Source organism: Leuciscus leuciscus (assembly GCF_965113295.1).
Source record: "Leuciscus leuciscus genome assembly, chromosome: 1".
Taxonomy (NCBI): Eukaryota; Metazoa; Chordata; class Actinopteri; order Cypriniformes; family Leuciscidae; genus Leuciscus; species Leuciscus leuciscus.
The window spans coordinates 19,812,217-20,067,688 of NC_138725.1; the positions used below are offsets into that span (position 1 = coordinate 19,812,217).

General features: G+C 38.1%; 4 protein-coding genes and 4 long non-coding RNA genes across 19 annotated transcripts; all 8 read left to right on the forward strand.

The window, feature by feature from the left end:
* Window positions 1-74,177: 74,177 nt before the first annotated feature.
* Window positions 74,178-85,064, forward strand: LOC309498601 (uncharacterized protein; the record flags this gene model as incomplete). 3 transcript variants are annotated; one of them, XM_082169409.1, is made up of 4 exons in its annotated part: window positions 74,178-74,295; window positions 80,767-81,037; window positions 81,204-83,223; window positions 84,945-85,047. In XM_082169409.1, the coding sequence occupies exons 2-4, from the start codon at window positions 80,980-80,982 to the stop codon at window positions 85,045-85,047; spliced, it is 2,181 nt and encodes a 726-aa protein (XP_082025535.1). In that variant the 5' UTR covers window positions 74,178-74,295; window positions 80,767-80,979. The 3 variants fall into 3 exon arrangements, with proteins under 3 accessions (XP_082025535.1, XP_082025536.1, XP_082025537.1); XM_082169410.1 differs by lacking the exon at window positions 74,178-74,295 and having other exon boundaries at window positions 78,471-81,037; window positions 84,968-85,064; XM_082169411.1 differs by lacking the exon at window positions 74,178-74,295 and having other exon boundaries at window positions 78,472-81,037; window positions 84,971-85,037.
* Window positions 84,968-172,922, forward strand: LOC309499596 (uncharacterized protein). Of its 7 annotated transcripts, none has more exons than XM_082170894.1 (5): window positions 84,968-85,064; window positions 89,153-89,503; window positions 91,213-92,419; window positions 144,932-145,028; window positions 145,316-145,992. In XM_082170894.1, exons 1-4 carry the CDS (start codon window positions 85,034-85,036, stop codon window positions 144,999-145,001), a joined length of 1,659 nt encoding a protein of 552 aa, XP_082027020.1. In that variant the 5' UTR covers window positions 84,968-85,033; the 3' UTR covers window positions 145,002-145,028; window positions 145,316-145,992. The 7 variants fall into 7 exon arrangements, with proteins under 7 accessions (XP_082027020.1, XP_082027019.1, XP_082027021.1 ...); XM_082170893.1 differs by lacking the exons at window positions 144,932-145,028; window positions 145,316-145,992 and adding exons at window positions 103,630-103,726; window positions 104,790-105,632; XM_082170895.1 differs by lacking the exons at window positions 144,932-145,028; window positions 145,316-145,992 and adding exons at window positions 103,633-103,726; window positions 104,790-105,632.
* On the forward strand, window positions 122,372-124,058 carry LOC309503851. Its single transcript, XR_014207892.1, has 3 exons — window positions 122,372-123,272; window positions 123,441-123,528; window positions 123,620-124,058. It is a non-coding gene; the product is annotated as an uncharacterized lncRNA (long non-coding RNA).
* On the forward strand, window positions 129,804-131,613 carry LOC309503420. Its single transcript, XR_014207639.1, has 3 exons — window positions 129,804-130,065; window positions 130,256-130,666; window positions 130,850-131,613. It is a non-coding gene; the product is annotated as an uncharacterized lncRNA (long non-coding RNA).
* Window positions 172,923-229,613: 56,691 nt separating the features above from the next.
* Window positions 229,614-240,828, forward strand: LOC309509095 (uncharacterized protein; the record flags this gene model as incomplete). Its single annotated transcript, XM_082183636.1, has 3 exons — window positions 229,614-229,861; window positions 238,808-239,155; window positions 240,749-240,828. The coding sequence occupies exons 1-3, from the start codon at window positions 229,804-229,806 to the stop codon at window positions 240,826-240,828; spliced, it is 486 nt and encodes a 161-aa protein (XP_082039762.1). The 5' UTR covers window positions 229,614-229,803.
* A 5,289-nt stretch (window positions 240,829-246,117) lies between these two features.
* On the forward strand, window positions 246,118-248,651 carry LOC309509243. Its single transcript, XR_014209833.1, has 5 exons — window positions 246,118-246,861; window positions 247,599-247,797; window positions 247,935-247,984; window positions 248,426-248,474; window positions 248,579-248,651. It is a non-coding gene; the product is annotated as an uncharacterized lncRNA (long non-coding RNA).
* An 82-nt stretch (window positions 248,652-248,733) lies between these two features.
* LOC309509089 (uncharacterized protein) lies at window positions 248,734-250,670 on the forward strand. 4 transcript variants are annotated; one of them, XR_014209796.1, is made up of 6 exons: window positions 248,734-248,836; window positions 248,926-248,959; window positions 249,043-249,129; window positions 249,272-249,436; window positions 249,597-249,855; window positions 249,948-250,670. XR_014209796.1 is itself a non-coding variant. In XM_082183627.1 (5 exons), the coding sequence occupies exons 1-4, from the start codon at window positions 248,735-248,737 to the stop codon at window positions 249,394-249,396; spliced, it is 312 nt and encodes a 103-aa protein (XP_082039753.1). In that variant the 5' UTR covers window position 248,734; the 3' UTR covers window positions 249,397-249,436; window positions 249,948-250,670. The 4 variants fall into 4 exon arrangements, 1 of the variants encoding a protein (XP_082039753.1); XR_014209798.1 differs by having other exon boundaries at window positions 249,308-249,436; XR_014209797.1 differs by lacking the exon at window positions 249,597-249,855.
* A 3,136-nt stretch (window positions 250,671-253,806) lies between these two features.
* LOC309474007 lies at window positions 253,807-254,770 on the forward strand. The gene is made up of 3 exons (XR_014197172.1): window positions 253,807-254,033; window positions 254,132-254,194; window positions 254,287-254,770. It is a non-coding gene; the product is annotated as an uncharacterized lncRNA (long non-coding RNA).
* Window positions 254,771-255,472: the final 702 nt, after the last annotated feature.

Here is a 255,472-nt window from a genome sequence, read left to right on the forward strand (position 1 = left end):
GTGCACACATCCACACAATATGCGTATCATTTGAGAGATCTCCTCACCCTGAACAACTTTGCCTCAAGAACCATTGCTGTCAATTAAACCATTCATTAATTATTCGCAAATATGTTAAAAACCTACTTTTGCAAACTAGTCCTAGGGTTTTTGCCCGATCGGAACAAGACCAGTCTAGGACAATTCTCTAGACTCTCACGATCAATAATTATCAAAAAAAGTTTTTTTCGTATAGCTATGATTGGGTCATAAAGAAAATGGGCATGGCAAAATACACTCAAAAGCCTATAAATCCTCAGAACTTCATGAAAATTGGTGAGCATATGTACCATAACATTCTAAACAAGCATGCAAAATGTCATGGAGATCAGACCATAGGTGGCGCTATAACTGCCAAAAAGCTTTGAAAACCATATATGTGAAATGGCCTGTATTGGCTGTAAGTGGTCTTTTCCATCATATATGTCAGTGGTTACATGCTGGCTAAATAAAACTTAACAACTTTTGATGCTTTTGTGCTTAAAGGCCTTAACCCTTTCACACGTAAGTTTAAAATATTCTGACTGACCCCCCAGCGTGAGTTTTTCAAGGCGACCGTTATTTAGAATGTGTCACTTTATGGTTTCCGTGGTGACGCGTCATTGATTGTCACGTGACACACCGCAGCAACAACAGAGCTGAATGAATGATGATCCACTTTTATGTCATTTTTCCTTTTTTATTCAAAATATTCACAAATTTGTTGGATATGGCATGAAATATCTGATATTCCGGTTGTCAAATATATGCAAGTGGAAGTGTTTTGTTGTTTAAACACATTTATAACGATCGCGTTAGTTCAGCTGTATTCGCGATGGGCGCCGCCATCTTAGTTTGTGCCGCAGACGCGCAGTTCAGAGAATCGGATCTGTTGGATTTACAACACGTTAATTCATCCACTTCTCCCGAAATACATACAAGTAAGTGGCAGATCAACTGGGAGAAGAAAAGAGTAAACTTTAAAGTTACTTACACAATGTGTATCTGATATGAATAAAACGAATTATAATGGAAAGGATTATTATTGCCTCTTCCTTTGACATCAGTGTGTATTTTACGAACTGTAATGTATTGTTTTTTTAGTACTTATATGTCTGGAACCTAAAATAAACATTATGTGGTTGAAAACACTGAAAAGTTGTGATATATGACAGCTCTGAGCGCGCCTGTCTCTGGCTCAGCGCCAGCCAACGCGCGAAAGCACATTTGAATTTAGCAGTTGATCACGTCATGCACTGACCGTTCTAATCACACCGGTGTGATCGTACGCTCCAGGGACCAGCTTAGACTGATCACACCGGTGTGATCGTACGTGCGAAAGGGTTAACTGCTTGAATCCCTATAAATGCTGCTTGCAGCTTTAATTGATAATGTTTTAGAACTCATCTCTGTTTATATGACACATTAGTTACAGTTTCTGTTTTCATTGACGTTAAATGTAGGTTTTAAATCCTTCATGTTAATCTTCTATGAACAATGTAGATTAATGTAGAATAAACAAATGTATATTTTAGTCAGAATTATTGCTCTTCATCAACTTGAGGTCCTGAAGCTCGTTCTGTAAAGTTGAACAGAGACTCACTCGCTCTCGGGACAAGCATTTAAGGAAAATGGAAATACACACATGACTTTCTAACATTTACTGATAAAGATATAACCATTAAATATAAGAATGCGCTACAAAAGTAATTGAAATTACAATAATTTATTTCAATCTCTGCCTTTAATAAAACTACTAGTGAGTGTTTTTATCACAGCTTGTAAATGTTTTAAATGAATGTATGTGTATTGTAATGTATGTTTGAATGTCTTTCAGGAGATTTTAACTCTCCTGTCAAGCTGTTGGTGAAAATAAGAGCTTGATTGGATATATGGAGACATCTTAACCCAACTCTAATTTCTTATTCCTGTTATTCTGCAACACACCAAACTTATTCCCGAATAGATTATTTTTTTGTTTCAGCTCAAATGCTTTCTAGGATCATAGATTGTCAATATCACAGTATTGTAATTTCTGACCATGCTGCAGTGTCATTGATATACAGGGATACAAAATTGACTAGGGACCCTCCTAAATGGCGATTTCAAACCGGATGGCTGGGGGATCCGTCGTTTGTTGACTTTTTAGGCGAACAAATTGATATTTATTTTGAAACAAATTTATCTGAAACCTCTGCTGGGGTTCGTTGGGAGGCATTTAAAGCTTTTTTACGAGGACAAATCATTAGTTTTTGTAGTTCCAAAAATAAAAAATCTCAACAAGAATTGAAAACATTAGAGATGAAGATTAAAAAGCTGGAGAATGAGATTTATCAGAATGAATCTGTATGTACAGATTCACATAAGCAACTTTTGCTGCTTCGATCCAAGTACAACACATTGTCTGCAAATAAAATGGCTACGAAATTATTGAAATTAAAACAAACCTTTTATGACCAAGGAGAGAAGACAGGAAAGCTGATTGCATGGCAAATAAAAACTAGACAAGCTGAGAGAGCTATTGCTTATATTGAAAACACTGATGGTAGTTTTATAGTCGACCCAAAGCAAATTAATGAATCGTTTAGATCTTACTATGTAAATTTATACTGTTCAGAATGTTTACAAGGTTCTGAAGTACAAAAAAAAACTTCTTAGATGATTTGGATTTACCATGCACATCGGAGGAACAAAAGAAAGATCTAAATAAAAATATAAGTTTGCAAGAAGTAGTAGATGCCATCGAACTGATGAAAGCAGGGAAGGCGGCGGGACCAGAAGGCATCCCCATAGACATATATAAAAAATTTAAAGAAAAATTAATAAGACCCATCTTAGATATGTTATTGGAAGCCTTTGAAAAAAATATGCTACCTGTCTCTATGAGCGGGGCTTTAATTACTTTGTTGCCCAAACCAGGAAAGCCTAATAATAAATGTGAAAATATGCACCCTATAAGTCTACTAAATTCAGATACGAAAATCCTGTGTAAAATTTTGGCAAGAAGATTAGAAAATGTATTACCATACTTAGTAGGGAAGGATCAAAATGGGTTCATGTTACATAGACAAGGATGCCATAACGTTAGAAGGGTACTGAATATTTTGCACAATCAGAGGGGAAGAAAAGACACTGCTTTGCTGTCATTAGACGCAGAGAAAGCTTTCGACAGGGTCGAATGGGATTTTCTGTTCGACGTGTTGAAACGTTATGGACTCGGGGAGAATTATTGTAAATGGGTCGGATTGTTATATAAGAATCCTATAGCTGAGGTCCTGACGAATAGTATGGTATCAAAGCCATTTAATATTTCTAGAGGACGTAGACAGGGCTCTCCTCTTTCCCCGCTGCTTTTTCTTCTAGCCATTGAACCATTTGCAATTGCAATTAGAAAAAATAGAGATATTGAAGGTATAACAATTTACGGTTCTGAACATAAAATAGCTCTTTTTGCTGACGATGTTATATTGTTTTTAAAGAAGCTGGATACATCTATTCCAGACCTGCCAACATGTACGCATTTTTCGTACTCCCCACGCATTTTGACCCTTAAGTACGCGTGTACGATTCGCTGCTCTCTAGGTACGCATTTTGTTGCATTTCTGTCGGTTAGTTTCTATGCAATCTATGACGTTGATTCTGCCGCTGAGCCACAGCGTGTAAGTGGAGTGAAAAGCTTTCGGCCAATCAGAGCGCTGTATTTTAACCCTCCGCCTACCTGCCCCTCCTAACCAAATGCTTCGCGCCGAATCGCGCATTTCGCGCGTTCAATTCAATTTAGTGCCCTCAAGCAAGCCAGGCTGTCCGCTGTTGGCATGCATGCCATGGCTGAACCGCCTAAAAAAAAAGTTCGGAAACCACAACGATTTTTAGACAGCTATCGGGAGAGATGGCCTTCCCTCCAGATGTCCAGGCTACCTCATCATGCGTTCTGCACCGTGTGCAAGACAGACATCGACATCAGTCACCAAGGGGCAACAGGTAACGTATACAGTCCCACACACAAATACTCCCCACCCCCAGAAACATAATGATAATAAAAATAAAAGGATGATAAGAAGATAAACGCTCATAGTGTCAATAGGCTTAGCCAATCATACCCGCCATCCTTCCCATTAAGTGGGGGCAGTTAGACAAACGCGGTGGAATGGCTAGAAATCTAGAAGGTTTTAGACAGGTGATTTAGTGCTGATTAACGTAAGATAAAGGTAACAGTTAGGCTATTTTTTTAGCCTAATTGAATTTATGTACTTTAAAAATGACCTTGACATCATAACAGGCAGTCCAGCTGTGACGAGCTCAGTTAATGATGCATAGCAGGGTGTCTGCGGATCCTTAAAAAGTCTTCAATTTCATAATGTAAAAATAAATGTATTTAATCCGAGTTTAAAGGTATTAAAAATGCAATCGAACCGAGGAAGATTTTATTTTCTGTCGTGGAGAGCGCGGTGCATGGTTGCATAGCAACGTCAGACGCGCATCTGGAAAAATCTGACCGAATACTATTAATAATAAAGGATAAGCTAATTATTAATCAAATAGTCTTTTTTGACTTATACAAATAATTTAAAGGCTGAAATATGTTAGTTTTATCTTTTTATAAAACCTTTTTTGTCAAAACTATTTGAACTTGTGCATAGTATAACATGTTGCAAGACTCCTTTAAAATCTGACCATCATTTTTAATGTTATTATTTTAATGTTAATGTAAACAAAGTGCATATTGATGCTAATTTTATTTGTTATTTGTTGGTTTTCTACATACAACTTGGTGAATTGATTTAATTGTGTAGTATTAGGACTTTTTGAACAGGATTCTGTGATAACCGTGATAATTTTGGTCACTATAATCATGAAATGAAATTTTCATGCCGTTTAATCTGTAGTTATGATCAACTATGATAAACTAAAATCAACTATAATTGTGTTTTTACAGTATAATATGCAAAGTCGAATTTTCTATTAGAAAAAAAAAATCTCTGATTCTGTTCTTTTCTCTGACATTAAGGGTAACATATATCGGCCTACAAATACTCTTTTAGGTCTAAAACAGTTTGGATAGTTGTTAATATGAGAGTTATGAGACATTATTTAAGATATTTAATTATTGTATTACACGAGTAGCTTGCGGCCACTTTCATTTTTAAAAAGTAGCTCTCAAATGAAAAAAAGGTTGGAGACCCCTCTAGCGCATCTTCTTTCCCTTCACAGTGTGTGCTGTTATTTCTCCCTAAACCCAAACTTAACGTCAGAATCAGCACGATCTGTGATTTTTGTAAAATGTAGTTTCTGCTGTTGCTAAATTGCGGGACGTGTTTGATAGTAAAAATATTGGACATGATATAAGACAACATTTGTGTAGTTTCACTACACGTACAGCCATTCATCCACTCCATTTCTCTACACAGTAATAATAATTTATTGTAATCTAGGAGGTAGTGATGACCCAAACAATTAATTTGAATGTAAATTACATGTATCTAGTTTTCATTTGAATGAATTGTGTGTGTGTGTGTGTGTGTGTGTGTGTGTGTAACGTAATTCATAATATTTCATAACACCATGCAGGAATATGACCTACTCATAGTAGCCTATCGTAAACTCCCCCCTCTCCACCTACATTTTCAGATTGCAGACGCCATGTGGAAGGAACAAAGCACAAGAAACTGGAAAATGCCATGGCCTCAGTCCCTAAGATCACCACAAAGTTTTTTTGGAGATCAAGATCTATGGACCATCAGGGCAGAAACACTTTTCTCAAACTTTATAGCTGAGCACAATGTGCCAGTGTCTATAGCTGACCATGCTGGACCATTATTTAAGAAGATGTTTCCAGATAGTCAAATTGCCCAGCAGTACGGCTGTGCCCGAACCAAGACAGCAGTTATATTGAACACACTTTCCCTGAATGATGAACAGGTCATCAGTGACCTTATGTGCCGTTCCCCATTCAGCATTGCAACCGATGGTAGCACAGACATGGATGACGTCAAGCTCTCTCCTTTGGTTGTCCGTGTCTATGATCCCAGAGTTGGAAAAATAGTTGTAGTACTGCTGAAAATTGTTGAGTGTAGAGAGTCTACTGGTGAAGGGATATACAATCTCATTGACCAGGAACTAAATAAAAGGAAAATACCATGGGGCAATTGTGTAAGCTTTTCTGCTGACAACGCCTCTGTCATGCAGGGGTTAAGAAAAGGTGTCGCAGCATTCATTAAGTCACAGAATCCCCAGATTTACATGGTCGGTTGTGCATGCCACCTAATGCATATAGCTGCGGAAAAGGCTGCAAGAAGTCTATGTATTGACATTGAAGACATGCTCATCGTGATCTACTACTACCTTGACAAGAGTAGCAAGAGGAAAGCTTTGCTGCGTGACGTCCAAATGCTGTGCGACACTGATGTGAGGAAGATTTTGAAATTATCCTCCACCAGATGGCTGGCTCTTGGCAAATGTGTCAATCGGCTCCTCCAGCAGTGGGAACCTCTGACTCTGTTTTTTGCTGAAGAGGCAACAGGGAAGAAGGCAGCTAAACCTCTCACATCCTCAGCCCATCCCTCTCTGAAGAGCCCAGCTGCCCCTAAACCCTCAACTCTAACACCTACCTCGGGTAAGCTTGCTGTCTCAAAGATTTTGTCCTCCAGCTTGTTGAAGACCAAAGTCCACCAGAGAAAGTCAAAGACCGAACCAAGCTCCACACAGCTGCTGGTGTGGCCCACACTCAAACAGCAGCAGACAGGACCCACACTCAAACAGCAGCAGACAACTCAATCACCCAAAGAGTTTGACCTAAACCAATTTGTTTTTCAACAAAAAGAAATGGGCAAAAAACAGAGGGATCTGTCCAAAAAGAAAACCGAAAAGGAAAAGAAGATAGAAAAAACAGAGGTCACAAAACCACAGAGGGTATATGCTTTCTTGACTGACCCACAGTCCAAGCTGTATGCTCTTTTTTTAAAGAGAGCTATACCTTTATTTGAAACTGCAAATCAGAACCTCCAGAAAGAAGAGCCATGTGTGCCCATATTGCTGCAGATATTGGAGCTACAGTTGCAAAAATTGCTTTTGGCCTTCTGCAAACCTGAGTGTGTTGTGGAAATGATGGAATAAGTAAAGAGAGGATGCCAACCCACTCTGTACAAATCCAGTGAACACCAGCTGCCTGATGATGAGCTGTCGATTGGACAAGACACACAGACATTTATCAAAAGTCAAGCTAACTTACCTCTTGGAGCTTTCTTCAGGGATGTAAGGAAATATTTCACAGCAGCTGTTGAGTACATGCTCTCGAAATTCCCCTATGGGGATGAATTGCTGCGTCATGCTGCCGTAGCTGATATAAGCAGACGGCAAACAGCCAAATTCTCCTCACTGACATACTTCATAGACAGGTTCCCCTGCTTGTTGGGAAATGGTGTTACAGTGGATGAAGTGGAGGAGGAGTTTCGGCTCTTTCAGTCCACCACCTTGAATGATGGTATTCTTACCAAACGGGCTGATGAAGCTTGGAGAGCATTAGGTGTGATGGAATCAGGAGGGAAAAAACTTTTTGCAAACCTTTCTACAGTTATGCTTGGGGTGTGTGTGATTTTTCACAGCAATGCAGACTGTGAAAGAATTTTCAGCTTGGTCACTAAAAACAAAACACAATGACGTGCTAGCCTGAGCACAAAGATGCTTAGTTCTCTGGTGACAAGAAAAGTCATGATTGCCTCCAAAGGCAGCACTTGTTACAAAGAGACTTTCACTGACGCACTACTCAAAAAAGCCAAATCTGCAACCTTTAACAAGTTAAACAATGCAAATGTTTAAACACTATCTTTTTTTTTTTGTTGTTGTTTGTTTTTAGCAAACTGATTTTGATATTGATAACTAACTTGGTTTTGCACATTTATGTAATATTTTGATTTTATATTTACAAAGAATGTCCTAATTTTACTTTTATTTCTGACAAGATTTTCAGGTGAAAGAACTTGGACTATGCCTCCTGTACAACAGTTTGTTTTCAATTCAATGTTGGGAGTGATTGTAGTAACTATAACATTTATGGTCTACTTGTACTGTATATGGTTATGGAGTAACTAATAAATCTTTATTGGTTAAAGTATATTATGTAATATGGTGTTAGGTATCTCATAGGTTTCGCACTTGTGGGTGGGCAAGGGGGAGCGTACATTGGTGGTGGGCTATCAGGTCCGCGGGGGGGGGGGGGGGGGGGGTTGTACTCATAAAAATTCTTCAAGGTTGGCAGGTCTGCTATTCCTGCTTTACTGCATCTTATTGAGGTATTTGGGAAAATATCAGTGTAATGTTGGGAAGTCATATATAAATGAGGCAATAGAGAAGCGTTGCTCCGTTTCGGTTCTTTATTCACAACTGCCCCACATCTAGCGGGGTGAACGAACACTGTGTTGACTCAATGCCGTATATCTCTCATTAGCTACGCATGACACAAACAGGTATACGTTGCTCTATATATTACCGTATATAGCCTAACAGATTCTCAAGCTATCATTACAATCAGGGTATCGGATTAATAATTCAAAGTCTTCTATTATGATGTTAAATGAGGAAGAAGGGGAAAATCCTAGCAGTAATGTTAATATGTTTAAAACGTCCAGAGTTTTCACATATTTGGGTATTAAAACAACCCCAAAGGTGGAAGATGTTGTTGTAATAAATTATGATTATGTTTTTGATAATGCGGCAAAGTCAATTGAACGATGGACCTCATTACCCATCTCTGTAATAGGCAGGGCCGGCGCTCCGCACACGCACATCACGCACTGCGCGTAGGGCACCAAGTGCTTGGGGGGGCACCAAAAAATCTGGGTCGTGAAAAATCATCACAATAGGGTACTAGTATAAATAACAAATAAAATATGTCTAAAGCATGTTAATATTGGGTTTAAGTGGTCGTTCAATGAGGCCTATTATATGTTGATCCGACGAAAATTATGTGTGTATTTAAGTGGTCCAGTGGTAGAATTTTTGCCAAGCGTGTCAGAGGTTCTGAGTTCTAATCCGCACTCATATCGTTTTTTTTTTTTTTTTTTCTCATCAAAACCGATTATGTTTTTTAGTGGTTGTATATCAGGCAGGGACACTTTTTGTGCTTTTTGTTTTCTAATTGTACCGGAGCGAATAGAGAGTCTCTCCACAACGGATTGAAACGCGCGTCTGAGTGAAGGCTGTGCGCGAGCCAGAAACAAACATAGTATCCGCGCCACTGATCGCTCGGCAACGAGCACTTTGATCAGTTGATTTAAAAAAACATTTGTGCTTAGGGCACCCAAATGGCTAGCGCCGGCCCTGGTAATAGGGAGGATAAATATATAAAAAATGAATATATTGGCTACATTTTTATATCTTTTTCAGAATATCCCTTTAACACCCCCAAGCACCTTATTTTCCAGACTGAAGAGAATTGTTACTAAATTCATTTGGAATAATAGACGGCCCAGACTTAGACTATCTCTCTTATATCTGCCTTATGATAGAGGTGGGCTGCAGTGCCCTAATTTCCAGTGGTATTATTTGGCAGTTCAATTAAGATTTATTATGTTTTTTTTCTCCTCTTCTCATGACCCACCTACATGGCTAGAATTGGAAAAAAAATCTATTAAATCAAATTTATCTCTGGAAACGTATCTTTTTGACTCAGACTGTAAAGTATTAAAGAAAATGAAGGAAAATGTTACAAATCCAATAGTTTTAAACATGGTAAGGGTGTGGCATGAAACGCAGAGATATTTGGGTATCTCATATACAAATTCACTATCTCGTTACTGCCCTATATGGGGAAATGCTCAATTTATTCCGGGTAGAATAGATGTAGGCTTTAAATTATGGGCAGAGAAAGGTATTAAACATATAGGGGATTTGTATATAGAAGACAAACTAATGTCCTTTCAAGAAATGATTACAAAATCGAAATATCTAGAAATAATTTTTTTAGGTATTTGCAAATAAGGAGTTTTATTTTGTCTTTTCAGAAATGTTTTATAAATATACCACCTTTATCTATCTTGGAAAAATAAGTCACCAAAAATTGTTGTAGTAAAGGTCTGATTTCACTTTTATATAACATGTTTGTAGAAGGATCTCAGGAGTCTGCAAACTCTCGATTAGAGGCATGGAGGAAGGACCTTAATGAGGAAATATCAATCCTCATTAAGGTCAAATGGAGTGATACAAGATTGAAATTGTTACAGTATAATTGGCTAATGCGAGTTTATGTGACCCCAGTATTACTAAACAAATTCAACAAGAATATTACAGACATCTGTCCTAAATGCAATTTATGTAAAGGTACTTTCTTTCATTGTATATGGGAGTGTGAAGAGATTTTGAAATTCTGGAAGGGAGTGCAGACTATGATAGAGAAAATAATCAATGTTACAATTTCTCTTGAACCAAAATGTTTTATATTAAACTTATATCCTAGTAATCTTAAATTGAGAAGAGGAGAACATATTTTTGTCTATATGTGTATTCTACAAGCTAAGCGTCTTATAGCACTTCATTGGAAAAAGTTGGAGGCACCAAGTATAGGGAGATGGCTCAAGGAGATGGCAATCAATATGTCGTTGGAAAAAATAACATATATTATCAAAGGCGGATATAGGGCTTTTGAAGATGCTTGGAAACCCTGTATGTGTTTCCTGGAAAAAGAAAACAATGGGGATATATCTGATGGTATATTAGAAGATATGTAAAGGGAAAGTATTGTTGGATGCGTCTTGTACTAGGAGGCCTTAATGTGTGTTTTTTTTTTTTTTGCGGGAGGGGGGGGGGGGGGGGGTCTGTATGTATTTGTTGGTGTATATATTGATTTGTTTCCCTTTCTTTTCATTTGATTATTTGTATGTGAATAAGTGAATGTTTATGTCAAAGTTTGTGTTGTCATGTTATGTCATCTTTGTTATGTTATCTAAAAAGCAAAAAACAAAAAAACAAATAAGAGCTTGTTCTTCAGTGATTTTCCTGGTTAAATAAAGGTTAATAAGTTACACAAAGGGAATAAATACCACATCAGAGTAAACAACACATGCATCTGTACGACGTGTTAAACTGTATGCTTAAGAGTTTATTTGAAGCACTTTCATGTTTAGGAAAACTTGTGTTGTTTCAGCACTAGGCACTTTATGTTAGTTTTATTTGTTGTGTTGTTGTGGCTTTGACAAAACCTGATAATCTTAAATTACATGATCAAGGTCACTAGATTTTTCAACATGTGATTAGCCTTAGTCCTTAGTTCAGAGTCTGAAATATTGATTATTCCTCTCTCATCATGATTGTAAGAAATGAAACTTGTTTGTTTTTAGCAGAACTGCCAGAAAGAATCTGGAAGGAGAGGACAGAGAGAACGCCAGTGATCCAGAACCTGCAGAATGAAACATCAAGATACTGAGGAACAAAGAGGTTGGTGTTTATTCTTGATTCCTGTAAGGATGGACTTTTACTAAGACTGAATTCAATAATTCTAACCTGCAATAAAACAATAAAACTCACTATCTGAAGAAGAGATCTATGGGACAGAGAGCACAACACAACTTCTCCAATCTCGTCTCTTCCCCCCATGCTGGGGTCCTGACTCCTCACACTATCTTCTCCCCTCCAGGTCTCATTCAGTCATGCAAAACACACACACCTACTGTCTCCAGTTGTTTTATGAGAGGTCAAAGTAAATACCTTTGGTGCGAATGGTAAAGAAGTTTCATTCCCGCAGCAGCAGAACAGTCAGAAAAAGAAAACAATGCCTGTTCTTCTGTTGTGGGAGATGGGAGATGTGGGAGATGAAGACCCAATAAAGATCGTTGATAACATTTGTCTTTATCCCCCAAATTCAGGCGTGACCACTTTGGGCACGAGAAAGGGTCCAGCAAAAGCTGAATAAATATTTGGGTGCTAGATGTTTATTGTTCTTTTGTTCCACTTGGGCATTTAAAGGGAATTGGCAAACCACTCAAGGAAGCATCTGTAAACAGAACTTCCCACACTGTTGCTGTGTGTCTCTATTGCCAGGTATGCTGACTCTTTGAAACTATTTTTGATATTGCTTTTTGAATGATGTCTCTTTTATATGCTGATCAGTTGTGTACAGTGTATTCTTTTTAATGCTTTTTATTGGATGTTTAAAAATAAATGTTAACCTTGATTTATTCTGCATTCTTCTGAAATCATTATTTCTAGTAGATTAAAAGTGTAGTCTGGTGTTTCCGCAAATCTTTGTCCAGGATAGATCAAACTGAAGGCACTTTGAATGGAGCATGGGGCACATCTTAGGAAGACCAATATATATAATATATAATATATAAAAAAACAAATATAAAAAACAATATATAAAAAACAAATATATCGGCGCAATGTATGATTTCAATCCGTTTATTTTTCTATAGTGGAACAAATTTTTCAGATACCTCACAATCGCGTATAAACTTCCGCTCTTCCGTAACTTCAGTTGCTCTGCTCACGCTAGCCTTCTGAGAGACAGAGAACCGAGCGAAAAGACCTAAAAGACTACAACCAAATGTAAACAGCCCCCTTTCTGTTTCCGGTAGCGCAGTAATATCAACGAGCAATGAGTCCTCCAACGGAAATCAATGGGATTTTACAAAATTCCAAATAAAACACGACAGAAACTGTATTTCGCTACGCTACTTGTTTTGGAACATCAACGAACACCACTAACCACTCGGTCAGTTGCACAGTTTTGAAAACGAACGTTAAGGGTTGTTTTAAGGACATGTTTGTGCATGGCCATAGACTCCCATTCTAAAGCGGTCATGGGCAATTCTAAAATAGTCAAAAAGTCGAGACAGGAACCATTGTCAAAATGTCTTTGTCCACCACTCTAGTTCATCCAAAACAAACTACAAAATAGACTCAAAGTGTTAAATACCGGAATTGTCCTGTAAGATAGAAAATTTGAAAAAACAAAGAGTCACTTAAATTTGGAGTCAGATTAAATTATTCATGGAGTCAGAATTAAAATTGGAAATCAACTGTTTAATAAATTAAAGTGATTTTTCCAGAAGCTCCCCGAAAAGACATAAATGGATTAAAATGACTGTTGAACTCATCAGTGATCTTGACTTTGAGCTTCACTTTTCATTTCACATTTGTCTTTCATTTGAAATCTCACATGATTTAATGTTTCTTTTAGACCTGATGGACGCGAACGAGAAAGGAAAAACAGGCCTAAAAAACTCTTCACATGTAAATCAAGTCTGAAGATTCTCATGAGGATCCACAGCGGAGAGAAACTTTACACATGTGATCAATGCGGGAAGAGTTTCACTCGGGCCTTCGTTCTGAAATCACTTCTGCCTTCTCATTCAGAAGAAGAGCACCAGAAAAATTACACTGGAAAAAAGCTTTCATGTTCAGGAGCTGAAGAAGAGGCCGTAACACTTTCAACAGAGACATGAATCTGAAACAAATTTTAACTCGTTCATTGTTTTTCAGAGATCTGAGTCAAACCGTGCAAATTATTATTGTTATACTTTGTTCTCAAATTGTTAATCTTATCAACACTACGTGACTATATGTATTTAAGGCTATAAATGATCGGCCACCTGCAGCATCCTCACACGCAGAATAGCCTACTAGCCGGGACTCCTTCTTTATGTATACAGACGTGACGTAATGACGCAGAGACGAACCGCGGCAAGCTCGTAATTCCCGTGGAAACTTACCAGTACCACTCAAATTAGAACCCATTAAAAGCTCACCGCTGTGAATCAGGCAACAGTAAGGAGATGAAAATGTTGTAGAGGTGGGTCTAAAAGACAATTTTCACCTGAGATTCAGACCCAGACAGCAACCTAGTGCGACCAGATGTGGGCCGGATCTGAGCCGACACTATGTTGCTGTCTGGCGAACCAAATTACAAGGGGGACAAAATGAGTTTAGAAAGATGGCAGCATCATTATTTTTTTGCTAGGTCTGTTAGTTATATCTGTTGACTTTAGCAATCTTTGTAGCATAATACACAAATGGAGACAGTTGTCTCCAAAAAATGGGGAGAAGCACTTTTCATGTTTTTTTTATTTTTTATTTTATGTTAGACCAAAACGACAAATAAAAATACATTTATAATGCTTTTTCCTCAGCGTCCATCTGTCTGGTGGCAGACGCCAGTATTTCACAATATGAAATTAGAAAAAGAAATCAAATGAAAACTTCCTTGCAAATGGCCCGTAACTAGACAGAGGCCAGAAAAACCCGGTGCATGAGCACTACCTATAAAAACAAAAGGCAGATTAGTTAAACTAGATCAAACTTAATTACATTCATGAATCAGGTATGATTGAGATGAGTTCAACAATAGCCTACATCTCAATGCGGTGCAGGCACGTGCAGAGGGGGGGGCGTTGGGTGCTCGAGCACCTGCCCTTTTGCCCCTTGGTGCCCAAAGTGCCCTTTTGTCAAGGCAAAATTTCCTCTCCTTTTTTTTTAATTAAAGGCCCTTTTGTGGATGCCTGCCCAATCTAACTATTAGTAAAATTAATGAATAATAATTTAGCCGTAAATAAAATGACCCACATGATGACCTTTCACCTTACGAACTCATCCGGGACGATTCCTCACGCTGCACGCGCATTTTTTAATTTCGCGCGGCTACGCGCACTACCAGAGGATATCTTCAACTCTGCGGCTGCTGGTAAGTGGTGTTTCATTCTCAGCGAAGTGCTTTTGATGTTTGTTTACTTATTATTATTATTATTTTGCAAGAACGACGTGAAGAGAGCATGCAGACAGAGATGTTGTTTATATTGCTGCGTGTAGGCTGTAGAAGTAACGTTAGCTTGCTGTTTGAGAGAGACAAGTTTCAGAGGGTCTGGTCTTTTTATGTTATTTGACTAAAAACTATTATTTATACTTTAAACTATTGTTATTATTTCTACAGTATTAATAAAAAAAAAAACGTAGAGTGCCTTAAAAATGATCACAACACTGGTAAGGCTTACCAGTATCTTATGTTGTGTGTGCAGCAGCCTCTGTGAACATCTCCTCTAGCAGCCTGGACAGAGTCTGCAGCTTTACAGCAGGTCCGTGAGCTTGTGAGCCAGTTCCAAACACTGTCAGCAATCTTTACATCTTGTCATGGTCACATAAAAATGGTTTAATCAGCTAATATATCTCCTATATGTTTGTTTTAATGTCTACAGTCTCAGATCAACTCCAGCAGTATCATCATCAGCAGCATCATCATCATCATCATCATCATCATCATCAGCAGCAGCAGTAACAACAACAGCAAAGGCAGCAAACTCACTTAAGGACTTTAGTAAGAATTTACCAGAACAGGTATCACATTAATGTTAAAAATCTTGTAAAGTATTAATTGCTGTATTTTTTCTGTTTGCTTTGTTTTTATTTTCATTGTATAAATGTAACTCTTGTATTTTTGTAAATCAGTTTATGCCATGAAAGTAGCCACAGATGCTGACACGGCATTAAATAAAACTGTACTGTACTGTACGAAACGTGGGCCACGTTGATTTTGTCCTACACAGTTTACTATTACAGCTGTTCTTTATTATTCTGTTTAACAGAGAAGAAAAAATCCATCAGGTTGGGACAACTTAAGATACTTCAGTTTCTAATCCCAGAGTTATTAATAGGTGCACATAATTTTTTTTTTTTTTCTCTTAAACTTAAAATTAGTCTTTTCTGTTCTGTTTCTTTTTCAAAACTGCATCAATGCATTTGCTGCCGTATCGATACAGAATCATCCATATTGATATATTGCTGTATTGATATTTTGAGCACAGCCCTATTTAAAGCCTTGTTCCATGTGCCCCCTTTTATACTTTGAGCACCTGCCCCTCCAGAGGTCTCTGCACGGCCCTGATGCGGTGGTAAACAGACATCATGGCTTTTCAGATAGTAGGAAAATCTTGCATAGTACACAAAATCCCATGGTTTAAAATTAGGTTATTGACCGGCAAGTTATTGAGCTTATTGAATGGCTGGTTGAATTCCGGGAAAGATACACATGTAGGATACACCACATATGGTGATGATTCATTTAATACATTGCAATTGCAGGGGCTCGGCAGTGTTCAGCATGGTTCAACCGGTCATTTGCCCACTTTAGTGAGTAATCAGACAAATAGTGGGTTCGTGGGATGGGGGCGTGGCTTGGGAGTGGTCTGCGGGGGTCAACCGTACATTTGGCCACTTTAGTAGGTAATCGGACAAGTAGCGGGTTAGTCGGATGGGGGCATGGCTTGGGAGCGGTCTGCGGGGGTCATTTGCACACTATAGTGGGTAATCGGACAAATAGTGGGTTCATGGGACGTGGACGTGGCTTGGGAGCGGTCTGCGGGGGTCATTTGCCCACTATAGTGGGTAATCAGACAAATAGCGGGTTCATAGGACGGGGGCGTGGCTTGGGAGCGGTCTGCGGGGGTCATTTGCCCACTATAGTGGGTAATCGGACAAAAAACGGGTTCATGGGACGTGGACGTGGCTTGGGAGCGGTCTGCGGGGGTCGGGGGTCATTTGCCCTCAATAGTGGGTAATCAGACAAATAGTGGGTTCATGGGACCTAATATATATATATATTGTTTTATGGTGCGTAATTTTAAACACCTTTAACCTTATTTTAATTATTCTCTTATTGTCCTAAATAATAAGCATTTTGAATTTCCATACTTACAATATTTAGATCACAGAAGACTTCTCCATGGTCAGTTCAGCTCAATCTTTTGTAAACAGAGACATATGGCAGGCAAGTTTCTTAATTTAAATTATATATATATTTTATTAAATACAGGTAAACTAGTTTACATAAAAGGTACTAATATATAAAATTAAAATAAAAGTTAATCAAAACCAAATAATTTACAAGCTTTCATCTTCATGAGGCACAATGGCAAGGCATCTAACACCGGAGAGGCTGTCCTTGGTGAATCAGCGTCTGACTGGACATGTCATTCCAGCTCTTTTTAAAGTCCATCAACTTTTTGACATCTTCAGAAAACCCTCCTGGAAACTCCCTAAAACTTGTTCATTGGTAATCCCATCCTGGAAAGGACTTGGTCATTAAAGCCTTTGCCTCTTCGTCCTCCTTCTTCTGGACCTTTTCTTCATCGCTGTATCTTCTGTATCTCGTCTGCAACACACAGACGGTAATGACTGCATTTTTCTTCTTTATTTGGCAAAGCTCTTTCTAATACATTTTCAATTTCTCTCTACTCTGCCGTATGCTTAATAAATGCTTACAACATTCAGTGTGGTTTTTCTTTATAAACCATTTTCTCAATAAATGATTTTACAACAACATTTGCAGTGTTTTTCTTTATAAAACATGGTTACAATAATTAATACAAGTGTCTTTCATTATATAACACTTTCTTTTAACAACTCCTTGTAACTTTTTTTATAAAACCTCTTTTCAATAAGGTTACAACTGTGGTTCACTGCCAACACATCAGCACTTCATATACCAAAAGACATAATCATAATAGAATAATTGCATATTACATAACAGCCCCTTCATGGAAAAACAAATTTTCTATTCCACAATTATTATTTTATTCTCAAACTCAGGTACTGCCTGTAACATTGTCTGTCTTATCATACTTTCTTAGTTTAGTATATATTTGTCCTGACTCTGTTAGGACATTCATCTGAAAAACATTCATGTAACGTTCCACCCAGGGTCGTTCATTTTTCGGCTTCATTACTTTACTTTCAATTATGTTTCCCTGTTCTAAATCTCCAGAAGGCCAGGTGTTTGTAAAACTTTGTTTTATTATGGTCAAATAACATCCAAATTTACTTTGCATCAGTCTACCATTTGTAATCTCATGATAACATGCTCCAATCAATTGTCCCTTAGAGTCTTCACACAGAAAGGTACGGCCTTTTCCTTTAATCAGACAAATCTTGCAAAAACTGATAATTGGAATTAAGGATTGGGGTATTACTACCTTCCCTTGGGCCGCTTGTTTCTTCTCAATGCTCAGATGAGACAATTGTGTCTGGCGTGTTTGATCTTGTCTCTTGCGGGACTCCATCAATGTTTTTGTCTATAAGATAAAATACTTCATCAAATTTTATCACTCTTATTACATCCATGGTATATTTACCATGAAACTCATGTATAAACAGCTGGTCATCTTTAATCCTGTCTAAATGTGCACATAAATCGTTGTAAACTTCTTTGACCGCTGGGTGGAGCATTTTCAACGTTTCTATATCTCAAACACATCTGTGCAAAAATACATTATCAACTCGAATGCTTTCACACAATATTCCATCAATCCATCCACATATATTCTTCACTTTATCAAAACCATTCTTTACATAGATCTGCCATCTCAAAATCAGCTTTCTGTACAAATAACATTTTAAAGACAACTCATGCATTCATCATCTCTACTTGCAATCCAGCACATCTGATGTCCTAACCACAGTCGTCTTCTTGCAGTTTTTCTAAAGTCCTATAAATACATTATAGTCCAAAGTGTATTGTCCCATTTCATAACTTCATATACTTCTACTTATTATCATTTATTACAATGTTCAATTGTTATTAATGAATAAAGTTATATTTTTCTAGATATAATAACTGTATATCTTCCGGGCCTCTGAAAGGTCGTGTAAGGGTCAGTCTGCTGTATATCATGTTGAGATGATCTCTGAGTCTATGTTATTAGACACATGTTGCTTTGTACAGTCTCACAACATCTACTCTCTTAGATGAAGGTCTTACTGAACGTAAGTCAATGTCATAGGCTTTATTCACGCCCCTTTTATATTTCTTTAATAATTTACATATTCCAGAAAAAAATATATATTCTGAAAATCTTTCCTAAACCAGACAACTCAAGAATAATCAAAACACTATTGTGAGTATATTTAATTTCATTTGAATATTATTTACCACTCAGTGGTAACGTGTTTTTTTTTTATTTATTTTTTTATTAGCTTTTTCTTGCAGTTCACCCTGAAGAAGGCTGTTTGTGCCGCTACGCGTGGGTTGTTTTTCCCCCTATGTCTTTTAAATTTTCTATTATGAAATAGCCATTTAAATAAAGGCTTTTTATAAATTTCTAAAGAAGAGTGCCTTGGATTTCCTTCAACTACATTTCACTGAATTCCCGACCCCAAAGAGCACCTTCAAAAACGTTTTTTTCCTTGAGCACCCTGGACATTTTTCTCTTTCTTGTTTTCTGTGTTAGAAGATTTTTCTCTTTAAATTGGGCTTTATTCCCCTTCTAAAACTCCACTAACACATATTCCCCTTCCATTAAGGGTTTTCTTCATTCGTATACTTACAGTGTTAGATATCCAAGCCATTGCCAACAAATTTACATTATTTGTTTACAGCCTCGTTTACTTGCTCTGCCATGTCCAGTCTCGTTTCATATTTATCTTTGTATCATATATGACACGTTATTAAACACTTTTACTCACGTTCAACTTTGCTTACTTTATTCTCTTTAACCTCGCTCCATCCAGAGACACGCTATCAGTAGTTTTATTACCCCATAAATCTGCATTCTTGCTCTCTCTCTCTCTCTCTCTCTCTCTCTCTCTCTCTCTCTCTCTCTCTCTCTCTCTCTCACACACACACACACACACACACACACACACAAGCACGCTAGAATGAGTTTGTTCTGCTCCGTTCTAGGATCTTTAACGCAGTTATCACAAATATAGGTAAGAAACCCATTTCTTTATATCGTTTCACTCTTTTTAAATAAAAGAGAATGTTAGAAATAATTTATACTCTTTCTTTCTTTTTTTCTTGGTCTTTAATTAGTTATTTTACATTGTTGGTAAGATGCAATGTCTTTTTCTTTAAGGTAATTCTACCTTCCTTCCTTTCTTATTCCACTAATATCAAATTCTTCTTACTCCAAAGCTCATTTTCTCAAACCACACTGTATGTTTATCAAAAAAAAAAAAAAAAAAAAACTTTATCTTTCTTAGTAATTAAATCCTTAAAAGGATAATAAAGCTTAAAATTGCTTTTTTCACTCTTGAAGTGTTTTTTTCTGCCTATTCACTACAACACAATTTATTGCCTTTTATTGTAGCATGCATTAGTCTATCTTTCTGACTAAATTCAGGAATTATATCTCTCATATCATTCATAAGCCCCTTTACTTTTTGTATCTTTCTATCTCTGGAGTTTTAGATCTGCTATCGCTCTTTCATGGATTGCTTTATTCTTTTGTTTTCCTACAGATACCTAAGATCCTAAATTTAAATACTTCACTTTTATATATTGTATATTCACTCACATATATTAATTTTTAATCCAGCCTCGGCAAGCCAATTAACTTAAAATCTTAGTGACCTTACTCTAACTGTTATAGGTATTTCATCCTCTATTAATAAACATACACTTAATAGTGGAATTTGGTCTTTATATGCATTAACTAACATCTCCTTTCATTGTGAATATTTCTCCTTTGTCCCTGTTAAACTTCTCACATTGTCAATACCTTTCAGCTTTTGTTATAGCTATACCAACTTAATCAATGTTATAACTTCTCAACTTAAATTCACATTTTCAGATGTTTTAATTATACAATCTGTATAAGCGTTGTGGTCTTCTCTTAACCATTTTGATCCTATCTGTTCTTCTGGCCGCTTCTGTTAACTACGGCTTCAATCATTTTTCTTTGGGTTTCTGATCTCCGGCTTCAATAATTTTTCTTTGGGTTTCTGAACTCCGGCTGTCTGACTGGATTCCTCTCCTAACAGAAGTCAAAGGTCTCCTTCTATCATCCTTTCTCTGCTTTGCTTCTACACTCTCCTAGTTCTCAGATATCTCTGAGTTTAAGAGCTTTATTGCTCGCTGACTTTTTTATTGTTTCCAACATTCTCTTTAGTCTCTTTATTTCTGATGTTTAATAGTTTTATTATTTATTTCTCTCTCTGTTCTTCTCGTAAATTCACAACCTACCTAAAATACCATTGTTTCATATTATTTTGTTTTCCTGACTTTAACCGTCCCTCTTTTCTTGAGCTATTATTTTGAAGCAGGAGTGATCGGCTGTTTTCACTTGCCCATAAGTCTAGTCTCTGTCAGGAACTTTCTCCTTTTCCCAGTTTCTTATCAGTGCTCTTTTCACTGCTAGGATTCCTGTGTAGTTCCTTTAACTTCTGCTTTTGAATTTTTTAGTTATTCTTTTCAACTGCAATTTATCTCCTTTTTTATTTTGTAGTCTTTTTCATATCCCTAACTTTGTTTCACTATTTTTGTTTTCACTATATTTAGACCTGAGTGATTTTGTGTTCGTTTGTGTGATTGTTTCGTCAAGTCAGAAGTCAAAGTCAGTTTGAGATCAGTGAGGGGAATTGATATGGGAATCAATCTCAAATAAATCAGGTGAAAATCAAATAATTCAAAAATCAAGTGTCATACTGGAACAGAGACTGCTAAATGCTTTACATTGAGCCTATAATGAGCCATGTGAGACATTAAATTAATACTAATAAATATGAATAGCGTTTTACCCTAGGAACAATAGTGCAACTCTTTGGATAACTATTCCCTTAGTTCCCATAACTATTTGGAAAGTTTTATGATCATTTTCAATTTCTGTGTATAAATTCTGTGCGTTATTATTTTAATGATCTAACTATAGTGATTAATGTAGTTATCATAAGATCTAACTAGCTATATTTGGATTAATTTGGACATTATGCTGCTGCAATTATTTATCTGTAGTGGTTGAGGAAGATCATGTGAATGTTTTGTGTTATTGATGTTTTATCCATGTGTGAGAAATTACAGTATTGTCTTTCAATAGAGCAGTTTTACAGGCTTTTATCATGTATCCTGACTCAAATAATGTGTTTCTAACAGCAAACACTCAGAATAAAGTGAGATGATCTGCTGATGATCCTGAATGGCTTGTTGAATGAGTGTTGATAGTCTGAGGCTCATCAATATTAACAGATCTGCTGAAAACACTCTTTATTTCATGACAATAGTTCCTGTTTTCACCTCATTTATTATGCTGATGTCTTCAGATCTCCTGTACTGACACTTAAAGCTCATTTCATTGGTGTCAGCAGACTGAGGGGATTTGTTGGTTACTATGTGTTTATGATTTAACTGTTTTTCTTATCATTATTCATATTTGGAAGAATTTAAATTAGTTATATTCTTTTCTTTATTTCTAGATACCTGTATTTTAATGAAGAATCAGAATAATGTTAGGATTAGCAATACAAATAATGAATGGTTTGTTATTTCTCACAGGGTAATTCACTTGAGCTTGTGTTTCTGGTGTCCCACTTTCACATGCGTATGAATGGAAGTCAGTGCAAGGAAAAGTCTAGTGTGAACGGCCATTAAAGGGATAGTTCACTTTGAAATTAAATTTTGGTATGTTTTAGCTTACCTCAAGGGCATCCAAGATGTAGGCTAGGTGTCTTTGTTTCCGCAGTAGTTTCAATTTTGATATTTTTAGGTCAAACCGTTCTTGTCTGTCAGTCATATAATGCAGGGCTATGGTCACTATCTCAAAGAGCATGCACAGCTAGAAGTCCAAATTAAACAGTTCCCCAACGTAAGTACACATTGATGGCCTAAGACACGAAACGAGCGGTTTGTGTGAGAAAATGAACAGTATTTATATCGTTTTTACCTCTTGTACACAACCACGTCCAAGTGATCTGAGGGTGCGCGCGCAGCCCTCTGGTAGTTACCAAGGCGACAGACGTGGACAACTGTGTAGTTCGCAATGTCTATTTGCACGCTGTTGTTGTTTCGTTCAAACATTATGGACCATGGCAAGCAGACTTTGGATAAAAAAGGAGAACTAAAACGAGAAAGAATCAATATCAGCGCGGTGTTTTCGAGATGCCGAGAGCTCCCATAGACAGTATATAAACGAGAGCTCCACGTCCGAGACTTCGACCGCTCCTACATGTACTTTATTAAACAGGTGAGCACATTTACATAAAACTAATCAATGTTATATAGTTCAACAATGATACAATGTTAGAATATGATCTGTATGTTATTCTAATGTTTATCTAGCTTACTGCTAGTCTCATACAGACGAACTAACACAGAATAACATTTTCAAAATAACAATTTCAACACATTCAAATGCAGTTTAGTGCGCTAGTGTAATGTTAGACCAAGTGAAACAGCGCTGCGTTACCTCACAAGTTTAATTTGTCTAATAAACTGACCTGTGAGTAGTAGTTCTGCTCTTGTGTGTAGTTCAGTTGAATGAAATGTCCATATTCCTTTTATATCTGCGGGACTCGCGTCGCGTGTGGATAACGATATAAATACTGTTCGTTTTCTCACACAAACCGCTCGCTTCGTGTCTTAGGCCATCAATGTGTACTTACGTTGGGGAATTGTTTAATTTGGACTTCTCTGTGCATGCTCTTTGAGATAGTGACCATAGACCTGCATTATCTGACTGACAGACAAGAACGGTTTGACCTAAAAATATCAAAATTGAAACTACTGCGGAAACAAAGACACCTACATCTTGGATGCCCTTGAGGTAAGCTAAAACATATCAAAAATGAATTTCAAAGTGAACTATCCCTTTAATAATTCAAAACGTTTTAGTAAAATAAATATCAATCTCAAAGTTTCAAGGACATATAATCAATTTATAAAAAGGCATTCTGCAAATGATAATGTTTTAGAAGTGCCATTTAAGCCTATATGTTGCATAGAAGTGTCATTTACTATAAAACAAACTCAGTAACTGATATATTTTAGATTTTGGGCAGATCAGTGAAGCTCCTCCCACACCAATTACATCATCAGTGAAGCTCCTCCCACATCAGTCACATCATCAGTGAAGCTCCTCCCACTGCAATCCTCCAATAAATGCTGGAATATTCCCATCAGCTACAAGTGAAGACGAGCATCAGAGCATCAGGAAGAGCTAAAATCTGCAGTTTATTAAAGAGGACAGTGAGAACATGAGTGATCCAGAACCCTGCAGAATGAAACACACTGAAGATCCTGAAGAACAAAGAGGTTGGTGTTTATTCTTCATTCATTCATGATGCTGAAGAACATTCATGTTAGAAACATTCAAGCACTTCATCACTTTTAGATAAACAGTTCAACTATGAAACGGTACAAAAGTTTCATTTTTGGTTTTCAGTAAAGGGAGGTTTGAGACATTTTTATATTGATTGTCAACATCAGATCAAGCTAAATACTATTTTAACGGTTTTATTTTACATTTATATCTGGTTACCAATTTGCAATTTTGCAACAACATTACCAGAATTTTAGTCATTTTCAACATAGTTTACAAAATATTTTTTTTGTAGGAATAATCAGTAAATACCATGTTACTGATAAAGTTGTATTTGTCAAATATCATATAAGTTATTCATAGTTATAAAGATTCTTCTTACAGTAACATTGAGAACAGGGTTGATGAATCAGCACCGTACAGTTTGTGTAGAAAATTTAAGAAATGCTCTGTTTTTGAGTGAAACATGTAGGACACAGATAATACTAATAAAAAATGGTTAATTTAAAACTAGGTAAAGCTGCGGCCACTCTTTCATCATAAGTTTCTACACACACTGCAACGGTCGTGAAATGATGTCAAACTCTGCGGCAGGTTTTTTACAAACATATATTTAACATATAATATTTCTCACAGGGTTATTCACTTGAGCTTGTGTTTCTGGTGTCCCACTTTCACATGCGTATGAATGGAAGTCAGTGCAAGGAAAAGTCTAGTGTGAACGGCCATTAATAATTCAAAACGTTTTAGTAAAATAAATATCAATCTCAAAGTTGGTGTCGAAATATGGCAGTATTGTATATTTTTATAAAATTTTATATAAATATATTTTTGTTAGATAATTGAGTCATTTATCAAAGGTATTTAATAGTTCTTGCTAAAGAAACATGGGATCCGGGATGTTTTAAAAATAATAACTGGAAGATAAATTTACCTCATTCATGGAAAGTTTCAAGGACATATAATCAATTTATAAAAAAACATCAAATTATCATAATATTTTATAACAGTTTTCTACTTTCTACTATTATATCAGGGCTCACTTTCATTAGTGATGGGAAGTTTGGATCATTTTACCGACTCTCTTGTTCGATCTCGTTCATCAAAATGAACTAATCTTTTTTTGAGTCATTTCTTTCATTTAAAGGACAAGTTCGGTATTTTACACTTAAAGCCCTGTTTACAGATAGTTTCTGATGAAATAGAACGGTTAAGATTAAAATTTTGACACATGCTGTCCCGAGAATTTTAGGTTTATTTCGCTCCCCCCCCCCTGCAAAATATGCTTTCCAACAGGTTTTATCGTAGTTTTTGTCCAACTCCATTGACTTATATTGAAAGAGCTGTGTGAGGTACGGTATTACTCCGCCGCTTCTTCTTCTGCTTCTTCTGTGTATTCAATGAAATGCCAGTGGTTTGCTTGCAATTGGCAAAGGTGCATTATCGCCACCAACTGGGCTGGAGTGTCTATTATTCAAGCTGTCAATGGAAGAATCTACGGGTGTGAGACGTTTGGAAAAATAGATCCACAGTTTTACAATGAATGGTAAAAGACCTGTTGGAAAGCATATTTTGCAGCGATTTTTGTATGAGCATATCAGTGAACACTCCTGACCACTCGGTGAGTTTCATCTCTTTGTAAACGAAAGCTTAATGCGTTTTAGGAAGGATATGTTCGAGTGCACCTATGCAGCCATTCTGTAGGTGGGGGGGGGGAAAGCGAAATAAACCTAAAATTCTCGGGACAGCAGCATGTGTCAAAATGTTAATCTTAACCGTTCTATTTCATCAGATACGATCTGTAAACAGGGCTTTAAGTGTAAAATACCGAACTTATCCTTTAAGGGGCTTTAAATGTTATACTTTTAAGAGACAAATTCCCCGAACACATCCACCTACGCAATGGATGTATGATCAATCTTGATCGTATTTTGAATTTTGAATAACAAATCATTATAATGCAGTCAAAAATAATTTAAAGGGAACATAAATAATTACTTTAACTTCCTAGTATTTCGTTCATTTGTCACGTGACAGACGCAATGAACGACTAACTTTCATGTCCTTTCACTTTATATTTCTCTCTTTGAATTATTTTAATGAACAGGAAATTTAATTTAATAATTCTTTCTTTCATGTCAGACCTGATGGAAGAGAGCGAGGAGAGTGAAGAACTGAGTGAAGTGGAGGAGGAACATCATGTCAAACCTGGAGGAAACCCTTTGAGTCGCTCAGAGACTAAAAAGACATTTTTAAAGAAAAGAAGAGCCAAGAAATCTACAACCTGCACTCAGTGTGGAAAGAGTTTTACACGCAAAAAACATCTTGAGCGACACATGAGAGTTCACACTGGAGAGAAGCCGTTCACATGTGAACAGTGTGGGAAGAGATTCTCAAGCAAACAAAATCGTAATGATCACATGAGGATTCACACCGGAGAGAAGCCGTTCACATGTGATCAATGCGGCAAAACATTTATTAGGGCATCACACCTGAAGACACACCTGACAGTTCATATGAAGGAGAAGCCGCATTCATGTTCTGTGTGTGGAAAGAGGTTTTCACTGCGGCGAAATTTACATGCACATCAGAAAATACATACTGGTGTGAGAGAGTACATGTGCTTTGAGTGTGAGAAGACTTTTACTACAGCGAGCAGTTTAAAACTGCACCAGAGAATTCACACTGGAGAAAAACCTTACAAGTGTTCACACTGTGACAAGAGATTCAGTCACTCAACACCTCTGAAAAAACATGAGATGATCCACACTGGAGAGAAGCCGCATGTATGCAGTCAATGTGGAAACAATTTCACAAACAAATATTCTCTTGAAATTCACATGAGAGTTCACACCGGAGAGAAGCCGTTTAAATGTGATCAATGTGGGAAAAGTTTCAGTCGATCTTCAAACCTTAAAGAACACATGAGAGTTCACACCGGAGTGAAACAGTTTAAGTGTGATCAGTGCGGCAAAACATTTATTTTGGCATCAAACTTGAAGAAACACCTGACAGTTCATACAAAGGAGAAGCCATATTCATGTTCTGTGTGTGGAAAGAGTTTTTCACAGCTGAGTAATTTACATACACATGAGAAAATTCACACTGGTGTGAGAGAGTACATGTGCTTTGAATGTGAGAAGACTTTTACTACAGCGGACAGTTTAAAACTGCACCAGACAATTCACACTGGAGAAAAACCTTACAAGTGTTCACACTGTGACAAGAGATTCAGTAATTCATCATTTCTGAAAAGACATGAGAGGATCCACAGTGGAGAAAAACCTTACAAGTGTTCACACTGTGACAAGAGATTCATTGATTCATCATCTCTGAAAAGACATGAGAGGATCCACACTGGAGAAAAACCTTACAAGTGTTCACACTGTGAAAAAATATTTAGTCAATCAACATATCTGAAATCACATGAGATGATCCACACTGGAGAGAAACCATACAAGTGTACAAACTGTGACAAGAGATTCAGTCGGTTATCATCTTTGAAAATACATGAGAGTATCCACATCAGAGAGAAGCCGCACACGTGTGATCAGTGTGGAAAGAGTTTCTCTTTTAAAACTCCACTGAAGCGACACATGAAGATCCATGCATTGGAGAAACCACATCAACACAGTCTGAGATCACAGTAAGTAGTTTATGTTCATGTGCTGAGTAACAAAGTCTCTTCTGTGTAAGTTAGACACACATCACTCTATAGCCAAATCTCTCCTCTCCACCTATAGCCGGTGTGTGGTGAGCACAGGACATTTTGTTGATTTATTGATATCTATTAACTCGAGTTCAACCAACGGGAATATGTAATTTGTCAGTTCAGATCGATGCTCTCTCTGACAGTAGGGGGCCGAATAAATAATGGATTGCGATTAAGTTTTAGGTCATTTTATGGGTACAACCCGCCACAAAAGAAGAAGTTTTAGTTAATTTCCGCCCAGTTTGCACCCATTATATACTGTCTGGTTTGCACACATGGCCGGTGTCAACAAAGTGGACAAACGAGGAGACGAGATACTTAATTTAACAGAAAAATAAAACGGCTATTATAGCAAAAATCTAAGAAATGCCATAATAGTCAAATAATATCGCTATCAGCTGTCACATAAGCACCTAGAGTCCTGCAATGGGTTGGGTACCCGCATAAAAGTGGCTAAAACGGGTGGATTGTGACATTCCTAAAATTCACAGGCGGGGATGCGGGCGGATAATGAACTCCTTGCGGGCGGGTAGCGGATGAAAAATATGTGCAATATTTGTATGTCTAAATTGCCATTACACACTCGCAAATATGTGTTTTGGGCATCCTTAAAAATATTCTTGTTTGCCGTTACCCGACTGATCCTGTCAATTTAGGACTGACCCGATACATTTTTTCCCCCTTTTAGTCCGACCGACTGGCCGGTTGTAAACTTGCGTTAAAGGAACACTCCACCTTTTTTTGAAATAGGGCTTATTCACATTCTTTCATACATTTAGATAGGAGGGCAAATGCGTTTTTGTCTCAGTGCATGCATTGTTTTAGTTTGACAGGGTCGGCGCTAGCTTAGCTTAGCACAATGAATGGAATCCTTTGTTGCCAGCTAGCATGTCCTGAGTAAAAGTGATAAAAAAAATTAAAAAAAACGACGTAATTACTTCTTGTGGCCTGCGTATTCACAACGAGTACAAATAGCAATGCAGATTAACACTAGGTGATTTCCTAGGCAGATATTGACTTGGGACTATATTATGGGGAAGCACAGGCGAAGCACAGCTACTTAGGCGAAGCACTGCTACTTGGGCGCAGAGATATCACGCAACACATGAAATCCCACGACTAAATCATGTAAATCATGTGCTAATTTAAATTTTTGGGTGAAATATCCCTTTTTATCAGTATTAATAACATTACAGTGAGATCTAGTGGAAAGCATTTGAATTCAGCGCAGTATTAACAACACAACACAGAATTCTCTGTTATTAACCATAGCAGAGGTACATCAGAATACATCAGATCAAACAGCACTGACTTGGAAGCCAGGAGAAACACTGCCATGAACGAACAAGTTCATGAAGTTTTAAGTTATAAGGCTTTTAAGTCCACAGATCACCAATATTCCCTATGGATTTAATGTAGTAATTCTAACTGTAACCATGGTATTGTGGCAGAAATAGACAAATGTTTTTACATTATTCATTTCAGGGTTTGTACATCCTTGAATGTAAAATGCAAGCACTAATCGAGGACTTTCAAGTCCTCCAGACTTTTTCCAGCTCTTCAATTTTTTAAATATTATCCAGTTTTAATGTTATTTTTAATGTGATGACCAAAACCATGATTTGTTCATCCTTCAAAGATTGTCCACATTTTAAAAACTAAACGTTTAAAAATGTAGGAAAACTTATACTTTAAATGTACATACTAAAAATGTACTATGAACAGTAGATGGCGGCAGAGGACCGCTTATTGACTTATAATCCATTTCCACTCCATGATAGTTTTTCTAGGGCTGCCACTAACGACTATTTTTGTATTGATTAATCTATTGACTAATTTAGTAAAAAAATTGTATACAAAGATAACAGAAAAATAACAGTAAATTTTAATAATAATAATAACCGCAATAATGAGTCTGAGAAAGTCAGCATGTTCTGAATGTTAATATATCCACATGTTCTGGGCTTCTGTTCAGCACAGCTAGATGAAAAAAATAAACAGAGGACTTCAGTAGTGAAACGCCAAATGAAATCCAAATTTCGATGAAATCCTTTTTTTAAAGCAAAAGTAAAGTAGGGCTGCAGCTATTGATTATTTTAGTAATGAAGTATTTTACCAATTATTCCACCGATAAATCGAGTAATCGAACAAAAATGTGGTAATAAAGACAGATCCAAATAAAACAACAGCCTTTAAAATACAAATATATAAAAACAAGCAATAATTGGTTCAAATAAAGTATCAAAGTAATCATTTGGGTTTTATTGAACAACACTGTTAAGTTACATGATCAAGGTCAATATTTTTTTAAACATGTGATTAGCCTAAGTACTTGAAATATTGATTATTGATTGATGATGTCTGTTAGAAATGAAACTTGTTTGTTTTTAGCAGAACTGCCAGAAAGCATCTGGAAGGAGAGGATGGAGAGAACGCCAGTGATCCAGAACCTGCAGAATGAAACATCATGATACTGAAGAACAAAGAGGTTGGTGTTTATTCTTGATTCCTCATTCATTCTTCATGATGAAGAACATGCTGATGCTCACCAGATTTACATTGTTTCATGACCAAACTAGTGATTTATAACACAAATCATCTTCATGGCATTAAAATAGATCATAATCGTGCACAGCCGTTGTTCACCAGATTTGATGGGATTAAAATGACTGTTGAACTCATCAGTGATCTTGACTTTGAGCTTCAATTTTCACTTCACGTTTGTCTCTCATTTGAAATCTCACATTATTTAATGTTTCTTTTAGACCTGATGGACGTGAACGAGGAAGGAAAAACAGGCCTAAAAAACTCTTCACATGTAAATCAAGTCTGAAGATTCTCATGAGGATCCACAGCAGAGAGAAACTTTATACATGTGATCAATGCGGGAAGAGTTTCACTCGGGCCTTCGTTCTGAAATCACTTCTGGCTTCTCATTCAGAAGAAGAGCACCAGAAAAATTACACCGGAAAAAACACTTTCATGTTCAGGAGCTGAAGAAGAGGCCGTAACACTTTTAACAGAGACATGAATCTGATATTAATTTTAACTCATTCATTGTTTTTCAGAGATCAGTCTTGTTAGTTTTAATTTTTATACATTTTTTTGTACTTCAAGTTATGACTGATTATGATTATGATTGATTAAACTCATTATAATTTTATCAATAGCTTGTTGTTTTTGTCCAATTTTATTTTCTGCTGATTCTTCTTGCTTCAAGAATAATTCCATAATTTTCAGTTCTGAAAGTATTACGTTTGCTTCAGAAACTTCCCAGTAAACACAGAACGTTCCCCTATAACATTAGTTTTTGGTTCCTGTCTTTTTATTGTTTTGGGAACTAAATAATAATGTTCTAGGAATGCTCTTTTTATTTTTTTGCAACAATAAAATAATGTTCCCAGAAGGTTGCAGGATAGTTATTTTTAACAACATAGACATTTTTAATATTAACAAAGATACAGAACGTTTCCCAATGGTTATTGTTTATATAAATATGTAAACTAACTTTCCAATTAAAATGCTGCAGATGTTTTTGTATAATGATCTGTACAGAGCTCTGAAACTAGTTTATGCAGCATTTAATAAAATGTAGCAATTAGATTGAATGTGAAAAGCACAGAAATCATAAATTATTGGGTTTGTTTATATCTTCATTTACTGCTCCTCTGCTCTGCACACGCTTCTCTAACATGTGTTGTTGTACACAGTGCAGTGTTTCCGGGATCTACGTGAGAACTCTGCCTTGTTATTGGCCAGTTCTGCGTCAGGATCACACGCATTGGCCAACGCTGGTCATGTGATCAGCACAACGAATGCTGAGTCTGCGTTCTGACGTAGAACAACTTAAACAGCGTTGGAGAATGACAGGGAAGAGAAGAAATTGATGAATAAAGTTGTTTATTTTGTTTTGTTTTTGCGCACAAAATGTATTCTAGTCGCTTCATTAACCACAGTCTGTACGTTTTGCCTCTTTGTCTTCGTCTCTGTTTGAAATCTGCAATTGTAGTTATTTGCGTAATCATCTTTACGAGTGTTGTGCATCAGCACGGCTCCTCAGCACGGATGAATAATGTCTGTGGATTGATGTGGACAGAGTGATGGTCATCCAGGAAAAGAACCCATTGAGAATGGCATGTCAACTCTGTAGGAATAGTAATAATGGCAGTACAAAATGCCTCTCATTCTCGTCATGATCCCACTCCGGATGTTTCCGCTTGATGTCCGATGTTGGCACTCTGCCACTCACTTTATGCCAGTCGCTCGCTCCCAGACTCACAGATAACAGTGGCCTGAGCTCCTGTATGGTGGGACTAAATTCTTTAAGTAGTTAGCGCCTCAGTAAATTTCTCACCTGAGTCACTTGGTTTTTGGGCCATGGCTCGGTTTATTTCTTTTTCAGTCCACAGTCTGTAGACCAGCATCGAACCTTCCAGTCCAGCCACTTCAATCATTGGGAGCTGAAACTCCTTTTCTTCCTCTTCTTCTCTCATTTGGGACCTCACTCCAGGTTTCAGTCGAGTTGACTTACCTGAGCGTTCAGTTGCAGCTGGCCTTGTGGGAGTTCTCTCAGTCCCCAATGCTGCTCCCTCGTCTTTCGGTTCCGGTGATGAGGCTCTTATCTCATTGCTAAAAGAAATTATCATCAGGCCCTACTGCCCTATACGCTAGTTCCCTTTGCATTCCTTTCTCTCTCCCCGCTCTGCCTCCCCCCAACCAGCAATCTTTTTTTTCTTACAATCCACACACACGTCTCACACGACACCCCTTTTGTTCACTCCCCTCTTCCACCGACTCTTGCACCACTGTCAGCCTAGTGACACTTAAGGTTCCCTCCTCAGGGAAATCATGATATTTTATTCGTTTCTTTAATACCCTTCAAAACATTTTCCCATGTGCTTTTTTATCAGACCAAACACCGGTTTCGATCCTCTGTGCCCGTTTTACTCTAAGATTTCCCCATGATGGTGTAAGGGATGTACAGTTGTAAGGCCCAGGACCAGATATGATGAAAGAAGACCAGGAGTTGTGAAGTTCAATCAAATAAGTAAAAGTTTACTGAAGAATAGTTTGCAGTTAAATTGGTAGAGCCAGCGTCAAACTCTCACGAGGAGGTCGCAAGCCAACTCTACCTTACACAAAATCTCACACCAATTATACCTTTTCCAAGGACATGCATTACACAATCGTTTCCTTCTGATTGGCTAAGAGAACATAAAGTCTAAACAATAATTCATTTTTGATAGATAAGTGGGTATATCGTCAATAATCAGAATAGTTGTTGCCCAATTACAAGATTTAAGTCTGTGGTGACCATCCAGGGTACGAGAAAGACGTCTTTGAGTCTAAATGTTGTATATCACGAGTTCAAAACTTGCAAAGAATATCAAACGCACACACTCAACACTGACGAACAACAGTTCTCTTCAAGGCTGAAGAAGGCCTGAGCTCATTATCAGAAGAGCAGTCCACCATAACAGACTGATAAAACATTTCACTCCTCAGAAAGCAGGAATGATAATATTGTTGTAACCTGGCCCTTTAAGTCCCTTAACTGCCTACTGTGTTCTTGTAGCTCATTGGATGTTCAGATACGCACTCCTAAGTATAGAGCATGAAGTTACGTTGGTAACGTTAGTTGTTGTTCTCGCTCGCATGCTCATCGCACGTCGGAAAAACTGCCGTCCAGTGCCGGAGCAAGAGCGCTTATCAGCTGCAGCAACCTGATTATAAGTCTGTGTTCATGAACGTAACACTGTTGGTGAGTGTGCTGTGAACTGTAACTTGCATCTGTGTCCGAAGAACTTCAGTAAAACTTGTGAAAAGACTCTCCTTGTCGTGGCTCATTCCACCCGCGTTTCCATGTGCATTAATACATATCAACGGCACGACAACTGGTGTCAGAAGTGTGTTGAAACTCCGTGAATTAACCCAGAAGAATATCGGATATTGATTAAAAGAAAAAGAAAAAAAGTGGATGCTGCAGTGGCATGCTAATTTGTTAGCGCTTCACTTGAGGCCGGAGTCGCGCTGGTTGACGTCATCGCGCCCGATGAGAACCGTGTTGACTCAACTACACTGAATTGCCAGAGACATTAAGAAAATCAAATGCTACTGGAGGACGTCTGTAAGGATAATTGACTGAAAAAAAAAACTAAGACAAAACTATAAATAAAAAGCCCTTCACCATTCTTCAAGACCAGACAGTTTACTTGAGGCCGGAAGCGCGAGTTTGCTGACGTCCTCGCACCCGATGAGAACTGTGTTGACTCAACTACACTGAACTGTCAGAGACATCAGGAAAATCAAACGCTCCTGGAAGATTTCTGTGAGAATAATTGACTGTAGTAAAAAAAAAAAAAAAAAAAAAAGAAAAGAAAAAAAAGATTAAAAAAAGAAAAAGAAAAGAAAAAAAAGATATAAAAAAAAGAAAGATAAAAAAAAAAGATATAAAAAAAAGAAAGAAAAAAAAGATATAAAAAAAAGAAAGTTAAAGAAAAAAGAAAAAAAAGAGAAAAAAGATATATAAAAAAAAAAAAGCTAAAAAAAAAAAAAAAAAAAAAACAGAGACACGAGACAATGAAACACGAGACATAGTAAACACAGAAATATTAAAACATGTCCCAGGAAGATTTATATCAAGGAGCAATGGCAGCAGCAGCCCCTGATCCCGACCAGCCTCCAGATTGGTTGAAGGCATTGCTCGAAAATCAGAGCAAGAATAATGAGCAACTGCGAACGATGATGACTCCAATATTGCACCATATTGCAAGTAGTACCCAAGCCCCGCAAACATCCATGTCCACTGCGCCTAGGTGGGATACCCGTGAGAGTTTGCAGCCCACTGTCAGAGATAGACGGACGCCTTACTGTGATTCACAGTTTCCCTTAGAGAATCCAGAGAGGTCACGCAACATTACAAGTGGACCGTTTGCTGCTGAGCTGGAAGTCATACAACAGAGAGCACGTACTTCAGGCCCCACCAGAGCTACCCCCTCCATAGAGACAGGTGTTAGGCAGCGAAATAGTGAGCGTGGCTCTCAGCTACTGCCACCTACCTACGCTGCTGAACAAAGACACAGCATTCCTCTTCTTCAAGGCCAACCCGTTTCTCAAGAGGGTCCCAGAGCAAAGCTCGCTATTTTTGATGGTAGTGGGGACTGGGAATCATTTCTAGTACCATTTGAACGGCAGGCCAGGAAGTATGGATGGAGTGGAGCCCACAGGGTGGATTATTTACATGAATGCCTGAGGGGGGCAGCAATTAAGTATGTCTGTTCACTTCCTGAGCATATTCGAGAGGACTACACTCTTCTGAAAGAGCAGCTAACTCAACGTTTTGGTCAACGAGACCCCCCAACCACAATTAGAAGGAAGCTTGGAGAACTCCGCCAGTTCAAAGAGTCGGCAGCAGAGTTCGCAGAAGAGGTACAACGCTTAGTCACCTTAGCCTACCCTGGTGTGGACCTCGATCTGCAAGACCAACTTGCCACAGATTTCTTCCTCAAGGGGCTTCGTAACCAAAAGGTGGCTTATGAAGTAATGAACAGAGATCCGCATTCATTAGTGGAGGCTCAAAGACTTGTAGAGGCCCACGAACACAATTATCGAGCCACTGTGGGGCGTGATGTTGATGCAAAAAGCAGAGCCAGGCGTATTTCATGGGCAGATGATGATGATGATGTGTCCATTGAACCTCCAGCAGCCTCACGCAGAGTGCATAGTCCAAGCTACGTCACTACAGACCAGCTAGCCCTTCTCTCGCAGAAAACTGCATCCCTAACAGAGACAGTGGAGAGAATTAGTAAGAACTATGTGACTGCTGACCAGTTTCACCTCCTGATGAAAAAGATGGAGCAGCTGCAATCGAAACTAGACAACCCTGTGGCTAAGGAGTCAAGAAAGCTGGAGGAAGCAAATCAGGAAAGTAGGCGAGGGCGGTCTCCAACACAAAGAGGTGCAGCACAAACCAGATCCTACTCCCCAAGTCCCAGCCGTGTTGGAACAGGTTTGTGTTATCACTGTGGTGAAGAAGGACATTTTCGCAGAGAGTGCGTGAGGCTGGCAACCCCGCCACCCAACTCTGGTCAGAGTAGTAAGGATCACAACCGCAGTACTGCTTCAAGAGACTCTGTAAGCTGGAGAAGTCAGTCCCCCACACCCCAGGTGGGACGCGCTACAAGTAGAGGCCCAAGCTTGCTCATTGATGCAACTGTGAACAGCATTCCAGTGAAAGCCGTTGTAGACACAGGAGCTGAAGCGACAGTCATCTCAGAAACCTTGTATCAGCAGTTTCCCTCAAATAAGCAGACGGCTTTAACACAGACATGCCTCCATAATGTGGAATCAGGGAAAGACATGAGCGCCAAAGGTGGACTAAAAGTTAAATTCCAAATTGGTACCTGGAGTGCAGAATGGGACGTTTTTGTGGCTCCGATACGTGACTCTGTTCTTCTGGGCCTCGATCTTCTGCAAGCTGCTAATGTAACAATCCACACTAGTGGCAGAGTATTAATTGAGGAGGAGCTGGTTCCTGCTAGGATCGTTGGCGGTGATGGAACAGACTATCACGTTGCACGAGTGGTCCTGGAGACAGACACAATGTTACCTCCAGAAAGTGAATGTCTTGTCTGGGGAGAAGTTGACAATCCAAAACCTGGTGTCTGTGCTGTTTTGGAACCCTACCTGATCACGGAAACTGTGGCTTCTGGAAGTGTTGTCACAACCATGGAGCAACGGGTGATTGTCAGGCTCTGCAATCTTTCCAGCCACAAAACTACCTTACTGAAAGGAGCCTGCCTTGGTCTCTTAGTTGAAACTTATTCAGATGAGAGCTTATCATATTACAGGCAGCAAGAAGAGGATTGTAGTCTTCAAGAGCAGAGTGATGACACAGTTTATTCAGAACTGAGAAGACTGACAACTGCCACTGACTTACCCGAGCACCTCCAAGCCCTTTATGCTGCTTCAAGCGGGGCATTAAGTGAGGAACAGCAACAACGACTTGTTAAGCTCCTGCATTCATACAGGTTTCTCTTTGCCATGTCGGATGATGACCTTGGATTCTTAACAGCTGTCACTCACAAGATAAACACTGGAGCAGCTAGGCCAGTACGCCAGCCTGTAAGACGGACTCCCCTTGGGTTTCAAGGGGAAGAGGAAAGGCATCTCAAAGCTATGCTGGAAGCAGGAGTCGTTACACCTTCCTCCTCGGAGTGGGCATCACCTGTGGTGCTAGTCCGTAAAAAGGATGGTGGTGTCCGCTGGTGTGTCGACTATCGGCGCCTAAACAGCCTGACAATTAAGGATGCTTATCCTCTCCCCAAGATTGAGGAATGTCTTGATGTTCTTGGTGGTGCTTGTGTTTTCTCTACCCTAGACCTCCAGTCTGGGTACTGGCAAATTGTAGTAGATGAAATGGACAGAGCAAAGACGGCCTTCATCACTCGCTATGGCCTCTATGAATATAATCGTATGCCCTTCGGATTGTGCAATGCTCCAAGCACTTTCCAAAGGGCAATGGAGCTTGTTCTTCGAGGACTTCAGTGGGAAACCCTTCTAATCTACTTGGATGACATCATAATCCTGGGTAAAGGGGTAGACGAGAGCCTTGATCATCTCGAAGTCGTATTCCAACGCCTCGACAGTTACGGGTTGAAGCTGAAGCCATCAAAGTGTCATCTACTCAAAGATGAAGTCCTTTTTCTGGGCCATGTGGTCAGTGGTGAGGGTATACGCCCCAATCCAGCTTTAATTAAGGATGTGGAAGCTTGGAAAACCCCCACAAGTGTGCATGAGCTAAAGGCCTTCCTTGGACTGTGTAACTACTACAGGAAGTTTGTCCCGGCATTCTCTGAGTTGGCCAGCCCTCTGAATGAACTCCTTCGAAAAGAAGTAACATTCCTGTGGACTGAGGAGCACCAAAATGCCTTCACACAGCTCAAGGAAAAGTTAACTTCTGTACCGATACTTGGGTATCCTTCTGCGGAAGGGAAATATATCCTGGACACAGATGCATCAAATCACAGCATCGGAGCAGTGTTATCACAACTCCAGTGGGGAGAGGAGAGAGTTATCACCTACGCCAGTAACCACCTTACCCCAGCTCAGAGGAGATACTGTGTAACAAGACGAGAGTTGCTAGCTATTGTTTGCTACACCCGCCAATTTCGACACTACCTGCTTGGCAAGAAGTTCCTTTTGCGCACCGATCACAACAGTCTGACCTGGTTGTTCCGTTTCAAACACCCTGAAGGACAGCTTGCACGATGGCTGGAAGAGCTGAGCCAGTATGATTTTGACATTGAGCATAGGGCTGGAAAACACCATTCAAATGCTGATGCGATGTCAAGACGTGAGGGCGAGGTCCACAATATGTGTAACTGTTATCAGGCGGGGGAGGATGTTTCAGATTTGCCATGTGGAGGTTGCCAACACTGCCAAAGACTTCATGATCGTTGGGAGAGGTTTGAAGAAGATGTTGATGACGTTGTGCCACTAGCAGTAAGGCGCATTGAGTGTGAAACAGAGGAACACAATGACATTTGCACAGGTGAAGAGAACAGGCCAGCTTCAGAGTTGCTTGGAGCCCCACGTGTTAACTGGTTAGAAACCATTACCAAACAACAGCTGGCTCAAGAACAAAAAGCTGATCCTGATCTTTCAATCTTGCATGAGTGGAAAGAGAGTGAAACCCTTCCCACAAAAGAGCAGGTAGCATTGAAAAGTCCAGCAGTAAGGAAATACTGGCTGTGTTGGCCGCAAGTCCAATCACATCAAGGGGTTCTCTTCTATCGTTGGGAAAGGCCTGGAGGACTTAGCCCTTCCTTGCTGCTACTAGTACCAGCTTCAATGAAAACAGAAGTGTTGCAAGCCTGCCACAACCCGCCCCAGTCTGGCCATTTGGGGGAAGGCAAGACGTTAGAGCGACTCCGTCAGAGTTTTCACTGGTATGGCATGGGTGGAGATGTACATTTGTACATACAACGGTGCCAACACTGCAATGCTTGCAAAGTTACAGGACCTACTAAGAGAGCCAAGCTTCAAAATTACCAAGCAGGGGCCCCAATGGATCGGATCCATCTCGATATACTGGGTCCATTTCCTGTGTCCAGTTCTGGTAACAAGTATGTTCTCATCATCATTGATCAATTCACTCGATGGGTGGAAGCATTTCCGGTTCCAGACCAAGGGGCAGAAACTACATCTAGGACACTAGTTTACGAGTTCATTTCCAGGTTCGGTGCACCACTTGAACTGCACACAGACCAGGGTCGCAACTTTGAAAGTTCACTATTCAAGAATGTTTGTAGTCTCTTGCAGATCACAAAAACAAGGACGACCCCTTACCATCCTGCCTCAAATGGGCAAGTTGAGCGGTTCAACCGTACACTCTTGCAGATGATCCGCTGCTATGTGAACCAGAATCAGAAAAACTGGGATGTGCATCTTCCTCTCCTTACATCAGCGTATCGTAGCTCCCAGCATGCAGTTACCGGATTCACACCAAATAGGCTCATGCTCGGAAGGGAAGTCTACCAACCTCAAGATCTGTGGTCTGGCATAGCAGAGCAGAGGTCAGATAGTTTGGGAGTTCCAGATTTCCTGTACAACTTGGAAAAAGGCTTAAAAGAAGCACACGACACTGCCAGAGAGCACCTTCGAACAGCTCAACAACGCCAAAAGAAGACTTATGATCTCAGGGCTCAAGAGAGGATGTATAGTGTGGGAGATCTTGTGTATATTAGGGACAGCACCAAAAAGAAGGGACAAAGTCCAAAACTCCAAGCACCTTGGAAAGGGCCCGTGGTGATATCTGCCTGTCGTGGCCCTGTACTTTATGAGGTTCAGGGGTTACGACACAAGAGAATCATGCATCATGATCGTCTCAAACCTTATGACTGTGAGGTGATTCCAGCATGGGTTAAGCGCCAAAGGAGTCAGATTCTGCAAAAGAGCACCCCGGATAATCCTATCATTCAAGAACCTCAGCTTGAACCTGAACAGCTCGCAACCCAGGACAGTAGTGAAACAGATTCAGTATCTTCTGACCTGGAGCCCAAGGAAAACCTGGACAAAGGAGGAAAACGTCAGCCAGCAGCTCGCCGACGAAGAAGAAAAGAAAGAGAACTTGGGTTTATGTTAGACCTAGGACAAGAAGAAACAATCAAGAGGACAAACAAAGGAAGAGAAATTCGTAAGCCTGCAAGATACAATGATTAAGAGAAAAGAGAATGACTGTTCCAGACTTTAGTTAAGTGCAAGCACTTATGGACTGTTATTTCAGAGTTAACGCCTTTGAGGACTTTTCCAGGCTAAAGGTACTTACTGTTCATTATTACATGTAAAATTTTTTAGTTACTGTTTTGGTTACTGTTTTTGGGTTATTTATACTGAAGGGACTCAGTATTGCTAAAAGAGGGGGGATAGTGTTGTAACCTGGCCCTTTAAGTCCCTTAACTGCCTACTGTGTTCTTGTAGCTCATTGGATGTTCAGATACGCACTCCTAAGTATAGAGCATGAAGTTACGTTGGTAACGTTAGTTGTTGTTCTCGCTCGCATGCTCATCGCACGTCGGAAAAACTGCCGTCCAGTGCCGGAGCAAGAGCGCTTATCAGCTGCAGCAACCTGATTATAAGTCTGTGTTCATGAACGTAACACTGTTGGTGAGTGTGCTGTGAACTGTAACTTGCATCTGTGTCCGAAGAACTTCAGTAAAACTTGTGAAAAGACTCTCCTTGTCGTGGCTCATTCCACCCGCGTTTCCATGTGCATTAATACATATCAACGGCACGACAATATCCCCCTTTACTCCCTAGAGAAATACACATGAGGATGTTCACTTAATGAAAAGCAGATGAAATGGTGTAGAAATTGAGCCTTGAACTTATACAAGTCAACTAAGATAGATATATAGAGCAACACATGGGTGCAGAGTCTCTCTCGCCGCTCTCTGAATCCCAAGAGAATCATCATCAAAAGGCCCCTTGCATGTGAACACGACCCAAGGGCACACATTGTAAAATGGTTAAACACAGAAACCATATGGGTACATGGATATATATACAATAATAATAATAATAATAATACATTTTATTTAAAAGGTCACCGTACAGGCATACATAAAAGTGAATACAATAAACAAATAATAAAGTTATACAAAAAGTAGATTAAAATCAATTTAAAATCAAGTAGAATTACAAATGTATGGATGCTACAATGAATAGGCTTGTTTAAACAGAAAGGTTTTGAGTCCAGTTTTGAAATGAGGGAAAGAATCCATATTTTTGAGATGAAGTGGAAGGGAATTCCAAAGGCGGGGAGCAGAGCGGCTGAATGCTCTGCTCCCCATTGTGGCGAGACGGGCACATGTTCTGTACAGTATATTTGATCCACTCAATGAATACAGAAATGATTATGATAGCATGCATAGTCTTGGTTATTGTTTTTTTAATAAGAATAAAGTAATCATTCAAAAAGGATATATATATATATATATATATATATATATATATAGATAGATAGATATATATAGATAGATATTTGAAGAGACAAGGTATTCTGACCCCAACCCTTCAATTGACACTCACTCTTCAATGGGCCTATATAACTCTACACATCTCTAGAGAGATCAGTTTTCACCTCCATTTCACCAACTGAAAAAGGTGAGCACTCACAACTTGCTCACAAATTTGATCAAACAGACCCTCTGGGTTTCCCCCACTACACTACTAACTGAACCCACCTGGGCTGCGTTTCCCAAAAGCATCGTAAGCCTAAGTTGATCGTAAAAACGATCGTACGACTGATCTTAATATTATGGTCTGTTTCCCAAAAGCATCGTAGCTTAAGTAGCACTTGAAAATCTTCGTAGAACTACGAGTGCTCTGGAGTAATCGTACATCACCAAGTGCATCGTAAGAAGACAGATTTACGAGGACACCTGCAGGACAACCGGCAGATTACACCTTTAACTTTATTCAAATGCAATGTGATTATAATTTAAGGTTTTGATTGTACTTTATTGTACACTTTATTACTCTTTTTTTGTTGTTGGTTAAATTAATGTATAAATTAAATAATTAAAAAGGTCAGAAAACAAAACAAAAAAAATAGAAATAATTTAATCTAATAATTTTAATCAAAATGAAATGAATGAACAAAAAATAAATAAAAGAAATCCTTTAAATCTGTTAAAAATGACATCTTTGTTCTATCTCCTCTAAAAGGACATTCATTTCATCTTTTTGAAAGGTATCTTATTTTTATTTATTTTTTTTAGCCATTTTGTCAGTGCCTCTGCCTATAAGTGCCTATATAGACTTGTCTTGATTGCTAATCCACAACAGATGACAATTATTAGGTTAAACGTTCAGAATACGATTCCATATATGGTTATATTTCAGCACTTCGCGAATGGACAGCGACTCTTAAGTAGCACGTAGAGCGCGTTCTCGCGCGTTCATGTTAAGTGCATTTTTGGGAAACGCTCGTGGAATTGCTGCGAGCGTTCGTAACCTTGCACGTAGAGAGCGCTCTTAAGAGCTAAGATACATCGTTATCGGGAAACCCGGCCCAGACTAGTATCCCAGTACTACTCTGGACTAGTAATCTGGACTAGTCACCACAGTGTTCCTTTAACATCCCCCTCTTTTACCTTTTAACAATTTAGACTTTGTCTCTTACCAGTCTCAGTTTATGCCACTTCAGTTCTTTTGATGATTCCAGTGGTGTCCCTCCTGGGCACTTTTCCAGTGGAGACAACGCCAAATTGCTAAATTGATTTAATCATTAATTTAGTCACACATTACTTTTTGTCAAGTCACATATACAAGGTCATACTGTCACCCCCCTTTTTTTGAGTAGACATGAAAATGTTTCGAACTTAAATGGTTGTAGTTAAAGAATGCTTTGGAGTATAGACATACAATTGGTCTTGTTTTAAAGAAGACATTTGGCAGATTTTTGTAGAAGTGAAATAAATTAAGAAAGTGAAACAGAAAAAAAAGTTATAGAAGTTTGAGTTTATGGAAATGTAAAATGTAAAAAAAAATATTATTCATATTTTATATAAAATATATATATTTAAAACCTGGGTGACTCTAAAACTGCAAAAAAAATCAAGGTCAAAAATCTGAACAAGTTGTGTTTCAAAATTTAGGTTGATATCTCAAAAAATGAGCTTTCAGTAAGATTTTGTTTGGACGCAGTACCAAACATTTTTCACTAGGTGACAATCAGACTCCATTACTGCCCATATAAGGGCGCCTCCATTTCCATATGTGGTTTGAGTGATCATCTGAACCATTATTTCCACAATTTTCATACAATTTATGAAGTAGACATTCTATTCAGAAGTAATATGGGAAGTTTGGCAGATTTTGATATGAATTCAACCTCTAAGAATCACATAAAAATGGTCATTGCTATTTCAAAATAAAGGTCTGAACACGCCTTAGGAATATGAAAATAGTCTTGTTGCAAATTGATAAATTACGGCTCCTCTGTATTTTTTTTTGAAAATCAGTCACCAAATATGAAAGCTAGAGATTGTAAGCTTTCAAATGATATATAGTTTAGGTTTAGTATAGGATATTACTGTTTTAAATATGTAATGACTTTGGGCCCACCGGTGGGCCCGTGGCAGTTAACAGGTTTAGGTTAAGGGTTAGTAACAGTTATTTGTTCTATCAATGTGTTAGAGAATGATGGGATATCATGGGACTCCACATTCTCATGTGTTTTATTACCTTAATCTAATTACCATCATGTTTCTACAATTCTATGTTTCTACGACAGATCATAGCAGCTCTACAGCATCATAGGCCTTAACGTTAGCGTTACAAGAAGTTTTTTTAGAAGAACATTTTTAGATTACAGCAGAAAACTGCTCTCTTCCTGAAATATTCATTTGATCTTATAACCATCATTCTCACAACAATTATGACAATATGGAAGCTTGTTTCCGCCACATTTTTATCTCACAATTGTGAGTTTACATCTCGCAATTCTGACTTTATTTCTCAGAATTGCGAGATATAAAGTCAGAATTGTGTGAAATAAAGTCACAATTGCATGAAATAAAGTCAGAATTGAGTGAAATAGTCGCAATTGCGTCTTATAAAGTCAGAATTCTGACATCTTTTCTCAGAATTGTGAGATATAAACTCACAACTATAGATATAAAGTCCAATTCTAAGGAATTTAAAATTTTCTACTTTTTTTTTTTTTACCTCAGAATAGTTTTTATCTCACAATTCTGACTTTATACGCAATTGCGACTTTATATCATGCAATTCTGACTTTATATCTCCCAATTGCATATTATAAGTCAGCATTGCGAGATATAAACATGCAATTCTGAGAAAAAAAAGTCAGAATTCTGACTTTATAAGACGCAATTCTGACTTTATATCTCACAATTCTGACTTTATAACACGCAATTGCGACTTTATTTCACGCAATTCTGACATTATATCTCGCAATTCTGAGAAATAAAGTCAGAATTGCGAGATGTAAACTCACAATTGTAAGATAAAAAGTAGCAATTGTCTTTTGAAAAATGTTTTATTTTGTGGGGGAAACAAGCTTCCATATGACAACATTAAAACATGGATGTAAATTATTTAGTGCAAATTCTATAGCATTCTGACCATTGTAATATTACTTCAGAAAACTGTTCATTAACAATAACGGAAAACATACCCGTGATGTCCGTTAGCAAATAATGCAGTTATAATCCAAGTGTTAATATCCTGCATTTTACAGTAATATTGCCTGAAAACATCAATCCCAGAGTGTAAGTCGTTTTCGACTTTTCGTTTCCGGCGTGCTCCTGAAGACCGCTGGGTTCCAAAATGCACATCAGGATTGGTTAGAAAAGAAAAGGCGGTGCTTAGCTTTAGACAATTTAGATATCTTTAAAGTAATTTTTACTAGTCAGAATGTTAATTCTTCCTAGTCACAAAGCTAAATGCAGATATCTCCAAAGAAAGGACTTCCTAGTCAAAAATCAGTTCCATAACAGAATTGCAGATATCTTTAAATGAGATTTGACTAGGAATAATTCCAATTCAAGATATCTCTTATTAAGTTTTGCCTAGTCAAAAATCCAATTCAAGGTATCTACAATTGTAATTTGACTAGTAAACAATTGCTTTCAGATATCTACACATGTATTTTGGATATATTTAAAAATTATGAATTATAGATATCTTCAATTTGATTATGACTAGCCAAAAACCAGTTAGAGATATCTTGATATCTTGATCATTTTAATAATTCAGTTAGAGATATCTCTAATTGAATTATCACTATTGTAATTTGAGATATCTCTAGTTAGGATTATGCCTAGTACAAAATCAATTTTAGATATCTTTAAAAACTCAAAACTCATTTGAAGATATCCGGAAATATTTTCCAGTGGAAGTCAATGGAAGAATATGACTAGTCAAAATAGTATTGTAGATATCTCGAATGTATATTATGACGAGTCGAAATTGGAATTAAGATATAATTTGAATTTTGACTAGTTAAACCTAAACTACGACCAGTAGAGCCAGGGGTATTTAATGCTAAACGGCTTGCCATAGTAGCGAGGACAGTCTCGAAGAAATAAGAATGGAGCCGCCGCATGTCCTTGTTTTATGCCCTGGGTATTTGGCACGTTTTTTTATTTACTTTATTTTATTATGCTTGCAAACAGTACAGAGATGACAATCATGGTATACAATTTTGTAACAGATTTATAAAAAAAAAAATTACAAAATGTAACAACATGTTCAATGTCATCTGAACATACAGAATAAAGGAAGAAGTTAGCAATGCGTAACTAACTAAAACAAAGATAAAAATAAAATAAAGGAGAAATAGTTGATAGAAAAAACATTAAAAAACATCTCACGAGGGTAAGATTTAATTTTATACATCATTTAGTGTAAACCAATTAAAGTCATTACAATTTGAAATTGTTTTAATTGCTTACTTATTTACTGAGGATGAAATATTTGGCGCGTCTTTGATCATCCACTGTTGGCGGCCGATGACGTCACCGCGCGCGCCGTCTCATTGAGTTTCAGCATCGAGTCTTCTGAGGTGAGGAGAGCAGTTCAAGGTATTTCTCATATTTACACTCCATCACACACACTTTACTGTTTGATTAAACGACAGGCTCATTTAATTGTTTTCATCGATCACAGCGATACTTGTGCGTCTTTTCTGGCGTCTTCCTACTGAAATAAACATATTTAGTGCAGCAGCAGCGAGCATGAGGAGAATATGTTGAGTTCATTCATACCTGAGCGATTTTGTGTTCGTTTGTGTGATTGTTTCGTCAAGTCAGAAGTCAAAGTCAGTTTGAGATCAGTGAGGGGAATTGAAATGGGAATCAATCTCAAATAAATCAAGTGAAAATCAAATAATTCAAAAATCAAGTGTCATACTGGAACAGAGACTGCTAAATGCTTTACATTGAGCCTATAATGAGCCACGTGAGACAGTAAATCAATACTAATAAATATGAATAGCGTTTTACCCTAGGAACAATAGTGCAACTCTTTGGAACATAATTCCCTTAGTTCCCATAACTATTTGGAAAGTTGTATGATCAATTTCAATTTCTGTGCATATAAATGTATATCAATTCTGTGCGTTACTATTTTAAAGGGATACTCCACTTTAAAATGAAAATTCTGTCATCATATACTCACCCTCATGTTGTTTCAAACCTGTATGAATTTCTTTCTTCCGCTGAACAGAAAGGAAGATATTTAGAAGAATGTCAGTAACCAGACAGTTTCTGGTCCCATTGACTTCCATAGTATATTTTTTTTCCTGTCTGGTTACTGACATTCTTCTAAATATCTTCCTTTCTGTTCAGCAGAAGAAAGAAATTCATACAGGTTTGAGTATCCCTTTAATGATCTAACTACTTTATAGTGATTAATGTAGTTATCATAAGATCAAAGTAGCTATATTTAGATTAATTTGGACGTTATGCTGCTGTTATTGATCTGTAGTGGTTGAGGAAGATGAGTGTGATTAGTGAATGTTTTGTGTTATTGATGTTTTATGCATGTCATAGTGTGAGAAATTACAATATTGTCTTTCAATAGAGCAGTTTTACAGGCTTTTATCATGTATCCTGACTCAAATAATGTGTTTTTAACAGTTAAACACTCAGAATAAAGTGAGATGATCTGCTGATGATCCTGAATGGCTTGTTGAATGAGTGTTGATAGTCTGAGGCTCATCAATATTAACAGATCTGCTGAAAACACTCTTTATTTCATGACAATAGTTCCTGTTTTCACCTCATTTATTATGCTGATGTCTTCAGATCTCCTGTAAATTGTCACTTAAAGCTCATTTCTTTGGTGTCTGCAGACTGAGGGGATTTGATGGTTACTATATTTACATTTATTTCTGTCTTTCTTACCTTAATAATATTTTGAATAATTGTATTACATTGTTTTAAATCCGTATATCAGTAAGTATAAAAGCATTAACGTTAACTCAGTAACTGATATTTTTTTATTATTTTGGGCAGATCAGCTCCTCCCACTAAAATTGACCATAATTGAAGCCCCTCCCACAGCAGTCACATCATCAGTGAAGCTCCTCCCACAGCAATTCTCCAAAAAATGCTGTAAATTCCCATCAGCTGCAAGTGAAGACGAGCATCAGAGCATCAGGAAGAGCTGAAATCTGCAAAGACTGAGTTTATTAAAGAGGACAGTGAGAACATGAGTGATCCAGAACCCTGCAGAATGAAACACACTGAAGATCCTGAAGAACAAAGAGGTTGGTGTTTATTCTTCATTCATTCATGATGTTGAAGAACATTCATGTTAGAAACATTCAAGCACTTCATCACTTTTAGATAAACAGTTAAACTGTGAAATGGGTATAAAAGTTTCATTTTTGGTTTTCAAAGAATGGTCAGTAAAGTGAGGTTTGAGAAATGTTCATATTTATTGTCAACATCAGGTCAAACCAGATATAATTTTAGCTCTTTTATATTAAATTTATATCTGGTTCACATTTTTTGATTTTCATAGTTTACAACAGTTGTTTCTTTTTTTCTTTTTCTTTGTTTTTTTGCAATAAACATACTGTATCAAGTAAATTAATGGCAGACAGAATTGTAAGCGTAATGTAATGTCATTCACCGTTGTTTTGTGGCTCTTTTTTAAGTATCGGTTCAGGCACTGGTACCGTTTTAAAAAAGTATCGATTTGGCACCGGGATCGTAAAAAAGCCAAACAATACCCAACCCTAATTATTCATAGATATAGAGATTAGTCTTCTTATAATATCTTTGGTAACAGGGTAGATGAATGTGGTCAACACTGTGGCATTTGTGTAAAAAAGGAGACAATGGATTGAGATTATTTTCTTGTCCTCCAATCATGCTGTAAAAAGAGCCCAGATATTAAGTGATCGACAATACTGTTGTTTATAACCAATACCAAGGGATGCACCGATATAAAAATTTTGTTCAATAACTGATCATTCTTCATATGTGAAAGCCGATAACGATATATTTGCCGATAAATCTAAATCCAAATGTGTTTATAATTTTTGAGAGCCTGATTACAAAAGTCTCACCGTTAAAAGCCATGACCCAAACACACAATTATAATGTTCTATCATAATTTTATGTAGCCTATATGATAGACTTGCACTGCAGATGTTGCACTGAACTGTATTTTCCTTTTGGAAGTGATTCCAATCATATTTTAAGCAATTTAAAACTCTCATCACTCATCTGAAGGAAATAATCCATTATTTATTGGCTTTAATATATTGGCCAAATTTTCTTATTGGGCCGATAACGATAACATTAAAGGGCACCTATTATGCAAAATTCACTTTTACATGGTGTTTGAACATAAATGTGTGTTGGCAGTGTGTGCACAAAACCACCCTAGAATAATAAAAAATCCACCCAGTGTTTTTTTTTTTTACAATCTCAATAAATCATAAGCATTGTCTCAGAACGAGCTGTTCTCAGATTCGGTGCAATGTGACGTAGAATTGCACAGGCCCCTCCCATGACTGTTGATTGACACTTCAGTTTGAGCATAGCCCCGCCCTGAGTGAGCTGGACACAGAGTCCGCCATTGTTTGACGCTTGAGCCGCTGTAGACAAGAATGTCTCCTAAGCGATTGAGGTGTGTTGTTGTTGGATGTAAGAATGAACATAGCAGTCTTCATTTACTCCCGTTGTTACTCAAGGATGGATCTGTACTGTTTGTGATCCAGCTTACGGTCTTCAGAGCGACAGGACTAACGTTACTGACCACGGCAGAAATGAAAGTGAGAGCGCGCTCTTTATGACAGCTCATTGAGTCATTTTACGGATATAAGGTTTACCAGTTTATTTAGCACCCACTGAAAAGGTGTGTATATATTTGTTTACTGTTAGTTGTAACGAGTGTTTTGTGTACTTCGCTGTGTATGTTGATGATAATGAAAGGGAGAGAGAGAGAGTTTATGAATAAGACTTTAATGCTCACTTCTTGTACTGTTTATTCAGCTCTTACTGTGATTCTCTGGAGTAAAACTAACGCTCATCTTTTGTATGATGTACAATAAACTTCACTGAACTCGTCAGTATATTTTGGTCATCATTCGGACGGGGTTTGCTACAGCAGGCTTGTATTAAAGGAGAACTCCGGTCGATTGTCGAGTTCACGCGCATAGGTTTAGTTACCTATGATCACGCGCGTGAACTCGACAATCGATTACTATGGACTTCGACCGAAAACAGGATGTAAATACAGGTATGTGCGCTGGCTGAAATAACATCATTTTTATTCATATCTTTCACATTTACTGCAGTCAGATTCACTCGTGTTCACTCTGAAGGAATCACTCACATTGGCTGGTGCACTTGTAATGACACATCAAGGATGTTAAGAGGCTAAACGCAGGATTAAAACTTGCCCCATTGAAGTCAACAGGGTGCAAATTTTAAAAAGAGGATAACACGGTGTAGGCAACACCGATTTTTGTCGTTGTTCTCTGTATTGACAGCACTCCAAATTTACAAAAAAAATTTGATCAATGTTAAAATTGACCGGAGTTCTCCTTTAATAGTGGATAAAAGCAGATGACAAATAAATTATAACCATAATTAAACTAAACCATACCTGTTCTATCTCTATACAGCATATATACTCTGGCTCTGTGGGCATTATTGTCTGAGTCGAAATGAACACCGTAACTGAGAGTTTCTGCTGAGATTGTCCTTCTGGTTCTTCTGAGTGCGAGCTCGTGAGGCTCCGCCCCCTGTGCCGTGCAGCAGCAGTTAATTTGCATTTAAAGAGATACACACTAAAACAGCGGGTTTTTCTGAGCCCCAAAAAATGACAATTTAAACATAACATAAAACTTCACATACACACTCTGGGGACATCAGAGACTTATTTTACATCTTGTGAAAAGAGTCATAATAGGTGCCCTTTAAAAATGAACATATATCAGTCGATACGATATGGTGGACGATATATCTTGCATCCCTACCAATGCCGATTATTTGCCTATTTATGTCCCTGATAACTGATATTCAGAACAAATACTTCTTTTTTGTTTTATTTCTGTTTTTGACAATTACAGCAATAGCATTGAACTATAAACTGAAAAACTAAAAAATAAACGATGGGGAAGTCTATCAACTTTGCATAAATATAAGCATTCGTTTTCAACAACAGTTTTAAAAGGTTTATGTGTTTAATAGGCTAGTTTGGGAAGTTTGGGAAGACAATGGAATATGCTGGAATATGAACTGCAATATGGCATACATTGTCAGAAAATTAAACAGAACAATGTTCTGTATCACATTATCACAATTACCAAGTCCATCTCATCTGCCGTGTTATCAGAATTATTGTTTTTGTCTGTCTAGATTGTAGACAGACAATCTACAATCTAGACCCCCCCCCCCCCCCCCCTCCCCCTCCCCCTCCCGGAATGGTGTAGGCGTAGCCTAACGTTGATAAAAAAATAAAATAAAATAAAACTCTCGTTAAGACACACGCAGCAATCGCATATCTCAACATAGCCTACAATCTGCACGTGTTGAAATGAAGCGGACAATTGACTCCCTTTTTTAAGAAGGGAAGTTCAAGTGTAACAGAACCATCACTTGATGTCGATTCGACATGTCAAACGGAGTCTGTGAGTGAGAATGATGAGGCTGAGAAGGATTCGTCAGGAAAAGCACACGCGGGAAAAACGATACGGACATATGAATTTCGACACCAGTGGCTTGAAGAATACCAGTGGTTAAGGTACCAAGACGGAGAAATGCACTGTGTACTGTAAATTCTGTGGGCCTTCAATTGCAGGACTGTCCAAATTTGTAACTGCGTCAAAACAATTCAAACACGAATCATTGAAGCTTCACAATGACAGTATGAAGCACGCAAAGTGTAGAGACAGGTACATATCCCGTGACACAGCAGCACTCCCCACTGCATTTCAGCGTCAAGATTTAGCAAACCGAGCAAGTCAAGAATCTGAATTGATAATTAAGTTAAATGTAGCTTCTAATATAGCCAAAGAGGAAATGTCCGAAAAGTCAATAGCTGCTGAATATCTATTACATTATTTTATGGATTATATTTATTTTCAGGAGTCTGCCCATCTGTGCCAACCATAGCCAATTGAAATCCAAAAGAAATTCATTTTGCACTTTATTGTGTACTGTAATTCTATTGCAGTAAATCTATCCCAACCAATGTTAAAGAAAACAAGAAGGCATGTGGTTTAAAAGATGGCAAGTAAAATAAAAAGCACATCTGTATGCAATACAGTTTCATTATTGTTCATTATTATCCAGAGCGGCTTACTATAAATAATTTGTGCGACCAAATCATGTTTTGCGCCAGTAACTGAAAAAGTTAGTAGCGCAAGTGCCACCAGTGGAAAAGGTTAGTGTAGTTCCCTGAATAATTTAGATGTTTAATAGCGAAATAAAGGTTATATGTTAATATAATATGGGGAGTTTTAAACGAGAGGATCATTCTAGACTTTCAGCATGTAAAATTTCTACAGACACTGTTGTCATATGTCACACTCTGTGGTGTGTTTTTTTGTTAAGATAAATTCAATGTATAACAAATAATAATAAATCCAAAATATAATAATATACAATCTGCTCCACTGGACTGCAAAAAGCTTGTGTTATTGTAATTGAACTAAGAGGCCACAGTGTGACGTTTCTGTGGCAAGCAGAGCGAGAATTGAGTTCACCAAACTCAAACTGGAACACAGGGAAACTCGCTTTATTTAACTTTATTTAATTAATAATTTTTTTTAAAAAACAGCACAATGGTAATATTTTTATAGCAGTTGTCTACTTTAATGTCCTTTCACTTCATTTTTTTTCTCTTTGTATTATTTTGATGATTTTTTTTCTTTCACTTCAGATCTGATGGAAGAGAACGAGGAGAGTGAAGAATACTTGAAGAGTTTCACACAAAAAAATCATCTTAAGCTTCACATGAGAGTTCACACTGGAGAGAAGCTGTTCTCATGTGATCAATGTGGAAAGAGATTCTCAAACAAACAACGTATTGAGATTCACATGAGGATCCACACTGGAGAGAAGCCGTTCTCATGTGATCAGTGCGGGAAGAGCTTCACACAAAAACATCATCTTAATGTTCACATGAGAGTTCACACCGGAGAGAAGCCGTTCACATGTGATCAATGTGGGAAAGATTTCAGTCATTCTTCACACTTTAAAGAACACATGAGGATCCACACCGGAGAGAAGCCGTTCACATGTGATCAGTGTGGGAAAACATTTCTTAGGGCATCAGAGCTGAAGTCACACCTGAGAGTTCATACGAAGGAGAAGCCGCATTCATGTTCTGTGTGTGGAAAGAGTTTTTCACAGCGGCAACATTTACATACACATGAGAAATTTCACACTGGTGTGAGAGAGTACGTGTGCTTTGAGTGTGAGAAGACTTTTACTAGAGCGAGTGATTTAAAAGTGCATCAGATAATTCACACTGGAGCAAAACCTTACAAGTGTTCACACTGTGACAAGAGATTCGGTCGATCATCAAATCTGAAATCACATGAGAGGATCCACAGCAGAGAGAAGCCGCACACGTGTGATCAATGTGGAACAAGTTTCTCTTTTAAAACTCACCTGAAGCGACACATGAATATCCATACAGTGGAGAAACCGGATCACCATGATCCATCTTCTTTACTCACTCAAATGGAAAACAATCACAGTCTGAGATCACAGTAAGTAGTTCATCTTTATGTGCTGATCATTTAAGTCTCTCCTGTGTAAGTTAGTTTCCTAACAGCCATGATGAGCAACAGGACATCTTGGTGGTTGCTTGCATTCTGCTTCACATTTTTTTTCACATTATTATGAGATATTGTTTTATAATTATGAGAAAGCATCTCGTTATCATGCAATGTTAAGTTATTAAGATAAAGTTTCTAATTATTATAAGATACTAAGTCTTAAGTATGACACCATTTCTCATTATTGTGACTTCCATATTTACATTATTTGCGCAACTGTGATGGAAACAGGCTTTCATACTTTGTCCCCCGGACATCATGTGACTAAACAGATGAATGTAAATCAGCTTTCTGTTTCTAACATCTGCTTGTTATTAATAATTTCATGAATTATTTGCAGCCCTAGTTCATTTAAGTTGGTTTTGATCATTAAAAACAATTGAATAAAATAGTTTGTTGCTGTGGCTTCGACAAAACCTGATTATCCATGTTATACTGCGCGATCTGAAGATCTTGAGTTACAGATGTCACAGTTCTGTTCAGTTAGTTGCATTTTCATGGACTTTTAGTTAGTTTTCTCAGTCATGTGTTCACCTTTGTCTTAGTTTTCCCGCCACTCACCTGTCGTCATGATCATTAATTTGTTCTGCACAGGTGTTTGTCATTTTTTTTTGTTTTTTGTCATCTTGTTTGTATTACCTTCTGAGTGGATTATTAAAGATGTTATACCTGATCTTCATCTTCATCGTCTGTTCCTTGCAATTGTTGGTGCTTAATGTAACAATATAGTGTAAAAAATCACATTTGAGATTTGTGCTGCTACTGTATACAGGGCACCATACAGACTTTATCAAAGAATCTGCTGACTTTCCATCAGAGATAAAGTGCAGATAAAGTCATAATTGTTAGTGATTTTAATATTAATGTAGATAATATGTTAAGATGCATTGTATGTATGGGTGGATTCTTAAAGACCGTTACACCTGATCTTCATCTTCATCGTGTGTTCCTTGCAACCGTTGGTGACACAGGATCAATGTCACTATTATTTTTTGTTATTTATTAGTACTTTTTGTAGAATCAGACATATTTATTGATCATCTCTCATCATGTATATTATAATTTTTAGCAGAACTGCCAGAAAGCATCTGGAAGGAGAGGACGGAGAGAACGCCAGTGATCCAGAACCTGCAGAATGAAACATCATGATACTGAAGAACAAAGAGGTTGGTGTTTATTCTTGATTCCTCATTCATTCTTCATGATGAAGAACATGCTGATGCTCACCAGATTTACATTGTTTCATGACCAAACTAGTGATTTATAACACAAATCATCTTCATGACATTAAAATAGATCATAATCGTGCACAGCAGTTGTTGACCAGATTTGATGAGATTAAGGCCACATCCACACGAAGCCAGAGCTTTCCCTATCCGATATTTTTTTTCCCCGTTCAAAAAAAAAATTCCGTAAACACGGCGTCGTCTCAAGAAATATCTGCGTACACACGAAACCACTGAAACCGACTCAAAACGATGTAGTATACATGCCAGACCAGTATGTGGCGCTATAATTCTGCCACAGACATACACTAAAAACGGAGAAGAAGACTTAAAGCATGCGCATAAACCTTGCGCGCTGTATACAACAATAATAATATTAGGCACAGTAGCTTCTTTTTTCTTTTTTCTTTTCTTTTTTCTTTTTTAATCAAGAACTTTGTTGAACAATATGAAAAACCATAAATGCAGTTGCTGTGACTTAACGGTGTCTGACTAGCTGACACTTGGTGTGATGACATCATCGTTTCACAAAATATACGGATTGGCCGTACACACGAAAACGCAAGGGCGGCGTTTTCAGATTTATCCACCTTGGGACCCGGTTTCAAAAAAGAGCGGTTTCAGTCTCCGAAAACGCCGGATTTGTGTGGACGAAACGCCAATACGATAAAAAATATATACGTATACAGCGAAACGCGTCTCCGTGTGGACAGGGCCTAAAATGACTGTTGAACTCATCAGTGATCTTGACTTTGAGCTTCACTTTTCATTTCACATTTGTCTCTCATTTGAAATCTCACATGATTTAATGTTTCTTTTAGACCTGATGGACGTGAACGAGAAAGGAGAAACAGAAGCCTAAACTCTTCACTTGTAAATCAAGTCTGAAGATTCACATGAGAGTCCACAGCAGAGAGAAACTTTACACACGTGATCAATGCGGGAAGAGTTTCACTCGGGCCTTCGTTCTGAAATCACTTCTGCCTTCTCATTCAGAAGAAGAGCACCAGAAAAATTACACTGGAAAAAGCCTTTCATGTTCAGGAGCTGAAGAAGAGGCCGTAACACTTTTAACAGAGACATGAATCTGATATTAATTTTAACTCATTCATTGTTTTTCAGAGATCTTTCTCTACTCTTCAAGTTATGATGGATTAAACTCACTATAATTTTATCAACAGCTTGTTGTTATTGTCCAATTTTATTGTCTGCTGATTCTTCTTGCTTCAGGAATAATTCCATAATTTTCAGTTCTGAAAGCCAAGTGTTACATTTGCTTCAGGGGCTTCCCAGCAAACACAGAACGTTCCCCTAACGTTAGTTTTTGCCTGTTTTGTTATTGTTTTGGGAACTAAATAATAATGTTCTAGGAATGCTCTTTATATATATTTTTTGCAACATTAAAATAATGCTCCCACAACGTTGCAGGATAGTTATTTTTAACAACATAGTAATGTTTTATATTAACAGAAATAGTTATAGAACGTTCCCCAGTGGTTATTTTGAGGTTGTTTATATAAATATGTAAACTAACTTTCCAATTAAAACACGCAGATGTTTTTGTATAATGACCTGTACAGAGCTCTGAAACTAGTTTATGCAGCATTTAATAAAATGTAGCTATTAGACCAATCAAAACGCATTACATAGTGAATGTGAAAAGCACAGAAATCATAAATTCTTGGGTTTGTTTATATCTTCATTTACTGCTCCTCTGCTCTGCACACGCTTCTCCAACACACTGTGTTGTTGTACACAGTGCAGTGTTTCCGGGATCTACTTCAGAACGCTGCCTCGTTATTGGCCAGTTCCTGTGTCTACTAACGTAACCTCGGTTCCCTGAGATGAGAGAACGAGTATTGCATAACCCGCCGTGTTTCTCTTATATTGCTTGTGGTGCTCTTTATTTTTAAAAGTTTTATGATCGTGTGACCTTATGAAACTTTGACCAGATCTAGGCTTAAAGGTTCTTGACTATTTATTTTTATTTTTAAAAGTTTTATGATCGTTTTCAGTTTCTGCACATTTTAATGATCTAATTACTTTGTTGTAATGAATGTAGTTATCATGAAATCAAACTTTATCAAGTTTTTCAATAGAGCAGTTTTACGGGCTTATCATATATCCTGACTCAAATAATGTGTTTCTAACAGCAAACACTCAGAATAAAGTGAGATGATCTGCTGATGATCCTGAATGGCTTGTTGAATGAGTGTTGATAGTCTGAGGCTCATCAATATTAACAGATCTGCTGAAAACACTCTTTATTTCATGACAATAGTTCTGGTTTCACCTCATTTATTATGCTGATGTCTTCAGATCTCCTGTAAATTGACACTTAAAGCTCATTTCTTTGGTGTCAGCAGACTGAGGGGATTTGATGATTACTATATGTACGTTAATTTCTGAGTTTAACTGTTTTTCTTATCATTGTTTTTTATTTGGAAGAATTTACATTAAGATATGAATGTTTTTCTTTATTTCTGCATATTGTAGAATATTTGTATTGATTATTAACTGGAATAAGGGAAATCTATGAGAATATTATCAAAGACATTATACTATTATATCTGGCTCAGGGCAGAAGCATAAGAAAAACAAATGTATTGATTACCTTTGTTTGATACTGGACTCAGGAGTTGCTTTTGCAAAATCACTCGACTTAGATAAAATAATTTCTTGGATAGTAAAGTTTATTTTCTGGCATGAAGACTTCAAGATTGATTTTTAATGAAGTGACAGACTCCACAACAACATGCAAATATTTGAATGAAGATGGAGAATCATTTTAGGGTTATGAATTGAATGAGCATCAGTTACTTTATGATGGACAGAAAGACATGATGTACAGATTTTTTACAGATTTATTCATTTAGTTTAAAAACACTCACTAACTGATATATTTTTTATTTTGGCAGATAAGCTCCTCCCACAGCAATCACATCATCAGTGAAGCTCCTCCCACAACAATTACATCATCAGTGAAGCTCCTCCCACAGTAATTCTCCAATAAATGCTGTAAATTCCCATCAGCTACAAGTGAAGACGAGCATCAGAGCATCAGGAAGAGCTGAAATCTGCAAAGACTGAGTTTATTAAAGAGGACAGTGAGAACATGAGTGATCCAGAACCCTGCAGAATGAAACACACTGAAGATCCTGAAGAACAAAGAGGTTGGTGTTTATTCTTCCAGGGTTTCCGCGGAGTCATAAAAAGTCATAAAACGTCTTAAATTTAATAATCAGAATTTTAGGCCATAAAAAGTCATAAAAACGTCCGGATTTTCCATACAAGGTCATAAATTTCATTTAGCCACGTCTTAAATTGATATGCTCGTTCATTCGTTGGTTCTACCATTGCTTTTTACCCCTGAAAATGCGCTGGCGGCATAATGTTAAATGCACAGGTTAAATGCGGCAAAAGCGGAACGCTCATTTGAAACGCGCGCCACACGAACCATTTACCCGCTCGGCTCCAAGTCCAAACGGCAGCTCAGCGCGAGCTCAATAGAACTGATGCGTTTACTCTGATCGGTCTCGGTCACAAGATCCAGTGAGAAGTGCTTGAATTCAGCGAAGAACACACTGTCTCAGTGATTTAAACCAGTTTAAAGGCAGATTAAACAGCGCTGACCAACAGGAGAAACTCTGCACAACGATACAGTCTGAAGGCTTTTCCGTCTACAATCTCCCATCATTTATCATGGATTTACTGTAACGTTAGCCTAGTAATATTAACTGCACCATGTGGGATATACATATTGAATTTTATTATATTATTAGTGCTGATAATGTATTAAAGGACTAATGGAATATTTACAGTATTTAATAATGTATTTAGGCTACTGTTTTTCATACATTTCCTGAAGATATGTGCCATCAAAGTTAGGCAACACAAACCTGTTTCAAGACTTGGCCCCTATTAGCACATGCAGAAACTAAGTAATTATTTTCCCAATAAAGATATTTATTTTGTTAAGGACAAATGACAAATGTTTGAATGTCCTACCTCAGATTTGTGAAATGTTCACCTGTTTTAGCAAGTGTTTGTCATTATATTTTCTGTCAATAAAGAGTAAAGTTAGTTTAAAACCACAATTAAAGCTCTGGTTTCTACAACTTTCACTTAGAAGTAACAGTCTGCCTTTAAACTTGAAAGAAATAAAGATTTGACATTTATCGTGATAATTATCGATATTGACTAATATAAAACAATTATCGTGATAATTGTTTTTGGCCATATTGCCCAGCCCTAACTGAAATCTCCCGGTCTATCACAATGGGAAAGTGTACATTTAACGAGCCATGGCTCAAAGATGGTGTGTTTAGTAGTTGGCTCAAGCCTGTTGCAAATAATCAGTATCAAGCATATTGCACACTGGGTAAGAAGGCGTTGGAGCTGTCTTTAGGCATTTAAATAATACATCTTGTTACTTTCAATGAAAGTCAATTTAAAAAAAAAACTTTTGAAAGGAATTTTAATGATTTTTCGTAATTCGTGTAGGTCATAAATTTCTATCATAATGGTCATAAAAAGGTCTTAAAAAGTCTTAAATTTGACTGACCAAACCCTGCAGAAACCCTGTTCTTCATTCATTCATGATGCTGAAGAACATTCATGTTAGAAACATTCAAGCACTTCATCACTTTTAGATAAACAGTTCAACTATGAAATGGTACAGATTTTCAACAAATGGTCAGTAGAGAGAGGTTGGAGAAACTTTTATATAGATTGTCAACATCAGGTCAAATTATCTCCCTTATTTACACTTATTTTATATCTGGTTCGCTTTATTTTGCTACTATTTTAGCGAAATGTCAGACATCTTCTAATATAGTTTACAGCATTGTGTTTAAATTCAGTGTATATTTTTTAGATTATTATTTTTTAAGCAGCAAACTATCAAGTAAATGAACTTTCCAGAATGGCTGACAGAATTGGAAATAAATTACTTTGTGCGCCGATAAGACAGAGCATGCAGAAAACCTTCTACCACACCATTGGATTCAGATGTTAGGACAAGTCATTAATCAAATATATTTAATATTTCTCCCTTTAGAAATGTGATTTGTGCCTATTTTTCTATTATTTCTTGAAAAATAATAATTGAAATATTAATGTACCTCATTCATGCAATTAATTAATGAAACCAACACCAGATTTATCATAATATTTTATAGCAATTGTCTACTAGTACTTTGTGCCATTACATCAGGGCTCACTTTCATATTTCTCTCTTTGAATTATTGATGTGCTGAAAATTAAATGAAACCTTTTTCTTTTATGTCAGACCCGATGGAAGTGAAGGAGGAGAGAGAAGAACTGAGTGAAGTGGAGGAGGAGAGAGAAGAACTGAGTGAAGTGAAGGAGGAGAGAGAAGAACTGAGTGAAGTGAAGGAGGAACATCATGTCAAACCTGGAGAAAAACCTTTGAGTCGCTCAAAGACTATAAAGGCCCTTTTAAACAAAAGAGGAGTCAAGAAATCTTACACCTGCACTCAGTGTGGAAAGAGTTACAAAGCCAAACAAAGTCTTGAGCATCACATGAGAATCCACACTGGAGAGCTGTTCAAATGTGATCAGTGTGGAAAGAGTTTCACAACCAAACAGCGTCTTGATGTTCACATGAGAGTTCACACTGGAGAGAAACCGTTCACATGTGATCAATGTGGGACGAGTTTCGCACGAAAACAACATCTGACCAAACACGAGAGGATCCACACTGGAGAAAAGTCACATATGTGCGTTCAGTGTGGAAACAGTTTCAGAACCAAACAACATCTTGAGAGTCACATGGTGATCCACACTGGAGAGAAGCCGTTCTCATGTGATCAATGCGGAAAAACTTTTTTTATGGCATCAAACCTGAAGGCACACCTAAGAGTTCATACGAAGGAGAAGCCGCATTCATGTTCTGTGTGTGGAAAGAGTTTTTCACTGCTGTCATATTTACATGCACATGAGAAAATACACACTGGTGTGAGAGAGTACATGTGCTTTGAGTGTGAGAAGACTTTTACTACAGCGGACAAGTTAAAACTGCACCAGAGAATTCACACTGGAGAAAAACCTTACAAGTGTTCACACTGTGAAAAGAGATTCAGTCAGTCACCACATCTGAAAACACATGAGAGGATCCACACTGGAGAAAAACCTTACAAGTGTTCACACTGTGACAAGAGATTCAGTGACTCATCATATGTGAAAACACATGAGAGGATCCACACTGGAGAAAAGCCACACATGTGTGTTCACTGCAGAACTAGTTTCAGACACAAATCATCTCTTAAGCTTCACATGAGAGTTCACACTGGGAGAAAGACCATTTAACTGTGATCAGTTTCATTGGGCATCAGTCCTGAAGAAACACTTGAATATTCACTCAAAGGAAAAGATTAATTAGTAATATTACAGCAGAAAAGACACGGCGGTGTGTGTTTCAGTGCTGAAGTCCTTTACTACAGAAGATGAACTGAAAGAGTGCCAGAAAATTCACACTGGAAAAGAGGCCATAACACTTTTTAAGGGCTCAGATCGGATAGCTATTTGATCGTGAAAAGACCAGGTGTAAATGCCCTCCGAAACGCATTCGAGACGGATTTGAATCCGATTGCACTCAAACGACTTCAGGAGGAGATCTGCGCCGCATTCCAGATGAAACTGGACAAGTGTAAATGCATCTGGTTGTTGAAACCACATATGTGAATTTTACTCCTCCCAAAAATGCTATAAAAATAATGGCCAGATATGATGATGCTACTGGAACACGCATCACTGCAGATGAGAAGCTGAGCATCTCTTCATCAAGCCAACGTGCAAACTATCGCAAATCAAAGGGAAAGTCGCAGAGGCTTAACACACAATCATCATCATTAAAAGTAAAGAAACGAAATGATCTTCCAGGGCTGTTGCCGGTCTCTCTTATTGCGGTCTTATCTCTTATAGCTGATGATCAATAAAATGCAGCTCATATCTGTTGCTTTCGGTGACGAGCCTTCCATTAAATATGCATACAGGGAATTGAAGATGGGATTTAAATCCGTTTCGCAAAAACAAATTTATGTGACCAGGTGTAGATGGAATCGTTTTGATAAATCAGATCAGTTATCCGATCTGAGAAAATGCATGAAGTGGCCAGGTGTAAATAGCCTCTAAGAGAGACATGAATCTGATATTAATTTTTAACTCGTTCTTCATTGTTTTTCATCAGAACATCTGGTTACTCTTCCACTTCTACTTTTCAATGCAAACACAAGATATACTCTCATGTATCTTTGAAACTGGACTCTTCTCTACTTCTCTTGAGATGCTTTAGCTCTTGTAAGTCAGTAAAGAGAGAGATCTGTCTCATTCTCCTTCACTTTTACTTAATGATTGTATTTGCTTAAAGTAATGATTGATTAAACTCTTTACTCATTTTATCAAAATTGTATTGTCCATTATTCTGCTGATTCTGTTTGAATCAAGAATCATTTTATTTCTGAAAGCCATGAAGCATTTTTTGCTTCACACCATGAGGATTCATGAAGTCCGAACAATTACTATGAACTTTAAACACAGTTTTTACAAAATAAACTGAAATGATTACTGTCTCCATCTCACCACAGCTTTACACAACCGCAGAAAGAGAGCAGCTCGAATAAAGATAAGTTATTTTTTATTTTTGTGTGATTATGTTGATGTTTATAGATGTTTTATCGTTATGAACAGTATTTGGCGCCTCTTCGTTTTTTACAATTATTATTTTAATTCTTGCCATGAACTAGAAAAATACAATGAGACATAATCATTCAAAGTCAAAAAATACAATATGATTTAGTGCCAGAGGACAATATTTTTTCTATAACAAACAAGAGAAAAGGGGTGCTACATTATACACCATCATCACACCTACTTACAATGCCATAAGCTCTAATGGCCTTTTTACTATTCGGCGCGTCTTTGACCATCTACCGCTGGTGGTCGATAGTCATTGAGTTTCAGCGTCGAGTCTTCTGAGGAGAGGAGAGCAGTTCACGGTATTTCTCATATTTACACAACCATCACACACACTTTATACAGTTTGATGAAGCGACAGACTCATTTCTGTATTGTTTTCATCGATCACAGCGATACTTGTGCATCTTTTCTGGCGTCTTCCTACTAAAATAAACATTCAGCGAGCATGAGGAGAATATGTAAGGAATAATTAACGACAGGCTTTTGAATTATTAGATAAATAATGCACCTGCGGTCGTGAAGCGGAGTGGCCGTTACACCTCGTGTGTGCATTATTTTTCTAATAATTCAACGGCCTGGAGTCCATTATTCTGCTTTTACTACAGTTACCACACCTCGAAACAATGTTCAGATTATGTATTTCAAGACGTTTGTCAAGTTTTTGTCATTAAAACGCTCTTGTATGTAGGACTAGTTTCTTACGCATCAATTCCAATGCCTTCGTTGCTAATTTCAAAACGTCATTTAAGAGTTAGTAACGGAGGTTTGAGCCACTGATAGCAGACTAATGCAGTTATTTTTCCATTCGCCTCTAGCCGTGTGCGACAGACACTAGCCAGGATGTCCTATACTATGCCACACTACTGTAGCCTATCAGACAAGGTATTCACAGCAAGTAACATCTCAAAACCAATGATGATAATTGGGGTTGTGTTTATTAATGAAGCCTCAGCCTTCAAATAAAAACAAAAAATGTACAATGCCATAAAATACAAATAATTAAATGTCACTGGCTACAGTGACCCCAAATTACACAAACTTGTAATTATAAAACATATAGTTATATACCAGGGGTCTCCAACCTTTTTGTGTGCGAGGGCTACCTCAAGGGATAAAATAATCTAGAAGGATTTTTTTATGTGTTATACTCCAATATTTATTATACATAACATGGTGAAGCTTTTTTTACTTTTCACCATCATATGGGAAATAATAAAATATCTTGATATTCTGGTTCAGACTTTTGTCTCTTCATGTTTTCGTCGCTCTTCGTTTTGCTTCTTCAAGCTTTTGTTTTCGTCAAGTTGGTTTCGTTTATCTACAGTTTGTTCTCTCTCCGTTTTGTTTTACGTCTTGCCTCGTTTAGTCTCGTGCTCATTCATTTCTACCTACGAGTGAAACGGACTTTAAACTAAGTTTCTGGCAACTCTTACAAGTAAACCGTTTCAACTTCCCGCGAACTACACGAGCTCCGGAAGAACTTAAAGAAAATTTCCAACTTAACGGACACACCGAGAACGGACAAGCACACGCGCGCATTCCTGTTCAGCAACAAAAGACCAATGCAAGTATGGCGGACAAACGAATTATTCGATGTTGACATTAATTTTGTAGGCATTCACAAATTCGATCTATATGTCACGAGGTGACGAAACTCCAAGGGTGCTTCTCAATATCCCTCCTCGTCTCCTCTCTCCTCCGTCCTCCATCCTATGACCCGGAAACCGATCGAGCTCAGCCATCTTGAAGGACATCTCAATTCTCTAATTGCACCATGAGGAGTCGAGGATCGAGGAGTTAGGAGGCTTCCTGAGGAGTCATGAGCGAGGATACACAGGTGTATCCTATGCGGAAGAGTTTTATCGACTTAAACGTGACGCACGTCTAAATTCTCCTCCCCCTTCACATCGGTCACAATCATTTTAATTTATACTTTACCTTTGCAGTTTAAATAAACCACACATCTCACATATTTCAACAGGGTATCTTGCTTTATTATTATTTATTATGAATTTCTTAAATAAACAAACTTGAACAACATAAGGATAGATCCTTTGAGCGCTGCTGATGACGCTGTGAAGTGACGCTTGAGTGATCAAGTATTCCAATGTATAAAAAAAAGTTACATTCGATTCCTCCGTCCTCGCATCTTTTCCTTGCAGCCTTCCCTCGCATCCTACAGGGGGCGGAGCTGAGACGCGAGGAAAGGAAGCGAGGAAAGGAAACGAGGATGCACAAATAAGAAATGAGAAGCACCCCAACTTTTTCCCTTGCAAGGCGGAACTAATGTTCGCCGAGATTGCCTCCCGCCGGACCCATAACAACGGAACACCGGGCTAGTTCCGGGTTAGCGCAAAATCCCCGCGAATGGGGTGATTAGCCAAAATCACCGACAGCTGTGCACGAGGGGATTGAAACCCCGCGATTGGGACACGTTGCCATTAGGGGAGGATTAAAGGAGAGAGTACAGACCAAAGAGGGTCAGTTTTTGGGGACGGTGTATCTCGGAGGAAGCGTGAGCGGTGGAAAAGAGGAAGTGAGGCTGGCAAACGGGCGCGGCGTTGTGAGTTTGGGAGAAAGAGCACGCCGACTCAACCGGAAGGAGGAAATCGCTAGTGGTGGGCAGATCGAGGCTTCGTGAAGCAATGAAACAGTTGAACCAAATGTGCCATATTGTTTCGAGGCTTCGAATCAATCCGACACCCGTCTCAACGGTGACACCTAGTGGTCACTTGCAGGTGTTGATCTGAAACAACCTTGACGAGCCATTAAAAAAAAAAGTGTTTTTTTATTATTGTATTTTTCTAATATGTGAAGCTTGTAACCTATAGGCTCCTCACTGTGCATAATGTTATTTTGGTCCTGGAAAATGAATATTAATTAAAGAAATCAAGCCACAATGTCTCACTTTTTTAGAGATTTTTATAAAAAAAAATTAATTTCTCTGCTGTGGAAGGACTTAGCCTACTTCTTTTTTTACAGATCATTTCTCCAGCCTTTGAAAAAATCCTCTCACAAGGGACACTTGTTGCTGGCATGCAAAGATATTTTTTAGCTAGGACATACAAATGAGGAAAGATTACTGCTCTCTCTTTCCAGTAAGTTAGTGGATCTGGGCAAATACGCAAATTTCAAATTCTCCTCAAATGGCACATCATGGATGATGTATTGTTGCAGTAGGCTAGCTGCCGATCACAATACACACATCTCACTTTATTTGGGGTTTCTAAACGGAAATGCTCCCACACCACAGATGTAGCCTACGACATCTCTTCTGGGGAGCCTCGATCCATTTTATCTATCTATCCAAATCTATCTATCTATCTATATATATGAATCTATCTATGTGTCTAGATATGTACCTAGATATGTATCTAGATATAATCTATGTATATATATATGTATCTATCTATAATCTATCTATGTATTTATAATATATGTATCTATAATCTATCTATATATGTATATATCTATTAATCTAGCTGTCTATATATATTTATATCTATCTATCTATTAATGTGTCACTATATGTATACTCTGTCTGCTCTAGCCTATCAGTCAATGTGTTGTGTAAATTTGAATGTAAGCCTAAATAGCCTATAACTAATCAAATCGCACTATGTCACTATATCACCAAAAATCTCAAAATCAAACTCCTCTCACAAAAACCCACGAGGTCAATATGCGTTGATTTCACTTTTATACAGATGCGCGATTGTGTGGTCTGTTCCCGACCGTGTCAATCAAACGCTGATTCGGCGGACCACATCTGATGAAACACTTAGTGAAACACTTCGAGGCTTCGTTTGGCCATAGTCACGTGACATGGGTGTTTTGAATCACGCTTCGGATCAGTGTTTCGAAACATCTGCGCTTCGGGATCTCGCAAAGCTTCGGAACGACTGTTTCACGTCAGCCATCCCTAGAAATTGCTGGACAGTAAGATCGTTTGTGAGAGACTGTGAGTAGTCCAATCGATCGCCATCCTCTCTCTCTTGTCTATGGGACTCCCTGATGTGAATACCAGGTCAGAAAATGGGCGACGGCCATCTATATATGTATTTCCCACTGAGTGCTGAATTGCAGTGATGAAGTGATGTGATGCACTGTTTTGATGTGTGAAGTGTGAACTTAAACCCGCTGGATGTCCATTACTTACCTGAGTTTTCTGTCACGTTCTAAGACGTAAGAAGAGGCTAACACTGTTGTACTCCACAGATATTTGAGTGTACTATCTGATAGCCCCTTGTGAAGAGGGGCACGTAGGTGAATGCTTAACCGACTGCTCTACAGTGAAGCCCTCCAGCCGTAAGTTCTCTGTCTGTCATCTGTAGGAGAAGAGGATTACGTGCCTGTATACTCACCTGACTGCTTTGCAGTGAAGCTCCCCAGCCGTAAGTTCTCTGTCTGTCATCTGTAGAAGAAGAGGATTACGTGCCTGTATACTCACCTGACTGCTTTGCAGTGAAGCCCTCCAGCCGTAAGTTCTCTGTCTGTCATCTGTAGGAGAAGAGGATTACGTGCCTGTATACTCACCTGACTGCTTTGCAGTGAAGCTCCCCAGCCGTAAGTTCTCTGTCTGTCACTGGTAGAAGAAGAGGATTACGTGCCTGAACACTCACCTGACTGCTCTGCAGTGAAGCCCTCCAGCCGCAAGTTCTCTGTCTGTCATCTGTAGAAGAAGAGGATTACGTGCCTGTATACTCACCTGACTGCTTTGCAGTGAAGCCCTCCAGCCACAAGTTCTCTGTCTGTCACCTGTAGAAGAAGAGGATTACGTGCCTGTACACTCACCTGACTGCTCTGCAGTGAAGCTCTCCAGCCCCAAGTTCTCTGTTTGTCGCCGGACGAAGGGGATTGCATACCCGACTTTCCACCTGACTGCTTGCAGGAATTCCTCTCGTCGTACCCCTCTGTCTGCTTCTCGCTGCGAAGAAGAGGAGTACGTACCCGAAGCACGCACCTCAACTGTTCCACCACAGTTCCTCCGGTCGTAAGTCCCGACCCGTCCTCCCCCTGGGAAGAAGGGAGTACGTCACCCGAAATGCGCACCTGAACTGTCCTGCAGCAGCCTCCTCCCAGTCGTGAGCCCTGACTCGTCCCTTCCATTGGAAGACAGCGAAGCCACTCACCCGAGCACCCCCTATACTGCACCCTGTGGGCCTTCGGCGGGTCCGCAGGACGGAACGACCCTGCCCTGAAGACTCGCCATTTTAAATCTTCTTATCCATTTTTATACTCAATAAAATACTGTTTACTTGAAGTCTTGTTGTCTGTCATCCTGGTCTGGCCTCTGTCCGACTCCCCAAGGGTGGTACGGGTCTCAGGGGTGGGTGCAGCCTGATTGGCCTGTGACATATAGCCCTTATGTATATTCATAATTGATTGTAATTTGTTGTGGTTAATTATTTATATACAGAGATATGAACACACAGGCTATGTATTCCCTTTTTGGGCTATTTAAAGTGTGTAAGTGATAACCAGTATGATTAGTTATTGATTATTATACCATGGTCTGGGTGAATACTCGATTCTGATTGGCTGCAGGGTGTCCATTAAAAAGTGATAGAGGACACCTAAATAAACTGTCCGGGCACAGGCATAACCAGGGAAACCAAGTTATTGTTTGTAACTTGTAACTTTAGATTTCGATTGTAAATCTAATTAAAATATAAACTATTGTTTTAAAAATGTGTTATTTGGCAAGTGATTAAGGTATAAGCGGGTTAATGCCCTTCGCGGTTTCCATTGTCAGGTATAATGGACTTCGGCGCAGCGTTGGACGGTTCACGCCTCACCGTCGTCCATTAATACCTGACAATGGACACCTCGTCAGGCATTAAAGGAGAAGTTCACTTTTAAAAAAACTTTTGCTGATAATTTACTCACCCGCATGTCATCCAAGATGTCCATGTCTTTCTTTCTTCAGTCGAAAAGAAATTAAGGTTTTTGATGAAAACATTCCAGGATTTCCCCCCATATTATGGAGTCCAATGAGACCCAAACGGTTCAAGGTCCAAATGACAGTTTCAGTGCAGCTGCAAAGGGCTTTAAACGATACCAGACGATGAATAAGGGTCTTATCTAGCGAAACGATCGGTCATTTAAAAAAAAAATAAAAAAAATAAAGTTTTATAAGCACAAATGCTCGCCTTGCTCTGTTCTGTGATGCACGTTCGTGACGTCATGTAATACGCAATTACGTTGAAAAGGTCACGCTTGAAAAATTTCGGTCCTGAAGAAAATGTTCTTTTTGGCTTTTTAATATTAACCCTTTCGCACGTACGATCACACCGGTGTGATCAGTCTAAGCTGGTCCCTGGAGCGTACGATCACACCGGTGTGATTAGAACGGTCAGTGAATGACGTGATCAACTGCTAAATTCAAATGGGCTTTCGCGCGTTGGCTGGCGCTGAGCTAGAGACAGGCGCGCTCAGAGCTGTCATATATCACAACTTTTCAGTGTTTTCAACCACATAAAGTTTATTTTAGGTTTCAGACATATAAGTACTAAAAAAACAATACATTTAGAGTTTATAAAATACACACTGATGTCAAAGGAAGAGGCAATAATAATCCTTTCCATTATAATTAGTTTTATTCATCAGATACACATTGTGTAAGTAACTTTAAAGTTTACACTATTCTTCTCCCAGTTCACCTGCCACTTACTTGTTTTGTGTATTTCGGGAGAAGTGGATGAATTCACGTGTTGTAAATCCAACAGATCCGATTCTCTGAACTGCGTCTGCGGCACAAACTAACATGGCGGCGGCCCATCGCGAATACAGCTGAACTAACGCGATCGTTATAAAGGTGTTTAAACAACAAAATACTTCCACTTGCATATATTTGACAATCGGAATATCAGATATTTCATGTCATATCTAACAAATTTGTGAATATTTTTAATAAAAATGTAAAAATGCACAAAAAAACATTTTTTGAATAAAAAAAAACAAAAAACAACTCTGTTGTTGCTGCGGTGTGTCACGTGACAAGCAATGACGCGTCACCATGGAAACCATAAAGTGACACATTCTAAATAACGGTCGCCTTGAAAAACTCACGCTGGGGGTTCAGCTAGAATATTTTAAACTTACGTGTGAAAGGGTTAAAACACCCAGGATATGCACACGAAATGGGCATTTTAAACGATAAACTGACACAAATACATTTGAAAATGTGTATATGGTCCTCCTTCCGCACATTTGTAAACACGTCAAGCATGACCTTTTCAACGTAATTGCGTATTACGTGACGTCACGAACACGCATCACAGAACAGAGCAAGGCGAACATTTGTGCTTATAAAACTTAAACTTTTTTATTTATTTTTGAAATGACCAATCGTTTCGCTAGATAAGACCCTTATTCATCGTCTGGTATCGTTTAACACTAGAAGTACCATGGCGGTCATTTTGACCGTTTTGAATTTTATATCTGCAATAACTTTGTTGAAAAAATAAATAAAATCCTGCCGGTACCTGACTTTTCCTAAAAGTGTCTGTATTTTCATTTAAAATGTTTTTCATATAAATTGCACATAAGGCAAAAAAACAAATGAACATATTTACCTATTTCGGCCATAGACGGTCATATTGACCGCACTGAATTTCGCGGTATTATTATAGGCTATACCAATATAAACAACAATAAAATGTGGTAAAAATACACAAAACATATTCAACAACAAATAATTTAAATGTAATGATATTCAGAACAGAACAAGAATGAAAAAATAACTATAAACAAGCCAAAATGAAATACTTTATAAGCGAAAGTGAAAGTAAGCGGCGTTAGGCTCACGTAATTCTCTAATTAGAATCAAAATGTTTCAACATTTGCGATGTATTTGGATGGTAAACTATTTTAAACTAAACTACTTTATTATAGGCTTTGTACTTCACTCACGTTCCAATATCGACGGAAAAAATCATCCTCTTCACACGTGCAAAATGGTACGAATTGTACGAGGCTATACTGACTATATAAACAGAGCAGTGGAATTTTTATATGTTAGGTTGACTATTTTATTATGGCTATAATGAACAGGCTGCAATGTCAAGACTGCAATGCTGTAATATGGTGTGTGTGTGTGTGTGTGTGTGTGTCGGCGGGCGCGATCGAACAGTGGAAACATGAAAACATAGGCTACTCCGTTATTTTGTTCAGGACATCTACAGATATTATTTATAAATGTATAATTAAACTTGTTTAAATGTAAAGTTTGGTGTTGTTTTGTTTTTAAAATATATCCTAATACAATAAATGCATTAATCTCTCAATTGGGTATGTATCATTAAAGATATAGAGTTTGGAATCTAACGGTCAAAATGACCGCTCGCGGCAGTTCTAGTAGTTATGGAATTCTGGCACTTCTAGTGTTAAAGCCCTTTGCAGCTGCACTGAAACTGTCATTTGGACCTTGAACCGTTTGGGTCCCATTGGACTCCATAATATGGGGGGAAATCCTGGAATGTTTTCATCAAAAACCTTAATTTCTTTTCGACTGAAGAAAGAAAGACATGGACATCTTGGATGACATGGGGGTGAGTAAATTATCAGCAAAAGTTTTTTTTAAAGTGAACTTCTCCTTTAACTCTTACTTAATAATTGATGATTAATAATCAATAGTTGTACATTCCCCTCATTTGAGCTGGTGTCGCTACACCAATTTTATTTTCTGCTGATTCTTCTTGCTTCAGGAATAATGACATAATTTCAGCCAAGTATTACGTTTGCTTCAGAGGCTCCCAGCAAACACAGAACGTTCCCCTAATGTTAGTTTTTGGTCCCTGTTTTGTTATTGTTTTGGGAACTAAATAATAATATTCTAGGAATGCTCTTTTAATTTTTTTGCAACAATAAAATAATGTTCCCAGAAGGTTACAGGATAGTTATTTTTTTAACAACATAGACAATTTTTTATATTAACATAGTAATAGTTACCAAATATAGAACGTTCCCCAATTATTGTTTATATAATAATAATTTATTTATTGTTTATATAAATATGTAAACTAACTTTCAAATTAAAACGATGCAGATGTTTTTGTATAATGACCTGTACAGAGCTCTGAAACTAGTTTATGCAGCATTTAATACAATTTAGCAATTAGTTAAATCCAAGCGCATTACATAGTGAATGTGAAAAGCACAGAAATCATACATTTTTGGGTTTGTTTATATCTTCATTTACTGCTCCTCTGCTCTGATCACGCTTCTCCAACATGTGTTGTTGTACACAGTGCAGTGTTTCCGGGATCTACATGAGAACTCTGCCTCGTTATTGGCCAGTTCTGCGTCAGGATCACATGCATTGGCCGACGCTGGTCATGTGATCAGCACAACACATGCGGAGTCTGCGTTCTTAAACAGCGTAGGAGAATGACAGGGAAGAGAAAAAATTGATGAATAAAGTTGTTATTTTTTGTTGTTGTTGTTTTTGCGCACAAAAAAATTCTAGTCGCTTTATAAACCGCAGTCTGTGAGTTTTGCGTCTCGACCATGTAACCGTGTAAATTATTATTGTTATATTTTGTTCTCAGATTGTTAATGTTATCAACACTACGTGATTATGGGCCCTATTTTAACGATCTGAAACGCAAGTATCAAGCATGAAACGCAAGTAACTTTGTGGGCGGGTCTTGAGCGCTGTTGCTATTATACTGGTGGGATAAATGACTCTTGCGCCCGACGCAACACTTTTGGCTACAGCCAGTAGGAGAAGCTGTTCCGCATGTTCTCAACCCGCCCATAGAGGGTGGGATCTCACTCACAGAATGTACACACAGTGTCAGCCATCTTTTTTGGAAGCTAAGCTATCGGGTTCTTATTCTGTGGAGAAAGCTGAGTAGTAGGGGTTACCATCCTCTTTTTCCCGGACATGTCCGGCCGTCGAGATCGTCCAAAATGTCCGGGATTCGGCTTTGCTTTCTGCGGTCGCCATTCATTGTTTACTTGCACACCTTTTGTTTCAATCTAACTGAATTCATTCCGATTGGTGAATCTGAATGTAGTGTTTACATGAACGCTTAACAAGTGATCAGTTGATGTGCGTTTTACTATTGCTAAAAAAATACCCGCTCCTCCATGAGAGATGCGAGACCGGCGCGTCTCACAGGTGTCGCTCATCAGTAATCATGCCACCGGCCTCGTGTCGTTCTCCCATGGCCCTAGTCTCGTCCTGCTCGCCACCATAAACATGATGAATGGCGACTGTAGAACGCAAAAGCCGAATCCCGGACATTTTGTGCGATCTCAAAAACCCGGGCAGACTCACAGAGACTTAGCTTTGTTGTTTTCAACTGCTCTCTAACCGGTAGGCGTGGCTTGGGAGTGGCCTCCTAGGGCAGCGGAGCAAGTGCATTCTGGGAGTTGTTGTCTTTCATCCACATGAGCCAAAAATACATTTTCTGGCTTTTCTCAGTCTAGAAAGCTCCAAATTCAAAAATAATTTCACATTTCTACTACATAAATGACCCAATTTAAATACACATTCATCTTTCCAGAGGTGAAGTATCCCTTTAAAGGGGTGGTTCGGGATTTTTGACATCGGACCTCATTTTTAAGTCAGCCTGGTTGTTATTCATCAGTGGAGACATTTTTTTTTTCAAAATTATCCAGTCCTTATATTTGGATAGTTAGCCGATGCTAGGCTAGCGCGAGTCAATGGTATATGTTAGCCAGCCATTAAAAACCGTTTTACCCACTCCACAGTGCACCAAACGCAAATCAATTATAACACTAGACTATCGATGTATATGTCCGTTGAGAGAATAATGTTAGAAATCAAACTTACCTTTCATCACATTGCATTAGTTATAATTTGTTCCCTGTAATCATAAGCCTTGTCTACAGCAGCAGCGGAGTGATATTGATTACCTAGGCAACCGAGTGAGCCGGTACACACATGACGCAAGTGTATTTACCTGCCGCTGGTACACTGATTACAGTGCGCTTCTGTTCTGTGTTTACTTTTTGCCGCATTACTAACCGGAGCAAAGTAAAATTCCGCAGCTGCTGAGAAACTAGTTCCTTTGGGATCATTGAGATGAAAGGTAAGTTTGATTTCTAACATTATTCTCTCAACGGACATTTGCATCGATAGTCTAGTGTTATAATTGATTTGCGTTTGGTGCACTGTGGAGTGGGTAAAACGTTTTTTAATGGCTGGCTAACACATATACCATTGACTCGCGCTAGCCTAGCATCGGCTAACTATCCAAATATAAGGACTGGATAATTTTGAAAAAAAAAATGTCTCCACTGATGAATAACAACCAGGCTGACTTAAAAATGAGGTCCGATGTCAAAAATCCCGAACCACCCCTTTAAGTTCAGATACCCAGCAAATCCAGCTTAGGTTTTAGGGTGAATAAAAGGGATTGGAACTGAATATCATATTTAGTATGTAAATAATTCAAATTCTGTACAACCATTTGTAAGTGATGGCGATTCATGTCCAGAGGAGATGGGGGACAAATACTAGAAATACCGTGTTCAGCAAAGTGTCAGTTCTTCCAGAGGCCAGTTACTTTAGTTCAGTTCAGTTTGCTCTCCTTTGTCTATGAGCTTGTTTTTGCATTACAAAGTCGAGTTGAGAGTGAGAAACAGGTTGCGGGTTGTTTAAATTATATTTTTTAATGCAGTTTTTCTCTAAATGTTCTTTTATCAGAGTAAATACTTCTTGTAATCCTACTTGTAAAATCATTATTTTGCTCAGTAAACTTTTAATTGTGAAACCTTTTATGCAATATGATCTGTAGTGTTATATTACGTCTGTGGTGTTACTTCAAAACATATCTGAAATGTCTTTGCTTCAGAGCCATTTAAATTTTATAATTGAATGTCTTTAGACTGTAAAGTGGTTTAATTGTTGTATGTTGAGCAATTAAACATTTCTTAAAAAAAAAAAATTTAAATGATCAATGAAACTGAGTCCTTAAAGTTATTTATTTATTTATTTATTTATTTATTTATTTATTACCTAAAGTTGCATATCCCTGCTCATTTTAGAACGAACCAAAATTTGACTTCAAATATTGTTAACACCAAGGACTTGCTATTTAGCCTATCTTCGGGGTAACGGGGATCAGCCAATCAGCGCTTTCGTTTTGGGGTCACCGAGAGGACATCTGTTTGCTCTGTCTGATATGTTTCGTTTTGAGTTAGTAGTGAGAGTGACCACGGGCAGCACATCGTAGATATTTCTGAAGTGCATAGTTGTCGTCTGTGTCGTTATCTGTGCATGTGTGCGTTCAGAAACATGTGAGTACCCTGGTGTAAATGTTATGTGTATTTTGGTGTTGTCTATTCTGGGATACTCAGTTGCAATGCAGTATGTTAGCATAAAGTTCGCTAGCATTATGCTAATGCATAGTATTACTAGTGTTACACTACTAGTGTGTTTATGTGTGTATTCACCTGACATTGTATAGTTATTATCGTAGTGTTTACAATGGTTGTGTAATAGAGAACTATGTTTTTTTCGGGTTGCTGTTACTGAGACCCAGCAGTAAAAGGCTTTTCTTTAATTTACATGCAATTTACAAACAATGTTTAAAAAACTGGTATGACATATTGACGGTCACTTTTTAGCACATTTACAACTTAAATGACTTAGAGATTGTCAACTTAGAGATATTTTAAATAGTTAAATCTAAATATTAAATGTTACACCTAAATGTTAAATCTAAATTCTAAATCTAAATGTTAAATCTAAATGTTAAATGTTAAATCTAAATGTTAAATCTAAATGTTAAATCTAAATATTAAATCTAAATCTAAATGTTAAATCTGAATGTTAAATCTATTTGATAAAAGCAGCTAAAGTTACTTGAAGGGAAAGTTGTTCTAATTACCATTTATTAGCTTTACTTATTGCATCATGTCAGCACTGTCGTTTATGCTGATATTTTTCTTTGTATTGTTTATTGTAGAACCACACATACTGTACACTCAGGAAGACAGCTATAATCATCTGCTGGCTGTCAATAAATCCATTGAAGAGCATTAGAGCATTGGATTGCCTTCTTACCGATGCACCACAGCGGTCACCTATTCTCAACTAGCTACAGTTACAGTCCTAGCTATCAAGTCACCATTACAGACATAAGTGGTTGTTTCACCAGTGTTTGATTAAAATGATTTAAAAATCTAAATGTTATTAAGCTGCAATTTAATATAGAATATTAAACTAATTTTAAATGCATATGGGCAGATGACGTGACGCATGTTTTTTCTGTAATCAAGTGTAAATGTTTATTGAACTGCATTTCTCAATTAAAACAACACATGCCAGTGGGGCATAGAACATCATTTTATTTAAATATTATGATTTTGGGACGTAAAATTTATTTGGTGTTGTTCATATTTCAAGGTGAATAGCAAAATGTCCTGCGGTGTGACTGTAACATTGATGACTCATCAAATGTAAATATTAGTAAAATAAAGCAGGTATGCTTGGAGCAGCTAATAAATGCCTTGGCATTTTTTTGTATGCATTTACTTACTTAACTTAAGTTTTCAAAATGCTAAAAAGTACTAAAATAATATTTACAGTACATTTAGTTTTGAAACACAAATGCTGTCCTGCAGTGTGACATAGGATATTAGATTTTTGTACTGGCAGTTACATGGACAGCCATAGGGGTCCTTTAGTCAAGCCCCCTACCAGGAAGTCCCCCAGATGTTTGGATGTGCTAAGGAGGTTAAAATGTGAGTGTTAATCTCTTATTAATTTGATATATTTTATCATTTCTGTCAGACCATGAACGTGTCCATTTTTGATAGTCCTGTGGTGTGACTGATCTAGTTCGAGAAAAAATAAAAATATTTTTTAAAAAGAATCATATTCAGGTTTAAAACAATGAACTTATTCAGTTACTGTAATGCCCAAGGTCAGTCTTGTATAGCAATTACTCAAAATGGCTGCAAAGGTGAAAAAGTCCTGTGGTGTGACAGCCCGTCCTGTAGTGTGACATAATTAAATCAGATGTCTAGCTAGATTCTCGTCTGTTATGTTTGCAATATTAAACATAAATATAAATATATCTCTGTCTCTCTATATATATTAAACAAATATTGTAAATATTATATATAATATACCTATATTATACATATATTAAACATAAATATATATCTGTCTTCATTATGCATAATATACCTATATTATACATATATTAAGCATAAATATATATATCTGTCTTCATTTGTTTGTTGTATGTGTATGTTAACAGTCACTGATCATTGTTTTTAAAGTGATTTGTCAGTTTTTAGGCATGAGTAAAGAAAGGACAAGGAGGTACAGGGAAATGATGAAGTCAGATTTCTCTTGTTCACTGGAATCTTTGTTCAAAGAGCTGAATTGATGATTTTAACATGCTTTTAATTATTTTAGCATGATTTTAATGACTTTCCCCTGAGAAACAAGATATTTGTTTAGTCTTTTAAGTTAAAAATAGAAATGAATGGTCTTTATGACTGGGTCTGATCTGACACCTCCAAAATGTTAATTATTCAGTATGTCTTGTTCACTATGTTTTTAGTTCAAATTCATTCATTAAGTAATAAGATTGTACTGATATGGTGGATTTTCATTAATGTTCAAATAGAGATGCAAATGAATTTGTTTGTTACAAAAGTATTCAATATATTTCACCATAAATGTTCATGCAGTGTCTCATTTTGTCCTGTGGTGTGACGGGATGTCCTGTGGTGTGACATCACTTCAAACACAATTAAACGACTTTTACTATGTTAACTAGCTTAAATAATGATATGCATTTGAAAACATTGCATAATATAACTATATAAAAAAATTATAAACATTTTCAAATATTTTTTCTCATTTTAAACAATATTTCCACTGGAGTGAGTGGTAAAAGATGGCACAAGCAAAGAATATAATCGAAAAACAGCTGTGAAAAAATTTTAATGATCATTCTTTAAGAATACTTGTTAAACATAAAACATACCTGATTTGTATTTGAAATTAATAATATTTCAATATTTGAATTTTATAGTAATGTCATGTCACACCGCAGGACATATTTTGCCTGGAGCTGTGAGAAAAGCTTAATAAATTACATAATGAGAAAAAAAATCTGCTAACCTCTAACAGTTTCAAAAACAACAGTATTTGTACTTTACAAATTCATACAATTCTTAAGCAATTTAGAACTTTGTTTTAAAAAATGCTGTTTCACCCTTATTTGTCATCTACCCATATATGTTTTTAAAGGAAAATATACTGCTAAATGTTTTACATTGAGCCTATAATGAGCCACGTGAGACATTAAATCAATACTAATAAATATGAATAGTGTTTTACTCTGGGAACAATAGTGCTTTGTGGTGATCTTTATCTGATCATTTTCAGTTTCTGCACATATAAAATGTAGGGGTGTAACGGTTCACAAAATTCACGGTTCGGTTCGATACATACACTTGTGTCACGGTTCGGTACGGTTTGGTCCGGTACGTTTTCCATACAGCAAAAATAAATAAATGCCAGAGAAATTTCCTTGAATTAAATTTATTTTTTTTATTTAATGAAATAATCATAAATAATCATAAAGTATGATTTTTTTTATTATTTTTTTGATTTGCTTTTTTGTTGTTGATTTTTTTACTGAGCAATAATGGAGCTATACTTGACTCTTCTTATGAGCATATAAAACAAAACAAAACAGCTCCTTGGACAAAATGAAATGTAATATTGTAGTAGCAGGCTAGTTATAAACAAAGGTTTATTTTAGTTCAGATTAACATTTGAGGGCAGCAATTGTATTCATAATGTCAAAATAAAACCGACGTAATGTTACTTGAAAGCATTATAGCCCACTATTCCTGACAAACTTTCATACCTTGCAGTTAGTGTTACTACAGCAAATCCATTCCACGGTGAATGTTGCTGATCTGTGGACACTGGCCAGTTCACGATGTTTCTTCCTGGTTTCCACGTCAGTGCTGTTTGATCCGTTAATAACAGAGAAATGTGCATGTTTCTCACTAGATCTTGCAGCGATGTTATTACTTCAGTGGCGAATTCAAAAAGCATTTGAAATTCAAATGCTTTCTTTACTGGTCTGGATCTCTTAGCGCTGTGTGGTGTTGCTTGATCAGGCTCGCGCATAGGGCTCGCGAGTCCCGCTTCACAGGTCAAAACTGATAAACGGTCCACACAAACACAATAAGAGTAGCTCAGTTTCGTTCCTTACATTGCATTTGCCAGTTGATGTTGTGGTCGCGCCAGCCTCTATGAGCGCGCTTGCCACCCGCGACGCGCCTTCATTTGAAATAACGAAATTTTGGTCGGCAGAAAAAATGGTCCAACGAACTGTTCGGTACGTAATGCGTACCGAAAACCGAACCGAAAGCCTCGTACCGAACGGTTCGATACGAATACGCGTATCGTTACACCCCTAATAAAATGTTATTATTTTAATGACTAATTTGATAAAACCACTTTTATGATCCCAGACTAAGGTTACAATTTCAATTTCTGGATTGTTTTGAAATAAAGTTTTGAAAGAGTAATATAAAGTGAAGTGTTTATTTCAAAGTGAATTTTTTTTTTCAGATTACATGATTTGTCAGTGTATTTTACAGTTCTTTAGGAAGTTAAGTAGGAAATAGTGTTGTCACGATACCAAAATTGTTGTTTCGATACCGATACCAAGTCAAGAATTGCGATTTCGATACTTTTCCGATACTTTTCCTGAAAAGGGAGAAACACCCTCAAATATCATTGCTGTGCTTTATTTTAAAACCGGGACAACATTCTAATCAAATAACACGCTAATAAATGAACATGAACAGCAGATATATTAAACATTTGAATAAAATTTGAAATATCAAAATATCAAAAATGAATTGGAGCAATTTGAGGTAAAAAAAAAAAGTATAAATTTAAGAGCATTATCTCAGTTATCATAAGAAACATAAGAGTTACCGGTAATAACTTTATCTTGATTCTGAACTTTGAATAAAAATATGAACAGCGATTATACGATATGGAAAGTACTTCCATATTTCACTCCTCGCGTCATCTTTTTCTACCAGTCGTGGACCGGCGGCCACAGTATCAGAGCACTGATCCACTTGTCCGTCGCGATGCCTCCCCACATTGGTACGTTGATGGGCGTTTACCGCTATGGGCGTGGTTTTGACCGAGCGGAAAATGTAGCGTATTAGAACAGAGGACTTGCAAGAGACTTCCCTCCGTCTCCATATGCTCTACTTCTATTGGCTAGCCGCGTTGCGTTCAACGGAATTCATTTGCATAAAGATGGGCAACGGCCAGCTTTTTGACGCGCAGCATTTTTTCAAATGAAGCGCCGCCTTCCCGGAATGCTTTGCGGGCGCGACAAAGTCGCTTGACTTCACCCATAGGAATATAGTGGAGAGCGGCACGACAGAAGTGTCGCACGGACAAGTGGATCAGCGCCATCACTTGTGCTCGCACATGCAGCCATCTCGCTGTAGTGTCTGTCAAATGACAGCTGCAGCTTCTTTGCTGCGTGCGTGAGGAGAAAAAACACAGACGTCCATAGTAGAGGATGGATACTCGCGTCTCGCGAGTACCCGACGGGTAGGGCTGGGTTCGGACAGATATTTCGAAATTATGTTCGGGTTCGGTCACATCAGCGCGATAAGGCATTGAACATTTTAAATTTAAGACAGCTTATTATGTAGGTAGCCAATGTGCCTGATAATTTCACTTGTTGCAAACGTTCGTTTTTGTGATTAAAATACATGTAAAATATTACCATAACATCTGTCTTCCTATGTGTGGAAATGTTTATGTAGCCATGACAACAAAACACGTGCATGTGCGCCTGTGTTAAGTGTGCTTGTTGCTCCGTGCGCGCTGATGCACTCATCCTGTTGACATTTCCGAAATGCCTTACCAGTGATGCGCGGGTTGATCCGAAATGAGCGGGTGCCTGCGGTCACCCGCGGTTACGAGTCAGCCAAAAATATTTTTAATGATATTCGGGTCGCGGTCGGTCGGGTCGTTTGAAATAAAGATGCCAATTAAACCTTTGTAATTTATATAACAGATCTGCTGAAAACACTCTTTATTTCATGACAATAGTTCCTGTTTTCACCTCATTTATTATGCTGATGTCCTCAGATCTCCTGTAAAATTACACTTAAAGCTCATTTCATTGGTGTCAGCAGACTGAGGGGATTTGTTGGTTACTATATGTACATTTATTTCTGTGTTGATGATTTTAACTGTTTTTCTTACCATTATTAATATTTGGAAGAATTTAAATTAGTTATATTCTTTTACTTATTTCTAGATACCTGTATTTTAATGAAGAAACAGAAAAATGTTAGGATTAGCAATACAAATAATGAATGAATTGTTATTTCTCACAGGGTTATTCACTTGAGCTTGTGTTTCTGGTGTCCCACTTTCACACGCGTATGAATGGAGGTCAGTGCAAGGAAAAGTCTAGTGCGTTTTTAGTAAAATAAATAACAATCTCAAAGTTGGTGTCAAAATATGGCAACAATGGGATTTGTCCCTGGATTCAGATTCGATAATGTTTTAAAAATAATAATTGGAAGATAAATTTACCTCATTCAAGGAAAGTTTCAAGGACATATAATCAATTTATAAAAATGCATTCGGCAAATTATCATAATATTTTCGAAGTGCCATTTATTTGTTGCATAGAAGTGTCATTTAGTATAAAAACAAACTCAGTAACTGATATATTTTAGATTTTGGGCAGATCAGTGAAGCTCCTCCCACACCAAATGCATCATCAACGAAGCTCCTCCCACATCAGTCACATGGTCAGCGAAGCTCCTCCCACATCAATTATCCAATAAATGCTGTAAATTCCCATCAGTTACAAGTGAAGACGAGCAACAGAGCATCAGGAAGAGCTGAAATCTGCAAAGACTGAGTTTATTAAAGAGGACAGTGAGAACATGAGTGATCCAGAACCCTGCAGAATGAAACACACTGAAGATCCTGAAGAACAAAGAGGTTGGTGTTTATTCTTCATTCATTCATGATGCTGAAGAACATTCATGTTAGAAACATTCAAGCACTTCTTCACTTTTAGATTTTAGACATCACAATTTATATTTCTTTCAATTAATTATTTTGATGTACTGACAATTTTATTTAATACATTTTTCTTTCATTTCAGTCCTGATGGAAGTGAAGGAGAAGAGTGAAGAACTGAGTGAAGTGAAGGAGGAGAGTGAAGAACTGAGTGAAGTGAAGGAGGAGAGTGAAGAACTGAGTGAAGTGAAGGAGGAGAGTGAAGAAGTGAAGGAGGAGAGTGAAGAACTGAGTGAAGTGAAGGAGGAAAGTGAAGAACTGAGTGAAGTGAAGGAGGAGAGAGAAGAACTGAGTGAAGTGAAGGAGGAGAGTGAAGAAATGAGTGAAGTGAAGGAGGAGAGTGAAGAACTGAGTGAAGTGGAGGAGGAGAGTGAAGAACTGAGTGAAGTGAAGAAGGAGAGTGAAGAACTGAGTGAAGTGAAGGAGGAGAGAGAAGAACTGAGTGAAGTGGAGGAGGAGAGAGAAGAACTGAGTGAAGTGGAGGAGGAGAGTGAAGAACTGAGTGAAGTGAAGGAGGAGAGAGAAGAACTGAGTGAAGTGAAGGAGGAGAGTGAAGAAATTAGTGAAGTGAAGGAGGAGAGAGAAGAACTGAGTGAAGTGAAGGAGGAGAGAGAAGACCTGAGTGAAGTGAAGGAGGAGAGTGAAGAACTGAGTGAAGTGAAGGAAGAGAGTGAAGAACTGAGTGAAGTGGAGGAGGAGGAGAGAGAAGAACTGAGTGAAGTGAAGGAGGAGAGAGAAGAACTGAGTGAAGTGAAGGAGGAGAGTGAAGAACTGAGTGAAGTGAAGGAGGAGAAAGAAGAACTGAGTGAAGTGGAGGAGGAACATCATGTCAAACCTGGAGAAAAACCTTCGAGTCGCTCAAAGACTAAAAAGACATTTTTAAAGAAAAGAAGAGCCAAGAAATCTTTCACCTGCACTCAGTGTGGAAAGAGTTTCACAAGCAAAGATGGTCTTGAGCGCCACATGAGGATCCACACCGGAGAGAAGCTGTTCACATGTGATCAATGCGGCAAAACATTTATCTGTGCATCAAACCTGAAGACACACTTGACAGTTCATACGAAGGAGAAGCCGCATTCATGTTCTGTGTGTGGAAAGAGTTTTTCACGTCATCAAACTTTACATGCACATGAGAAAATTCACACTGGTGTGAGAGAGTACATGTGCTTTGAGAGTGAGAAGACTTTTACTACAGCGGACAAGTTAAAACGGCACGAGAGAATTCACACTGGAGAAAAACCTTACAAGTGTTCACACTGTGACAAGAGATTCAGTCGATCATCACATCTGAAAGCACATGAGATGATCCACACTGGAGAGAAGCCGCACACATGTGATCAGTGTGGAAAGAGTTTTGCTTTTAAAAGTGACCTGAAGCGACACATGAGGATCCACACTGGAGAGAAACCGTTTAAGTGTGATAAATGTGGGAAAGATTTCAGTCGATCTTCACACCTTAAAGGACACATGAGGATCCACACTGGAGAGAAGCCATTCTCATATGATCAATGCGGCAAAACATTTATCTGTGCATCACACCTGAAGACACACCTGACACTTCATACGAAGGAGAAGCCGCATTCATGCTCTGTGTGTGGAAAGAGTTTTTCACAGCTGCCATATTTACATGCACATGAGAAAATTCATACTGGTGTGAGAGAGTACATGTGCTTTGAGTGTGAGAAGACTTTTACTACAGCAAACAGTTTAAAACAGCACCAGAGAATTCACACTGGAGAAAAACCTTACAAGTGTTCACACTGTGACAAGAGATTCAGTCAGTTAACAAGTCTGAAAACACATGAGAGGATCCACACTGGAGAAAAACCTTACAAGTGTTCACACTGTGACAAGAGATTCAGTCAGTCAGCAAGTCTGAAAACACATGAGAGGATCCACACTGGAGAAAAACCTTACAAGTGTTCACACTGTGACAAGAGATTCAGTCACTCATCACATCTGAAAACACACGAGAGGATCCACAGCAGAGAGAAGCCGCCCACGTGTGATCAGTGTGGGAAGAGTTTCTCTTTTAAAACTCACCTGAAGCGACACATGAAGATCCATACAGTGGAGAAACCACATCAACACAGTCTGAGATCACAGTAAGTAGTTTATTTTCATGTGCTGAGCAACAAAGTCTCTTCTGTGTAAGTTAGACACACATCACTCTATAGCCAAATCTCTCCTCTCCACCTATAGCCGGTGTGTGGTGAGCACAGGACATTTTGTTGATTGATTGATATCTATTAACTCGTGTTCAACCAACAGGAATCTGTAATTTGTCAAAAAAAAAAAAAAAACTCTCTGACAGTAGGTGGCGCTCATGTAAAAGCAGAAATAAAGCACTATACAGGGCTCTAGACTGCAAGTAAATGGAAATTCATTGTAATCCATTATAAAGCTTGGAAGAGCCTGGACATTTTTTTTTTTTTATATAACTCCAATAGTATTTGTCTAAAAGAAGAATGTCATACACACCTAGGATGACTTGAGAGTGAGTAAATCATGGGCACTGACTTGGAAACCAGGAGAAACTTTGTGCCTTGAACGAACAAGTTTGTGAAGTTTTACGTTTCTAAGGCTTTTAAGTCCACAAATCACCAATATTCACTGTGGATTTAATGTAGTAATGCTCAGTGTAACCATGGTATTGTGGCAGAAATAGACAAATGTTTTTACATTATTGATTTCAGGGTTCGTACATCCTTTTGAGAGTAAAATTCAAGCACTAATCAAGGACTTTCAAGTCCTCCACACTTTTTCCAGCTCTTCAATTTTTTTTAAATATATCCAGTTTTAATGTTATTTTTAATGTGATGACCAAAACCATGATTTGTTCATGCTTCAAAGATTGTCCCCATTTGTAAAACTAAACGTTTCAAAGTGTAGGAAAACTTATACTTGGCAAACCAACGTTTTTATATGTATGTATTTTCAGAAAAGTAAACAAAACAATGAATACATCATCGCAATTACCAAGTCCATCTCATCTGGCATGTTATTAGAATTATTGATAATGTTTTAGAACTCATCTCTGTTTATATGACACATTAGTTATAGTTTCTGTTTTCATAGACATTAAATGTAGGTTTTAAATCCTTCATGTTAATCTTCTATGAACAATGTAGATTAATGTAGAATAAACAAATGTATATTTTAGTCAGAATTATTGCTCTTCATCAACTTGAGGTCCTGGAGCTCGCCTTGTAAAGTTGAACAGAGACTCACTCGCTCTCGGGACAAGCATTTAAGGAAAATGGAAATACACACATGACTTTCTAACATTTACTGATAAGGATATAACCATTAAATATAAGAATGTGCTACAAAAGTCATTGAAATTACAATCATTTATTTCAATCTCTGCATTTAATAAACTACTAGTGAGTGTTTTTATCACAGCTTGTAAATGTTTTAAATGAATGTGTATGTGTGTTTTGTAATGTATGTTTGAATGTCTTTCAGTAGATTTTAACTCTCCTGTCAAGCTGTTGGTGAAAATAAGAGCTTGTTCTTCAGTGATTTGCTTGGTTAAATAAAGGTTAATAAGTTACACAAAGGGAATACCACATCAGAGTAAACAGCACATGCATCTGTACGACGTGTTCTGAATATGAAGCATTTTCATGTTCAGGAAACCTTGGCTTGTTTCAGCACTAGGCACTTTATGTTAGGTTTGTTTGTTGTGTTGTTGTGGCTTCGACAAAACCTGATAATCTTAAGTTACATGATCAAGGTCAATAGATTTTCAACATGTGATTAGTCTTAGTACTTAGTTCAGTGTCTGAAATATTGATTATTCCTCTCGTATCATGTCTGTAAGAAATGAAACTTGTTTGTTTTTAGCAGAACTGCCAGAAAGCATCTGGAAGGAGAGGACAGAGAGAACGCCACTGATCCAGAACCTGCAGAATGAAACATCATGATACTGAGGAACAAAGAGGTTGGTGTTTATTCTTGATTCATCATTCATTCTTCATGATGAAGAACATGCTGATGCTCTCCAGATTTACATTGTTTCATGACAAAACTAATATTTTATAACACAAATCATCTTCATGACATCTTCAGGGTGCTGGAGGGTTCATGGGAGTTTGCCCAACCCAATCCACATGTTCTTTGTGGATTTGGAGAAGGCATTCGACTGTGTCCCTCGCGGCATCTTGTGGAGGGTGCTCCGGGAGTATGGGGTCAGGGGTCCTTTGCTAAGGGCTATCCAGTCCCTGTATGACCGGAGCAGGAGTTTGGTTCACATTGCCGGCAGTAAGTCAGACTGTTTTCCGGTGCATGTTGGACTCCGGCAGGGCTGCCCTTTGTCGCCGGTTCTGTTCATAATTTTTATGGACAGAATTTCTAGGCGCAGCCAGGGGCCGGAGGGTGTCAGGTTTGGGGACCACGCGATTTCATCTCTGCTCTTTGTGGATGATGTTGTCGTGTTGGCCCCATCAGACCAGGACCTTCAGCATGCACTGGGACGGTTTGCAGCCAAGTGTGAAGCGGCTGGGATGAGAATCAGCACCTCCAAATCCGAGGCCATGGTTCTCAGTCGGAAAAGGGTGGCTTGCCCACTTCAGGTTGGTGGAGAATTCCTGCCTCAAGTTGAGGAGTTCAAGTATCTTGGGGTCTTGTTCACGAGTGAGGGAAGGATGGAACGAAAAGAGTGAAGAAATTGACCAGTCAAACTACGTTCCTACTATCACCTATGGTCATGAATAATGTCTGTGGATTGATGTGGACAGAGTGATGGTCATCCAGAAAAAGTACCCATTGAGAATGGCATGTCAACTCTGTAGGAATTGTAATAATGGCAGTACAAAATGCCTCTCATTCTCAGTTGTAAGGCCCAAGACCAGATAAGATGAAAGAAGACCAGGATTTTGTGAAGTTCAATCAAATAAGTAAAAATTTACTGAAGAATAGTTTGCAGTTAAATTGGTAGAGCCAGTGTCAAACTCTCATGAGGAGGTCGTAAGCCAACTCTACCTTACACAAAATCTCACACCAATTATACCTTTTTCAAGGACATAGATTACACAATTGTTTACTTCTGATTGGCTAAGAGAACATAAAGTCTAAACAATAATTCATTTTTGATAGATAAGTGGGTATATCGTCAATAATCAGAATAGTTGTTGCCCAATTACAATATTTAAGTCTGTGGTGACCTTCCAGGGTACGAGAAAGACGTCTTTGAGTCTAAATGTTGTATATCACGAGTTCAAAACCTGCAACGAATATCAAACGCACACACAGAACACTGACGAACAACAGTTCTCTTCAAGGCTGAAGAAGGCCTGAGCTCATTATCAGAAGAGCAGTCCACCATAACAAGCTGATAAAACATTTCACTCCTCAGAAAGCAGGAACGATAATATCCCCCTTTACTCCCTAGAGAAATACACATGAGGATGTTCACTTAATGAAAATCAGATGAAATGGTGTAGAAATTGACCCTCAAACTTATACAAGTCAACTCAGACAGATATATAGAGCAACACATGGGTGCAGAGTCTCTCTCGCCGCTCTCTGAATCCCAAGAGAATCATCATCAAAAGGACCCTTGCATGTGAACACGACCCAAGGGCACACATTGGAATACACCTAAAAGAAAATGGTTAAACACAGAAACCATATGGGTACATGGATATATATATATATATATATATATATATATATATATATATATATATATATATATATATATATATATATTTGATCCACTCAATGAATACAGAAATGATTATGATAGCATGCATACACTTGGTTATTGTATTTTTAATAAGAATAAAGTAATCATTAAAAAAGGATATATATATATATATATATATATCACTGATTCTTGAGAGTCAGGACAAAACGCGTTTAAAAAAACTTTTTTTAAAAATACACACTATATCAATTAGAGTTATATGTTTCTGCAGAGAGAGGTCTTAGCTATTTAACCATGTAAAGGAACAGGTTCTAAATAAAAACACATTTTTAACAAATAAACATGTTTCCCTTCAGAACTGGATTTGTGTCAACTCCGTCAGACACACTAAAAAGTATACAATTTTAATTCTTCCAGGTAGTTACCAGGTAAGTATATGGTAAATTATTTGATAAACCCTCTATAAATGGGTGTAGCAATGAACAACAACTATGTAAGACAAGTACACTCACCTAAAGGATTATTAGGAACACCATACTAATACTGTGTTTGACCCCCTTTCGCCTTCAGAACTGCCTTAATTCTACGTGGCATTGATTCAACAAGGTGTTGAAAGCATTCTTTAGAAATGTTGGCCCATATTGATAGGATAGCATCTTGCAGTTGATGGAGATTTGTGGGATGCACATCCAGGGCACGAAGCTCCCGTTCCACTACATCCCAAAGATGCTCTATTGGGTTGAGATCTGGTGACTGTGGGGGCCATTTTAGTACAGTGAACTCATTGTTATGTTCAAGAAACCAATTTGAAATGATTCAAGCTTTGTGACATGGTGCATTATCCTGCTGGAAGTAGCCATCAGAGGATGGGTACATGGTGGTCATAAAGGGATGGACATGGTCAGAAACAATGCTCAGGTAGGCTGTGGCATTTAAACGATGCCCAATTGGCACTAAGGGGCCTAAAGTGTGCCAAGAAAACATCCCCCACACCATTACACCACCACCACCAGCCTGCACAGTGGTAACAAGGCATGATGGATCCATGTTCTCATTCTGTTTACGCCAAATTCTGACTCTACCATCTGAATGTCTCAACAGAAATCGAGACTCATCAGACCAGGCAACATTTTTCCAGTCTTCAACTGTCCAATTTTGGTGAGCTCGTGCAAATTGTAGCCTCTTTTTCCTATTTGTAGTGGAGATGAGTGGTACCCGGTGGGGTCTTCTGCTGTTGTAGCCCATCCGCCTCAAGGTTGTGGCTTCACAAATGCTTTGCTGCATACCTCGGTTGTAACGAGTGGTTATTTCAGTTAAAGTTGCTCTTCTATCAGCTTGAATCAGTCGGCCCATTCTCCTCTGACCTCTAGCATCAACAAGGCATTTTCGCCCACAGGACTGCCGCATACTGGATGTTTTTCCCTTTTCACACCATTCTTTGTAAACCCTAGAAATGGTTGTGCGTGAAAATCCCAGTAACTGAGCAGATTGTGAAATACTCAGACTGGCCCGTCTGGCACCAACAACCATGCCACGCTCAAAATTGCTTAAATCACCTTTCTTTCCCATTCTGACATTCAGTTTGGAGTTCAGGAGATTGTCTTGACCAGGACCACACCCCTAAATGCATTGAAGCAACTGCCATGTGATTGGTTGATTAGATAATTGCATTAATGAGAAATTGAACAGGTGTTCCTAATAATCCTTTAGGTGAGTGTATAATTTATTGGAAACTACCGTCTTAATTTCAAGATAGTAATAAATAAACATGGACTGTTACCAACATAACCCTAGGATATCTACAAACCTAACTTGAATTTATGGGTAATACTGGAGGTGTTCCTAAAAATTGGCTGCCTACATTCTGAGGAAGTACACAATTAAATCTGAGTTATTACCAACCTGAACAGGAAACAAGTACACAGTACTTTGTTGAGTTGATATTTAACAGTGGTGTTTTTTTCCCTGGTAGTTTCTCTGTAATTGCATACTGTACTAATCACCTTAAGTAATTACACACTAAAATACTATAATTTACCATATGCTTACCAGGTAAATGCTTAGTAATTAGTTTGTAGTTTCTCTGCATTTACATACTTGTTACCTGTGGTAATTACCAATAACCAACTATAACTTACCATATATTTACCCGGTAAATACCTAGTAATTAGGGGACTGTAAAAAGAAGGGTTACCGAAAGGTAAAAGAGCAAATAATCAATTCATAAAAAGGCATCAAATTATCATAATATTTTATAACTGTTGTCTACTTTCTACTATTACTTTAGGTCTCACTTTCATGTCCTTTGACTTTATATTTCTCTCATTGAATTATTTTGATGTACTGAAAATTTAATTTAATACATTTTTCTTTCATGTCAGACCTGATGAAAGAGAGCAAGGAGAGTGAAGAACTGAGTGAAGTGAAGGAGGAACATCATGTCAAACCTGGAGAAAAACATTTGAGTCGCTCAAGGACTAAAAATACATTTTTAAAGAAAAGAGCAGCTAAGAAATCTTTCACCTTCACTCATTGTGGAAAGAGTTTCACACAATCAACAAACCTTGAAAGTCACATGAGGATCCACACTGGAGATAAGCCGCACACGTGTGATCAGTGTGGAAAGAGTTTTGCTTTTAAAAGTGCCCTGAAGCGACACATGAGGATCCACACTGGAGAGAAGCCGTTTAAGTGTGATAAATGTGGGAAAGATTTCAGTCGATCTTCATACCTTAACCCTCTGGGGACCAAAAACGCGCCCGCGCGTTTTGCTCGTTTTTTTTTTTTAGCAATGAAAAATAAACACAAAATGCTCTGTTAATTTTGATCTTTCATTTTCGTGTAATACATCAATCGATCCTGTTCAGTTTCTATTTTTTTTCTGTATACTCACAATACAAATAAAGTGTTTTGCTTTTTGACAAATAAAGAAAAACTAACATGATGCTATTTCTGCCTTCTCTCTGTCAGTAAACTCCCATTTGAAACGCGTTCGAAAATTATCTATAACTCCGCGAAAATTCAGTCAAACAGGCAAACAGACCCACGGGCATAAAGCTTGAGATCGCAGCTTTTAAATGAAGTAATTTATATAAAAAACAAATATTATCAGCTTCTGTAATCTGTATAAAAAGAGAGCGACTCCAGTCGAGCTCATTACGAGCCATTCAAAAGTAATGTGACCACTCCCCGGAGAGCGCGTGCTATTCAAACGCAAATTCTGAGAACCATTTCAGTCTGTGAAACGCCCCCACATCAGCTGTAAACAAAGAGGCATAATATAGCCTACCTTATGGAGAAAATTTTCCGTGCTGATATGAGGAACAGATCCCGCTGAGGAGTGAGGTAGGCTAAGTTATCCTTTCTCAAGTGTTAATGTGGAATAACGTTATGGAATAACGTTGTAGGCTTATGTAAACAAAAAGATGAATCGCGTTTCTATAATATGAATCGCGCGTCTATTTGTAAAGAGTGTTTAGCCTAAATATGAATCGCGCGTCTGTGTGTGAAAGAATAAACTGCTTTTACAGTTACAGTTACTGCGTTACAGTCAGGCGAAGTATGAAAGACAACATTTTGTTGACTAGATTTGGGTACAGTTTTTACTGTAGAATATACTGTCACATCAAATAAGCTTTTCTGAATATATATAAAATACTATTTTGTCAAAAATAAAGTCATAGACTAAGATGTTCCAATGTTGGCTATATTCAAACTAATGAATACATATGATAAAATGTAGGCCTATAATCTTTTTTTTTTTTTTTTTACAAAGAAAGAGTACTTTTTTGCAGAAATATTGCTGAAATTGTAATTATTGTTGTAATTGTAACCTTTTTAATAAAATAGCAAAACATATTTACAAGATAGATGTAAGCAAAATCTTAAATGGTCAATATAAGTCTTCTTCAAAATATATATTTTGTCTTTGCATTGTGGCTCAGTCAGTGTCACACCTGAATGAATGGCTAATTATGCAGAGTCATTATGCAGAGTGGGTGGGACTAAGGTGTAAACTACTCCTCCCCCTCGCATATTGGCTTTCCAAGCAAAACCTGTTTTACACCATTTAAATCAATGTATTTTTTTTTTGTGAACGATAAAGCAAGACTATTTTCACATAATTTTGAAGCTAGAACTGAAAGGGACAACATCCATTAGTCAAAAGTCTTGTGGGCACATATTTTGTATGAGTTTTGTGGTCTTATTTCAGCAACTTTCATTTTTATTTTTTTAAATAACCACGCATAAACATTATTCTCTTAAAAATACAAACATCTACATACATGTTGCTCGCATATTATGGTAGGCCTGTTTGTGCTATATAGAGTGAATTTACACCTTTGCCATTAACATGTTTATAAATAACTGAAAAAAGCACAAATGTCAGAGCATGTCAGAACATCTCAAGGGCCCCAAAAACAGCTTGGTCCCCAGAGGGTTAAAGAACACATGAGGACCCACACTGGAGAGAAGCCATACACATGTGATCAATGCGGCAAAACATTTATCTGGGCATCGAACCTGAAGACACACCTGGCAGTTCATACGAAGGAGAAGCCGCATTCATGTTCTGTGTGTGGAAAGAGTTTTTCACGGCTGGACTCTTTACATGCACATGAGAAAATTCACACTGGTGTAAAAGAGTACATGTGCTTTGAGTGTGAGAAGACTTTTATTACAGCGCAATCTTTAAAACAGCACCAGAGAATTCACACTGGAGAAAAACCTTACAAGTGTGCACACTGTGACAAGAGATTCAGTCATTTAATAAGTCTGAAAAACCATGAGAGGATCCACACTGGAGAAAAACCTTACAAGTGTTCACACTGTGACAAAAGATTTAGTCAGTCAGCAAGTCTGAAAACACATGAGAGGATCCACACTGGAGAAAAACCTTACAAGTGTTCACACTGTGACAAGAGATTCAGTCACTCATCACATCTGAAAACACATGAGAGGATCCACACTGGAGATAAGCCGCACACGTGTGATCAGTGTGGAGGAAGTTTTGCTTTTGAAAGTAACCTGAAGCTACACATGAGGATCCACACTGGAGAGAAGCCGTTTACGTGTGATAAATGTGGGAAAGATTTCAGTCGATCTTCAAACCTTAAAGAACACATGAGGATTCACACCGGAGAGAAGCCGTTCACATGTGATCAATGTGGCAAAACATTTATCTGTGCATCACACCTGAAGACACACCTGAGAGTTCATACGAAGGAGAAGCCGCATTCATGTTCTGTGTGTGGAAAGAGTTTTTCACAGCTGCAATATTTACATAGACATGAGAAAATCCATACTGGTGTGAGAGAGTACATGTGCTTTGAGTGTGAGAAGACTTTTACTACGGCGAACTGTTTAAAACTGCACCAGATAATTCACACTGGAGAAAAACCTTACAAGTGTTCACACTGTGACAAGAGATTCAGTCGATCATCACATCTGAAAACACATGAGATTATCCACACTGGAGAGAAACCTTACAAGTGTTCACACTGTGACAAGAGATTCAGTCGATCAGCAAATCTGAAAACACATGAGAGGATCCACAGCAGAGAGAAGCCGCACACATCTGATCAGTGTGGAAAGAATTTCTCTTTTAAAAGTGTCCTGAAGCTACACATGAGGATCAAGAAATCGCAGTAAGTAGTTTATTTTCATGTGCTGAGCAACAAAGTCTCATCTGCCAAATCTCTCCTCTCCACCTATAGCCGGTGTGTGGTGAGCACAGGACAATTTATCAGTTCAGATCAATGCAAAAAACAAGTTACTCACCAAATTTGACTTTTAAGAGTAAAATTTAAGCACTAATCAAGGCCTTTAAAGTCCTTCACACTTTTTTCCACTCTTCAATTTTTTAAATATTATCCAGTTTGTGTGTACAGGGAGTACAGGAGTGCGTTCTCAGCCCACTCCTGTACACACACGATTGTGCTGCTACACACAGCTCCAACGTCATCGTCAAATTCGCTGATGACACCACAGTGGTAGGCCTGATCACTGACAATGATGAGACGGCCTACAGAGCGGAGGTGCACACACTGATAAAATGGTGTCAGGAGAACCACCTCTCTCTTAAAGGAGACATATCATGCTTTTAAATCGTTAATTTTTACATATAAATCATACATTTGTAGTCTATATAAAGCGGAACTGCAATGCTTGGGTCTGAATTCCTCATTATTATAGCTCCACAGGCCCCTTTTCTGATGTGCGTCTGAGAGCAACTCGTTTTGGTGCGGTCTCTTTAAATACAATTGAGACACTTCATACCCCGCCCCCTCTCCAGGTTGCATAGGTGACACTCGGTTCAACTCCACCCCGTTCGGCCATTTTTGTAGTTTGATAGCAGATATACGATTATCTAGCGGCACAGAAACTTTTTATTCACACGTTATTAACAAAATGTCAACAACGGAAGACTTGTCCAGCCAGCCTTACATGTTCGAGCCAGAGTCGGAGCCGGAGCGAGATGAAAATGAAGACGACGAACCTGAACAACGTCTTCATATGGATGTATCGCAATGGTGTGGTACTGCATTTACACATTACATTTACATTTTACATTTATTCATTTAGCTGACGCTTTTTATCCAAAGCGACTTACAATTGCTATATATATGTCAGAGGTCGCACGCCTCTGGAGCAACTAGGGGTTAAGTGTCTTGCTCAGGGACACATTGGTGTCTCACAGTGGATTCGAACCCGGGTCTCTCACACCAAAGGCATGTGTCTTATCCATTGCGCCACTACCACCCCGACACATGAAACTTTGGTCTTCCAACCTTTTACCACCGTGTCGATTTATTTTGATTAATATGTGCGAGGGAGAGAGAGCAAGACAGCGTCTAGTTTGGAGACGGTGAAGTCTTGTTTACACTTTCGCCTGGCTCCGAAGAGAGAGAGAGTGCGCGCGCGACCGGGTCTCTCTCTCTGCTCATTCTTTCAGTTAAACATGCGCTCTGTCAAAAGCACGGCAGTTCATCTAACAGTTACATTAGAAGGTGTAATGAAGCGTGTGGGTTACTACATCCAACAACCGAACATTTTAACCCTCTCGTAACTTCTGCATCCTTTAGCTTGGACTACAAAATTGCAGCGAGAAATAAAAATGGCGGATTGCTCGAAGTGTTGGGCCGGAAGTCAATGTCCTTATTTGGCAGTTCCGCTGCAAATACTGTGACGAATTGGTTAAAAAAACGTCATAGAAAACAGAAAAATCGGAACAGGTTGAAAAATATGACCAAAACAGAATATAAAGATATCAACGAAGCACCTGAAGAGAATAATTTCAAATTTTCTGTACTTCTAAACTCTCCAAATATACAACAAAATGCATTTAAGGGCTAAAAAAGTGGATTTAGCATGATATGTCCCCTTTAACATCGACAAGACCAAGGAGCTGCTGGTGGATTTCAGGAGACAGAGCAGAGAACACACCCCCATTACCATCGAGGGGACACCTGTGGAGCGGGTCAACAGCTTTAAGTTCCTCGGCGTCCACATCACTGAGGATCTTACATGGTCTGCTCACACAGAGGTAGTGCTTAAGAAGGCAATCAACGCCTTTTCTTTCTCAGGCGCCTAAGGAAGTTTGGAATGACCTCCAACATCCTCAAATCATTCTACACCTGTACCGTGGAGAACATTCTGACTGGCGGCATCACTGCCTGGTTTGGAAACAGCACTGCCAGCAACCGCAAAGCTCTGCAGAGGGTCGTGCGAACTGCCAGCCACATTGTAGAAGGTGAGCTTCCCTCATTCCAGGACATCTACACCAGGCGGTGTATGAGGAAAGCCCGGAAGATTATCAGTGACTTTAGCCACCCGTCCCACAGACTGCTCTCTTTGTTACCATATGGCAGACGTTTCCGCAGCATTCGATCCCGCACCAGCCGACTGAGAGACAGCTTCTTTCCTCAGGCTATCAGGTTAATGAACAGCCAGAACTGATACATCTTACACATGCCAATATATCCCCTGCCATACATTGCACTTCATTCAACACCTCATTTCAACACTGGACTCCACAGCAGCACACACTGCACTTATTGCAGCAGCACTACACAGCACACAGTGCACTGCATTGATTAATACAATCCATATCACCGAAATACCAACAATGCGCATCATACTGCACTGTGTATATCTGTATATTTGTAATTCTAACTTATATATTATGTATATTGTACATAATGTGTATAATACTGCACTGTTAAAACTGTAAAGTACGTTAGCTGCTACTATGTATATTAAGCTATACTGCATATTGTACATTGTCATCTGTATATTGCTCATATATGTTAACTGTAATTGTATATTGTCTTCTATGTTAATTGTATTCTGCGCTGTCTGGAGCACGCTCTTAAGAATTTCACTCACTACGGCACATGTGTTGTTAGTGGTGTGACAATAAAGGATTCTGATTCTGAGTTTAATGTTATTTTTAATGTGATGACCAAAACCATGGTTTGTTCATCTTTCAAAGATTAACCCGATTTTTCAAAGTGTAGGAAAACATATAATTGGCAAACCAATGTTTTTATTTAACATTTTTAAATTAGCACTATAACCAGTAGCCCGAAGATTTAAAACTACAGTTTTAAAAGATTTATGTGTTATACTTAAAGGGGTCATATAATGGTTCGTATGCACTTTTACAAGTTAATTGTACTGAAATGTGTGTTGGCAGTGCCTGTACACAACCATCATAAAATGATAAAAATCCATCCAGTGTTTTTTTTTTTATCTTCTTTTATGTTTCCCCCCCAACTCAAATCAAACTGTTCGATTTTGTGACATATGAGACATGTCGCCGTTTTACAGGCTGGTTGGTCCAGTCTGAGATACTGCCAAACAGCGGACACTGCTAGCTCGCGTTTTCATTTCTTCTTCGCTGCTCTAAACAGTGGTTGCTTGTGGCAACAGCACAACTTCCTGTGTTGCCACAAGCAACCACTGTTTAGAGCGGCGAAGAAGAATCGATCTCCGATTTGCCGCGTTAAGCAAAGCTAGCGTGCATAACTAGGTATTGTTTAAGAAAATGGTATCAGATCGGTACATGGGTACAAGTACTTGCCGATACCGATGCCAGCATTTTGATTGGTATCGGCGGCATTTCCGATACTGGTATCGGAATCGGAACAACCCTAACAATATCGGTATCCATCCATCATTGGCAATGGCCGATATGAATATTTCTGCCGATGAGCCTTGCCGATAGGGTGGCATGTTTCCTATGTGCGTGACGACCGTGAACGTAGCATGAGCACCAGCAACTTAAACTTCCAACATGTGGAGGCATTTCCAGCATGAGCATCAGTTTGGTTTGAAATGTGCTGGGGACAGAGACGCATTCGCAAGTGCATTTTCAGAAGTGCTGGGTACAATGACGCAGTCATTTTTTTTTTTTTCGTGCAGGTCATGTTTTGAAAGACGATGTCCTGTAGCTTACTAATGTAAACTTCAAGCTACTATGCTCTCCACAGAGCATAATTTTTTTTATTTTTTTTATTTTTCGTGTTCGCATTTATGAGGAAAAACAGTGAAAGTTCTCGATTACGGACATGAGCGCTCTGAAAGCGGCACTAAAAGAGAATGCTTTAAAACTTCCCCAGAGACCTCAAACAGAAAGCACAAAGCCTTTCTAAGTGAATTTCGTTTTGTATTAATTGTATCTTAATTTTAATCAATGTTTTATCAACCAATTGCCTGGATTTAATTAAATAATAAGTAAAGCAGATAATAAATAATAGATATCACGACACGGAGGCGCCTGCGATTGATAAATGAAACGAAACTCAGCATAGCCTACTTGCCTTACAGACCTGAGAAATATATCTATTATTAACAGAACGCTTGAAATCATATTTTTAAACAGAACAATTCAAAACGAAAGAAAACTATGTAGCCTAATCCGAAATGTGCATTTCTCTCTGGCGCGTTCACTACTGCGAAGATCGTGAGTCAGTCAACTTCATCTTTGCAGCTGACACAGAAAACACTTGTTTATTAATAAACAATTAAAATGTCTCCTTGCTATATTTTACATATTCATAATCATTACTTTTGCGGTTCTTTGTGACAGCTTTTAGTTGCTTTATTGGCAGTGCCACCCTTACATGTTACATGAACGCGTCACCAATGCATCAGCACCGAAAACAGGGAAGCATTTGGTAGACCTGTTCAAGTAGAAGATGTAGCCTATATTTTTTATTTGAACATTTATTTTTATTTATTTTACTCCTAAGGACTGAAGTTTGAAGTCTGAACTTAAAAATAAAATGTGGCACTGGCATATCATTTATTCTCCAAGTGAAATAATTTACTTATTTTTCAGGGGTGAATGTCTGTCTACATTTGTAAAATTATACATTTATGGTATAATTTTTTTACATTACATTGTTTTGTTTGTCTTGTGTATTGCCTTATCTACAACACATGAGTGTAATATGGTAAAGGTAGTAGGCTACAGGAGAGAGATTTGGATTTCTCTTCAGTAAAATTAAAGTGTAAATATATCAGGGCGAAAATGTATATATATCGGTATCGGTATCGGACAAAATAAGTTTGAAAATATCGGCATATCGAATATCGGCCAAAATGCAATATCGTGCATCCCTAAAAAATATTTCAATGCTTTTGCGTTCTCTCAGAAAAGTTTTGTATAGCGTTCACCAAAACAACTTTGTGTTAGCTTGCAAAGATCTTTTGACTGGTTCATCTCTTATGATTGTGCCAATGTAGTTTAGAAACAGTGATAAAACACTTTGAATTAAATATAATATTTTTGTTTGATTTTTACAGCTGTTTGGGTATTATTTAATGGTGCCAAAATCTCTTTTTTACTTTACAGTAGGCTACCTAAAGGCTTAATATGTAGCCCGATGTCTACTTCTAATGTATTACTTTAACAGTTAAGCTAATCAAAAGCAAAATAAAAATATGAGTGTGTATATTACATGATACAAATGTTGTATTTTTGACCAATTTTTAGGTTTTACTACATTTTCTTCCTGGAATCCACCTTGAAATCCTACCCCCTGTTGGGATCAGGATAATCCTGTTTTTTTGGATCAAAGTTATCCAAATCCTACTGACAAGTTTTGAACAACACAAACTGAAGGTTTGATCCAGATTAAAACTAGGATTGGATTCCGTGATCTAATCTGATTTCAGATTCCTTCTTTCCCTTTTGAACAACCCATTTTCAAGATTTGATCCAATCCGATAACCAAAATCCGATCAGTTTACCTTTGAACAACTGGCCCATGGTGCTTTAGTTTTCTCTCTAACCTTTTTTAATCTAATTGGTGCAACGATGTCTAATGTACTAGAGAAAATGGTGCTCATAGTGCTAATAATTTCCTCTAGTTCATCTGTTTGTTTGGGTTCACTGAGCAGCTGAGATAGATCAGGTAAGCTATTTGAGAATCTATCTATAGTTGTTGGAAGGATTGTTCTGCCTGGTCGATAACGTGGCGCAACATGACAAATTTCAGCAGTACGTAGTATGCAAGTGACCATGTAATGGTCAGTGACTTCATCACTTTGCGGTATTCATAGATGCCACCGACGTCACAACAAATAGAACGCCGCCATATTTGCGACCGACTCGCCCGGTATGGCCGCCCAAACTGCCCATTTGAATGAGAGAGAGAGACAGAGATACCTGGAGAAAAATTATATTTTAGGCTCCGATCCTTATTTGTTACCCCCAGTTTTCTTTAGTCCATTATTATCTGCCCCAGACTTGCCCCAATTGGCCTTTCATGATATAGAAATACTTAAGTCATAGAGCTTCATGGCGCGCGTTCATGAGAGTCGAGGCGATGTCATGAATGAATCTATGAATCTGCAGCTGTTCAGCATGAATGAATATATCTAATCCGTCCATCAGCACAGCCAGAGACATCAGCCGAATATGATCAAATACTGCCATATCTGTCCGAAAGAACAGATGTTCAATTACAGAGAGAAGGTTTAATACACACAAATATCGAAATGAAAGAATCTTTCGAGTCGAATCTTTTTGAATGATTCACTCACGATTCGGCTGCGATTAAAAGCTATCAAGAGGTAAGGTCATCAGTGATTATAATATAACGACTTAAATTGCAGTTTGTTCGTCACATAAAGCTATCATATGAATAAATAACTATATTAATATAACGGACGAGTCGTATTAGATCACTTTTATGATACTTTTGTGATGTTTTTTTGTCTTTTATTATTATTATTTTTTTGCGTGACAGCCCCCAGTAGGCTAACGTTACTCATTCACTTTCATTACATCGACAAGAAGAGTCTCCATTAGGCTACATATTCAAAAATGTCCCTTTGTCTTCCACGGAAAGTAAACTTAAGGGTTTGCACATGAAGGTGAGTAAATGACGGCAGAATTATCATTTTTGGAAGAACTAGTCCTTTAATATGCATTTCAAGGATGATATTATGCATCGTCTGCAGAGCTAACGTTACTTACACAAAATAACATCTAAAGCGCATGTGACGAAGACAATATCTTTATGAACTTCAGAAAAATATTTCTTAGATTTAGGTAGGTATTAACTAACAGACAGACAAACAGTTATATTCAAAACAACCCCAAATCTTACTAACTTACCATGATAAAGTGCATTTAAACAGATCCAACAATAAAATGAAGACAAAACATTATCTGTCGATATCTGTCTGTATAATGTTGGCCACTGAGAGTATAATGGAAATATAATTAACCACAAACCAACATGAGACTTCAAGTCTTTTAAATAAATGATTCTCTCTTCTTTTGGTATAGAATAAAATACCAGTTCAGGGTTCCTCTTTAGGCTGTTGTTGCAGCCAACTGCACAACATATTGCAGGCATTACTGAGACCGGCGGTCGCAAAGATGGCGGCGCAAAGCTACAGTGACGTCATGTGAATCGAATGAATAATATCAATATCGGTTGGATTGGTTCCATGTGATATAATTAAATCTAGCGTATGATTAAGACGATGAGTTACGTTTTACTTGACCCCAAAGGAGTTTAATAAATCTGTAAACGCAGCCCCTAACGCATCATTTGTGTTATCTACGTGTGTGTTAAAATCTCCAACAATTAATGCTTTATCGACATTGACCAATAGATCTGAGAGAAAGTCTGCAAACTCTTTTAGGAAATCAGCGTAAGGCCCTGGCGGTCTATATACAGTAGCCAAGGCTAGAGATAATAGGGATTTCTTTCTTACATCTGAGAGCGTAACATTTAGCACAAGTACTTCAAACGAATTAAACCTGTGACCTGTTTTCTGAGTAACATTAAGAATATCTGTGTAGATTGTTGCAACACCGCCGCCACGACCAATCAGATGGGGCTCATGCTTATAACAGTATCCAGGAGGAGTAGACTCATTAAGACCGAAATAATCATTTGGTTTAAGCCAGGTTTCAGTAAGGCAAAGTACATCGAAACTATTATCTGTGACCATTTCATTCACAATAACCGCCTTAGGTGTGAGTGATCTAATGTTTACAAGACCTAGCTTTATAAATTGTTTTTGTTCACTAATATTGAGATTTTCTGGTTTAATCACAATTAGATTTTTCCTAGATCCTGCAGTAGATTTAATGTTTGATCTCACTAAACGAGGAATAGACACAGTTTCAATATAATGTTCTACATTGGTACTTATATCAATTAAGTTTTATATCAAAGAGTGTGATTTGGACTTTGACTTACTAGTCATATGGTGTGTAGCGTCTTGGAGATATTGTCCGACAGAAGAGCCGCTCCGACTCTGCTGAGGTGAAGGCCATCAGCACGGAAGAGCCTAGGTCGCTCCCAGAAAAGATTCCAATTATTTACAAAGAGCAGTCTCTGTTCATTACACCATGACATTAACAATTCATTTAGAGCAAATCATCTACTGAACCTTTCATGTCCTAGTCGGTACGTGGGAAGCGGTCCAGACACGATGATCAATGACTACGTTTACATGCAGCCAGTAACCCGTTCAAAACCGGGATATTAGCAATAACCCGGTCGCGCACGGCCATGTAAACACCGGCAAAAACCCGGATATGCTCATATCCCGGTTTTTAAAAACCCGGATATTATCCCTGGGGTACCCCTTTTCTAACCCGAATATTTGGTCATGTAAACGTGTATCGGCATATCCCCATCAAAAGGAACATTGATTTGTGTTCTGCGCATGTTCTATTCGCAAGGAATCTTGGTCTTTTGAGTAGAGACGGCGCATACAGAAACCCGCGTGCAGTATACCGGAAGTAAACAAGAAGTAGAGGTAAACATGGCGAGACGCAGCACAGCACCAGACTTTTGGAGCGAGGAGGAAATCGCAAACAAAGGCGATCGCTATCTGCCCCGAACTATTCATTATCCGCGTGCTGCTGCTGTTGTTGCTGCCTTTGGATACAGGAAGAAGAATCGGAAATGACGCACATTGCGTCTTAACATTGTCCTTACGTCCAGACGCTAACCGTGCGTCGCCGTTTACATCGGGATATTGCCAATTGATTACAAATTCCATGTATACAGGAGTAACTCTCTCTGCTCACGCATGTAAACGGGTTATTCTGAATGTTTCAGAAACCCAAATAGTGATCTTAACCCGACCATAACCCGAATTTTAACAGCTTGTAAACGTAGTCATTGTTTCAGGAGATGTGCTGCGTACCGTCTCGATCAGGCTCCTGTAGTCCTTCTTCAGAACCTCCGACTGCCGCAGCCTGATGTCGTTCGTTCCCGTGTGCAGCACGACAGCACCTTACCTTTACCTATGGTAGCGTGGACATGCCGGACGATGGAACTGCCGATGATCACAGCGTCGCGTTCCGTCTGGCGTAGAGGGGAGAAGCGGTTCCGGGTGGAGATCTCGAAGGCCGGGAGGGGCGGAGAGGTCCTTGCTCTGGTCCTGGCCCGCGTCTTCCACTGTGGAATCACCCAGGGTCCATGGTGTTGTGTCGGTGCCGGAGTGAATGAAACCAGGGATGATCGTGTCCTGGGCAGAGAAACATATGGAGTAGACGAGGTCGGAGTCAAAAGGTTACTAACCACTGACTTGTGAGCATCGGCGCGTGATGTTTCAAGCGCGGATTGCCGATCTCGCAGTTCGGCCTGTCTCTCTAGTAGGTCGCGGATCTGCTTCTCCACGGATTCCAGCTCTAACTGCACAGAATACAGCTCGAAGGTGTCCTCACCTGCACTCAAAGGTAACGTTAGACACACATCCGTTATATTCGCCATTATAGCAGATGTGCTATAATGGCGAATTATAGCTTTCAGTGATATGGGTGTAAATAAGACGATCGATAGGCGCGACCACGCATGCAATGCTAGCGGGCTAAGGCTAGTAGCGGAAGTTCGAAAGGTTGGATATAAGTAGCGATATCAAAGCAATCCGATAGTTTTTTTAAAGAGAATAGTATTCCAGATATGTTCACACGCTATAAAAGAGTTTGTAAAAGAGTGTAAAGAAGAAAATCAAGGTTTCTGAATTAATTCGACGGAGCTCCAAACACAACAACGCACTCAGTCACGACGCATGCGCAGTCACCAAGCGCAGCACATATGAGAGGCAGACTAAGAATCATATTAGCTTGTACAAAAATGGCATTATATGACCCCTTTAAGAGTAAAGAGAATGGAATATGCTGGGATATTCACTGGAAAAAATAAATATATATACATTGTCAGAAAAGTAAACAAAACAACGAATACATCATCGCAATTACCAAGTCCATCTCATCTGGCATGTTATTAGAATTATTGATAATGTTTTAGAACTCCTCTCTGTTTATATGACACATTAGTTACAGTTTCTGTTTTCATAGACGTTTAATGTAGGTTTTAAATCCTTCATGTTAATCTTCTATGAACAATGTAGATTAATGTAGAATAAACAAATGTATATTTTAGTCAGAATTATTGCTCTTCATCAACTTGAGGTCCTGGAGCTCGCTCTGTAAAGTTGAACAGAGACTCACTCGCTCTTGGGACAAGAATTTAAGGAAAATGGAAATACACACATGACTTTCTAACATTTACTGATAAGGATATAACCATTAAATATAAGAATGTGCTACAAAAGTCATTGAAATTTCAATCATTTATTTCAATCTCTGCATTTAATAAAACTACTAGTGAGTGTTTTTATCACAGCTTGTAAATGTTTTAAATGAATGTGTATGTGTGTGTTTTGTAATGTATGTTTGAATGTCTTTCAGGAGATTTTAACTCTCCTGTCAAGCTGTTGGTGAAAATAAGAGCTTGTTCTTCAGTGATTTTCCTGGTTAAATAAAGGTTAATAAGTACACAAAGGGAATACCACATCAGAGTAAACAACACATGCATCTGTACGACATGTTAAACTGTATGCTTAAAGGATTAGTTCACTTTTAAAGAAACTTTTGCTGATAATTTACTCACCCCCATGTCATCCAAGATGTCCATGTCTTTCTTTCATCAGTCGAAAAGAAATTAAGGTTTTTGATGAAAACATTCCAGGATTTTTCCCCATATTATGGACTTCAATGGGCCCCAAACGGTTCAAGGTCCAAATGACAGTTTCAGTGCAGCTTCAAATGACTTTAAATGATACCAGACGATGAATAAGGGTCTTATCTAGCGAAACGATCAGTCATTTAAAAAATAAAATAAAAAAGTTTAAGTTTTATAAGCACAAATGCTCGCCTTGCTCTGTTCTGTGATGCACGTTCGTGACGTCACGTAATACGCAATTATGTTGAAAAGGTCACGCTTAGTACTTAGTACTTAGTTCAGAGTCTGAAATATTGATTATTCCTCTCTCATCATGTTTGTAAGAAATTAAACTTGTTTGTTTTTAGCAGAACTGCCAGAAAGCATCTGGAAGGAGAGGATGGAGAGAACGCCAGTGATCTAGAACCTGCAGAATGAAACATCATGATACTGAAGAACAAAGAGGTTGGTGTTTATTCTTGATTCCTCATTCATTCTTCATGATGAAGAACATGCTGATGCTCACCAGATTTACATTGTTTTATGACCAAACTAGTGTTTTATAACACAAATAATTTTCATGACATTAAAATAGATCATAATCGTGCACAGCCGTTGTTCACCAGATTTGATGAGATTAAAATGACTGTTGAACTCATCAGTGATCTTGACTTCAGGGACGGACTGACAATCTGTGCGTTCTGGAAAAGTCCAGAACGGCCGTCCAACCGAGGGCCGTCGGCACAAAAAAAAAAAAAAAGTCTAATAAAGCAATTTGAACAGCCAACAGCAGGGGCACTAATACGATCTCTTATATGCTACGTGTAAAACCTACTAGCCACTGACAGAAAGTTAGTTTTATTTGCGTTGCGTATGAGAAACATTAATGGCAAACGCTCAAAAAGCGGAACAAAACTTGTTTGATCTGAGCAGCGCAGAGCATTATCAGCTCGGCCCAAAAAACAGCGATCGCGGCCAAAGCAGATCTCGATCACGCAAACATTATTACACAGAGCTGCCCGATCCACTGAGAAGCATTTCAATTCTGTGCAGAATTCTCTATCTCTATTATAAACCCACAGATTGACTATGTGATTTAAGCTTGCTAAAAGCAGGATGAAACAGCGCTGATACTCTCAACATATTGACCCAAAAAACAGGCGAAACATTGTTCCAAGAACAAACCAGTTGGAAGAAATTTCACTCCACAACTTATGATTTTTTTTTTTTTTTTTTTACGCTTGTAAGTCTGAACCAGAATATCAAGATATTTTATTATTTTGCATATGATGGTGAAAAGTAAAAAAAGCACCACCATGTTATATGTATAATAAATATTGGAGTATAACCCTTCTAGATTATTTTATCCCTTGAGGTAGCCCTCGCACACAAAAAGGTTGGAGACCCCTGGTATATAGTAACTGTATGTTTTATAATTACAATTTTGTGTAATTTGGGGTTTCTGTAGCCAGTGACATTTCATTATTTGTATTTTATGGCATTGTACATTTTCTGTTTTTATTTGAAGGCTGACGCCGGTTTCACACTGCATGCATTAGCAGAGCGTAAGCAGCGCAGGAGCAGTGCGTATGGTGAGCAGGAGCAGGACACGCGCGTGTTGCTTTCACACTGGCAGCGTTTGTCACGCGCGTGTACTCTATAATGGATAAGTTGGCATTGCTTTATTTCGTTTTCAAATACATTTAAGAGAAAAGACTTGTCAAGAAGCTTATTTTATTAAAAATGTCATTTATATATCTTTTGGTTCATCTTTGTTTTTATTGTTCTGGCAACAAGTTTGTTTTTGGACATTTGTTTTCTTTTTAAATTGCTGTTGGTCATTTGATTGACTGTTTAAAACACAATAGATATCATCAATGCACTTTTTGGATAAAACCGGTGTATTTTGGCCATGATCAATGCATTGTCCCTTTAATTCAGCGTAAGCGGCGCAGCAAAAAATAGACTGGGTGCCGAAACCCCCGCTGCACTGCTGTTCACGCGACGCTCCTGCTTGACGCTCACGCGCTGCTCCTGCTCCCGGTGTGAATGCACTCATTGATTAACATGGACGCCGAAAAAAATACGCGCTGTTCCCGCGCCACTGACACTTGCGGTGTGAAACCGGCGTGAAGCTTCATTAATAAACTCAACCCCAATTATCATCAGTTTTGAGATGTTACTTGCTGTGAATACCTTGTCTGATAGGCTAGAGTATTGTGGCATAGTATCAGGACATCCTGGCTAGTGTCTGTCGCACACGGCTAGAGGCGAATGGCCGGATGATGGGCCTATTTGGGAGAAAGTCCAGGGCTGTTTTTTAGCCCCAGTCCGTCCCTGCTTGACTTTGAGCTTCACTTTTCATTTCACGTTTGTCTCTCATTTGAAATCTCACTTGATTTAATGTTTCTTTTAGACCTGATGGACGTGAACGAGAAAGGAAAAACAGAAGCCTAAAAAACTCTTCACATGTAAATCAAGTCTGAAGATTCTCATGAGGATCCACAGCGGAGAGAAACTTTACACATGTGATCAATGCGGGAAGAGTTTCACTCGGGCCTTCGTTCTGAAATCACTTCTGCCTTCTCATTCAGAAGAAGAGCACCAGAAAATTACACCGGAAAAAACACTTTCATGTTCAGGAGCTGAAGAAGAGGCTGTAACACTTTTAACAGAGACATTAATCTGATATTAATTTTAACTCATTCATTGTTTTTCAGAGATCTGTCTCATTATTTTTAATTTTCATAATTTTTTTTGTACTTCAAGTAATGATTGATTAAACTCATTATAATTTTATCAACAGCTTGTTGTTATTGTCCAATTTTATTGTCTGCTGATTCTTCTTGCTTCAGGAATAATTCCATAATTTTCAGATCTGAAAGCCAAGTATTACGTTTGCTTCAGAGGCTTCCCAGCAAACACAGAACGTTCCCCTAACGTTAGTTTTTGGTTCCTGTCTTTTTATTGTTTTGGGAACTAAATAAAATTGTTCTAGGAATGCTCTTTTTATTTTTTGCAACAATAAAATAATGTTCCCAGAAGGTTGCAGGATAGTTATTTTTAACAACATAGACATTTTTAATATTAACATAGAAATAGTTATCAAATACAGAACGTTTCCCAATGGTTATTGTTTAAATATGTAAACTAACTTTCCAATTAAAACGCTGCAGATGTTTTTGTTTAATGACCTGTACAGAGCTCTGAAACTAGTTTATGCAGCATTTAATAAAATGTAGCAATTAGATTGAATGTGAAAAGCACAGACTTCTTGGGTTTGTTTATATCTTCATTTACTGCACCTCTGATCTGCACACGCTTCTCCAACATGTGTCGTTGTACACAGTGCAGTGTTTCCGGGATCTACGTGAGAACTCTGCCTTGTTATTGGCCAGTTCTGCGTCAGGATCACACACATTGGCCAACGGCTGGTCATGTGAGCAGCACAACCAATGCTTAGTCTGCGTTCTGACGTTGAACAACTTAAACAGTTTAGGAGAATGACAGGGAAGAGAAGAAATTGATGAATAAAGTTGTTTATTTTGCGCACAAAATGTATTCTAGTCGCTTCATTAACCGTAGTCTGTACGCTTTGCCTCTTTGTCTCCGTCTCTGTTTGAAATCTGCAATTGCAGTCCGGTGTTGGCCCTCTGCTACTCACTTTATGCCAGTCGCTCGCTCCCAGACTCACAGATAACAGTGGCCTTCAATCATTGGGAGCTGAAACTCCTTTTCTTCCTCTTCTTCTCTCTGTTCTCACCGTCACTCCAGGTTTCAGTCGAGTTGACTTACCTGAGCGTTCAGTTGCAGCTGACCTTGTGGGAGTTCTCTCAGTCCCCAATGCTGCTCCCTCGTCTTTCGGTTCCGGTGATGAGGCTCTTATCTCATTGCTAAAAAAAAAAATAGCATCAGGCCCTACTGCCCTATACGCTTGTTCCTTTTGCATTCCTTTTCTCTCTCTCCGCTCTGCCTCCCCCCAACCAGCAATCCTTTTTTTTTTTTCAATCCACACACACGTCTCACACAACACCACTTTTGTTCACTCCCCTCTTCCACCGACTCTTGCACTGCTGTCAGCCTAGTGACACTTAAGGTTCCCTCCTCAGGGAAATCATGGTATTTTTTTTTGTTTCTTTCATACCCTTCAAATATTTTTTCCCATGTGTTTTTTTTAGCAGACCAAACTCTTTGCCCGTTTTACTCTGAGATTTCCCCATGATGGTGTAAGGGGGGTACAGTTGTAAGGCCCAGGACCAGATATGATGAAAGAAGACCAGGAGTTGTGAAGTTCAATCAAATAATTAAAAATGTACTGAAGAATAGTTTGCAGTTAAATTGGTAGAGCCAGCGTCAAACTCTCATGAGGAGGTCGTAAGCCAACTCTACCTTACACAAAATCTCACACCAATTATACCTTTTCCAAGGAAATGCATTACACAATTGTTTCCTTCTGATTGGCTAAGAGCACATAAAGTCTAAACAATAATACATTTTTGATAGATAAGTGGGTATATCGTCGTTAATCAGAACAGTTGTCACCCAATTCAGAGATTTAAGTCCGTGGTGACCATCCAGGGTCCGAGAAAGACGTCTTCGAGTCTATATGTTGTATATCACAGAGTTCAAAACCTGCAAAGAATATCAAACGCAAACACTCAACACTGACGAACAACAGTTCTCTTCAAGGCTGAAGAAGGCCTGAGCTTATTATCAGAAGAGCAGTCCACCATAACAGATTGATAAAACATTTCACTCCTCAGAAAGCAGGAACGATAATATCCCACCTTTACTCCCTAGAGAAATACACATGAGGATGTTCACTTAATGGAAAGCAGATGAAATGGTGTAGAAATTGACCCTCGAACTTATACAAGTCAACTAAGATAGATATATAGAGCAACACATGGGTACAGAGTCTCTCTCGCCGCTCTCTGAATCCCAAGAGAATCATCATCAAAAGGCCTCTTGCATGTGAACACGACCCAAAAGCACACATTGGAATGCACCTAAAAGAAAATGGTTAAACACAGAAACCATATGGGTACATGGATATATACAGTATATTTGATCCACTCAATGAATACAGAAATGATTATGATAGCATGCATAGACTTGGTTATTGTATTTTTAATAAGAATAAAGTAATCATTCAAAAAGGATATATATATCTATATATATTTGAAGAGACAAGGTATTCTGACCCCAACCCTTCAATTGACACTCTTCTCAGTGGTTTTTCCCTTGGCGCGCCTATATAACTCTACACGTCTCTAGAGAGATACATTTTCACCTCCATTTCACCAACTGAAAAAGATGAGCACTCACAACTTGCTCACAAATTTGATCAAACAGACCCTCTGGGTTTCCCCCACTACACTACTAACTGAACCCACCAGACTAGTATCCCAGTACTAATCTGGACTAGTAATCTGTACTAGTCACCACAGTGTTCCTTAAACATTCCCCTCTTTTACCTTTTAACAATTTAGACTTTGTCTCTTACCAGTCTCAGTTTATGCCACTTCAGTTCTTTTGATGATTCCAGTGGTGTCCCTCCTGGGCCCTTTTCCAGTGGAGACAACGGCAAATTGCTAAATTGATTTAATCATTAATTTAGTCACACATTACTTTTTGTCAAGTCACATATACAAGGTCACACATTCATAAGGGTATGTATTAACACAGTGGTTCCCAAAGTGGGGGTCGCGACGGCGCAGGGGTCACGAGATGATTTCTATAAAAAAAAAGTGGAAAAAAGATATAGGCCCTATATATTTTTGTTGCAATTAATTTAACCCTTTCGCACGTATCACACCGGGGAGATTTTCTGTTTGGCGAGTAAATCTCTAAAGGCTATCCGCTAGCCTGGGAAAACCCAGACAACTTCCGGCAAATTTAGATTTGCTCTGCAAGTAGTCTGGCAAAGAGCCCATTCAAGTCCATTTCCATGCCTTCGAAATCGCGGCACCAATCAGAAACGTTGAAGCAGGCTTTACACAATGACGATCGCTCCTGTCTGCCTCGCTGCCTGCTGTGAGTGTGTTTGCTTCGGTGCTGTAAGCTCCGTCTTAGCCTCGTATTTCCTTGTTTTGAACCATCATTTACTACAATTTCTAGTTGTTTATACTAAAACTAAATACAGCTTACCCAACATCTCAGATTAACCTGACATAGCTTCCGTTACTACTAGCACAACACGCTAGTAATTCGCTAGCCTGTTAACGCACCACCCGTGCGCTCAGCTATTTTTATTTATTTATTTTCTCTCGCACCTTTGAGTTTATAAAAGCTCAGGTGAGTAAGAATCACTCAACAAACACGGTGAGTAATGTCTTGTCCTGTTATTATCATTCGTCGCGTCTGAATGCGTTGTTGTTTTTGGAGCTCTATCGATTTGATTTATAATTCTTGATTTTTCTCTTTAAACTCACTTACAACGAACATTTTCTACTTTTCCTCACTGAGAAGCACTACTGCTCAAACCTCATAGTTACAACGCGGACTGTTGAGCGGACGCGTCTCAAGCCTATTAGTGATCCAACGCTGGATACTCTTAAAGGTACGTCCGTGGATCACGGCTGAACGCGTCTTCTCCACACTCACAAACAAACATTTTATTTATTTTTTGTTCGCCTATCGTGCGTCTACTCTACACCTCTACCACTAAAAAACCTAAAAAACCTCATAGTTACAACGCGGACTGTTGAGCAGACGCGTCTCAAGCCTATTAGTGATCCAACGCTGGATACTCTTAAAGGTACGTCCGTGGATCACGGCTGAACGCGTCTTCTCCACACTCACTTACAAACAAACATTTTTTTTTCGCCTATCGTGCGTCTACTCTACACCCCTACCACTAAAAAAATAAAATAAAATAAAATAAAATAAAATAAAATAAACGGATTATATCCAAGACTTCAGTCATAAATTGATAGCATCACTGGTTGCTTCGTTGCTAACTCACTGTCCATCTGTTAAAATGGCGAATATATCAGATGTAAGTAGTCTACCTTTTGGTGCAGGTGAGGACACATTTGAGCTTCACGCACTGCAGTCTGAGCTGGAAGCTGTTGAGAAACAGATCCACAACCTTTTATTGAGACAGGCCGAGCTGAGAGACCGGTGTTTGGCTCTTGAAACATCACGCGCCGACGCACACAAATCAGTGTTTAACGTTACTAACCCGCTGACTCCGACCGCGTCTACTCCGTGCGTTCCTCAGCATCGGTCGCAATCAGCCATGGTCTCGTTCACTCCGGCTCCAACACGCCACCACGAAGCCTGGGTGGTTCCTCAGCGGAAGACGCGAGTCAGGTTTAGACCAAGACTTTCTCCGACCCTCCCGGTTTTCGAGTTATCCACACAAAACCGCTTCTCCCCTCTACGCGAAACAGAACGCGATGCTGTGATCATCGGCGATTCCATCGTTCGGCACGTACACGCTACGTTAGGTAAAAGTAAGGTGCACAGTCACTGCTTTCCTGGTGCTCGTGTTTCTGAAATCGCTGATCGCGTTCCCGAGATCCTGAACGGTGACGAGCGCGTCGGAACTGTGGTCCTGCACGCGGGAGTGAACGACATCAGGCTGCGCCAGACGGAGATTCTGAAGAAAGACTTCAGGAATCTAATCGATACGGTACGCAGCACATCGCCTGAAACAACGATCATTGTGTCAGGACCGCTTCCCACGTACCGATTAGGGCATGAAAAGTTCAGCAGATTATTTGCGCTAAATGAATGGTTAATGTCATGGTGCAATGAGCAGAAACTGCTCTTTGTAAATAATTGGAATCTGTTTTGGGAGCGTCCTAGGCTTTTCCGTGCTGATGGCTTACACCCAAGCAGATTCGGAGCGGATCTTCTGTCAGATAACATCTCCAAAATGTTAAATACCCTTTGACTAGTAACCAAAAGTCCAAATCAAAGTCTCTGCTGCACCAATTTAACTGATATAAATACTAGTGTAGAACATTGCATAGAAACCGTGTCTATTCCTCGTTTAGTGAGATCAAATAATAAATCTACTGCAGGATCTAGGAAAAATCTAATTGTTATTAAAACAGAAAATGTTGCTATTGGTAAACAAAAACTATTTCTAAAGCTAGGTCTTCTAAACATTAGATCACTCACACCTAAGGCAGTTATTGTAAATGAAATAGTCACAGATAATAGCTTCGATGTACTTTGCCTTACTGAAACCTGGCTTAAACCAAATGATTATTTCGGTATTAATGAGTCTACTCCTCCTGGATACTGTTATAAGCATGAGCCCCGTCTGATTGGTCGTGGCGGAGGTGTTGCAACCATTTATAGAGATATTCTAAATGTTACTCAGAAAACGGGTTATAAGTTTATTTCATTTGAAGTACTTGTACTAAATGTTACGCTCTTAGATGTTAGAAAAACATCCCTATTATCTCTAGCCTTGGCTACCGTATATAGACCGCCAGGGCCTTACGCTGATTTCCTAAAAGAGTTTGCAGATTTTCTCTCAGACCTATTAGTCAATGTCGATAAAGCATTAATTGTTGGAGATTTTAACATACACGTAGATAATCCAAATGATGCGTTAGGAGCTGCGTTTACAGATTTATTAAATTCATTTGGGGTCAAGCAAAACGTCACCGGACCAACACATCGTCTTAATCATACACTCGATTTAATTATATCACATGGAACCGATCCAACCGATATAGATATCATTACACAAAGTGATGAAGTCACTGATCACTACATGGTAACTTGCATATTACGTACTGCTGTAATATGTCATGCGGCGCCGCGTTTACAATTGTGGTTCTGATGCTTTCTATTTTCTCAGTGAAGAAATTCATGAAATCATTACTACTGAACTGTAACGGGATATTTTGTTCGGGTGATGTCTGTTTATTTGTTAGTCTAGCCACGGTGTTAAATAAAAACCTTGGATTGTTTTGGTTGTTTTCTATTAGTTTGCGGAGGTGCTCAGCCCTGGCCGCTTTTAGGGCCTTTTTATAACGTGACATACTGTCTTTCCACGCGATTCTAAAGACCTCTAAATTAGTTTGTTTCCATTTACGCTCTAAAATACGGGTTTCTCTCTTTAAAACATGCGTAGTATTGTTATACCATGGTGCTTTATTTTTCTCTCTGACCTTTTTTAATTTAATAGGTGCAACCACATCCAATGTTCAAGAGAGAATGGTGCTCATAGTGCTAGTTAGTTCTTCTAGTTCATCTGTTTGTTTGGGTTCAGGCAGCAGCTGAGACAGATTAGATAAGCAATTTGAGAAATTATTCTATCTAATTGTTCAATCTTCAATCGCGCCTTATAATTCAGCTTCAATTATCACCCCGCAAGAACAATTACAGTGCTTTACAACTATAGAACAAAAAGAGTTAAATAAACTTATCACTTCATCTAAAACAACAACATGTTTATTAGATCCTATACCAACTAAACTACTGAAAGAAGTGTTACCTAGTGGAAGAGCCTCTCCTCAATATTATTAACTCGTCTTTATCTTTAGGTCATGTTCCAAGAACATTTAAACTGGCGGTTATAAAACCTCTCATTAAGAAACCACAATTAGATCATAATAATCTAGCAAATTATAGACCCATTTCAAATCTTCCATTTATGTCTAAAATATTAGAAAAAGTGGTGTCCGCTCAACTGGGCTCTTTCTTGCAACAAAATTATATCTATGAAAAGTTTCAGTCTGGATTCAGACCGCATCATAGCACTGAAACTGCGCTCGTTAAAATCACAAATGATTTACTTTTAGCTTCTGACCAAGGCTGTATTTCAATACTAGTTTTACTTGATCTTAGTGCTGCGTTCGATACTATAGATCATACATTACTCTTAGATCGACTACAAAATTATACTGGTGTTCAAGGACAAGGACAAGCACTAAGCTGGTTCAAATCATACCTATCTGACCGCTACCATTTTGTCTATTTAAATGGAGAAAAATCGATCATAACTCCAGTAAACTATGGAGTGCCGCAGGGATCTGTATTAGGCCCTCTGTTATTTTCTATATATATGATGCCACTTGGAAATATTATAAGGAAACATGGAATTAGTTTCCATTGTTATGCTGATGACACTCAAATATATATTTCATCACGGCCGGATGAAAACGCTAAAGTGTGTTAAAGATATAAAAGATTGGATGACGCGTAATTTTCTTTTATTAAATCCAGACAAGACAGAGGTAATACTTATCGGTTCAAAAAACCGCCCACAAAACCTCGCACAATACAACTTTAACATCATAGGATGTCCTGTTACTTTATCCTCTACAGTAAAAGACCTGGGTGTTATACTCGATTGCAACCTGTCTTTTGAAAATCATATTTCATATGTTACAAAAACAGCCTTTTTCCACCTTAGAAACATTGCTAAGCTACGTAATATGCTATCAGTTTCTGATGCAGAAAAGTTAGTTCATGCATTCATGACCTCGAGACTGGATTACTGTAATGCTTTATTAGCTGGTTGTCCTGCATCCTCAATAAACAAGCTACAGTTAGTCCAAAATGCCGCCGCTAGAGTTCTTACGAGATCAAGAAAATATGATCATATAACACCGATTTTATCATCACTGCATTGGTTACCTATAAAGTTCCGTATTAATTACAAGGTATTGCTACTGACTTATAAAGCCCTAAACGGCTTAGCTCCAGTCTATTTAACGGATCTTCTATCACCCTATAATCCATCACGCTCTTTAAGATCACTAAATTCAAGGCTTTTGGTCATACCTACGATATCCAGAACCACCAAAGGAGGGAGAGCATTTTCACATTTGGCTCCAAAACTCTGGAATAGTCTTCCTGATACTGTTCGTTGCTCAGACTCGCTCCCCCAGTTTAAAACTAGATTAAAGTCGCATCTCTTCAGCCAGGCATTCATATAATCCTACAGTTCAAACTACAATCCGGCCTCTAGCTCATAAATACCAGAGGAGAACTGGCCCGCGACTGAGCCTGGGTTCTCCCAAGGTTTTTTTTCTCCATTAGGTCACCTGATGGAGTTTTAGGACACCATTAGGTCACTTGATGGAGTTTTTCGGTTCCTTGCCACTGTTGCCTTTGGCTTGCTCAGTTGGGGATATTTTGGGGATATTTAATTTAATTTTATCAATCAATAAATTCCTCTTGAAACAAACTTTGTTGTATTATTTTAATTTAATACTGTGAAGCTGCTTTGATACAATCTGTATTGTGAAAAGCGCTATACAAATAAACTTGACTTGACTTGACTTGACGATCGCTCTGATTGGTTTTAGGTCTATCCAATTGCGCCCAGAGGCATTTGAGCGATGTCCGTTCAACTTTTAAATGCATTATTATATTCAAATTGCAAACACATGAGGACAGTCTCCATGAAAGATCCACTGGCAGATGAACGTGCTGCTACTTTTCTCTCCGAAACGGTAGGAAATTAAATTAGATTTAATAGAGGATATTGACTGTGACACGATGATTGACAGGGCAGTTTAAGTGACAGGATGCACGTGACAGATCCGTCCGATAAAGATGATGAAGTAGTATATCCCAAAGCTTGCATACTTTTTTTGCTACACATTCAAAAGTTAATACCTTTTCTCCACAAAAAGAGTACATACTTTTATGGCGTAGTGTAACTTAAGCATATGGCTTTACACGATGCCGATCGCTCTGATTGGTTTTAGGTCTATCCAACTGCGCCCAGAGGCATTTGAGCGACGTGCGTTGGTGACACCCCTTTGGAAATGATTTGTCTATGAAGCTTTGCCAGACCATAACTCAGTTACTACTGAGAATGGTCTGGTTTTAACCAGGCTAGCTATCCGCCACACTGGCGGGTGAATGTTCATACCAAAATATGAAATTTAAGAATGAGCCTCTAAGAATGAGCACAGAGAGAGAGAGAGAGAGAGAGAGAGAGAGAGAGAGAGAGAGAGAGAGAGAGAGAGAGAGAGAGAGAGAGAGAGAGAGAGAGAGAGAGAGAGAGAGAGAGAGAGAGAGAGAGAGAGAGAGAGAGAGAGAGAGAGAGAGAGAGAGAGAGAGAGAGAGAGAGCCCCGGCAAGCTTCCCCGTACTTTTTGACAAGCGTCCTTGACAGGACGGCCAGAGCTTCTTTGCAGCTCAAGTCGGCGGCGGTGTGTAGGGGAGAGCGGGGCACAACCTAACGCTTTTTGACTTTCTCAGTTTGTGTAAATCTACTTATGGTTCAGAGTATTTATTTTTTCCCACATTAATTTCCCACATGTCTAGTACAATTATGTGGTTTTGTTTTATTAATACAGTATATACTTTTTACTTGACATACCCCGAAAGAATGGAAGTGAAATGTGACAACATGCCCCATAGGTGGGGTACATTGTAACATGTGTGGGGCACATTGTAACATAACATATGACAGCTTAAAATGTTATCTGATCTAATAAAAAATATATACAAAACAAACTAAAATATTTTCTAAATAAAATACAATTAAAAAACTTTTTCATATAAAATAATGGCAATTTTTTATAATTAAATATAAACACATTTTTGAGTTTTGACTACGAACACATGAAAACACAGCTATACAACATAGTTCAAAACAAATAAATAATTAGTCATTTCTGAACATTGACTCTCAGTTTTTATTCACCTTTTTCTCACGTTTTCCCAATAAAATTAATAAAAGTATAGAATATAGTAGCATATTTCTAATAGGGGCACATTGTAACGCAGTGTTACAACATGCCCCCGCCTGCACAACTGGGCTTTAAACCCTGCTAGTGTCTTCTGCTAGTTAGCGAAGCATTAAAGAACTATCTCAACTGTTAAATAACATCTTGGAGATTAAAATAATATCAGATTTGTCTTATTTTAAATAAACACAAAAAATAGAGATGAAAAATTAACTTAAGTAAGAAATTTAAATATAATAAATGTATATGGACATCTTCCAAAAAAAGAAATAATTTTGGCGGAATTTTTTTTTTTTATATATAGTGTTGATATGGCAACTAGTAAATACACAAAGTTTCGTCATCCAAGCATGTGCGGAAGTATTTAAAACAAGCGTGTTACAACCAAGCGGGAAGGAAGTCGACCGGAAGTTGAAGCCGGCCGCGTGCCACCATCTTGTAGCAGAACTTCACCTGCTGTTAGCATCCCATTGACTCCCATTCATTTTGGCGTCACTTTGACAGCGAATAACTTTACATCTGAGGCGTTTGAAGACTCCATTTGTCCATTATTTCTAAAGAAACACGACAATGTATAAAATGCTCCATTACCTTGTAGCTTACGTTATGGCCCCGTAAAAACAGTTTTTGTAAAAGTAGGCTAACGATTGCGTCATAACCACACGACTCTCTGTCGCACAGTAGAGAGATTACCGTATTGACGGGAGGAGAAGCTCACGGGCAATCGGGGAGACGTGGAGCCAAAATGACAAAATAATTAATCAGAATACCTAGCAAAAGTTTCTCCTGCTCCTAGCTCGTGGATACCTCCTACTCACGATCTCCGTCTCTGCAAGATTCGGAAGGGAATGATTCAGATTTCTCATGCCACAGCCACTAGAAGACAGACGGGTTGCTCACGTCACATCTACGTCGTCAAGCTCAGTTTGAGTCTGCGCGTCAGGAACGGAAGTCCTAAAAAATCGCTGAAAATGGGCTTCACTTGCCTCAATTGAGTTCCAATGAGATGACTCTGTCCACTTCTTATACTGTCTATGGTTACAACTAGCCCCGCGTTAGGTTGTGCCCCGCGCTCCCCTACGTACAGTTAACGCTCTATCTGTTGACGGCGCTGAGGAAAAAGCTCCCGCCACAAGGAAGAAGCGGTCGCCGCCCATTTGTGTCCTCCTGCGCACCCATCAAAGCCGTGCAGAACGTCTTCAGCACTCGCGGATCGTGCATACTCCGCCGCTGGCCAGGCTGCTTCTGCTTTACACACCATGGCCGTTCTTTTCTCGAGAAAATGAGTTTTCCCATAGCGTTTGCAACGCAATACTCGTTGCGAGGACCTCTTGTATCTCTCAGGGAACCGAGGTTACGTTCTGCCTTCCCTTCCACATAAGTAAAAAAAAAAAAAAAAAAAAAAAAAATTGCCTATTTCACCACAATGATAGTAATATTTCAAATATTTCTCACATTTTGATCAATATATCTATATATTTTTTATTTTTTTTATTTTTATTATACATTTCAAATTTTGCTCTGGACATTTTTTTATGTTTGTATTCAACATAATAGGCCTACCTTATTATCTCAATTAAAAGTACTGAAATTAATGTATATGTGACAAAAAAAGGCTGTTTATTATTTTGGCCGGTAAAAAATATGCTTGGCTGGTGGATTTTTTCATCTACCAGTCCCCGTGGCAGGTGAGCCAAAAATGTAATTTCGGACCCTGGGGTGGGGGAGGTGCGGGGTCGTGGGGCAGCAGCGCATTTATCATGGGGGTCGCGGTTTAAAAAGTTTGGGAACCCCTGTATTAACACATACATAAGGGTTAATTTATAGTCCATTAATAACAGTTATTTGTTCTGTCAGTGTTTTAGAGAATGATGGGACATCATGGGACTCCACATGCAATCCTCATGCGTTTTATTACTTTAATCTAATTACCATCATGTTTCTACGATTCTATGTTTCTACGACAGATCATAGTAGCTCTACAGCATCATAGGCCTTAACGTTAGCGTTACAAGAAGTTAAAACATTTTTAGATTACAGCAGAAAACTGCTCTCTTCCTGAAATATCCATTTGATCTTATAACTATCATTCTCACAACAATTATGACAATATGGAAGCTTGTTTCCGCCACAGAATAAAACATTTTAAAAGATAATTGCGACTTTTTATCTCACAATTGTGAGTTTACATCTCGCAATTCTGACAATCCTGACAATTCTGGCATTGCATGCTATAAAGTCAGAATTGTGAGATATAAAGTCAGAATTGCGTGAAATAAAGTTGCAATTGTGTGAAAAAAGTCACAATTGTGTGTTATAAAGTCATAATTGCGAGATATGAAGTCAGAATTGCGTGAAATAGTCGCAATTAATAAAGTCCGAATTCTGACTTTTTTTCTCGCAATTCTGACTTTAACACATAACCGCGAGTTTATATCTCGCAATTCTTACATCTTTTCTCAGAATTGTGAGATATAAACTCACAACTATTAGCCTGGCTAACGTCAGACCAAGTCTCATTTGAGACTTGGTCTGGGAACCACATGTTAATTTTCTCGTATTTGAGGCGTGGTTTACGAATGCACAGAGCCGTTTATTGGGCGCTATGAATGTCTATCAAATGCGCCTGTACGTAGCTCATAGCCAATCGCTTCAATTATACCAGATGACGTATGTAGAGTGACAGTAATTCGACGAGGAAAAAGACGATGGGTCAAAGATTTATTTGTACACGATGGCGTTTAGCAAATATTACCGTTTGTGCAAGATAAACATGAGGGTAGAAGGTAACGTCGAGTCTGATGCCATGTTGGTTCCATAGATATAAACAAACTGCTTCGGTGTTGTCATCGTCTTGCTGCTCCCTCCCCGTTCTGTGATTGGTTCCCTTTTTCAGGGGAAAATCTGGTCCATGGTGTCCAGACTGCCTAGCAGCGTGAATAAAATCGCACTGCGAGCAAGGCAGTATGGGGAAACCCAGGCTACACAACTATAGATATAAAGTCCAATTCTAAGGAATTTTATTTTTTTTTATTTTTTTTTACCTCAGAATAGTTTATCTCACAATTCTAACTTTATAACACGCAATTGCGACTTAATATCATGCAATTCTGACTTTATATCTCCCAATTGCGTATTATAAGTCAGAATTGCGAGATATAAACATGCAATTCTGAGGAAAAAAAGTCAGAATTCTGACTTTATAAGATGCAATTCTAACTTTATATCTCACAATTCTGACTTTAGCCTATAACACGCAATTGCGACTTTATTTCACGCAATTCTGACTCTATATCTCGCAATTCTGACTTTATAACACGCAATGTCAACTTTATTTCTCGCAATTCTGACTCTATATCTCGCAATTCTGACTCTATATCTCGCAATTCTGACTTTATAACACGCAATGTCAACTTTATTTCTCGCAATTCTGACTTTATATCTCGCAATTCTGAGAAATAAAGTCAGAATTGCGAGATGTAAACTCGCAATTGTGAGATAAAAAGTAGCAATTATCTTTTAAAATGTTTTATTCTGTGGCGTAAACAAGCTTCCATATGACAATATTAAAACATGGATGTAAATTATTTCGTGCAAATTCTATAGCATTCTGACCACTGTAATATTACTTCAGAAAACTGTTCATTAACAATAACGGAAAACATCCCTGTGATGTCCGTTAGCAAATAATGCGGTTATAATCCAAGTGTTAATATCCTGCATTTTATAGTAATATTGCCTGAAAACATCAATCCAGAGTGTAAGTCGTTTTTCGGCGTGCTCCTGAAGACCGCTGGGTTCCAAAATGCACATCGGGATTGGTTAGAAAAGAAAAGGCAATGCTTAGCAGCGGGGTGATTTGAATACACAATTTAGATATCTTTAAAGTAACTTTGACTAGTCAATGTTATTTCCAGATATCTACATTGGAATTCTTCCTAGTCACAAAGCTAAATGCAGATATCTCCAAAGAAAGGACTTCCTAGTCAAAAATCAGTTCCATAACAGAATTGCAGATATCTTTAAATGAAAATTGACTAGGAATAATTCCAATTCAAGATATCTTTTAAGTTTTGCCTAGTCAAAAATCCAATTCAAGGTATCTACAATTATTGTAATTTGACTAGTAAACAATTACTTTCAGATATCTACACATGTATTTTGGATATATTTAAAAATTATGAATTATAGATATCTTCAATTTGATTATGACTACCGTATTTTCCGGACTATAAGTCGCTCCGGAGTATAATCTCATCAGTCAAAAAATGCGTCATGAAGAGAAAAAAAACCATATATAAGTCGCACTGGACTATAAAGGCCCGTACACACCGGGACGAATATCGGCGCGCGTTATTCGCCAGCGTTTTTCAACGCGTTTTTTGTGTTCACACCCAAGCGTTTTTCGCTGACGATGAGCCGAGTGAACATGCAAATTCATTCCCTGACATTAGATGCCGCTTAATGTAAAACAGAAATACAATACCACTCCATAACAGTTCTCTTTTAACAACATTGCTTCCCGGCAGTGTCTGTCTATGGGCAGTGTAGACGCTACTTGGCGTATATCTTCTTCGCTGTTACGCATGTGTGCTCGGCAAGACCGTTTTGTGTTTGAGCGCCCCCAAGTTGTGTTTTACTGTAACTTCAGAAGCTCCAGACACGTGAGCAAAAGCACCAATCTCATTGGTCGGATAGTTTTTGACGCGGCGCGTCAAACCAAAAAAACGAACCCGAGGCGTTTAAAAAAAAAAATTACGCTTTTACGCGTGGCGTTTTTCGCGTCGGTGTGCACACTCACATTGGCGCCCTTTGTTTAGTCACGAGGCGTTAAACGTCGGCGAATATCGCGCGTGAAATTCGTCCCGGTGTGTACAGGCCTTAAGTCGCATTTATTTAGAAATTTATTTCACAAAATCCAAGAACAGACATTTAATCTGGAAAGGCAAGTTATTCAACTACACAGTAGCACACAGAACAACAGGCTGAGTAGGTGTCCGGTGTTTTAACGCAACACATTAACAGTTATTCAGCTACACTACAGCATAAAAAACATATACCTGGGAGGCTGAATAGGCTAAATTAACATAAGCCAGTGAGTCCAACAAGCAAGTTACCAGTAAACAAGTTCACTAAGCCCCCCGTTGTTACGAACCGCTCTGAGACACAAGGGTAGAGGATCCAAATGCAGCTTTATTGTGGGTAATCCAGAGGCGTAATCCAGTGTACAGGCAACAGGTCAAAACACAGGTAGGCAGTCCAAACAAACCAACAAAGAAACAAACAAAACAGGCAGGGACCAGAGGCAAAAGAGTAATCCAGGGAACAGGGCAAGAAATCCAAATAAACCAAAAGACAAGAAACCAGGGAAAACGCTCAGAATTGCAGTGTAACACTTAAACAAGACTTCGCGGTGAGTGAATGAATGAACATGGTATAAATAGACTGAGACTAACAGGATGATGAGACACAGGTGAATGCAATCAGTGAATGAGGTACAGGTGAATGTGATCAGTGATGATGAGTCCGGGCAGTGAGTTATGGGAAATGTAGTTTGTGAGTGATAATAGTCTTGTGGAGTGCCCTCTGGTGGCTCTCAAGGGCACTCCAGCTGGTGACCGTTACACCCGTGATCTCATTCCACATCACTGAATCCATTGAATTTTCTTCATCCTTGGTGTCGCGACTCGCTTCTGAACAACTCCGCCAACTAGAACGCCCTCTCGCGGCTGTAGACGGTAATGTTTACTCTTGGTTCATCTCAGTTTGAATTAATTTTTATATAAGTCGCACCTGATTATAAGTCGCAGGACCAGCCAAACTATGAAAAAAAGTGTGACTTGTAGTCCGGAAAATACGGTAGCCAAAAACCAGTTAGAGATATCTTGATATCTTGATAATTTTAATAATTCAGTTAGAGATATCTCTAATTGAATTATCACTATTGTAATTTGAGATATCTCTAGTTAGGATTATGCCTAGTACAAAATCTATTTTAGATATCTTTAAAAACTCAAAACTCATTTGAAGATATCCAGAAATATTTTACAATGGAAGTCAATGGAATAATATGACTAGTCAAAATAGTATTGTAGATATCTCAAATGTATATTATGACGAGTCAAAATTGGAATTAAGATATCTGGAATATGAATTTTGACTAGTTAAAACTAAATTACGACTAGTAGAGCCAGGGGTATTTAATGCTAAAATGGCTTGCCATACTCGAAGAAATAAGAATGGAGCCGCCGCATGTCCTTGTTTTATGTCCCGGGTATTTGGCGCATTTTTTTATTTACTTTATCTTATTATGCTTGCAAACAGTACAGAGATGACAATCATGGTATACAATTTTGTAACCAATTTATAAAAAAAAATTAAAAAAATGTAACAACATGTACAATGTCATCTGAAAATACAGAATAAAGGAAGAAGTTAGCAATGCGTAACTAACTAAAACAAATATAAAGATAAAATAAAGGAGAAAAAACATTAAAAAACATCTCACGAGGGTAAGATTTAATTGTATACATCATTTAGTGTAAACCAATTAAAGTCATTACAATTAGAAATTGTTTTAATTGCTTACTTATTTACTGAGGATGAAATATTTGGCGCGTCTTTGATCATCGACTGTCACCGCATGCGCCGTCTCTTCCTCATTGGGTGCTTCTCAATATCCCTCCTCGTCTCCTCTCTCCTCCGTCCTCCATCCTATGACCCGGAAACCGATCGAGCTCAGCCATCTTGAAGGACATCTCAATTCTCTAATTGCACCGCGAGGAGGCGAGGATCGAGGAGGGAGGAGGCTTCATGAGGAGCGATGAGCGAGGATACACAGGTGTATCCTATGCGGAAGTCTTTTATCGACTTAACGTGACGCACGTATAAATTCTCCTCCCCCCTCACATCTGCTCCAAGTGCTAACCATGGCAGAAAATTCAAACACACATAAATGTGAGTATTAAGCATGAATGTGGGTTATTTTTTGACAGTGCCTTTAATTTCAATGTATAATGTGTACTTTTCAGCACAGTTTTAATTATGTTTATTACGTCTCTTGATTTTACTGGCTTATTGCTTTAATTGTTTAATTAATGCCTCTTATATTGATAAATGGGGAATAGAGAATGATTTTAATTTAGGCCTGTAGTTAATTCTTTTTAATGTGTTGAGTATTTGTAGTTTATGCCTGCAGGGATTAATATGCAACACATTAACATTTCGAACTGCTTCACTGTAGTGTAAAATTCTTTCTTACAGGGACTGATGAGGAGACCGAAAACTTGATTCCGACTTGACTGGGAAGAGGAACAGTGCCAAAAAAGCCTGGATGTGAGTTATTTTACAGTATGCATAGAAATATGTAGAAATATAATAGATGTGCTTTGTCTTCACTTTGTTTGATAAATGCAGTGAGGTTTTAGATAATATTTATAATAATATTGTTACACTATCTTTGTCTGTGTTTGGGTAAATAATGTGTTTATTTTTATTGTGTAGTAAAGTTCTTCTGAGGATTGGTATAGATGGAAAAGTTACACCAAGTCATTTTTCCCTAAAATGGGACAATCTAAAAAGAAAATATAAGGTATGTACAAAATGAATGCATGTATTTATTTCATTTGGTGTGTGAATTTTCTTCTTGCTATAGTTTAATAGAGAATAGATTCATTGTATAGGAGCTCCGCTGTCCTCCTACGGGAACTAGGACAGATAGTGGGGAGGCCACAGCAGCCACATGGCCGTGGTTTTCTGCTATGCATGAGGCTATTGGGGGGAGGCCATCTATTGAGCCTCCCATCCTTATAGACTCATGCGATGCAGAAGTCACTGGCTGTTCTGCTGTGTCCAAAGACCCTGGCTTGTCACCATCCGCATCTGTGGAGGAAAGGGAGGAGGAGGACACAACGTCCTATGCATCGTCTGGCAGAGGCAACTTCCAGGAGGAAAGGCCCTGTACTTCTTCGGGTCCCCCGCCACCTAAAAAGAAAAGATCCAACGGAGTGCTAGATTTTCTAGAGAAGGAGACTGAAAAAGAGGACGAACGTTTTCAGGCCACGCACAAATTAATGCAATCTACTTCAAATAGGTTCCTTGACCTCTTTGAACAGTTGATTAAAAAAAGTTGAACATTATCTCTGTTTGTCGTTTTTGCTTTGAGATTTTTTTTGTGGCATTATATGCCTTAATAGATGTTTTATGGTAAACACAGCCAGATGAGTACAAAACAAAAATATTGGCTTAATTGGAAAACATGTTTATTTACATTAAACTATTTTATCTATTGATAATGTGGGTATGCAAATAATTTAATGCATGAGGCTAGAGACATGGGGAACTTTTTATTTTATTTTTAATAATCTGAACTTAAACATTGTGTGTAGCAACATATTTGTCTTTCTACAAATAATCATGCTCATTTAACTCCACTAGATACACCTGAGGAGCTGACAGTTTATCACGCCAGGCATTTCCACCACAGACCCCTCTCACTGGACAGGGTGGAGGTAAACCAACATCATCCACAACTTCAGGGGCTTCGATTATGTCTCCTGTTGTCAGGCAAATGTTATGCAGAACTGCACACGCCATGATAACTGTTGGGGCAAAGGTGTGGTCCACCTCAAGAGACTTGAAAAGCAGGGACCTCCAACGTGTTTTCATCATACCAAAGACCCGCTCAATTATGGAGCGAGCCATGGCGTGATAGTGATTGAAGCGGGCCTGCACTCTCCCTTGCACTGGCTCCCGGTACAAAGTAATGATGGCCACAGGATGGATGATGCAGGGGTAGCCTCCATCCCCCAAAAGGAAGTGTCCTTGTGGGGGATACAATGCCTCTTTATATATCTTGCTGTTTCTCAGGACTCTAGTGTCGTGGACAGAACCAGGATATCCCACAAAAACATTAAGAAACCGGCCCTTCCCATTGCATACTGCCTGCATCTGAATGAATGGGAAAAGTTTTCTGTTGATGAAGTCCTGGCCAGTGGGTCCAGCTGGGGTCTTGATGCGGATATGACATCCATCTATAGCACACTTGGAGAAGATGGGGCTGTTGGCCAAATTTTCAAAACCAAGGACAACCTCATCAAGGTCTTGTGCATCTGAGCACAAGATATATAAAGATATATAAAGAGATATATAAAGAGATATATAAAGAGAAGATGTTGATGAAGTCCTGGCCAGTGGGTCCAGCTGGGGTCTTGATGCGGATATGACATCCATCTATAGGACACTTGGAGAAGATGGGGCTGTTGGCCAAATTTTCAAAACCAAGGACAACCTCATCAAGGTCTTGTGCATCTGGCAACTGTATGACCTACTGGCGCAGGGCTGCAATCTTTATGGTTCCTGTGTGAACCAGCCTGCAAACAGAGGATACTGGCACCTGAAAGGCCCGGGACACCACACTGTATGACAGACCATGTGCCAGCCAGTACACAGTTATCAGTATGGTTATGTGGTGTCCCCAACCATGTGGGTCAGTCGAAAGTCCACCTTGAGGTTCTGCCTACCATCGAAGTATAATTTTAGCAGTGGTACGGTGGCATTTATTTCAGCATAAATCGGAGTAGCTGTTCTTTTAACCTGTAATTAAAAATAGCATGTATGTATATTTTATGTATAAGCACATAGCACCGATCAGTTTAAATTAAGAAATGATAAACAACAAAGAAGGCTGTGAATCTGAATTCAAATATTAACCCCACAACATATCTGCGCATAGTATTTTTGACGCAATCGTGCTTTCCATCTGCTTGAGCGACGCTGTTCATGCTGTGCAATTTGGTGAAGAATGTGGTGTAATGATAGGGCACAGGATATACCTACTATCGTTTTCATCGTAATTGTAGATGGAAATGTGTAATGCAGATTGGTTTATATACAGAAAACACACCTGACTCTTATAAAAGTCCAATGATGATGTGATGGAATTAACAATAATTCTATTAGGCTAACAAGTAGTGTTGTAAACAATTGATCCACGTTTGCATATGCAAAAAAAAAAAAAAAAAAATTGTACAGTAGGCCTATGTATTGTGCATGAATTCATAGTTAAATAACCCAGAGTTTGCAAACTTTTATTGGTATTTTGCTTTAGTAAAAAGGGTGTTCTTGCCACAGTTTATTAATTATTATTATTATAATTATCATTATTGTTTACATGTACAAGACACAAATGTATGTAAAATCACAACTCTAGTACAGTTGCAGAATTATATCAAAGCACCAAAATTAAACAAACGGTCATACTATAGCCTAGCCTACTACAAAAATAAATAAATAAATAAATAATAAAATAAAAAAAACATTTAATAACTGTGAATAATTCATAATAACTGGTAATATAAAAAACGAAGAACAAATGTGGTATTTTGTGGAGGTTGAAACGGTTACAATATAAATATTAATTATCTCTAATGTTCAAGAATCCCCTATGCAAGCTAAATCCAGCGGTTTAGAGTCATCATTACTTGACGACGCCTTGAAGTTACGCTAAAGGGAGCGAGGATATATCATTTGTTGCTTCCATTCCTCCGTCCTCGCGTCTTTTCCTTGCGTCCTTCCCTCGCATCCTGAAGAGGTGGAGCTAAGACACGAGGAAAGGAAGCGAGGAAAGGAAACGAGGATGCACAAATAAGAATTGAGAAGCACCCATAGAGTTTCAGCGTTGAGTCTTCTGAGGTGAGGAGAGGAGAGCAGTTCACGGTAATTCTCATATTTACACTCCATCACACACACTTTATACAGTTTGATTAAGCGACAGACTCATTTCTGTATTGTTTTCATCGATCACAGCGATACTTGTGCGTCTTTCCTGGCGTCTTCCTACTGAAATAAACATTTAGTGCAGCAGCGAGCATGAGGAGAATATGTTGAGTTCATTCAGACCTGGGGTGCGTTTCCCGAAAGCATCGTTGGCCAACTATGGTCGCAAGTTTATCGCAATGTCCATTGAACTCTTTTGGTAACGACGGAACTTGCGATAGTTGGCCAACGATGCTTTCGGGAAACGCACCCCTGAGCGATTTTGTGTTCGTTTGTGTGATTGTTTCGTCAAGTCAGAAGTCAAAGTCAGTTTGAGATCAGTAAGGGGAATTGATATGGGAATCAATCTCAAATAAATCAGGTGAAAATCAAATAATTCAAAAATCAAGTGTCATACTGGAACAGCTGCTAAATGCTTTACATTGAGCCTATAATGAGCCATGTGAGACATTAAATTAATACTAATAAATATGAATAGCGTTTTACCCTAGGAACAATAGTGCAACTCTTTGGAACATAACTATTCCCTTAGTTCCCATAACTATTTGGAAAGTTTTATGATCAATTTCAATTTCTGTGCGTATATAAATTCTTTTTAAAGGGATACTCCACTTTAAAATGAAATTTCTGTCATCATATACTCCCTCATGTTGTTTCAAACCTGTATGAATTTCTTTCTTCTGCTGAACAGAAAGGAAGATATTTAGAAGAATATCAGTAACCAGTAGTGATGCGCGGGTCAATGTATAAACAAACCGCACCCGACCGACGTTTTCAACTAACCCGCCCGCAACTCGGAGCGCAAAAAAGAAAAAGAATATAAGAAAATACTGTACCCGACCCACTTCCTGACCCGCATTTTTTAAAAGTAGTAAATGCTCATCGTAGCGTCAAGTGTGTGATTAGTCAATATTTTTTTATTAGGTTAAGCAGTGATTGGATAACGTTTTTTTTATATATTTTTTTTATTTAAGGCCCACCCACTGGCCCATCCAAAACTGGAATCCTGGCGCCGTGCCTGGTTGGTCGTGCCAGTTTTATTGTTATCAAATGTGTAAATAGCATCGCAGGAAGTACACATGACAAAGCCAGTACTTTGGTCATCATCTTTCATTATTTCAGCAAATGTCTCCCACACTTTGCTCTTTCTATTTGTGTATTTGCATAGTTTCCACTCCCCAGTCTTCACCTTTTCTCTTGCCGCCTCCATCTCTACCTGCAGACTGAGCTTGTGCATCATCTTCGCGCCAGTTATTCAGCCAATAAAGTGTAGGCCTATGTATTTCATAGAAAATTGTGTCTAGTACTAAATAAATAACAAAGGTTTAATTGGCATCTTTATTTCAAACGACCCGACCGACCGCGACCCGAATATCATAAAAAATATTTTTGGATGACTCGTAACCGCGAGTAACCGTGGGTGACCGCAGGCACCCGCTCATTTTGGATCAACCCGCGCATCACTGGTAACCAGACAGTTTCTGGTCTCATTGACTTCCATGGTATATTTTTTCCCCTACTATGGAAGTCAATGGGACCCAGAAACTGTCCCCAGCCGCCATTTCAACGTTGATTCACCGTTGAAACAACGCCAGGTACCATGGTTGAATCAACAGTGAATTACCTTTCGATTTTGCAAAACGGATCAACGTTGATATTGTGACGTCGTTTCACCGCGGAAGAAATAACGTTGATTCACCGTTGAAATCGCGACGTCGTTTCACTCTTACCTTTCGGGTTATGGTCTTCTGTCGACGTTGAATCAACGTTGAATTACCTTTCGATTTTGCAAATTGAATCAACGTTGATATCGTGACGTTGTTTCACCCTCTTACATTTCATCATGGGATAATACAATTTTACATTCAATTAAAAACTAGTTTGCAGTTGGAACATGAGTCATGACAATGCTGACTGAATTTGTGATTAACTGTCCATACTGTACACTAAAAATTGTTAACTGTCAAATGACTGGCAGCAATGGCTTAATTAAACACTAAATAATGAGTTAACACATGCTCAAGATTGTAAAACAAGTTTTATTCTGAAAAAAAAAAACAAGTCTAAAAATACTTTCTAAAACAGATGAAAAACAATTCAAACTTTAAATTGCAGCATTTTTGAAGTAATGTTAAAACCCTGTAGAAGTAGACATTTTTTGTTCAATTACAGTAACCCATAAATTAAACATTACATTTTTAATGTACTGTAAAAAAAAAAAAAAAACTTTTTAAATTCTCAATTAAATGTGACAGCCTTGTGCAGTGCTCCGACAGAGTCCCAGCTCGAGGTCCATTCAGATGCCATCACTTCCTCTTCATTTCTTGCCCGCTGTCTGCTACTATCCTACACTGTTAGACTTTTCTGTAATTTCTACAGTTATTTACTTTAAACCCCCCAGTATTATACTGCTATTTCTCTTTACAGTAAATAACTGTGATTCCAATTGCATCATGGGAATTTTCTGTGACGTCTAACACCACATACAGAGACTTACTGTATTTTTTAAATTTGCTGTATACTACTGTATTTGACGTAACTGCCTCTCTGGCTGGCACCATTCCACCGTGCTTTTTATTTCCTAATTTTTGCCTTACACCACGTGTCTACAACGCTATAATAGCCAGAGGCTGTCTATATTGGACACATTGAAGCGACCGGACCTTTAAATGCAAACCTGTTTATCCCTTGTAAGAACTAGTGCGAGCGCTTGGACTCGTATCGGACTACGTCTGAAATATAACGGCCGCGGCGCATCACTACACTGTCTGGGATTTGTCGTGTCGCGTCAGACAGACATCCAGTGTAGGTAATGGGGTCTGTCTTTTGTTGGATCGCGACGTTCGTGTCTGGCCCGGGGAAGAGACGGAATTCACTTCACCGAGAGAGAGATCAGCAAGCAAGGTAAAAAAAAACAACAACAAAAAAAAAAAAACATTCTGTTTATGTTGACAGGATTGTGCCCAGTTTAACGTATGTTATAACGTTAACGTTAGCCTAACGTTACTCGTCGTCAACATGGCGGTAACGAACTTTACCATGGTAAACTGAGCTAACGTTTCATTTTACACACTTTGTTAGATGATTGAATTGTCGAGTTAAAATATGCCAACGAGCAACGCGTTTACATTAACAATAAATGTGAATAAACTAATGTGAAATTCTGTTTATATCCTAATGTTGGCCTACTGATGAGAACCTTTATAGTTTTAGCATTAGTTTGCAAACTATACCATATTATATATATATATATTTTTTTTTAATGGAATTTAATATTTACTTCCATTTTTGTGTTTAAAGGCAACTGCAACAAAGCGCCAATTCGCGCCAGTGACTTAGCAAGATTCCAGAGGTAGGCCAGCCCATTTGTGATATATTTTGAGATAAGTTTGCTGAAATGATTAGCATACACTATGTGAAAATAGCTTTTGAGCCACTGGTGCAGACTAGGTAGCTAACAATATCTTATAAAATCTCTATAAAATTGGCTGACTTTATATCAAATAAGTGACCTTTGCATTATGTCTAACTTTATTACACAGCAAATGAACCAATCAGAAGATGGACCATTGTCTTTGTTCAGTCTCACCAGATTAAATGTATCCAGGTAAGCACTGCAGTAAAACTCTCACTAATTCATTCAGACCAAATCTAGCATTCTAAACAACTTAAGTTTATATTTTTGCATTATTTTTATATTTTATTAGCCAGCGACTCTACCATTGCAGTTCCACCTGACTAGGAAGGTCCTAATATCAGCGCACAGGTGGGTTAACTACTGTAGGAAGGAGAACGATCATCACACAGTGATTTCTTGCATGTATCTTACTGTGTATTTGTCTCAAACAGGTACTCCTTCACTGCAGACAAGCTGAAATGGGCTAAAATCATCTATTTCAGTCGTTCAACTTCTTTCTATGCATCTCAGCATTTTTGGACAGAATTTAGGATTTGTAAGTATTAAAATTTAATCTGGCATAATTTAATTTAGTTCTTTTGTATGCTATTTATTGACAAAAGCTGTTTACAAATATATATTAAGTTTTTGTGAAAATAATAATAAAAATTAACAAAAAAGGAGGTTAAAAATAATGTGACACTAATATTCTCTCTCTCTCTCTCTCTCTCTCATATAGTGTTGGAACCGGGATCTCCTCTGAAGGACTGAGTACATTAGTGTTTGTGGGCACGCATGCAGACCAGGGAACACTCTGATGTTGTCAATCAAGTTCTGAACAGGAACCAATCTTTGGAGAAGTTCATTTATTCACAAAGGTGGACAAAAACATTGTGTTGGCTTTTTAAAGATTATTTTGATGATGACTTTTACTCCTATGCTGTAGAAAAGATGGAGTAGACAGTCAGACATTGATAATAATAATAAATGTTTCTTGAGCATCAAAGAGACTTCTTTCAAAAACATTACGCCACTTAAATACTTCTTTTGGCCACCAGTGTACATGAATCCAACACATTTTTGGAAATAAGTGAAATTATTTTTAAGGTGGGGTTATGTGTCTTGTATTGTGAAAAGAACTGTGTTTTGTCCTGTTTTGGACATTTCCTTTTTGAATGCTTAATGTATTTATATTCTGCAGTTTTATGAATGTAATGGTTGATATTTCATTATAATACTTGTATAAGCTAAACAACCAATGACTCTACATTCATTTAGTCAAATGCTAATGTTTTGTTTATGATTTTATGTATGTTTTCAAAAATGTTTGCAGTGAAGGACAGCACATAATGTGTTCATTTAACACGTTTACACATCTTTGTGCTAACCTCTCTGACATATTTACTTTGTTAAAATCATTAACACAATGAATGAGTTAAAATTAACACAAAAAATGTTGTCTCTAAACTTACCCATTAATGTGTAAAAATTTCACACATCATTTCCAGCATTGGCATGTTTATTTTATGATATATATGAAATGTTTTAAATAAAAAAATGGTATTTTGTGATAACTTTGTCTAATTGGTTTATATGAAAGTAGTACTTATGTAGGATAAAAATTAAATTAATCATATATCAAAATTATCAAATCTAATTTATATTTAGTACAAATAAAAATAATTACAGTAGTGTACTGATTAGCTTAGTTTTTACAGTAATGCACTGTACTGATTAGCTTCGTTTTTACAGTAATGCACTGTATTACACAAAACTGAAATACGGTTTGGTACTGTAACTCTTAATTACAGTAACTTACTGGCAACAGTGTTGCCAGTAAGTTACTGTAAAAAACCCTTGAAAAGTCTAACAGTGTATAAATAAAAGCAAAAACACTGAAAACTGAAAATACTGAATACAAAATATATCATGTACAAGATTTTCACTTTACAGTTCAATTTGTCAGGTAGAAAACAAAGTATACAACACTATCCATTCTAAAACACATATTTTATGTATTTAGATGTACATTTACACAAGAAATTCTTCAGAGCCCCAAGGTGGAATTGTAAAAAATGTAATATTACTCCCATGTGTCAGTTACGGTTACTATAATCATAAGGTCATGATTTCATCCTTAAAACAGATGAAGAAATCAACAAATTGTGGTGTTGAGCTGAGACGGTTGAGGTCTGTTGTTCTTTATATCTTTCAATGCAGGTTTATATTGTTTCAACAATTATATATTTCTGTATTTCTGATAATATTTGTGAAGAAACATTACACTGTTTTAATTCGGAATCCTAACCATACATTGTACTAATTAAAAGTAATTTATTAAATCAAGTCAAAAAAAAAAAAATAACACAAAAGGCCAATGAATCCGTACCAGAAGTGATAGTGCAATGTAGCAGCTAAAGAATAATCCTCCACCAACCTGCCAGTAATCAGCTGGATCATTGGCGAATCTGAAGGGGGGAAAGAAGAAATTATTCAATGAAAAGTCCTTAAAAAGCAGAATTTTTTTTTTTTTACCATTCCTTTAAACAATCTTAAAATTGATTTAAATTGTAAAAACGTTTGCCATTATAACATTCACACAACATGAACTGAGTAATGTCATCTTTGAGACTGTTAGTATTACATAGGGCTGTGCGATATCGCAAAAAAAATTATCACGATATAATGTTTCATATCGTTCGGTATCGATAATTATTGACATTTTTTTACATTTACATTTATGCATTTGGCAGACACTTTTATCCAAAGCGACTTACATTGCATTATCCTATACATTTATACATAGGTATGTGCAATCCCCTGGGATCGAACCCACAACCTTGCGTTGTTAACGCAGTGCTCTTACCACTGAGCTACAAGAAAGCTGTAGCTTTTAGAACCTTTTTTTTTTAAGACAAGTAGAAAAGTTTGAATTTAAACCACTGTTTTTTATTTTATTTATCCACATTAAGGCAAACAACTAATTATTTTAATGTTTTTATTTTAATGTTAAAAAAATATCTTCTTTATGTCTTATATTAAGATAAAAAAGTAAGTGTTAAAGAAACTCTTGAACTTAAAATGTTATAAAATGTGTGCAAAGTGCAATGTAAAAGTGTAAACGTAGAAGAATCAAGGCAAACTTTGAGGTAGATCAACATCTGTAATAAGTAGGGGTGTAACGGTTCACAAAATTCACGGTTCCTTACGACACAGTGGTGTCACGGTTAGGTACATTTTGAGATACAGCAAAAAGAAAGAAATGCCAAAGAAATTTCCTTGATTTAAAAAAAAATTATTATTGAAAAGAAAAGTTATTTTTTAAATAAGTCTGAGTTTTCCCTACATCTTTAAACGTTTACTTTTATAAATGGGGGTCATATATTTGAAGGATGAACAAATGTGTTTTGGTCATCACATTAAAAATAACATTTAAATATGATAATATTTGAGTTTTGAAGTGCTGGAAAAAGATGTGTGATGTACTTGAAAGCATTTTACTATTCCTGCCAAACATGGTTACTGTGAGTGTTACTACAGTACATTAAATCCATATACAATGAATGTTGCTGATCTATGGACTTAAATATAACTAGTTCATTCATGACACAACGTTTCTCCTGGTTTCCACGTCAGCGCAGTTTGATCCGTTAATAACGGAGAAATTTGAATGTTTCTCACTCGATCTCACGCTGATGTTATTACTTCTGTGGCGAATTCAAATGCTTTCTTTACTGGATCTCTTAGCGCTGTGTAGTAACAGTGTCGCTTGATCAAGATCGACTCGCGCTCATAGACTGTAAAAAATAGCTCGCGCTGCACTGACATTGATGGTCCAAACTGATAAACGGTCCATGGAGCACAAAATAATAACGCATTTTCGTTTCGCTTTCATTCCGCTTGCCATTTGATGTCGGGCGACGTTATGGTGGTCGCGCGTGCATTTGAATGAAAATATTGAGCGCTATATCGAACATTTTTTATATCGTTACCGACAATGGTGTACCGTCGATAAATACCGATACCGTTTTATCGCCCAGCCCTACTATTACATGATTAAAAATGTAAACATACACTTAAAGCATGGCAATCCCATCAGAAATGTGTAACATAGCAAGGGAAGCACACACAAAAAAGCCAAATGGTACACCAAAATCAAACCATCAAATAATTTTACCTGCAGCCGCATTTATCCTATTATGACACGTCTGAGGGTCTTTCCCTTAATGGTTTCCAGTGATTAAAGAAAGGACTGATGAAGGTGACATGAATCCACTTTCAGTGCGCCACTTCAGCAGAAGAAAGACAAAAGGACAAAAAGTTACTCAGACTTTATCAGTAACGTTAAATGTCTTACTTTAAAGATGAAAATCATACTTAATACTATTAATCCCCGTGTAGGTTTTCGAACAGTGGGTAAAATTGACTTACTGTAACGTTAAGTGGTGAATGGGTCGTTCTGTTGGGTGTTCTCCCTCGATAAAAATCTTATTCCAATGCTTGATCTAAAAAAAATGTAAACGAATATCTTTTCAATATTGTTATCAGTGTTTGAAGAGGTTATGTAAACTTCTAAATTATGGTTTTATTTATCACAGTGATTCACTTTACACATGCCCACGCTTTTTTTTACCTCATGCGTTTTAAACTAACGTTAGCTGACAACATTAAACACATAACTTTACCAACAACAAAACACAGCAATGTCAGATGGTACTAACTTAGCATTGAAATACATGCTAATATCGCTACGCTAATGGTGAAGCAGGACAAAAACACACACAGAGATAACTTTGAGGTTGCAGTAAGCCTATGGCCGTTCCCCGGGTCCCTAACGTTAGACTGTTAAGGACTGAAAAATGTTTTCTTACCTGATAGCGTCAGTATATTTGCAGACCACGTACGACCCCTTCCTCTGTTCACATTCCAGCTTTTGTTCTTCATTGACATATCAACTCAAATTCGCTCAAAATGTAAGAATTCAACAGGCAGATATAAAATAATCCAGGTCTGACCGAGTAATCAACGCAAGCAGCAGCTGCTCACCGACCGAGAGTAACAGACGTATTTTCAAACTTAAAATAGGCGCGCACCGCACAGAGCCGCGCACATTCTCATTGGACAGTTTCCTGGAAGACAGACAGATTAACCAATCATGCTCAAAGTAAAACAGCGAAACAACCAATAACAATAGTTTCCGCCAGTTAACTTAGTGGTGTAGGCTATTGAGTTTTATTTGCAGTTTGTACTAATATTTAACTAATTGGTCAAATGACATGACAGTGTGAATACTAATGTAATAATGCAAGCAGACAAAATAGTAAATTCACACAAAATCACATAAGGCAAAAGGTTTTGCTGCACTGCTCTCTTGAGGGTGAAAATATTATTGTTAATAATTATAATAATTGTATTTTAACATATACATTGAAGAGCTGTTATGATAAAAAAAAAACATTAAATGCGAATTAATTATAATACGTTAAAAGGCAGATATTTTTGTAGTATGTTGTCGAAAACATTACGTTGTTTCAACGTACAGATCTTGTAAAAATGTCAACGTTGATTTAGAAGTGTTTTTGTTAACCTTTTTCAACCATTTAGCATTAAACGTTATTTCAACGTTGTTTCAACGTTGAAACAACAACTGACATTATTCCAACCATATTTCAACGTTGAAGGTCGGTCATGTGCCGGCTGGGTCTGGTTACTGATATTCTTCTAAATATCTTCCTTTCTGTTCAGCAGAAGAAAGAAATTCATACAGGTTTGAGTATCCCTTTAATGATCTAACTACTTTATAGTGATTAATGTAGCTATCATAAGATCAAGCTAGCTATATTAATTTGGAAATATTATGCTGCTGTAATTATTTTTCTGTAGTGGTTGATGAAGATCATTAGTGATAGTTTTTGTGTATTTTTTTTTTTTTTTTTTTTTTTTATCCATGTCATAGTGTGAGAAATTACAGTATTGTCTTTCAATGGAGCAGTTTTATAGTCTTTTATCATGTATCCTGACTCAAATAATGTGTTTCTAACAGCAAACACTCAGAATAAAGTGAGATGATCTTCTGATGATCCTGAATGGCTTGTTGAATGAGTGGTGATAGTCTGAGGCTCATCAATATTAACAGATCTGCTGAAAACACTCTTTATTTCATGACAATAGTTCCTGTTTTCACCTCATTTATTATGCTGATGTCTTCAGATCTCCTGTACATTGACACTTAAAGCTCATTTCATTGGTGTCAGCAGACTGAGGGGATTTGATGGTTACTATGTACATTTATTTCTGTCTTTCTTACCTTAATAATATTTGGAATAATTTTATTACATTGTTTAAATCCAGCTCCTCCCACAGCAATTACATCATAAGTGAAGCTCCTCCCACTGCTCCTCCCACTCCAATAAATAGAGCTGAAATCTGCAAAGACTGAGTTTATTAAAGAGGACAGTGAGAACATGAGTGATCCAGAACCCTGCAGAATGAAACACACTGAAGATCCTGAAGAACAAAGAGGTTGGTGTTTATTCTTCATTCATTCATGATGCTGAAGAACATTCATGTTAGAAACATTCAAGCACTTCATCACATTTAGATAAACAGTTAAACTGTGAAATGGGTATAAAAGTTTCATTTTTGGTTTTCAAGGAATGGTCAGTAAAGTGAGGTTTGAGAAATGTTCATATTTATTGTCAACATCAGGTCAAAGTAATTATAATTTTAACTCTTTTATTTTAAATTTATATCTGTTTCACATTTTTTGATTTTCATAGTTTACAACAGTTGTTTCTTTTTTTCTTTTTCTTTGTTTTTTGCAATAAACATACTGTATCAAGTAAATTAATGGCAAACAGAATTGTATTCACCTAATTCACCGTTGTTTTGTGGCTCTTTTTTAAGTATCGGTTCAGGCACCGGTACCATTTTAAAAAAGTATCGATTTGGCACCGGTATCGTAAAAAAGCCAAACAATACCCAACCCTAATTATTCATAGATATAGAGATTAGTCTTCTTATAATATCTTTGGTAACAGGGTAGATGAATGTGGTCAACACTGTGCCATTTGTGTAAAAAAGGAGACAATGGATTGAGATTATTTTCTTGTCCTCCAATCATGCTGTAAAAAGAGCCCAGATAATTAGTGATCGACCATACTGTTTTTTATAACCAATACCAAGGGATGCACCGATATAAAAATTGTTCAATAACTGATAATTCTTTATATTTGAAAGCCAATAACGATATATTTGCAGATAAATCTAAATCCAAATGCGTTTATAATTTTTGATTGCCTGATTACAAAAGTCTCACCGTTAAAAGCCATGACCCAAACACACAATTATAATGTTCTCATAATAATTGTATGTAGCCTATATGATAGACTTGCACTGCAGATGTTGCACTGAACTGTATTTTCCTTTTGGAAGTGATTCCAATCATATTTTAAGCAATCTAAATCTCTCATCAAATAATCCTTTATTTATCGGCTTTAATATATTGGCCAATTTTTCTTATTGGGCCGATAACGATAACATTAAAAATGAACATATATCAGTCGATACGATATGGTGGCCGATATATCTTGCATCCCTACCAATGCCGATTATTTGCCTATTAATGTCCCTGAAAACTGATATACAGAACAAATACTTATTTGTTTTATTTCTGTTTTTGATAATTACAGCAATGACATTGAACTGTAAATCTGGATAACACTCGTTTTCAATGATGTAATTTCAGTAATTTCACTTGCATACATAACCAGATAATAAATAGGAGTAAAAATAGAGTAAATAAATAAGTCCACGGTCACTAAAGCGTCTTTTTTAAATAACACGTAACAAATAAAGCATTTAAAACTAATTCAAACACATTTAAAAACATTCTAAACCACCTGAATAAAAAACATTGCTACTTCAATTAACCTTAGTGCTCTCAGTTGCATATTTTATTTATAACAACAGCATTTAAATGAACTATAGGCAAAATATGAACTATTCAAATGGAGAACATAAAAAATAAACGACGGGGAAGTCTATCAACTTTGCATAAATATAAGCATCCGTTTTCAACAGGAATACACTGGGATATGAACTGCAATATTCATACATTGAAACATAAACAGAACAATGTTCTGTATCACATTATCACAATTACCAAGTCCATCTCATCTGGCGTGTCATCAGAATTATTCATGTTTTTGTCTGTCTAGATTGTAAAGAACCAGCTGACAGAGCACTGTTTTTATCTGTGCGTTTACACAGAACTTAGTAATGAATAATTTAGATGTTTCATAGCGAAATAAAGGTTATATGTTAATACAATATGTGACCCGCTCTGGCGAAATGAGTCGGAAGCCGCAACGTTCCATTTTAAGATATGGGCCGATTATGTGGAAAAACAATGAAATAATGGATGTTTTTTTTAGACATGGCAACAGACACTCAAAAATAATCTCAAAGTTTCGTAGTCCAGATAATTAAGTAACGGTATTTAAATGACTATTAAAGTTTACACAGTTTTACTAAATTCGCTGGAAATTAATATTGCTTTTCTCAACTCCTCTCTCAATCATCACCTCTGAGCATTTCCCGGGAATCCCCTCAAACGTCTCTGCTTTCCAAATATGGTGTTACACGTTGTATAGAACCAATCAAAAAGCTTAGAAATATACACAAACTTCATGGGAAGCCCCGTTTCGACTGACCGGCACGCGATTGGTCCAGCCATCCTCCTGTCAGACTTGTAGCGCTCTGTGTAAACAAGCTAGCATATCTTCTCAGAAAGATTAAATATTATTAATTTGAGAAATGTCGCTGCCAGAAGAGAGCAAAGTCGCCAAAAGCATTGAATTCACTGGAGGCTTCTAACCTAAGCTCTGCTGCTGGTCATCAAGAGTGGCTAAGGCTAGTCAGTGATTTTTTTGGATCTGGAGACGTGTCATCCTCTGATGACAGCGATAGCGAAAGTGACAGCCCTGTGGTATTTATCGTGTATGGATGTGAGTGAGTGCAATTATTCTGTGAGTGTATTTATCTGCAAGGAGAATCCATTACAATGTGTTTGATTTATTTTAACCCAATATTTAACTGTTGGTATCTCCGTTATGAATTTGTTACACTGTCAACTACACTCTAAACAAAAATGGTGCTAAATAGCACTAAAAGTGGTTCATTGGCTTGTAATCATAGGGGAACCACTTTAAGTGCCATATACCCCTTTTCCACCAACAAGAACCGTGTGCTGGTTCAGAGCTAGAGCTATTGCCAGTTCGGAGTTGGTTCGACTGACGAGCTTCCTAAGAACCGGTTTGCGTTTCCACCGGCCAGAGAGCCACAACAGAGCTATATCTTACGTCACTGCATACGTATCATGTTGCCCAGCAACGCTAGTGCGGCAGCGCCAAACACACCAGACTTGTTTGAGATGCATCGGCTTCTCGCAGAACGATCAGCACATGAAATCAAAGCACTGTGAAAGCGATCAAAAAGCACAAGGAGTCGTATGATCTCCAAACACTCCCGCAGCTCTGATCGGTCCACGCTGCTCCGATGCATCTCGAACAAGGCATCAACAATAATAGACGTTGCGTTACTATGGATGCTCATGGGTTTGCGAAAATAAATCGGCATCCAAACACGGCGAATCCAACGCGTTCGTGCAGCTCGCCGTAACTTACATAGACGGATATTATAATCGAGCTGCTATTAGCTCGACTAGCTGCTATTTAAAAATGGCGGTCACAAGTTTCTCTTCAGTCTTGTTGGCCACGGTAACCCCGCCCCCAGCCTCTGACGCAAGCGGTTCTTTCTTGGCTCCGTTCTAGACCCTGCAATGATTTGGTGCTACTTAAGAACCAGTTTTACTGGTTCGGAGCTGGTGCTTTGGCGGTGGAAAAACAAAGAACCGATTTGAAACTAGGCTCTGGCTCCGAACCAGCACCAGCTCTGCCTTGGTGGAAAAGGGGTAATATAGCACCTATCTTTAAAGGTGCTATACAGCACCTTTGTCAAATGGTGCTATGTAGAACCATAAGAGGTGCCATATAGCACCTTGGTTGTTTATAATTGCTTCAACAAAAATGGTGCTCAACAGTACCCAACAGTGGTTCTTTGGCTCGTAATAATAGGGGAACCTCTTTTGGTACTATATGGCACTTAATTTTCTTTGAGGAATGCGGCGCTCGCGCTCGCTCACGTGCACCTGACATGCACAGTGCACACTAATCGGCGCGTACGTTTTTATTTAATTATATATTTATTTATATGATTTTTTTTTTTTTACTTTCAAAATGACAGAATTCAACAACAAGTTCTTGACACATTTTCAAATTGTGTAAATATAAATTTAAACACGTTTTTAAACATAACTTCTCTCGTCACTCATTTGTTTAGCCTAATTATTTGACTAGGCCTACACAAATAACAAAAAGCAGTTAATATATGAATATAGTTTTTTATTGAAGTTTGTGACATAATTTCAGTAGGCTATATGTCTGACTTCACATCCACACAAATTTTTTCTGTGGTCAAAAAGTCTTGTGTGGGGGCCCTGGAATATATATAGGCGGGACTTGTATTCAGGAAAATCACTATATTTTAATGTCGTTTTTCTAATCCTATCACCAACTAAACTAAGAGACTAAGAGAGCCTTTAAATAACTGTAGGTACTTAACAGGTTTTTTGTATGGTAATGGTGCCATATAGCACCTTAACCACCCCAAAGAACCACTAAAGAACCGCTGAAGAACCAAACTGGGCTTAACAGGTTCTTTAAATGGTAGTGGTGCTATATAGCACCTTAACCATCGCAAAGAACCGCTGAAGAACCATTTTTTTTAGTGTGTAGCACAAATTCACACACTCATACATTTAAATAAAAACTTTAAAATAATTTGAGCTTCAGCCTGGTTTAATAGCATATATTAATGTCTTTGGTCAAATTAAGCTGTACAATAAATAGTTTATCCCTTTAAATGCAATGGATTTTGAAAGATATCAACAAAAAACGGGCAAAACACTTTAAGAGCGTTTTTCTCAGGTTTTCAATTGGAAAAAGAGGGCAGACGACCATAATTCAAATGTGTATATTTTTACAACCATTCAAGGTATGACTTTGACTAGGATATCATTTGAAAGCTTATGGTCTCATCTTTCCATTAAAGGAACACTCCACCCATTTGCATTAAGCTTTGCAATGTTAGAAACCCAGTCATACTATTGAATGGTCGTGCAACATTTTCTCATTTTCCCCTGAGACGAGAGAAATCTGTATTTACCTCTTTACACTTCCTCCTACAATGACGCAAAAATCGTCATTTTGCGTCATTGTAGGAGGAAGTGTAAGAGGGGGGGATTACTATTGAGACTACAAGCACTAGTTCCCACCCTTTCAAACCCGCCCATAGGGGGTTGGACCTAATGCGCTAACAGACCTATCACAGATCAGTGCCAGTGCGTTTGATTTCACCATTCATTGTTTACATGCACACCTTTTGTTTCAATCTAACTGAATTCATTCCGATTGGTGAATTTGAATGTAGTGTTTACATGAACGCTAAACAAGTGATCGGTTGATGTGCGTTTTACCCTTGCTAAGAAAATACCCGCTCCTCCGTGAGAGATAGTCCACGAGACCGGTGCGTCTCACAGGCGCCGCTCATCAGTAATCACGCCACCGGCTTTTGCGTTCTACAGTCGCTATTTCATCACGTTTACTGTGGCGAGCGGGGCGAGGCTAGGGCCGCTTCTCCGTGAGAGATACAAGATCAGTGTGTCTCACAGGTGTCGGTCATCAGTAATCACGCCACCGGCCTCGCCTCGTTCTCCCGCAGCCCTAGTCTCGTCCTGTGCGCGACTGTAGAACGCAAAAGCCAAATCCCGGACATTTTGTGCGATCTCAAAAACCCAGGCAGACTCACGGAGACTAATGTTAGTACTAGCTTAGCTTTGTTGTTTACAACTGCTCTCTAACCGGTAGGCGTGGCTTGGGAGTGGCCTAGTAGAGCAGCGAAGCAATTGCATTCTGGGAGTTGTTGTCTTTCATCCACATGAGCCAAAAATACATTTTCTGGCTTTTCTCAGTCTAGAAAGCTCCAAATTCAAAAATAATTTCACATTTCTACTACATAAATGACCCAATTTAAATACACATTCATCTTTCCAGAGGTGGTGTTTCCCTTTAATACCAAAATCTCAATTTTGAAATTTGGGTCACTGTGACTCATTTTGCTGGATCAGGTCACATATAGGGAGTTTTAAATAAGAGGATCAGTCACACTGTTGTCATATGTCACACTCTGTGGTGGTTTTTGTTAAGATAAATTCAATGTATAACAAATAATAATAAATCCAAAATTTAATAATAGACAATCTGCTCCACTGGACTGCAAAAATCTTGTGTTCTTCTAATTAAACTAAGAGGCCACAGTGTGACGTTTCTGTGGCAAAAAGAGCGGGAATTGAGTTCGCCAAACTCAAACTGGAACACAGGGGAACTCGCTTTATTTAACTTTATTTAATTTTTTTTTTTTTTTTTTTTTTTTTTAGCAAAATGGTAATATTTTATAGCAGTTGTCTACTTTAATGTCCTTTTACTTCATTTTTTTTTCTCTTTGTATTATTTGGATGATTTTTTTCTTTCACTTCAGATCTGATGGAAGAGAACGAGGAGCGTAAAGAACACTTGCGTCGCTCAAAGAATAAAAAGACAATTTTAAAGAAAAATAGAGCCAAGAAATCTTTCACCTGCACTCAGTGTGGAAAGAGTTACACAACCAAACCAAGTCTTGAGCGCCACTTGAGAGTTCATACTGGAGAGAAGTCATTCACATGTGATCAATGTGAGAAGAGTTTCACACGCAAACATAGTCTTAAGATTCACATGAGAGTTCATACTGGAGAGAAGTCATTCACATGTGATCAATGTGAAAAGAGATTCTCAAGCAAACAAAATCTTAAGCTTCACATGAGATTTCACACTGGAGAGAAGCTGTTCTCATGTGATCAGTGTGAAAAGAGCTTCTCAAGCAAACATCATATTGAGATTCACATGAGGATCCACACCGGAGAAAAGCCATTCTCATGTGATCAGTGTGGGACGAGCTTTACACAAAAACATCATCTTAATCTTCACATGAGGATCCACACCGGAGAAAAGCCATTCTCATGTGATCAATGTGGGACGAGCTTTACACAAAAACATCATCTTAATCTTCACATGATGATCCACACTGGAGAAAAGCCGTACGCATGTGATCAATGCAGCAAAACATTTCTTAGTGCACCAGACCTGAAGAAACACCTGACAGTTCATACGAAGGAGAAGCCGCATTCGTGTTCTGTGTGTGGAAAGAGTTTTTCACTGCGGCGAAATTTAAAATTACATGAGAAAATTCACACTGGTGTAAAAGAGTACATGTGCTTTGAGTGTAAGAAGACTTTTATTACAGCGCAATATTTAAAACAGCACCAGATGATTCACACTGGAGAAAAACCTTATATGTGTTCACACTGTGACATGAGATTCAGTCAGTCATCAAATCTGAGATCACATGAGAGGATCCACACTGGAGAAAAACCTTACAAGTGTTCACAATGTGACAAGAGATTCAATCATTTAATAAGTCTGAAAACCCATGAGAAGAACCACATTGGAGAAAAACCTTACAAGTGTTCACACTGTGACAAGAGATTCATTCAGTCAGCAGATCATAAAAGACATGAGAGGATCCACAGCAGAGAGAAGCCGCACACGTGTGATCAGTGTGGAACAACTTTCTCTTTTAAAACTCACCTGAAGCGACACATGAAGATCCATGCAGTGGAGAAACCGGATCACCATGATCCATGTGGAGAGAGGTTCCTTCAGTTATCTTCAGTTACTCACTCAAATGGAAAACAATCACAGTCTGAGATCAGAGTAAGTAGTTCATCTTTATGTGCTGAGCATTAAAGTCTCTCCTGTGTAAGTTAGTTTCCTAACAGCCATGATGAGCAACAGGACATCTTGGTAGTTGCTTGCTATCTACTTCACATTTTCACATTATTATGAGATATTGAGTTAGAATTATAAGAAAGTTTCTCATTATTATGACACCATTTCTCATTATTGTGACTTCCATATTTACATTATTTGCACAACTGTGATGGAAACAGGCTTCCATACTTTGTCCCACGGACATCATGTGACTAAACAGATGAATATAAATCAGCTTTCTGTTTCTAACATCTGCTTGTTATTAATAATTTCATGAATTAGTTGCAGCCCTAGTTCATTTAAGTTGGTTTTGATCATTAAAAACAATTGAAGAAAAATAGTTTGTTGCTGTGGCTTCGACAAAACCTGATTATCATGTTATACTGCGCGATCTGAGGATCTTGAGTTACAGATGTCACAGTTCTGTTCAGTTAGTTTCATTTTTATTGACTTTTAGTTTGTTTTCTCGGTCACATGTTCACCTTTGTCTTAGTTTTCCCGCCACTCATATGTCGTCGTGGTCATTCGTTTGTTCTGCACAGGTGTTTGTCATTTTACCCTCATTTGCCTTGTATTTAAGTGGCAGTCTTTTCAGTTCTCATTTGTCTGGTTTCATTTGCCTATCTTGTTTGTATTACCTTCTGAGTGGATTATTAAAGACGTTATACCTCATCTTCATCTTCATCGTGTGTTCCCTGCAACCGTTCGTGACAAAGGATCAATGTCACTATTAATAGTATTATTATTTTTTTAAATATGTGATTAGTCTTAGTACTTTTTTGTAGAATCAGACATATTTATTGATCGTCTCTCATCATGTATATTATCATTTTTAGCAGAACTGCCAGAAAGCATCTGGAAGGAGAGGACGGAGAGAGCGCCAGTGATCCAGAACCTGCAGAATGAAACATCATGATACTGAAGAACAAAGAGGTTGGTGTTTATTCTTGATTCCTCATTCATTCCTCATGATGAAGAACATGCTGATGCTCACCAGATTTACATTGTTTCATCACCAAACTAGTGATTAATAACACAAATCAGCTTCATGACATTCAAATAGATCATAATCGTGCACAGCAGTTGTCCACCAGATTTGATGGGATTAAAATGACTGTTGAACTCATCAGTGATCTTGACTTTAAGCTTCACTTTTTATTTCACGTTTCTCTCTCATTTGAAATCTCACTTGATTTAATGTTTCTGTTCGCCTCCATCAGGTCTAAAATTCTTCTCATTCTGAAGAAAGACCATTTAACTGTGATCAGTGTGGTAAACGGTTTCAATGGGCGTCAGTCCTGAAGAAACACCTGAAGATTCACACAAAGGAGAAGATTCATTAGTAATATTACAGCAGAAAAGACACGGCGGTGTGTGTTTCAGTGCTGAAGTCCTTTACTACAGAAGATGAACTGAAAGAGTGCCAGAAAATTCACACTGGAGAAAAAGGCCATAACACTTTTAAGAGAGACATGAATCTGATATTAATTTTTAACTCGTTCTTCATTGTTTTTCATCAGAACATATAGTTTCTCTTCCACTTCTACTCTTCCATGCAAATGCAATATATGCTTTCATGTGTCTTTGAAACTGGACTCTTTTCTTATCTTCTTCTCTTGAGATCCTTTGGCTCTTATAAGTCAGAAAATAGAGAGATCTGTCTCATTCTCCTTCACTTTTACTTAATGTTTGTATTTGCTTCATGTAATGATTGATTAAACTCATTTTATCAACATCTCATTGTTATTGCCTATTTATATTTTCTGCTGATTCTGCTTGAGTCAGGAATGATTTTAGATCTGAAAGTCATGAAGTATCCTGATATGATTGCTTTTTGAGCTTTCCATGTTTTATATTTCTCAATAGAGCTTTTAAATGCCTAATAAAATTATACATTTCTAGTCAATTTGATGTTTCATTCACACCATGAGTCTTCATGAAGTCAGAACAATCACTATGAACTTAAAACAACAACAGTTTTCACTAGGGGGCCACGAGATAACTTGAAATTAATGTAAATATATTAATATAGCTTAATTCATTGATTTTTATTATTAATACATTGATTATTAAAAAAGATAAATGAAATTAATAAAAAAATTAAAACAAAGCACCTTCTGTCTTGTAAGTATTCTGTAATACAGACCGAACAGCGGCTCAAATCACCCGACCGCTTCATGAACATAGGATACGCAAACTACATCTCTCAGTTGGATAAAGACAACAAGTGTCCCAAATAAAGCTTTGATGGATGACGATTGTAATGAAGGTAAAGACGAATACAGTGATAAAGGAGTTATAGTCCACTATTACTGATGCACAAACAAACCGTCTCGGCTCACTGATCGCTTAAACATCGTATTTCTGCATAAACACATTTCAGTATATTCACGCAGTTGTCTAAATGAATGTACTGTGTGTGTTTTATAACATGCTCATCTAAAGAGAAGTTTGTGAGGATCAGTGATGTTTATATATACATAAACATCAGATGCTCCAAACATAGACACGAAAATCGCTTGTTCTAGCAGAGGAACGGTTCACTGATGACATCGACCCGCCTTCAGATCGCGGCGTTACCACACATTCAGAATGTTTTTATTTTTCATTTGTGTTTTGTTGTGTTTAATAATTCAGAATGGATCCGGATAGCTATAATAGTAACAGCAGCCGAGATCCGCCCACAAAGTTACTTGCTTTTCGCGTTTGATACTTGCATTTCAGATCGTTAAAATAGGGCCCATTCAGTCATTTAACAAGTCTGAAAACACTGGAGAGGATCCAAGCTGGAAAGAAGCTGCCCTCATGTGATCAGTGCGGATCTAGTTTCAAACTCAAACCAACTCTTAGGCATCACACGAGAGTTCACACTGGGAAGAGGCGGGAGTCAGGTGTGAATCACAGCATTATTCATGATGTTTCACGCCTCCCCGCATACAGCCATTATGACAATAAAGGCCCTATTTTAACCATCTAAAGCCCTATTCAGACGTGATTTACTTTACAAGGGTAGATGGAGTAATGTAATTTTACCACAGGACGTCTATAATATTAATGGCCAATTCGCACGGGATAAGATATCTCAGTAAAACTAGCAGAAGTGGGAGAGTAATTCGATTTGCGCATCACTGTCACCATGTGTACAATACAATGTGTGTATTACTTTGCTTCCTGATATCATGTGCGCAAACACATATAACCTATATTTATATATATATATAAAACAGGTATGTCCGGTCGAACGATGTATTAATTAACTTCAGATTGGATTGTGTTGGTAATAGGCACTTACCTAACGCTAAGCTTTCAATCTTCTTTCTGATCTGAATGTTGTGTAAAAAACACTTGAGTTTTGCCACAGACTCGTTCCAGCATCTAGAGCGCAACAGAATGCTTTTTCAAGCATCTCCATACTTGAAAAAACACGGAAAACTACTTTTAAACAGGAAATGAAGAAATATTTACATACATATTTACAGCGGGTCTATTCGCACGGGATTATTATTACCTGAGGTCATTTTTCCGGACCTTTTTACTGAAGGTAAAAGTCGCCGTAATCTTTACTGACATTGTCCGTGATGATCACTGAGATGCACATTCGGACGGGACTAAAATCACAGAGAAGCTCTGGTAATTATTACTTTACCCCACCTCTCCATGTTATACTAGTCCCATCCGAATAGGGCTATCGACACGATAATCGCATGTTCTATCAGAGGAACTGTTCACTGATGACACACCGACCTTCAGATCGCGGAGTTACCACACATTCAGAATGTTTTTATTTTTCATTTCTATTTTGTTGTGTTTAATAATTCAGAATTGATCCGTATAGCTATACTCAGTCCAGTTGGTCTTGTTTGGAATTGCAGGTTGACTTCTGCTCATTTGTTCAAGTTACTGTATAACTGAGCAAAGTACTGTTAAATTGTACAGCTTTCCTGTAGCTCAAACAGTAGAGCGTTGGCGCTTGCAACACTGAGGTCATTGGTTTGATTTCCACGGAAAGCAAGAATTGTTAAGGCTGTGAATGTGTGGACCATGAAATGTAAGTCGCTTTGGATAAAAGTGTCTGCCAAATGTGTGAATGTTTGTAAAGTATGTTTGCAAAAAAAAGATCACTGAAGGTTTCAATGTATATTGAATTTCTTTTATTTAAAAAATAATAACATGGAGTTGAAAATTAAAGGTGCTGTATGTAGTTTGTAGACCTCTAGCGGTGATGTTTCAGATTGCAACCAATAAGTTTACAAGCGCGTGCTCTTGCGCGTGCTCGAATTTATGAGCGAGCACTGTGGGTACCTTCAGACTGAGACGCAACACACCGGAGAAAGCATCACACAACATGCTGGAAACTCAGGTAAACTCCCACTGCAACGTTACAATAATAGTCAAGTCAAGTCAAGTCATCTTCATTTATATAGCGCTTTTAACAATGTAGATTGTTTCAAAGCAGCTTTACAGAGATAAACGTATAATTTAAGGTAACAGAGATTGTTTTGGCTTTATAGCGGTTCTTTAATAAAGTTATTTTCCAGCTAAAGTTAGTTTTGATTGATTCGCTTCCGTCGCAACGATTTGTTATTAAATTTGGGGCCACTAAGACGACACCATTCTCTCTACACAGACTTTAAACGCGAACCTGTGAGAAACGCTGATGGCGTTCACATGCGCATTAAGAATTGGTTCTATAGTTATGTGCGTTTGAATATATGTGCGCAGGTTTGGAATTCCCTACAAGCCAAGCCTAAACAAAGTACTGCCGTTTCCTTATAATTTTTGATACAGAATTGTATTTTATTTGATCAATTCGGGGTAGGTACGCGAATTGAGTTTCCCGACAACGCTTTATCTGTAGAGTGGTAAAGGGATCCTCCATAGGGAGAGACTAGTTGGCACTTCAGCACTGCATTGGATCGGGTCCAGGCGAAGGTCCTTCTTAAGATCTGGATACGGCCTGGATCCGGCAGGCTGCGGGAAAACCTTGGGATAAACAAAGACACTAAAATTAGCGTAGATGCCATTCTTCTTATGATGTAACGAGTACATCAGGATTTATGGGAAGTGTTCCCAGTTCCAGCTGACCTAATCTATGCAGCCTAACATTGAATTATAGAAGTCTATAATGTATTATGTGAATGCTAGGTCAAAGAGATGTGTCTTTAATCTAGCTTTGAACTGACAGAGTGTGTCTGCTTCCCGGACAATGTTAGGAAGATTGTTTCAAAGTTGTGGTGCTAAATAGGAGAAGGATCTACCGCCAGCAGTCGATTTAGATATTTTAGGTATTATTTTGAGATCGCAATAGACGTGAAGGACTATAATGCGTTAAGAGCTCGCTCAAGTACTGCGGAGCTAAACCATTTAGTGCTTTGTAAGTGATCAGCAATATTTTAAAATTGATGCGATGTTTAATAGGCAGCCAATGCAGTGTTGACAGAACCGGGCTAATATGGTCATACTTCCTGGTTCTGGTAAGAACTCGAGCTGCTGCGTTTTGAACCAGCTGTAGTTTGTTTATTAAGCGTGCAGGGCAACCACCCAGTAGAGCATTACGATAGTCTAGCCTTGAGGTCATGAACGCATTAACTAATTGTTCCGCATTTGTCAATGAGAGCATATGGCGTAATTTAGATATATTTTTAAGATGGAAAAATGCGGTTTTACAGATACTAGACACGTGACTTTCAAATGAAAGATTGGTATCAAAGAGCACACCCAGGTTCCTAACCGACGACAAAGACTTAACAGAGCAGCCATCAAGTGTTAGACAGTATTCTAGGTTATTACGTGAGGAAGTTTTTTTGTCCAATAATTAGAATCTCTGTTTTTTTCAGAATTAAGTAGTAGGAAATTATGAGTCATCAAATTTTTTATATCAGCTATGCATTCCGTTAATTTTGTGAATTGGTAAGTATCGTTAGGTTTTGAAGAAATATACAGCTGAGTATCGTCGGCATAACAGTGAAAGCTAATGCCATGTTTCCTAATGATATCTCCTAATGGTAGCATGTACAGAGTGAACAGCAACGGTCCTAGTACTGAGCCTTGTGGTACTCCATACCGAACTTGCGATCGATGAGACATCTCTTCATTTACTGCTACAAACTGATAACGGTCAATAAAAGTATGATTTAAACCATGCTAGTGCAATTCCACTAATGCCAACATAATTTTCGAGTCTATTTAAAAGAATGTTGTGGTCGATAGTGTCAAATGCAGCACTAAGATCGAGTAACACTAATAGAGAGACACAACCACGATCGGATGATAAGAGCAAATAATTTGTGACTCTAACGAGAGCGGTCTCAGTACTATGGTACGGTCTAAATCCGGACTGGAAATCTTCGCAGATATCATTTCTTTCAAGAAAGGAACACAGTTGTGAAGACACTGCTTTTTCTAATATCTTTGACAGAAAAGGTAGATTTGAGATCGGCCTGTAATTGACTAATTCTGTAGGATCAAGTTGCGTTTTTTTAACAAGCGGTTTAATCATAGCCAGCTTAAAGGTTTTTGGTACGTATCCTAGAGACAAAGATGAATTAATGATATTAAGAAGAGGATCTATGACCTCTGGAAGTATTTCTTTCAGTAGCTTAGTCAGTATAGGGTCTAAAATACATGTTGTAGATTTAGATGATTTAACGAGTTTAGTAAATTCTTCCTCTCCTATAGCAATGAACGAATCAAATTTTCCCTCATGGAGACTACAATGCACTGCCTGATGCGATACTGTAGTAGACGGTTGCATAGTTATAATTTTCTCCCTGATATTATCAATCTTATAAGTGAAGAAGTTCATAAAGTCATTACTGCTGTGTTGCTTGGAAACTTCTGGACTTGAAGCTTTCTTTTTCGTTATGTTTATTATGTTTATTTTCTTCTAATAGGTTTGAAAAATAAGCAGATCTAGCAGCTTTTAAGGCCTCTCTGTAAGCAATCGAGCTCTCTTTCCATGAAATGCGAAATACCTCTAGTTTTGTTTTCTTCCAGTTGCGCTCCATTTTTCTGGCTGCTCTCTTAAGGGCCTGAGTGTGCTCGTTGTACCACGGTGTTGGACTATTTTCTTTAATCTTCTTTAAGCGCAACGGAGCAACTGTGTCTAAAGTGCTGGAAAAGAGAGAGTTAAAAGTTTCTGTTGCAATATTGAGTTCTTCTAAGCTATCTGGGATGCTGAGATGATGAAACTGACCAGGAAGTTTATTGATAAAGCAATCTTTAGTGGCAGAAGTGATAGGTCTAACATATTTGTAACATGGAGTCGGCTTTGCAGCCTTGGCTAAATGAAGTTTACACGAGACTAGATAATGATCTGAGATGTCATCGCTCTGCTGCAGAATTTCAACAGCATCAACATCTATTCCTCGTAATATTAGATCTAGAGTATGATTACGACAATGAGTAGGTCCTGACACGTGTTGTCTAACTCCAATAGAGATTACAATGTCTTTAAATGCCAATCCCAATGCATCTTTTTCATTATCGATGTGTATATTAAAATCACCAACAATTAGTACTCTATCTGCAGTCAATATTAATTCTGATAGAAAGTCCGCAAATTCTTTGATACAATCTTTATGGTGCCCTGGTGGCCTGTATACAGTAGCCAGCACAAATCTCAAATGTAATTTATCATTTATACTATATATTTTTACATTAAGTACTGACACTTCAAAATAATTATATTTAAAACTTGATTTCTTAGTGGTTTTGAAAATATTACTATAAATTACAGCAACTCCTCCCCCTTTGCGTTTCAGACGAGGCTCATGTTTATAACAGTAATCTTGCAGGGTGGACTCATTTAAAGTAATGTAATTGTTTGGTTTTAGCCAGGTTTCTGTCAAACACAGCACATCTTGGTTATTATCTGAAATCATATCATTAACAATGAGTGCTTTTGAAGTAAGCGATCGAATATTCAGCAACCCAAGCTTTAGCATTTGCTCATCTGTATTATAGCTGTTTTTTATTTGTTGAACAACAATTCCATTTTTAACCTTAGATGGGTTAAGGCGAGACACTACAGGTGAATAGGGTAAAATTGTTAACTAGCAGATATCACCATGAAACTTTCCCAGTTGATTACCTACATTAAGATGAGAAAAAAATGTATTACAAGTTTTCTATAATTTAATGTTTAAATATGCAAATTAGGCAATATCTAATTAAATATGTGCTATTTTGCATATATTTAAAAAAACGAAATCTGAGTATTGGATAAAGCCAGGTTAAAAATTATTTTTTCATTGTGTTCACATATTAGATGGAAAAAAAATTACAGAGGGATTTATGGATATCTACTTTTGTTATCCTGTAAATCAGAATATACTGTCAATAGCCTTAAAAAAAGATTTTCGCCATGTTTTTTGGAATAAAATGCTAGGCTAGGAATAATATATTTACAAATCCCTCTGTAAATGTCTTCATAATATAACTAGGTACAAGACTGGAAAGTTTGGTGTATATAGGTGCTACTGAAGTGGAGATTTCGTACTTGGAGTGTGAGAGAAAGGTCATTTTGAGAAAACGGGCTTTAAAGATTTATCATCAGCCAATGAGATTGCGCATTCAGCCCTTTTACTTTCACGATTGGTTGCTGATAAAAAGGAAATGACCATATTTGGATCCGACAGCGTTGTAAAGGAGAGAGAGAGCTATCCAGCCGTGCGTGTGATGAAAGAGAGCAGACAGAGATCGCGGAGCAGCGGGAGGATTAAGAACGCCAACTTTTGTTGAATTTATGAGAAATCTACTGACGCGAACAGACAAAGTGTAGTAAAATAAAGACCTTAATGTGTATTTCGGACTTTTTTTCACCACAAGTCTGAAAGAAGACATGTTATTGAAGACAAATATCCAAAAATCTCAAAATTGACCAGTAAAAAAAAAACGATGTTTTTGCCTGCCGTGTCTCGCCTTAAAACGTTTTTTTGGGGGATTTCCAAATTCGATGATGATAGCTAGGTGAAAGAGGCTCTATGTGATGGGATTTATCTGACCTTGGTGACGCGAGGCCGCTAGCAGACAGTCGGTTTAAGCCTGGTTCACACGGGACAATTTTAAAATTGTCGGCCGATTTTCCAAACCTGAGAGACCCCACACACGGGGATAAAAAAATCACGGGTCTAACAGTTTTGGTCGTACAGTGTGTGGTGCACAGCCACACGGCAAAATCAACACATCACACACGAACCGATTTGACTCCCAGGCATTCCCAGATCAGACGGGAAATCGCGCAAAATACCTCGAGATCAAACGTGACTTCAGAGTAAACAATCATGGCGGACGAAGAGGATGCAGTGGCAATAGTTTGTAGTTTGTTTTTAACCGGAAAAAAACGTTATCAAAAGAAAAGGCGATGATCTCTGACGTCCACCGGACTTTCTGGTGCGCCATGCCGCCGGCTGTTTTGATTATATTTCCCGGAGTTTCCTCGCCGCCTCGTCACCTCGCTTTCTGATTGGCTACACTCCACAGTCCACAGGCTGCGTGCTCGGGGGACACCACACACGAGAAGAAATCGGGCCAAATAAATCCAACATGTTGGATATCCCCGATTTGAGATCGGAGCGGTCCCGACGTCCTTCCGAGCAGACGAGAGCAGCCTTAACACACCACACACGGCAGGAATATCTGATCAGATTATTTTACGATAATCGGAGCATCCTTAAGATTGTCGGAAGGGCTGAATCGGGGATAAAATCGGCCTAATTATCCTGCCGTGTGAACCAGGCTTTAGCCAGTCTGTCTGCTTCCTGACCTGAGCCCCAGAATGTCATGTTTGAGCTCTAAGACTATGTGCCATATTACTAGAGAGAAGAGCAGCACCATCCCAGGAGGGATGAATACCATCTCTTTTCAACAGGTCAGGTCTGCCCCAAAAGCTTTTCCAATTGTCTATAAATTCTGTATTATTTTGCGGACACCACTTAGACAGCCAACCGTTAAGTGAACACAATCTACTAACTATCTCATCACTCCTGCAAACAGGAAGGGGGCCAGAGCAAATTACAGTGCCTGACATCGTACTTGCGAGTTCACACACCTCTTTAATATTAATTTTGGTGATCTCCGACTGGCAGAGTCGAACATCATTAGTGCGGACGTGAATAATGATCTTAGAGAATTTACGATTAGCATTAGCGAGCACTTTTAAATTTGCTTTGATGTCAGGCGCTCTGGCTCCCAGCAAACATGTGACTATGGTGGTTGGTGTCTCTATTTTCACGTTCCGTGTAATAGAATCACCAATTACTAGGGCACAATCAAAAGAACTCTCAGTGGGTGTTTCACTGAGCGGGGCAAATCGATTTGTTATGGTAATCGGAAAGGAAGAGTGGTTTTTTGATCCGCGACTAGAGCGATCCCTCACTGTCACCCATTTGCCCAGCTGCACAGGCACTACTTCAGCTGGAACCGTGTCATGTAAAGAGTTCACTATGCTAGGCGCATCCGAAATAGTATCTAAAGCTCTAGCACTCTTACTATCCTCAATTAAAGTTTGGATGCGTGTTTCTAGTTCTAAAAATCTTCTCTGTCAGCCTAACTGTCTCCTTGCATTTATCATATATAAATCCTACATTGCCAACAGAGAAGGCTATGCTAAACATGTGACATGAAGTGCAGGTGACAATAACAGGACAAGACATTTCTCACCGTGTTTGTTGAGTGATTCTTACTCACCTGAGCTTTTTATGAACTCAAAGGCGCGGGCGCGCGAGAGAAAAATTAATATTATTTATTTAAATATTGTTATATAACAATATAAATATTGTTTATTCACCCGAAGTTCATGCGATTCACGTCTGGACTTACAAGCTTCAGCAGAATTTTTTTTCAAAATTTTTATCAATATGTGTAGTTTGTGTTGGAGTCTGTGTTGTGCTGGGAGCACGTCGTTTCTTAGTGTTATCAGACATGTCATAAGTTGCATAAGTCATAAGTCCATGTCATAAGTTGCAGTGTCGTCGCTGTTGAGTGCAAAGTCAGTTGGCTAGACGAGGCGAGAGGCTCGGGAGCACGCGTGCAGGTCACGTCACTGGATTTCACGGTAAATCCGACCCGGCACCTTCACATAAAAATAAGAATACTTGCTTTCCGAGGTAATAGCAAAACCCGCAAAGTGGATCATTTTATTGTAAGATTACAACCCCTTCACACACAGGCAATAAAAAAGGATGAATTTTATTAGAAAAGTTACATACAGCACCTTTAATAATACTAGTATATAAATGTTTTTGTGAAAAAAAAACACAGTATTGGTGAGGAGGGGGCCTTGGAGTAATAAAGGTTGGGAACCACTGATCCATGTCATACTGTGAGAAATAACAGTTTTGTCTTTACAGGCTTTTATCATATATCCTGACTCAAATAATGTGTTTCTAACAGCAAACACTCAGAATAAAGTGAGATGATCTGCTGATGATCCTGAATGGCTTGTTGAATGAGTGTTGATAGTCTGAGGCTCATCAATATTAACAGATCTGCTGAAAACACTCTTTATTTCATGACAATAGTTCCTGTTTTCACCTCATTTATTATGCTGATGTCTTCAGATCTCCTGTAAATTGACACTTAAAGCTCATTTCATTGGTGTCAGCAGACTGAGGGAATTTGTTGGTTACTATGTAGGCTACATTTATTCTTTAGTCTTTATGCGTTGAACTCTTTTTCTTACCATTATTTATATTCTGAATAATTTCATTGCATTATTTATATTCTGTTACCAATAAGTATAAAAAACAAACTCAGTAACTGATATATTTTTTTAGTTTGGGCTGATCAGCTCCTCCCACTAAAATTTACCATAATTGAAGCCCCTCCCATGTCAATCACATCATCAGTGAAGCTCCTCCCACTGCAATTCACCCATAAATGCTGGAATATTCCCATCATCCTACAAAGTGAAGACGAGCATCAGCGCATCAGGAAGAGCTGAAATCTGCAAAGACTGAGTTTATTAAAGAGGACAGTGAGAACATGAGTGATCCAGAACCCTGCAGAATGAAACACACTGAAGATCCTGAAGAACAAAGAGGTTGGTGTTTATTCTTCATTCATTCATGATGCTGAGGAACATTCATGTTAGAAACATTCAAGCACTTCATCACTTTTAGATAAACAGTTAAACTATGAAATGGCTGCAAAAGTTTAATTTTTGTTTTTCAAAGAATGGTCAGTAAAGTGAGGTTTGAGAAATATTCATATTTCTTGTCAACATCAGGTCAAAGTAATTATAATTTCAGCTCTTTTATTTTAAATTTATATCTGGTTCACATTTTTTGTTAAAATGTTGGACTTTTCATAGTTACAACAATTGTTTCTTTTTTCTGTATCAAGTAAATGAATGGCAGACAGAGTTATAAGCGTGACCGTTTTAATAAAGTATCGATTTGGCACTGGTATCGTAAAAAACCCAAACAATACCCAACCCTAATTATTCATAGTTATAGAGATTAGTCTTATAATATCTTTATTTATCTTAAATAAGTGCACGGTGACTAAAGCATCTTTTTTAAATAACACGTAACATATAAAGCATTCAAAAATAATTCAAACACATTAAAAAACATTCCAAACCACCTGAATAAAAAACATTGCTACTTCAATTAACCTTAGAGCTCTCAGTTGCATATTTTATTATAACAACAGCATTTATATGAACTATAGGCAAAATATGAATTATATTTTAACATAAATAAATGACGGGGAAGTCTATCAACTTTGCATAAATATAAGCATTCACTTTCAACAACAGTTTTAAAAGGTTTATGTGTTTAATAGGCTAAAGAGGGAAGATAATGGAATATGCTGGAATATGAACTGCAATATGCATACATTGAAAAATAAACAGAACAATGTTCTGTATCACATTATCACAATTACCAAGTCCATCTCATCTAGCGTGTCATCAGAATTATTAATGTTTTTGTCTGTCTAGATTGTAAAGAACCAGCTGACAGAGCACTGTTTTTATCTGTGCGTCTACACAGAACTTGTCTCGCGGAGATCATAATCTCCACACAGCTGTAATAATTTACTGTAGATGTTTAATAGCGAAATAAAGGTTATATGTTAATATAATATAGGGAGTTTTAAACGAGAGGATCAGTCTAGACTTTCAGCTTGTGAAATTTCTACAGACACTGTTGTCATATGTCACACTCTGTGGTGGTTTTTGTTAAGATAAATTCAATGTATAACAAATAATAATAAATCCAAAATATAATAGTAATATACAATCTGCTCCACTGGACTGCAAAAAGCTTGTGTTCTTGTAATTTAACTAAGAGGCCACATAGTCCAGGCAAAGTAGCATTTTACGACAGACTAATTGTAAAATAATTTTTTTCAGCATAGATCTTTTCTATGAGGTGTCCAGAACAACATACTAAAAGTCCTAAGAAATCCTAGTTGAGGAAATATATTAAATTCTCATCAATCCGAAATGTGTACCAATAAGGCCAGGCAACAATACACCCCAATGGGGCTATTTTTTTCCTTTGCTCCTATCAAAATGAAACTTTACACAATGAAAGTACCCATGAAAAGTAACATTTTTTTGTATTACAAGTTTCTTTGAAAATGAATTTGAATATGCAAATGAGCTATAGACTAATCGAATATGGCCAAAATACACCCAAATAGGCTTAATTTTTTTCTTGACTTCTAACACAAAAACTTTACATAGTAAAAGTATACATGAAAAGTAACTTTTTTTGTATTACAAGTTTCTTTTGAAATGAATTAGAATATGCACACGAGGGCCACACCTATTGAATATGTCCTAATTTGCATAGGCAGAAACACCATTCAGTTGTATGACAAATACATCGGCCCAATATTCATCCAATCATCCTACTGCCAATGGGTGATGGCAATGCTGCTTTTAGACTGGCCTCTAACCTGAAAACTGCCTGGCTTGGTAGTACCTTCCAGGGATATAACCCCTGCCAGTATAGTCTTCAGGGTCACAGAGGCACACAAGCCTCCCCACCACAACAAGGTAGCAACAACAGGGGAGGTTTCTTTCTGGTGTTTTTTTTTTTATTTTAGATTTTTTTTTGTTTTTCTTTAACTAATTAGATATAGCTGTTGCTAGCTTATCATAACACTGCAAAGCTACTTTACAAATGGTGGAAGTCTGATGTGTGGCCCGCCTGGTCTGAAATACTTGCCTACGTCCTTGCCTGAAATACTTGTAAGGCTTGTTGGCAAAAAAAAAAGAAAAAGAAGAATTTAGAAAGCAACTGGAGGCAAGATTGTGCAATCAATATAAGTCTTTTTGTGGCAAGTGACCCAGGTAAGTGTGGCAAGTGACTTTAAAGGATTAGTTCACACCAAAATGAAAATTTCCTAATAATTTACTCACCCCAATGCCATCCAAGATATCCATGTCTTTCTTTCCTCAGTGGAAGAGAAATTATGTTTTTTGAGGAAAACATTTCTGGATTTTTCTTCTAACAATGGACTTCATTGGTTACCATCGTTTTTAAGTCCAAATCAATGCAGTTTCAAAAGTCTTTGAAGTGTTTAAACGGGCTGTATGCAATCACAGCTGAAGAAGAGGTTGTTATCTAGCGTTTTTTTTATAATTTATAGACTTTTTACCTTCAATAGTTCGGATTGAGCTGATCAACAAACGGACAGGGAACTACGTCATCACGTTGAAAGGTCACGGCGCCGGCAATACTATTTGAACTACTATTCTTATTCATCAGAATGTTATTCATATACTATTCATATTCACTGAATACTATTACTATATATATAATAGCAAACAATACTATTTGAACTATCCTCCTATGTACGGTCGCATTGTAAACAGTGGGGCGGTACTTCTGCCAGCGCCGGCGTGACCTTTCAACGTGATGACGTAGTTCCCTGTCCGTTTGTTCATCAGCTCAATCCGAACTATTGAAGGTAAAAAGTCTATAAATTATATAGTTTAACCCCCTGAGGTCTACGGTATCGCCGGCGATACCAGCTCACTTTTTTTTTATCAATGTAAAAGAAACTCATAAATACTCTGTTGACTTTGATTTTCCATAGGAATTTCATACATCAATCGATTCTGTTAAATTTGTATTATTTTTGTGTATACTCACAATAAAAACAAAGTGTTGTGCTTTTTGCCAAATAAAGAAAAATAAACACGAAGCGAGTTCTGCCTTCTCTCTGTCAGTGAAGTCCATTCTGAAACGCGTCCGAAAATGAACAATAACTCAGCGAATACTCAGTCAAACAGGCATACAGACACACAGGCATGAAGCTTGAATTCTCTTCTTTTAAATGAAGTAATTTATATAAAAAACAAATATTCTCATCTTGTGAAATCTGTATTAAAAGAGAGCGATTCAAGTCGAGCTCATCTCATCTCATTACGTTATAATCGGCCCCGCCCACGGAGAGCGCGCGCTATTCAAACGCAAATGACTGAGACGATCCCATACAAACTGTGAACGCCCACATATCAGCTCGAGAAAACACATCAAGTTTATTCAGATGATAAGTGTAGTTGTCTACACTGTCTCGCAGCGCTGTGAGGAATAATAATAATGGAAAACTTACCTCAGAAGTGCTGGTATTTCGAGGAGCAACGGATGGAATAATGTAGTAAGTTTTTTTTTTCATTCTCAAGTAAATCGCGTTTCTGTGTGAATGAATGAACGTCAGAGATGCGCTGTTTACCACAACTCGCAAAAAGACGGTTTAAATTTGAATTGCGTTTCTGTGTGTGAATGAATGATCTGCTTTTAGCAAACTATTTTGCTATACTGAGTAAAATCGATTGAAATATGTTGAAATAAAATGTATTTGTATAAGCAACGTATTAAACTGCAAATTAACATTTATATTCCTTATAATAAAAACGAAAGACCTATTTTACAGACAAATGAAAGACAACATTTCGTTGATTAGTTTTGGATAGATTACACATTTTTACTGTAAAATATCTGCCACCTCAAATAAGCTTTTGTTTGCCAATTTTTGCTAATATGTTAAATATAGTATGTTTTGTCAATGTAGGCTATATTCAAAGTAATGAATCCTTAACTTTGAAATATGTATGATAAAATGTATACTTTAGTTTTTACAAAGAAAGATTACACTTCAATTGTTGTTGTAATTGTAACCTTTTTAATAAAAAAAATATATATTTACAAGGTAGATGTAAACAAATTTTAAAAGGTAAATATAAGCATTTTCTTTAAATAATTTTTATTGTGTTTTATTATTGACAAATTTGGGGAGAGGATACATATTCCAAAACTGAAAATACAGTATGATAATTAACTGCACAATTAATAGACATGTTTTCCTTGGATATTATACAATTTGCAAGCAAAATTTGTGAAAAAAAAAAATTGACATGCTTCCAACTGTGAACCAATTTGGTATATATATATATGTATATATATTGCTGTTGCATTCTTTCTTGTGGCTATAGGTGACACACCTGAATGAATGGCTCATTAAGTATGCGGGCCCCATTGTCTCCTGAGGTGTGAACCACTACATATGCATGATGCTGTTGAATGGTTGACGCCCCTTGCGCATATTGCCTTTACAAACAAAAAGTGTTTTACAAGATTTAAATCAATGTATTGTGTTATGTGAATGATAAGGGCAGGATGATTTTCACATCATTTTGAAGAAAAAACTCTAGGCAAAGACATCAATTAGTCAAAAGTCTAATTGACACGTATTTAGTATGTGTTTTGTGGCCTTATTTCAGAAACTTTAGTTTTTAGTTTTTTCAATAACCATGCATAAACATTATTCTCTCAAAAATACAAACATGTACATGCATGTTGCTCACATATTATGGTAGCCCTGTTTGTGCTAAATAGAGTGTAATTATACCTTTGCCATTAATATGTTTATAAGCAACTGAAAAAAGCACAAATGTCAGGGCATGTCAGAACATCTCAAGGACCCCAAAAACCCCTCAGACCTCAGAGGGTTAAACCGTTTAAACACTTCAAAGACTTTTGAAACTGCATTGATTTGGACTTAAAATCGATGGTAACCAATGAAGTCCATTGTTAGACGAAAAATCCAGAAATGTTTTCCTCAAAAAACATAATTTCTCATCCACTAAAAACATAATTTCTCTTCCACTGAGGAAAGAAAGACATGGATATCTTGAATGGCATTGGGGTGCGTAAATTATAAATTATTAGGAAATTTTCATTTTGGGGTGAACTAATCCTTTAAATTTATCGTGTTTATGCATAGGTTAACTTACTGAATGGACATGAATGTGTTAGTTATTTGGCCCCTGTTTTTTCTACTTGTGCCTTTATGGTATATTGGCCATACAGTAAGTCAATTAGGCCTAGTGTTGAGCTCATTTGCATATTTAAAATAGATTTTTCAAAGAAACTTGTAAAACAAAAATGTTAATTTTCATGTATACTTTCACTGTGTGTGGTTTGATTGTGATAGTGATTGATTGTGAATCAATTATGATTGATTGTGATTTGGTGACGTGTCACCAAGATGGCGCCAGTGTACCCGGCTTGCCGTCTTTCTCGTCGGTCTCACCTTGTTGTACCTGTGGTACCTGTTGTACCTGTTCGTCTGGCATCAGTACTGTTTGTTTTATGCATGGTGTTGCACTGGAACCATGTAGTCTCAGTGCTGACCTACGATCGTCAAGCCTTGCTCAACATCCTCGTTGCCGATCCTCGTTCAGTCAACCTGTGGTGGAGTGCGCTCGCTGGCTTCCTTGCTGCGTTCCTGCTCTGAGGAAGCGTCGTAGGAAGAGAGGCTGCCGTGGTGGGGTTCGAGTGAGAATCAGACGGGCAATCAAATCTTCGATGGAGTTTCCCTTGGATACCATGAATCTGGAGGGTCTTCATCTGATGCGGCGCTCATGGGAATATAGATATGCTTTTCATCTTCCTGTTTTTCCAGACTATTCTCACTCATCTATTTGCTCTCCTTCTCCGCAACCACAAGTAACGTTAACGTTACGGATTCGCCGGAGAGGAGTAAACTGTCAAAATCTACGTCAACTGGATTTTGTTCATCTGGATTTGCCTCAGTCATTGCAGCCTCCTTTGAATATGGCCCTAGTTAATGCTAGAGCCATATGCAACAAAACTTTTATCCTAAATTACTTTCTAACCAGACATGACCTGGATATTTTATTTCTGACAGAGACCTGGGCCAGCGCTGGTGAGTTGTCTGTCTTCGAGGAACTTTGTCCGCCGAACTGTTGTTTCATTAGTACCCCAAGGTCTGCTGGTAGGGGTGGTGGCGTTGCTATGGTTTTCAAACAATCACTTAAAATACGTACAGTCTCTGTGCAGAGCTACTCGTCATTTGAAGTACAGTGCGTAGCATTACAGTCTTCCTACTCTGCTCTGCGCTCTCATCTATAGGCCACCTAACTCTGACAGTGATTTTATAAGTGACTTTTTAGATTTTTTAACTTCTGTTGTTCTGTTGATGATCGCATGTTATTATTGGGTGATTTTAATGTTCATGTTTGCTGCCCCGGTCGTTCCTTGGTTTCTGAGTTCTGTAATGTTTTGGACTCATTTGGATTTACGCAATACATGAATCAACCAACACACAGATAATGTATTTATTGAAGATGCTTATTTTTACGATTCCTGTTGTGAGTTCAGCCTTGGTTAAGAAGCATGCAGGCTCCTTTTCACGCTTTATAAACCCTCGTGCCGCCTCTCAGTTTAGTGAGAAAAATCTAGCTACATATTGAGTCGTTGATCTTGAATGCTGAGTCTTTCTATGGCCCTGACAATATACTTTCTCTGTTTTACGCAGCTTGTTCTGATATTTTAGATTCGATTGCCCCTTTGAAGATGAAACAACCAAAGCAAAAACTTTATTATTGGCTGGATGACAATGCCCGTTCGCTCAGACAGGCTTGTCATAAAGCGGAGAGGAGTTGGAAGCGCGATCGGTTAACTGTGTCATTTGAGATCTTTAAAGAGTGTCTGATTATGTTCCAGAATGCTGCTAAGTTAGCTAGATCGAAACATTTTTCCGAATTATTTGCTAAACACTTCCATAAACCTAAGATTTTATTCTCTACAATAAATTCAGTAATTAATCCAAGTTGCCAATTTCACGGGGAAGCCTCGGCAGAACTCTGTGAGAATTTTTTTAAGTTTTTTGCTGATAAAGTGGCATTTATTCGTTCATCTTTCACAATACATCTTTCAGATCAGTTTTTGAATTCGTTGGCTAGTCCGTTTTATTTTTATAATTTTCAGCACGTCTCTTAAACAGAACTAAATGACCTGGTTAACAAGATGAAGATAACGACCACACCACTTGACGTCATTCCATCAGAGATTTTAAAAGCAGCTTTTCCTATAATCGGCCCCAGTGTTCAAGTGTTGATTAATTCATCCTTGAACACTGGGGTAGTCCCAAATCGTTTTAAGCATGCGGTTGTTCAGCCTTTGCTTAAGAAACATGGTTTGGATGAGGGTTGCTTGAATAATTTTCGGCCTGCCTCTAAGTTATCATTTTTACCAAAACTTTCAGAAAAAGTTGTGTTGTCTCAATTGAACCTGTTTTTAAATACAGCTAAGTTATTAGAACCGCTTCAGTCTGGTTTTACTGCCCATCATAGCACAGAGTCTGCCCTGCTAAAAGTGCTCAATGACGTTTTAATTGCAGTTGATGCGGGTAAAAATGCTGTTTTGATTTTACTTGATCTTACAGCTGCCTTTGATACTGTTGACCATGATATTCTTATTAGGCGTCTAGAGCATTCATTTGGTATTAAGGGTATAGCCTTGAAGTGGTTTAGTTCTTATCTTAGAGACAGGTCCTTTTCTGTGGAGATAGGCAATTTTTCTTCATCTTCTACCCCTATTTTTGTGGAGTACCTCAGGGCTCCATCCTGGGTCCGCTTCTTTTTAACTTGTATATGCGTCCACTGGGGGACATTGTTAGGAAGCATCATATTAATTTCCATTTTTATGCTGATGATACACAGCTGTATCTCCCTTTGAAAGCTGCCGATTCCATTCAGACCTTGATGGATTGTATTCGGGACATTAAGGAATGGTTATCGATTAACTTTCTCCAACTTAATGAGGACAAAACAGGAGTTATTGTCTTTGGCCCAACAAAACTGAGAAATAATCTCACTAAGGGACTGGTTAACCATTTTCCCTCAGTTTCCTCTCAGGTCAGGAACCTTGGTGTCATTCTTGACTCTGAATTATGTTTAACCAAACAAATTAATTCGGTTGTAAAAAATTGTTTTTATCAGTTACAGTTAATTTCCAAACTAAAATCATTTTTGTCATTTTACGATTTGGAGAAGGTTATTCATGCTTTTATTACTTCTCGCTTGGATTACTGTAATTCTTTGTACCTGGGTCTTCCTCAGTCATCACTTGCTCGGCTACAGATGGTCCAAAATGCAGCTGCAAGGCTGTTGACCGGGACAAAGCGATACGATCATGTCACCCCAATTTTAGCTTCGCTTCATTGGCTCCCGATCCATTTTAGAATTCAGTTTAAAATTCTGTTGTTTGTTTTTAAAGCTCTTAATGATCAAGCTCCCCTATATATTAGATATCTTCTTACTCCTCTTGCACACACTAGATCTTTAAGATCTTCAGACAGAGCTCTTTTATCTATCCCTCGATCCCGTCTAAAATCTAAGGGAGATAGAGCCTTTGCTGTTGCCGCCCCACGTCTATGGAACCAATTGCCTCTGGACATCCGCCTTGCACCTTCTATTGCTATTTTTAAATGTAAATTGAAAACCTATTTTTATTCCCTGGCATTTTAATTATCTCCTGATGCTGTTTTTGTCTGTCTTGTTTGGTTGTTTCTATGTTTTATTCTATTTGTTTTTACTTTGTTCAGCACTTTGGATAGCTCTGCTATGTTTAAACGTGCTATATAAATAAAATGTACTTACTTACTTACTATAGGAATAAAGGAAAAAATAAGTCCATTAGGGTGTATTCTGGGCATATTCAATTAGTATATTGCTCATTTGCATATTCTAATTTATTTTCAAAGAAACTTCTAATACAAAATGTTTTACTTTTCTTGTAGACTTTCATTGTGTAAAGTTTTTTTTTTTTTTGAGGTAGGAGTAAAGGAAAAAAATTAAGCCTATGCAGGTGTATTTAGCCTATATTCGATTAGTGTATAGCTCATTTCATTTGCATATTCAAATTCATTTTCAAAGAAACTTGTAATACAAAATTTTTTTACTTTTCATGGGTACTTTCATTGTGTAAAGTTTCATTTTGATAGGAGCAAAGGAAAAAAATAGCCCCATTGGGGTGTATTGTTGCCTGGCCTTATTGGCACACATCTCGGATTGATGAGAATTTAACATATTTCCTAAACTAGGATTTCTTAGGACTTTTAGTATGTTGTTCTGGACACCTCATAGAAATGATCTATGCTGAATTTTATTTTATTTTTTACAATTAATTATATTTTTGGCTCCAAAATGAGTTACTTTGCCTGGACTAACAGTGACGTTTGTGTGGCAAGCAGAGCGAGAATTGAGTTCGCCAAACTCGAGCTGGAACACAGGGGAACTCGCTTTATTTAATTAATATAAAAAATAAAAACAGCAAAATGGTCATATTTTATAGCAGTTGTCTACTTTTATGTCCTTTCACTTCATTTTTTTTCTCTTTGTATTATTTTGATGATTTTTTTCTTTCTCTTCAGATCTGATGGAAGAGAACGAGGAGCGTGAAGAACACTTGCATCGCTCAAAGAATAAACAGACATTTTTAAAGAAAAGAAGAGCCAAGAAATTTACACCCTGCACTCAGTGTGGAAAGACTATCACAACCAATAATCTTATAGTCTTGAGATTCACATGAGAGTTCACACTGGAGAAAAGCCATATGCATGCGATCAGTGCGGGAAGAGTTTCACAGGATCAGCAAACCTTGAAAGACACATGAGGATCCACACCGGAGAGAAGCCGTTCTCATGTGATCAGTGCGGGAAGAGCTTCACACAAAAACAACATCTTAATTTTCACATTAGAGTTCACACTGGAGAAAAGCCATTTGCATGTGATCAGTGCGGGAAGAGTTTCACACAATCATCACACTTTAAAGAACACATGAGGATCCACACCGGAGAGAAGTCGTTCACATGTGATCTGTGTGGGAAAACATTTCTTAGGGCATCACACCTGAAGACACACCTGACAGTTCATACGAAGGAGAAGCCGCATTCATGTTCTGTGTGTGGAAAGAGTTTTTCACGGCTGTATAGTTTACATAATCATCAGAAAATTCACACTGGTGTGAGAGAGTACGTGTGCTTTGAGTGTGAGTCGACTTTTATTACAGCGGGCAGTTTAAAACTGCACCAGAGAATTCACACTGGAGAAAAACCTTACAAGTGTTCACACTGTGACAAGAGATTCAGTCGATCATCAGCTCTGAAAACACATGAGAGGATCCATAGCAGAGAGAAGTCGCAGACGTGTGATCAGTGTGGAAAGAGTTTCTCTTTTAAAACTCACCTGAAGTTACACATGAAGATCCATACAGTGGAGCAACCGGATCACCGCAGTCTGAGATCACAGTAAGTAGTTCAGGGGTACTCAAGTTCAGATTCCAAGGGGCATAAACCATATTAAATGTGAAGGGCCACAAATTACAACTTGCATCGTAAAACTTTATTTATGACAACATTTACAGTTTTTACTTGTATAGAAATTCAGTTTATTACCTATCTTGCTATCTTGAGTTCATACTCAGAGTATTAAAAACTTCCTTGCAAGGTAAGTCTTGCTAGTCTTTGTCCAATTTAAAATAATACTGAACATGAAAATAAAAATGTACAATTCTGGAACAAAAAGGTTGATTAACATGAAGTAGATTAAAAAAGTATACTCAGAGTATTAAAAAATGTATGAAGAAAATCATTGAGCAAATACAGGCTATTATATTTTGCTACTGTTTATAACCCATTGACAATTTGAAAATACGTTTTGTTTTTCATGCTGTTAAGAGGATCATCGGCCAATTACACACTGCAGTAGACATGTGCGGATCAGCTCTATCGTCACCTGAATCAGCGGTGAAAGTGCGCAGCTCTGAATGCACGAGCTATGCATAGCGTGCCGCACACACAAGTTGCCTGACAGTTTTACAGCTTGTTTTGCTATTTTTGCGCTTAGCAAGTTAATGGTACATTTCGGGGGTATCAAGTAGCTATATAAAGTCTCACTAAACATTCCACACACATCACAATGACGATGATGAATGTTATTTTTTATTATTACATAGCTTGGTTGAATTCCAATGTAGAATGCGGTCTGTTATTTCTTGATAACAGACCGCTGCGAAGTATAACACACCGCTGCCATGAAAAACAGAGTGTTGCTATGGATGCGGAACGGACTATTTTCTTTAGCGGAAGAAGTACAATTGTAGCATTCCCGGCTTAACAGATGCGATTCACTCTCAAGAACTGATGTTAAAGAAGAATTTATTTTCCAAAAACACCTTCCAAAACACCGTAAGCAAACAAAGAATAAACATTAGACATGTGACTGCAAATTGTATAAATAAATGGCTACACCATAAATAGCATTATGCAGGCTCATATAAATAAATGCCTTATAGTAAATATGAATATGAATTATTTATCTAACAATAACAATATTTAATGCAGTTAAAAGCACCTGCCAAAAATGTGTTTTAAACAATTAACAAGCTTATTTCAAAGTGCTATAATGTTACATATGACCTGTATGAATTTATAAATTGTTTTAAATGCAACAGTCTCCTTTTTAAAATGCAATATGGACTAAATGACAAGTGAATTAATTTAACTATGAGATATTTTGAAAGCTGACGATCTCAATTCAGAGAGAAAAGGCTAAAACATAAAAATGACCAAATAAGGGCCTAATTTCCTGTGAATAATCGCTCGGACGTTTAAACCTAGAGAAACGGGGCAATAATACTACACAGTGTTATGAATGTGACAGTAAAAATTAATCACACACTCTATATAACATATCACTGATTTACCATCTGCATATGCTAACGACCCACTAACAGCTTAGAGGAGATCAATACAATAAACACAGTCTCTCAAAGATTAGAAGACAATGAAATAAAAACGATACCTTGTGCCCTTCATCAGCCAGGAGCTAAGAGGTAGAAATCAACTCGTTTGTAAAGCTATATATTCAGTCTGTAACCGTAAATTTGTCTCGCTTCACTCACTGGTAGCATTTAATGGTGCGTCACATGAAAAGTGCGCCAACATATACAAAGCGCGCGCCCGCTGAACTTCCTTTCACGGACTTCAAAATAAAAGCATGTCAGATACAGATGCTTTTGTAAAACAAATCAATACAATGTAAATATTGAGAATTCAGCGAGAACTATTAATAACCAAAAAATAAAAAAAATTAACAGTTATTTAGCAATATTTGGCTCGTTTAATAAACGTCCCTTTTGAGAAATCCCTTTTTTTAGGTAGTCCATGACAACACTGCCCTCTATGGCTGGGGGTAAAGATGTCGGCCCACTTCAGAGATTGGGAGATTTAATGGTCTTTTACACTCCCACCAAATCATGAGTGATTTGTATAACGTCATGGACTATAAAATTACGAATGATTTTCAAATAAAAATGTTACCTTTAACCCTTTCGCACGTACGATCACACTGGTGTGATCAGTCTAAGCTGATCCCTGGAGCGTACGATCACACCGGTGTGATTAGAACGGTCAGTGCATCACGTGATCAACTGCTAAATTCAAATGGGCTTTCGCGCGTTGGCTGGCGCTGAGACAGAGACAGGCGCGCTCAGAGCTGTCATATATCACAACTTTTCAGTGTTTTCAACCACATAATGTTTATTTTAGGTTCCAGACATATAAGTACTAAAAAAACAATACATTTAGAGTTTATAAAATACACACTGATGTCAAAGGAAGAGGCAATAATAATCATTTCCATTATAATTAGTTTTATTCATCAGATACACATTGTGTAAGTAACTTTAAAGTTTACACTATTCTTCTCCCAGTTCACCTGCCACTTACTCGTTTTATGTATTTCGGGAGAAGTGGATGAATTCACATGTTGTAAATCCAACAGATCCGATTCTCTGAACTGCGTCTGCGGCACAAACTAAGATGGCGGCGCCCATCGCGAATACAGCTGAACTAACGCGATCGTTATAAAGGTGTTTAAACAACAAAACACTTCCACTTGCATATATTTGACAATCGGAATATCAGATATTTCATGCCATATCTAACAAATTTGTGAATATTGGAAAAATGACATAAAAGCAGATCGTCATTCATTCAGCTCTGTTGTTGCTGCGGTGTGTCACGTGACAAGCAATGACGTGTCACCATGGAAACCATAAAGTGACACATTCTAAATAACGGTCGCCTTGAAAAACTCACGCTGGGGGGTCAGCCCAAGCAGCAACCTCCCCGTCTCTCTCTTGAAACCAACACGGAAGTGAGTTAAACTGCAATTCGTTGACTGGCCGCTTGAGGCTGGTGTCAAAAGTGAGTCAAATCTGTGTCTCCCCCATGTTAAAATGGCAAATTTTACAGCAGAAAAAAACATGTTTACAGCCTGGTGTCTGTATGTGGCTTTGGTCTATACAGCTAATTTTGCCCTTCATGACAACTGTGAGGGGGGTGAATTTTTTTATAACTCATCCGTTTAGTTGATTCATATTTAAAGTTCTGCATAATTAAGGGTGTGTCCACTAGAGTGACAGCTGGATTGCCGCGTATGTCAATGCTAGCTGTTTGTCTGCTGTTGTTACTAGCCGTCACTTCACCTCAGCAAATGTTAGCTGCTGAACTTGCCATCTCTGCAGTGTTTTGTGCTTTTTTTCGGGATTATTTCATACAATTTAATACACCCATTACTTTAATACACCCATTGGATTCCGTCGTTGTCGTCGAGTATCGTTCGAGAGAACAACCAGCGCTGTATTTCAGTTGTTGGACTAATGGATGAATGACAATTTCGTTGCTTTTTGGAGTTTTCAGATTTAAAAACGTCAATAAAGGCTCGTTCGTTCTGCTCTCACGGAACATATAGATTATAATATGCTTATGTACCCTCAGATGAAATCCTGCTGGTGTCGGCGCTTTCTCCGTCCATGCAAGCGGATTTCCAGCGCATTTACTTGAACTTCAGAGGCAACGTTAATATATCTATGGTTTAACCCATTTGAGAGGCGGCCAAAATAAGATTTTAAAATGGACTGAATAAGCTCTCTACGAACTTGACGAGCGATGCCGCGCTGACGGACCATAGACTATAAAAAAAGAGTGACTGACATGTATGCACATAAATCACTGTCACACACACTCTCTCAAGAGTAATATTTAGTTACTGCATATACATTTTCAACTAGCAGAATAGTACAGAATCACGATACACAGTCTCACTTGTTGCCATGTCTTTTAACTATTATAATACTTCGAAGGGCAAAAACAGGAACTTTTAATTGGCTTTACATCATCAACTGTCACTTTAGCGCGAGGCCCTGTGCAGTCGCAGACTTGGTACTGTCAGTAGCATATAGCATAGCATTACCTCCCCACCCGCCCCGCCTCTTTGCCCATTTTCTGTTATCCGGGAGTGACGCGAGGCCAAGATGGCGACGGCCGGCTCCGCCCACTTTAGGCTTCAAAAATGCTCTTCAGAAACCTACGGGTGACGTCACGGACACTACGTCCATATTTTTTTCCAGTCTATGGGTCAGCCAGAATATTTTAAACTTACGTGTGAAAGGGTTAAGGCGAGACACTACAGGTGAATAGGGTAAAATTTTTAACTAGCAGATATCACCATGAAACTTTTCCCAGTTGATTACCTACATTAAGATGAGAAAAAAATGTATTACAAGTTTTCTATAATTTAATGTTTAAATATGCAAATTAGGCAATATCTAATTAAATATGTGCTATTTTGCATATATTTAAAAAAACGAAATCTGAGTATTGGATAAAGCCAGGTTAAAAAAAAAAATTTCATTGTGTTCACATATGAGATGGGAAAAAAAATTACAGAGGGATTTATGGATATCTACTTTTGTTATCCTGTAAATCAGAATATACTGTCAATAGCCTTAAAAAAATGATTTTCGCCATGTTTTTTGGAATAAAATGTTATATAAATCAGGCTAGGAATAATATATTTACAAATCCCTCTGTAAATGTCTTCATAATATAACTAGGTACAAGACTGGAAAGTTTGGTGTGTATATAGGTGCTACTGAAGTGGAGATTTCATACTTGGAGTATGAGAGAAATAGCCTGACTATAGCCCGCTCAATTTCATTTCGCTTCTGTACTCAGTCTGAGACAGCGTCATAGCTTTCCGTTTTCCTCCAGCCTGAAAACAGCCGGGCCAATCAACGAACAGAGGGCGGGCTGAGAGCCGTGACGTATAGACGCTGATTGTACCGTGGATGCGTAGATTTACTTCACATAATCTGCAAAAGTCGTTCACAGCCATGTTCACTCCGGTGTTTCGCTCGATGGTTTTTGTTTTCGCATCATACGTGTGTTTACAGTGGAAGTTAGATGCGGCTGAGCATGCGCATAACACACGCCATAACCAAACGTTATGTGATTGGCTTACGGGTAACCAATGATTTTAAACTTCAGACAAGCGCCCCCCCGCGAGAGAGAAAACACTTCTCTATTATGCCATTCCAGACTCTGTGTACGAAGCAAAGCGAAGTAGCAGAGTTTGGTATTACCAGGCTATGAGAGAAAGGTCATTTTGAGAAAACGGGCTTTAAAGATTTATCATCAGCCAATGAGATTGCGCATTCAGCCCTATTACTTTTACGATTGGTTGCTGATAAAAAGGAAATTACCATATTTGGATCCGACAGCGTTGTAAAGGAGAGAGAGAGCTTTCCGGCGTGTGCGTGTGATGACAGGAAGAAGACAGAGATCGCGGAGCAGCGGGAGGATTAAGAATGCCAACTTTTGTTGAATTTATGAGAAATCTACAGACGCGAACAGAAAAGTGTAGTAAAATAAAGACCTTAATGTGTATTTCGGACTTTTTTTCACCACAAGTCTGAAAGAAGACATGTTATTGAAGACAAATATCCAAAAATCTCAAAATTGACCAGTAAAAAAAAAACGATGTTTTTGCCTGCCGTGTCTCGCCTTAACTCAGAAACGGACAAAGTGTCCATACTATGGTGAATGTATATCAGCATTTAAGTAATATGATAAAAAGGATACACGTGGTGGTTCTCAGAAGCAGCTAGATGGTCTCTAGCAACAAGATCAGCTTCTGTAGTGGGCGTTCAATGACAGACAGCTTGTGGAGTCGACGACCATCCTTCCCCAGATTCCGGTCACCAAGGCATACCTTGACTCTTCTCACAAGCCCGTCTTTATCTGTAGTAGTTTCTGTAACTCTGGCCAGCCGCCACTCATTTCTGGGCAGATCTTCAGCCTTTTCCATGACAATATCTCCCACTTGCAGGTTTCTCTTTGCTGTGTGCCAGCGCTGCCTGGTGGCAATGTTGGATAGATACTCCTTACGCCAACGACTCCAAAACTGCTCTGCAAGGTACTGAACATGACGCCACCTTTTCCTTGCATAAATGTCTTCTCTGACGAACCTGCCTGGAGGTGGTAGTGCTGGAATGGATTTCATAGATTAGTCTTAGTACTTTTTGTAGAATCTGAAATAGTCATTGATCATCTCTCATCACATATATTATCATTTTTAGCAGAACTGCCAGAAAGCATCTGGAAGGAGAGGACGGAGAGAACGCCAGTGATCCAGAACCTGCAGAATGAAACATCATGATACTGAAGAACAAAGAGGTTGGTGTTTATTCTTGATTCCTCATTCATTCTTCATGATGAAGAACATGCTGATGCTCACCAGATTTACATTGTTTCATGACCAAACTAGTGATTTATAACACAAATCATCTTCATGACATTAAAATAGATCATAATCGTGCACAGCAGTTGTCGACCAGATTTGATGAGATTAAAATGACTATTGAACTCATCAGTGATCTTGACTTTGAGCTTCACTTTTTATTTCACGTTTGTCTCTCATTTGAAATCTCACTTGATTTAATGTTTCTTTTAGAGCTGATGGAGGCGAACGAGAAAGGGAAAAACAGAAGCCAAAAAATCTGTCACCTGTAAATCTGTCACCGTTTCACATGTAAATCAAATCTGAAGATTCACATGAGAGTTCACACTGGGAAGAAGCGGATCAGGCTTTCGCTCTGAAATCACTTCTGCTTCTCATTCTGAAGAAAGACCATTTAACTGTGATCAGTGCGGTAAACCGTTTCATTGGGCGTCAGTCCTGAAGAAACACCTGAAGATTCACTCAAAGGAGAAGATTCATTAGTAATATTACAGCAGAAAAGACACAGCGGTGTGTGTTTCAGTGCTGAAGTCCTTTACTACAGAAGATGAACTGAAAGAGTGCCAGAAAATTCACACTGGAGAATAGATCTTAACACTTTTAAGAGAGACATGAATCTGATATAAATTTGTAACTCGTTCTTCGTTGTTTTTCATCAGAACATCTAGTTTCTCTTCCACTTCTACTCTTCCATGCAAATGCAAGATATGTTTTCATGTATCTTTGAAACTGGACACTTTTCTTCTCTTCTTCTCTTGAGATGCTTTGGCTCTTATAAGTCAGTAAAGAGAGAGATCTGTCTCATTCTCCTTCACTTTTACTAAATGTTTGTATTTGCTTCACGTAATGATTGATTAAACTCATTTTATCAACATCTCATTGTTATTGCCATGAATTATCTTGATATGATTGCTTTTTGAGCTTTCCATGTTTTATTTTTCTCAACAGAGCTTTTAAATGCCTAATAAAATTATACATTTCTAGTCAATTTGATGTTTCATTCACACCATGAGGCTTCATGAAGTCAGAACAATTACTATGAACTTTAAATAACACACAGTTTTCAATCACTAGGGGGCCACGAGATAACTTGAAATTAATGTAAATATATTAATATAGCTTAATTCATTGATTTTTATTATTAATACATTGATTATTTAAAAATATATAAATTAAATTAATAAAAAAAATTAAAAAAGCACCTTCTGTCTCATAAGTATTCTGTAATACAGACCGAACGGCGGCTCAAATCACCCAACCGCTTCATGAACATAGGATACGCAAACTACATTCTCAGTTGGATAAAGACAACAAGTGTCCCAAATAAAGCTTTGATGGATGACGATTGTAATGAAGGTAAAGATGAATACAGTGATAAAGGAGTTATAGTCCACTATTACTGATGCGCAAACAAACCGTCTCGGCTCACTGATCGCTTAAACATCGTATTTCTGCATAAACACATTTCAGTATATTCACGCAGTTGTCTAAATGAATGTACTGTGTGTGTTTTATAACATGCTCATCTAAAGAGAAGTTTGTGAGGATCAGTGATGTTTATATATACATAAACATCAGACGCTCCAAACATAGACACGATAATCGCTTGTTCTAGCAGAGGAACGGTTCACTGATGACATCGACCCGCCTTCAGATCGCGGCGTTACCACACATTCAAAATGTTTTTATTTTTAATTTGTGTTTTGTTTTGTTTAATAATTCAGAATGGATCCGGATAGCTATAATAGTAACAGCGCCCGAGATCCGCCCACAAAGTGACATGCGTTTCGCGTTTGATACTTGCATTTCAGATCGTTAAAATGGGGCCCATTCAGTCATTTAACAAGTCTGAAGACACTGGAGAGGATCCACACTGGACAGAAGCCGCACTCATGCGGATCTATTTTCAGACTCAAACCAACTCTGAGGCATTGCACGAGAGTTCACACTGGGAAGAGGCGGGAGTCAGGTGTGAATCACAGCATTATTCATGATGTTTCACGCCTCCCCGCATACAGCCATTCTGATGTTAAGGGCCCTGTTTTAACAATCTAAAATTAGATTGTCTAATTCTAACATTCAGAATGTTTTTATTTTTCATTTCTATTTTGTTGTGTTTAATAATTCAGAATGGATCCGTATAGCTATACTCAGTCCAATTGGTCTTGTTTGGAATTGCAGATTGACTCCTTCTTATATGTTCAAGTTTCTGTTTAACTGAGCAAAGTACTTTTAAGTTGTAAAGCTTTCCTGTAGCTCAAACAGTAGATGGTTAGATTCCAGGGGAAAGCAAGAATTGTTGTTAAATGTGTGAATGTCTGTAAAGTATGTTTGCAAAAACAAAACAAAAAAAAGAACACTGAAGGTTTCAATCTATCTTGAATTTCTTTTGTTTAAAAAATAACAACATGGAGTAAAAAACAGTATTGATTTGGTGATACAGCACCTTTAATAATACTAGTATATAAATGTTTTTGTGAAGAAAAAAAAACACAGTATTGGTGAGGAGGGGGCCTTGGAGTAATAAAGGTTGGGAACCACTGATCCATGTCATACTGTGAGAAATAACAGTTTTGTCTTTATAGGCTTTTATCATGTATCCTGACTCAAATAATGTGTTTCTAACAGCAAACACTCAGAATAAAGTGAGATGATCTGCTGATGACCCTGAATGGCTTGTTGAATGAGTGTTGATAGTCTGAGGCTCATCAATATTAACAGATCTGCTGAAAACACTCTTTATTTCATGACAATAGTTCCTGTTTTCACCTCATTTATTATGCTGATGTCTTCAGATCTCCTGTAAATTGACACTTAAAGCTCATTTCATTGGTGTCAGCAGACTGAGGGGATTTGTTGGTTACTATGTAGGCTATTTATTCTTTAGTCTTTATGCGTTGAACTCTTTTTCTTATCATTATTTATATTCGGAATAATTTCATTGCATTATTTATATTCTGTTACCAATAAGTATAAAAAACTAACTCATTAACTGATATATTTTTTTAGTTTGGGCTGATCAGCTCCTCCCACTAAAATTACCATAATTGAAGCCCCTCCCATGTCAATCACATCATCAGTGAAGCTCCTCCCACTGCAATTCACCCATAAATGCTGGAATATTCCCATCATCCTACAAGTGAAGACGAGCATCAGCGCATCAGGAAGAGCTGAAATCTGCAAAGACTGAGTTTATTAAAGAGGACAGTGAGAACATGAGTGATCCCGAACCCTGCAGAATGAAACACACTGAAGATCCTGAAGAACAAAGAGGTTGGTGTTTATTCTTCATTCATTCATGATGCTGAGGAACATTCATGTTAGAAACATTCAAGCACTTCATCACTTTTAGATAAACAGTTAAACTATGAAATGGGTACAAAAGTTTCATTTTTGGTTTTCAAGAAATGGTCAGTAAAAGGAGGTTTGAGAAATATTCATATTTATTGTCAACATCAGGTCAAAGTAATTATAATTTTAGCTCTTTTATTCTAAATTTATATCTGGTTCACATTTTTTGTTAAAATGTTTTTTTAAATAAACATACTGTATCAAGTAAATGAATGGCAGACAGAGTTATAAGCGTGACCGTTTTAATAAAGTATCGATTTGGCACTGGTATCGTAAAAAAGCCAAACGATACCCAACCCTAATTATTCATAGTTATAGAGATTAGTCTTCTTATAATATCTTTGGTAACAGGGTAGATGAATGTGGTCAACACTGTGGCATTTGTGTAAAAAAGGAGACAATGGATTGAGATTATTTTCTTGTCCTCTAATCATGCTGTAAAAAGAGCCCAGATAATTAGTGATCGACCATACTGTTTTTTATAACCAATACCAAGGGATGCACTGATATGAAATTTTTGTTCAATAACTGATAATTCTGTATATTTGTAAGCCGATAACCGATATATTATCCGATTAATCTAAATCCAAATGTGTTCATAATTTTTGAGAGCCTGATTACAAAAGTCTCACCGTTAAAAGCCAAACACACAAATATAATGTTCTATCATAATTTTATGTAGCCTATATGATAGACTTGCACTGCAGATGTTGCACTGAACTGTATTTTCCTTTTGGAAGTGATTCCAATCATATTTTAAGCAATTTAAAACTCATCACTCATCTCAAGGAAATAATCCATTATTTATCTGCTTTATATTGTCCAAATTTTCTTATTGGGCCGATAACGATAACATTAAAAATGAACATATATCAGTCGATACGATAAGGTGGCCGATATATCTTGCATCCCTACCAATGCCGATTATTTGCCTATTTATGTCCCTGATACAAAACTTGTAAACTTAACAAATAAACGTATTTATTGTTTTATTTCTGTTTTTGACAATTACAGCAATAGCATTGAACTATAAATCTGGTTAACACTCGTTTTAAATGCTGTAATTTCAGTAATTCCACTTGCATACAAAACCAAATAATAAATAGGAGTAAAAAAGAGTGCAAAAATAAATAAGTGCATGGTCACTAAAGCGTCTTTTTTAAATAACACGTAACAAATAAAGCATTTAAAACTAATCCAAACACATTAAAAAACATTCTAAACCACCTGAATAAAACACATTGCTACTTCAATGTACCTTAGTGCTCTCAGTTGCATATTTTATTCATAACACAGCATTTATATGAACTATAGGCAAAATATGAACTATATTTCAACATAAATAAACGACGGGGAAGTCTATCAACTTTGCATAAATATAAGCATTCACTTTCAACAACAGTTTTAAAAGGTTTATGTGTTTAATAGGCTAAAGAGGGAAGACAGTGGAATATGCTGGGATATGAACTGCAATATGCATACACTGAAAAATAAACAGAACAATGTTCTGTATCACATTATCACAAATACCGAGTCCATCTCATCTGGCATGTCATCAGAATTATTAATGTTTTTATCTGTGCGTTTACACAGAACTTGTCTCGCGGAGATCATAATCTCCACACAGCTGTAATAATTTAGATGTTTAATAGCGAAATAAAGGTTATATGTTAATATAATATAGGGAGTTTTAAACGAGAGGATCAGTCTAGACTTTCAGCATGTGAAATTTCTACAGACACTGACACTGTTGTGATAGATAAATTCAATATATAACAAATAATAATAAATCCAAAATATAATAATATACAATCTGCTCCACTGGACTGCAAAAAGCTTGTGTTCTTGTAATTAAACTAAGAGGCCACAGTGTGACGTTTCTGTGGCAAGCAGAGCGAGAATTGAGTTCACCAAACTCGAGCTGGAACACAGGGGAACTCGCTTTATTTAACTTTATTTAATTAATATTTTTAAAAAGAAAAAAACAGCAAAATGGTAATTTATAGCAGTTTTCTACTTTAATGTCCTTTCACTTCATTTTTTTTCTCTTTGTATTATTTTGATGATTTTTTTCTTTCACTTCAGATCTGATGGAAGAGAACGAGGAGAGTGAAGAATACTTGCGTCGCTCAAAGAACAAACAGACATTTTTAAAGGAAAGAAGAGTCAAGAAATTTACAACCTGCACTCAGTGTGGAAAGACTATCACAACCAATAATCTTAATCTTCACATGAGAGTTCACACTAGAGAGAAGAAGCCGTTCACATGTGATCAGTGCGGGAAGAGCTTCACACGATCAGCACATCTTGAAAGACACATGAGGATCCACACTGGAGAAAAGCCGTTCACATGTGATCAATGTGAAAAGAGATACTTGCACAAACATGATCTTAAGCTTCACATGAGATTTCACACTGGAGAGAAGCCGTTCACATGTGATCAGTGTGAAAAGAGATTCTCAAACAAACAACATATTGAGATTCACATGAGGATCCACACTGGAGAGAGGCCGTTCACATGTGATCAGTGCGGGAAGAGCTTCACACAAAAACATCATCTTAATCTCCACATCAGAGTTCACACTGGAGAGAAGCCGTACGCATGCGATCAGTGCGGGAAGAGTTTCACACAATCATCACACTTTAAAGAACACATGATGATCCACACCGGAGAGAAGCCGTTCACATGTGATCAGTGTGGGAAAACATTTCTTAGGTCATCAGAGCTGAAGTCACACCTGACAGTTCATACGAAGGAGAAGCCGCATTCATGTTCTGTGTGTGGAAAGAGTTTTTCACTGCGGCAACATTTAAAAGGACATGAGAAAATTCACACTGGTGTAAAAGAGTACATGTGCTTTGAGTGTGAGAAGACTTTTATTACAGCGCAATCTTTAAAACAGCACCAGAGAATTCACACTGGAGAAAAACCTTACAAGTGTTCACACTGTGACAAGAGATTCAGTCATTTAATAAGTCTGAAAATCCATGAGAGGATCCACACTGGAGAAAAACCTTACAAGTGTTCACACTGTGACAAGAGATTCAATCACTCATCATCTCTGAAAAAACATGAGAGGATCCACAGCAGAGAGAAGCCGCACACGTGTGATCAGTGTGGAACAAGTTTCTCTTTTAAAACTCACCTGAAGCGACACATGAAGATCCATACAGTGGAGAAACCGGATCACCATGATCCATGTGGAGAGAGGTTCCTTCAGTTATCTTCAGTTACTCACTCAAATGGAAAACAATCACAGTCTGAGATCAGAGTAAGTAGTTCATCTTTATGTGCTGATCATTAAAGTCTCTCCTGTGTAAGTTAGTTTCCTAACAGCCATGATGAGCAACAGGACATCTTGGTGGTTGCTTGCTATCTGCTTCACATTTTTCACATTATTATGAGCAGGGTTGGGGAGTAACGGAATACATGTAACGGCGTTATGTAATCAGGATACAAAAATCCAGTAACTGTAATCCGTTACAGTTACGTCAAAAAACGTAGTAATCAGATTATAGTTACATTTTGAAAAAAGAGGGAATACTTTCAGGATTACAATGGTTTCATTTAAAACTAAATAAATAAGTATTTTGGCATAATAACACTATATGAAGCGCTGCTTGATTATACAGTAGTTCCTGATTCTGTTGACAGTAATGACTCACGTGTGCGACCCGGTCGCTGGTGCATGTGCAAATAACAGCTTTCTACAATCTCCTCAGATGCAGATTGAATCACTGCTGCTAGTAGAAACGATGCTGCCAGTGGGTAAAATTGCTTTTAATTCATGGAAATTCCGCTGCTATTTTGGAGAGTAGCTTTTTTAGTACCCAAAATGTCCTTTCTTATCTTTTCTCACGTAAGGGGAAGTTCGCTGTCTAGGTAACGTAGGGGAACTCCCACTGCCGACGCCCCAAGTTCAGTCAGGCAAATTAAGAAAGATCACGGCTTTAGGCAACATGTAGGCCTATTTTAAAATAAACTAATATGTAGATCGTGTAAAATTTTTAAATGTTGTGTTTTAATTTTTTAGTTAAAAAAGTTAAAAAATAAAACAAAATAATCTGTAATACCATACATTAGCCACTAGATGTCTGTATAGCCCGTTACATAAATTTGTCTGTGTGTGTATTTTGAAAATATTGTACACTGGACCAAATTCTTAATAAATAAAAGTTTTTTTTTATATTTTTTTTATAATATTTCTTCTTGCTTGACTTTATTTATATACGTGACCTTGAAGTAATCCAAAAGTAATCAGTTACATTACTTTCATACTATAGTACTTGGATTACGTTACTGAATACTTTTTTTATGAAGTAATTTGTAACTGTAACGGAATACATTTTTAAAGTAACCCTCCCAAGCCTGATTATGAGATATTGAGTTAGAATTAGGCCTGTCACGATTATGAAATTTGGCTGACGATTAATTGTCTAAAAAATAATTGCGGTTATGCCGATTAATTGTCAGTTTTAGGGCTTTGACGATTAATTGTCTGTGTTAGGGCTTTGGCAATTATGCTGATTAATTGTCTGTTTTAGGGCTTTGTGCTTCATTCATTAAATAATTGTGATGAATTTAATCCTTTGTAAGTTATCATTTTGCAGTGTAAGTTTACAGTTAACACCTTTAAATATTAAATAAATAGGCTATATTCAATAGCTATGACAATTTGTTTATTAAACTTAGTGAGTGTATAAATCAGCAGCAAAAAGTAATTTTTGAAAACATCTGCACAGTAATTTAATAAAATCTAAACATGTTAATAAAAACAAATGTGCACAAACCATGATAATATGATACGCTTCAAAACAGAGCGGAACAAAGCGCGTACAGTATGCGCATCGCGGGTGCAGAATGATGTGCTTAATGCAACATGGAGTCGCAGCGATGCACAAGTGCGCATTTAAAAGTTCACGGCACAAAGCGAAGAAATGTCGAGGGCACAAATCCTAGTGTATATCAGTCCAACAGTTTATTGATCATTTGTTTCTTCACAGTTTTAAACTCCAGTTATTGTGCGTCTGATGCCAATTCATAGTCCTTGTGCTGTGTAGGCACACGGTAGCGAGCGAGTCATTTAGAAACAGCAAAAAACTCCAGCAAAATAAAGTCATTTTATGCAAATCCACAGCCCTTTATCTACAGATCAAGCATTATAACGTCAATGTCACATTGGAGAAAGTTTTACCGTGTATCCTGTCGTAACCGGACGACGCGCGCTGTTTGAATGCTGAACGGAATGATTGACAGCTGCAGAGTTTGAATGCTGAACGGAATGATTGACAGCTGCAGAGTTTGAATGCTGAACGGAATGATTGACAGCTGCAGACGAGTTTGTGAACTTTAATTTAACAATGTAAATATACTACTGTCCCTCACATTAAGCTATGGAATGGCTTCAGATGACTTTGAATATATTGCTAGAAAACGTAATTGGTGCTTGACTGCTTGTCTATTTATTTTGGTTCATGACTCCCCCTTGTGCCGTAGGTCTATAAAAGAGCGCAATAATCGCGGTTGTCTGAAACAATCGCGGTTAGATCAAATAATCGCGATCAGACGGTTATTTAATTATCGCGACAGGCCTAGTTAGAATTATAAGAAAGTTTCTCATTATTATGACAACATTTCTCATTATGAGATGTTAAGTCGTTATTATGAGAAAGGATCTCGGTATAATGCAATGTTAAATTATTACGATAAAGTTTCTAATTATTATAAGATGCTAAGTCATAATTATGACAACATTTCTCATTATTGTGACTTCCATATTTACATTATTTGCGCAACTGTGAAGGAAACAGGCTTCCATACTTTGTCCCACGGACATCATGTGAGTAAACAGTAGGGGTGACCCCGAATAGTCGAAGATTCGATGCTTAGATAGGAGGAGCCTGATTCGACTACCGATCTCACGGTCGAATCTTCGCAGAGGTGTTCTGAAACGAGGATCATGCCACTGGCTGTATGAGGGCGCTCAATGTCTGATTTCACATAGAACTACCGGTTTTCTGTCAGTACGTTAATATTCAGCCTATTATGATAATGCTGTATATAAAAATGTGCAAAGAAAGAAGCTTTTAATAAATATATTTTTTAAAGGGGTCATATAATGTCATTTTTGTACAAGCTAATATGTGACCCTGGATCACAAAACCAGTCTTATGTCGCACGGGTATATTTGTGGCAAAAGCCAACAAAACATTGTATGGGTCAAAATTATCGATTTTTCTTTTATGCCAAAAATCATCAGGATATTAAGTAAAGATCATGATCCATGAAGATATTTTGTAAATTTCCCACCTTAAATATATAAAAAAATATATTTTTGTGAGTGGATGCAGCACAATCGCCTATAGAAATGGACAACTTTAAAGGCGATTTTCTCAATATTTCGATTTTTCTGCACCCTCAGTTTCCAGATTTTCAAATAGTTGTATCTAGGCCAAATATTGTCATATCATAACAAACCTAATATCAATGGAAAGATTATGTATTCAGCTTTCAGATGATGTATAAATCTCAATTTAAAAAAAAATTACACATAAGACTGATTTTGTGGTCCAGGGTCACATATGATTCTTTAGGGTCTAAATTAAAAGTTTGTAATATACTTTAATTTAAAATGTTCATTAGTATTGTAAGAAAACACTAATTGTACCTGGTCAAAAACAGCTCTGTTTTCAGCACGCCGTTTCAGTGCATGTGTGTTTAAATGATAATGAGCTTTGCTCACCCCGCCCCTCTGTTCTGTGCGTACACCGTTTGTAACACAATAACCATAATGCGTTGTTCATCATAAACATGGGATTATTAATTATATTCAGTGGTGGAATGTAACGAAGTACAAATACTTCGTTACTTTACTTAAGTACATTTTTCACGTATCTGTACTTTACTTTGACTAGAATCAATAGTGCATACTTTTGACTTTTACTTCGTTACTTTTTGCAGCAATTATTATACTACCACTACATTTCTGCAACGTTTCGTTACATTTTCGGATCAGTTTTTCCCCCTGCCAAAACAGGGATTGAAAAAAATCTCCATGTTTTCGGTGCTGACGCGTTGGTGGCGCTGCCAATAAAGCACCTAAAAGCTGTCACAAAGAACCGGCAAAAGCAATGAATATGTCAAATATAGCAAGGAGACATTTTAATTGTTTATTAATTAACAAGTGTTTTCTGTGTCGGCTGCAAAGATGAGGTTGACGATACTGATACGCGATCTTCGCAGTAGTGAACGCGCCAGAGAGAAATGCGCATTTCTTACGGATTAGGCCTACATATGCAGAGAGCAGTCTATTTTCTTTGTTTTGAATTGTTCTGTTTAAAAGTACACATTTAAAGCTCTCTAAAGATATATTTATCAGGTCTGTGTGAGGCAAGTAGGATACCTTATACGCTGAGTTTTGGTTCATTTATGAGACGCGCTTCAGTTCACTCACCGGCGCCTACGTGTCGTGATTATTTTCTACTATATTTACTTATTTATTAAATCCTCCTGGCAATTGGTTGATGAAACATTGATTAAAATTAAGATACAATTAATACAAAACGAAATTCACTTTAAAAAAAGGCTTTGTGCTTTCTGTTTGAGGTCTCTGTGAAAGTTTTAAAGTCGCTTTCAGAGCGGTCATGTCCGTAACAGAGAACTGTCACGTCTTTTGTTTTTTCCTCATAAATGGGAACACGAAAAATAAAATAAAATCAATATTTTATGTTCTGTGGAGAGCCAACCCTTCTTCATCCGGTGGGTATTACTTTTGGTTTGCGCAGTGTAATTCACAGAATTAGGTAGGCTACAAAAAAATATTTTGCTACCTAAAAGTTAAAGATTTTTTGTGTCCCGTAACGCATGTGTAGCCTAGGCTATTTCCCATTAAATATAAAACGCATACTGATATTTTTCAATATGTATTAAATGCATTTTCTGAGAATTTATATTTCAAGTTTTTACTGCAAATGTCCCGTTTACAACGATGGAATTGCCCAATATTAAATAATTTACCCTCAACTAGTTTTGTGGTGTAGGTCTACGTATTGTATAATGTTAAAAAGGTGTGTGTCGCGATTCTGCCTTCTCACACCGCGACACAGGTTCGTAGATCTGAGTGTAGCGATTTCGGATTCATATTGCATATTGTTACAGCCCTAATTATTAGAATATAGACATTAAGAGAATAAATTGTTATGCAAGTACTTTTACTTTTAATACTTAAAGTACATTTAAAATCAGGTACTTTTTACTTTTTACTTAAGTTGGGTTTTCATTGTGGTACTTCTACTTTTACTAAAGTAAATATGTCTCTGGCTATTTGTACTTTTACTTAAGTACTGAGATTCAGTACTTCCTCCACCACTGATTATATTGAGAACGTCGTACATAGAAAACATGCCGTAATGTACCCTGAGTGTAAAAATAGCCGCATTCATCGTGAAGCAAGCGATTTGCAAAGATTAATATAAAAGGTTAATAAAACATTACACTCACTTCAGTTCTTCTGGAGGTTCAGCAGGAACACGAATAGCTGGTATGATCCTTTTTTCAGGAGCAGCTTCTTAGTAAAACCAGCTTTATACTGACCCTCGTTTGTAAAGCAGTCTGGTGAAATGATTCGCAAACATGAAAGCATTGACGTTGTGGGGAATTCCCTTCGAAAACAAACTCAGCCACTGCTTCAGCAGTTCGGATTTAGGAACATCAAAATGACTGCTGTGTTCGTTATTACACCCAAGAACAGAACACCACAATCGCTTAGACGCCATTCTACTCAGTGCTCCAGCTATCTATCAGCAACGAACGCGCCGGTGCGCGCGGGCTATGATTGACAGCTCGCTCACGAGGGCGTGAGGGCGGGTCTGTGTTGAAACGCTGCTGTCACTCAACCATTGTGGGAGGGGTGTCGATATTGTGACATCACAAAATCGAACAGCTTGATTCAGGAGAGGGGGAAACATATAAGAAGATTTAAAAAAAAACACTGGATGGATTTTATGATGGTTGTGTACAGGCACTGCCAACACACATTTCAGTACAATCAACTTGTAAAAGTGCATGTACCATTATATGACCCCTTTAACGTACGTGAATAAATCCAAACACCCCGTGAGAGATTTAAGTCTCACTCTCAATCCGCGACCGACAGAGGAGCGTCTTGGCGGCAAGGATTTAAATCTTTAACAATGTCTGGGATAAGAAAATCTAAAGTGTGGATGTAGGGGAGAGCGGGGCACAAAGTAACGCTTTTTGACTTTCTCAGTTTGTGTAAATCTACTTATGGTTCAGAGTATTTATTTTTTCCCACATTAATTTCCCACATGTCTAGTACAATTATGTGTTTTTGTTTTATTAATACAGTATATACTTTTTTCTTGACATACCCCGAAAGAATGGAAGTGAAATGTGACAACATGCCCCATAGGTGGGGTACATTGTAACATGTGTGGGGAACATTGTAACATAACATATGACAGCTTAAAATGTTATCTGATCTAATAAAAAAAAATATACAAAACAAACTGAAATATTTTCTAAATAAAATACAATTAAAAAACTTTTTCATATAAAATAATGGCAATTTTTAATAATTAAATATAAACTCATTTTTGAGTTTTGAGTACGAACACATGAAAACACAGCTATACAACATAGTTCAAAACAAATAAATAATTAGTAATTTCTGAACATTGACTCTCAGTCTTTATTCACCTTTTTCTCACGTTTTCCCAATAAAATTAATAAAAGTATATAATATAATAGCATATTTCTAATAGGGGCACATTGTAACGCAGTGTTACAACATGCCCCCGCCTGCACAACTGGGGTTTAAACCCTGCTAGTGTCTTCTGCTAGTTAGCGAAGCATTAAAGAACTATCTCAACTGTTAAATAACATCTTGGAGATTAAAATAATATCAGATTGGTCTTATTTTAAATAAACACAAAAAATTGAGATGAAAATTTCACTTAAGTAAGAAATTTACTTTTGCTATGGTTTAATAAATGTCTATGGATATCTTCCAAAAAAAAAAAATTTGGGCGGATTTTTTTTTTCTATATAGTGTTGATATGGCAACTAGTAAATACACAAAGTTTCGTCATCCAAGCATGTGCGGAAGTATTTAAAACAAGCGCGTTACAACTAGCCCCGCGTTAGGTTTTGCCCCGCGCTCCCCTACACCATCAGAAAGGATATTCTACAAGGCTGGATTTAGCATCAGGAAAACCATGATCGCACTTCTGCCGGCCAACATTAACACGTTTTGCAACAGTAAGCATGTATTTTAACTTATACATTTCATATACTAGTATTTAACCGAAGCTATAGATTGTGAAATTAAACATTTCTCGTTGTTAGTGTGTTTTTTAGTTAGCTTAGACAGCCATTATGAAAGTATAAGTAGCCTAAAAGGTATAACCCACATAGCAATTTTTTTCTGGCCCAGCTCCGGGCCACACAATCACTTTTCCCTCGGCCCAAGTACCGCAAAGAATGACGGCCCTGGAGTGGCCCAGAACTGGATTTAAGACAAGGGTCACACATGGGCCATAACTGGCCCGAATCTTAGCCAGTTAGTCACCCTTAACTGGCCCTGAACTGGGCCAAAACAGGTTTTATTATTGGTACCAGTGTTGTAATGTAACGGAGTACAAATACTTCGTTACTGTACTTAAGTCGAAATTTCACGTATCTGTACTTTACTTCACTATTTAAATTTATGTCAACTTTCACTTTTACTCCACTACATTTCCTAGATAAAATTTATACTTTTACTCCGATATATTTCCACTAAGCATCTTCGTTACTCGTTACTACAAAATAAAATCAGAAGAAATGTGTGCGACTGCAATAAGGGAGGTTTGGCGAATCACTGCTTCTAGATTGCATTACGCACGCTCCGCACGGCGCGCGCTCCAGTGTAATGCTTGTTTGTTGCCATGCCAAAGGAGGAGGAAGCACAACTGAAACCGCCATGGAAGCACGAGCACCGATATCTATGCGAGCGCACCTACCTTTTGATTTAATTCAACAGAGAACTCTCAAAGACATGTCCATAATACTGAAACACGCTTAACTGTTTTTGGTATAGCATAACTGCCGGGCCGAATATTTCCTCAGGTAGGCTAATGTTAGACTGAGAAATATTTTTTGAGAACTGCTACGTTAATCAGTGGCAGGTTAGAAAGAAAGTGTTAAGGGCTATTCACGTCTTTAAAAGCATCATACGTTTTGTCAAACTTGAGATTTCCTTTTATGTTAATTAACTCAAAACTCAGTGGTTATAGGATAATGTTGGGCTAATGTTGCTGTGTGTGTGTGTGTGAGATGGTGACCTGGGGAGTAAGCCCTACAAATGCTCATACCACATGACCAAAATATTCTCCCTACCATCAGGTCATTTTTTATTTTTTTTTTTTTTTTAAGAAATAGGTTATTATTTATTTTTCATTTTTACCTGAAGTTCATACAAAAGTGAAATTTCTGTTTCAGTTTTTTTTCTTTGATGTCAGCTCTAAAAATATGCTGTTTGTTCTTTGAACTTAAGAGAATTGTGCCTGAAAAGTCCTGGAAAAGACTGTGATTTTGATTTGATGAGTGAGATTAAGAAGATATGGGAAGTTGGAACCCTGAATATGCTTTACTATAAGAAAGCCACAATAAAGTTCACAAACCCAAAGTTCTAACCGCTTGCTTTAAAAAAAACTACTTTTTACTTTTACTTCAATTACTTAAGTACATTAAATATCAGAAAATTACTTTTGATACTTAAGTACAGTATATATCAGATACTTTAAGACTTTTACTTAAGTAATATTCTAAAAGGTAACTTTCACTTCTACCAAAGTCTTTTTCTGGTACGATACTTGTACTTTTACTCAAGTATTGCTTTCTAGTACTTTATACAACACTGATTGGTACCAATTCTCAGCCACAAGTTAACCATATCGACACCACCCTTTAACCAGAAACCCTAAATCTGAGCCATAACCCAGCCTAATCTTACCCAAACCATGTGAACAAATAAGGCACAAGAAAATTCAATTCTCAAAAATAGTTTATTTAACAATAGGCACAAGCCAATAATAATAAATTATTATTATTTTCTTTTTTTGTAAATTCAAAGCTTAACATCTTATTACCACCTCAAAGTACATTTAATTTCAAAATGTTCTGGTCTGTCTTTAACAGTAGTTTACTTATTGTATTAAAAAAAACCCCACTATTTTGTGAACACTATTTTAGTTGCCTTAACAGCCACCTATGTACAACATTTTTCAATTCTAACTAAATGAATCTATCAATGAATCTAGCACTGAAATTTAAACATATTATAATGTAATTTTACTCAACAAACATAGAGAAAATTAAAAAAAATTACTTAAAACAAATTTGCACATAAGAATGTTATGTGTGAGGAAGAAAGTGATGCTATTTGGGACTGTCCTCAGGAAGTGAAGTACAGCTCTGGAGCCCCTCTTTTCTCCTCAAGCGCTCTCCCCAGACAACAACAGTAGTGTCGGCCCAGATCCGGCCCACATCTGGACAGAGTAAAATCCACATGAACCAGGTTTGGGCCAGATCTGGGCTGATACTATGTTGCTGTCTGGGTCTCCTTCCTCCATCTCTATCAGGAGCAAGCTTGAAGCCATCTTTGTATTGTTGCTTCTATCTCCTGATCAGTGATCAGTGGCATGTGTTAGACGATTTTTTCCTCACAGCAGCTAAAAGACAAAATACTAAATTATTAAATACATATACAAATATTCATCCACCTACTGTAAATAAATGTAGGTAACAAATCAAAATAAGGTTGCTTCGGTTAAATTTTATACAGGAAATGATTGCTTATAATGTGGCACTATTGAATGACCCGCAGGCCAGTTTGTACTCGCGTTCTCAAGTTCAGGGGAATCAGCCATATAGGCAAAAGTTCACTTCAATAAAGAACAAGGTGACATCCGAGTTTGAATTCAGGTAAGTTATTAAAAAAAGTTCCAAAAAAGAGATGTTCTTCTACTTTTTAAAGATTGCCATTACATAACCTGACTACATAACCTTCGTACCCGCCACGGTCGATTTTTAATCGAGGTTAAGGTTAAATAAAAATACTAAAAAAATAAGAGAGCTGTAAACACATCGCAGGCTTGATCTGTTTCGGCATGAGTGCAAAAGAGAACCCATGTGGTTGCATATATGCTGTATGTATTACATCTAATGTTAGGTCATACTCGTACACAATATATAGACTGTAAAAAAAAAAATAGGGTCGTGCACAAAATAGCTTCACTTACCTGAACAGTTCGGTTGTCTGACAGACGTCTTCTTCACTCTTCAGCGGGAGATATTTCAAACGACGCATCACGTGAACCTCATCCACCAACCAGAAAGCTGCTGTTACCGTGGAGATCGCACCAAAATAAACAAATACGCATTAAACTTAACCCCTTAAAATTATATGTAAGTGTGAACTCGTGAACACTGGAGTAAAGTCACTCAGAGCACTAGCTATTTGTTCTTCACGCACACAGTAACTGAAGTTTAAATCAGTTAAAAGGAAATGCTCAATAGACTATTGCATAGATAGATACTGTATAATACACTACGCATCAATATGTATTGTCTTTGTGCTTTAAACTTTTCAATGTGGACTGGACGCGCTGTGTGCTGTGACTGATGTTGCTTCAAGCGCATCATTCTGCGCTCGGGATGCGCATAAGCGCTTTGTGCCGCACTGTATTGGAGCCATAGACAGTAAAAGAAATGGACACAGCGACCCCATAGATTTCAACGCAGACAAGTGAAGTCAATTAGAAGCTCTCACTTCCTGATGGTCGAGCGTACTGCGCAGACTCAAAATGAGCTTGACGATGTAGATGTGACGTGAGCATCCCGTCTGTCTTCTAGTAGCTGTGCCAAGAGAAATCTGAATCATTCCCTTCTGAAACTTGGAGAGACGGAGAGTGTGAGTAGGAGGTGTCCATGAGCTAGGAGCAGGAGAAACTTTTGCTAAGTATTCGGATGAATTATTTTGTCATTTTTCCTCCACGTCGCCCGATTGCTCGCGAGCTTCTGCTCCTGTCCATACGGTAATCTCTCTACTGTGCGACAGAGAGTCGCAGGTTATGACGCAATCATTAGCCTATTTTTAAAAAACTGCTTCTACTGGGCCATAACGTAAGCTACAAGGTAATGGAGCCTTTTATACATTTTCGTGTTTCTTTAGAAATAAAAAATGGACAAATTGAGTCTTTAAACGCCTCAGATGTAAAGTTATTCGCTGTCAGAGTGACGCCAAAATGAATGGTCCGCTAATCAATGGCGGCGCCCGGGGAACCTTCAATAAAATATGAAACCCTGCCCCCCTGATTGGAGCCTTTCATATCATCATACAGTGACGCAATGAAAGAATATTAATAGCCGTTCTTGTTCTGTCCTATCTATCATATGTGGCTACCTCATTAAACAGCTGTGCTATACATTTAAAAAATGTCAAAATTTTATTCAAAATTATATCAAATTATTGATATTTTTGATTTTTGTTTTCTTGTTTTTCATGAATGTATTTTACAACAATACAAAGAGAAATATGTAAAGTTTTACCAGATTTAGTGTTACATTTATTGTCTCTAATTTGTTCCCCACTAAACGTTTATTTTCACAAACTGTTCAGATTTTATACAATTATTGTGCACTCGGGATTTTTCTAGACTAAATTTTACTGCTGAATTATCAACTAATCTAGTTTATAATAGCATTTATGTCAGATTATGATCATATATTTTTTGTTGTTGTTGTTTTTCTTTTTTTCAGTTCTTATTATCAGTTCAACACAGAGTTATAGAAATTCTACTTGATTAAAAAAAATTGTTCTGGTATCGGATCGATTCTGAAAAAAATGGCATCGGTGCATCCCTAAATGTCACTATTTTTGTTATTTATTAGTACTTATTGTAGAATCTGAAATATTCATTGATCATCTCTCATCACGTATATTATCATTTTTAGCAGAACTGCTAGAAAGCATCTGGAAGGAGAGGACGGAGAGAACGCCAGTGATCCAGAACCTGCAGAATGAAACATCAAGATACTGAAGAACAAAGAGGTTGGTGTTTATTCTTGATTCCTCATTCATTCTTCATGATGAAGAACATGCTGATGCTCACCAGATTTACATTGTTTCATCACCAAAACTAGTGATTTATAACACAAATCTTCATGACATTAAAATAGATCATAATCGTGCACAGCCGTTGTTGACCAGATTTGATGAGATTAAAATGACTGTTGAACTCATCAGTGATCTTGACTTTGAGCTTCACTTTTCATTTCACGTTTGTCTCTCATTTGAAATCTCACTTGATTTAAGGTTTCTTTTAGATCTGATGGACGGGAATGAGAAAGGAAAAACAGAAGCCAAAAAATCTGTCACCTGTAAATCTGTCACCGTTTCACATGTAAATCTAGTCTGAAGATTCACATGAGAGTTCACACTGGGAAGAAGAGTTCACACTCAGGCTTTCTCTCTGAAATCACTTCTGCTTCTCATTCTGAAGAAAGACCATTTAACTGTGATCAGTGCGGTAAACCGTTTCATTGAGCATCAGTCCTGAAGAAACACCTGAAGATTCACACAAAGGAGAAGATTCATTAGTAATATTACAGCAGAAAAGACACAGCGGTGTGTGTTTCAGTGCTGAAGTCCTTTACTACAGATGATGAACTGAAAGAGTGCCAGAAAATTCACATTGGAGAATAGATTACACTTTTAAGAGAGACATGAATCTGATATTAATTTTTAACTCGTTCTTCATTGTTTTTCATCAGAACATCTAGTTTCTCTTCCACTTCTACTCTTCCATGCAAATGCAAGATGTACTTTCATGTATCTTTGAAACTGGAAACTTTTCTTCTCTTCTTCTCTTGATGCTTTGGCTCTTATAAGTCAGTAAAGAGAGAGATCTGTCTCATTCTCCTTCACTTTTACTTAATGTTTGTATTTGCTTCATGTAATGATTGATTAAACTCATTTTATCAACATCTCATTGTTATTGTCATGAATTATCCTGATATGATTGCGTTTTGAGCTTTCCATGTTTTATTTTTCTCAATAGAGCTTTTAAATGCCTAATAAAATTATACATTTCTAGTCAATTTGATGTTTCATTCACACCATGAGGCTTCATGAAGTCAGAACAATTACTATGAACTTTAAATAACACACAGTTTTCAATCACTAGGGGGCCACGAGATAACTTGAAATTAATGTAAATATATTAATATAGCTTAATTCATTGATTTTTATTATTAATACATTGATTATTTAAAAATATATAAATTAAATTAATAAAAAAAATTAAAACAAAGCACCTTATGTCTCGTAAGTATTCTGTAATACAGATCGAACGGCGGCTCAAATCACCCAACCGCTTCATGAACATAGGATACGCAAACTACATTCTCAGTTGGATAAAGACAACAAGTGTCCCAAATAAAGCTTTGATGGATGACGATTGTAATGAAGGTAAAGACGAATACAGTGATAAAGGAGTTATAGTCCACTATTACTGATGCACAAACAAACCGTCTCGGCTCACTGATCGCTTAAACATCGTATTTCTGCATAAACACAGTTCAGTATATTCACGCAGTTGTCTAAATGAATGTACTGTGTGTTTTATAACGGATGCTCATCTAAAGAGAAGTTTGTGAGGATCAGTGATATAAACATCAGACGCTCCAAACATAGACACGATAATCGCTTGTTCTAGCAGAGGAACGGTTCACTGATGACATCGACCCGCCTTCAGATCGCGGCGTTACCACACATTCAGAATGTTTTTATTTTTAATTTGTGTTTTGTTGTGTTTAATAATTCAGAATGGATCCGGATAGCTATAATAGTAACAGCGCCCGAGATCCGCCCACAAAGTTACTTGCGTTTCGCGTTTGATACTTGCATTTCAGATCGTTAAAATGGGGCCCATTCAGTAATTTAACAAGTCTGAAGACACTGGAGAGGATCCACACTGGACAGAAGCCGCACTCATGCAGATCTAGTTTCAGACTCAAACCAACTCTTAGGCATCTCACGAGAGTTCACACTGGGAAGAGGCGGGAGTCAGGTGTGAATCACAGCATTATTCATGATGTTTCACGCCTCCCCGCATACAGCCATTCTGATGTTAAGGGCCCTTTTTTAACAATCTAAAATTAGATTGTCTAATTCTAACATTCAGAATGTTTTTATTTTTCATTTCTATTTTGTTGTGTTTAATAATTCAGAATGGATCCGTATAGCTATACTCAGTCCAGTTGGTCTTGTTTGGAATTGCAGATTGACTTCTTCTTATATGTTCAAGTTTCTGTTTAACTGAGCAAAGTACTTTTAAGTTGTAAAGCTTTCCTGTAGCTCAAACAGTAGATGGTTAGATTCCAGGGGAAAGCAAGAATTGTTGTTAAATGTGTGAATGTCTGTAAAGTATGTTTGCAAAAACAAAACAAAAAAAAGAACACTGAAGGTTTCAATCTATCTTGAATTTCTTTTGTTTAAAAAATAACAACATGGAGTAAAAAACAGTCTTGATTTGGTGAGGAGGGGGCCTTGGAGTAATAAAGGTTGGGAACCACTGATCCATGTCATACTGGGAGAAATAACAGTTTTGTCTTTATAGGCTTTTATCATGTATCCTGACTCAAATAATGTGTTTCTAACAGCAAACTCTCAGAATAAAGTGAGATGATCTGCTGATGATCCTGAATGGCTTGTTGAATGAGTGTTGATAGTCTGAGGCTCATCAATATTAACAGATCTGCTGAAAACACTCTTTATTTCATGACAATAGTTCCTGTTTTCACCTCATTTATTATGCTGATGTCTTCAGATCTCCTGTAAATTGACACTTAAAGCTCATTTCATTGGTGTCAGCAGACTGAGGGTAATTGATGGTTACTATGTAGGCTACATTTATTCTTTAGTCTTTATGCGTTGAACTCTTTTTCTTATCATTATTTATATTCTGAATAATTTCATTGCATTATTTATATTCTGTTACCAATAAGTATAAAAAACGAACTCAGTAACTGATATATTTTTTTAGTTTGGGCTGATCAGCTCCTCCCACTAAAATTACCATAATTGAAGCCCCTCCCATGTCAATCACATCATCAGTGAAGCTCCTCCCACTGCAATTCACCCATAAATACTGGAATATTCCCATCATCCTACAAAGTGAAGACGAGCATCACAGCATCAGGAAGAGCTGAAATCTGCAAAGACTGAGTTTATTAAAGAGGACAGTGAGAACATGAGTGATCCAGAACCCTGCAGAATGAAACACACTGAAGATCCTGAAGAACAAAGAGGTTGGTGTTTATTCTTCATTCATTCATGATGCTGAGGAACATTCATGTTAGAAACATTCAAGCACTTCATCACTTTTAGATAAACAGTTACACTATGAAATGGGTACAAAAGTTTCATTTTTGGTTTTCAAGAAATGGTCAGTAAAAGGAGGTTTGAGAAATATTCATATTTATTGTCAACATCAGATCAAAGTAATTATAATTTTAGCTCTTTTATTCTAACTTTATATCTGGTTCACATTTTTTGTTAAAATGTTTTTTTTAAATAAACATACTGTATCAAGTAAATGAATGGCAGACAGAGTTATAAGCGTGACCGTTTTAATAAAGTATTGATTTGGCACTGGTATCGTAAAAAAACAAAACAATACCCAACACTAATTATTCATAGTTATAGAGATTAGTCTTCTTATAATATCTTTGGTAACAGAGTAGATGAATGTGGTCAACACTGTGCCATTTGTGTAAAAAAGGAGACAATGGATTGAGATTATTTTCTTGTCCTCTAATCATGCTGTAAAAAGAGCCCAGATAATTAGTGATCGACAATACTGTTTTTTATGATCAATACCTAGGGATGCACCGATATGAACATTTTGTTCAATAACTGATAATTCTTTATATTTGAAAGCCGATAACCGATATATTATCCGATTAATCTAAATCCAAATGTGTTCAGAATTTTTGATTGCCTTGATTCATAATTGTTTGATTCACTCATCTGAAGGAAATAATCCATTATTTTTCGGCTTTAATATATTGGCCAAATTTTCTTATTGGGACGATAACATTAAAAATGAACATATATCAGTCGATACGATATGGTGGCCGATATATCTTGCATCCCTACCAATACGGATTATTTGCCTATTTATGTCCCTGATACAAAACTTGTAAACTTAACAAATAAACGTATTTATTGTTTTATTTCTGTTTTTGACAATTACAGCAATAGCATTGAACTATAAATCTGGTTAACACTCGTTTTAAATGCTGTAATTTCAGTAATTCCACTTGCATACAAAACCAAATAATAAATAGGAGTAAAAAAGAGTGCAAAAATAAATAAGTGCATGGTCACTAAAGCGTCTTTTTTAAATAACACGTAACAAATAAAGCATTTAAAACTAATCCAAACACATTAAAAAACATTCTAAACCACCTGAATAAAAAACATTGCTACTTCAATGTACCTTAGTGCTCTCAGTTGCATATTTTATTCATAACACAGCATTTATATGAACTATAGGCATTATATGAACTATATTTCAACATAAATAAACGACGGGGAAGTCTATCAACTTTGCATAAATATAAGCATTCACTTTCAACAACAGTTTTAAAAGGTTTATGTGTTTAATAGGCTAAAGAGGGAAGACAGTGGAATATGCTGGGATATGAACTGCAATATGCATACACTGAAAAATAAACAGAACAATGTTCTGTATCACATTATCACAAATACCAAGTCCATCTCATCTAGCGTGTCATCAGAATTATTAATGTTTTTATCTGTGCGTTTACATAGAACTTGTCTAGCGGAGATCATAATCTCCACACAGCTGTAATAATTTAGATGTTTAATAGCGAAATAAAGGTTATATGTTAATATAATATAGGGAGTTTTAAACGAGAGGATCAGTCTAGACTTTCAGCATGTGAAATTTCTACAGACACTGACACTGTTGTGATAGATAAATTCAATATATAACAAATAATAATAAATCCAAAATATAATAATATACAATCTGCTCCACTGGACTGCAAAAAGCTTGTGTTATTGTAATTAAACTAAGAGGCCACAGTGTGACGTTTCTGTGGCAAGCAGAGCGAGAATTGAGTTCGCCAAACTCGAACTGGAACACAGGGGAACTCGCTTTATTTAACTTTATTTAATTAATATTTTTAAAAAGAAAAAAACAGCAAAATGGTAATATTTTATAGCAGTTGTCTACTTTAATGTCCTTTCACTTCATTTTTTTTCTCTTTGTATTATTTTGATGATTTTTTTCTTTCACTTCAGATCTGATGGAAGAGAACGAGGAGAGTGAAGAATACTTGCGTCGCTCAAAGAACAAACAGACATTTTTAAAGGAAAGAAGAGTCAAGAAATTTACAACCTGCACTCAGTGTGGAAAGACTATCACAACCAATAATCTTAATCTTCACATGAGAGTTCACACTAGAGAGAAGAAGCCGTTCACATGTGATCAGTGCGGGAAGAGCTTCACACGATCAGCACATCTTGAAAGACACATGAGGATCCACACTGGAGAAAAGCCGTTCACATGTGATCAATGTGAAAAGAGATACTTGCACAAACATGATCTTAAGCTTCACATGAGATTTCACACTGGAGAGAAGCCGTTCACATGTGATCAGTGTGAAAAGAGCTTCTCAAGCAAACATCATATTGAGATTCACATGAGGATCCACACTGGAGAGAGGCCGTTCACATGTGATCAGTGCGGGAAGAGCTTCACACAAAAACATCATCTTAATCTCCACATCAGAGTTCACACTGGAGAGAAGCCGTACGCATGCGATCAGTGCGGGAAGAGTTTCACACAATCATCACACTTTAAAGAACACATGATGATCCACACCGGAGAGAAGCCGTTCACATGTGATCTGTGTGGGAAAACATTTCTTAGGTCATCAGAGCTGAAGTCACACCTGACAGTTCATACGAAGGAGAAGCCGCATTCATGTTCTGTGTGTGGAAAGAGTTTTTCACAGCGGCAACATTTAAAAGGACATGAGAAAATTCACACTGGTGTAAAAGAGTACATGTGCTTTGAGTGTGAGAAGACTTTTATTACAGCGCAATCTTTAAAAGAGCACCAGAGAATTCACACTGGAGAAAAACCTTACAAGTGTTCACACTGTGACAAGAGATTCAGTCGCTCATCATATCTGAAAAAACATGAGAGGATCCACAGCAGAGAGAAGCTGCACACGTGTGATCAGTGTGGAACAAGTTTCTCTTTTAAAACTCACCTGAAGCGACACATGAAGATCCATGCAGTGGAGAAACCGGATCACCATGATCCATGTGGAGAGAGGTTCCTTCAGTTATCTTCAGTTACTCACTCAAATGGAAAACAATCACAGTCTGAGATCAGAGTAAGTAGTTCATCTTTATGTGCTGAGCATTAAAGTCTCTCCTGTGTAAGTTAGTTTCCTAACAGCCATGATGAGCAACAGGACATATTGGTGGTTGCTTGCTATTTGCTTCACATTTTTTCACATTGTTATGAGATATTGAGTTAGAATTATAAGAAAGTATCTCATTATTATGACAACATTTCTCATTATGAGATGTTAAGTCGTTATTATGAGAAAGGATCTCGGTATAATGCAATGTTAAGTTATTACGATAAAGTTTCTAATTATTATAAGATGCTAAGTCATAATTCTGACAACATTTCTCATTATTGTGACTTCCATATTTACATTATTTGCGCAACTGTGAAGGAAACAGACTTCCATACTTTGTCCCACGGACATCATGTGAGTAAACAGTAGGGGTGACCCCGAATAGTCGAAGATTCGATGCTTCGATAGGAGGAGCCTGATTCGACTACCGATCTCACGGTCGAATCTTCGCAGAGGTGTTCTGAAACGAGGATCATGCCACTTTGGCTGTATGAGGGCGCTCAATGTCTGATTTCACATAGAACTACCGGTTTTCTGTCAGTACGTTAATATTCAGCCTATTATGATAATGCTGTATATAAAAATGTGCAAAGAAAGAAGCTTTTAATAAATATATTTTTTAAAGGGGTCATATAATGTCATTTTTGTACAAGCTAAATTATGATTCTTTAGGGTCTAAATTAAAAGTTTGTAATATACTTTAATTTAAAATGTTCATTAGTATTGTAAGAAAACACTAATTGTACCTGGTCAAAAACAGCTCTGTTTTCAGCACGCCGTTTCAGTGCATGTGTCTTTAAATGATAATGAGCTTTGCTCACCCCGCCCCTCTGTTCTGTGCGGACACCGTTTGTAACACAATAACCATAATGCGTTGTTCATCATAAACATGGGATTATTAATTATATTGAGAACGTCGTACATAGAAAACATGCCGTAATGAACCCTAAGTGTAAAAATAGCCGCATTCATCGTGAAGCAAGCGATTTGCAAAGATTAATATAAAAGGTTAATAAAACGTTACACTCACTACAGTTCTTCTGGAGGTTCAGCAGGAACACGAATAGCTGGTACGATCCTTTTTTCAGGAGCAGCTTCTTAGTAAAACCAGCTTTATACTGACCCTCGTTTGTAAAGCAGTCTGGTGAAATGATTCGCGCAAACATGAAAGCATTGACGTTGTGGGGAATTCCCTTCGAAAACAAACTCAGCCACTGCTTCAGCAGTTCGGATTTAGGAACATCAAAATGACTGCTGTGTTCGTTATTACACCCAAGAACAGAACACCACAATCGCTTAGACGCCATTCTACTCAGTGCTCCAGCTATCTATCAGCAACGAACGCGCCGGTGCGCGCGGGCTATGATTGACAGCTCGCTCACGAGGGCGTGAGGGCGGGTCTGTGTTGAAACGCTGCTGTCACTCAACCATTGTGGGAGGGGTGTCGATATTGTGACATCACAAAATCGAACAGCTTGATTCAGGAGAGGGGGAAACATATAAGAAGATTTAAAAAAAAAAAAAACACTGGATGGATTTTTATCATTTTATGATGGTTGTGTACAGGCACTGCCAACACACATTTCAGTATAATCAACTTGTAAAAGTGCATGTACCATTATATGACCCCTTTAACGTACGTGAATAAATCCAAACACCCCGTGAGAGATTTAAGTCTCACTCTCAATCCGTGACCGACAGAGGAGCGTCTTGGCGGCAAGGATTTAAATCTTTAACAATGTCTGGGATAAGAAAATCTAAAGTGTGGATGTAGGGGAGAGCGGGGCACAAAGTAACGCTTTTTGACTTTCTCAGTTTGTGTAAATCTACTTATGGTTCAGAGTATTTATTTTTTCCCACATGTCTAGTACAATTATGTGTTTTTGTTTTATTAATACAGTATATACTTTTTTCTTGACATACCCCGAAAGAATGGAAGTGAAATGTGACAACATGGCCCATAGGTGGGGCACATTGTAACATAACATATGACAGCTTAAAATGTTATCTGATCTAAAAAAAAAAATATACAAAACAAACTAAAATATTTTCTAAATAAAATACAATTAAAAAACTTTTTCATATAAAATAATGGCAATTTTTAATAATTAAATATAAACTCATTTTTGAGTTTTGAGTACGAACACATGAAAACACAGCTATACAACATAGTTCAAAACAAATAAATAATTAGTAATTTCTGAACATTGACTCTCAGTCTTTATTCACCTTTTTCTCACGTTTTCCCAATAAAATTAATAAAAGTATATAATATAATAGCATATTTCTAATAGGGGCACATTGTAAAGCAGTGTGACAACATGCCCCCGCCTGCACAACTGGGGTTTAAACCCTGCTAGTGTCTTCTGCTAGTTAGCGAAGCATTAAATAACTATCTCAACTGTTAAATAACATCTTGGAGATTAAAATAATATCAGATTGGTCTTATTTTAAATAAACACAAAAAATTGAGATGAAAAATTCACTTAAGTAAGAAATTTACTTTTGCTATGGTTTAATAAATGTCTATGGATATCTTCCAAAAAAAAAAAAATTTGGGCGGATTTTTTTTTTCTATATGTGACCCTGGATCACAAAACCAGTCTTATGTTGCACGGGTATATTTGTGACAATAGCCAACAAAACATTGTATGGGTCAAAATTATAGATTTTTCTTTTATGCCAAAAATCATTAGGATATTAAGTAAAGATCATCTTCCATGAAGATATTTTGTAAATTTCCCACCTTAAATATATAAAACATTTATTTTTGTGAATGGATGCAGCACAATTGCCAATAGAAATGGACAACTTTAAAGGCGATTTTCTCAATATTTCGATTTTTCTGTACCCTCAGATTCCAGATTTTCAAATAGTTGTATCTCGGCCAAATATTGTCCAATCCTAACAAACCATACATCAATGGAAAGATTATGCATTCAGCTTTCAGATGATGTATAAATCTCAATTTAAAAAAAATTACCCATAAGACTGGTTTTGTGGTCCAGGGTCACATATAGTGTTGATATGGCAACTAGTAAATACACAAAGTTTCGTCATCCAAGCATGTGCGGAAGTATTTAAAACAAGCGCGTTACAACTAGCCCCGCGTTAGGTTGTGCCCCGCGCTCCCCTACACCATCAGAAAGGATATTCTACAAGGCTGGATTTAGCATCAGGAAAACCATGATCGCACTTCTGCCGGCCAACATTAACACGTTTTGCAACAGTAAGCATGTATTTTAACTTATACGTTTCATATACTAGTATTTAACCGAAGCTATAGATTGTGAAATTAAACATTTCTCGTTGTTAGTGTGTTTTTTAGTTAGCTTAGACAGCCATTATGAAAGTATAAGTAGCCTAAAAGGTATCTCCTTCCTCCATCTCTATCAGGAGCAAGCTTGAAGCCATCTTTGTATTGTTGCTTCTATCTCCTGATCAGTGATCAGTGGCATGTGTCAGACGATTTTTTCCTCACAGCAGCTAAAAGACAAAATACTAAATTATTAAATACATAATACAAATATTCATCCACCTACTGTAAATAAATGTAGGTAACAAATCAAAATAAGGTTGCTTCGGTTAAATTTTATACAGGAAATGATTGCTTATAATGTGGCACTATTGAATGACCCGCAGGCCAGTCTGTACTCGCGTTCTCAAGTTCAGGGGAATCAGCCAAATAGGCAAAAGTTCACTTCAATAAAGAACAAGGTGACATCCGAGTTTGAATTCAGGTAAGTTATTAAAAAAAGTTCCAAAAAAGAGATGTTCTTCTACTTTTTAAATATTGCCATTACATAACCTGACTACATAACCTTCGTACCCGCCACGGTCGATTTTTAATCGAGGTTAAGGTTAAATAAAAATACTAAAAAAATAAGAGAGCTGTAAACACATCGCAGGCTTGATCTGTTTCGGCATGAGTGCAAAAGAGAACCCATGTGGTTGCATATATGCTGTATGTATTACATCTAATGTTAGGTCGTACAGAATATATAGACTGTAAAAAAAAAAATAGGGTCGTGCACAAAATAGCTTCACTTACCTGAACAGTTCGGTTGTCTGACAGACGTCTCACTCTTCAGCGGGAGATATTTCAAACGACGCATCACGTGAACCTCATCCACCAACCAGAAAGCTGCTGTTACCGTGGAGATCGCACCAAAATAAACAAAAGTTCAGTGTACATATTTTTAAATAAACTGTTTTAACATGATTTTGTGGTGCTTAAACTAAACAGTATGGAAAACTTAGACTATGTTGTATGTAAATGAAGTTTTGTTTATTAGAAATTCATAAAAACAAATTAAAATAAATAGTTAAAAAAATTTAACTCAATTGTCATGTTAGGAAAATTTATATTTTGTTCAGGTCAAGTGGATTTTGGAATTTTTAAATGATTATTGAATTTTGTGAACACTGCTGAAAACTAAATGCTATATTTATTAATTATTTATCTTTTTTTTTCTGGACATAGCTTTTTTTCACTGACTCATAAGTCAATTCATTTTATTATTGTTATTAATTATTAAAATCATTACATCTCTTTCGTAGTTTTGATAACCGCACCATCCATGGACAACACTTTAAACTGTTTTATTTATCCCGTGTAAAATTGTGGTGGTGGTGGTGGTGGTGGTGGTGGGGGGGCAATCTTTGAATATATAGTAGCGGCCTAAATACTTATAATTGTCCAGTACACAAAGTATGGCTCATAATCGCTACACTGATCTGGGCCATACACCTCCCATGCACAATCGGCCCAAATGTTGTCTGCCGTCATGCATGCAGTGCCATCAGTGCCACACTTGGCCCACAGTTGGCTGACATGATCTGGGCCACACACCTCCCATCCACAATCGGCCCAAATGTTGTCTGCCGTCATACATGCACTGCCATCATTGCCACACATGGCCCACAGTTGGCTGACATGATGTATGCCAGTGCCGGCAACACGCCAGCAGTGCCATGATGAGGCCACATTTGGGCCAAGTCTGTTTCCTATGCGGGAAGAAGCCATAAAACGGTTTGCCAGGGGAACAAATGATAGATTAATGAGATCAAAGATCGTCCGTTAGATATAGCCTACACAAGACGAATTATATCCCATGTTCAACCCCTCCACTAGACTAGAGACATTGACCAGCGGCAAACGTCAGCAGCACTAGCCGAGGTAAGGCTGTTCCCGGCGGGATACATGAGCGCTGAGCGCCCGGTGATCCCCTGGATCTCACAAGTTCGAAAACTTCAGATCAAAATTTTAAATAGGCGCTATCTATATAAACAAACGACATATTTGAGATTAAAACAACTACATTCTCGACTGAAAAACTCTTAAAACTACATTTACCGGGTGTCTGTTAGATCACAACACTGGAGTAAAGTCACTCAGAGCACTAGCTATTTGTTCTTCACGCACACAGTAACTGAAGTTTAAATCAGTTAAAAGGAAATGCTCAATAGACTATTGCATAGATAGATACTGTATAATACACTACGCATCAATATGTATTGTCTTTGTGCTTTAAACTTTTCAATGTGGACTGGACGCGCTGCGTGCTGTGACTGATGTTGCTTCAAGCGCATCATTCTGCGCTCGGGATGCGCATAAGCGCTTTGTGCCGCACTGTATTGGAGCCATAGACAGTAAAAGAAATGGACACAGCGACCCCATAGATTTCAACGCAGACAAGTGAAGTCAATTAGAAGCTCTCACTTCCTGGGGGTCGAGCGTACTGCGCAGACTCAAAATGAGCTTGACGATGTAGATGTGACGTGAGCATCCCGTCTGTCTTCTAGTAGCTGTGCCGAGAGAAATCTGAATCATTCCCTTCTGAAACTTGGAGAGACGGAGAGTGTGAGTAGGAGGTGTCCATGAACTAGGAGCAGGAGAAACTTTTGCTAAGTATTCGGATGAATTATTTTGTCATTTTTCCTCCACGTCGCCCGATTGCTCGCGAGCTTCTGCTCCTGTCCATACGGTAATCTCTCTACTGTGTGACAGAGAGTCGCAGGTTATGACGCAATCGTTAGCCTATTTTTACAAAAACTGCTTCTACTGGGCCATAACGTAAGCTACAAGGTAATGGAGCCTTTTATACATTTTCGTGTTTCTTTAGAAATAAAAAATGGACAAATTGAGTCTTTAAACGCCTCAGATGTAAAGTTATTCGCTGTCAGAGTGACGCCAAAATGAATGGTCCGCTAATCAATGGCGGCGCCCGGGGAACCTTCAATAAAATATGAAACCCTGCCCCCCTGATTGGAGCCTTTCATATCATCATACAGTGACGCAATGAAAGAATATTAATAGCCGTTCTTGTTCTGTCCTATCTATCATATGTGGCTACCTCATTAAACAGCTGTGCTATACATTTAAAAAATGTCAAAATTTTATTCAAAATTATATCAAATTATTGATATTTTTGATTTTTGTTTTCTTGTTTTTCATGAATGTATTTTACAACAATACAAAGAGAAATGTGTAAAGTTTTACCAGATTTAGTGTTACATTTATTGTCTCTAATTTGTTCCCCACTAAACGTTTATTTTCACAAACTGTTCAGATTTTATACAATTATTGTGCACTCGGGATTTTTCTAGACTAAATTTTACTGCTGAATTATCAACTAATCTAGTTTATAATAGCATTTATGTCAGATTATGATCATATATTTTTTGTTGTTGTTGTTTTTCTTTTTTTCAGTTCTTATTATCAGTTCAACACAGAGTTATAGAAATTCTACTTGATTAAAAAAAATTGTTCTGGTATCGGATCGATTCTGAAAAAAATGGCATCGGTGCATCCCTAAATGTCACTATTTTTGTTATTTATTAGTACTTATTGTAGAATCTGAAATATTCATTGATCATCTCTCATCACGTATATTATCATTTTTAGCAGAACTGCCAGAAAGCATCTGGAAGGAGAGGACGGAGAGAACGCCAGTGATCCAGAACCTGCAGAATGAAACATCAAGATACTGAAGAACAAAGAGGTTGGTGTTTATTCTTGATTCCTCATTCATTCTTCATGATGAAGAACATGCTGATGCTCACCAGATTTACATTGTTTCATCACCAAAACTAGTGATTTATAACACAAATCATCTTCATGACATTAAAATAGATCATAATCGTGCACAGCAGTTGTCGACCAGATTTGATGAGATTAAAATGACTGTTGAACTCATCAGTGATCTTGACTTTGAGCTTCACTTTTCATTTCACGTTTGTCTCTCATTTGAAATCTCACTTGATTTAAGGTTTCTTTTAGATCTGATGGACAGGAATGAGAAAGGGAAAAAAAGAAGCCAAAAAATCTGTCACCTGTAAATCTGTCACCGTTTCACATGTAAATCAAGTCTGAAGATTCACATGAGAGTTCACACTGGGAAGAAGAGTTCACACTCAGGCTTTCTCTCTGAAATCACTTCTGCTTCTCATTCTGAAGAAAGACCATTTAACTGTGATCAGTGCGGTAAACCGTTTCATTGAGCATCAGTCCTGAAGAAACACCTGAAGATTCACTCAAAGGAGAAGATTCATTAGTAATATTACAGCAGAAAAGACACAGCGGTGTGTGTTTCAGTGCAGAAGTCCTTTACTACAGAAGATGAACTGAAAGAGTGCCAGAAAATTCACATTGGAGAATAGATCTTAACACTTTTAAGAGAGATATGAATCTGATATTAATTTGTAACTCGTTCTTCGTTGTTTTTCATCAGAACATCTAGTTTCTCTTCCACTTCTACTCTTCCATGCAAATGCAAGATATGTTTTCATGTATGTTTGAAACTGGACACTTTTCTTCTCTTCTTCTCTTGAGATGCTTTGGCTCTTATAAGTCAGTAAAGAGAGAGATCTGTCTCATTCTCCTTCACTTTTACTAAATGTTTGTATTTGCTTCATGTAATGATTGATTAAACTCATTTTATCAACATCTCATTGTTATTGTCCTTTTTTATTTTCTGCTGATTCTGCTTGAATCAGGAATAATTCTAGTTCTGTAAGTCATGAAGTATCCTGATATGATTGCTTTTTGAGCTTTCAATGTTTTTTTCTCAATAGAGCTTTTAAATGCCTAATTAAATTATACATTTCTAGTCAATTTGATGTTTCATTCACACCATGAGGTGTGAACTTAAAACAACACACAGTCTTTACAAAAAACTTAAATGATCTCGATCTCAACTCAGCTTTTTACACAACCAGCAGAAAGACAGCAGTGTGAATAAAGAAAAGTAGCGTGTAATCCTTATTGTTATTTGTATTGTTGTTTTGACGAGTTTTGAAAATACCAATTACTGCAGATGACGCCATCAGTAGCAATGTTGTATCCATGACAGTGGTTTTTATTCACTAGGGGGCCGCGAGATAACTTGAAATGAATGTAAATATATTAATATAGCTTAAATCATTGATTTTTTATTATTAATACATTGATTATTAAAAAAAATAAGTGAAATTAATTAAAAAAATTAAAGCACCTTCTGTCCCGTAAGTATTCTGTAATACTGACCGAACGGCGGCTCAAAACACCCAACCGCTTCATGAACATAGGATACGCAAACTACATTCTCAGTTGGAAAAAGACAAGTGTCCCAAATAAAGCTTTGATGGATGACGATTGTAATGAAGGTAAAGACGAATACAGTGATAAAGGAGTTATAGTCCACTATTACTGATGCGCAAACAAACCGTCTCGGCTCACTGATCGCTTAAACATCGTATTTCTGCATAAACACAGTTCAGTATATTCACGCAGTTGTCTAAATGAATGTACTGTGTGTGTTTTATAACATGCTCATCTAAAGAGAAGTTTGTGAGGATCAGTAATGTTTATATACACATAAAAATCAGACGCTCCAAACATAGACACGATAATCGCTTGTTCTAGCAGAGGAACGGTTCACTGATGACATCGACCCGCCTTCAGATCGCGGCGTTACCACACATTCAAAATGTCTATATTTTTCATTTGTGTTTTGTTGTGTTTAATAATTCAGAATGGATCCGGATAGCTATAATAGTAACAGCGCCCGAGATCCGCCCACAAAGTGACTTGCGTTTCGCGCTTGATACTTGCGTTTCAGATCGTAATAGGGCTCATTCAGTCATTTAACAAGTCTGAAAACACTGGAGAGGATCCAAGCTGGAAAGAAGCCGCACTCATGTGATCAGTGCGGATCTAGTTTCAGACTCAAACCAACTCTTAGGCATCTCACGAGAGTTCACACTGGGAAGAGGCGGGAGTCAGGTGTGAATCACAGCATTATTCATGATGTTTCACGCCTCCCCGCATTCTGACAATAAAGGCCCTATTTTAACCATCTAAAGCACTATTCAGACGGGATTAACTTTACAAGGGTAGATGGAGTAATGTAATTTTACCACAGGACGTCTATAATATTAATTAACTTCAGATTGGATTGTGTTGGTAATAGGCTCTTACCTAACTCTAAGCTTTCGATCTTCTTTCTGATCTGAATGGTGTGTGGAAAACACTTGAGTTTTGCCACAGACTCGTCCCAGAGACTAGAACGCAACAAAATGCTTTTTCAAGCGTCTCCATACTTGAAAAAACGCGGAAAACTACTTTTAAACAGGAAATTAAGAAATATTTACATACATATTTACAGCGGGTCTATTCGCACAGGATTATTACCTGAGGTTATTTTTCCAGACCTTTTTACTGAAGGTAAAAGTCGCCGTAATCTTTACTGACAGATCTTTACTGTCCGTGATGATCACTGAGATGCACATTTGGACGGGACTAAAATCACAGAGAAGTTCTGGTAATTATTACTTTACCCCACCTCTCCATGTTATACTAGTCCCGTCCGAATAGGGCTATAGACACGATAATCGCTTGCTCTATCAGAGGAACTGTTCACTGATGACACCGACCTTCAGATCGCGGAGTTACCACACATTCAGAATGTTTTTATTTTTCATTTCTATTTTGTTGTGTTTAATAATTCAGAATTGATCCGTATAGCTATACTCAGTCCAGTTGGTCTTGTTTGGAATTGCAGGTTGACTTCTGCTCATTTGTTCAAGTTACTGTATAACTGAGCAAAGTACTGTTAAATTGTACAGCTTTCCTGTAGCTCAAACAGTAGAGCGTTGGCGCTTGCAACACTGAGGTCATTGGTTTGATTTCCAAGGAAAGCAAGAATTGTTAAGGCTGTGAATGTGTGGACCATGAAATGTAAGTCGCTTTGGATAAAAGCAAATGTGAATGTTTGTAAAGTATGTTTGCAAAAAAAAAGATCACTGAAGGTTTCAATGTATATTGAATTTCTTTTATTTAAAAAAATAATAACATGGAGTTGAAAATTAATAATACTAGCATATAAATGTTTTTGTGGAATACAAACCAGTATTGATTTGGTGAGGAGGGGGCCTTGGAGTAATAAAGGTTGGGAACCACTGATCCATGTCATACTGGGAGAAATAACAGTTTTGTCTTTATAGGCTTTTATCATGTATCCTGACTCAAATAATGTGTTTCTAACAGCAAACACTCAGAATAAAGTGAGATGATCTGCTGATGATCCTGAATGGCTTGTTGAATGAGTGTTGATAGTCTGAGGCTCATCAATATTAACAGATCTGCTGAAAACACTCTTTATTTCATGACAATAGTTCCTGTTTTGACCTCATTTATTATGCTGATGTCTTCGGATCTCCTGTAAATTGACACTTAAAGCTCATTTCTTTGGTGTCAGCAGACTGAGGGGATTTGATGGCTAATGTATGTATGATCATTTCTGTCTTTTATGCTTTTAAATGTTTTTCTTACAGTTCCTTACTACTTTTCTAGATATATGCCATTATTTTAACAACAATCTCTCTCTCTCTCTCTCTCTCTCTCTCTCTCTCTCTCTCTCTCTCTCTCTCTCTCTCTCTCTCTCTCTCTCTCTCTCTAGTCATATATACAGTGCAAATCATAGTGCAGCCCCAAAATACAAGACATTTTAAATCATTTAAAAAAAATACATTTAGTATGATCTCTTATTCTTTTATAAATAAAATAAAAAAGTCAGAATAATTATGTTGTTTCATTGTTACACTGAATGATGATTCAACATTATTTCACCTATATTTTGACATTTTGTTTTCACAAAAAGTGATTTGAAACATTACACTTGCATTTACTGGGTTTTCTATGTATACAAAATGACTTTTTATCTCAATGACTTAATATCAGACAATAAAATTAGACATCTGGTATTTGACCCTATTAAAACAAACTCAGTAACTGATATTTTAGATTTAGCCAGATCAGCTCCTCCCACAGCAATTACATCATCAGTGAAGCCCCTCCCACAGTAGTCACATGGTCAGATCAACTCCTCCCACACCAGTCACATGGTCAGTGAAGCTCCTCCCACATCAATTCTCCAATAAATGCTGTAAATTCCCATCAGCTACAAGTGAAGACGAGCATCAGAGCATCAGGAGGAGCTGAAATCTGCAAAGACTGAGTTTATTAAAGAGGACAGTGAGAACATGAGTGATCCAGAACCCTGCAGAATGAAACACACTGAAGATCCTGAAGAACAAAGAGGTTGGTGTTTATTCTTCATTCATTCATGATGCTGAAGAACATTCATGATAAACATTCAAGCACTTCATCACAAGTGTTTCACAAGGTTTCATTTTTGGTTTTCCAAGAATGGTCAGTAAAGTGAGGTTTGAGAAATGTTCATATTTATTGTCAACATCAGGTCAAACTAATTATAATTTTAGCTCTTTTATTTTAAATGTATACAAAAAGTGTTCACATTTTTTGATTTTCATAGTTTACAACAGTTGTTTCTTTTTTTCTTTTCTTTTTTGCAGTAAACATACTGTATCAAGTAAATTAATGGCAGACACAATTGTAAGCGTAATGTTATGTCATTCACCGTTGTTTTGTGGCTCTTTTTTAAGTATCGTTCAGGCACCGGTACCGTTTTTAAAAAAGTATCGATTTGGCACCGGTATCATAAAAAACCCAAACGATACCCAACCCTAATTATTCATAGTTATAGAGATTAGTCTTCTTATAATATCTTTGGTAACAGGGTAGATGAATGTGGTCAACACTGTGCCATTTGTGTAAAAAAGGAGACAATGGATTGAGATTATTTTCTTGTCCTCCAATCATGCTGTAAAAAGAGCCCAGATAATTACACTGTAAAATATTTATTTATTAATATATTTATTTAACAGTAACTTACTGGCAATAATTATCCAGTAGTTGCATACAAGAAACACGTTCAGCATGGACACGCAAGCGGATTTCTGTAGTAACGAACAAATACTCTATAAAAGAGAATGAACATGTCCTGTATCAGAAGCTAAAGTAATAAATATTGAGAAGGCAATGGCCCATATTCTATATCTCTGACTCCAAACAATCGGCCACTGATCAGGGCTGCATTTCCCCAAAGCATTGTAACCTTAAATTGATTAGAGCAATTACCACCAATGGTCTCTACGATCAATTTAGGCTTACAATGCTTACGATAGTCAGTTCCTTTCATAGATATGTCTGTCGACTTTATGCTTACTAAGTTTAATGATGAAAAAGACGTGCGTGAGCTCACGCCGTGAGAGGCGAATGTGAATGCTGAGCGGCAGCGGGTTAGATTAAATTAACGCAGATATGAGGTGTGTATAATTTAAACTAAATAACTCCCACTCGATTAGGACTAACAGTAGCTGCTGATCATTTCTCTTCTTTTCGATTCTCGATTTTGAATCAAATTTCATTTAGATATATGCATAGATTTGATTTTAGATTTGATCATAGATTTTAAATCTATTCTATGCATATATCAAATTGAAATTTGATTCAAAAGAGAATTCCCAATTTCAAAAGTACCGCCTCTTTTGGATCAAATCGTGACCCAAAGAATCGATTTAAATCGAATCGTTGAATCAAAAAGATTCCCACCCCTATTACATTTCATTATTTATTTTTTTTACTTTACTTGTCTTCGTTATTTGATGTATGTTTGAGAACATTTAAAACTTTAAATAAATAAATATTTGACATTGATTGTGATAATTATCAATACTGACTGATATGAAACATTTTATCAAGATGATTTTTGACCATATCACTCAACCCTATTTTTTTACCATTTCATGTTTTAATTAAAACTTATTTAAAGAGATGTTACAATTATAATATAAAAATACAAATTCTTTGACTTATACAAGGCATATTTATTAAATGGAAACTGTGAAGGGAACATAATTACATTTTAAAACAGACTATAAATTTGAAAAATGTATGGTTTTAGTCATTTCAACCCTTTTTGGATTTTTCTAAATACAGATTCAGACACAAATCATTTCTACAGATATGGGCTCCGCTGCACATCCCTAATATTACTCTTACCTTAATGATTTTTCCAATCATATTCTGCAAAGTCCCTGATGTAAGATGCAACGTGTGGATTCAAGGCCATGGTCTTCCTCCGAACAACTCTTTCTGCTCACCTGGAACTGTGATGTGCATTTCGAATTTTCAGGATTTATCCTGACAAGAAACCTGTAAATACAAAACAATATTTTCCAACTGAATCAAGAGCGATCACAATATGTAGCATCATCTGTAATAAGTCACATCACAATAGGGGATAAGCCATAAACCATCATTTGTGCAAAATAAAAAGCCATTGGTGTTACTTATAGAAATCAATTTGTAACAAAAGTGTATGAATGAACATAGACTGAGGAAACTGCACAAGGTCCTGGCAGATCGCCAGGTCAGGTCCTCACAGACTTGTAAAAGAAAATTCTGATTTAGATTAAGTGCGAATAAATAAATAAGATGAATTGAAAATTTAATTTTATAACAAGAATCCGAATCCTAACCGTGGGTATCCGATTTCAGGATACATTGATCGATTTTCAATTCCCAACAGTATATAAAATGAATGCGCAGGCGCTTCCACCGACTTAAAATGGTAAATAACAAAATTATTAGATCATTCTGACCTTATAAGAGGCTACATATGCAATGTATGTTTATAAAATCAAATTTATTAAGTAGGCTAGCTATCAACATGAAGGAATTCCGCTTCTGACTTAACGTTACAGACGATATAACGTTAGAACATAAGCCGCGGGCAGTTAACGTTAACCTGCTACTACACTGCTCAAAAAAATTAAAGGAACACTTTGAAAACACATCATATCTCAATGGGGAAAAATATCATGCTGGATATCTATACTAATATGGACTGGGTAATGTGTTATAATCGAAAGGATGCCACATCGTTTGATGGAAATGAAAATAATCAACCTACAGAGGATTGAATTCAAAGACACCCCGGAAATCTAAGTGAAAAAATGATGCAGCAGGCTTGTCAATTTTGCTGAAATTTCATTGCAGCAACTCAAAATGGTACTCAGTAGTTTGTATGGCCCCCACGTGCTTGTATGCATGCCTGACAACGTCGGGACATGCTCCTACTGAGACGACGGATGGTGTCCTGGAGTATTTCCTCCCAGATCTGGACCAGCGCATCACTGAGCTCCTGGACAGTCTGAGGTGCAACCAGGTGATGTCAGATGGACCGAAACACAATGTCCCAGAGGTGTTCTATTGGATGTAGGTCAGGTGAGCGTGGTGGCCCTTCAATGGTATCATTCCTTCATCCTCCAGGAACTGCCTGCATGCTCTCGCCACATGAGGCCGGGCATTGTTGTGCACCAGGAGGAACCCAGGACCCACTGCACCAGCATAGGGTCTGACAATGGATCCAAGGATTTCATCCCGATACCTAATGGCAGTCAGGGAGCCATTGTCTAGCCTGCAGAGGTCTGTGCGTCCCTCCATGGATATGCCTCCCCAGACCATCACTGACCCACCACCAAACCGGTCATACTGAACGATGTTACAGGCAGCATAATATTCTCCACGGCTTCTCCAGACCCTTTCCTGTCTGTCACGTGCTCAGGGTGAACCTACTCTCATTTGTGAAAACCACAGGGCACCAGTGGCGGACCTGTTAATTCTGGTGTTCAATGGGAAATGCCAAACGAGCTCCCTGGTGCTGGGCAGTGAGCACAGGGCCCACTAGAGGCCGTCGGGCCCTCAGGCCACCCTCATGAAGTCTGTTTCTGATTGTTTGGTCAGAGACATTCACACCAGTGGCCTGCTGGAGGTCATTTTGTAGGGTTCTGGCAGTGCTCATCATGTTCCTCCTCGCACAAAGGAGCAGATTCCGGTCCTGCTGATGGGTTAAGGACCTCTTTCGGCCCTGTCCAGCACTCCTAGAGTAGCTGTCTGTCTTCCTGGAATCTCCTCCATGCTCTTGAGACTGTGCTGGGAGACACAGCAAACCTTCTGGCAATGGCACGTATTGATGAGCCATCCTGAAAGAGCTGGACTGCCTGCGCAAAATCTGTAGGGTCCAGGTATCGCCTCATGCTACCAGTAGTGACACGGACCCTAGCCAAATGCTAAACTGGTGAAAAACAGTCTGAAAAGATGAGTAGGGAAAAAATGTCAGTGGCCTCCACCTGTAAAACCATTCCTGTTTTGGGGGTTGTCTCACTGTTGCCCATCTAGTGCTCCTGCTGTTAATGTCATTAACACTAAAGCAGCTGAAACTGATTACCAACCCCCTCTGTTACTTAACTGACCAGATCAATATCCCAGGAGTTTAACTGACTTGATGCTATTCTCTGATTAAAAAGTGTTCCCTTTATTTTTTTGAGCAGTGTATTTAGTTTGCATAAAAAAAAATAAAAAAAAGATTCATCACTAATCTACGGTGACCGGGAGGGGACATGTTCGGTTCACTTATTTTTGTCGTGGCCACAACATATTAACTCGTGGGAACGTGATATTAAGTCGTGGGAACGTCATAATATCTCGTGGGAACGTCATATTAAGTCGTGGCCACGAGATCGTTTTGTTGAGGTAACGACATCATTATGTCGTGGCCACACGATGCAAAGTCGTGGCCTCGAGATCATATGTTGAGGGAACGATATATTTTTCTCGTGGCCACGACTTCATATTTTGAGAGAACGACATCTATTTGTCGTGGCCACGAGTTGAGGGAGTCACAGCGGCCAATACTGTATCCGTACCATAGCATAGACTGGGCTACAGCAGAGATGGAGATGACAGAAGAAATAACATTTTACTTTAAATTAGGAATGTCATATAAAGATCTAGTGCGGTCTTCGGCATTAAGACATGGGTACGTTGTAAGTAAAAGACACATGAAGCGCATTCTTATACTTTTTTGTCGCACGCATATTTAGGGACCGTCTCAAAATTACATACGACATTGGCATAAACGTTTCTAACTTCAATAGCATTTGAAGACAATGACTTACAGTCATAAAACCAACTGTACATTGTTCACCCAGGTCTCATGTATGATGCACACCTTTTAGATTTTTGATATTTATGACAATAAACTGCTAAATCATATGCAAATATTGCTCGAAAAATATCGTTCCCTCAACATATGATCTCGAGGCCACGACTTTGCATCGCGTGGCCACGACATAATGATGGAACTGAAGAGTTATTCATAAAACGGCAGCTTGTGGTTATTTTTCGCGGTCATTTCTTACTACTGTATTTAAGTTTACAGTAACATGTCCCAAACTACATTGAAACCTAGAGTAATCTATCATATTGTACACAGCTTATAGTAAAATGCTGAGAATAAATTAAATTAAATATCGAAATCGTGGTCAGCTACTCTCTAAATAACTTTAAAGTCATTAGCTAGAATCCATGCATACAAATACTAAGATTTATTACTTGCCACATGAAGAAGTTCCAGGTCGGCAGTAATGACTGGAATTGTGTGTGGTGTTTTTCGCGGTCAATTTGCACTGCTGTACTTAGATTTACAGTAACTAATAATTTCCCAGAATGCATTGCAAATCTACAGTAACATACTGTCAACTGTGTGCACAGTACATAACTGTTGAAAGTACAAAATAATACTGTGAAAGCAACAAAATCTACAGTAACATACTGTACATAGGTTACACAGCAAGAAACTGTTGAGAAAATCAGTGTAATGCTGTGAAAACAACAGAAATTATTTACAGTGTAGTGATAAACAATACTGTTTTTTATAACCAATACCTAGGGATGCACCGATATGAACATTTTGTCCGATAACTGATAATTCTTTATATTTGAAAGCCGATAACCGATATATTTGCCGATAAATCTAAATCCAAATGTATTTATAATTTTTGAGAGCCTGGTTACAAAAGTCTCACCGTTAACACTAGAACTACCGGAATTCCATAACTACTAGAACGAACACAGCGGTCATTCTGACCATTCATACTTTGACGTTCATATGGCCGTACTGAACGTCATTTTTGTCATGTCATATCTATTGTACATGTTAACCTTCTCTTTTCCAATGAAGCTTTTAATTCCTGTCGTCATAGCCCTTAAAACAAGCACAAAAGAAAGATTGCCCCGACAGGCGCTGCCTCTATTTGAGGAACGTTTTGCGTTAAAATAATATTTTTTTCACCGCACTCACCACGTGAATAGACATGCACAAAAGTTAGGAAACGTCAAGTACCGTTACCGTTTAGTACAGCCCTATTTGTAAATAAGTTCAATAATCAATACAAAATCTAAAAATAAATGGATCTACAATGATAGGTAATAATAAACAGGACACACAATTTTAATTCAAATGAATGTGAAAATGTACACACACAAACAGGCTAAGAAAAAACATGAACATTAGCTAAACAAGAAATCAAACTGCTTTAGAACGATTAGTTTCAGTGAACAAAAAATATTAACGAACAAAATCAGGTTAACTGCCCATTTGAACGGCGCAAACATCCCGCATCATTGACGCTTACGCACAGTCCACACAGGTAAACACCGCCTTTCGTGTGCAGCTCCCACACACTCTTTGTGACATTTGGCACATGTCTCCTTGGTTTTATTTTGTTTGAAGTTCCTCCAGTTGTATGGCTTTTAAATCCATGTGGTCGGAGTGAAGTTCGCTCGCCAGTCGTGTGATGAAGTCCCTCTGCGAAACTTGCAATGTAGCGGACTTATGATATCTATAACGCTTGCGGTCAAAATGACCGTTATGGTCATTCTAGGTAGAAATAGTCAGAACTGTTGTGTGTTTTGTGATTTTAATAAAATAACAGTGTCAGAATAAAATATACACATATTTAGGAAAAGTCAGTATCCTACAGCCACATTAATTTTATTTTAACAAAGTTATGGCATTGTAAAATTTAAAAACGGTCAAAATGACCGCCTTGGGAGTTAGGGTTAACCCTAACCCAAACACACAAATATAATGTTCTATCATCATTTTATGTAGCCTATATGATAGAGTTGCACTGCAGATGTTGCACTGAACTGTGTTTTCCTTTTGGAAGTGATTCCAATTAGCCTAGAAATCTAGACGCACCCCAGCGGCAGCAAAATATATTTTGCAGCCAGGGTAGTCTAGCAACTCTCCATAGACCTTTTTGCTTCAAAAACCTAAATTGGGTCAGGCCAATCACATCATGTATAGAGTCGGTGGGCGGGCTTAACAAAATGACAACAGGGTTGCGACGGTTCCCTGCTACTTGAAAACAAAGAAAGAAGAATGGTCTTTTGAATCGGCTTTGGCCGCGACACTGGAGGACTTGCAGTTAAGTTTTTCATTTGAGAAAAGAGCAAAGAACGGCACTTCAGTCATTTTTAAAAAAGGAAGATGTGTTCGTAGTTTTGCCGGCCAGTTTCAAAAGTTGAATCTATCAACTAACGTTAGCTCCGCTGTTGGGAAAACACTCTGGTTGGTTGAAGCGCTGTCCAGAGTGCAGAGGGAATTTGAAAAGACCACCGTTTATCCCGCCCCTCGGATTGAGCCGTGTCTATGGTGAGTTTCCAGACCTAACATCTTGATTTAGGTCTGGCTTGCCAGGCTAGATTCCAATCATATTTTAAGCAATTTAAAACTCTCATCACTCATCTGAAGGAAATAATCCTTTATTTATTGGCTTTAATATATTGGCCAAATTTTCTTATTGGGCCGATACCGATAACATTCAAAATGAACATATATCAGTCGATACCATATGGTGGCCGATATATCTTGCATCCCTACCAATGCCGATTATTTGCCTATTTATGTCCCTAATTACTGATGTACAGAACAAATACTTATTTTTTGTTTTATTTCTGTTTTTGACAATTACCGTAATGGCATTCAACTATAAAACTGGTTAACACTCGGTACTTCAATGTACCTTAGTGCTCTCAGTTGCATATTTTATTCATAACAACAGCATATATATGAACTATAGGCAAAGTATGAACTATATTTCAAATGGAGAACATAAAAAATAAACGACGGGGAAGTCTATCAACTTTGCATAAATATAAGCATTTGTTTTCAACAGGAATACGCTGGAATATGAACTGCAATATGCATATATTGAAAAATAAACAGAACAATGTTCTGTATCACATTATCACAATTACCAAGTCCATCTCATCTGGCGTGTCATCAGAATTATTCATGTTTTTGTCTGTCTAGATTGTAAAGAACCAGCTGACAGAGCGCTGTTTTTATCTGTGCGTTTACACAGAACTTAGTAATTAATAATTTAGATGTTTAATAGCGAAATAAAGGTTATATGTTAATACAATATAGGGAGTTTTAAACGAGAGGATCAGTCTAGACTTTCAGCTTGTGAAATTTCTACAGACATTGACATTGTTGTCATATGTCACACTCTGCTGTGTTTTTTGTTAAGATAAATTCAATGTATAACAAATAATAATAAATCCAAAATTTTATAATATACAATCTGCTCCACTGGACTGTAAACAGCTTGTGTTCTTGTAATTAAACTAAGAGGCCACAGTGTGATGTTTCTGTGGCAAGAGCAGAGCGGGAATTGAGTTCATCAAACTCAAAATGGAACACAGGGGAACTCGCTTTATTTAACTTTATTTAATTTAAAAAAAAATTAAAAACAGCAAAATGGTAATATTTTATAGAAGTTGTCTACTTTAATGTCCTTTGAGTTCATTTTTTTTTTCTCTTTGTATTATTTTGATGATCTTTTTCTTTCACTTCAGATCTGATGGAAGAGAACGAGGAACGTGAAGAACACTTGTGTCGCTCAAAGACTAAAAAGACAATTTTAAAGAAAAGAAGAGCCAAGAAATCTTTCACCTGCACTCAGTGTGGAAAGAGTTACACAACCAAACCAAGTCTTGAGCGTCACTTGAGAGTTCATACAGGAGAGAAGCCGTTCACATGTGATCAATGTGAAAAGAGATTCACAACCAAACAAAGTCTTGAGATTCACATGAGGATCCACACTGGAGAGAAGCCGTTCACATGTGATCAGTGTGGGAAGAGCTTCACACAAAAACATCATCTTAATCTTCACATGAGGATCCACACTGGAGAAAAGCCGTATGCATGTGATCAGTGCGGAAAGAGTTTCACACGATCAGCAAACCTTAAAGAACACATGAGGATCCACACCGGAGAGAAGCCGTTCACATGTGATCAGTGCAGCAAAACATTTCTTAGTGCATCAGACCTGAAGAAACACCTGACAGTTCATACGAAGGAGAAGCCGCATTCATGTTCTGTGTGTGGAAAGAGTTTTTCACTGCGGCAACATTTAAAAGTACATGAGAAAATTCACACTGGTGTGAGAGAGTACATGTGCTTTGAGTGTGAGAAGACTTTTATTACAGCGGAATCTTTAAAAGAGCACCAGAGAATTCACACTGGAGAAAAACCTTACAAGTGTTCACACTGTGGCAAGAGATTCAGTCGATCAGGACATCTGAAAAGACATGAGTGGATCCATATCAGAGAGAAGTCGCACACGTGTGATCAGTGTGGAGAGAGTTTCTCTTTTAAAACTCACCTGAAGCGACACATGAAGATCCATACAGTGGAGAAACCCAATCACCATGATCCATCTTCTTTACTCACTCAAATGGAAAACAATCACAGTCTGAGATCACAGTAAGTAGTTCATCTTTATGTGCTGAGCATTAAAGTCTCTCCTTTGTAAGTTAGTTTCCTAACAGCCATGATGAGCAACAGGACATCTTGGTGGTTGCTTGCAGGGGCGTCATGCAAGCCAAAATGTTGGACAATCTGAGATGTTGGAATTGTTTTCTGACGGGTGATATGGATAATATATTTTGTATTACTGCATTACTGTTGTATTATAATAATAATAATTATGGCAAGTAGTACCTCATTTGTAAGTTGCTACTTGCGAATCATGAGCAAGTAAAGTGACCTGATAATAATAACGGAAGTTATGAGCACATGAGAGAGAGGCTGACTGCTACACTTTCGTGCACTCTAAGCCTACATCACGGTCATAGCGATCTGTATAACAACTATGCTGTAGCTTTCCAACGGGTAGCCTATCTTTTTTCACTGCATTTGAATTAGCTGTCTGATCCGTGAAGAACCGTGAATAACAGTCTATGGGAGAAACATCAAGTCGATGCCTTGATAACGTTAGGTTGGATTTTGCAGTTAGCCTACAACAAATTTAACACCCTCGTTTTTATGAAACTGAAAACAATTGAACCAGCTGGAGACTTTGACACAAGACAAAACGGAACAGATGTTTCAAAACCGATCAGATAACGTTACTATGGCTTTGTATGGCAGTAACGTTAGCCAACTAGTTTACGGTTAGACTAGGCTAGCTATCGATAACATTACACTGACACAACTTAAGTTAATGCTCTGAATTCGCAGCTAATATCAAATCCATAACTTTTTGATCAAGTTAAAATTTCCAGGTCAACCACAAATAATCTCACTACCTTTTAATATCATCCCATAACTAATTCAATGCTGATTTGTTGCTTTGCCCACTTACCACTTCAAGACCATCTGTAAAACATTGCCAGCTCAACGTGCGAGAAGAGTGAGTTGCTTGAACATACACAGCAAAGATGCTAGAGCGCTGCGCTCTAGATTTGATACACAGACACCATATTAGGAAAAAGGGCTGATGCTGACCGATTTATTACACATCCAGAAGAATACATTTGAGTCGTTATAGGCGTAAGTTGTGACAAAAAAATTATTAGGGAGGAAAAATCTGAGGGGGCACGTGCCCCCTCACTTTGAATGGGCATGACGCCACTGGTTGCTTGCATTCTGCTTAACATTTTTACATTATTATGAGATTATGGGCCATATCTTGCACCCAGCGCAATTGACTTTGTACACCGACGCATGTATCATTCCTATTTTGCACATGCGCACAGCGGAAGTCGGTAAACTAGGAAATACACTTGCGCTCCCTGGGGCAGTTCAGCGCAAAGAGGAGGCGTGTTCCGGCGCAAAAGTTCCCTGGTGCTATTTTGCAGGTTTAGAAAACAATTCCGCCACTGACCGAAAAAAAAAATAGTTTAAAGTCAGTGGCGCGTTGCACATGTTATTCATATACTATTTTAAGGGCGCATGCTTGGCCATAATCAATGTAGTGTGTGCACAACGCTTACACATTTACCCAAATTATTATATGCCTGTTTAACCGACGCTAATTTGGGTGTGTGTCTCCATCCTCAATGTCACTTCTCTGTCTTTTACGGCCGTGACGAGAGCGTTGCTCTCCTCGGCTGTAACCGCTCCTGGTGCGCGGCTGGCAAATCCGCTGTCAGATGAAGATGCGCTGCTTACGGCCTCCTCCATGTTTACATGTGCGTAGTGATATTGGCTTGATTTCGGCTGTGACCTACTTACATTTTCGATGCTGATTGGTTGAAAATCTAGCTCAACCGTTTTACATGTCTCAATACGCAGTCAATATAGTGCGCCAATAAATTACAATTTCTCATTAACTGCAGGATAATGCGTGGAGAACTTTTTGCTTGGATACCTTTTATTAACGTTGAACATATTGAGCAAAAGAAAAATTAGTGCCCCGTTTGTCGGAACGAAACTGAACGATACAGCTCACGTACAGCGGCCTATAGGGTCCTGGAATTGCGTTCCTGAGACTGCGGTTCTCCGAGTCGGTAGGTGGCGCTGTCACAAAAAAACTAGGGTCCTAGAAATGCGGTCCTAGAAGTGGGGTCCTGAAAATGCAGCCTCCGGGACTGCAGACAGATAATATTGAACAGTTCAGGCAAGCCGGACAGATCTATCTTCTCTTAGTGGATCTGACACCTACTGGAACAGATACTGATAAAAAAAAATTTTTTTTTTTGAGTTCTTTTTTTATTATTTTTTATTATGCAATAACAAATACAAAACAACCATAAATGAGCAATAAATGAACATATAGGCTAAACAATACACAGAAACATTACATTGAGGGTTACATTACATAAACATAAAGAATATTAAGCTAGCTTAAATGATAGACACCAACGTAGAGTCTTACAAGCAGCAGAGTTTTTAGAATTCCTCAAGGAGTTCAAATATATATCAAAATCTTTCTTAAAAATGAAAAAGGAAGGAGTTTTCTTTGAAAACTTACACTTGTGAATATAAAATTTGGCAAGAAAAAGTAATAAGTTGAGAATAAATTTTAAATGATAAGGGTCTACTTTCAGAGAGTCACCAAAAAACAAATTTTTTGGCTTATACAAAAGTTTACAGACATATATCTTTTAACAAAATTTGAAAAGTCAACCCCAAAATATTTTGCAATACATACATTCCCAAAATAAATGAGTAATTGTCTCATCAACCTGATGACAAAAGATGCACAAGGGGGAGATACTATTATTAAATTTAGCAAAATTATAATTAACTGGATTGCAATTATGAATAATTTTAAAAGATACTTCAACAACTTTATTAGATAAAAATAACTTTTTCTGAAGGAGCCAGAAATCTTCCCATTCTATATTATTATCAAATTTGTTGTTCCAAAAGCTTACACAAGCAGGGAAAGAAATCTGATCCTTGTTAAGAATTGAGTGAATTTTCTTGTTTGACAATCTGCTGAAAGTTTGATCAACAAATAAATTAGTGCTGTCAAATATAGGTGGAGAGCATAAGGGACCTTTAGGGCCAGGATTGACTAAAGGTTTTATACAATCAGGAATTGCCCCAAAAACAATAGCATATTCTCTTGGGGGGACTGGAAAAGAGAATTATTGCATAAATAAGAGAGCAAGACACCCCTTTCATCTAAAAGTTGACTCACTAAAAGTATATTTTTATCAAACCAATTGTTTAAAAAAAGAGATTTATTTTTATATTTAATATTTTGGTTGTTCCAAATAAAATAATTATGCGGAGAAAATGTATACTTATATATCAGGGACCAGCATATTAAAGCCTGTTTATGAAAACTAGAAAGAGTTAAAGGTGTTTTAGAAATGTCATAGTTGCAGCGTAACAAAAAATGCAAACCTCCAACTGAACTGAAAATATAATTTGGGATAATATTCCAAAAAGATGTAGGATTGTTCAAGAAAGATTTTATCCACTTAACCTTGAAAGAATTATTAAGAGTGGAAAAGTCCACTAAGTCAAAACCACCTATTGTCCGATCAGCTATCATAACACTCTTTTTGATTAAATGTTTTGTAGATTTTCAAACAAAGTTTACTATCATTTTGTCCAGCGTTCTAGAAATCTCCACAGGAACATCCAGAGCCATTGCAGAAGAGATGACCCGAGATGACCCATCTGCTTTGGAAAGTGTCACATGCCTGTCCTGTCTTGTGCTGCACATGGGTGTTTTGTTATTTTGGGCCATGTGCTCCTGTCTATTGTCTAGCCCAGGGGTCGGCAACCTTTTTGTCATAAAGTGCCATTTTTAAGTTTCCAAGTTCATCACTGTGCCACAACACACACATAGCCTATATATATATATATATATATATATATATATATATATATATATATATATATATATATATATATATATATATATATACATACACACACACACACACACACACACACACACACACTCATATAAATACACAAACATTTTACATTTTCATAATGGCTTACACAGAAATAGTACAGAAATTAAAATATTTCTCTTGAAATTTGTTTTAGATTTAGATAGACAATTTAATAATATTTATAACTCCTAACTAGAGATGCACCGATTACAATTTTCTAGGCCGATTCCGATTTTTCATTGAGTTTGACCTGCCGATACCTATTTTTTTTAGCCGATTCCGATTAAATTTTTTCGAACTACTTTACAGCACACACAAATATTTATTTTCTATATATATATTTTGTATATATAAAATACCATATCCTTTTACCCAAACTGAATAATAAAAACAAGTTTAAATGGGTACATTTTATATAAATATTTTTGAGTCTTAATTTTCTTTTCTGACATAACCTAATCCAGTTCTTGTTAAAACACACTAGACATGCACATTCTGTGCATTTTGGGCACTTTTGTTTGGAATCATATTTATTTTGTCCATCAAAAGTGAGCTTTCACTTTAGCACCTTTCACACAGCGCTTTGAACCCAGCGCACAGCGCTTTGCCTTCTGTGTGAATGCAAACACGACCCGGGATTGATGCCGGGTTGGGGACCTAGTAACATTGCCGTGTTCAGTCCCGGAACGAAAAGAGTCCTGTGTGAACAAAAGCCGTAATAATGCCGTGTCGTATGACGCTGAAGCCGGGATCGTTCGCCAGCTAGTGAAACGATACGTTATGTGCAAGTTTATGATCGAATCAGAGAGAGAAATCGCAGCTCATAGGCAAACTTAAGACATTTTAAGTTACATCGATGTCACGTGTCTTTACGGGATTTGTACGGCTTGTGTGAGAACGCACTCTCTGATTCCGGAAAATCACTGGCAGTGTGAATGAACCAAAATCAAACGAACCCGGGTCAAATAAATCTCGGGTCACTTTATCCGTGTATTTTCTGGAATCTCTGTGTGAAAGGGGGCTTTAAATTGAGCGTGAGCAGCGCAGACAAAATAGACTCGGCGGCGAAACCCCCGCTTCACTGCTGCTCACGCGACGCTCCTGTTGGGCGCTCACGCGCTGCTCCTGCTCCCGGTGTGGATTAACATGTACGCCGAAAAAAATATGCGTGAAACGGCCGTAATTCACGAGGTTTCCTACATGTGCGTTCCGTGTGCACGTGTGATGCTGATGTTACGCGATGTTAATCATGGGGAGCCCTAGTGCATTTGACCGGCATAAAACTAGACTACTTTATCTGAATGAAATAGGCTACATACACTTCTCTCGCATTTGCTTGTGTGCCAGCGATTAACCCTCCGCGTGCCAGTGTTGGCACGCGTGCCTTAGGTCAGTGGTTCCCAATCCTGGTCCTGGGGACCCACAGCTCTGCACAGTTTGTATGTCTCCTTTATCTGACACACCCAGTTCAGTTCAGAGTTCTTTCCTAACGAGATGATGATCTGAATCAGGTGTGTTAAATGAGGGAGACATGCAAACTGTGCAGAGTTGTGGGTCCCCAGGACCAGGATTGGGAACCACTGCCTTAGGTTGCCTACCCCTGGTCTAGCCCCTCCCATCTTGTTATCTGATTATTGGTTAATTTGTCCCACCTGTCTGTCTCGTTACCCTCCTTGTTTGTTCCCCTATTTAGCCTCCCTGTGTTTGTAGTCCTGTGCTGGTTCGTTTGTCCGAGTTTCTCGTTCCTGGAGTTTCCTGAGTTTTTGTTTTGTACCTTGTCTGCATGTCAATAATAAATTTTCTCTGCATTTGTATCCTCGTCTCATGATCATCTATTACGTGACAGAACGTAACACACTACCTGATATATAGATCTCGCTGTAACCAAGAATTAAATTTGCGTTGAATAGAAAGAATAAGAGGTTCAAAATTTAGCATTGATCTTCTTTTTTGATCTTTACAAATAATTATACCTAAGTATTTCACTTTGGATTTGACTGGAATGTCACATACTTTATCATCAGTGGAATCTTTAATAGGTAAAAGTTCACATTTGTGAATATTAAGTATTAAACCAGAAGCAGATGAAAAGAGATCAATTATATTTAAGGCTACAGAAACTTGTTCTTTATTTTTTAGAAATAGAGTGTCATCAGCCAATTGGCTTATTAAAATTGATTGGTTTGCAACAGAGATACCTTTCAGATTACTATTTTGAATATGGAAGGCTAATAATTGCATAGGAAGCAGAAAAAGATACGGCGATATTGGGCAGCCTTGACGGATGCCTCTATCTATATTAAGTCTATTAGTAGTATCTTGCTGTAATTTAATTGAAGCATTGGCGTTATTATACAAAGTTTGAATTGCATTGATAAAGTTTGGGCCAAAACAAAAAATATTCAAAGATTTAAGAATAAAAGGAAACTCAACAGAATCAAAAGCTTTATAAAAATCAAGAAAAAGTAAGAAACCGTCATCAGAGATCAGATCCGAATAATCTAAAGTATCAAGAACAAGCCTAATATTATTTGAGATAAGTCTGACTTTCATGAAACCCGACTGAAAGTCATCAATTATATGATCTAAAACACATTTAATTCTTTTAGCAAAAATCGAGGCTAGTATTTTGTAATCATTATTTAATAAGCTTATAGGTCGCCAATTTTCAAGTTGAGAAGGATCCTTTTGTGGCTTAGGGATCAAATTTATAACACCCTGAGTCATAGAACATGGGAGAGTTCCCTTATGTAGGCTTTCTAAATAAACTTGGAGAAGAAATGGAGAAAGAAAATTAGAAAATTTCTTATAGAACTCTGTGGTCAGACCATCATTTCCAGGAGACTTATTAAGTTTCAGTTTGTCGATCGCCTCAGAAATATCTTTCAATTGAATAGGAGATTCACACAGATTTTTCCCAATATCATCAATTTTGGAAATACGGTCTGAGTCAAGAGAATTTTTAAAAAAGTCCAAATTTTGTTGAGAGTGTCTAGAACGATAAAGATTTTTATAAAATTCTTCACAATACTTAGAAATGTCTTTATGATCTTTTAAGACTACTCCGTTTAAGTTAAGACTATTGATAGAATTGAGATGATTACGCTGTTTCTCTAACCTAAAAAAATTATTCAAATTTTTTTCTCCCTCTTCCATCCATCTCCTTCTTGAATGAACAAAAGCACCCTTTGCTTTACATATATACAAGTTATCTAATGAGTTCTGAAGTTCAGCCAATTCTATTTTCTGGACAACAAAGGGGATACAGGAGAGACAGACAATTATTTTAACAATGTTAAGTTCCTCTAATTTGTATTGCTTGGCTTTTTGAGATCCAACTTTGAATAACAATAATCTAATGTTGTATTTTAATAGCTCCCAATTAGAACTAAAATTGTTTTCAGCTTGAGCTTTATTAAAAAATAAATTAATTTTAGAAATTACAGATTGACAAGTTTCCTCATCCTCTAATAAAGCAGAGTTTAGTTTCCAATATGAACTATATGTTCTTGAGTAAGATGGGTTATCAAAAGACAGAATAATAGATTGATGATCGGATAGTGGAGAAGGCAAAATTTCAACCTTATTGACATAATCAGATAAAGAGTCAGATATTAACCAGAAGTCAATCCTAGACCTCAATGAACCAGAGCTGTTAGACCAGGTAAATTGTGAAGCATGCGGATGTTTTTCCCTCCAAATGTCAGTCAGACCAAAACGGGAAATCAATTTACAGAGATCTGATGATCCATTAGAAATTCTAGGTGGTGATCTATCTAAAGAGCTGTTCATAGTTTGGTTAAAGTCTCCACCCAAAATAATAAGCAAATTAGAATATTTAGATTTAAAATAGTCTAAGTGTGTTTCTATCAAATTAAACAGTTTCAAGTTATTTTTTGCCGTGTTAAATCCATAAATGTTACCGAGGACAAAGATACAATCATTTAAGGTAACTAATAAAAAAAGAAAATGACCTTCAGGATCAGAAATTGACTCTATTATTTTACCCTTAAACTTGTGCTTTAACGTTATGACTCCTGCTGAAAGATTAGAACCATATGAAGAAAACAACTCATCACCCCATTGTGATTTCCAAAACTTAAAATCGCTTGAGTTTGCATGAGATAAACATGCATATTGTTTTATACATCCTGTATAAAACAAAAATCAGAGCTAAGAGATTTAGCATACAGAAAAATAGCTTTACGTTTGACATCGTTACGTAACCCTCGTGCGTTAATTGAGCAAACAGAAAATTTAAGAAAACATTAGAACAATAGCCTAACACGAAAAAACTGTAACAAGTGAGTCAGTCCACGGCATTCTGTAAATAAACAGTTACTTGTAAATAAACGGTTGGGGTCATATGAGAGAGAGAGAGAGAGAGAGAGAGAGAGAGAGAGAGAGAGAGAGAGAGAAATGCAGTCTGTTATCTTTCAGTAAGCATTTAGAAAATTGAGAACTGTTACTTAAGTCAAAAACCATGACAAAAAGAGAGAACCGTACCGCTAGCAACACCAACTAGCAGCTAATTCAAATCATTCAACGACCTCCATGTCTTGCAAATGAAGTTCTTTGCCATCAACGTACGCCTTTGGACCAACGAAGTAAGCACGTTTCCCTTGCTGCCGGGCTCTCTCAACAAGTGGCCAAAGTTTATTACGCTGCACGCGATCCTCGGACAGATACTGATAATTACTTTACATTGAGCCTGTGAAGGTACGTCACGCAGTGTTGCATTATGGGACGTGGGCGCCATCTTAGAAGGCACGATCTCTGTTTACCTTTTCGCCGCCCGTTGCTATGACATGTAATAGTTGGGTGTGTTTGGCTAAAACGAGGTAAAATTGAAGAAAAACGGAAGAAATTTAAAGAAAAAGAGAAGGGACCCTATCGGGAGAAACTAAATGCCACTGCCAAAAACGTTATTTGGACAAACTGTCCGCGATAAACAACGTTGATCCATATGATTTAGCAGCCCAAGACTGGATTACAGATCCAGACACACTAACGTTACATGCGCTCACAAATCTGGACATCGTTAACCTTGTTTTTTTAATTGAGTGCATACACTTTGCAGGAGTTTAAGATACATCCCTTCAAAATAGATTGATGTATCTTTGCCCATCCCAGTTTATGTGTAACGTTACTTAAAAGAGTCTTTGTGGATGCAATCAGTACAGAAACAGATAAAAGTCACTTAATGTATTTATTAAGCAGTTATACAAAATTCACTAGCATTTTAAAAGGGCATGTAAAAAGATGTACAGAATATCAAAGCAAATTGTTAATTGAAAACAAAATAAATATAATTTATTTGATTCATGCAATGTGGCCTGGCTTTATCGTCTACTAACATGAAGCACAAAATCAACATAATTCATCAACTAACCTACAAGTCATCAAGGAATATACAATACAAAACCTCTAGCTTTGTACAACTTTTAACAAACGTTTTTACAAACCAGTCACTGCACAACACTTGGACACATGTTTGTAAGAGCACAGCAGACTATGACAACTTTGTCCAAGAAAACCACAGTCTCATCCTCACATGCCAGAACCATATTTATGGGAATTTTAGAAGACAATATTTTGTATTTGTTTATTAAAATAAATAAAAAATCTCATTATTGCGGCAACCCACGCGATCCGGCGCCTTCTCGTCAGCTCCTCCATGTTGTTTTTTCAAGGAAGGAAAGTGGAAAAAAACGTATTCTGTTGTTCATTTTCCTCCCTGAACGATCGTGTGACCTGCTATGGCAGTTTTTGATTGAGCAGTACTGACCAACCATCGACGTTACTAAAAATCTCAATAGAAAATCTAAACACAGCCTCCAACACATGAATTCACATACAGCGGAATAGGGTGCTGATGATCCTGAATGGCTTGTTGAATGAGTGTTGATAGTCTGAGGCTCATCAACATTAACAGATCTGCTGAAAACACTCTTTATTTCATGACAATAGTTCCTGTTTTCACCTCATTTATTATGCTGATGTCTTCAGATCTCCTGTAAATTGACACTTAAAGCTCATTGCATTGGTGTCAACAGACTGAGGGTAATTGTTGGTTACTATATGTATGTGTATTCTGTTTATGTTGTACTATATGTCTTTTATGCTTTTAAATGTTTTTTTATATTACAGTTTTTTTACTACTTTTCTAGATATCTGCCATTATTTTAACGAAGAAACAGAATAATGTTAGAATTAGAAATAAAAATTGCTGTATGATAGACAGACAGATATAAATGCTCTCTCTCTCCCTCTCTCTCTCTCTCTCTCTCTCTCTCTCTCTCTCTATATATATATATATATATATATTATTTGTTTCAGTCATATTTAGAAAAATAATCATTTGATGACATATTCAAACACTGTATTTTAGGATCATAGTGCAGCCCCAAAATACTCAATAATTTTCATTTTAAGTCTTTATACTTATCCTTCTCCCACTATCTTATCCAAATATTCTTCAAACCACTTATTTGTCAGCAAGAAGCTTTTAATCATTTAAAAAATAATGACATTTAGTAGGGTCTCTTCAGAAAAAGTCTGAATAATTATGTCGTTTCATTGTTTCATGTTACACTGAATGATGATTCAACATTATTTCAACTAAATTCTGACATTTTGTCTCCGCAAAAGTTATTTGAACATATACATTTTATACATTACACTTGCATTTTTCTATGTATACAAAATCCCTTTTGTAAATTTAATATCAATCTGACACTAATATTAAACATCTGGTCTTTGACCCTATTGAAACAAATCAGTAACTGATATTTTTTTTATTTTGGCAGATCAGCTCCTCCCACAGCAATTACATCATCAGTGAAGCCCCTCTTACAGTAGTCACATGATCAGTGAACCTCCTCCCACAGTAATTCTCCAATAAATGCTGTAAATTCCCATCAGCTACAAGTGAAGACGAGCATCAGAGCTTTAGGAAGAGCTGAAATCTGCAAAGACTGAGTTTATTAAAGAGGACAGTGAGAACATGAGTGATCCAGAACCCTGCAGAATGAAACACACTGAAGATCCTGAAGAACAAAGAGGTTGGTGTTTATTCTTCATTCATTCATGATGCTGAAGAACATTCATGCTAGAAACATTCAAGCACTTCATCACATTTAGATAAACAGTTAAACTATGAAATGAGTACAGATTTTCAACAAATGTTCAGTAAAGGGAGGTTGGAGAAACATATTGATTGTCAACATCAAACCAAGTATAATTTTTATATTTTTCAAGCAATAAATAGTAAACTGTATCAAGTAAATGAAATATCCAGAATGGCTGACAGGGTTGTACGTGTAACTTGAGCAAAATCTTAAAGGTGCTGTAAGCGATGCTGGGAGTCGTAACTTCTTGTTGACATTCGAATTGTTGTCAAACAAAACGGAGGCTAGCTAGACCCTCCCTCCTCCTCATCCCGTCTCCTCCCTCCTCCCCTCCCTTCCGGCATAAAGGAAAGTCTAGTCACTACAAACAAAGTTAAGTTTTACTGAGTTTACATTGTTTACAAGTTTACATTGAATACTTCATTCAATGTGTAATGTCGCCAAGTTAGATAAAGGGTTTTATATATTGCAGAACAGAATGCAGAAAAAGAGAAACATTATTTTAAAATCGTTTTGCCACCTGAAGCTATAACTATAGCTCCCATACAAGGACGCAATAATAGCAAGATAACGTAGCTTCGCGTTTCCCAGTGAGAATAAACAACGGCGGCGTCGTAAACAAATTTAGTCAAAGTTGTCAACAGCCTATAAATGAACATTCAAATTCATAACAAACCGTGGATGAAAACAATCATTCACACAAATTGTCGCCCTACTGTGAATTTGCTTGATCATTTACAATAGAGATTGATCGCTAGCTGAAACATATATGTTGTATTCACCAAAGTTAACGCTGACTGCATAGTTCTAGCTAATTACATCCTTGTGTTGGTTTGGCGAACATGAACGTCAGTTTAGAAAGAAATATGGATTTACCTGTTCTGCAAAAACAGAGCAACTGAATGTGGATCGGAAGCCCTTCTGCCGGCGGAGTTCTCGCCACCTTTCGAATTTTTTTCCGATGTAAATTCGGTATTTCGCGCGTTCCTTATCCTCGTCCCTTATCCTTGTCCCTCTTCTTTGCAATTTGTTCATCGGAACGTCGTCTCTTTGGTCGTGTGTCGGCCATAATTCAAACTTCCCTCTTCATGCTTCTCTCTCCTCCACACCCCCTTCATGTGCACGCGCACTAACCCCCAAACCACACCCCTCAAATACTTCTTGTCGGTGATTGGCTGGAGCACTGTTTGTTGTGTTTCATGGTGCGGGTGAGCCCAGTTTGTTTTTGTTGCCGTTTGTGGAGCCTGTGGTGTCTACAGAGACCGCGTTTTTTTACAGTGTGTTCAGGGGACAGGCAGCTAGCGGATAGTGAGGAGATGTTTGCTGTATGTGACAAAAATTGTTTGGGCCTAAAAAACGCGTGGCATCGCTTACAGCACCTTTAAGTTGTATTAATCATAAATGATATGAGTTCAACTGTTATAGAGAACATTCTTCTTACAGTAACTTTAGTAACAGGGTTGATGAATACAGTCAATGCTACAGTTTGTGTAAAAACTGAGACAATGGATTAGGGCTGAACGATTAATTGCATTTGCGATAATATCGCGATATGATGAAATGCGATTGTTTTAACCGCAAAGCTGCGATGACAGTCTGGTCACGTGACACGCGAGAGTAAGTAAACCAGTCTGTATTACCTGAAGATAAAGCATCAGCTTGGCACACTACACATATAGGCCTGGCTACAGGAAATAACAGTTTATGTTTAATTTATGTGATATTGTGTTATAGATTCTCTCCAACGATTCTGTATCGATTAAGATAATTTCAGATTTATGTCTGAGCTTAGTTTTAAACAGAGATATGTGATGGCGCGTGTGCTTTATAAACAACCGTATTCTGCTTGCTTCTAATTCCTCTGTCTCTCACACACACACACGCGCGCACATGCTACTCCAACCTTACGAGAAATAATCTTTAATAAAGTTCGGAAAAGTCGAAGCGAATTAAAGGACATTCGCGGGCTTCATTGCACAAGATATGAGATGGGAATTAGTGGGTTGTAGTACTCATAAAATTTCTTCAAGGTTGGTAGTCATTAGTCATAACCTCTGACTAATAATCAGACTTATGAGCTTGTGACCGTGAGATCAGCATTATTGGCCGAGGTGAAACTTAGTGACACTTGAATCCAAATGAACCAGTCAAATATAATGTAAAGAGTTAAATAGAGTAATCAAATGTCTATTTAAACTATGATATAAATGACTAATAATTAATTGGTGTTCCAACTTGAACTGGAACTTGTGTTCCCTATCGTCCGGTCACTACGACGTACGTCGTGGTGAACGACGAATAGGAATCTCGCTAGAGAGGCCAATCTACTTCGAGTGAAACTAAAACAAGCCAATACACATTGGCGTGCAATCATTTGCATCAGCTGCGCAGCCTCGCAGCGCGGGTATTTAACGAGCAGCTGGTGTGATTGCACTTCAGCTTTTTGCTTCGGAGCCAAGCACTTCGATGCGTTCTACAAACAGAGTGACAAGACAAGCCTTTTCGGACCTCTCCTTCCCGGTGCGGGCGTTACAGCACGGCAGCGCGAGCAGTCTTCTTTCTCTCTCTCTTTACCTTCTCTGTCTTTTTTTGTTTTACATACTGAGCAAACAAAAAAAGCTGTTATAACAGCTGGTAAGGTGCGCCATTAGAGCGCTCAAAGGCTGTTCTAACAGCTGGTAAGAGAGAGACAGCGCACAGACAGGTGCACATTCCTGTCTGTGTTCGCAGTGACTGTTCCCCTGCGTGTTTCAGCACCAGTGAGAGCAGTCCCTAAAAGAGCTTACACAGATAGAGAGCGTCTTTTTAAAGATGACTTTCTATCTGTGTGTTTCTGGATGCGGTCGTTACCTGGGTTCACGGGATGGTCACCAACGCTGCCTCGTGTGTCTGGGCATTAAACACGCTGAGGCAGCGTTGGTGGATGAGTCATGTACCCATTGTGGGAAGATGACCATCGCGGAGCTGCGGTCGAGACTCACGTTCCTGCAAAGGGGCGGAGTCCCCGTGCCTCTGCCTCGATCCAATCCTCCTCAGAGGGTTGCTTCGGGCAGTGACACGGGTGACCTGAGGATTACGGTGAGCGCGTCTCCTTCGGGGAACCAACCCCCTAGGAACCCTCACCCCTCTCATGCTCCGCAGCCAGTGGAGCCCCCATTGGAGAAAGCTGGACCATCCTCGCGGTGTGTACCGGTTGTCTCCTTTGGGGCTCCCCCTGAAGACCAGATGTCGATCGCTGCATCGGAGGGTGGGTCAGACCTCTCTGCGGACGACGACTCGGCACCGCTGCCTCCTTCGGGTGTGCCAGCGGTGCCTGAGACGGACCCGGAGATGATGGCCATGCTTTCCCGGGCCGCCAAAGGGGTCGGGCTCGTGTGGAATCCTCCACCGTGTCCCGAACCCTCGAGGTTGGACGATTGGTATCTCGGGGTGGCGCGTGCTGGTTCTCAGCAACCCACCCCAGTGCCTTTCTTCCCGGAAGTGCATGAGGAGCTTACGGGGACATGGACGGCACCTTTCACTGCCAGAAACCGTCCCAGTGGTTCCTCCTCCCTCACCACCCTTGATGGCGGGGCGGCTAAGGGATACACGCGTATCCCGCCAGTGGAACGGGCCGTTGCGATGCAACTGTGCCCTAACTCCACTTGGCGTGGAGAACCGTGTCTTCCTTCCCGGGCCTGTAAGTACTCGTCGGATTTAACCGGCAAGGCTTACAAGGCCTGTGGGGAAGCCGCCTCTGCCATGCACGCTATGGCGTTGCTGCAGGTCCATCAGGCCAAGGCACTGAAGGACCTGCACGAGGGTGGTCACGATCCCCAAGTTCTTCAGGAACTTCGTATCGCGACGGACCTCGCGCTTCGTGCGACGAAGGTGACCGCGCGGTCGGTGGGTCGTGCGATGTCCACCATGGTGGTCCAGGAACGCCATCTCTGGCTGTGTCTGGCCGACATGAGGGAGACCGACAAGCTCCGGTTCCTTAACTCCCCCGTGTCCCAGACCGGCCTCTTCGGCGACGCGGTCGAGAACTTCGCCCAGCAGTTCTCGGCTGTACAAAAGCAGACTGAGGCCATCAGACACATCCTGCCGCGACGGCCAGCTGCTGCTCCCACCCCACCGCCTGCGGCCCCTCAGTCTGCTCGTCGCCGAGGGCGGCCTCCTGCGTCTGCCCCTGCTCCCGTGCCGCCGCAGCAGCCTCCATCTAAACGGCGCCGTGGAGCCAGTCGCAGGCGGGCCGCCCCGCCCGTCCAGGACCCCGCTAAGAAGGGCGGCAAAGCCAGGAGCAAGCGGCCCTAGGACGGGCGACCCAGAGATGGCAGGGACTGCTCTCCAGGAGACGATGACCGCATCGCTCCATCCCCCGGAAGAGGGCCGGGTGGAAAATCCTTTGTTTCCTTTTGTTTTTGTTCCGCCGCTGGCCTCAAAACCAGCGGTACCCAAATTTTCAATAAAAGAGCAGTTTCTTCCGTCTCTGGGTCCGAAGAGGGCCCGGAGAGCAGTGGGGGGAGAGAATCCTCACCACTCTCATCCGCCTCTTCTATCGCCAGCAGGCAGCAGTGTGCAGTTCGAGAACGCAACCAAGCCGCCTCCTGCACCTCCGGCCTCGTGGAACCAGGTAAGTGTTGCACAGCACACTCAGACTCCGCTACGGGCCGCCTCCCAGAGAGAGCCTCCCGAGCCGAGCCCCTGTGTTCCACCTCGCTGCCCCACTCCGGGTACGCCTACGGTCCCTTTGGTCCCGCTTGTACGGTCTCTGCGAGCCTGGCTAGCGCTCCCCAGTCCGTCTCGCTGGCTCATTCGGACCATCAGGCTCGGCTATGCGATTCAGTTCGCCCGGCGTCCCCCCAAGTTTCGGGCCATCCACTCCACTACAGTGAGAGCAGCCGATGCCCATGTCTTGCGCGCGGAGATCGCAGTCCTACTGGCGAAGGACGCGATAGAGCCGGTCCCTCCAGCCGATATGAGGTCAGGGCACTACAGTCCCTACTTCATTGTACCCAAGAAAGGTGGTGGGTTACGACCGATCTTGGACCTGCGAGTTTTGAATCGGAGCCTTCACAAGCTACCGTTCAAAATGCTTACGCAGAAACGCATTTTCGAATGCATCCGTCCCCAAGATTGGTTTGCAGCGATCGACCTGAAGGACGCGTACTTTCATGTCTCGATTCTTCCTCGACACAGGCCGTTTCTGCGCTTTGCGTTCGAGGGTCGAGCATATCAGTACAAGGTCCTGCCCTTCGGGCTGGCCCTGTCTCCTCGTGTCTTCACGAAAGTCACGGAGGGGGCCCTTGTTCCCATGAGAGAACAGGGCGTTCGCATTCTCAACTATCTCGACGACTGGCTCATACTGGCACACTCTCGAGATCAGTTATGCGAACACAGGGACCTCGTGCTCAGGCACCTCAGCCAGCTGGGCCTTCAGGTCAACTGGGAGAAGAGCAAACTCGCCCCCGTGCAGAGGATCTCTTATCTCGGTATGGAGTTGGATTCGGTCGCCCAGACAGCGCGTCTCACAGAGCAACGCGCTCAGTCGGTGCTGAACTGCTTGAACACGTTCAAAGGCAGGACGGCGGTCCCACTGAAATTCTTTCAGAGGCTCCTGGGGCATATGGCAGCGGCAGCAGCGGTAACTCCGCTCGGGCTGCTTCATATGAGACCGCTTCAGCACTGGCTTCACGGCCGAGTCCCGAGATGGGCGTGGCATCATGGCACTCACCGGGTGGCAATCACACCGGCGTGCCGCCAGACCTTCAGCCCGTGGTCAGACCCCTCGTTCCTTCGGGCAGGAGTCCCCTTGGAACAGGTGTCCAGGCATGCTGTGGTATTCACAGATGCCTCTGCCACCGGCTGGGGTGCCACGTACAACGGGCATGCAGTATCAGGGGTGTGGACGGGCCCCCAACTGCACTGGCACATCAACTGCCTCGAGTTGCTAGCAGTTCGTCTCGCTCTGAGCCGCCTAAAAAGGCCGCTACAGGGCAGAGACGTGCTGGTCCGTACGGACAACACTGCGACCGTTGCGTACATCAACCGTCAAGGTGGTCTACGCTCCCGTCGCATGTCGCAACTCGCCCGCCATCTCCTCCTTTGGAGTCAGAAGCGTCTGAGGTCGCTTCGAGCCATGTATGTCCCCGGTGTGCTCAACCGTGTGGCCGACGAGCTATCACGAGCTGTGCTCCCGGGAGAATGGCGACTCCACCCCCAGGTGGTTCAGCTGATCTGGAGAGAGTTCGGGGAGGCTCAGGTAGACCTGTTTGCCTCCTCAGAGACCTCCCACTGCCAGCTGTTTTACTCCCTGACCGAGGGAACACTCGGCACGGACGCACTGGCTCACAGCTGGCCCCGGGGCCTCTGCAAATATGCATTTCCCCCAGTGAGCCTACTTGCACAGACCCTGTGCAAAGTCAGGGAGGACGAGGAGCAGGTCCTTCTGGTGGCTCCCTATTGGCCCACCCGGACTTGGTTCCCAGAACTCATGCTCCTCGTGACAGTCCCTCCCTGGCCCATTCCTTTGAGGAAGGATCTTCTGACTCAGAGACGGGGCACCCTATGGCACCCGCGTCCGGACCTCTGGAAACTCCATGTCTGGTCCCTGGACGGGACGCGGAGGTTCTAGGTGACTTACCCCCAGAGGTACTTAACACCATCACTTCTGCGCGAGCGCCGTCTACGAGACGTGCGTACGCCTTGAAGTGGAACCTGTTCGTCGAGTGGTGTTCCTCCCGTAGAGAGGACCCCCGAAGATGTTCGATAGGGTCAGTGCTTTCCTTCTTGCAGCAAGGGTTGGAGCGAAGGCTGTCTCCCTCCACCCTTAAAGTACATGCTGCTGCTATTTCAGCATATCATGACCACATAGATGGCAAAACAGTAGGAAAGCACGACCTGGTCGTCAGGTTCCTTAGGGGGGCGAGACGATTAAATCCTCCTCGTCCTCCCTCCATACCCTCTTGGGACCTTTCCCTGGTGCTTCGAGCACTTCAGGATGCTCCCTTTGAGCCTTTGCAGTCAGCAGACTTAAAGCTTCTCTCCTTGAAGACTTTGCTGCTGATTGCACTGGCTTCGATCAAGAGGGTAGGGGACCTGCAAGCATTTTCGGTCGACGAATCGTGCCTAGAGTTCGGGCCGGGTGACAACCATGTTGTACTGAGACCCCGGCCTGGCTATGTGCCCAAGGTTCCTACCACTCCCTTTAGAGATCAGGTAGTGAACCTGCAAGCGCTGCCCCTGGAGGAGGCAGACCCAGCCCTGGCTTTGCTCTGTCCCGTTCGCGCTCTGCGTATGTACGTGGACAGAACTCGAAGCATCAGGACCTCAGACCAGCTCTTTGTCTGTTACGGAGGCCAGCAGAAGGGAAAGGCTGTCTCCAAGCAGAGGATGGCCCACTGGATAGTGGATGCCATCGCCTTGGCTTACCAATCTCAAGGCGTGCCCTGTCCGCTCAGGTTGCATGCACACTCCACGAGAGGCGTTGCATCCTCCTGGGCGCTGGCACGTGGCTCCTCGCTAACAGATATCTGTAGAGCTGCGGGCTGGGCGACACCTAACACGTTCGCTAGATTCTATAGCCTACGTGTAGAGCCCGTGTCCTCCCGTGTTCTCACCCTAAACGGGTAGAAGCACGGTGAGTACCGGCTCTGTCGGCTTGCTGCATCCTACTGTGCACCTTATTACTCCAGAGTCAAAACCTGTTGAGTCCTCCAAACACCCTCGGCCCGGACATGGCGGAGTGTCCGGTGCCAGGCCTTGTCCGCTGAATCCTTGAGAACCGGGTCTAGGCTGGGTCCCATATGTGTGACCCTACGGGGATCCCATATGTGTATATTCTCCACGGCTGCTCCTAATGGAAGCCCGTGTTTTTCCCTTGGGCTAAGTCACCCATTACTCATATGCAGTACAACCCTCGGGTTAGTCCATATGTCTATTCCCACATAACTCTCCTTAAGAATGTGGCTCCCGCAGCGTTCCCCTCCCTCAGATCGGGCACGCTTTCCCAGTGTTATCCAATAATCTCACTGTATGGGTTATAACGGAACAACAGTGACGGATACTCTCGGTGTAAGCCCTCTCCTATCGTCCTTCCAGGCAAGAAGGTGAGGAGGCTTACACGGGGCGCTGGATGGGGTGCAGCAGCTGTGGCGCTTTGCTAGGGATTCCTATTCGTCGTTCACCATGACGTACGTCGTAGTGACCGGACGATAGGGAACGTCTCGGTTACATATGGTAACCCTCGTTCCCTGAGGGAGGGAACGGAGACGTACGTCCCGTCGCCACATCTGCTGCTACCCGCCGGGGCGACCAGCTTTTCAGGCTTGGCTCCTCAGCAAAAAACTGAAGTGCAATCACACCAGCTGCTCGTTAAATACCCGCGCTGCGAGGCTGCGCAGCTGATGCAAATGATTGCACGCCAATGTGTATTGGCTTGTTTTAGTTTCACTCGAAGTAGATTGGCCTCTCTAGCGAGATTCCTATTCGTCGTTCACCACGACGTACGTCTCCGTTCCCTCCCTCAGGGAACGAGGGTTACCATATGTAACCGAGACGTTTTTGGTTTCCCACGTTTACATGCAAATGAATGGGAGTCATTGGAGTTAAAAGTCTAGTGTGACTGGACTGTAATAATTAAATAGTTTTAAGTAAAATAAATTACATTTTACATGAGATATTTGTGTCAATGATCAAATATATTTAATAGTTCTTGCTACAGAAACATGGGATTTGTGTCTATAATGTTTTAAAAAATAATTATCATCAATGTACCTCATTAACGGAAAGTACTTTTTGTTATTACATCAGAGCTCTTTTATGTCCTTTCACTTCATATTCTTCTCTTTGAATTATTTTTGTTGTACTGAAAAGGAAATAACTTTTTCTCTTTGATTTCAGACCTGATGGAAGTGAAGGAGGAGAGTGAAGAACTGAGTGAAGTGAAGGAGGAGAGTGAAGAACTGAGTGAAGTGAAGGAGGAGAGTGAAGAACTGAGTGAAGTGAAGGAGGAGAGTGAAGAACTGAGTGAAGTGAAGGAGGAGAGTGAAGAACTGAGTGAAGTGAAGGAGGAACATAATGTCAAACCTGGAGAAAAACCTTTGAGTTGCTCAAAGAATAAAAAGACATTTTTAAAGAAAAGAAGAGCCAAGAAATCTTTCACCTGCACTCAGTGTGGAAAGAGTTACAAAACCAAACAAACTCTTGACTTTCACATGATGATCCACACTGGAGAGAAACCATTCATGTGTGCTCAATGTGGAAATAAATTCTCAAACAAAAAATATCTTAAGCTTCACATGAGAGTTCATACAGGAGAGAGACCGCACACGTGTGATCAGTGCGGGAAGAGCTTCACACAAAAAAATAACCTTAAGAAACACATGTGGATCCACACTGGAGAAAAGTCATATGCATGCAATCAGTGTGGAAAGAGTTTTACAACCAAAGAAAATCTTGAGATCCACATGAGGATCCACACTGGAGAAAGGCCGTACGCATGTGATCAGTGTGGAAAAAGTTTCACACACTCATCAAACCTTAATCTTCACATGAGGATCCACACTGGAGAGAAGCCGTTCACATGTGATCAATGTGGAAAAACATTTCTCTGTGCATCAAACCTGAAGACACACCTGAGAGTTCATACGAAGGAGAAGCCGCATTCATGTTCTGTGTGTGAAAAGAGTTTTTCACTGCGGAGTCATTTACAAAGACATGAGAAAATTCACACTGGTGTGAAAGAGTACATGTGCTTTGAGTGTGAGAATACTTTTATTACAGCGGACAGTTTAAAAGTGCACCAGAGAATTCACACTGGAGAAAAACCTTACAAGTGTTCACACTGTGACAAGAGATTCAGTCGGTCAACAGATCTGAAAACACATGAGAGGATCCACACTGGAGAGAAGTCGCACACGTGTGATCAGTGTGGAGAGAGTTTCTCTTTTAAAACTCACCTGAAGCGACACATGAAGATCCATACAGTGGAGAAACCACATCAACACAGTCTGAGATCACAGTAAGTAGTTCATCTTTATGTGCTGAGCATTAAAGTCTCTCCTGTGTAAGTTAGTTTCCTAACAGCCATGATGAGCAACAGGACATCTTGGTGGTTGCTTGCATTCTGCTTCACATTTTCACATTATTATGAGATATTGAGTTAGAATTATAAGACAGTTAAGTCGTTATTATGAAAAAGCATCTCATTATTATGCAATGTTAAGTTATTATGATAAAGTTTCTAATTATTATAAGATACTAAGTCATAATTATGACAACGTTTCTCATTATTGTGACTTCCATATTTATATTATTTGTGCAACTGTGATGGAAACAGGCTTCCATACTTTGTCCCCCGGACATCATGTGACTAAACAGATGAATATAAATCAGCTTTCTGTTTCTAACATCTGCTTATTATTATTATTATTAATTCCATTAATTATTTGCAGCCCTAGTTCATTTAAGTTGGTTTTGATCATTAAAAACAATTGAATAAAATAGTTTGTTGCTGTGGCTTCGACAAAACCTGATTATCATGTTATACTGCGCGATCTGAAGATCTTGAGTTACAGATGTAACAGTTCGGTCAGTTTTCATGGACTTTTAGTTTTTCTCGGTCACATGTTCACCTTTGTCTTAGTTTTCCCGCCACTCATATGTCGTCATGGTCATTCATTTGTTCTGCACAGGTGTTTGTCATTTTACCCTCATTTGCCTTGTATTTAAGTGGCAGTCTTTTCAGTTCTCATTTCATCAGTGATCTTGACTTTGAGCTTCACTTTTCATTTCACGTGTGTCTCTCATTTGAAATCTCACTTGATTTAATGTTTCTTTCAGACCTGATGGACGTGGAAAAGAAAGAAAAAACAGAAGGCAAAAAATCTGTCACCGCTTCAGGTCTCCTGCCCTCAGTGTAAAAAACACTGCACATGAAAATCAAGTCTGAAGATTCACATGAGAGAGTTCACACTGGGAAGAAGCGGCTCAGGCTTTCGCTCTGAAATCAAATCAGCTTCTCATTCTGAAGAAAGACCATTTAACTGTGATCAGTGCGGTAAACGGTTTCATTGGGCGTCAGTCCTGAAGAAACACCTGAAGATTCACACAAAGGAGAAGATTCATTAGTAATATTACAGCAGAAAAGACACGGTGGTGTGTGTTTCAGTGCAGAAGTCCTTTACTACAGAAGATGAAGTGAAAGAGGGCCAGAAAATTCACACTAAAAAAAAAAAAAAAAACTTTTGAAGGCAAAGTTCAGGAGCTGAAGAAGAAGCCATGACACTTTAAAGAGAGACATGAATCTGATAATAATTTTTAACTCGTTCTTCATTGTTTTTCATCAGCACAAACATTGTTTCTCTTCCACTTCTACTCTTCCATGGAAATGCAAGATACATTTTCATGCATCTTTGAAACTGGAAACTTTTCTTCTCTTCTTCTCTTGAGATGCTTTGGCTCTTATAAGTCAGTAAAGAGAGAGATGTCTCATTCTCCTTCACTTTTACTTAATGTTTGTATTTGCTTAAAGTAAGGATTGATTAAATTCATTACTCATTTTACCAAAACCACATTGTTATCGTCTGTTTTTATTTTCTGCAGATTCTGCTTGAATCAGGAATAATTTTATTTCTGAAAGGCTGGACTTTTCCAACGTGCAGCGGCCCCTTACCGTCCCTCTTGCAGGGGGTGAGCCCACAGGAGGGCGGCCCCACGTTACTCGTTCGGGCTAAGCCAGACCGGATCCCATGGGGGTCGCATGCGAAGTTGTGCCAAATAATTGTTTAAAGTTCACTAAACTTATTTGATTAAGTTAACTATACCTTCCTCAGTTTATCTAACTACCAGTTCAACACAAAGAAACAAGTAAGTACAACGGTAACACTTTATTTTACGGTGTCCTTGATACAGAGTAATTACTTAGTTAATTACTTAGTAATAAACATTGTAATTTCATGTACCAAAATGTAATTAACATGTAACTAAGTTATGGTACAGCCTGTACTTACAGATTGTAATTACACACATGTAATAGGCAGCTACTGTTACACATATGTAACAAGCCGAGTCTGTTACATACATGTTACAAACTTGGTACATTGTAATTATGTAAGAAAGTACTTAGTACCACACATGTACCTTAGTTTGAATTAACTCACCCGTTCACAGCTTAAATACATGCATTAGCTTCCTAATTACATTGCAATTACAGGAAATTACACAGGTATAAGCTACGTAAAATAAAGTGTATCAAGACTGTACTTAAGTGGACTTCATGTGTATCTACATACCTTATCCATATGTACCTTAGTTTGATTTAACTCACTAGTTCACAGCTTAAATACATGCATTAGCTTCCTTATTACATTGCAATTACATAATATTACACAGGTATAAGCAACGTAAAATAAAGTGTATCAAGACTGTACTTAAGTGGACTTCATGTGTATCTACATACATTATCCATATGTACCTTAGTTTGGATTAACTCACTAGTTCACAGCTTAAATACATGCATTAACTTCCTAATTACATTGCAATTACATAATATTACACAGGTATAAGCTACATAAAATAAAGTGTATCAAGACTGTACTTAAGTGGACTTCATGTGTATCTACATACCTTATTCATATGTACCTTAGTTTGAATTAACTCACTAGTTCACAGCTTAAATACATGCATTAGCTTCCTAATTACATTGCAATTACATAAAATTACAAAGGTATAAGCTACGTAAAATAAAGTGTATCAAGACTGTACTTAAGTGTACTTCATTTGTATTTACATACCTTATCCATATGTACCTTAGTTTGAATTAACTCACTAGTTCAAAGCTTAAATACATGCATTAGCTTCCTAAATACATTGCAATTACATAATATTACACAGGTATAAGCTACGTAAAATAAAGTGTATCAAGACTGTACTTAAGTGGACTTCATGTGTATCTACATACATTATCCATATGTACCTTAGTTTGAATTAACTCACTAGTTCACAGCTTAAATACATGCATTAACTTCCTAATTACATTGCAATTACATAATATTACACAGGTATAAGCTACGTAAAATAAAGTGTATCAAGACTGTACTTAAGTGGACTTCATGTGTATCTACATACATTATCCATATGTACCTTAGTTTGAATTAACTTACTAGTTCACAGCTTAAATACATGCATTAACTTCCTAATTACATTGCAATTACATAATATTACACAGGTATAAGCTACGTAAAATAAAGTGTATCAAGACTGTACTTAAGTGTACTTCATTTGTATTTACATACCTTATCCATATGTACCTTAGTTTGAATTAACTCACTAGTTCACAGCTTAAATACATGCATTAGCTTCTTTATTACATTGCAACTACATAATATTACACAGGTATAAGCTACGTAAAATAAAGTGTATCAAGACTGTACTTAAGAGTACTTAATTTCTATCTTACCTTGTCCATATGTACCTTAGTTTGGGTAAACTCACTAGTTCACAGCATAAATACAAGCAGTAGCTTCCCAACTACATTACAATGACTGAATACTGTATTTTAACTCAATAGTGTAGAGTTGAATTGATGTGGTGTTACCCTTTCCATCCACCTGCCTGCACACAAAAGGTGACATTATCAAAATGACAAGTCAAATTGTAAATTTATTTTCCCCCTTCAAATACAACATATAATTAACTGCTAAAATGTACAATGTTTCACAAACATTAATGAGAATACATATTTTATAAATGAAATTTACACTCTAAAGTGTATTCTTGAAAGTCCACTGAGGTCAGTGGACAAAAGTCAAAACTAATGGACTCACACTCTGTATTTTTGACTTATGTCGTGAATGAGCCTTCCAAAGATGCCTTTCTTGGTTTTCTTTCCCCGCCAATATGTCCATTCAATAAACTTCAAGTGGCTCTTTAGCATTTTCTCAGTACGGTTCCCCCTTAATCTCCACACTTGTCCTTTAATTGTTTGCCAGTATCTCTCAATGTGTTGAGTGTGGCTGCCAGTCTGTGGATCCACAAAGTTATTCTTGTGGTTTACCGGATAGTGATGATATCCTTCTTTAGTGAGGGACTGTACATATGCCCGCCAGGAATCACTGTAGATTGTTGAACCGCTTCTAACATGCCGTTTAATGATTGGGATCAGAGTTGTGCGTGCTCGTGAAGGGACCAGCTTAACAACAGGTCTTCGGCTACTGTGGTGTACTTCTAACAGACCAAACACCCATCCATGTCTTGCCCAAGTACCACCATACCGTCCACGGTTATACTATAAGAAATACATAATTTCAGTTATGTATACACAAATACACAATACATCTTACAAGTTTGCACATAAAATCTTAACCAAATGCAGTTCTGCTATGCTAAATTACTAGTAATTACTAATTACTAACTAGATTTGAGCTGATTTTTTTTTTTTTTTTTACCTTTCTTTTATGAGTGAATTTTGACTCATCAATTACAACGAAACTATGTCTCGATCGCCCTCCAATTTTGAATTGGTGCTTTCTTTTCATCCTTCTCAATGCATTTGTGCACACCTTTTAATTAAAAACCATTGTTAGAAAGCATAAAAAGCAAACTATTACACCAGATTTAGTTTCAAGCATATGAAGAGTTCAGATGCAAAAGCCTCTAAATGCCATCTGAAATTTCCTCCTAGAATGATCATTTTTATGAAGCTTGTATATTTAAGTTCAGTAATTTCACTTAAATGGCAATGAAAATTACCTATTAATTGCCATTTAAGTGAAATTATTGAAACTAAATATACGAGCTTGATAAAAATTATCATTCTAGATGAAAATTTCAGATGGCATTAACAGGTTTTTGCATCTGAACTCTTCATATGTACTCTAAACTTGATTTGTTTACAATTTTTTCAACAATCCCAGGATGCACACCAGAGTTGTATTTAACAAAATGGGAATTTACATTATAACAGAACAGAATCCAAAACTAATCAAATCAAAACTAACACTTAAGCTTACCTTTCTGAGCTTTTTGTTCATTTTTTAGAGTGTTGTTGAACTGGATGCCACTCCATCTTCCATCATGTCAATCTGGCGTAATCTCAATCCTTGAGCAAACCTATAAAACAACAAAGTTAGTATTTACAAAACGTAAAACCTTACCAATGTCAGAAATTAAAGTTTGTGACATTTTCCCAATGAAAATGATCATTAGGGGGATTTGTTTTTACTTACATTATATAATGTATCTGTCCCATCTTTTATATAAAAAAAATTACTTAAAATTGCATCTGTAGTGGCAAATTGTTTAATGCTGCCCAGATGTGGCATACATGCATTTACACAGCAGTTAAACATTTTTATTTTTATTTTATAATTAAATTAACAATAATAAAATGAATGAAAAAGGCCAATGGTACCTTTAAATAACCAAAATTATGAGGCATGTTATATATTTATAGATATTTGTCATGCTTGCAAAAAAAAAAAAAAAAAAAAAAGATTAGATTTTTTTTTAAATGTTCCAACATGAATTTGAGCAAGAAAATCAGTGTTTTTAAGCCTGCACAAATAAATACTACATGTTCATACAGAACAAACTTATATAAGTTAATAAATGTATATTAATGTATATAAGGAAATAAATAATATATATCAGATTCTTTCAGATTGGGGCCTATGGTTGGGGCACACATTCAACTGCAGAACAGGGTTAATGCAAGTAACTCAAGACATGTTTTATTCTATTTTTACAGAATAAACTTGGTTTGTGTACTAACACATCAATACATACTAATTAGAGGTTTATGATATGTTAGTTTCCTAGTATAAAATTGTGTTTAAAGAAACACAACAAATAGATTATTTTGTTGATACTCCCAGATAGCAAAAAATATCGGCACGGCTTCTTTTTGCCGCCGGCCCCAAGCTGTCGGCTATAGGTGCGTCCCGCTGGCGGCGATGAAACGTTTGCCGCCGAATACGTCACTCCCATTTCTTGCGAGATGCCGCCGGCGAACAGCCGCCGGGCCGCCGACTTCATTCTCTCTGGCGGTTGCCGCCGTCTAAATGAACCGCGGCCGGCTGGCGGCAAGACGCTTTGAAATCGACCAGCCATGAGTGAAACTGACAGCATCTTAACTACTTTTCACATTTAAAGCGATTATAATTATTATGTGAATTATATACATTTCTGTTGTTGCTCCAAAGCCATTAGGGGTTATAACAGATTTTACTCTGATTCCATGATAAGGTTTAGGAAATTACATTTAAATTACTTTGAAACTCTGAAGCGATAATATGTAAAATATATAGAATTATTTTATTCACTTAAGGTGACAATTCTTTACATTTCTTTGATTTATGCACAATTTGAGATGCACCAATAGACCAAAAAGAATTCCTTTTGTAAAACTTACTTGGCAATAAATATCTTTCTGATTCTGATTAGTTTTTAAAATAAATATTTCATTCATGGTATGAACAATTTAGCAGAATAAATGGATGAAGTTAGATTTTTCACCAATGCTTGAAATCAGTGAACAGTGAAAGACATCTGCAACTTGGCCAAAATCTTGGGTTTGCTTTATATTTTTTTTATTAATTTGCAACCATGGTAATGTCTATGAGAAACATGAAAATCCCTGTTTTGACCTGAAGGATAAAGTGAAATATTTATAAATATTTTGTCTCTCTGTCACTCCAGGAAATTGTGGTTATGTCTTTCATTGTTTTACAAGCTCAATTTTTAATTTATTTTACATTTTACATGTATAAGGGATTACTTTGCAGTTTGCAATTGCGAGTTTTGCGACCTGTACAAATGTTTAAGAAAGTGTTAAAGCACAAACAGAGAAGTACCTCCACCGGTCGAGAGGGGCAGCACCTAAAAAACTGAAGCAGATTTACTCGTCTCGTCACACGGTTTCAGTATTTGGAGAGAGGAAATATACGATCTTTTAAGTAAGTACATTTTTCCTTTTTGTTTAACGCAATTATTACTATGTTCATTTTTGACATTGTTTTTAGTTCTTCTTCTTAAAATCTGTTCTTGCCTAACTAGTCAAGCTAAAGTAAGTTAGCCTTGTTTGCAAAGTTTCCGCCATGCTTCCGCCATAGCTAGGCTAACGTTACTTAGTTTCTTCCTGGCGTTGAGTTTTTTTCTTCTTCTAAGTATGTTTAACTGTTATGTATGTTTATACAAGTGTGAGTACATGTGGTTTAAGATAGTATTGGTCAGTCGAATTAACTAACGTTACAGTTCCTGAACTACGGTGGGAATGGTAACGTTAGCAAAATCTTCACGACAAGAAAGACTGATCAGTATAACTTGTGTTGTTTTCTAACTAAACATAATTATGCTGCTAGTCTAGATTACAGTGTTCGCTACCACATGCTGTTTCACCTTTTTTTACACACTGAGTTCAAGCATGTTCTAACGTTACATGTTAAATGTATCTAGCTACAGTAGGTAGCCAAACTTTACATCTAGAAAGACTAGTTTAACTTTTGGTGTTTTCTTACAAAAATAACGATGTAGGTTTTTTATATGATTTTGTTTGTCTGAACATGGTTTTCTGTTGATCCACTTGTGAAAATTACTGCTTTTTCGAAGGTGTGAGCATTTTAATGTTGTTGATTTTGCCTGAAATTTTTTTTATCAAAAAGTATACTTTATGCTAATGTGTCTTCTATTTTAGATGCTTCACATTGTTCAGTTTATCAACAAGGAGGATCTGCCATTTGCAGTGGTTCCGCAAGCGTGGCTCAGCGAAGGGCATGTGCCATTGGCCCCCATTTAACCTCCGCAAAAAAGACAAAGGAACAATTTAGCCATCCGCTGCACACCTCCACACAGCACCTGGGAGAAACATCATTTTAAGTCCATGAAGGGAGCAGGTAAATGGGTCTGACTTGTACATTTGATTTTCCTTTATTTCATCTGTGTAATTTATTTGTCTGTTTATTGTGGATAGCGGAATCTTTCATTCATTATTATTATTATTATCATAAAATTTCTGTTTCCTCTTTCTTAGAACCAGGTTTCTCCCCAGTAATCCAGAATCCGCCAAGAGTTTGAGTACAAGTAAGTGATGTTATTTGTGAAGTTTTTTGGCTTGGAAACTATTGCTTCTATTTAAAGTTGGCATGAACCGGAAGTTACAAACGACTTTTCTCCAGTGTTGTGACGTATTTCCAAGTGAAAGGGAATATTGAATAGAGGAGCAGGGTTTTACTCTAGCGCTCCTCCTCTCCATCTCTGCTTATAGCAGACTAATGGTTTGAGGGGAGTTGCTACGCCCTCACGCCATTGCACATGACCGGAAGAGAAGTCGTTTCGAGGGGGGAGGGAAGGGTAACGTATTTGATTAAATATTATAAGGGTACATGAATAAAAAATGAAGTGCACAGATGAATCATTTACATAAACACTACAATATTACATATAAAAATACAAATTGTAAAATTTGATTTCATGCTGACTTTAAGATGATGAATCCTTTAATCATAATCTGTTTTTCACTAGGACACTTGATGGGATTCGCTGCAGCAGTTTCTGGATGAAAGGTGTTGAGGTGTGTTGTACATTCCATTAGCTTTGCACAGTTCAATTATTGTTTCATTACTGAATATGCAATACTCTGCATTGAAATGAAAGCTGTTATGTTTGCTCCCCCAGCTCATCAAGTACTAAGCTTTACACCCCCGGCAGCAAATTTACCCTGGCAGCATATGGGTGAAAACTCTGGCGGTATGTAATACGTTGCGCTTAACTAAGTGTTACATTTAAGTCCAATTCATTAAATGTATGCAATAACTTCAAACATATTTTTACATGTCAATGATTATCAATAGGAGGGAGAAAGTCATTGGTCTATTGTTGGCCCTTGTACTCCAATGGCATCTCGTGTCAAGCATGAAGTTTTCAGCTGTGAAGGTATATTCTAGCCCTATGTCTTAATGTCCAGTGTTTTAACAGTATTGCAAATAGTGCCTTTAGTTGTTTGTTTTATTTTTAAAATGTAGAACCAAGCCCTGAGGGAAAGCAATGCACGAGCAGGTGAGAACTTGCACTGTTTCTTAAATTGTACTTTTTTGTGTGTGATGTAAGTCCAAAATTACCATATGCCTTTCATTTTGTAGCTTCGGATGACAGCGGCTTACTTCAAGAGCAGGTGAAGCAAGTTCAACAAACAATGTTGAAGACGTTTGCTTGCACTGGGCAATCAGGTACAACTTGCAAACAGCACCTGTGGTTGTTGGTTTAATTCCCACTGGGGCTACCTGTACATGTAGTAGACCTAGATATAAATGTCATAGTTTAGTAGTTGAGGGACCAGGACTGACTATTTTATTCTGGGAAACCCTGTAGGTGCAGATCAGACCCTTATGCTGTGACGTCTTGCAGAGTTTGGCGATGTTGTGTCTGTTGGAGTTATCCCTGTCAGGGGATCTGTTACTCCCCCTACACACCCAGGAAGATTTGCCGTGTCTTGACAACAGTTTGAAGCAGGATAAAAAGCTCCAGGAACAATTTGTAAGTTTGCTGATTATAACGCCATAGAGTAATCTAAAAAGTAAATTTAAGATTGTAAACTGCATATATTACAGTCTGAATCCTTAGCCTTTCACATTTTTTATTTATTTATGAGAAGCTTCAGAGAAATGTAATTTGTAACAGTTTTTTGGATTTTCAGCTTGGTGTAGGGGATAAAGCATGTTTTAGAGACATGTTCCTTTAGACCAGTGGTTCTCAATTCCAGTCCTCGTGACCCACTGCTCTGCACTTTTTGTATGTCTCTCTTATCTGACACACTCAGTTCAGTTCATGGAGTCTCTCCTAATGAGCTGATGATCTGGTTCAGGTCTGTTAAATAAGGGAGACATACAAAATGTGCAGAGCAGTGGGTCACGAGGACTGGAATTGAGAACCACTGCTTTAGACCATTGTTCAAAGTAAGTTGGATATTTTTTTTATTATATTTAAGTAGATGTGTATGGCCTCATGCAATTCAAATGAAATGACAGATCTGTATTTTCTAAATTAGCCATCCGGAAGAACCTGGCAACCCAGGATGCCACTGATGAAGCGGTCTAGGTTAACGTTTCGCATTACCTGAAAGGAGCATCTGACCGTAAAGGCAGAAAAAGGCACCGCACAGCTGAGGGACCCACAGCCGACCACTTAGGCTGACTACTGACACCCCAGAATCACTGACAACTGGAATCCTTTCTTTATCTTGCAGTCAGTAACATCAAGACCCCTAAAGAAGTCAGAAGTGTCACACTATTCTCACTAACTGTGGAAATTACTTTCTTTTTTTTCTTTTTTCAAATAATGCTTGTAAGTCCTTGTGCCACAGGTCAGCATTGCAGCTATAATGGTCTATTCTACTCCAGAGCTTTACTATAAATTACTACCACTTAACCTATTGTTAGAAATGGCTTGTAAATGTGATGTCATACTTTGATTTATTTGGTATCCTGCACATTATTTTGTATCAAGTATTCTCTTTACTTGTCATAATGTTTACAGGTAATTTTTTTCACCCTAGAGCTGTCCTCTTTATATGAACAATTATTGTAAGAGTTGTAATTTGCTTGTAAGGCTGTTTTTTGTTTTTGTTTTTTGTTTTACCAAAATTTAATAAGAAACCTGCATGTTAGTATATTGATTTATTTATTTTTCTGTTATGTTTCAGTGATCTGACACATCTTGTTTAAATGACAGTTAATGTACTTTGAAATGTGGAATAAAAATGCCAAATGGATATTTGTCTGGTTTGAGCAATCATTATTCTTGATAAACTGCATGCTATAAATATTAAATATTATATATAGCCAGAATAAGCGGCGGCAGATCGCTCGAAAATAGCGCTTGCCTCCGGCGGGCCGCGGAAGGGCCGCCTTCAATATAAAGGCGGCGGGACGGCGGTTGGCCCGCGGGCCGGCCGCGGAACGAAGGCGGTAGGAAGGCGGCTGCCGCTTTTAAAAAGCGGCTGCCGCCGGCGGTGCGCCGTCCAACGTGTTTGCGATGTCGCCGTTCTGCCGCTTCTACTGCCGCCGGAGCGCCGACGGTGGGCCGCCGACTCATTGCTATCTGGGCGATGGCCAGTACTTGCTGCCTGGGCATAGAGTGCATTTCACGCGAATATTTTTGTCCTTTCGAGCAGTAAACTGAAAGTAATGTACTATCGCCACTGGCCGAAACCCCCCTGTCTCCGTCTCCATTTCCCGCTCCCCTTCGCACCAGCAGCTACGTCACTCAAATCGATCTCTGTGACAACGGTGCAAGCACACACACACACACACACACACGCACACACACACAGGCATGCACGCACCACTTAAACAGATCAGAGCTTTACACGCAGGCAAGCACGGCTTGAGTAACGCAGGAAAGCGCGTTCCTATAGTCTAGTAAAGTAGTGTAGTTACCGATATTTTTAGTGTAATGCGTTACTTTATTTCGTTACCCAAAAAAGTAATATCGTTACTGTAATCCGTTACTTTGTAACTCGTTACCCCCAACACTGTATCTTATTATTATCTTATGTTATCTTATCTGCATCTTTCCGTCTCTTATGTATAGTTACTTTTTAAACACGAAACTCACATTCAGTCTGACACGCAAGCGGTTGCCGTGGTAATGAACAACCAGCGAATAATCCTGTATCTGAGGCAAAATTACTAAATATGCTGCGCAAGTTATATATTTCTAACTCCAAACAATTGGCCACTGAAACAGCTGATAAAATCTTGCTTTGATTCAATGCGTGATTACAACTTGTCACTCAAATTAACCGATCGCATTTTACTGATACAAAAGACGCGCGTGCACACGCACTGAGAAGGAGCGCAGTGTGTCAGTGTTCACCGAGCTATGTAAAATAATGGCGCAGTTACTGTACAAGGTGTGTATAATTTACACTACTTAGTCAACACTAACAGTAGCTGCTATTCGGTTTTCATACTGCTGTTCTCCTAGTCACTTATGAACTTGATTAACTTGACGCTTCTGAACATCTCTTGATTAGAGCTTTAAGTGACGGGTTGCCAGATATCACAAAAAGAGCAAAACAAGCCCTTTAAAACACAGTATAATAAGCAGACATGGCAAAAAATATCCTACCAAATTAAAAGGAAGTAACTAATTTATTATGAATAGAATAGTTCAATAAAAAATATTCAGATATTATAAACTGAATGAAGTAACATTAGATTGAAAAATTATTCAGCAACACTTTATTTAAAGTTTAAATAAAATTAGTCATACCGTGAAACAATTTTGGTCATTAAGCCCACCCCTACCGGCAGGCCAAGAGGACTGCAGCCCGGGTGGTTGTGGAGGCAAAAAATCGGCTTGGTGAGGCCATGGAGAAGGACTATCGGTTGGCCTCGAAGAGATTCTGGCAAACTGTCCGACGCCTCAGGAGGGGAAAGCAGTGCCCTACCAACACTGTTTACAGTGGAGATGGGCAGCTGTTGACCTCAAATGGAGATGTCGTCGGACAGTGGAAGGAAAACTTCGAGGATCTCCTCAATCCCACTGACACGTCTTCCATTGAGGAAGCAGAGGCTGGGGGCTCAGAGGTGGGCTCATCTATCACCCAAGCTGAAGTCTCTGAGGTAGTTAAGAAGCTCCTTGGGGGCAAGGCACCAGGGGTGGATGAGATCCGCCCTGAGTACCTCAAGTCTCTAGATGTTGTGGGGCTGTCTTGGCTGACACGCCTCTGCAACACCGCATGACGGTCGGGGACAGTACCTTCGGGCTGGAAGACTGGGGTGGTGGTCCCTCTTTTTAAGAAGGGGGACCGGAGGGTGTGTTCCAACTACAGGGGGACCACACTTCTCAGCCTCCCCAGGAAAGTCTATATCAGGTATGGAAGTAGAATAATGTCAAATGTTTTTGAAATAAAAAGCATGTTGAATTGCACCAATCGAAAAAAAAAAGCATTGCATTAACCATGCTTGCATTTTAATCCATTGTATTTTTAAGGCTTGCATTTTTATGGGCTGAAATTCAACATGGTTGAATATTTAAGCTGTGAATATTTCAATTAAAAACATTTCAAACACATTTTCATTATTAAAAATTCAATAATCCATATTCACCTTTCATATTTCACTTCCAAAATATTCAAACTGTTTAAAAATACAACCTATAATATTCAACAGGCAATTTTCGGTCCATTTTATTTCGCTTTGAAAATTCGCTTCCACAAATTCAGTGGTTCAAATTCAACAGAAAATAATACGTTGACATCCAGGAACTGCAGGAAAAGCAGTAGATTACCGAGCATATTATCCATCTGCTGTTAGTCGGCTTCACCAGCAGGGGGTGCAAGCGCGTGTTGACAAGCACCAAAGCAACAGCTAGAGATGAGAGGCCTTCACAAACAAAACGTCATTTGCTGAAATGGACAGAGCGGTGAGTACGAGTTATGATTTATATATGTCTGTGGAAAAGGCTGATTAAGACACTAAACACACGAGCGTTTACTCAAGTGTCTTATGAGACTTATTTTTACCCCCGTGCAAAGTAAGGTGATTTGTCCACTGCAAAACTAAATTCTCTCGCCGTTGGCATTGATATTAAGTTTTAGTAAAACAACTGTAATACGCTGAGACAGAGTGAATTGTTTGTTTTAGTCACTTTGACGGAATACTAAATTGATGGCTGGGTTTTACATGATGGCAAAGGCAATTTTATTTAAATATAGCATCATTAAATACAACACAATTACAATTATAAATTAAATTCAGCAATTATAAATTGTTACATCTCTACCATGATATCTGTTAATCTCTGTGTTATAACGTGAATTGTCTCCGCCATTATTCAGGGCTGCGTATCTCAAAAGCATCGTAGGCCTGAGGTGAACATAGAACCATTGGCACGAATAGTCTTTACGATCAACTTAAGTTAGCTCCGCAATGCTTTTGAGATACGCAGCTCTGTATCTGCATTAATAATTTGATATCTGTGATGACGTGATATATTGTTAAGCTATCTTCAATCCATGTTTGTTTCACAAGGGAGACAATGAAGTGCTGAGATCAGCAAGGCACCTTTTGACACTTTTGACTCAAGAAAGAGCTGATGGACCTTCTATGAGTCAGGGTATAAATAGGTAGGCTATAGCAATACTTTTTTTCAAGAATTTCAATTGAATGTCACTGTCAACACATACATTATGAAACTTTATTAAACCATTTTTTGGTTTGTCAGATCAACTCATGTTAGAGTCCAACCTCAGGAGCCATCATCTTCTGTTCAAACAGAAATGACCAGGTCAGTAGAAACAAAAATTGCATTCCTGGTTATGAATTGTAGGTCTGTTCATCTACAATGTTCTGACCTACATTTTACAATGTTTACAACAGGTCCTTTCCTGGATTATTCTCAAATCGCAGAGGAAAACGACGCTTCACTGGAACATGTCCTGTGCCCATTAAACCAAAACCATTTCAGGTCATGTTCCACCTGCTGCCGACTCAATGTGAGCGGTCCCCTAGTGGCCCAGATCAACTGCTCCATACTCAGGCAGGACTAGGACGCAGAACTGCCATTCTTGACAAAAACATGACTCATCAGGAGGTAAAGTACATGACGTAATGTGCCATTACACTTAATGTCAAAAAGAACCTGTTCATATTATTATCTTTGTGAATGGTCATAAAGAGCAGTGATAGCAGCTAGATTAACTAATCCTGTTTTCTTTAACAGTTATGTGATAAACTTACCGAATTATATCCCAAACTTGGTGGGGTAACTGGTGGTTGGCTCCTGTATAAAGCATCAGGTAATATTTACTGCTTAGTGTAACTGGTTGTTTAAGTATTAAACATATTGTTATTGATGACACACACAAATCTGCTTTAGTGAAAAAAAAAAAAATATATATATATATACTGTTTGGTACGGGTTTGGTTCAGCAGAGGGGAGTAAAACACAAGATTACTTATTTTTTTCTTATTTTTTATCAAACAGTTTTTTTTTTATGAACAAATTGTCTCTTTCTTTAAATAAATTGTACTTTTTTAAGCTGCAGTCTGTAACTTTAGGTGCTCTAGCAGTTAATAAACAGAACTACATGCGTCTTGCAGAAGAACATTGTAGCCGGAGCTACTTCTCTCTGTTTATGTCTATGACGAGTCACTCAGGTACTTGCCTGAGGTAAACGTAATGATTCGTGAGATTTTTTTTCTCAATCTGTTTTAATGATGCCTTTCTGCATTTAAAACACTGATTGAGAGGTTAAAAAAAATGTATTCTATGCATAGATTGTCTGTTCTAATTCTAGTTAGTAAACAGTGTTGCATTACCACGCACCCCCTTCTGGATTGTAGTGTGGATTATAGTGTGACAGATTTAAGGAGTCTGTCAAAAACTAGTTTAAAAAAATAAATAATAATAATTATTGTCATTTTTAGAATAATAAGCAACAAACTGAAACAACTAAATAGTCTTTATTCACATGCATAATAACAAAAAAAAATACTTTTTGGTTGTTTCCAAAGACTTGCCTTTGTTGAAACTTGTGTGTGATCTATCTTTGAATCTTCTAAA

Bases quoted from the DNA above. Each gene is read 5' to 3' on its own strand.
- LOC309499596 (XM_082170894.1), top strand. From the start codon at position 85,034: ATGAAACATCATGATACTGAGGAACAAAGAG. The intron at 85,065-89,152 runs GTTGGTGTTTAT...CTTTCATGTCAG, and splicing joins TGATACTGAGGAACAAAGAG to ACCTGATGAAAGAGAGCAAG. The intron at 92,420-144,931 runs GTAAGTAGTTTA...TATCATTTTTAG, and splicing joins ATGAGGATCAAGAAATCGCA to CAGAACTGCCAGAAAGCATC.
- LOC309509089 (XM_082183627.1), top strand. From the start codon at position 248,735: ATGTCAATGATTATCAATAGGAGGGAGAAAGTCATTGGTCTATTGTTG. The intron at 248,837-248,925 runs GTATATTCTAGC...TTTAAAATGTAG, and splicing joins TGAAGTTTTCAGCTGTGAAG to AACCAAGCCCTGAGGGAAAG. The intron at 249,130-249,307 runs GTACAACTTGCA...GACGTCTTGCAG, and splicing joins TGCTTGCACTGGGCAATCAG to AGTTTGGCGATGTTGTGTCT.